Source organism: Netta rufina (assembly GCF_964035555.1).
Source record: "Netta rufina genome assembly, chromosome: Z".
Lineage (NCBI taxonomy): Eukaryota > Metazoa > Chordata > Aves > Anseriformes > Anatidae > Netta > Netta rufina.
In genome coordinates, this window is record NC_140126.1 from 62761936 (window position 1) to 63050293 (window position 288358).

Sequence of the window (288358 nt, forward strand, 5' to 3'; positions counted from 1 at the left end):
ATCACATTAGGTCCTACACTTCTTATTTTCCAGTTCAGGACTGTTTCATCTTTTCCACTGCTCATCACCTCTCACCTGCTGACTTCCAGTTTCTATTTCCCATTCACCTTTTTCCACCTCTGCTCAGTTTCCACCTCTGTCCTCTCCTTCCTGGGCTCATTATCAACATTGTTTTGTACCTTCATTTCAACATCTATGTCAAGCAGTCTCTGCCATACTGTTGGAGTGCATCAAGGAAGCACAGGAGGTAGTCTCCCATATCATATCTAGTGTTCAACCAAGTGAAACTGTAACAGAAGTTCTGCCAAATTCTGGTCTCTGACATGTGCAGCATGGACAAAAATTTTATGTCTTCAGTAATAATTTCTTTAAAATACTTCTAATTAACAAAGATTTTCAAAAGCACATGCATCATAAAAGGAGCTTTTGCTTCTAGCACTCAAGTTCCTGGAGCTTCTCAGGGAAAAGCTGCCAGAATTCCTCCAGCAAGAACAAAATAATATGGTTTAGTTCATTCTTGTTTTCAAAGGAAAAAAAGAAAAAAAGAAAAAAAAAAAGTATTTTTCCTCATAATTATAGTTAGCCTGAAGGCACACATCTTACCTGGAAAGCTGAAGTTCAAATGATTAATGTTCAGCAGTGTTTAAAGCAACAGGAAATAGAAAACAGCGAAAATACAGACACCCTTAGTAGGTGGTGCAACTAGTCTCACCTTCAGTGTTAACCATTTATTTTACTTTTTATTTTTAGAGCAAGATTCACTGTGTTAGAGATAAAACACAGCTCACAGATCTGAGCACACCATCTGAACCTGCTGTAGAAGCCATGTAGAGATGCCATATGTGCTATTCCTAAATGTGCTGTAGATCAGTTTTTAGAAAAACATTTTGCATGTCTGGAAATAGTATTTTTTTGAGCAGTATATAAGGCTAGCATCCTCTGTATCTTTTATGCTACATCCTCTGTTTTTCAACTAAATGGAAGCAGTCAGTGAACTCTCAAGGACAAATGTTGCCTTATTTATTTTAATTGAGGCTCTAGCACTTTCTTGCAAAAATGTAACAAAGGGAATGGCATCATCTTTTAAAAACAGTACAAGGGGGAAAATAGCCCCACCTCCCCAGTCTCATTCCTTCTTATCTCTTACAACATGTGCAAGAGGATGCAACACAGTAGCAGGGAAATGGAATGGGATTATTGTATTAAGACTCTATTTATACCATGGAGAGCAGGAAAAGCTATCGTAATAGCTGCTAATGGAAGAGATGTTATCGTGTGTCCTTTGTATTACCAAGGTCTGTAAGCCCAACTCAAAATCCCTGCCATCAGGTCTGCCTCTTGGCAAGTTTAATAAATCACAGCTATTTGCTATGAAATAGGCTTGTCAACCAAAAGACCTTTGCTATTACATTCCTGTGATCTGTGGTAAATATACACTCTTGCCAAAGTGTCCCTGAAATAGACTTCTAGCAAACATAACCATAAGAAGCGAAAAAATATTAGCCATTTTCATTTTTCTTGCATTATGCAGCACTCTGGTAGCATCCAACTACCTAACTTTGTATGAATTTGATCTAAGAAGATACTATGTGCTTTGATCCCTGTCAAGAAAATCACTTTCCCATTAACTCCAAATGTAAATACACATTCAAGCTCTGTGTAAAATCACGGCTCTCAGTTTTAGGCAAAAATTGAATCCAAATGACAGTTTTCACCTGATATTATAAGTAATGTTCTCTTGCCCTGTGAATAACATAACAGCTTGATTTTCAGAAAGGGTCAGACAGTGTTTCATGTATAAGTTCAGACTCCTTTGGTAGTGTTGAAATGAGAGGAAGAAAAGAGGAAGAAAAGGAAGCCAAGGCTATAGAATGTAAAGATAAGTGTAAAAAAAAAAAAAAAAAAAAAAAAAAAAGAGTAAATATAAAAGCTGAACATAATCAATAAGAGACAAGACATTGCATTTGAAAGTTACTTTTTGATCAATAGAATTATAATGATGTCCAGACTATTCCACGGATTTCAAGAAGTTTTCCAGAATCACAGAAAAATAATTATTTCAGTTACTGCTTTAGGTAGATTCTGTCCTTCCATATTGTCTCAATAAGAACTCGTCAGAATTGTTTCATGAATATAAACCAAATTTTGAAGCATGTAAAATACACACTAGTTATTTGTTGTATCTGAATTTATTTTCATTGAAAGCAATAAAGCAATAGTTACCGCATATTAATCCAAATAAAAAACTGTTGTGGATTTAAATATCTTGGATTTCTGAATACAGTAAAACTTCAGGGAGTAAATTACTGTGTCCTCCATATGATGTGGCAACTGTGGACAATTTAGAAGTCAGGATCTGCCACTTTTTTCACCCACTCAGTCAAAGTATAAGTACTTTCATATCAACTGGAAATTTGAAATGCAGTGCTACTAGAAATATTATGCTCACGGATCCTATGGATATAGACCAGAATTCCCCACACTTGTGGGGACAAAACCAATTAATTCCATGTAGTACTCTTGAAATTAAGCAGATTGTGTGAACATTTAGACAAAACGTAGCAAAAAGTTAAGCCCAGAAATTACAGATAGAGAGCATATCTGTATGGCTATAAAACAAATGTGGCAAGAATCCTTCTGGCAGTACTGTGTTTGTGTAAGTTTCCTTTCTTTATCACCTCCAATGATTTTCATCCCATACAGCTATGATGGTCTATAATATCCAAGTCATATATGGAATGGCTGCTCAAACTTAAGACAGAATTCATTGTATTTTCAACATATTCAACCTATTCTGTTTGCACAAGCTTTAAAATACTGAACTAATGAAAATTGTTTGTTTGTTTGTTTGTTTGTTTGGTAATTATTGCTTTTTATATTATTTTATTTGTTCTTTCATATTTTTTTTCATGTCGTTGTTTTGTAGACAGAATTAAAGATAAAAAAATCCAGGTACATTTTATAGAAAGGGATTCCTGGTAGTAAAGACAGGTGCATAAATGTCTCACAAAAAGTTTACATCTCTGTGATAAGATATTATATTAACAATCCCAACAGAGTAATCAGAAACCGTTGTAGAATGTCTGTATAATATATATCTGTACAGATACATATGTACAAATAATGTATCTGACTTAGAAATGGACCAAAGTATATATTTGGTCTTATTTTCTAATCCTCAAGGATACCAGGAGACAAAGAAGAGTGAAGTGTATTATTTTATGTGTATCATCAATAGACTGCTGTGCTCAATGCTTTTAGCAGACTATGATTCATACCCTGGTCTTTATTCATTACTAGCACACAAATCCACTGAAATTAGAAGCATTCTTTTAAATTTACATTTAAATAAGGGCTTGATTTGCTTATAGAACTTCTCCTACTCTTTAAGGACAACAAATTAAACTGAACGAAACAGCTTGATTTTCTCAAATCAGGCTGAGCTTCCAAGTGGCACAAATAGGACTTTTGCCACCTTTTTTCATCTGTTTACTTGCATATTCAGGAATATCATTTCTAAACAACGCTGAAAGGAGATAGAAACCACAACTTCTTTTTCACTTCCAACTTCACAAAATAGAGTTTCAAAGACTTACTAAACTGGCAATCTACACAGATTTCACCACCTTTTTTCTATATTCTGAAATAAAACTACCAGTGCGGACATTTGTCTTTGAAAGTTTTTTCTGTGTTGAGTCACTTCATGAGAAAGGTAGTGGTATTTAACATAAGATGCTTAGTAATTTCTAGCTAAAACCACAGATTTATCTAAGTGAACATAGTCCTGAAGATGGATCAAAATATATGCAGTAAAGTAACAAAAGCATTTAAGACTCACTAGTTCAATTAGAGCAGTTGCTTCAGCATTGTATGGCAAAGAAGCATCTTCCACCAGCAGAGAAGTCATTCATTGTTTTTTCTTCGATAACAAGAATATTAAAAACTGATTTCAAACATGTTCTAAGAAATGAAGTACAATCACATTTTAATAAAATATCATGTGTATCTTGATTTCAACATTAATTTCCTTGTGTTAGTGTGAACAACGATATCCTTGTTTCCTTCCAACTTTATAAAAACGTACTGTCACTTAAAGCAAAACCTCCCCGTGTAAATATTTTTTGTGAAGAATTCTGGTAATTTCTTTAGGTAAAAATTTCATTCTGATTAAATTTAACATATTTTCCCTGAATACAAACTACCACACTTCTTATACTGAACTGATCACTTCAAATGAAGCTTTTTTGTGTGGAGTGAACAGTAAGAAAAAAACACACAAAGAAGTTTTAAAAGCCTAATTGTAAAAATATTTTCTTTTATTTTTTTATTTTTTTAGTGACTCATAACAGTAAATTCCATGATTCAGTATGTAATCTGTGACTCCCATTGAGGTAATGAGAATGTGTACCCAAGAAAATTTAACCAAAAATGTTGGTGAAAGTGTTTTCGGAACTTGCAATACTAGTACATTTCATGCTTCACCATAACCCAAAATAGTCTCCAGAATCCTTGTCATTTCCACTAAATCACTTCTACAGTACCATATGCACACATCAGATTAAACAAAACAAAACAAAAAAAACAACAAACCAAACCAAACCAAACAAAAAAAAAAACAGACAAACAAACAAAAAAAACAGTCACAGTTGAGAAACGCAGTATGTCTTCCTGTGCATTTTAACATGCTTATAAAGTCAAACCCTACTTTGGCATGTCCTATCTGTAAATAAAGCATGCAAGCACAAAATGGCAATCCATTCCTTCTTGGCTGTTGCCTAACCACATTACCTGATCTCTTGCTGTTTTCTTGTCTAGACAACAGAGTTTTTCTTCTCTGCATGCAGCTGTTGGAGCAACCTGTATCTGGTTCACACCTGTACAGACTATGAAGAAGAAGACACAAAATCTGAAGACTTTGAAGGGACCTGAGACTTAACAAAGGATTAGGACTTTCATAAAACATATGACAATTAATTTATTTAAAAAAAAAAAACAAAACAGAAACCACCATCTAAACTTTATATGAGGGGGATTAGCTAGGAAATAGACTAGGATTCAAAACCTTTTGGACTGGTACAATTTAGTCCTTCATTCATTTTTCAGTTTTTGAAATAGACCTCTAACCGTAATCATAAAGACTACATGGATGGAGGTAGGAACATGGATCAGAAACAAGAAGATTCCTCCAGCAGGGTGCCAGCCATTGTGCTGCAAAGCTACATGCCTAGAGTGTCAAGGGAAACAATAGTCTTGCATTTTCTGTTGCAGACTGGAAAAGTACTAGCATAGCTAATGTGGAAAAGTGGGAACCTCTCTGGCTGAGCAAACAGCTGAGCTGATAGCTCCATTTCCTGAAGAAATTTTCACATTTAAACATCCCGATATAAAGTTGAGAGCTCTCTGGGAAAAAATAAACAAACAAATAAGCCAACAGCCCACCTCACCCCGAAACACAAGCACACATAAAAACAACGGATGGGTTAGTTGCCAGATAAAATGTTAGGGCCCTGCTAGCAGAGAAACCTTATGTCAGATCTGACAGTGGGGTACTTTGCTTGGGGGAAGTCTCACTGATTTTGAACCTAAATTTATTCAGAACCAAATCAAAGGTATCCCCTCCTCCTCCCTGAGCTATTATTTTTGCTTCCCCAAATCATTCACATAAGAGGAAATATCTGAAATATAAAGTAAAGACTCGGGATCTTCCAATCACATTAGTTTCATGATAAACTGAGTAGTCTCTTAAATGTTTTAATCTCAAGTCTTCAGACTTGGGCTGACAAGCCATCAGTATGTGGTCTGAGGCAACAAGGAGAGTGAAAAGTGGTATAAAGGAACCTTTCAGGCTTCATCCTTTCTGATGAAATATGGACTAGATCACTGCAGTGACTTACCTGAACAATGTTATGGCATCAGGGCATTCCAAATTGCCTGTGGATCCTGACTACCCTGGGAAGACCTATAGATTTAGCTCACATCCCAGGGAGCAGTCTGGGAAAGCAGTGACCTCTGTCTGGAAGAGGAGTTGGCTGGACAAGGCCAGGAGTGGATCTATACCCTCTGTGTTACAAAAAGGCCAGAGGTCAATTTCCGTATCAGATGACTCACAGTCAAAGAAAACGAATAGTAGTGCTGAACTTCCTTACAACAAGCTGTAGTTAATGCTTTCAAATTCCTTCCCTCTGCTCACAGTTAGCATTACAAATCTGTGAGATGAAGCACATACAAGTATGGAGAAGCAGTGAGAGCCTCTAACTGTTTTACAGATAGCAGGAGGGCTGTAAAGGATAGCGGCCATAAACAATGTAGTTCCCACACAATCTTCTTGTGCTAGAAATTTGCTGTTATGTGATAAGCTAATCCTCATGAATCTCGTTTGTTTTCAGCTACCTCATTAAATATATATGTGTATGTGTATGTGTATGTGTATGTGTATGTGTATGTGTATGTGTATGTGTATGTGTATGTGTATGTGTATGTGTATGTGTATGTGTATGTGTATGTGTATGTGTATGTGTACGTGTATGTATAAGTATGTATTTCCAGGAAATATAAAACAAATCTGAATGCCGTTGTTAGATAAAAAGACCAAAGGCCTCATATAGACCCTATTTACACCTCTACTGACCCAGAGTTGCATTAGTGGATTCTGGGGTGACATATTGTACAGCTCAAAGAAAATAAAAAAGAATCCATATATTTTTTATATTTCTACTTTTTATAAGATCACTACCAAATAAATAATGTCTTAAAACAGTTATGCCTGGGGACATTGCTATCACAGACCAACATCTTAAAGGAAAACTAAGGTCTGCTGTGTACATATAAGGGAGTACAAAATATGATGAATCTGTTTAACTAGTCATGTCCCAGTGATTACTATAACTTAATAGAACTGCAAACTACAGATCTAAGGAATTACCATAGAAAAACAAACTACTAATAATGAATAATGAAGAGTCAATTTTGAAATGTGTATCAAATCCAAAAATATTTCTTAACAAACTATCCATGTAAAGTTCATCAGATGATTTGAGGTTGTAAAGCACACAGTGATCTGTATATTTATAATTTATTTATTTTTTTACTACCTGATATTTCATATTAAAATCACCAGCCTGTGCCTCTATCTGCTGTCCAAAGAGAATGTGATGATGGGTCAAAACAAATTTTCAGTTACACCCCTGCAGTCCCACTGACCTAATGTGCTTGGCATTACAGGGGTGTAACTGAGAGTATGACCCATTATATGCTGCGCCCAGTGATGAAATTGAGCTATCACACCAAAAAGGTCAGAATCCAGCTAGGGATTATGGAAATTAAACCAAGAAAAGGTGAATAAACAGCAAGGGTTTTTATTTATTAAATTAATAAATAAATAAAGATAGTCTAGCACAAATGAATGTCCACCTCTCTTTTACCAAGTCTGGGATAAAAGGACTTAACTGCTCCTATCTCTCTTGAAGGGGACTCATGTTCAAAATCAGCATTATTTTAGTGTTAGAACTGAGAAATGTTTCTACCCAAAGGTCAGAAGAAGATAAAGAAAGATGAAGAAATTGGAAAAATAATTATATATTTATTGATAATCTTCAACTAACATTTTGTGTGAGCTAACACATTACCTACAAGCTAGAATTTTTCATTCAGCAAGGTTATATCAGACATGACTGAAAGAATTTCTGGGTGAGCTGGATGCAGAGTAAACATTAACACACAAAATTTATATCTGCATTGGTTTTCAAGGGGTAACCTTTATACTTTAACATGGCATGATATCATGTCAATAAAAACCTCTATAATAAACATTTGGTGGTACAAATTACCATTGGTGAACATACAGGGCAGTACCTTAAAAAAATAAAAAAATAAAAAAAAAATGAAAAGGAGAAAACAAACTGTGGAAAAGGACTGGTTGATGAAGGGGAACAGGGATACCAGCATTTGAATTAGTCCTCATATCCATGTTCCAGTTGCAAATGAATCAAAACCAAAATGAAAGAAAGCAAAAACAAAACAAAACAACAACAAAAAAGCCACCAAAACTGAGAAGTTCAGTTTTTCTTGAAGAATACTCTGTATTTGAAGGAAGGAGCTTTGTATATTAGCTTAAAACATACCCAGGCCACATCTACAGATTACCATGTAATTGCCATATACATTTGAGGCACAATGTGACAGACCTCAAACTAACCTGAGATACCTTGGCACACCTGTTGAAAAAGCATTAGCTTGGAAATACTTTTTGCCAAACAGAGTTCAAGAAAGGTATTGAAAATATTGTTCCACCCATGCAAATGAATTCTTGACATGACACATCACACATGTAGAGCTATACTGTTAAAGACTGCTTGGAGGTCTGTGTACTGCTTTCACTTAGTGGTTGAAGAATTGTTGTCCAGATTGGGAGTGGAAGACACAAGATAGGCAAAAAGAAGTCAAATCCTTCAAACCAAAAGGTACATTGGTGCTAGGAAAAATAAAAATAAAAATAAAAATAAAAATAAAAATAAAAATAAAAATAAAAATAAAAATAAAAATAAAAATAAAAATAAAAATAAAAATAAAAATAAAAATAAAGTTCAGTTGCATGGGATCCAGAAAGGCCACCAAGTCCAACTGCCTGACCACTTCAGAGCCAACCAGAAGTAAAAGCACAGTACTGAGGGCATTGTCCAAATGCCTCTTGGACACTGTCAGGTTTGGCGCATCCAGAACCTTGCTAGGAAGCCTGTTGCAGTGTTTGGCCACCCTCAGGGTAAATAAATGCTCCCTGATGCCCAGCCTGGTCCTCCCCTGGCACAGCTCTGTGCCATTCATGTGTCCTTGTCACTGATAATTCTCCAGCGCTCCAGTGTATCTAGATCTCTCTGCAAGACCTCTCATCCCTCTAGAAGTTAACAGCACCTCACAGTTTGGTATCATCAGCAAACATCCCAAGGATGCATTCAACTCTTGCATCCAGATCACTGATAAAAACGTTGAAGAAGATTGGACTTAGAACTGAGCCCTGGGAACACCACTAGTGACCAGCTGCCAGCCCGATATTGCCCCATTTTCTATAATTCTTTGAGCTCTGCTATTCAGCCAGTGTTAGGCAACGGTAGAAAACTTCACTTCCAGAAACATATTTAAAGTTTTGGGCAGCTTTAACTAACATAGGAGACCAGATACATCTTGGAGTGCTGGATTTATTTATTTTTTTCTTAAGAGTCCTTAAATTTGACTGTGGTCAAAGAACAATGGGCTAAGTCATTTCCTGTTTCTAATCTCCCCTGGAAGAATGACAATTCAAGAAGACTAGACACCATGTCCCTAGTGTTCAAAGCTAGGTAGTATAAATATCATCCTCAATGCATGATTCATGATGACAAACAGGCTATCATGCTGAAGGCATCTGGACTCTTATATATGAATACGATGGAAAAGGGCGACAGAGCTTGCAAATGCTGGGTGTTATTGAGGAGCAGACTCCTGGAAACATGAGAACAAGCACAAGTGCATCCCCTACAAAGGGAAAGAAGGCAGAACAAGAGACTACACTCTTAAGAGATTAACAATAAGCTTCAGGGTGTGATTAAAAACAAAACCCAAAACAACAAAAACTGATATGCATCAGCTATGGAAAGGCAGCCAAATACACACCAAGGACTACAACCTACAATCTTCTGTCAACATCAAATCGCAGAATGTTTTGGGTTGGAAGGGACCTTAGAGAACATCTAGTTCCAACCCCCTTGTTTTGGGTGTGGACAGCTCCCACCAGACCAGGTTGCTCAAAGTCCCATCCAGCCTGGCCTTGGGCACTGCCAGGGATGGTGCATCTGCAGTTTCTCTGGGCAATCTCTTCCAGTGTCTCACAACCCTCAGAGTAAAGAATTTCTTTTGAATATCTAAATAAATCTATCCTCTGCTCGTTTAAAGCCATTATTCTGTTTCCTATCACTCCCCGATAAAGAGTCCCTTTCCACCTTTCCTTAGGCCCTCTTGAGGTAGTGGGAGGTTGATATAAGGCCTCCTTGGAGCCTTCTTTTCTCCAGGCTCACATGTGTAGAACAGTGGATATTGTTTACCTGGAATTCAGCAAAGTATTCCACACTGTTTCCCACAGTCCCCTTCAAGGCAAACTGGCAAACTACAGACTAGATGTGCGGTTTGCAATGTATTTAAGAAATTGGCTAACATTCTGCACTCAGAGGGTGGGGATCAATGGCTTTTGCTCAGGTCAACAGTCCAATAAAATTGGGGTTCCCTAGGGATCAAGACCAGGCCCTAGGGTGTTCAACATATTAATAAATGATCTGGGTGCTTGTATTGAAAACACCCTCACCAAGTTGGCTAGTGTTACTAAAATCAGTGGTGAGGTGGACATGTCATAAAGAGCCATCTTAAAAAAAGATTGGGCAAGCAAGAAATGTATGAAGTTTATTATAGTGCAAGTTCCTGCACTTCGGACAATGTAATGAAAGAGCCCAATATAGGCGAGGATCATAGGAACAGCCCTGTTGAAGGAGTCCTAGAGATATCAAGATGAACATGAGGCAACAGTGTGCTGCTGCAACAGTGAAGGCAAATCAGATCCTGGGCTGCATCTGAATGGGCAATGTTAGCGTATATAGAGGTGTGATCATCCCACTCCACACTGCGCTTGTTGGGCCACATGTGGAATACTGTGCCCAGTTCTGGTCCCCACAATTCAAAAAAAGACATGAACAGAACAAAGAGGGTCCAAAGAAAGGTCATGAAGATGATCAAAAGGATGGAGAACCTGTTCTGTGACGAACAACTGAAGAAGTCAAGTCTTTTCAGCCTGGAAAAGAGAAGGCTCAGGGGTTCCTTGTCATGACATTCCATGTACTTAAAGGGAGGCAACTAGGAGAATGGAGGCTCTCTCTTCACAAGGAACCACATGCTGTGGTGGTTGGGCAATGGATACAAGCTGCACTGGGAGAGATTTCATTCTGATAGAAGAATTAATTTTTTATAGTGAGGAAGGAAAATCACTGGAATAACCTCTCTAGACACATGGTGGAGTCCCCATCATTGTAGGATTTCAAGATGTGACTTGACAGGGTGTTAGATAATCTCATCCTGGCTCACTTTTCCATGAAAGACTGAACCACAAGAATGTTTGAGGTCCCAATTAACCTGGACTGTCCTATTAGTCTATGAGTACTAGTGGTACAGCACTGAACTTGCTTCTGCTGGCAGCTTGGTATCTTACCACAGACATTTCTTCTTCCTCAAGTCTCCTGCTCTAACCTTTTAGCATAGTAATAATAGTCACAGTTCTCCTTTACTGCAGTGTGTCCTTTCTGTCCTTTTCTCATTGTGTAGTACTAACTACTGTGGAAAATAAATTTGAATGTGTTACAAATAACAGTATTTGTGTACAAATATCTCTATGGAATAGCTATATAATGGTGGAATCTAACATAAGGAATACAGAGATACAACTTACTTAAAAGTCTAACATTAATCTTTCATAGTGCCCAGATCCTTGGAAACAAAACAAAAAAATCTACCTGTAGAATTTTAACCATCATAAGGTTGATTCTGTTAATGTTTTACTAGTTACTCAAATGCTACCTTGAATCCAACTACACAGTTCTCATTAATGGAAGTTTACATCCAAAACAGGGACTGAAATACCTATGTTCAAAATCTGTGACCAACAGAAATTCCTGTGCCCAGTTTTTAGAGCACAATATTCAGCTTTTTTTTTGCTCTTCACACAGGAAGAGTACTCAACCATCAGATATTTTCATTTTCTATGCATATTTCTCAGCTCTTACACTTGCATAGAGACTATCAAAGGGCATCATTTTGAAAAGTATTTAAATAAGCTATTAGTAGAAACAGTAAGCTATACAGATTTTATTCTGACAACCAAAAGCAGAATCTAGGTAGATGTTTTAAAACTTGTTCAACATTTAAATATCCACAGTTTTCTTGACCAGTCCAAAATTGAAGATATGAAAGTTAATCTCAACTGTGAGACTGTGGAAGTAGACCAGTTCAGAAACTACCTGTTTAATTTCTGTTTAAGTGACTAAATACATAAATACATTTTTACTATAGTAAAACAGTACTGTTTTACTGGACTCTAAATTTCAACCTAGGATGAAGTGTCATGGCTCAGCTGCAAAACTAAGACAGGGTTGCTAAAGGGTTCTGTGATGAAAGTGTTGTCACTGCCTTAATTGTAGCAGCATGAACTCAGCCCAGTGATAATCAAATGTTACGGCTGATTTTATTTTCTTGTCTAGACAATTGTCAGCAAAACCTTAAGAAAATTAGATTAGCTTGCTCAATATTTGCTTCTATGAGATTCTTTGTAATCTAGATAACTTAATGCAATGACTCAGTGTCAGAGACTTGAAAGAAAGAAAATGGAATGAAATACGTTAGATCTTTGAGCTGACCCATTGACGGCACTCTTTATTAGCTGAATTGTAACTTCTAAAAATTAACTATGTTGTACATCCTGATTCAAAGACACATTTTCCATGACCAGACAAACTGATCACAACCCTTATGAAAAGCAAATCTTACTGTTAACTATACCTGATCTTCTGTAAAATTACTGCAAAAAATACACCTGCACATTGGCACTGGCCACCATCACTTGGCCAATACTTGTTGTTGTTTTTTGTTTGCTTGTTTTCTGTCTTACACAGTCATTTGAGTATACTCCAGTTCACTTCTATATTTAATTCAAGAAGCTTGATAAAGCTGAATGTGGACAGCACGCATTTGCTCACATGTCAAAGTCAGATTTGTGAACCTCTAACAATACAAACTTCACAGTCGCCAGATAAGGAATGTTCAGATGTACATAGCTAAGAACCAAAATACCACATGGCTTCTGACAATCACATCCAACTATTTAGATTTAGAACCCAGTCTGCAGATCTACTGACAGTTCTGCTGAGGATAGTAATGTCCAATAGTGATGACTTACAGGAAGACCTCAATAGTGAAATACAAAGTGATAAAAAGCAGATGAACGTCAACACAGATAAATTTGATGCACATGGGGAAATCAGCCTTAATTTCACCTGTACAGTGATAAGCTGAGTTGATTACTATTGTCCCAGAATAGGACTTTTGTGTTACAAATCTCTGAAAACATCAGTTCAACATCCAGCAGAGATGAAATAGAAAAACAGAGCATTCCAAATTAGACGGAAGGAAGGCTGGACAAAAACAAAAACAAAACAAAACAAAACAAAACAAAACAAAAATATATGTCAATATATAAATCCATGCTACTTCCAAACTTAAAGCTCCAAGTACTTCTGGTTCTCTGTCCTTGATAATAGCAGAATAAAAATAATTAAAAAAATAACAAACAAACAAACAAACAAAAAAAGCAACAATGAGGTCAGTCAAATGTTTAAGTGATTGACATGAGAAATAATTAAATTTCTTGAAACTGGAAGACATAAAGTGACAGAAAGGTGACTGACATCAATATAAACATGCCTGATGTGGAACAGTTATTAAGTGTTTGAGCACTAGCCTGAGAGGGCATCAGATGAAATGAGTCAGGTGTAGCAAACCAAAAGGAGATGAATTTTTACACAACATGCAGACAAACTACAGAACTCCTTACCACAAGATATGGCATAGGCTAAAGATTTACACGGATGAAAATAGCAGTACATTTCCGTAAGAAACAAACAAACAACAACAACAACAGAAACTCCAAAAGCTGTACAAAACAATTACCACACCTGATTCAAGAAGTCTGTGACCTACAGATTACAGGGACAGTGTTCTGGAGTAGAAATTACACTATTTGTTATCCACTTACCTACTGTTCCTTCTTTAAGAGCCTGTGATGTGAAACTTCTGAATGCTACTCAACAGTGCCAAATGTTAATCATAGTAAAATGTATCTCCATTGTTGAAATGTTAGCGGACTTCAATGGATTTGTGCTCCTTTGTTGTCTATTATTAAAAACAAACAAATAAACAAAACCATGTCAAATCTTCCTTTATATCAGACTTATCCCATGTTCATTAATTCCATGTTTTTATGAACAAATAAAGACATGAGCCTTACTGGTTTAGGTATGCTCTGAAATCTTTCTAAAAATTAGGGTTAATTTAGCTACTCTTCAGCTCTCTAAACCCTCAAACTGTACCCTGAAATTACCACCAGGTAAAACCTGAAAAAATTAGTCTCTGAGATATAGACCTAGTTTTAGCGAGGATAGAGCTAATTTTCCTCATACTAGCTGGTAGGGTGCAGTGCTTTGAATTTAGGATGAGAATAATGTTGACACGCTGACGTTTGACTGGCTGCTGAGACATGCTTACATTAAGCCAAGGACTTGTCAGCTTCCCACTCTGTCCTGCCAGTGAGGAGGCTGGGCGTGCAGGAGGAGCTGGGAGGGGACAGAAGCAGGACAGCTGAGCCCAACTAGCCAAAGGGGTATTCCATACCATCTGGCGTCATGCTGGACAAGTACTGTGGGGTGGCTGGCTGGGGGATGGCAAGGGTACTGGCTGCTCGGGGGCAGGCTGGGCATCTCTCAGCGGGTGGTGAGCAACTGCAGTGGGCCAAGCCCCAGCGCGTTGCAGTGATTTGAGTCTCTCTGAAATTGCCAGGGTGATGACACAGCTCTTCCAAGCCTTCCATTCTGCCGTTTTGTTAGGATTTTGCACCTGTTCAGGGGTGAACTTCCAAAGCACTGGAGGTGTCCGCTGCTCTAGATGCCTGTCCATATCCTCCAACACTGCCTGCCACTCATACCTCTCCTGCCTTAGAACAGACCTCTGGATGGCATTCCTAAGCAGTCGCTTAACCTTGGACAAGAGCTGAAGCTCACTTGGGAGACATTACAATAAGAACATGCTGGCCTGAACACCCCCAGGATATTCAAAGAGCTGAAGAGCTGCCTTAACTAGTCTGAAGGAGAAGAGGTGGGTAAAGGAGAAAGCAGGGAGCGAACAAGTGGGAAAAACCATCTCCGCCTGCCACCTGCATAGATTGGCTCCCTGAAGAAAAAAGGCCCTTGAAATATCCTCTCCTGAGGTAGCCTATGCCAAGGATGCACAGAGCATCCAGGCCAGTCCCAATAGGGTGCTTTTACCACTCATTCCCAGTTAGGCTTATGCTGGTATAGGCCTCGGGTAGTTCTTGATGCCCTTACAATATCTTCCCCTTTGTCTTCCTGTTCCTCTGATGGCCCAGCCACTTTGGAGTAGCCTATCTCGTCTTCTTCTTCTCCCTCCCCAGACTGAGTAGGAGTTCCTCTGCTTTCTAAACGACCTGACTTTCTCAGCCCTTTTGAAAAAGGGACGTGATGTTTCCCTTTTTCCACTCACCAGGGACATGGCTGGAGTGCCAGGACTTTAGAACTTGGATGGAGAGAGGCTTTCAGCCAGTTCCCTCCGTACCCTGGGATTCATGTCATCAGGTCCCATAGACCTGTCTCTGTTGTTTAGACTCATCGGCTTGTCTCAAACCCACTCTTCCCTTCCAGGGGGCGGGACTTTGCTCCCCCAGCCTCCATCTAGGGGTTCAGGGAAATGAAAGACTGAGGAAGCCTGCCTACCAGTGCAGACGGAGGCAAAGAAGTTGTTGAGTACTCTCAGGAGGAGCTGGGAGGGGACAGAAGCAGGACAGCTGAGCCCAACTAGCCAAAGGGGTATTCCATACCATCTGGCGTCATGCTGGACAAGTACTGTGGGGTGGCTGGCTGGGGGATGGCAGGGGTACCGGCTGCTCGGGGGCAGGCTGGACATCACTCAGCGGGTGATGAGGAATTGTATTGTGCATCACTTGTTTAGTACGTATTTTTGGTAGTATTACTATTATCATTATTAGTATTATTTTCCTTTATTTCCTTCCCTAATATCTCTTTCCGTCTGAACCCACAGGCTTCATTTTTCTGATTCTTTCCCCCTTCCCAGAGAGGGAGGGGTAGAGAGTAAGTTAACAGCTTTGGGGTGGTGAGCTGCTGGCCAGGTTACACCACCACCAGAAGAGTAATGACAACCAGAACACAACCAGAATAACCACAACAAGAAGAGTAATGAATGAACACCATTTTACTTATTCATGCTACAGCCTTTCTACCAGCATTTTATGTTTGAGATAGATCCTTGTCCCCGTTCTGGCTGAGACAGAGTTAATTTTCTTCATAGTGGATGGTATGTTGCTGTGTTCTGCTCTCAGGAGAAAAATAAAGCTGGTAGCACACCAATGTTCAGTTGTCACAGAGTAGCACTCACACAGGCCTTTCCAGCTTCTCACACTACCCCATCAGCGGGCAGGCTGGGGGTGCACAAGGAGCTGGGAGGAGACATAGCCAGGACAGATGACCCCAACTGGTCAAAGGGGATGTGCTGTACCTAGTGGTGTCATGCTCAGCAATAAAACTGCTCAGGGACTGGCTGGACAGCTGTCAGTGGGTGAGAATTCCTTATGGAATTGCATTGTGCATCACTTTATTTTTATATTATTTTATCACTATTATTGTTATTATTTTCCCTTCCTTTCCTGTTTTATTAAATTGTCTTAAACCATGACTATCCTTTAATTAATCCTCCTTAAAAAAGGGATTCTGATGTGGTATCTGTTTTGATTCTGAATACATATCTTGTACTTCTGTTGGTCTCATAATGTATTGGTGGAACCAATAAAAACTACAAGCTCCCTAGCACTCCTGGTTGTACTGACTGATGTATTCAGAGAAAGAATCATTCTTGCGTTTCTCATTTAAGTTGTTCAAACTCTTGCTGAGGTTCAGCTCTGTCAACAATCTTTTCAAACCTTGCTGTGTTCTCCTACTTCTGATCCCCAGACCCATGTCTAGATTCATGCTTTTCTGAAAAATTTAGTGAAGTTTAATAGGAATCTATAATTTTTCAGAATCAGTGCCTGTTTACACAGATCTATTAAAAGGCACAGAAGTAAAAGTAATTTCAGATACTTACTATTCCTGAAAGACAAGCACCAAAAATGCATCATTTTTTCACTATCTTACTACTATTTACTAGAGAGGACATCTACTTCTTGTTCCCTGCATACATTTCAGAAGGGGTGGTAGAACAGAGTCAGAAACAGAGATCAGCATACCTGCACAACAGTGAACCAAGCAGACAGGCCCAATAATTTAATTTAATTCACACTCTTATCTTCCCTTTAAATGCCTGATTTGATGTGTCAGAAAAGCATTTTCCCCACTCCATTTGCTGTTAATTTCACTTTCAGAATGATAGGATTGCACTTCATTGTTTACCCCAAACTGCATTAGAGAAAAACACATATACACAGATTTTTATGGAAAGAGAGGGTCTTTTCTTATTATAAGTACTAGGATACACACAAGAAAGAACACAATTTAATTCTTTAGAGAGAATATCTGTTTTTATAGGCTATAATCAAAAAACTAATAGCCAACATCTTAGCCTTCCACCACAAATTAATCTTAAAGTAGCAGGCAAAAAGAGACCATTTGCTGCTACATATTACCACCAGAATGCATCAAAATATTTGCAGACATAGAGTGAGGACCTTAGTTGTCTTCACAGTCCACACTTTTTCATGCAGAGGTGCAAGCAATAATGCAAACCTGTTTCTCTGTCATCCCTGTTTGGCTGATGAAAGGAAGGCAACAAAGAGGCAAATAGGAAGAAGGAGTGCACAAAGAGGCTTTCTCTGGGTGCTCCTTCCTCAGAAGTGGAAAAGGGCCCTAACTCATCCCTGCACAACTTATTCTTATGCACAGCTGATATCAATATTCCAACAGTATTAATATATTAATATTAATATTCCAACACTAAAAACAAGCTGCAATGAGGAAGAACTGACAGTCAAGTTATTGCCAAACTGCAAACTACAAGGAACTGTAGTAGGAAGCAGACAAAAGGTTCACTGTTCTTCTCAAGGAGCCAAGATATAAGCAGTAACCTGTGAGGGAGAGGAGGGGTAAGCAGGGAACAGCTGAGCTGCACTGAGCCTGCTTCTCTCTCCCTCTCCTCACCACTAATTAGCTCATTGCCAGGAGCTCTCAGAAAAGACACCTTGTGATATTCCCAACAAACTGAGTTTCTCACATGCTTAAAAAGCCTCAGAAGATAATCCCTGTAGCCCCTTTCTGGCTTTATAATCTCCAAAGAATAACTGCAAGCTATAAAGTGAACATTACAACACAGAGTTCAATAAGAAACCCACTTCTGATTTCAGTTACTGTCCCATGACTGCGGGCTATTGCTGCCATCTTCTAAAGATTTAGCTTAAAATGTTTCCAGTTATTTTATTTAGGCTCTGTTGCAGACACACAATTATTGACGTTACTGTCAGTTTCAAATGTGAATGCCTTACCAGTACCTACAAAAGTGCTCACAGACCCTTGAGCACCACATGATGACTCTAAGTGCTTCTGTATGCGTTACCATTCATGTTAGTTTAAATGGGTACCTTCACATCCAGTTTTAGACACTAGATGATTTTCTTGATATATTGAATATCAGCAGTATCCTATGAAGTTGAAGTAAAAACAGTAAGACATGTAGTAATGTCTCTACACATACATACCATTTTGTCTTACTTATGACCACTCATTCATTATTCCCTCCATCACAGCAACTTCTTAGCTAACTTCTTGGACTTGTAACAGATATTGTGTCATCTGGCCACAGGAGACACTGGGTCATAACCAAGATTTAAAGGAGGGCAATTCAAGACTTCTGGGATTACTTTTGTGTACAAAAGACAATAGCGGACAAAACAAACAAACAAACTAAAAGACAAAAAATAATAATAATAACGCCAACAAACTACTACCACCACCACCAACCAACCTGAAATATTAAATTAACAATAATTTAAAATATAGTTCCTTCCTTCCTTCCTTCCTTCCTTCCTTCCTTCCTTCCTTCCTTCCTTCCTTCCTTCCTTCCTTCCTTCCTTCCTTCCTTCCTTCCTTCTTTCCTTCCTTCCTTCTTTCCTTCTTTCTCTCTTTCTTTCTTTCTCTCCCTTCCCTTCCCTTCCCTTCCCTTCCCTTCCCTTCCCTTCCCTTCCCTTCCCTTCCCTTCCCTTCCCTTCCCTTCCCTTCCCTTCCCTTCCCTTCCCTTCCCTTCCCTTCCCTTCCCTTCCCTTCCCTTCCCTTCCCTTCCCTTCCCTTCCCTTCCCTTCCCTTCCCTTCCCTTCCCTTCCCTTCCCTTCCCTTCCCTTCCCTTCCCTTCCCTTCCCTTCCCTTCCCTTCCCTTTTCCCTTCCCTTCCCTTCCCTTCCCTTTTCCCTTCCCTTCCCTTCCCTTCCCTTTTCCCTTCCCTTCCCTTCCCTTCCCTTCCCTTCCCTTCCCTTCCCTTCCCTTCCCTTCCCTTCCCTTCCCTTCCCTTCCCTTCCCTTCCCTTCCCTTCCCTTCCCTTCCCTTCCCTTCCCTTCCCTTCCCTTCCCTTCCCTTCCCTTCCCTTCCCTTCCCTTCCCTTCCCTTCCCTTCCCTTCCCTTCCCTTCCCTTCCCTTCCCTTCCCTTCCCTTCCCTTCCCTTCCCTTCCCTTCCCTTCCCTTCCCTTCCCTTCCCTTCCCCTTCCCCTTCCCCTTTCCCTTCCCCTTTCCCTTCCCCTTTCCCTTCCCCTTCCCCTTCCCCTTCCCCTTCCCCTTTCCCTTCCCCTTCCCCTTCCCCTTCCCCTTTCCCTTTCCCTTTCCCTTTCCCTTTCCCTTTCCCTTTCCCTTTCCCTTTCCCTTTCCCTTTCCCTTTCCCTTTCCCTTTCCCTTTCCCTTTCCCTTTCCCTTTCCCTTTCCCTTTCCCTTTCCCTTTCCCTTTCCCTTTCCCTTTCCCTTTCCCCTTCCCTTTCCCCTTCCCTTTCCCTTTCCCTTTCTCTTTTCTTCCTTTTTTTTTTTTTTTTTCTTTTTTTTTTTTTCTGGTTTGGTATTACAGTATGTCCCAAGTCCAAGCTACACAAGAGAAAGGACTCATACCAGTTGATATGGAGGCTCGGGGCAACACTACTGAGCAAAGAATTCCTTCCTACCTTCCTATTACTGCTTCGTGTTTTTTAAACACTGCAATCCACTGTCAACATGTAGACAAAACAATCATAAAATTTATGTGTAAACTATGACATGTCAGAGCAAATTCACACTCTATCTTTTTCTCACTATGCCTTCAATTACTTTACCTTTAGGTAAGCATCATCTCCAGCAGTATGATAACACCTTATGAAAATTAGTCTGACTAATTAAAATTTGTGTCCAATAATCATAACATTCTTTTAGGGATTGCAGTATTCTCAAGCTATACTTGGTTTAATAAATTTGGAAGATGCCAGAATAAAATTACACTTCAGCATGTTTTACCGCATTATTACTTTGGGGCCTAGAATTTGAATCTAGTGTTCTTGCAATCATGACAGATTTATTATAGTTTTCACGTAATAAACTAGATGTGTATGATAACATCTGTATAGCTGCTAGAGTTATACTGCATTAACTGTACTTAAACTATAGCTTTATGATTTAAAAAATATGGGTTTGGGCCAGCATTTTATTGGGCTGCCTTGCTCAAACGTGCTCTCCATGGCAAAGCAGTCTTTTTTTTTTTTTTTTTTTTTTTTCTTTTTTCTTTTTTCCTCCCAGCTCCTGGAACTGTAACACGAACAGGAAATACAACCTTCATTTACAACCACATAGGGCAAGGTGCCAGATGTTTGTCTGTTCTCTTTCTCTAGGGTCCAGTCCACTGTAAGGTGAATCTGCTTATCTTACATATGGTCCAGACAGCCACAGTTTCTGGAAAAATCCAGTGATGCTTAATGGGTGAGCTGTGCTTCCAAGAAGCAGACAAAGGCTGAGAGCCTGGAACTGGACAGTTTTCAGGTCTCTCACAGTGTTGCATCATTCTAAAGAAACCCTGCAGCAGAGCAGGGATTAGAGACTGTGCATGAGAGCTCCCATCTGCCAAAACAACAATGAAAATATACAGACTTGGAGAAATCATTTTAACTTATTAAAACCAGATGTTCCTATTCACCCTTTCTTCCCTTGCATTTTCCCACCTGCATCTCAAGGTGAAGGAGAAAATTTTGATCTTTTTCTCTCATTTATATGGATAGCTGTTTCCAGCCTGAAGAGCCTATATAGGCTTCCTCCTTAATGCTCTATATTATATCCTATATTAGGATATGCAGTTACATGACTATCTGATTGGTGGTCTGGTCACTTATGTTTTCACTACCAATTTTGCTGGCAAGCATGAGGTGAGCTACCATTTGATGAGCAAGAGAAATTTGGAAATGAATGCGTGTAACTAAAATTAGTCTCTATTTTTTGCATCCCAAGGCATGAATATTACAGCAATGTCACAGCACGCTCAAAGAGTTTTGTTTGTGTGTTTGTTTGTTTTCTAGGCCAAGTGGGATTCCTTTGGTCATAAAAAGAAATTGAATTTTTTTAACATCCTTTAGCAATGATGGTCCGATGGACCAAGATACCACCACATCCAGCCAGAGCAAAGTGCTGCATTTAATATCAGGACAGAACTGAGACTCTCAAACAAGGGGTGTGGTAATTTAAACTTTCTCCTAAACTTTTGAAAACCAAGGCTCAATTTTGTTCTCCATCATGGAATTTCTGCATTATCCTTAACACATCATTTGGTCCAAGTCAACATCCACTACGCCTTGCCACATTAACCTCAGCATCCATTTCTATGAATCAATGTCTTTACTGACTGGTGAACACAAGTGGAAGAACCCAGGGCCTCTCCCTTCCTTTCTAGCTAATGTCAGCACTGACAGATAGGAGTTTAAACCTTCGATGTTCTCCTTCCAGCTCCCACCAACACTTGTCAGGTGAAGACCTGGTTGTGTTGTGCTGGGGGCCCTGCCAAAGTTAAGTACATGGCAGGGAACTGACCCACGGCCTCTCCAGATGTCCCATGGATTTCATATGCAGTCAGGCTGTCTCATTCTTTCATCAAGGGCCTCAAAAGTCTCCATGAACAGGGCAAGCTTTGTCCTTGGTCAGGGCACACAAGACATGACAACCACAAGGTTTCTTTTCCCATGACCTTATTCATACCTTCCCTTTTGAAAAACTTTCCTCCATATTGTCTGCAGCTGCAATGGGAGGTGCCTTTTGCCTTCCTTCAACTGTCTGCCTGTGGTAGGAAAGCACCTGTCAGGGCTACTTAATTTCACCCTTCACATACACAACTTGTGAATTACAATCTCTCTTCTCTACAATACATTGTGTTATTTCTCATTTACTGGGTATTTATTGACATAACATAATTACTGGGAAGCTGCTCAAATATGGTGGCCATTCCTATGGTTACCTGGCCTGTCTAGATCTGCCACCACCACAAAAATGAACATAAATGCAGTTGAGGTGGGTAAGGAGAAGAGGTGGAGTGTGCTGGTTGCAGTGACAAAGCTGCTGAGCAGTAACAAAATGTCACCATCCAATTAAAGAAAATACCTGAGTAGTGTCATGATTGCCAGGAGAACCATGCCTCTCTTACTGGAGATGCACATTCTGCTTGTTCCTGTTCAGCTCCAAACAGCCATTTGCACATTTTGGTGGGTTTATGGCCAGAAACAGATTCTAATCTATACTTCACATGCACAAACAGTAAATATACTGACTCATGCAAAATGACTCAACTGGCGGGAAAGCTGCTTCTACGGGTAATCTGAACCAACCCTGGAAATTTTAGGAAATAGTAGACAGCTAAGATACTGATGCTTTGAGAATGTGTTGTATTTAGTAATATATTCCTCTTCTGAAAAAATAAATACATAAAAAACAAATCAAATGCAAATAACTTCTGAATATCTGCCTGCAAATCAGAAATCCTGACTTGAAATATAACCACAACAGGAGATAAAATTATATGCAATTTCTTATATTTTTCAAAAAGTTATTTGTTTGTTTGTTTGTTTTTGTTTTGTTTTTCAGGAAGTATTTCCAGTCTGTATTGTGTTTTTTCTGTACCAGTTTCTGACTATCTACACAAGATTTCTTCATTCTTTCTCAATTTCAACAAAGGTTTGAGGAGAAAAATTAATTATATATAAAGAAGAAAAGATTAATTGTCTAATTTGGAATGCCTTTTAGGAAGAGTTATTTTTTTCAGAACATGATATTTTATTTAATATGTTTATAACTGACATCAGTGGTGCTGGATAACATTAAGGAACTGTGAGTTATGTGAGTGATTGATGGATGTTGCCTTTTAATTTTGTGTGTCTGCCATTCTGAGATTTCTCTCCCCAGAAGCTTTGCTAGAGATTTGGAACAACCAACCCAACACTGCTGCTTCAGTGCTGCCTGAAAATCCTTCATCTTCCAATCCTTTATTGACTAGACTGTGATATATCCTCTTTATCTTTGTCAAAGTTGTCTTGGAGTCAGATATCTATACCTGTGATCTGCAATTTAATACATCACTGACCAGACAAAACCAGAACTCACAGCTGAAATTGGCCAGAATACATTCTGGAGATGTGTGTCTATGTATGTACTTTGTGTGTGTTCCTCCAGTGGGATTGTTTTTGTACATAGCTGGACAGATTGTAGAGATACTTGAAGGGATATTTTGTGTACACCTCAGAGAGGGTGACACAAAGACAACAAATCCTCTCCAGCTAAGCTGCTCCTGAGGATCCTACAAAGGAGGAGCTGTTGGCCCATCAGGGTGGTTGATCTGCTTTGAATCGGTGGATGTCAGGAACTCAACTCCAAAAATACGTTCTGAAAAAGCATGTTGAACAGGAAGTTCATATGAAATATAAAGCAGTGGTTAGATCAGCAGATTAACAGCAGTCAATCTGGGATTTACTCGTGGATTCAGCCACTGGTTCAGTGTGGCCCTGGGTCTTGTGATCTCCCAGTGCTCTAGTAAATGTACTAATCAAGTTTTGCTAGGAGGCCTTACCTAGCTTAAAGCTTATTTCATCTTTTGATGAAATACTGATTGTCAGTTAAGTACTGGCTATTATTTTGCTCCATTTGGGGTCTATAGTAATGAAATTCTGAAACTAGATTCAGTCCCCACCTTCCCACCCTCCTGCCTTCCCCCACTTTTTATGCAGAGTGCTGATACACAACAATTTGCACTTCAGCAAACAGATATTTTATCATTTGCATTGCTTGATATGTTAATCCTGCTGAGACAAATTCACTCCTGAGAGCAGAATCTGGCTAGTACTTCCCAGTCAGCTTAGACATCACCTTGTGGACTTTGTTTGAGCACTCAAAACAGAACATAAAAATGTACGAAAAGAAAAAAATAAAAGGGAGGGGAATCTGTTTCAGAGCTTGAAAACAGAGCTATTGAAAAAACAGGGTGAAATACTGGCCTCTGTGAAATCAGCGACAAAACTCTCCCTGTTATACAAACCATTTGTGTTCTGATGTTTCAAAGGAAAATTGATTTTCCTAGCTTCTCTATTGACATTATGCTGATATGGCAATAAGGAACTATTCACATCTACCATACATACTCGTACTGTGTTCACCACACTCAGTGTCAGAACTGCCTTTCACAAACAGGGAGAGAGAAAGTGGCAATTGTTAATAAATTTCCTGGGCAGATTTATTTTACCTGTTGACATTTTGAGAAGCAACTCAATCCTCATACTTTAAAATCCAACTGTGCCTGTGGGATAAGACCAATTTGCATTAAATCATGAAGTTGTACCCTGACTAGAAGAGGATAATCACAGTTTGTGTTTATGAAAATTGGTAAAGTCATTTGCTTTATTAGTAACAAATGTTTAACAATTCAAGCTTCTCAAAGACCCTTCTGTATTCTCTCTAGGAGGGTTTCAGTTTGTGCTGCCACTGTGCCTTAAGGAAAAACTGTGTGTATCATATACAATAATGCATTATTCCTGACCCCTATCCCACTTGAAAACCTGAGTGCTTTCTCATACTTTGTGTTCTGCACTCCAGCTTTCTCCTTTTCATGTGGAGCTTCTCACATTTGTAATTTTAAATCACCTCAGTACAGAGGCAAAGTGTTTCTGTTAAACAAGCGATCAGGCTACCTAATGAACTATACTCTCCATAATAAATCCAACATTACCACACAGTAATGCTGGGTGTACAGCAGTTATTTCCTACATCATATACAGGGGAAAACGTTCTCTCTGAAGTCATGCTATGAAATAGCAATTATTCCCAGTTATTATAACCTTAGTATAGGTCATAGTATGTACCTAAGGATCATGCCATCACAGTACGTTGTGCAACACTTTAAAAACTTCACAAAAGCTTAATTATCAACAGAAATAAATCAAAATAGATAAATGAAAAAACTGCCTCTCCCCAACCCCATACACAGGAGAATTATCATACCTGTACAAGACCCTGATGATCTGACCTGCAGAACAACAACTCAAGGTGACATTTGGTTCAAGAGAAAAAACACTCCTGTTAGTAAAATCAAACAAAATAATGAGAGAATTCTACTTGCATGTGAAGAATGGCAGGTCCATCACAACAATTTCAACAAGAAAGTAGCAGACACCAGAAAGGGGACATTGCCCCTCAGATACATACATCTCTCAAAACATCTCAAAACTCAGGAAACACCATGGACCTTTTTGATAGGCTTCACATCCTGGAGTGTCTTCTTCAGTGTGAAATGAAGCTTTGTTTTCATATACTACTTTGTTTAACCCATCTAGCTAACCCCAAATTAATATATTGCTTTAATGAATAAGGCTATAAATACTCTATTTCCTTAATGTAATGGGTCTTTCTGCTCTCTGTAGCTTACTATCAAAAGTGTGATAACAAAGGTGTGACAGGAGATGCAGACAGCTGTTCCCTTTGAGTTGAAGTGCACAAGGAGATCAGAGAGATTCATAAACATTTGCTTTCAAGCTATTTTCAGTGTTATTCCAACAAGTGTTGAGAAATAAAACAAAACAAAACAAAAACAAACAAACAAGCAAAAACTTTCTTTATAAATTTGTGGGACAAAATGGATTGACATTGTCTTTTCTGCACTGCTAGTACTCTGGCCTGATGCAGGGGAGGACAAAACATTCTGGCACCTTGTTCTAATAAATCTTCTTCTGATTTCTCATGGACACAGCACACTGTAATTTAGAATCTTGGCAGGGAGGAAGTCCAAGTGCAGCATCTTCAAAGACTGTGGCTTTAGTGAAAATATAAGTGAATGAACTTGGCTTGAGTACAATTAAGAAATGCATTCCTAGACCAAAGAGCTACAGCATTAGCTTAACCTTAACACCAGTTCTGCTTGTCCAGAAATCTGAAGAGTTTTGTTTTGTTTTAAAGCATAAGATCAAAAACACAAATAAATTGCCTTCCCTTCCAGTGGGTGGATGTAATATCTCAAACAGCTTTGCTCCCAGTGTAGAAGAATTACTGCAGTGTTATAAGTTTCTAGGTTTAGTGAGTTAAAATTCAGGTCCTGTGGTGGGTCTGCCAGACCATATGAAGCCTCCTTTATGAGGCTTTTATCTATACATCTGCAGCACAACACTGTGGTTTTATTGCCTTGTTTATCCTACTTTTTTATTTATATTTTTTTTTTCCTGTTTCTGCCACTGTTGTTTTTCACAGGAAGAACCTTGCCAGTGGATGGCCACTTGGGGTCAAAACCATAATAAGGATGTTTTGGTTATTAATGGTGCTGCCTTTATGAAGAAGACGTGAGAGAAACACACTCCATAAACTGTTTTTACCAGAATTTTTCCTTCTCTCCTCTGTCCGTTTGCATCAGAGCAGGCCAGTGAGGTGTCTGACTGAGGGGTGCCCAGCTTTACAATGAGGAGGCTGGAGTCAGATTTTTTTCTTCTGTCTGTGGTACGTTCTGTGTCTAAAATTCAAACTGTGCATGAATTGAATGCTGCTGTAAAAGAGCAGTAACTTAACTGTCAAGTTTGTCACATGGTCCTACACCACCCAATTTATTATGCTACTGAACAGAGAATGCTTTCTTTCCAATTCTACAACATAAATGTTCTTGGTAAAAACTAGGATCAATGCACATAGGCACAGTGAATTAGCTCATTCCCCTCCCACTCCCTGCCACTGCTTCAGCCATCTCTCTCCCAGCCCTTTTTCACTGTCTGATGATTTTAATGTATTTTGTTGCAGCTTCTAAGGACTTGCTACAGACAATCACACTTATGTCAGTTTTGACCTTGATCTGATTAAAAAAAAAAAAAAAAAAAGCTAAAAAAGAGCTTTTGGAATGCCTGTTCCCTTCAGAATGTGTCAAATCTTGGAATGGAAAACCTTGTAGTGAAGCTGCAGACACATACAGTATTTGAATTTGATGCAAAGTGTAGCTACATGTACCAAATATTGGTTCAGTTACAGTTTTTAATCTCTGCATCCTACCTCATGTTTGGTAGGTAATCATTGAAGAGGCAATGAAAGTACTCACATGAAATAGCTATAACTATTCTTTGAATGGTGTTTCATACTGACAGGCAAGCAATAGCTTACTAACTGCTAAACCTGTAAGTCACTCTCAATTTTCATTTTTAAACGCATAAAAGGTTCCTGCAAATGCTTTAGGGGGTCTCTTCCATAAGTCATTAAATGGGGAATAACTGTTCAGCTGGTTAAAGCCATCACCCAGACAGAAACTCCCAGAGATTTTGTCTTCAATATGGCCAAGACCATCACAGATGTTTTAGCTTAAAAACATAAAAAAAAAAAATGAATTTACCCATCTTGCTCCTGGGACAGAAAGGCAGTATTTTATTTTTTCTTTTTCTTTTTTTTTTTTATTATATTTATGTTATTCTTTGTTCCATTCCTCTACGAGAACACTGTAACATCCTGGTCTCTAGGCTACACCAAATTTCTAGACAGTGTCCTGTGGGGAAACGCTTACTTTAACAGAGTCAAGATTTCACATTTGGGTGTTAGTTATTGCTCCTGGCACCATCACTTTTTTTTTTTTTTTCCCTTGCAGTCTGAGACCTGAGTATCAACAAATATTAAAAGACTGATTTCCACCTAATTGAACAAAATCAGTTACAGTATTGGAGTTACCTCAGCGAGTCAAATACTGTTCTTAGCAGCACACTTTACAATTGTGCAGAATTCCTGGTGGTCAGAGATGGTGCATTTGTCAATAGGAATAGACCTCTGACCAGATGGTTGTTCTACAGAAAACAACCTGGGCTCTACAATACTCTGTGATATTGGTTCTATACTGCAGGAAAAACTATCCTCATAATATTTCTGCCTTAATTATTCCTTCAGACTAATTTATTTTATCGAAATATTAATTGTACCTGTTGTTGGCCACTGGCCTGCAAGCTGCTGCTCTAGTTGCAATCACTGAGTTACTATGCAAACCTAGACTTTCTGAGGTATGTGGAGTCCAGTGTTCCAGCAGGTTAATGGGTGCAGACTCCTCAGCATATCACAGTGGTTTTGTGACACCAAATATTCTCACAGTATTCACCAGTTGTTCAATTACGTTAGAGACTTTTCACTCCAGGCCTAATAGTGCCAGAAAGTTGCAGACAGTTGATTATACATATTTTGCTTTCCACTGGTTTTGTTTTATTTTGTTTTCTTCTTTTTCCTTTTAGAATCTTATCTCAGGAAGACCTGAAGAGAAATAAAACACAAGGCACTGCAGGAGCAGACTGAGTAACTATTAGCTTGATGAGTTAGATTGCTTAGAGGAGGTTGTTATTACTGGAGCTCAAATTGACATCTGCCAGGTCTCGCCTCCTCCCCCTCCTTGGATCAGCTTCAAACAGCAGTTCTTCCTGTGTCTAAGAAATCAAGCATTTTAAGATTAAAAAGCCTTAAAATTGCCTCCAGCACAGGCTTACCCTGCTAAATCAGCACAGGTTTAAATGGACAGACTAAATCTTGAACTTTATACAGGACTTTCCATTTTGCAGGGGACTGCAGAGGCTCTTTGGGTGTTGATCAGCACCTTGCAGAATGGGGTCAAAGGAGATCACAGTGAGCGACGAAAGACACATCTGATCGGCTTAAGGTAAAGAAGCTGTTAGGTAGAGGTAGTCTAAGTAAATACCATTACCACCATACACTGAAAATCAGACATTCCTCTTTTTGTTTTTCCCAATATCGACTAGTTTTATGGTTTTTGAGTCTTTCACAGCTGCCCTCAGCTCACTACAGCCATAAAAGTAGCAACTGAATATATATTGCCCAGGGTAGGGATTTCCAGTTTGGATGTCAGTTACAGGTGCTGCCTTTGATTGTCTTTAGCCTTTCACTGGGTATCATTTCCCTTTCCAGGAACAGCAAGTAGATTTCTTCCCTCCTCTCTCTGTAGACAAGAATGCTCAGTTCTCTCATTCCCTTTTTGCAATCCGTCAGAGACCCAAAGGGGCTTGAGTAATGTTCTCCTCATCAGTTCCCTAACCAGAAGGCTACTGGAACCAGGAACATGCAACTGAGGGAAAGGACAGAAGCAAAAGAAGACTCTGGATGCTGATTCAGCAGTCACAGTCTCCAGAGGCTGTTCAAAGGAAATCTGGGTTCCTCTAAGTCCTTGGATATGAGGGAGGTAATGTTTGGACATTCAGTCATCCTCTCCTCATGCACTCTGAAAGAGGTGGAGAGCACACACTGTTTATGGCTGTATGGTATATAAAATTAATTCTCCATTTTATTCCTTATGATTTGTGTTGGAGAGAATACACTTACTCAAATACAATTGCTTTAAGTATATGCACAAAAGACCTGATGCTAACTTTTATTAGTAATTTACTAATTGCAAAATATATCTGGATATATATCAGACTTTCAAATATATTGTTTCTGCACATATAAGGATAGTTATTGGTAAATCTGCCAACTGCTTATCTGTCTGCTCCTCTGTTGTGCACCCTAATGTGGACCATAGGCTTGCCTTGGTGTTCTAGACTGAGGGTGCATGTAGCCATCTGATTCCTTTGTTTAAAAAATGATCTGTGCCAGACTTGTTTCCCTGTGCTGCTGGTAAAAAGAGAAAAGATAGTGCAAATGTGAAAGTAAGACTACATGATATAACTCACAAGACAATCTGACTTGTGAATTAAAAAAGAAATTCAAAAGTTATTATTCTCACACTACCATTAATTTGTCCCTGTTTTGGATGCGTTTCTTATCTGATCTTTGCACATTAGAAATAGATAATCTCTTAACACTTTTTAATTATCATTACTAGCCACTGAAAACTAAAAAAACAGTAATGAAGGTTCATAATATAGGTGTAGTGAGTAAGGATATTGTTCTGTCATCCACTAAGTACATATTAACCTTTAATTTTGACAAATAAAGCTTTTGTTATACTACATCATATAATGGTTTTTAAATGTGGGCAAGTTAGCATTGTTTTTGAAATCTTCATGTTGTGCTTAAATATTTCTTACATTAGATTTCCTAGTAATTGTTAAGTACAGAGTCCACAAAATCTGTTTCTTATTAGACTAGCAGAGTTTATATATTCTCCTTAACCAGATTCAAGTTTCAAACTTCAACCACTTTGAACTGTAACTTACTTTTTTTAAGTGTGCTTTGAGTTTAATTTTTTTTCCTGTGTCCTTTTATTCATTTTAATTAAGAGATGAGAGAGAGAAAGGGAGGAAAGGAGGAGAGGGGAGGAAGAACAAGAAAGAAATGAAGAAAGGGAGGTAAAGGAAGTAAGGGTGTTAAAGGAAAAGAAGGAGAGAAAGGAAGGAAAGGAAATGAAGGAGGAAAGGGAAAGGAAGGGAGGGAAAGAAAAGGGAGGAGGGAAATGGAGGATAGGGAAGGAGGGAAGGAAGAAGAGAAGGGAGGGAGGGAGGGAGGGAGGGAGGGAGGGAGGGAGGGAGGGAGGGAGGGAGGGAGGGAGGAAGGAAGGAAGGAAGGAAGGAAGGAAGGAAGGAAGGAAGGAAGGAAGGAAGGAAGGAAGGAAGGAAGGAAGGAAGGAAGGAAGGAAGGAAGGAAGGAAGGAAGGAAGGAAGGAAGGAAGGAAGGAAGGAAGGAAGAGAAAAACAGAGAGCTTCATTCACCTCCTTTTAGGTGAGACCTATGTTTATATTAATAATAAACATGCCATCAACAAAGCAGGAAAAATAAAATAATCTTTCAGATATTCAGTGCTGTTCATAAGGGGAGAAAGTAAGTGCACAAACATGTCCCTTCACCCACATAATATTAGCATGTGCTTCCTTAGCAAACCCATCTGCAGTTCCAAAACAGCAAAAAGACACTTAAAAGTAATCCATGTTTGACATGCATGGAATTCAAGGTCAGCATTACCAAAAATACTGAAATTGCACAAGAAGCATTCAGTTTCCCAAAATTCATAAACTGTGAAATTTTCTTGAACTAATTTTTCAATTTAAATCAAACTGAACTTAGTTCTGCTTCAGATTTGCTTGTTACATTACTAGATCTTGGGCATCTGCTTCAGTGTCACCAGGACAGCTGCATCTCGTGTGAACACAAATAAAATGCTACATCCAACCCATGGCAAGAAATGCACAACAAAAATATAAAATATTAAACTCATTCAAAGTAGCCCTTCTTTAATTCATAGATAGGAAGGAAATTATGGTATATTCTGAAAAACATGTAAGAGCTTTTGAGACATCTCTCCGTATCTTCTTTAGGACATCCAGGCCAAGGACATACATCTTCCAAATGGCAATAAAAAGTAAGATGAACAGTTCAACATCTTTCACTCCAGATCTGAGGTTAACTCTCTAAATAGCTTGTAACGTTGTCAAACTTATCACAGAGCCAATTTTCTCTCTATAACCTCAAGTCTTCTCTATCACACGGTATATTTAACTTAGGCCTCAGCTGTAAGTGCTTCACTCTACTTCCCTGGATATTTAAATCAGCAAGAGAATATAGCTGGAAAAAAAAAAAAAAAAATACTATGGGAAATCCACTGAAACAGATTGTCCATCATATTGCTTTTGTTCTATTTATTCTCTTTGTAGTTCAAAACTCATTTTTCTACAGCTTGCCTAAACAAGTTTTGGTTTGTAACTAAAATTTCCTTAACAGAAGAAAACAAATTCAACTAGCAAATTACTCTTAGGAAAAACAAACAAACAAACAAACAAATAAAAACGCTGTGTATTGTTTCTGCAGAGTATTGCAGCCACCTGCAAGGACAGAAAGTGTTACTGAACATTAAAGAACTCAAGGATCTGGCCCTAAACTTTTACAGAGGCATTTGATTGCTTTAGTGAGTTATTGTATTCTGGCATTGGTGGATGTAATGCATGATATCCCAGTCACATACATGTAGAACTCTGTGAATATAGTAACTTAAGGAATCTTACTTAAAAAATTGATGGAAGCAGTGTGTGGTAGGACCACTGTCATATCTGTTAGACTCTTGAAACAGACTTATTCCTCTTGTTTTCAGTGAAGAGATGATACCTGTATGGCTTTGCTTGCTTCCCTGGCTCAGTGAGTACAGCGTAAAGAGAAAATAAAAAGGAAACACACACACACGAAAGAACCACAAAATAAAACAAAACAAAACAAAAATGGAAACTCCCCTTTAGCATGGATATATGAGAAAAGGTGATGTACATAACAGTCAATTATTTCTGTGAATGAAAAGACAAAACTTCAAGCTCAAGTTTCACAAAACACACAGCCTTGCAGAGCTCCCTTGTAGGAGTTCAGCTGAAGTTCTGGGGAGCCAGCATCAAAGAAAGGCCCTGTCTTGCTTAAATATGGACACACAGGAACGTTGAATTGTTCCAAATTCAAATTCACTTTATTTAGTGTGTGCCTGTGTTTGTCTGGTGGTGCTTCAAGAGAACTTCACCCAAACTAGAAATTACAGACCCAAGGGCTTGTAGCAGGTCTTTGGCTGCAGAGTGGCTGGGATGTTGTGATACTGCATGCCACATACAACAGAACCAAAATTGTGACAATGTCATCAAATAAGGCAGGGAGGAATTGCATGTAGAGATCCACAAGAGCTGTTCCTGAGGCTTCTTGCCCTATGATTTTCAAGGTCATATGCTTGGAGTAGAAGATGTGTAATTTTCCTGATGGTTTAAAATGGAAAGTTATTTGATACCTCCCTCTTCTAAAAAAAGAGAAAGAAACTGGAAGTGGTGAAGTTGTTGAGCACAGCCTCTTCCAGTCCACAATTGGGAACAGATTCCCGGGCTCATTTGATAGTATGAAAACTCATTGAAGAAACAGCTGTCATTTTTCCTAGGTTCACCAAAGATCGCAAGAGAGATAGCTGAAGCGACAGAAGCAAGCTGTAACCACAACTTCCAGAAGAGATTAACGGCAAGGGAGAGAGGAGGAAAATATCTCCTTCTCCAATAGTGGCTGCCATCTGGTGGCAACACGAGGGCCAAGAGGTGCCTTCTCCAGGCTTCTGTCTTCATGGGGCAACGGGCGTAAGGACTCTGGATAAGACTTGCAAAGATAAGATAGTGTGACTGCCTTGCTACCTGACAGATTGACCGTGTTTTGGAACATGCAAAACTGTGCTGGGAATGGCATGGAGCAGTGATTACATACTTGGTCCCTTTTGTGAGCAGGCTGAGGACTAGCATGGTCCTTGCTGTCTGGTTCCTGTCCGGTCCCTAAACTCCTGGGGATATCTTACATTGGCAGACACAAGACAGACAAGGTATGAGTTGTGGTGGGAATAGTGGAGGGAAAAGAAGAGAAGTCAGAAAAAATGGTATTGGGAAGCTTGGAGTTTTCTGAGTTTGATCAGAGTTAGAAAGGAAAAGGAGAAAGAGGGAAGGAAATGATGTTTTATAATGCAAGAAGAATAGATGAAGCAAGGGTAATAGACATTTTAAGATATATATATATATATTTTTTTTTAATAGGTTTTTCTCAGAAAGAGCTTTCTGTAGAAATTGAACAAGACACTCACTGAAATGGTGATGGAGGTCAGGCAGTTGTGAAGCAAGATTGTGGCAGGGCCAGTTGCTTAAAGAACATTTAGTGGTCAGAGAGATGGAAAAGTTGTATTTCAGCTTTTTCCCTATACCAGAGATCTGAAATCAATCTCTTTCTGCCTCTATCTCCTTCACCCTTTCCACAGAACCTAAGGTTGAATTGCTCTGGTCCCAAGGGCTCCAACTACAATGTTACATTATGCTGTTGGAAAACACATAAGTTATCATGTATTTTTAAAATGTGTGGTCACAATTTTGTGGTCACAATTCTTATTTACAATCTAAATATTTGCCCCAGAGCACCTATAAGATTTAAATAGAGTCAGAATTCATAAGGGACTGACTTTATTCTCCACTGTGAATGACCCCAGACAATGATGTCTGAGGAGATCTTAAGTTCCTGATTGTTCCTCTTCTGAGTAGCTTTAGCAAGTCACAAAGGGAGATTCAGCAGCAATGACTTACTTCTTTATTCTCCTGTCATACTTATGAAGCCTTGATGCTCACACAAATTTGAGTGCCTGTCTTAACAGCCTTCAAATTACTACACAGCTCTTTTCAGACCCGGAGACTTGCAAACCTGGCCAGCAAAATGCTAAAGTTGTGATCTGTAATAGCCTTCCCTGTGGCGAGGTAAATCAGACATTCTACAGTGTGATTATAACACCACCTTCCAAAAATCAGCTAGTGAATTGTTTCTCATCAGCTAATGAGTTGCCTTGCAAAGCTTTTACTTAAACTTGAAATTGTTGTTTTGAAAGGTAGGGACACTGAGGGACAAGAACTGAGTCTTGCACTGAAGTTCCCAGAAATTCAGAGCCATGAAGATGCATGAGCTCATGGCTCCTGCATTTGCAGTTATTCCCTCTGTGCCTTTCTCAGCAATTCCTTGTTGCTTCTTGTTTTTTTTTTTTTTTTTTTTTTTTTTTTTAAATAATTATAATAATAATAATACAACAACAAGAAAATTCTTAAAATGACCACTTTATTTCCTTGAGAGAGAGAACTAAATTTAAATAAGTTATTTTCCTTGTGTGACTGAAATAACTGCTCCAGAAACATGAAGACCACAACAAGGCTTTGAAAGACCAGAAAGAGGAGCTCAGCATCTGTGGGAGATGTTCTGAGCTCACAGAACTGCTTTTCTATGCCTTACATTGAGCACCAGGAGATTTTGTTTTACAGAGGTTATTTAAATAAGAAGAGTGATAAGAAAATAAAAGACGAGACGATGGCATTAAGATGCAAGGAGTGGGGGGATATCAGTTCTTTCTCTCCATTTTCCAGGTGGACCTCTGTGCTTTAAGCTTCTAAAGTATCAGTGAAGCTTGGGGAAGAGAGCTTCCACTTACTCAGTGTAGTGATAAGCCATGTGTCCTCCAGCGCTGGCGTAAGCTTTAGAGTGAAGACCACAAAGCAGAGCTTGGCTCAGCATGGCAGTTTTATGAGATTTCTGCAGTGCATCAGCATTACCAGGATAATGTTTTGACTATCTACTGTAGAACTGTAGGTTCTTCAAAAGGCAACTCTTTAAGCAATCAAGAGAGCAAGAAGTTGTTTTGTCTGCCGATATACATCACACTGTGTAGCAACAGGGACCCATCAGACAGCAAGGTTTCAAGTGACAGAGAGCTACCTTGACAGGAAGCATTTGAAAGCATTTAAGGAAATTAATAGAAAATCTACATTTGCTTAAAATGAGTCCTGAGTTCTTTGTGCTCTTCACGCACAGTCTATGCTTCTTTTTCCACATGCTGTTAACATATTGCAAAAGGAAATGAGGCCTCTTATTGTAATATCTGTGTGTATGCAGGGTCCTTCATTTTGTTCCCACAGCCCTGGTGAATATATGCACAAAAGTAGCATAGTAATTTGTGCCAACTTCAATGACAACCTAGCTCTATACAAAGAAACGGTTAAATAATGAAGTCTGGGAGTAAACTCTGGCAGCTGACCAGACCTAATAATTCCACTTGGCAAGATTATCCATGCCAGCAAGGAAGGTTGACTTTCTAGTATATACAGTTAACTGGGGTGATAAAAGATCTACCACATGCTACATTACTGACCAAGCCAAAAGAAGAAGGAATGAAAAAAAAAAAAAAAAAAAAAAAAAGAAGCATAAGCGGTCAATGTCTTTTAATTAATTTGTTCTCTGCAAACTAATTAGATTTGTTTTGTATTTGATGGTCTTGTTTGCTTGTTTGCTTTATTAACAAGTAATATCCTTCTTGAATATGTCTAAGGGGAAAAATAATGCATTCAGTATCTCAACAACCATTTTTTTCTTACCTCTTCTGAGTTTCAAAGCAATATTTAATTTTCAACAAGTGCACTTTATCTTCAAACAGAGAAAAATCCTCGTAATATGCAATAACTGATGTAGAGTAATTATTGCAGACACTTTTCCACTAATGTCTTGGCAAGGTAAATGGCATAAGCATAAAAGACAGAGATTTCATATTGAATTATCCATTGACATCTTACAGAAAAACCCATCATGATGTTACAGTATTACTTTTCATAATAATTTAATGAAGTGAGGAAGGCTGATTCTTTTAAGAAGATTTTACAAACATTTTCTCCAAAGAAACATTTTATGCATGTCTTGTTGTTATGGCCTTTCCAATGACTTCTGACAAAGATTTAGTATTTGAGCCTCAGGATAGCTTCTTGGGTTATAAATGCTCCTTAACTTTGTTGGTCATTTAGTTGTCTGTTTTCTGGTATTTGTCTAAGTGCTTCATGCTTAAGAAATTCTTAACCTATAGAATGGATTTCAATTGGTTTATAGCTAATTCAAATAAAGTTGGTGTGTGTTTCTTTGTGCAAGTCTGTCTAAAAGATATAGTGAGTTGGGAACACTTTCCTTCAGAGGAGTGAATTTCAAGGATGTGAATAGTGAAGGCAAAAGCTCCAAATCATCCTGAGTTTATTCAAGGCATGATACGGCTCAGCACCTGTGATAGCAGAGCATTGGACTCAGTAAACAAGAGATTTCATTACCGTTCTTTAGTTTAGTGGGTTTGCTGTGAGATATTTGTGTTTGTGATACAGCAACACCTCATTTGAAAATCAGACTGGGAAATTCATTAGGCACTTCCCAAGTCATTAAATGAAACAGGGACAAAACTTGCTTAATCTACAGCTTTGCTCACAAACTGGATTGACTTTTGCTGTAAACCTTTAAAAAAGGTATGCAAATGTTACACTGCTTTTAAGCAGCATACCAATAGAGATTATTCCAAATGAGACATCCCTGGCACCCAGGGTGCTTTTAAAAAACACAGCATATCTGCCCATCTTGCCTATTGTTGCATGTCTCCTTTCCCTCTGCGGATTTGCTGAGCGTCCCAGGAGCTCGCAAAGTGTGTGAGTTAATAAACCAGCACTTTACACATCAGGTCATCATCGGAGCTCTACTGAGAGTCAAAGATACTGAAACAGTATGTGCCTTAAAGCAGTCCAAATGTGTAATCAAATGGAAGTCTGCTGCAGATTGCCAAGCAATTAGCAGGCTTAAAATATTTCCTGTAAATGGCTTTTTCTTTACTTTTCTTATCCAAAAGGGTCCATGATCATCTCATCTCTGTCTGTTTTTCCCAGCAGTGGTCTTAGGCCTCCCAAACCATATGATTCCTATTATAAGACTGGCACCCAGTTTATGATCCGTCAACGCCTCACCTTCACAAGGCGGTGACGGAGCAGTCCAACATGCTAACACCTTTCGGACATTCCAGTGAGAAAACCAGTGGTATAAAAATAGACAATGCGCCATCAATGGTGCTAACAAATTCTAATTATAACGGGGCCAGCTGCTACAATCTACAGTCCAAAACTCTTTTACATGAACTGAGCTAAGTCAGATGACAGCAATGTTGAACCCAGTTCTGCCTGATGATTGTTCTCGTGTGCTTATATATTGTCACCTCCCACAGCAGCCAGCACATGTGGTGTCAATAAGAGGAAACATTACTTCTATTCAGATTCAAGCGTGATGTGCTTGTTCAAAACCCTCAAAATTCCCACCATTCCTTTTCATTGGGAAGATGAATTATTCCACCTAACTCTGATGCATGGAACACACTGTAAAGAGTATGACGTGGTGCCTTCAGATGTGTAAGAGAGGATGGAGATATCTGTTTTGCTTTGAAGTAAACCCTGTAGGAACCACCATTATCTTGTGGAATGTTTTGAATACGCCAGTTAAAAGCACTTGTGTCCAGACTACCCATGTGCCAGAGCAAAACAGTGAAAACCCTTGAACCATTCCTGTCATTAGACTATCTTAAAACACATTTGCCAGACCGTTGAAAGAAGGTAGCGTTTCCTCTAGACACCATATGTTGTGAAGTTTTGTAAATATATTGCAGTGCCTAGAATCAGAATCAGATTAGTTAGCTTGTGAAACAGTAGTGTTTTACTTTCTTGTCTCATTTATTTGAGAGGTACCAAAGCCAGTGTTGAAACTGCTTTTTTCATATATAAACATTCTAAAATAGCACATGGAGTTCATCTTCAAAGGTATGTGTTTCTCCAGCACATATGTATAGACAAGGTGCCAGAATGTGGCTGTGTCTCTTTCTGCCAGTCCTGTTACAATTTCCTGTTTCTAGTCTCTGCTTCTGAACTCAGGAGTGCTTGCAATTAAAGTGATCCCAGAAAAACAAGATGATGAGAGCCTGCCCTCCATCTCATGCTTTTCCCACAGAAATCAGCCAGCAAAGCTGAGCGAGAGCACCCTGAAACAGTGAGCAGCTGCCTCCCCAGAAGGTTTATATAAACCTGTGACTAATAAGTGCAATCCAGCCTATGCTTAAGCCTAATTAGTTGCTTCTCCCCAGTGCATCATCAAAATAGGATGTGACAGCTCGAGAGATTGCAGTGGTGAGGAATACATCACTGGGAGTGATCTTAGGTGTTCTCTGTTTCTCTTCCTGCATTTTTAAGGCTATTTGAGTCGATCTTTCTTCAGATTTAATCTCCTCTAGTTGCTCAGCCCCCACAAGGGACTCATCAAGATGGTGCATTTGTAGCAGTTCTGCCAGCTGCTGTAATGATGAGCAGGGACCGAGAGAGCCCAGACCTGCAGCGTGCAGGTCTGGGAGCCCTGTCCTGTGTTGGAGAGTCACCTGGTGTATGGGATCGGGAAGGCTTGGGGTGGGTCTGCAGCCCTCTCCCCTGATGGTAGGCCACCTTGCAGTCTGACCCCTTGCCTTTTTCTTTTGCACCTTCATGGTGATGAAGTATCAGAGTGCTGAGGTACAGAATGTCACGTCTACCATTTAATCTTACGTGCGAGTTAGATGATTTGAGGCCTGATGTCAGGGTACATGGAGCTTATTGGTGTTGTACCTTTTGATGCACACTTATAACTCTTGCAGCTGGGGTTGGCAGGGTTGGGCTTGCCACTGCATGCACTGCAAGAATTTACAAGATCACTATCCCGGCTGAGCAAAAAGTGGGCAGGGTGAGTGTGCTCCTAATGGCAGAAGGCTTGCTTGCAAACAAATCCAATGCTACGAACAGGTAGAACTATCACTAAATATGTGTATTGATTGTTCCCAAAAGGCAGAAATAGGTTATGAACAAAAAGTGTATTTCTCAGCACAGCCTGATTCTGAGGTTAAATGCAAACCTGAAATTGCATTCTAGTGGTTTGCAAAGCTATTACACACTGCTGGAACAGAGAATTTACACTTTGTTTTCTTCTTAGCTGGTGATTTGAAAGTTTATGTCCCCAAGGAGAATGCTGAATAAATCACTGTACCCACTCTGTGCCTTATTAAGCCCCAGTAAATGTCAGAATTTTTGCATCAAGACATGTGGGGAAAAGTCTTTACTACAAACAGTCTTTTTTTTTTTTCTTTTTTTTTTCTTTTTTTTTTTTTTTCCCTGAAAATATCAATGATTTTGGATCTAATCAGATAAAATAAATTATAAAATAAATGTTTTGGTTAATGTTTCATTTTCCAGAGATATTTTAAATGGTAAGGTTGGTTTGAATGTTTCATTGGTTTGTTGGTTGGTATTGGGGTTGTATTGTTTTGTTTTTAAACAGATGAAGATTTACCAGATCTTAGGCTGGAATAGGTATCTTGAATGTAAACAACTTTCTATTACTGAAAGATTTATCACACAAGTGAAGGTGAGAGAGAAAGTAGAGTAGTAGGTAATTTTGGTGAGATATTTACCACTTTATTTGGTTTAGAATCTTAGATTCTACACTGTACCACTAAGAAAAATAAATAAATAAAAGGAGGAAAATGTTAGCAATGAATTTGAATTCTGTAAAGTAGAAAAGACGGTAGAAGGTTGTTAGTTATTCACTTCGTCATCTAAACTCAATGACATACTGCTTCCAATTTCATTGATACTGCTTTATTCTGAAAGTGTTTCCCTTGGTTGTCTCATATGTATGCATATGTGCATGCATTGCTATTTCCAGTTCCAACATTCCAATGATAAAAATACAGTCAGGATTCAGAGTGGTAATTATTAATATTTACAGTATGTTATGACTTCCAACTGAAGAAATAATGTGATTTAAATTTCTGACATCCATAATAAATTTTCTCCTAAAATCAGTGGGGCAGTTCTCTGAAATCTGTTGAATACCACAGACCAGCAGAGATTTTGCACATTCATAAAATGCAAAGCTCCTTAAAATTGAGGAGGATGTGAGGAGGTGCAAGTGAGGAGGATGCCTGCACCTAAAGTTCTTCTACCTCAGGAAGACTCTGAAATCAAGTCATTAGGATAGCCTTTAGGACACCGTATAGACGGTGAAAAGAACATCTTTCTGTTCTATCTCTAAGTCACATAAAGTTGATTAAAAATAGAAGCAACTCCACGGATACTCCACACAACTCCACGGATAGAGGGCTCTAACTTATTAAAAGTTCTAAGCATGCATAAGAGAGGTTAAACATAGTCAGATAAAAAAAAAAAAAAAAAAAAAAAAAAAAAAAAAAAAAAAAAAAAAAAGCTTTAGGATTCATTTCCAATACATTCAAAGAAAAATAAATGTGTAATATTTTTACTTCCCTATTTGCTACATATAACACTTTACCACTGAACTGAAAGCAAGACCTTTTAAAAGCTGCTTTGTTTGATTATGTTATTGTTGTTTATTTTTGTTTTCATTTTTGTTTGTTTTTATGTTTTGCATGTGCAGAGTCTTTTACAGTACAGCGTTTTCTTGGTACGCTGAGGCCATCGTGTCAATTCTTCTCATGCTATTCCAGGTAACTTTACGTAAGCAAAGCCACATTGTCGTCATTGTTTTGTAGTTATCCTTTCCACTGTCTTGTACAAGAGTCTTAACTCAGAGTAATGGTCTTGTAAATGCTTAAAGGCTGAGATTCATGAATCTGAAACAATGCTGCCTTACACCAGAGCCCAACAATTGAAACCCAAATCTATCTGCCATAGAAAACAAGTGAAAACAAGCCGAGGCCAGTGAGTCAAAGAGCGTAAAAACAAACAGACTTTGACAGCTCCTTTCTAGAAGCTTACAACAAAGTGCGGTGTTAAAGAGATGGTCAAAGGAGCCTCCTGGAGTTTAGAAAGTCTAGATTTATCAGTGCTGTCCAAGCCGTTCCAGACTTTTAGAGGTTTTGACTGTTGTCCATCACTAATAATAATGTGAACGACCCCATTTATTGCACTTCTTCTATAGCAGTGATAAGAAGGACTGTCCAAGAAGCTGGGATGTAGCCCACAGAAAACAAACAAAACTTCTTACAAGAGAACATCTGAGAATTCTTTCCTGGAAAGCAAACTAGAAGAACAGTGGTATCTTGTTATGTTAAAGTGAAGTTTAAATACTATTCATTCATTTCACAAACCATAAAAACACAGCTAGATACTGTAAACTAATAAAACTCATCAGCACTACTGAGCAGCAGTGTGCTGGGTCTTGGCAATGCTCAGGCTGCTGTGTTAGCCTTTCCCTGGTGGATGGAAAGCTCTTTCTCCTTAGCATTCTTCAGCTAATTAGTGTCGTTTTACAGAGCTTCAGTTCTCTGCACACTAGTGTGTGGACAAAAGACTGAAACGACCTCAATTTTTCCAACCTGTGTAAATAAACATATTGAAAAAATTATGATTGATTTGTTAAACAGTAATGATTTTGTTTGATTTAATTTAATCTCTTTTTGTGCCTTACCCATTTCTCTGTCTTTTCCTATATTTCCCTGCATTGGAGCCTAGTATCTTACACTAGGGACAACTATGTTATAATAAACTAGATATGCATTAAATGTTTCAGTATTAAACAATACTTGTTAATAATAACAAGTACATCTGAGAAAAATGTACAAGATTTTCTTGATCACAAAAAAAAAAAAAAAAAAAAAAAGTGTTAGATTGTCTCACCTGCTAAGTCTATTATGCTATGCAGTGGTGTCAGACAAAGTGAAGGCCAGACTGTGAAGTCCTTGCACACTGCAAGAATATAACCTTACAAGAGTACTACTGAAATCAAGGCAGTGAATGAGAATAAGGTTATTTCAAACCAAAGGATAAGAAGCATCACTTGAGGGAAGAGCTGTTGTTCTTATGATCATGAGTGCTTCTTTGTTGTGTCCTTGTTTAGTGGAGCAGGTGTGCTGTCACTGCTCACTGTAGGTAAGAATAGCACTAACAACAACAAATGGGAACGTTCACATTCCTTCTTTCAAATATAGCAAGAATTCTGGAAGATGAGAGGACGAATTATTCACATTTCCCTCATCCCTTTTTCTCAGCAGCTACAGGCCTAGATATCAACAACTGATTTTAAAAGCTGCAGGGAGCAAGCCCTTTGCAGCAGACATCAGGTTTTATTAATCCTTCACAATAAAACTGTATGCTTTCAAGGGTCACCTGCAGCCAACCTCTCAGGTAACAATTCACAAATGTAAGGAATTAAGGAAGTCCTTTAAGTTTTATTGATAAAACAGTCAAGTGATTTAGTGGTGTTGCTGTAGAAATGGAAAGTGACATCATGAAGGAGGAATTAATGTCCCTTTATTTTCCTGTTTTGTCACAATATCGAAATATATATCAAAAAAAAAATATATATATATTTCTTCTGTAAGCTACACAGCCTCTGTATTCTTGCAAAGAGGATCTGGAGAAGAACCATTTTAATGGTGAATGAGTATCACAGCTATCATAACAAACATAAATTATATAAAAATATAATTTTCTAACCACACCCCTGCTGCACCTTAAAATAGTACATAACACTTAAAGCAAAGAAGAAAGGTCTCGCCCTTGTTATGAATAATGCTTAGGAAAAGAATGCTATGTTTTATAAATCTTATACGATATGATCTTAAGAGAATGCTGGTCATTGTTACACAGAATGCATCTTCTCAATTTATAAATCTCATTTTTCATAAATATTAATTATTTATAAAGTGCAGCACAAAATGTTTAATGTCCATTAATACATATTACATAAAAGAGATGGAAAGTTTTAATGAGTTTATTACAAATATTCATAACTAATTTGGAAAAAGGGAAAACACTGAGTAAAATGTTTCTCAGCTGATCCCAAATTAGCCAAGCTGATTTAAACTAAACCTTAATTGAAAGGAGTTACAAGGGATTCTTTAATACTGAGAAAATACTTGATGAAAAGTAGAGAAGTTTAGTGTGCATGATTACAAAAACTACTACCAGGAGTAAAAGAAATTATGTCAGGGTTTATAAGGACCAAAGTTTTCTCTCCTTGATGGGCTTAACTTGCTGCAATATGCTGAAAAATTCTGACCTTTTCTAACAGATTGCCCTCTGCGTCTAGTTAAATAATCTATAACAGCAAGGTTAGGTATAGGTGTAGCTTTGTGTGGATTCCTGTCCAGTCCTTCACATACACTGTGAAGAAATCGCAGAAATTAGATATGGATTCTAGGATCTGTAAATTGACCAGGTTTGATAAATAGGCCATGGATCCATAAGCAACTGTCAACACTGACTACTATGCAACTGTCCGTGGCTTGTATTTTTTTTAAATTTGTTTGTCCCAGTCCTAATTTTTTATAAACTGATCGTCATTTATGATTTATTCAAATAATAATAAATAAATGCATAAAGAAAGACTGCAATAACCATAGCAGGAGGATTTTGTCTGGATTTATTTCTTATGATGCATGGTAAGTTACTGAGGGGTTTCTTGCCTTCCCCCGAAGTCATTTGTTTTTCATGAATCCATTTAAAACAGTCTTTCATTCATTGCTTCTGCATGTGCACTGCATTTAAAATAGATGTAATATGGAGGGCTAAGAGAAGTGTCATGCCCATCTGAAATTCAATGCCAGATTAAAAGACCTTTTGTAGAAAAAGGTCTTCAACCTGGGACTTTTGTTTTCATCTTTATTATTTATATATGTTTCTTAAAAAGGTCAGGGAAAATGTACAAAAGTGTGATGACAATAGAATATGATAATCCAGAATTCAACCCCCAAAGGAAACAAAATTTATAAATACCTAAAATAGAAAAACCTAGAATAGGGAAAAAAAAAAAAAAAAAAAAAAAAAAAAAAAAAAAAAAAGAGAGAGAGAGAGAACTCAGAAGAAAATAAAATATGGAATAATAACAGATATTATAACAATCTATATTAAACATCTATTTAGGCAAGTTGAGAAACCTTTCATGATAAAGGCTAGTTTAATATAGGTTTCAGCAAGATGATTGATGAGGCAATATCATCTGCATTTAATAATGTTTAAATAAGACATTTCTTCTTCTAATGCTAGGTGGTTTGAACAGGTATATTTGTGGTTCTTGTTCTGGTCTACTCTAAGCATGTTGCCTTACTGCTCTCATTACTGGAGCACCTGGGGCAAGACTGGCTGTGCATTAAAAAACAGGAGCAACATCCCTCCTGTTCTTATTTTTCTCATTTTGTCCCCAGGAAATAGTGAAGTATTTTTGCTAGAGAAGGGAAAGTCAAAGTTACAGCTCCAGCACTTTGAACAGCAAGTGTGGGGTCTTGTTAAGGCCCTTGGTTCATTCTGCATTCGTGGACTAGTCCCTGAGAAAGCGCTGTGCCTTGCATTTTGCCCTTGCCAGCTGTCAGTCTGGACACATAGCCTGAATAAATGAGAATGCAAATAGAAGAGTGCAGTCCTACAAGCAATTTTTTATGCAGGAGCCATAGTCCTTTTTTCCTTAAAAAAAAAAAAAAAAAAGATAAAGGGCCTTTACAAACCATTTCAGAACATTCAAAGCTAGGGAAACCTTAATGTTCCCTCTAGATCATAACCAGGATGGAAAAATACATTGTTATATGCCCTGTTAACAGGGTAAACAATATTACTAAGACTGTTTTTTAAGTAAGACTTTAAAAATAGGTTTGCAGTAATGTAGGGACTGATATTTTCTTTTCCAAATGAGAGAGCCCAGAAAGTATTATTTTTTCTACCAGCATAACAGTGAATGCATACAGTAAGGAAACAGTGGAGATGCCTACAACCCTGTTAGCCAAGCAGCTGGATTTCACGACGTGCAACATCAGTGCTCCATATCGAGCTACCTGGCGTGCAGTGAGCACAATCCCTGTCCCACAGCACTCGAAGCACTGATCTTGCTGTGGCAGGGAGAAGGGCAGCAGGGGAGCAGCACTTCTTCCTGAGGTTGCAGATAATTGCCACGCTGATGTTAGCACTGTGATAAACACGGGGTTTAGCTGTAAGGATTTTGTGGTGTTTCTTGTCTTGTGTTTTTACATACAAGCCAGACTGTGGGTTTATAGCATTTAATACTGAAAGGTAGACTATCAGAAGATAAAGCAAGAGCTAAAAAGAATGAAGCAGCTGCTATTTGGGCCCATTTCAATGCAGCCTTTATCAGGATGTAGTGGTGTGGATCAACAGACAGCGCACAGAGTCGGGCGGTATTCAACAGAAACCTGAGAGGGATTATGAACTTCCTCCATACCATGACATATTTCAATTTAAGACACATGGAATAAATCAGAGCAGACAATGTGGAGCTGGAACACAGAAAAATCAGTAATAAACTGGGAGAGTTGTTGGAGGTGCTTGAAAACAGAGATTTAGACCCTGCTTGTCAGTGGAGTTAGGATCAAGCGGTTACCGAACAGCCCTAAGAACTGGCACAAATACAAGCATTAGTAGTTTGCAGGCCACATAGGCTTAGAGGTTACGGTCTTCCTTCTTTTACATTGATCTGCCTCCTCTGTGGAGTAATACATTCTCTATCAAGGTTATCTAGCATCAAGCTTAGAAAGGAGACAGTCTTTGCATTTGATCTCCATTCGGGATGTTTGTGCCACCCTTGCAGTCTAATCCCGATGTCACCTGTCTGCTGCTGTGTGGTAGTCAGCATTGAAAATTGCATTAATGTTCTCCAGTAGAAATGGACTTTTTTTTAGGTATAAAAGCTTTCTGTGTGGTAAGAAATGGGGCTGGAAAAATCCATATCAAAAGAAAATGTGCCTCTGCAATTCCTCTCTTCTGACAGGTTCAGGATGTTATCAAGTCTGCATCTGAACACGAACATGTAGCACAGTTATTTGGGTTTGTCACTGTAGCCAGACTGACACCAGCACAGGGTGGACAGAACTGTTCTGTTCTGTGGAACTATCACCGGTCTCCAGGCTATACCTGTGCTAGCTGAAGTTCAGTTTTGTGATAATATTTGAAGACCAGGAGCTGAGGAAATATTTTTAGTTCTTTCACAGGATTGATAATTCCAGATATTCATCTGCTTTACTTGTTGGGGGCGGGGGCAGAAGATTGCTCAAGGTAGGGTAGTTATTTTGATGTATGCTTTTTTTTTTTCTTTTTTTTTTTTTTTTCTGATTAAAATTACAAAATCATAAAACTAATGTTTTCCTTTTTGACAAATTTATGAGCAATATTTACTATAGAACAATGAATATATCTCTGGTTTTAATGAATTATTCAGGAAAACATATTCAGACATTCAGAATTTCCCATGGACCAGGAAATGTCAGGAAATGAGGGCTGATTCCACAAGCAGAAAGTGTAGCACATCCTAGAGTAATCTGTAGCCATGTAGTCTACCTTGTTCTGTACATCAGTTCTGTGCTTCTTAGGAAAACTCCCATATTCAGATGAAGATTCCCATTCAGAAAGACTCTCGTATTCAGATTCATGCTCTCATGGGCCAAAGAAATTCTTACTTGTTGGTCATTTCAGATTTTGCACTATTGCTTTTGTAATTTTTTTTCCACTTACTGGAAAAGGAATAAGGACATCTTCTATTCAGCGTCTCTCCCCATCTCTCCCATTGCTAAGCAAGAACAGCCTCCAGCCCAAGACCACACAAATCAGCTTCCTGCTTCCAGGAGAAAGTTTACTCAGGCCAAAGGCATTGAGCTGTCTATAACAGTCATCTTCCTGGAGCTATCACATATATCTGGGTAAATGGTATATATCTGGTATATTTGGTATATATCTGTGAAGGAAAGGAAGGGAGTGGGGAGTGCAAAATTAAACCCTGGAAAGAACTATCCTCTACAAGCATAAAAAGGTTTGTTTTTTTTCTGAGTATTCAGCAGTTTGGATCTCAGCATCAGTGTCCTTTGAACTGTATACAAGGCAGTTTTTATTGACAACCAAAATCCATTTGTGTTATGAATCCATCTTGTTCTTCACACTGCCATTTGTTTATTCAGCCTTTGTCAAAAGGCTGCAAAACAGGTGGGAAACATGAAGCTATTTACCACCCAAAGCAAAGGTTTCAAAAATTTCTGATAAACTTTGGAATCAATTCCATTTTCCTGTTTTCAGTGCATGGATTGAACCAGAAGTGAACAGACAAAACCTCTCCTTCAGCCTTCCTTGGGGGAGATTCACATCTTACCCATCCTGGGAGGAATTCCTTCTGATTTCTGCCTGACAGACATATATTTTGAGCAAAAAATAAATACTGAGTAAATACTCAATAAACATGTATTGCATCAGCCCCTGAAAAACCCATCTGATTTTTTTCTAATGGACAGGATAGTATTTTCTAACTAGTCATTGAAAAAACAAGTTATTACAGAGATCACCAAAAAATTCACTGGATTCAGCACTAGCACGGCCTCAGCCTCCACACTGAGGCCAGGATGGGGTGGTAGCTGAGTCACAGCTCTCTTGGTCTTTATGCTCTTGATCAGGAGTATGAAGAAATAGGGGATCTTCTGGGAGACACTGAGATAAACCCAGCAGCCATACACGAAGGATACTCTGCCCTCAACTTATCAAAGATTCACAGTCATCACTGGCAATGTTTTTAAGAGGAAAGGGCAGATTAAGGACTTTGTTTAGGGGTATTGTTTAGGGGTATTTATTTAGGGGTATTCCCCCCTACCGTTTCTTTTTTTTTTTCATCATAGCTCATTCCCAAAGGATGAGCATGAGTGACCATCAGTGTACACATCAACTAAATATCTTTCTGCACAAACATCTCACAAGTACCAAATGTATACTGAAATTTTTCTCAACATACTATTAAAACCTTACACTTCCCCAGTGATAAGGATAGTTACAGTAACAGAATGAACACTAGACAAACACTATTATTAACAGTGATATTATGAATTATAGCTTTCACAAATCATTCTCTCCTCTAAATGTTCACACATTTTCCTTGGCTACTCTCCTGTTTAAGACTTTTTCTTTCTCAACAGTATTTTGCAGTTTCGAGCCTTCCCAAACCAAATTCAGTCAGATGTGGCTGCACATAAAAACAGTTGATATTTTATTTTCCACATAAGCAGGTAATTTCATTTTCCTTTGAAATACTGCCATATTTCAATATGATTAAAATAGCGATTGATATGTTTTTAATAAGAATTTATTCTGGCCTGTTATGCACATTTGACTATCTGGGAATAAGTCAATATTTCAAAGAGAGGATTCCAATTAGCTGGTTTAGTTCCAGTTGGAGATTGGGATTGCCTTGAGGGAAAGCAACACTAGGAGTCCACTTCTGCCCTCATTTTCTTTATTTTCAAACTTTTGATGCAGAAACTAGTGTCACTCAGTCTGATCCATGCTGTGCCCTGGCTGAAATCCTAATTTCTGTAACTAGGATACAATAAATAAGTAAATAAATAAATCTTATTTTTCTATTTTAAAAGACTTGGGAAAGCAATATGCCAAACTGCCATACAGATGAAACAGAAAATAAGAATTACTTATTGTTTTTCATCAATATACTTATATACTTATATGAAAATTTAATATACTTATATGAAAATAATACTTATTTTCATCAAGCCAAAACTCTAGCTCAAAGCACAGTATACCTCATATGAAAGTTGTTATGAGATATCAACATGAGATGCCTCACTTAATTCAGGGAGTCTTCTTCTATGAACCCGGTTGATCCATGGTTACACATACCAGAAGAAACTGTCTCACTTTCAGTTCTCCAAACTGTATCAATATGCAAATTTCAGAGCAGTTTTCAAAATCTCTGCACTGTATGGAGCCTACAATGAGCTAAGCCATCCAAATGGCAAACAGTGGTTTGCCAATTAACAAATGAATTATACTATGCCTTTTCGCCTAATGACTTTGAGTAATTAGTGGTGGCGTAATTTGAATAAATATGAATATAAATTACTTTTTCTCTTGTTCTTGGAAATACACATCAGCTAAATTTGCTGCGATGTTACTGAAGATGTCACAGAATAAGTATTAAGAATAAGAGTATTAAGATCTGTTGAAATCATGATCTACCACTTTCTAAATTATTTCTGTGGTGAAATTCAAAATAATTACTAAGGTTATAGAAACAGGTTTTATGCATGCCTTGCATGCATCTCTTTACCCTGTGTGTGTATATCAGTGAATGAAAAGGTGCATTTTCGCTAGCTTCAGACCTGTTCATTTTAAGTCCCTGATGTGCAGATCATTGTCCCTCATCCCAGAGGGGTCTGCTTAAAGCAAGACATAGGTATTAGGGAAGTAGCCTTTTAGCAGCAGCCACACTTCTACTTAAATAAATAAATAAATAAATCACCATAATAAACAAGCTTGGCTGTGGTCCTTCTAGTAAGTTCTTAAGGTAATTTTAATAAATCCTGAGATTCACCTTCTTTTAAAATACCATCCTGATAAGGTGCTGTAAAAGTTATTTCAATCTTTTCCCTATTTTGCTTGAATTTTATCAAGCAAAAAATGTATATAAAGATGTATATCCCATCACAGAGGGAAAAAAATGCTTATATTTTAAACTGCAGCTATCTCTGTGAACATCTGTCCAGTGTATTGGCATGCATAGTTATGGTATATTACTTCATAAGCCTCCTTCCCTCATCCCACATGTTAACACTTAGTAGCCCAGAAAAGCAGAATGCAAATAAGAGAGGGAACAAAGACCATTGTTTCTAAGAGTCTGGGTCTCAAACAACAGAGTTGTACGGAAACAGACGCAGCAAAAGCACGTGGGAGTTATGTTTGGTTTAGTTTGGGAGTACACACAACTGGCCCTACCACTGAGGTCATACTGCATGTAAATTAGAAATGTCATTAAAACTAGAGGAGTTTTTCAAATGTACTGCCTGTGAGATTTCCAATGTGCAGGATGCAGCAGATTGATCGAGCTGAGCATTCAGGTTTATTCACCATCAGGATTACAAATGAGCCATAAGAAAAAGACTAGAGTTAATTGAAATATTTTATTAAAACACCACTATTCATATTAATAATGTCAGACCTGCAGGCACAGGTACTGGATAATTGTTGCATCATAAAAGAGGAATAAATTACAGACCAAATTAGAGCCCAAATGGAATCTATTTTCCTTTATACATTTCTCATTCTTATTGTGATAAATGTGGAAGATTTTTCCAAACAGAGCATTTGGGAAATAGTTATTAATATTCTGAATGCCTCAGACCTGATGCTTGTTGAGGCATAGCATCCTAATTGAAATTCAAGGTCTTGTGATGAAAATCTGCTGAACCGAATATCTTCACAGTGCAACAACTATTAATAGATTATTCCACCTGGATTAGAATATGAGTGAGAAATATGGGCTTGCACTTGTACATTTGCCATTACACTACTTTGATTTATTTTGGATTTTTTTTCCTCATTATTTTAGCAGGTTTACTGACCTTGTGAAATATAATGTTTAATGTATTAGACCTGCAGTATTGACAACAAAATAAAGGGGCTACAGACACAGGATCTCTTCATGGTGGTGCACCATGCCATCTCAATGGATCAGATAGCTCCCAGTTCCACAACAACTGAGCCACTGAGATAAATACAGACACATTAGGGTCCTGCAGTTCCCTGCATGCTTGAACTTCTCACCCAAGAAACTGAACTGATGAACAAAATAAATTCCTGATCAGAAAGGCCAAGATCCCTAAGTCCATAATCGAGAGCCATTCAGTCAAAACAAATGTCTAAAAACTTACTATTAAGAGCAAAGTTTCTAGAACTGATATGCTACCACAAGAAGATGAAGAATCAATGCATATCTCATTCAGAGGCACAGAAACATTTGCTTCATTGTGGCTTTAGCTTAAAAACTCACTTTTTCATATGACAGCCTGTGTAATTTTAGGATTTATCATCCTTTCTTCAAAGAAAACTTGAAATTTGAAACTGGAAAAAAGGACTTGGCCAATAAAAAGGGGACATACCCAGAAAACTCTCAGACATGTAAGTCTGTAAGGAACTATGACTTCACTTGTGAACAAAATATGAAAGTTCTGTCAGTGTTATTTAAAGCAGCAGATGGAAGAGCAGCAAATTAAAAAAAAAAAAAAAGAATTGGTTCAATTGAAGAGATCATACTATGCTTTCAGACAGAATTCCAGACAGTGATGCATAGTGCTTGACTATTTACAAAGAATTAGTTTATTTTTTAACAGAAAGCATGGTAGTGTGGATGTTGGATATGCCACAAAAGATTTAGATTAGTTTATTTGTCACTTTCAAGGAACCAGAAAAACCTTTTTTTCTTACAGGTGAATTACTGGACTGTTCTGCAACCCCAGCTTCAAGGAGCTCAAATAGATCTACATGGCCTGGTAGTACTGCTTTTCCACTACCTGAAACACTACCTGTATGAAATCCAGACCTCCTGTGAAAAGGTTCTCCCAGACATAGGTATGAGAAGCTCCAATCTTAGTGTTCCTCTTGGTCAGAGCACCCTGTAAGAAGCAGACATAGCCCATCTCATGGCTGCCAGAGGAAGTAACGTTACGGACAAAAATCGTCCATAGACTGTGGCGGAAGTAAAAAGCAAGGTGAAAGATGATGCACCCTCTACACACCTGCACATATATCTACACGTGTGTATGGATACCTATGGATGTATACATGTAGAAAACAGTGAGTGCCAATATCCTAGTTATTTGGCTGGGTACCCTTTAGTGCAATGCCAACCGTTTTATCCATGAGCTGTCCTTAGCCCTTTCCCCAGGGACAAGGATGCACCAGACCAGGCTCTCTGCACTTCTTGAACACCTTGAGGCTCAAGCAGCCTCAGATTACTTGCAGATCCATGTCACCCTTGGGTGGCAGGATCTAGCACATGGTTTCACATGAGCTGACTTTGGTACTGACTTTGGCTCTGGTACTCCTTGCATTGCCACTGATAAAAAATAGATCGTCAATGAAGGGAGTGAGCTGCCTAGGAGGTAAAGCAGGTTATTTTGTCCAAGAAAAATATTTTTAATTGTGCCAGAAAACAGGAGCAAAACAGTTGAAGGGGCATTTTCTTTTTGTTGTGGCAGTCCTTCAAAAGCCCTGCATCCGAGCACAGGTGCCACATGAGCTAACAGTGCAGAGGGAAGGGGCACGGTCATGCAATGTCACGTGCATCAGCTGGTGTGCAGGCATTTGTTGGGCTTCACCACCCAACAGTGAAGCCACCCTGGGTGTGTGTGGCATGGAAAACTACCAGGGTAACAGTGAAAAGGGCCTATCCCACCCAGGTATGCACCTCCAGGCATGAATGATGCTTTTGGTCAGCCTGTTTGCAGAGGACAGTGAGTCATGTTGGGAGCACGCCGCCTGCTTCCACTAGCAACGCCAGCAACACTGCTCGCTGTTGCCATGGCTTTCACTATTTCACTACAACATTTGCTCATGAAAGACGTACGTAATCTGAACCAGGGTGAAAAAGGCCTTGCATTGTTTCCTTTTAGCCCTTCTTGAGACTTACCTTTCTCTTGGACAAAATTCATGACTATTTTTTTTGGATTACAGAAGGAAACTTCTGTCTAACGCAAAGCACCGTCACATGCTGGTGTATGTCTCCCCTCATCTCTCCTCCTGCCAAAATGTCAGTTTTGCTTAGGATACACATCTCTGTGACTACAATGAAAGCTGTGTCCTCCTTGGTACAATTTATCACACAGGGTTCGGCAAAGTGATGTGCCAAGCAAGGAAGAAGAACATGAAACCTTATCACCATGGTGTTTATTGACCAGTCCTCCTGCTTTGTACTCATTTCCTCCCTTTAATTCCCTGTTAAGTATACATTGGCTCTAAATCAAATGAAATGCAATAGTTAAAAAAAATAAAAAATCATATCAGGGATGAATGTCTCATTCCATACATGCTGATGGTGCAATTATTTCTCTCCTGTGATAACTGAAAATGTTTGCTAATAAAATTTGTTCCAGAAAAGCAAAACGTTATTCCATTATCCTGTTTGAATCTGAACAAACTAGCCTCTTTTTCCCTTGCAAAAATCAAGTTTTGGATCTGAGACACCATCCTGAGAAACATTATTTACACACATTTAAGGAGGAGGGGTGGAGACAAACAAAATAATGAAAATATTTGTTTTTGCCAGTCCTACTTAGTCAAGAAAGAAGCAGAAAAGGATCAGAGCCAGAACACGCTGTACCCAGTGCTTGCTGGCTGATGATTGCCTTCTGCAAAATTAACCCATCTGACCTAATGCTGCACCTCAGACATACAACATCAGCCAGGAAGCAGAGAAGCTCCCAGTACAAAATCCATTAACTCCATCACTTGGCAGCACAGTGAGGCAGGAGGCAGAAGGAATGACGGCTGCCTTGTGTGTTACAGCATGCCATCTCTATGTGAGTGGTAAAGGCAGACAGGACAATGGGCCCTTCTCAGATCAGCTTGTACCTTTTCCCCTTATTTTTAGGTCCTATTTATGCACCCTCTGCACTGGGTCAGAGCCCAACCTCAGGGTGTGATGGAGAGCAGAAAGACACAAGTTCCTGTTGTCCTTCAGGGTCTCTGGGGGTGACACTGCTGCTGGCACAGTCACTAGGCAGAGGTGAACTCATTTCACTGCTGCCCTCCACACACAATTGGAAACAGAATTTCTGTCTCCATAAAAACAGACAGAAGAAAATAAATAATAATAATAATAATAATAATAATAATAATAATAATAATAATAATAATAATAAATGCAAGTAAAAGTAAACCAAGGCCTTTCCTCAAAGCTTTTACAGAACCCACTTCTCTAAGGCACAGTCTGTCCCTCAAGTTGCTGTCGACCTTTTCACCAGAAAGCCTGACACAAGCTTAGTATTATTGTAGATTTATGTCTTTTTGGCTTCACTGCAGTGTGCCTGAAGTAAAACTGTAGACTACTCCTTTTATTATGTACCTTTTCCCAAGACAGAGCACAGGACCTCTGATAAGTGCAATAACATCAGGAAATACACATTTTGCTGATTTGCCTTTGCTTAAAAATATTCTCACAGATTTGCTACACAGAGGAAGAAGGAGGTGGTGATGATTCAGTGAGAGGCCAAAGAGTAAGAGAAGAAAATCTCTCGGGGAAGAAAGGAACTAATGAACAAAAGTTGGGAACAGAAAGAAGACTGTTATGCCACAAATATAAAATGTGTAGTCACATAAGCTCATAGGAAAGAAAATGAGAGCTGACATCCTACAATGCTAGATTGATTAGGGAGGGCTTGGAACATGACCAAGGTCCGGGAATGGCATGGGAAATCATTTCAAAGGAGAAAGAACCTCACACTCTGCTACGGGGGACTGCAGCAGTACAATAACACATGGAGAGGATGTTGGAGAGCTGCCATGGAGTCTGTGCGGAGAGGAAGCAAAAACAGATGACAATGTGTGTGGTTATAATGGATACCTGCATGGTTTGCGCAGGGCTGTTCTGACTTGTACCTTCAGTGACCTGAGAAGTGCTGGCTTTGACAGCCCAAGGGCTGTCTTCCCTTTTGCCATTCTGCCCCCTATTTATTCAGATACGTCCAAGTGACTTTCTGCAGGGCCAGAAAATAACAGCATAACAGTGAGATAGGTATTAACAGAGTCCTGAATATGTTCTTATCTGATTTTTTTCCTTTGCTCTTTTTCTGTCTAGCCAAAGGCTGAGATTATCTTTATCACTTCCTTGATGTTACAGTTGCAACAACTATAAATATCCTTTAATGGTAATTATAGTGGAGCTTTGTGTGGTTCTCTGCATACACATATCGTCCAAGCAATCCGTGTACTTTCATATCACATTTTCACAGCACTTCTCTGTTGATGGGGCAGGCTACCTGCGAAAGGAATTTCATATCATGAAAAGCAAGGACAGTTTTGACATCAGAGGAAGAAGGTTTCAACCCAAATCTTTAGTAAATTCCAGGTTACATGGTGCCCTGTTTAAAAGTGAGTGTAATATTTCCCATTTAAAGCAAGGGAGAAGGAAGATTGGACTGTGAGTAGAAATATCCCCACTACTGGTGTTCCTAACAGTAGTTCAGAGAATGCTGTGCCTCTACCAACTGGAAAATACACTCAGTGAGGAACTTGTGCCAGCCCTCCTGCATAACTCTGCCACATGTTGGGAGGTTTCAGTGGAGGACAAGTCAACTCTACATGGGCTCAAACCTTCCACACAGGTATCTCAACAGCATGCACATAGGGCAGATGTTCTGGCTGCCACTTAGAGGGCAAATGTGGCCCTCTGAACATGCCGTCCAAATATTATTCAGGCTTCTGGTCATTCAAAAGTTAAGAATAATTACCAAACAATGACAAAGAGCATGAAATGTCCTTTGTTACCATAGGAAAAGCCATCTAGACTTAGCCATCTAGATTTTTTGCCTAACAAATACAATGAAGTGCTCAGAAGCTAACCTGTGAGCAGCCTCAAAGTTTAATTCAGAAGGAATGACAATTTGAACATAAAGGAGATGCAAATACCAGTTGACCTCTAGTCCTGATGAAAACTGAAAAAAAGATTCACTGTTGTATCTTTTCTCTTAATAAATAAATAAATAAATAAATAAAATAAAAAATACCACAAGCCCCTGCAAGCACTAAACTTGAATTTTGTTTATGATGTCTAAATAGTGTTAAAGTAGGCAAGTAATCTGGAAGAGAGATGGATAGGTAATGAGACAGACTAGAAAGTCAACACCCAACAAATTTGTAGTTATTTGGAACCAGAAAACTTTTGGAAAATAACAGTCACATGAAAGAAAAAACAAACACAAAACCTGTAAACCCATGTTAATTAAATATGTAGATTTTCCAATGATTCAGAAGATGATCATTTATTCAGGTTTATTTTCTTGCATTTGTATATCTAGGGCAATGATGATAAAACTCTTCTCTAACTATTAATTACAAATTCAAAATGAATCTCACTTGGCCTTGCAGAAATCTTTCTGTATTTGCTGTCCACTCCACGTCTGTTTTTTATTTATCTTAATTTGATTAAAATGTAGCCATTCAGAACTCAGGGTTTCTGTAAAGACTGTCAACATTAATCAGTTTGGGGGTATATTCTGAGAAGAAATAATATTTGTCATGTACATTTTCTCTTTCCATCAAACTCTGTTTGGTGCTGGCAGAAGAAATACAGTATATTTGAAAGAGTGGACAGAAGTCTTCCTTCCAGTATGCTGTGAGGTGGCAGACACTGGGCTGGCCCAGGGGACAAGGGGCAGCCCTGCACAGATTTTGGAAGGAAGAGGGAATGTGGGGCTTGTAAATGTGCCGAAACCTTTCATGGAGGAATTAATTGATGGGCTGCTGCCTCTGGTTAGCCACACATTTTGCCACAGCCTGCCCACAGGGTGCTGCTCTTGGTGGTCTGAGTGCAGTACCTGCAGGCCCGGGGGGGCAGCAGTGAATGGGGCAGGGGCTGGATCATGGTTCTTTGTTCCTCTCATCACACCTTTTGCAGAAACACCCTCCTGGGAGCAACGCAGCATCCTGGCTCTTCACAGTACATCTGCAGTCGGGAACAGGCTGTCCGTGAAGGGCCGGGGAAACAAAAGCGGTTCCTGTGTTGTTCACCAGGGGAAGGGGAACAGCCCAAACCATGGTGTGTATGAGCTCTGGGTGAGCACAGCAAGCCACACAGGACCGTGAGCAAATCGTACCGTCTTGACGGCTTCCAAGAACAAGCTGGGCCATCTCCTGCCAGCGTCCCATGGGCTCCCTTAACCTGGAGACACCCACAACGAGTGGAGCAGAGGCAGGCTGTCAGGAGCAGATTGCAGACCTTGCCGGTCTTTGGCCTCCTTTTCCATTCAGACAAATTTTAAATGTTAAATAAATACTGAAGGAATCACTTGTCACCACAAATTATTCCTTTGAATATTTACTGTTCGTGCCAGCTTCCCCGGGGTCCTTCCCATTTAGAAACAACTTTAACAAGCAATCCCATAAAACATTGACCATTATTCCCCAAGAAGTTGTGCCTAGTGACTTGTTACACAGAAATATGTTTCCAATTTTGTTTTAAAATGTATTAGAAAGGAGTCCTCAGTATTTTTTACATTAACATTTAGTGCCATGTGGAAATGGCAATTATAAATTGCCACAAGCTGTACTTATAGCCTTTATTTTTGTTTAACCGTTTAGACGGTGCATTTCAGTACCCTTCCCCATGCAGTCTTGCGAAAGCAATGGGCTTGCTGCCTGCCTTGGCAGGCCTGGTCAGGGACAGGGACAGTAATTACGTGTGTGGACAGTCACACTGTTGTTCTGTCCCTCCTCCTCCCTAATGGATGCATACCAACTGCAGATTGGCAGGGCCACGTACCAGAGCCGACCCTGCTGCACAGGGGCATTGCATTTCCTTGGAGTTCAAGGGTGAGCTGAAGGACACGTGGCTCTCCAGCACTTCTGCCTCCCGATGAGCAGAAGACTTAATTACCAGTTCATGAGGTCTATTTCCAACTTTGCATTTACAGATGAAACCTGCCAGCTTAAATTGTATTCTACCATCTTTCTTATGCACATAGAGCTTCAGGCTGGGAGAGGAATGGTTGGAGAGCTGCCAGGCAGAGAAGGACCTGGGAGTGATGGTGGATAGTCGGCTGAGTATGAGCCAGCAGTGTGCTCAGGTGGCCAAGAAGGCCAACGGCATCCTGGCTTGTATCAGGAACAGTGTGACCAGCAGGGCTAGGGAGGTGATCGTCCCCCTGTACTCAGCTCTGGTGAGGCCGCACCTCGAGTACTGTGTTCAGTTTTGGGCCCCTCGCTACAAGAAGGACATCGAGGTGCTTGAGCGGGTGCAGAGAAGGGCGACGAAGCTGGTGAGGGGCCTGGAGAACAAGTCCTACGAGGAGCGGCTGAGGGAGCTGGGCTTGTTCAGCCTGGAGAAGAGGAGGCTCAGGGGTGACCTTATCGCTCTCTATAGGTACCTCAAGGGAGGCTGTAGCGAGGTGGGGGTTGGTTTGTTCTCCCACGTGCCTGGTGACAGGATGAGGGGGAATGGGCTTAAGTTGCGCCAGGGGAGTTTTAGGTTAGATGTTAGGAAGAACTTCTTTACTGAAAGGGTTGTGAGGCATTGGAACAGGCTGCCCAGGGAAGTGGTGGAGTCACCATCCCTGGAAGTCTTCAAAAGACGTTTAGATGTAGAGCTTAGGGATACGGTTTAGTGGGGACTGCTAGCGTTAGGTCAGAGGTTGGACTCGATGATCTTGAGGTCTCTTCCAACCTAGAAATTCTGTGATTCTGTGATTCCGTGATTCCGTGAAAAGAGCCTTCTAGTTAGATTGTCTTATACTTCCGTTGAGTAAAAAATAACTCTATTTTAACTGTTTCTTATGAAGAAGGTAATGTAGTTCATAACAAGATTGTCAAAACCTTGTAATACAGGCTTGCATATATATATGAGAATAAAAAAGGTCTTTTCACAGAGAGAATAACATCTCTGTGGAATATCAGGAGTTGGACTCCTAAGTCAGGAGTTGGCCTTGATGATCATTGTGGGTCCCTTCCAACCTGGGATATTCTATGATTCTATGATTCTATAACTGGTGTTCATTTGAAGTGGGGAGTTCTGTGTACTTAAAGAAGAAATGATATTTCACTGCCTGTACTTGAAAGTAAATCCTTTCCTTTCCTTGCCTTGCCTTGCCTTGCCTTGCCTTGCCTTTAATCACTTCCTGTTTGTTTCTACTAAAGCACTTTTAACTTGACGGTTGGAGATCTAAATAGTTATACTCAGTGTATCTGAACATCACTAGTTGCAGCCAGATGTATCTCTGTTCTCCTTCCAGTAGCATGCATCATAGTATCTCATATGGAATGTGAAATGTGCTTCCTCATGTTTAACCTCAGATACAAACATAATTGTCACCCTTTCCAAAGGTGGCCAAGACATAGAGGCACATATACAATTTATAGCATGGATGAGTATTATTTATTTGAAAGACAGATGCATGCCAGGAAGTTGTGGTTACCTTTGAAGATTTCAATATGTTTTGAGGGTGAAATATGAATAGAGACTGGATGAAGCTGAAAAGCAATGGTAAACACGGAGATATTTGAGAATGCACAATGTAGCATCAGAGGTTTTGCATGTTCCAATATGTGCTATATAAATAGCTATTATATATCTTCTGTGGTAGGTCAGTGGAAAATAAACTGCAGAGCACTAGTTTGCAATAAGTCTGAGAGATTTGTGGCATAATTTCTCAAGTTCACATTGAAGGCTGACATGAATCGTGAGCCATGAATACGCTTCTAGTGGGATCTTCCAGCAGCTTACAAATCACTTTTTTATGTCCTTTGAAGTCAGAAAGAATATTAAATAAGGGCAACAGTAGATTGTTGCTGCTTATTTCTTTCAAGAGGGTTCTGTGGGCTTAACCCACACAGACATTTGCTCAATCCCCAACACTCACAATGTGATGGGAAAGAGAATGAAAAAGAAAAAAAAGAAAAAAAAGAAAAAAAAAAAAGAAGCAAACAACAACAACTCATGGGCTGAGATAAAGATAGTTTATTAGGAAAGAAAATGACAGGAAAATAAATAAATGAATGAATGAATAAATAAATAAATAATAATAATAATAATAATAATGTACAAAGCAAGTGATGCATAATGCAATCATGCATAATGCAGTCACTGCCTGCTGACAGATGCCTAGCCACTCCCTGAGCAGCATGTCCTTACCCACACCACCCCATCCCCTTTCTATTCAGCTTGAGGTCATATGGCATGGGGCATCCTTTTGACCAATTTGGGCCAGGTATTCTGGCTGTGTACCTTCCCAGTTTCTTGTGCACCCCCAGCTTCCTCACTGGCAGGCTGTACACAAAGCCTGTACTGAACTAAAGCCTGTAAACTGTAAATTAAAATATCAAGGACATGTTTAGATGTGACGGGTTTGGTGACTTAACATTCAGTAAAAGAACGCCCAGGCAAGGCTTTTAATAGGACAGCTCAGGTAGAAGTTATAGGTGGAAAAATCAAAGAGAAACCTATATTGCTCTTTGAAAACAAAGTCACCTCTAGATAATTAGTTTAAAAATAAATTTTGTAAATGAAATAAATTTATATTTCTAACATAAATAGTTAAACCAAAATAATAATCCCCAAATAATTGGATTTCTATTGAAAATTTTTCTTTAAAAATATATCAGAAAAACAAACTATGTTTTTCTTTTTCATATTTTTAATGTTGTTTCATTAACAAACATCAGTTTCCACTGAAAATAGTTTTAAAGTGTTTAGTTTCAGTTGATAATGCATTTGTTGGAATATTTTTGATACATTTGTAGAAGAAATCTCCCAATTAAATTGTAAGCAGAGTTTTTAAGTGCCTGAGCAGCATGGGTGTATCCAGACGGATAAATATTCAGCATCTTTTCTTTTACTTTAGGCTTACATTTTCCATGATCTTCTTGTACGAAACACAGAAGGCAGAATTGGGTATATTCTGGTTCAGTCTTTTCAAATAGATTAAATGTCTTAAGATCCCCTAAAAATCTTCATAAGTCAGAGCTATTCAGCATTAGGACAGGATCATGTTATTCACTGTGATTCATATTTTCACTGGCAGAAAACATTGCATAGCAGGAAGGCCTCCCAGACTTAGTATGTTTAAATATTACCTAAATGTACTTGTCTGGAATATTTCTAATTTTATTATTGAAAACTGATAAAAGGTAGGTTGCTTTAGATCCCTATTGGAAGGCAGTCCATGGTCCAACTAATTCAAATCTCATTGGAGGTAATACATGTAAAAACTGATTACAGAACAACACTGCAACTCATTAGTTATGTCTCTTCCCAGCTCTTTTACGGGCTCCTGTGGCAAAGTGGAGCATTAATTTCTTCTCTTTTCTATGTTAAAAAACAAAGTTGGAGAGTATTGACATTTTGATACTTTCAACATATATAAAGAATGATAAGGCAACCTAACTTTAGTTTAGAAACTTTTTCTTTATTAAATGATTTCTTGCATCGTTTTGAAAGATGAACGAGAGTATCAGGAAACCAGCTCAGATGTTTCTCAATAGATTGCACTGTGGCTGGGGTGCAATTTTAGGTTTAGTTCTCTAAAAAGAGTCTGACTTACACACTCTCAAACCACTCTGTGATAGGAAACCAAGCATTGTAAGGAGGGAGGACTTGTGTATTTGCTTCAGTAGCTGTCTTCTGATTCAAAAATAAATAAATAAATAAATAAATAAATAAATAAATAAATAAATAAATAAATGGAAGCATATTCATTTTCCCATTACTGTGCTCTTTACTTTGGTACCTGAGCTTATCACCCCAAAAATCAAGCATAAATTTTTAATTGTTCATACTGGTAAGTAGAACTCATTCTTTCCATTAAAGAAGGTTGGACACTCTTCCTACTTGAAGAGTGTCCAGCCTTCCTGAACTCCTTTGCCCTTTAGGACTGCCTCCTAAGGCAGTCAACCAATCTCCTAAATAGGACAATGTCTTCCCTGCAGAAGTCCAAGGTAGTAGTTCTGCTAACCCCCACTACTTACTTTTCCAAGAATCAAAAACTATTAATTCATGACTGCTATGCCCAAAGATGGCCTCCAACCTTCACATCACTCACAAGTCCTTCTCTGTTCAAAAGCAAAAAGTCCGGCAAAAAGCCTTCTGTAATTGGCTCACTCAACACCTGTGTCAGGAATTGTATCTTCCACATGCTCCAGAAACCTCCTAGACTGATTCTTTCTGCTGTGTTATGTTTCCATCAGACATATGCTAAATTGTAGCATCTTTAAAGAACGAGTGCTAGCAATTTTAAGACTTCTCACAGCTGCTTTTAGAATATTTCATCTGTCTTTACATCCTGGTTGGGTGGTCTATAACAGACTCCCACAATGACATCTGCTCCATTGGCCTTCCCCCCAAATCTTACACATAAACACTAAACATTATTGTCAGCATTATTAAGTTTTGAACAATCAAAACACTCACACTCCCTAACATATAAGGCTACCCCTCCACCTCTCCTTCCTAGCCTATCCCTTCTGATGGATTTGTACTTATCCATTGCAGCACTCCAGCCATGTAAGTCATCTCACTATGTTTCTGTGATTTCATAGTTTTCCTGCTGCATGATGGCTTGCAGCGCCTTCTATTTGTTGTCTGTGATTCATGCAATGGTGTAGATGTGTCAGGTGGGCTAGTGATACCATCACATTTGGGAGGGAGAAGCCCTAACTCCTATGTGACCATTCTCAGATACTTCTGTGATTTCTAACCCATCAATATCCCTATTGCCTTTGCTGTTGCATGGCTTTCCAACCCCTACCTCTACTGGGATAGCAGACCAAGGGACCTTGCTTGTACACAATCTCATAATCACCAGCATATCACCCCCAGATTTGTCTCTACCAAGCCTGGCTTTATCCCTTTCCTCCTTCAAATCTATTTTAAAACCCTTTCAATGAGCCCTACTATCTCCTGAGCAAAGATCCTTTCCCCTGTTGACAGATGAACTTTGTCTGTTGCGAGCTGGGTATTCTTTCTTGCCCTTCTTGAAAATCAGAACAATGTTCACCAGCTTACAGTCACCTGGGATCTAGGCAGATTCCAAAGACAATTTAAAAATAATTTGGGAGAAGTTTCACAATTACATCAGTCAGTTCTCTGATCACCCTGAGATGAATCTCACTGGCTTCCATACACATACATATATGTAAACAACTCTAGCAGCAAAACTCACACAAGTTTGAGATTGGCTGGGAGTTTATTGTTACCACAGTCACCATTCTCCAGCTCAGGACTTCAGGAGTCCCAGGGCCCTTAATTGATGTTGAAGACAGAGGAGAAGGTGGCATAAATATCTGCTTTGTCTATTTGTGAGGTGACAATTCTAATCAAGTAACGGAGCAATGTTTTCTCTGGTCCTCCTTTTTGAAGTTAACATGTTAAAAACAAAAACAAACAAACAAACAAACAAAAAACACTTTTTATTCTGTCACAGTACTGGCCACCTTTAACTCTAGGCGAGCTTTTGCTGTACAAATTTTCTGCCTACATATGTGAATAACATCTCAACAGTTTTTCCACATTGCCCAACCTCATTTACAGTGGCCATAAACTTTATTTTTCCAACTAAGCTCTAGAAGAAGATCTCTGCTCAGTCAAACCAACCTTTAGTCCTTCCTGCCTGACTTCCAACATTTTAGAATTGCTTGTTCCTGTACTCTTAGGAGGTAGTACTTGCTTTGACTTAAATTGACCAACACTGATGGATCCCAATGCCTTCAAGAGCAGTTTCCCAGGGGCCTTTACCCTTATCCAGTACCCTGAGAATTCTGAAGTCTCATCTCCCCATATCCAGGGTTGAAGTTTTGGTGGCAGTTTTCCTTCTGTCACCAAAAATTTTAAACTCATCTGCTTCATGGTCACTATGACCAAGAAAGACACCAATTGCCACTTCACCCACAAGACCTCTGTTCACAAACAACAGAATTAAGAGGGCATCTTTCCTGGTTGGGTCCCTTAGTACCTGTACCAAGAAGTTGTCATGAAGGTATTTTAGGAATCTCCTGGACCTGTTTGTGCCAGCTGTGTAGTATTCCCAGTTAAGGTCTGGTAAATTGATGTCTTCCATAAGCACAAGAGGTATCTTTTAATTCCTTAAAGAATGATTCATCTGTGTCATCATCCTGGCTGTGTGGTCTATAGCAGACTCCTAAAATAACACCCCCTTTATTTACTTGTCCCTTAATCCTTACCCAGAGGCTCTCTACCATGTCATTGGAAACTGCAAGCTCCACAGCCCAACACTTCTATTTTACACAACATGAGCCCCCTGCCTTGCCTGTCCGGCCTGTCCCTTTTGAAGAGCTTACAGCTGTCTATTTTAACACACAATGCAAGATTTCACTTATGCAAATGGTGTCTTGGCTCCGGCACTGAAACAAGTCTTCTGGTTGCTCTTGCTTGTTATTCATGCTGCAGGCATTATTGCAGAGATATACCAAATGTGTTTCATTGTACCCAGTACCTCATGGAGCAGGCTGAAGGATCTCGCTAGCATGCAGTTCCTCCCATTTTGTCATTCCATCCCCATAGCTTATGAGTTGGGTCCAGATAGCATATTGGACCCTCTGTCCCCTATAAAAGTGAGTCTTCTATTGCAATAACCCTTAACTTTTTCCTGATGGAAGTTGTGTTTTTTCAAGCTTTCCTTTCCGTTTTGAAACTGGAATAGGGTGGCATGGATTCGAAATAGATCCTCATTTGTAAATCTCCTTGATTTTGCATGTTTAAATTAGATAATTCATTTTAGCATAAATGCATGAGTGGTTTTGAACAGTGTGCATGAAATACCCTTCATGTGGAAAACATTTTAGCTTCTGCAGCCATTTGGTATGATGAAGGTTAGAACATACTGCATGTAAAATTTGAATCCCTCTCAGGGAAATCCTTATTTGAATTGTAGATGAGAATTTTCTAAAAGTATAATTAGCTTTTCTTGATACCTTTTTCTCCTTATTCTGTGAACACATATCAACCACAAACAAGGAAAGAAAAGAGGATGCCTCTTTTTCTTGCTTGTTATGCAGGTGAGAAACATTGCACTGTCATGTTCTCTAATTCATACTTCACCTCTTACTCAAAAAATCCCAAATGAGAACTGAGTTTATAGTGTTTTAACAAACTGAGCAATAAAAAGAAGAAATAATATAATAATATCCTCTCTAAAGGTGTCTTATAGTAGCAATCTAGAAAAGTGTTCTATCAAACTAGAAATTTCTAAAGGTGTATTACTACTTTTCTCTGGTTTGAAATGCAAAGAGAATGCATCTTTTCATTGTTAGACAGATTGCAGTGTGTTCTAATTATAGTAATTCATGATTCTTATTTGCCTTGAAATGGTACAACTGTTGGTAAACACCCTTCTGTCATTTCTAATGCATGCCTGTCCATGTGTTAACAGAGCCATGCAACTTTGTGTTTTTAAATTTTTAAAAAGCATTTCATCATCTGAAGAATAAAGACCTCTTCTGAACCTTTGCTACTTCCGGACTTCCTCTTCTCACTTATAAATATGACAAGTACTGTCTCACTTACCTTTGTACTTGCCATGTGTGTGAGGATGCACAAGAGTCTTCCTCATATTCTTAAGAGGTATACTGATCAAAATCATTGTTCATTAAGGAAACTAGAGAAGAATACATGTCCAAAAATTAAGATTCATATCTAAATTTCAATATTCCCTGGAATTTGAAGAGAGTTTGAGATTGGAGAATTTTGAATCATGTTTCCCTCTTAATATATATATTTATATATATATATATATATATATGTATATATATATATATAAATAAGTTAATTATATATATATATATTAAAAAAAAAAAAAAAAAAAAAAAAAAAAAAAAAAGAAGACCTTAAGCTTACATGTCTTCTCAAAGGAAAAAGGAGGAAACAGAGTGTCTTGGCTAGGAAGGTGAGGAAGGTGAATGATATGTCTGAGAGATGGTTATTTTACCCAACAGTAACATGAGCAGACTCAGGAGACTACAGTGATTTGAACTATATGGAAGAATAACATGCAACAGGCATTATTGCTGACACTTTAAAGAAAACTGTTGAGCATTAAACAACAAAGCTAAAGCTATAGCTATAACAATAATTAATTCTACTTTTTTTTTTTTTTTTTTTTTTTCCTTTTGATCTATGAAGCCACATTCAAATCACATAGAATCATAGAATTGTAGAATATCTGTGTTGGAAGAGTTATCAAGTCCAACTGGATTGGGTCCACAAGGATTATCAAGTCCAAATTCTGGATCCCCAAAAGACTGAAATAAATAAATAAATAAATAAATAGATAAATCAGTTATGTGTCTGACAGCCTTGTCCAAATGCTTCTTGAATTTTGGTAGCCTCAGTGCTGTGACCACTTTCCTGAGGAAATCATATGCTAAAGGATTCTTAAAAAAAAAAAAAATTAGTGGTTTGTTTACTTCTGATACTTTTTACCTTTTTGTGTGTTTGCTTGTTTGTTTTTTAAACACTGAGAGTTTTTTAGCATGTACTTTTCAGCATGATATCTAAGACTTGGGACTTGAAATACAATCTGCAGTCCTCTGAAGATGGTTGAAAGTGCATAAATGCGAAAAGAAATTGAGGTATTGTTGCAGAATCCTAAAATTAGGAAGAAATTCCTGAATTTTGAAGGATTTAGGAGAGATAAAATTTTGCAATAATTTTTAGCTCTGGGATTTTTAGTAAGAAAATAAAAAAGTAATTACATGCAAGACCCAAGAAAACTTCAAAACTGTTCTCTGAAGCAGAATGAAATAAAATGCAGAACACATATCTGATTGAAAGGTGAATTCTAATGGCAAGGATATGTTTATGTTAATTGAAAGTTTTTATGTTTAAAACATACGTTTAGAACAACATTATTTTAATGTTAAAAAATAAAGGAACATTAACATTGTTTTGTTAATATTAAATCATAAAAGTTTGATTTGATTTCCACATAACCTCCTTTTCAAGTATGGGTGTCAAAAGCAATATATGTTCATCTTAAAAACGCTTAGCATTCACTTTATGTCAGCTGTGAAAAGCTGAGATCAATAAATACAATCTCACTTATCAGATGAAAACAAAAGAAATAGAAACCTCATATTCCTTTTGCAGACAGTTTTGTTTTTGTTTTTGTTTTTGTTTTTGTTTTTTTTAATTCAATAGATATTCTACTGTTATTCCATAATACATATTATTCCTCTCTTGCTAAAAGAAAATACAGTGGGGGAGAGGAGAGAGAGAGGGGAAGAAGGAGAGAGAGAAGGAGAGAGAGAGAGAGATCCTTAGAATTGATTCTATTTCTCCACTTATATTGAAGTAAATATTCTGGAGCATTCAGGCTTTTGCTAATGACCTGTAATTTTGTCTTCATCCACTTAACTTCACAGGTTGGACTAACTTTGAAGTGATCCTTGAAACTATGTTTAAACTATTGACTTTAAGTGCTGTAAATCTGCATTCAAATTTAAAGCAGTCTTAAATACAGCTTAGATAAATTTTGCAGAGTTCAGTTCACTTGTCATACTGAGCAATTGGGGCAGCAGCAGTGTATTCAAAGAGGTGGAATGTCCACTGCAGTAATAGCAAACACAAGTTGACTCTTGCTTATCAGTGTAGTGGGCTGACCTCTTTTCTTCTCTGTCTTCTGTTATTTATCTTTTACAGCCTGTTTTCTGACAAAGACAAATAAAAATGCATTACACAGGTTTGAGCAAGTAGTCCGTTCTCTACTAACATGTAAAAACTGTATTTGATTAGTGTTGTTACGTTATTCTTAAAAGTCATAATGAAGATGAAAAATCTGACTCATATTATGCAAGAGCTTGTGCTTTGTTTTTTCACTTTGTCTTCCCTTGTCCACCAGTTTTCTCTCCCCTCTCCTCAGTTTATATTTTTTTCTCAGAATACAAATATAGTATTTGCATCAAAAGATTTTCAGAAAACAAGTTAAACTCAAGCCTTTAAGTTGACTTAGCATCTTGAAAATTTCTCTGTAGATGAAAAGTGTGATTTATAAGGGCTTTTCTCCTAAAACTGTTTTTTTTTTTTTGAATTTTGTCCCTTTTTTAATATGTATATTTTTTCCTCTTTCATTCTCTTCCTTTTTCTCTTTCCATATGATTGGGAAAACAAACAAACAAATAAACAAAAACTTTAGTCCAATTTTTTACTTGTTCTACTTCTTATATAAAATAGTAAAAATGTGCTTGGGATTTTTTTTTTTATTTGTGTTCTGGTATTGAATTCCTGGACCATACCATAATAAAACCAAATTTCTTGTCAAAATTTACCAGGGTATGAAAAAAACTGGGGTTTGTACTCAGGTAAAAAAACACATGGTGGTTCTAAGGCAAAAGCAAGGAGTCAGAAGGCTTTTGCAGGAGGACTGGTGGCTGGCTGTTGAAAGCCAGAGTGTGTATGTGGAGAGAGGTCAGTTTTCTTCACACTAACACAGAGACAAGGGAAAGACTTGCACAACCCAGCACTAGTTTTTCTTGCCACTGAGCACTTCCATCTTATTATCTATTTCAACCAGCCTTATTGACATCCCTTAAATTCACCAGAGGTAGTAAAGAACTGATATCCATTCAAGAATACCAAGTTATAAGCTATGCTATGGAAATTTTGTTCAGCATTCAGTATCATCTATTTTAAATACATTGAGCAATCAATTTACAATTGTTATTGTCACTAGGGTCTGAAAATTTAATAACCATTTTCCAGAGTCCACTCCTTTGTTTTTAATTTTTACAAAGATGTTGATCAATTTTAGGCCTTAAAGCGATCACACTCTCCAGAACATTTGATTGAATGAGTCTACAAGTCAGATCAGCTGTATTTTTCTTCACTGATTTATTGGGCTAAGTGATACTGATTCCATAAGGATATCCTTATGGAATGAGCAAAAAGGAAATGTGAATCAGAAGTCAGACCATAAATGTAAGTTACTACAAAGTTTATCAAATTAAATAGGCACAAACCTCATGACGGTACACCCTATTTTTTTTTATTAGATTGCGCTGCTTTTCAACAGCGCTTATGAGGAAAAAAAAGGCCTCTCACAATTCGTGAATTCATAAAATGCAATTTTCTTTACAGTTCCACATCTCTCATTGATCTTACAAAAGAATATACAGAGAATCTATGACTCTGTAAGTGAATTATTTTGTTTTCTTTTCCATTTCCTCTTCCCATTTTTTTTTAACAAATCACTTCCTCTCTCTAGTATTTTTCTCATTTATTTCTGAATAAATAAAAAAAAAAAAAAAAAGAGAGAGAGAGAGAAAAAAAAAACCTTGACATTTCTCTTTCTATTATTTGTCAAGAAGCCCAGCAGAATGTTTCAAATGTGGACAAACTCTGTTTTAAATGATTACAGTATTACACATGCGTATTTAAGCTTGTGGTTTGTTTTTGTTTTTGTTTTTCAATGTCTTTCTTGTAGTGAAGGGCCCAAAACTGAACACAGTACTCGAGATGCGGCCTCACCAGAGCTGAGTACAGGGGGATAATCACTTCCCTAGACCTGCTGGCCACACTGCTTCTTATACAAGCAAGGATGCTGTTGGCCTTCTTGGCCACCTGAGCACACTGCTGGCTCATATTCAGCCGACTATCCACCAATATCCACCAGGTCCTTCTCCGCCTGGCAGCTTTCCAACCACTCCTCTCCCAGCCTGTAGCTCTGCTTGGGGTTATTGCGCCCAAAGTGCAGGACCCGGCACTTGGCCTTGTTGAACTTCATGCGGCTGACCTCAGCCCATCGGTGCAGCCTATCTAGATCACAGAATCACAGAATCACAGAATTTCTAGGTTGGAAGAGACCTCAAGGTCATCGAGTCCAACCTCCAACCTAACGCTAACAGCCCTCCACTAAACCATATCCCTAAGCTCTACATCTAAACGTCTTTTGAAGACTTCCAGGGATGGTGACTCCACCACTTCCCTGGGCAGCCTGTTCCAATGTCTAACAACCCTTTCAGTGAAGAAATTCTTCCTAACATCTAACCTAAAACTCCCCTGGCTCAACTTAAGCCCATTCCCCCTCGTCCTGTCACCAGGCACGTGGGAGAATAGGCCAACCCCCACCTCGCTACAGCCTCCCTTGAGGTACCTATAGAGAGCGATAAGGTCACCCCTGAGCCTCCTCTTCTCCAGGCTGAACAAGCCCAGCTCCCTCAGCCGCTCCTCGTAGGACTTGTTCTCCAGGCCCCTCACCAGCTTCGTCGCCCTTCTCTGCACCCGCTCAAGCACCTCGATGTCCTTCTTGTAGCGAGGGGCCCAAAACTGAACACAGTACTCGAGGTGCGGCCTCACCAGAGCTGAGTACAGGGGGACGATCACCTCCCTAGCCCTGCTGGTCACGCTGTTCCTGATACAAGCCAGGATGCCGTTGGCCTTCTTGGCCACCTGAGCACACCGCTGGCTCATATTCAGCTGACTATCCACCATCACTCCCAGGTCCTTCTCTGCCTGGCAGCTCTCCAACCATTCCTCTCCCAGTCTGTAGCTCTGCTTGGGGTTATTGCGCCCCAGGTGCAGGACCCGGCACTTGGCCTTGTTGAACTTCATGCAGTTGACCTCAGCCCATCGGTGCAGCCTATCCAGATCCTCCTGCAGAGCTTTCCTACCCTCAAGCAGATCGACACACGCACCTAACTTGGTGTCATCTGCAAACTTACTGAGGGTGCACTCGATCCCCTCATCCAGATCATCGATGAAGATATTAAAGAGGACCGGCCCCAGCACTGAGCCCTGGGGGACGCCACTAGTGACTGGCCTCCAACTGGACTTGGCTCCATTCACCACAACTCTTTGGGCCCGGCTATCAAGCCATTTTCTAACCCAACGAAACGTGTGCCAGTCCAAGCCAAGAGCAGCCAGTTTCTTGAGGAGAATGCTGTGGGAGACGGTGTCAAAAGCCTTGCTGAAGTCAAGGTAGACCACATCCACAGCCTTTCCCTCACCCACCCAGCGTTCTGCACTGAACACAAAATCATTTTCTCCTTTTTGAAAACTTGTTTTTCCTCCTCTGACTAATTCTTCAGCAGTCTTCACTCACAGAATGAACATCCAGCTTAGCTTCTCTCATTCTTCTTTCTCATTTTAACACTTGTGTCAATAGCATGCCTCTTCCCCTTTATATCTCTTGTTGTTTTGTACATGCCTTCAAGTTCTTTAAATATGTTGAAATAGGTATTTTCTGATGGTTTGGTTAAGTTTAGCATAATATATATATATATGTAAAACATATACATATGTTATATATATGTATATATGTACATATATATATTAAAAAACAGTAAAAAAAAAAAAAGTAATTTTTCTTTTTCCTTAACACTTCCATATTATGTAGGTTTATTATCTTATTTTTATAATCTGACTGTCTTTCAGAGTATAAACAAGAACCTTCACTGGTTTTAAGAAATTATGTTTTTATTTTAGTTTCTTTCACTACAAAGAAGAAAGACATTCAGTCCCATGCCTAGTGCACCTCGCTGAAACTCAAGAAAAAAAATAAATTGCTTTTTAATAGTTGAATGACACAGTGATTTTTGCCAACAACAACCAGATTTCTCCTTAGTCATGAAGTTACATAATAAAGGTTTAACCTCACTAAAGCCAGTACATGAAAACTTAATAGAAGTTTATCCTATTTTACTTTGGATATGCATACATAAAAGGATATTGGTCAATGACAAGTCCCATGAACTCTACGTATTGTACAATATGAAAACTATCTGTAACAGAGCATTGTAAATATGCTTCAGTAAATATGATATATAATGCTGTCATAGGTGCTAACTTTTCACTTTTCTTGACGTGGGACAAATATAAGTTATAAAGACACAAACTTCTCATGTGATTTAACTTCCAATAACCATTGACAGGGCAAGAGGAAAAGCATTTGTTGGCTCTGATCTTAACTAATTTCTATCTTTTGCTCAGTTATTTTACCATTGAAAGATTTTTGCATTGTATGATTGATTGGCAGATTCTTCTTTGTACAAGAACAAAATGTAAGAGGCTTACTCTATGCTTAGTAGTCTGTGGTAGAGATGCTTCCTAATAAAATGAGGTTTAAATAAATGAATATGAAGGAAGCTTATAGTGTGTATTTGTAGTGTATTGTGCTCCCTATTTAATCAAAAATACATTAATCTTGTGAAAACTTCCTGAAGTGAGTAAGTATTCAGTTTGAATTGAATTGAATAGGCTTAGATATGTTTCTTTTGTCAGTAGCTGCTTTTTAATTAATATATTCCTAAGCTGTCTTAGATAATTGACATTAGGGGGAAAAGAATCTACTGTTTTACTCTTCAGAAAATAAGATTTTATTCTGATTTAAATTCTTATTAAATATGTAGTCATCACCTCTGACTTGTGGTTGGGTATGCCTTACGGTGGTTATATTTTCATTCCAGGCTTTTGACCAGTCAAAGAGTGCAAGTAAAAAAACATAGGTGAAAGTCAAAGAGATAGCTGATATTACATTAATTAATTATAGAAAAGAAAATTGTGTCTCAACATTCAGGCAAATACTTAGTAGTTAAATATAGTAAAAACCAAGACACCACTTTCTCTTTCTAAACATCCACTTACAGAGATAATGAACCTTAGAAACTTGGGAATTTTGTTCATATGACACAAGGTATTAAAAAAAAAAAAAAATCAAAAAATCTGTATGTTGTTTAATTGCAGAAAATAAGCTAAAATACTTTATATATATGCAGTGACTGTATCACTGCAATGGAAATTAATAATTCTGTCTCTATGAGTTTGTCTGCATCATTGAACAATTAAGTGAAATGCTTTTCAAATGTCCTGTCTGGGCTATAAGTTACTTTCATGAGAGCAGCAGACCCTTGACTAATGTGTGCTTTTATCATTAAAATATTGGTCTGGCTGAAGTTCAACATATTAAGCAAAACCAACTGTGGCTTAAGTCTTATCTAAAGGAGACAGAGAAATTTGACTTTTATTAAGTGTGGTTAAGCATTTAGATTCTTCTGGTCTTTTCAACAGCCTTATAAAGTTAACAAAATGTCAGAGTTTTCAGAGTTTTAAGTCTGCAAACTGTCTTCAAAGTCCAATACAGCTTACACAAAGTCATTTCAGTAGCTCAGTATTCCATTTATTCGCTTCTGTAATGACTATTGATACATTAAATTATATTAATATAAACGATGTGATTTCTATTTGTGTTTGTCCATCAGTTTCTGTCAATCCATACGGAGGAAGAGATCTCAAAGATAACACACATCAGGTTTCACATCAGATATTAGAGTAAAGGTTGTAACACAAAAATCCTCAAGCACTCAGTCCTACCTGACACTGAGGAATTCACACCACTTTGCTAGGTGGTTTTTGTCCATGTGGATCCTGGTGCATAATAATAGGTGTGTTAGTAAAATCAGTTACAGGGAACAAATGCAACAGGCACAGCTGCCAAGTGTTTCCCTGATTCACCATCAAAAAAGGAAATGTGGTGTCCAATGAGAAATGAGCTCCTTCAATGGAACTAGGATTCCAGATCAACCTGAGCAGCATTTACATAGTGCAGCACAGACATACAGCTTATGCCAGACTGACCCAAATGAAATGTTTATGTATTGATCTAAACAATGAAATTGCATTGTGTGTTTTCAAAGCTAAAGTCAGTGGGGTTTTTTGTTGTTGTGGTGGTGTTTTGTTTTTGTTGTTTGTTGTTTGTTGTTGTTTGTCTGTTTAAATATCTGACAAATATTTAGAGCACGGATAATATGGAATCCTGTGGCCAGCCATGTTTGTCAAATAATTTGCAGAATGATCAGGTAACACCTGCCTGTGCTTCCCAATTGCTGTGTGCTCAACAAATGACTTCTCTGGTAAACAGGCAGCCCTGATGCCACATGTTAAAGACACTTTTTATTTTAACAGAGTGTAATAAATGGCTAAGTCCCAAATAGGATTAGAATCCACGTTTACAATTTACTAAATGAACAGAGGTAAGCAAACAGTGCTGGGTGCACCGGGAGTCTCTGATCTACCAAGATGTACACAAGTTACGTCAGGCAGCTGGTTATTATGCTCCTAGGCTCCTACATATACATTATTATTCTAATAAATATTTATTACTACTTCTAGAAAAGGCAGGGTTATTATAATTAGTTCCAGGAATCCGAACCCTCCTACTGGCGCATGGATATCAGTCTCCCGTGGTCCCTCTGGGGATCTCTCGTGCTAAAGGCTTGTAGTCTTCCTCCCAGGCTTTTTTTCTTGTCCTTCTTCTTTGTCCATCTTGGCCAGATGTCAGAGACTTGTGCAGCATCCCCAGCAAGTTTTGTTTTTTAGTTGTCCTTCAGTTTTCCCCTTCTCCTTGATCTCTTAATCTCTTGGCCAGATATCAGAGACTTGCAGTGTCCCATGCAATAGTCATAATAGTTAGCAGTTATTCTGAAACCCATTTGTTCTCCTATCCCCTATTGACACGAATTGCTGGACCATTCCTTTGCAAGATACAAAAACTATATACATTAACCACTCTGTTTTTCTTAGACTTGTGGTTACACAAGGGTATGTAAGACAGAAAGTCACATTTCATCATATCATGTGGCCCTAGCATTGTTCCATAGTGACAGGAATCAAACAAACACATTTCACAAGAGGAATGTGGTAAATGGTAAGACATGGGTGTTGTGAGCAACCACATCGTGATGACCTCTGGAGACCCATAGAAGAGAATGTAGCAGAAAGCATGAACAAATCTGAAGTTTATATCCACTATATATCTATAGAATTATAATATAACATTATAACAGCTGGATAATGTCCTAATCACAATAGAAAGTATAAGCACAATATAGGATAAGACTCTCCATGTTTGTTTGTTGTTGTTTTGTTTTGTTTTGTTTTGTTTTGCTTTTGTTATTGTTATTCCTTTGTGTGATTTTTTGTTGTTGTTCTTTGTTTTGTTTTTATGGAAGGAATTAAAATAGAATAATAATAATTAAATATATATATATAGTTTGAAGGGGACATCTAAACAACACCTATTCCAACTTCCCATGTAAATAGGGGCTGGCCTGAGAGGTTTGAATATTTTTGGATGAGGTAAAAGCTTAAGCTACTGTAGTTTGATGAAAGAGGTGACAACACAGGAAAGCAAATCTCTCTGATGTAAGAATGTTAGAAGAAAATATCATTAGAGACAACAGATAAAAACCAATCACCTGGAACAGTGATGTTGAAAGAGCATCTGTCAGACTGATGTCTACTTTGATACTTTCTCAAAAATTCTCAATGATAGAGATGCTTATGGCTTTTGTTGCTCGTCCTTTCTTTCTCAGGTGATGGTTTTGTTATTGCTTGAATACAACTTTATGGTATACTAACAGTAAGATACATTGTCAAAAATGTTGTCTTACTAATGTAAGTCATGTTCCATAAATCTGTGATATTTTTATTACCAAAAATTGGTGAAGTAACAATAAACAATATTCAGAATAAATTCAGAATAACATTCAGAATATAGACTGGTTAATGTAATTCAGTTGGTCTATCTTTTGAGACTGGATTTTTATCAGAGTTAGGTCAAACTGATGACAAGCCTCCCCTTTAAATTACATTGCTTTATTGAGCCCTAAGTCTATGTGTGCCTTTCAAATGGCTAAGACGTTAGTACTGACATAGAGTCTTTTATTTATGGTGATTTTGCATGTACAATTTAAATGCAAGAATAAAGTAATTGCAAAATATTTTTTGTAGGAAGGACTGAAATTGTGCATCACTGAATTAACTTAGCTAAGGATAAATTTTAAGAAAAATGTATCATAAATAGGTATAATTCCCATTGCAATTGGAAGCTTTTGATTGAAGTAAGTTGTGGATGTGCATTTTTTACTAACATTTCTACCTTTAAATAACTTATAAATCCTTGTAAAGACTCATAGGAGATCTTATGACTAGTGAACTACTTATGTGTTTTTTGCCCACTTAATTCTTTTGTGATATTTAGATAGCTTGCAATGAGTTACTTGGCCAGTTGGTTTCTCGTTGTCTGTATAGTGGCCGTGTTTTTTCTTTCTGAGTGCCTTCTGGGACACTAAACTATCTCTTCTACATTTCTGTTGAACTTTTTTAAAACTTGTAGGAAACTATCACTCAGAATTCTTTCAACTGTGGCTGAAATTGGCTAATAAGTTTAAGAGTATTGAGAAAACAAGTGTGACAGACAGTGTGATCCCATCTGAGTTGGTCGTATAGGAAACCAAACAGACATTTTATTAATTCACTTAATGTATTAAGCACAAGTGATCTTATTGTTGGATTGTTTCAATTACCTAAAGTACATGTCAGGAATATTATAGAACCATACTCTTAAGCCTATTTGTCACCTCTATGGGTATAGATAAATTCTTCGTGTTCCTTTAATTTATACATTCATATTTCTAGCTGTAATGTCCATCTTTTTGTTTGGAGGTTTCTTAAACCACATTCTGAAATGAAAGTAGTCACATTTGATTCACAGTTAACTTAAATGCTATTGGAAAGTTCATGTGTGTAGTTGGATTCTCTAACAGAAATATGACATTTCATCTGTTCCTTTACTAGCTGTTTCCTCTCTTTCAATTAATTTAAAGTATATTTTATTTTAAAAACCCTTTTCAGTCCTCTATGCCCTGCCGATTGTCTCATTTACTCCAAATTCCTTATCTGACACATCATGATGTCAACATCTTTGTACATTTTAAGAGGTGTTTATGTATTTTGTCTTCCATTCTCTTTGGGAGGAGCTCCCCACAAACCTCCACAAAGCTGCACTATTATCATCCTCTGAAATAATTTCTTAAAAATTTCATCTCAACAGAGTTTCTGCAAAATTTGGTAGCGGGGTGTTATTTCAAGGGTAGTCAAGGCAGGAAAATTTTATTTTCCCTGTCTTCCTGTGCTCTTACATCTATTCTATGTCCATATGTTACCTTTATCTTTTACTTAATCTATAAGATACTAGTGTCAGAGAGCATCTTTTCTTTTTTCTTGTAACATCTGTCCTGGTGATTTCTCAGTCTCTGCCAAGGGAACTTGGGTATTGCAGGACAGTTAATATTCTTATAAATAATTGACCAATGGGAAGCTTAAAAGACATAAACTTTATTGAAAAAAATATTTTATATCAAGGTTAATCAAAATTATTTTAGAAAATTCCAGTTCACGTGTTATCTGATATCCATTCATTTCAACTTCTTTGCTTCTGGCTTCACTAGGACGAATCTTCAAATGAAGGTACTGCAGTGGGATCAGAGATATTGCTTACATTCTAAAAGTGTCAAAACTGGCCTCTATCTCTGTGTTTAGCTCAGAATCACACCTATAATAACATATATATAAAAGTTTTGTTGTTGTTTTTGTTTTGTTTTATTATTGTTGTTTTTTGTATGTGTTGGGTCTTTGTTTGTAATTGGTACTAGCAATTCCATGGTCCCTTAACTGTAGCTGGGTATTTTGTAGGATGATTCCCTAAAGCTTCTCCCATTTGCAGCTACCAACCATCATGCTGGGAATGCAAGACCCAGCATGAAGAAATCCCAGGCCAGGTTTCCTTTATGTTGACCTCATGTTGACCTTATTTTGGCCTCATGTTGACCTGCTCTGCCACCCCCCAATAAGAGTTATCAGCACAATGCAAATGACCTACATTAAACTCAGGGATCAGGGCTACTGATCACTTTTAGTCAGAAAATAATTAAGATTGCAAGTAAGCGAACTCATTTTATGAAACAGGTGATTCCCATTATTTCTTCATTCTTTCTCATATTCTGAGTGCCTAAGTAATGTTTTGGCAGTGAGGTTACATTTCACTAAATCACAGTCACAGAATGCTTGAGGTTGGAAGGGACCTTTGAGATCATCTAGTCCAACCTCTCTGCCAAACAGGGTCACCTAGCACTTGTTTGCACAGTATCACATCCAGGTAGGTTTTGAGTATCTCCAAAGAAGGTGATTCCACAATTGCTCTGGGCAACCTGTTCCAATGCTCTGTCACTCTTACAGTAAGGAAAAATTTTCTCATATTCAGTCTGTGGTTCAGTTTGTGCCTGATGCCTCTTGTCCTGTCACTGAGCATCACAGAAAAGAATGTGGTCTCATTTGTACACATTGATAAGATCCCCTCTGTGTCTTCTCTTCTCCAGGTTAAACAGGCCCATCTCTCTCAGCCTGTCCTTGTATGAGAGATGCTCTAGTCCTTTAATCATCTGCCAGTTCTCATCGTCCAGCCCTCTGCTGGACTTGTTCCAGTAGCTCCATGTCTCTCTTGTACTGGGGAGCCCAGAGCTAAACAATGTACTGCAGGTGAGTCCTCAACAGGGTTGATTAGATGGGGAAGATCACCTCCCTCAACCTGCTGGCAACACTTCTGAATGCGCCCAAGGATACCGTTGTTCTTCTTGGCCACAAGGGCACATTTTTGGCTCATGGTTAGTTTGCTGTCTGCCTGGACTTCTAGGTCCTTCCCCAGGGCTGCTCTCCAGCAGGCCAGCCCCCAGCCTGTACTGGTGCCTGGGGTTATTCTGCCCTAGCTGCAGAACCTGCCTTTTCTGTAATTCATGAGGCTTCTCTCCAGCCAAACTCTAATCTGTCAAGGTCCCTCTGAATGGCAGCACAGCCCTCTGGTGTTGCAGGGGTGATAGGTTTTTTTGTTTGTTTGTTTCTTTTTTAAATACGTTTTTTCTTTATAAAACAAATCTGCAAGACGTGGTATTTAATTTTTTGATTGTGTCAGTTTCTCTTATTCTCAAAGCAAAAACTAAATATTATTATATTTTATAGTCACAAAATTAATCTAAAGACTGCTAACATACCTCCCTACTGCACAAGTTCATCATGAAGATCCAGTACCAGAAGAGGTTTGACAGTGTATTGGGTTTACATAGGTAAGTGTTTGGTAACAGAGAAGCTGCAGGGGTGGCTTCTGTGAGCAGAGCCCAGAAGCTGCCCCATGTTGGAGCAGAGACAGTTCCAGATGCTCCAAAAGGGACCCACCACTGGCCAGAGCTGAGCCATGAGCCATGAGTGATGCTGGTTGTACCTCTGGGGAAGGTTTGTACCTCTGGGGAAGGTTTTTTAAATCTCTGATTTAAGAAAGGACAATAAATGCTGTGCAACATCTAAGAGGAGTGAGAAAATATATATAGAGAACCAACTCTGCAGATCCCAATTCAGAAGTCAACGCAGAAGGAGGGCAGGAGGTGCTCCAGGCACAGAGCACAAGTTCTACTGTAGCCCTTGGAGAGGCCCCTAGTGGAGCAGGCTGTCTCCCTGAAAACCATGGGTCCCATGGTAGAGCAGATCTCCACACTGAAGCCTGTGGAGGAGCCCCCAGTGGAGCAGGTGGATGTGGCCTGGAGGAGGCTGCGGCCCATGGAGAGCCCCGCAGGAGCAGGCCCTGGGCTGGCGCTGCAGCCCATGGAGAGGAGCCCACGCAGAAGCAGAGGGTCGGGGGAAGCTGCCACCCACCCATGGGGGGATCCGTGCTGGAGCAGTTTGCTCTTGATGAATGGACCCTGTGGTACAGACCCATATTGGAGCAGTTCTTGAAGAGCTGCTGCCTGTGACAAGCCCCACAGGCTCCGTTTGGGAAGGACAGCATCCCACAGGGGGGACCAAGGAGCAGTAGAAGGCAGAAGAGGCTGTTTGGGAGGGAGTAGGGGGTTTGTAGGTGTTCTTAGTTCTTAGTTTCTCACTGTTCTAGTCTCCTAGAGATAAGTAATAAATTATATTAATCTCACTACCTTGAGTCTGTTTTGCCTGTGATAGTAACTGATGGGTGATCTCCCTGTCCTTATCTTAATCTTAAGGCCTTTACATTCTATTTTCTCCCTGTTCTCCTTTGAGGAGGGAGAGAGTGAGAGCGATTGTAATAGAACTCAGCTTCCCAGCAGGGTAAGACCACCACAGACTGCCACCATAAATTGTGAAAGAAAACCTAGAAAAGGATTGCTTGTATCCCCAGAAAACAAAATATCTTAATCTTACATATGTACTTTCGAGAACTGTATTTCATATTACACTCTGAAAACTATTGTTAGCTAAGAGATTGTATAAAGAGATTATTTTTAAGTTTTCTGAACTTGCTGAAAGACTGTGATTGTACCTAAAATATCAATAGCTTTGACCTGAAAAATTAAGGTCTTGCAAGTATTTGTTTAATATGAGTAGCAATCTGAGACATAGTTGTATGACAGTATTGTTATTGGCATAGATTACTAGACCTAACTCTATGGAGTTCTAGATGTTCTGTGAACTTTATTTAATTTTTCATATTAATGGATTCTAACTTCATCACAGAGATCCAAACCCCTAGTTTCCAGTGCTTTTAGTTCTATGGACTTTCAGTTCAGTAGATGTAAATAAAATATCAGAAGAAATTGCCAAGCCCTTTAAGAAACTAAAATTCATGCATGTGCACAGTAAGAGTTTTCAAGAGTCCTTGCTCAATTTGGTTTCCTTTCTTGGGTGGGTGAAATACCTGGAAATATTTACAGACCCTGATTAAAGCAGAAGGTCTCCTAGAACTCCTATTGACAAGATTGATGAAAATAAACCATCACTGAAACTATTTTGATCCAATCTGTGTAATAGTAAGAAAAAAAAAATAATAATAATGAAAACTTTTCTCACACCAGCTCACTTTGAGGTATCATCTTTTGGTTTTATTTTGTAGGAAATGTTATTTTATTAAAATAACAGTATTTTATTATAATTATCATCTGCTTATTTCTTCTTATATTAAGTATTTGGATTCCCACTGAGTTTTCCAGCACTTGATCAAAACGGATAAAAACAATTATTTCTTTCAGAATTCTTATCCATTTCAAGAAGGGAGATGAACAGCATGTGTCTATTTATTTTACCTTTTTTTTTTTTTTTTTTTTTTTTTCATTCATTATTGAAAAAGATCATTTTTTTCCATTAAGGTTTAACAGAGTTGAAGCTTCATGATCACATTTGCAGAAACTCTAGAAGCTTAAAATGTCAGAGTTTCAGCATAAGAACTTGCAAATTATCCTTATTATAATCCCCAAAATTTAACTGAATATTCCCAAAAGCAAATCTATTAGTTTTCAAGTTTTAATTGTAACTGATAGTGGGAGGGGAAAAAAATCTCAGATTCTTCTTAATATTGTCCTTCCAGTAACAGTAATAGCCGACTCCCACAAGGTACTTTCAAGACTCACATGAACTTCCTGTAGCAAAACAAGAACCTAGCATATGATCCATGGCTTTTTGCAAGTAGAAAAGTTCAAACTATGTTCTCTTTACTATTTGTTGATGTTTGCAGACCTATTTTGCAGACTAGATCTACTCTTCAGCAAATACAGCTCTGAATTTCTTCCTCTGCAACATCATTTTGCAACATCATTTGTTGTAGCTGTAGATGCCCCATCTCTGGAATTGTTTAAGGCCAGGTTGGATGGGGCTTTGAGCAACTTGGTCTAGTGGAAGGTGTCCTTGCTTATGGCAAGGGGTTCAAATTAGAGGCCATTTCCAACCACAACCATTTGATTCTATGATTCTGTGATTCTGTGATATAGTAAGAATTCAGTCTTCACCCAAGCTGAACAGTAGGCACAGATGCTGCTATTATAATATAGTGTTATGGAAGCATCAGATCCGGAACAGTGAAAAAAGCACACAGGGCTAGGAACTATTCAGAAAGGAATATGGAAGGAAAAGCATTACTAGCATTATTATGCTACTGTGTAAATTCATTGGTCATCTACATTTTGAATGCTTCCATTTCTTCTATATTATTTTTGAGATGTGAGAACAAGAATTGAGAAAAGTGCTGAGAAAGGTATCAGGGATGATCAAAGTTAAAAAAGAACATCTGTATAAAGAATAGCTATGTAGACTAGGACTCTTCGGCTTCAGAAAGAGGTGAGTGAGGAGAGATAGAATGAAAGTCTACAAAATCATTCCCTCTTTTGCAGTACAATGACTTGGGAACATTGAAAGAGATAGATAAAGAGAAAAATAAAATAAGATGATCCTCAGGATGTTGCATGTGTTCAAACTTTGCATGGGATTAAAAAGAATCCAGACAAATTAAGAAAAATCTTAAGAACTAGTCAAAAACAATAGTTGTGGCTCAGAAATTATTTTGTCATAACTGCTGGCTGTAAAGATATACACAAAGCATTTAAAGAATTGCGTGTACTCAGAGTACACGCAATTCTGTGCAAAGATAAAATTTTGTCTCACTCCTTTAGGTCATTGATGTGTACAGGTACAGTCTGTGTCTATGTATGCGTGAGAGAGATGGAATTAAGTGCACAAACATATTTTGGCTGAATACAATTTTGCCACTTTTTTAATATTTCTTGAAATGTTCCCTAGCTTAAAATTATGAAATTATCATTATGAAAAGAAAAAAAAAAAAAAAGACATCCATCTCACTTCACATTTCACTTTAACACATTCCTTACAAATTTAAAATTAATAAATTATTTATTTTAAATAGCATATTTCTAGGAGCAGCAGTTTTATGTGGTTGAAATATTTCAGACTTTGTAATAGATGAACACTCTCTTGTTTTCTGAAAAGAAAATAGACAATATGGAATGATAAAAGAAAAACATTTTACAGATTTAAACATCTTATCTGTCAAATTATCTGTTGCTAAAGTTGTTAAAGATCTTTATAAGAGCATGGACTTGTATCTGCTGTCTTTGTCTAAAAATATGTTGCCACCCATGTGTGCTCCCCCAAGATTATACAACATTTCCCAACATAACCAGATCTAAGTCTGAACAATTGTAGTTTTATTTAAAATGCACTCATTCTATACATATTCTTTGGATTTTCCCTTTAACTTTGGGCCAGATGGTGCCAGCAAGAGCTTGTAATGTGAAGCTGATCTCACAAATAAGGAACTTTTGAAGACATTGCCCTTCAGTGAACTGCTGTAATATCAAAGGCTATTGAAGTGTTTTTGTTTTGTTTTTGTTTTTGTTTTTTTGTTATGTTTTGTTTTTAGAGGCAAGGTTTGGTTTGTTGGTATTGAATAGGGTGAGAACACAGATTTCTTCCATTTTCCAGGTCTGAACATAAAGATGGTACTGATTATCATCAGCCTCTCCACAGAACACCACAGCAGAACAAGGAGTATTGTATATGACACAGACTCCCATGAGTAGATGAGTATTAACACCATTTCATTTTTAACTTCTCTGTTTAGGCTGTTCAGTATCTATTGGAAGACTTGGTATATGAAATAGGTGGTACAAAATAAAGTAAATTCCGCAGACAAATCGAATTTAACTTTTTTACTGTTTTCTTCCATTCTAGCCATCCTGGCTTACATAGTTACAGTGGTGACGGAAGTTGGTATTTGAAACTGAAGGAATGAGTAATTGTTTTCAATAGGTGCAATAGTTTCTGCTGCAGGCAAATATCATAATTAAAGCAAGGTTCCAGCACATATACACAATGAATAAAAAGAGCTTCACACACCCTGTTACATACTGGAGAAACAACAACTATTGCAGTTAAGAAAACTTCTCAGTTATTAAATACAACAAACTTAATATTTTTTATTTTATTTTAAACCAATGATACCATATCTGAAAAAGCTGAAAATAAGATTTTAGCTTAGTGAGACATCTGATATTTTGATGTTTGTTTTCTTTCCCAAGGAAATCCTAAGCTGAAAACCTCTCCAGAGAATAAACATTTCCAGGAAAGGTTGATTCAGCAGTGAAGATATTTTTCACTTTGAATGGATTCCATCTTATTGTACATCTACCTAAGCCAGTATTGTGACTTACAGGAAAAGCAACACAGCTGTCTCACACTTTAAAAATTGGGTTTCTCAGCTGCCAGAGAAAGGTACTTTAGCTGGGAGTATTCCTCTGTGGATAAACTTGCTCTGATATATCATGAGAAAAATGGCCCAGCCAAAATGAAGCAGTGTGAATTACCATACTGTGCTACCTCAATGAGGTTCTAAAACTGTTTAGGAAAAAAAGCATAAAAGCATCCAGACTGAAATCTGTTGAGGTGGATATACCTAATTGGAGAAGAAGTTTTGCAACTGAAAACAGTTTGACAATACACTTTCCCATAGATGTCATGATTTGAAAAACCTGGGTTTTATTTTAAAGAAAGTCTTTGTTAAATATGGAGAGCTTAATCAATGTCATATATTAAATAACACTGAGTATGAGCCAGAACCACTTAAGATCCAATTTTCCAACTTATGTTCAATAACATCTAAATTGCATGAATTTCTGTTGATCTTATATGCTTTATGGTATAAAGCTCCACTTTCCACATGAATGAACATTGAAGAATTGTGCCTTAATTTATTCTGCAATGCAGTTAACATTGAACTATGATACATAAGACACCCTGTGAGATGATACAAACATTAGCTAAATATTTCACTTAATTTTGAATGTTTTCAGCTGTATCTACAGGCAGGAAACATTTTGCTTGGAGCACAGCCATTTATCTTCTGTTGTTATTGCCTCTTTCTGTATTCTTAAGGTCTCTAGCTATAGGGAAGTAATCTACAATTCTTGTTAAAACTTCCTCTTTCCTAAATTTCATGTTGCTTGGAGGCTTCACACTTCTTTTATCTTCAGCATTTCGAATATGCAGTTTTGAGAAAGCTGTGTAGCAAGTGAAATTAAAGGAAAGCAGTATTAACTATTTCTTCTTCTGTCTATATCTATGTTATCAGTATATTTTATTAACACTTTTATTGACTTCTGTGTTTAAAAAAACTTTTATTTTCCAAGAGTCGATGGAATCATTTCTACACTACCTTCAAATTTATTTATTTTTTAGTGGTTTTAGCTGATTTAAAGAATGAGCAATGCTTAGAAAGTCCAAGGAGAAAAAAAATGTTTAAAAAATACAACACACTCATATCAACACAATGGTCCAAATCTTTTTGAAATTTCAGTGTTGGAAATTATATTTGTGGCAGGTTTCTATGCGTATATAACTCATTACTATTTTCATATTATCAAAATCTGGTGTAGATTTTGATTCAAGCTTCTAGAGAGGTAGGAAAATATTTTCCTTGCCATGTAGTGGACAACTTTTGGAAAAATAATTGAATGAAGATGGTCATTGCAGAGATCTGGCTAGTAAATCCTCCTTTCACCATGTGGTTTTCTTACTTACTTAAAGGTTTGATTCATTGAATTTTAAGTGCCATTTCTAGGTAAAAACAGAAAATCAGTCAAAAACCTAGCTGTATGAGGCCTTGTTTCTTTGTTCACTAAAGTCTGTTGTTTCTACAGTTTAGAGGAATGAAAGCTCTATTTATTTATTTAACTGTGCTTAGAAGCCAGACATCACACAACAAAATATCTCAATTTTAATATGTGAGATGTATAGAATTTCATATTTCCTCTCTTAATTTTCCACTCAAATTTACAGACTTTCTCATTTAGTCCTCCTATAACTCTTTCTTTGGTTCACCATTCTTCTTGAGAAAGAGTATTAACATAAACATCAATATAGGCTTTACAGCCAATGTCTGTGAATTTAATTCTGACCCTGGCTAATAACAAACAGTACCTGAATCTTAATGAGATATACTTGATTCAGTAAAATGTTTCTCTTTAAAAACTTGAAAATGTCTTTGGTGTTTAGGTTACTGAATTTCTTTTCCATGTCTATGTCTCTTAACAACCCCAAAAGAAAAGAAGGAAGGAGGAATTGCTCTGTGATGTTTATAAGATATTTCTGTTTCATGACATGTCTTCTCTTTGTCTCAGACTTCCATTATATTTTCCCTTTTAATTCTCAATTTGTTCCTGAGGAGCTATATAACAAACTCCTTTATTTCTGAAGATTCACACTGTGACAGACACTTCATTCAATCATCGGCAGGTCATTTTGGCCAGACGGGAACAGTTGTTGAATTAGAGCTTTCCAGTGGTGAGTAATTACATCGAAGAAAGGTTTGTGATGTCTGTACCTAACTAAAATAATTAATATACTCCATATATTTTTCAATATCATAAGAATTTAGAAAATGATTCATTAGTACAGAATTCCTTATTGATGAATTCATTAAGTTTCCTCAAACAGAGAAAGAATGAAACAAGTATAGTTCAGTAAAACATTTGAAAGTAGATTTGTTTTCTCTTTTATCCACAGAATCACAGAATCACAGAATCACAGAATTTCTAGGTTGGAAGAGACCTCAAGGTCATCGAGTCCAACCTCCAACCTAACGCTAACAGCCCTCCACTAAACCATATCCCTAAGCTCTACATCTAAACATCTTTCGAAGACTTCCAGGGATGGTGACTCCACCACTTCCCTGGGCAGCCTGTTCCAATGTCTAACAACCCTTTCAGTGAAGAAGTTCTTCCTAACATCTAACCTAAAACTCCCCTGGCTCAACTTAAGCCCATTCCCCCTCGTCCTGTCACCAGGCACGTGGGAGAACAGGCCAACCCCCACCTCGCTACAGCCTCCCTTGAGGTACCTATAGAGAGCGATAAGGTCACCCCTGAGCCTCCTCTTCTCCAGGCTGAACAAGCCCAGCTCCCTCAGCCGCTCCTCGTAGGACTTGTTCTCCAGGCCCCTCACCAGCTTCGTCGCCCTTCTCTGCACCCGCTCAAGCACCTCGATGTCCTTCTTGTAGCGAGGGGCCCAAAACTGAACACAGTACTCGAGGTGCGGCCTCACCAGAGCTGAGTACAGGGGGACGATCACCTCCCTCGCCCTGCTGGTCACGCTGTTCCTGATACAAGCCAGGATGCCATTGGCCTTCTTGGCCACCTGAGCACACTGCTGGCTCATATTCAGCTGACTATCCACCATCACTCCCAGGTCCTTCTCTGCCTGGCAGCTCTCCAACCATTCCTCTCCCAGCCTGTAGCTCTGCTTGGGGTTATTGCGCCCCAGGTGCAGGACCCGGCACTTGGCCTTGTTGAACTTCATGCAGTTGACCTCAGCCCATCGGTGCAGCCTATCCAGATCCTCCTGCAGAGCTTTCCTACCCTCAAGCAGATCGACACACGCACCTAACTTGTTGTCATCTGCGAACTTACTGAGGGTGCACTCGATGCCCTCGTCCAGATCATCGATGAAGATATTAAAGAGGACCGGCCCCAGCACCGAGCCCTGGGGGACGCCACTAGTGACTGGCCTCCAACTGGACTTGGCTCCATTCACCACGACTCTTTGGGCTATTTTGTGCATAATCATTTTAAGTGACTAGTAAATGCCTCCAAGGATAACATGTTTTCTCTGACTTGCATTTCACTGATTAACATAACAGGTCATAGGTATTTACCATACATCCTCAAATGACAAATACAAATTCCTCACAGTAGCACATCAATTATTCTAAAAGAATGATTACATTCTTCTGTGTTGCTTTTAAGTTCTGTGATATGCAGGAGTATTAATCAATCTTATATTCCTAGTTACTATTCCTCTTATCGTAGCCTCAAGCTGCTCACTACCTTTTTATCTTTTTGCATTAATGCCTTATTCACTAAATAGTTTGGGGAAGATCCAGATGAAGTATTCCCATTACCGAATATGGAAGAAGAAATTATTTACCATTTTAAGGGTGGTTCAGAAAGACATAAAAACCAAGTTTTTATTAAATCAGTATTAAATCAGTACACCCTTAATAATTTGTATGCTTTTTTTAAGGAGCTGGCCAACTATCTCCCTGGATTAATAATTTTGATTTTTAAAAAGTCTTGCAGGAAACTGAGAGTTTAAAGGACTACTTAGCTAATATATCAATAACTTTAAAAGGTAAATGGGATGACCTGGATAATTACTGGCCTGTCAGTGTGACATTGATCCTAGGTAAAAATAATGGAACGACTTAGAGGTGATTCAATTAATAAAGAATTACATACATAAGTAATTCCCATGGGCAAAGACTATGGACATTGTGCCTTTGAAACAATCTTGGCACTTCTTTTATTGGTTTTTCTTTAGTTTGTGATTAAAGACAGCAGTACTGTAAATTTTCTTCTTGGCCTTACATTATCTTAAATTTTCATCAGCAATGTGGAATAAAATACTATCACTGTTCCAGTTTGCAGAAGAGACATAGAAGGTGTAGGAGAGAGTAGATAAAGATTAACTTGTAAAGAATGATATGGATTGTCTAATTAAACTCCAAGTAATATGTTTGTAACTGTGTGGGTGAGTGTGAAGTCTAAGAGGACAATCTCTGAGAAAAATCTCCAAGGAAAATCTGTAGGTCCTACTTAAAGGTTTGTGGTATGGGATTCCTAAAAACTTGGGGCCATGGTAAAGAAAATTCCACTCTTGAGCTGCTAAGTGGTATAAGCAATTAAAAATTTGAGAATGCAGAAACAGTGGGATTTTGAATGCAAGACATATTATCTGTGTTGTTTTTTTTCAGTGTTTCTATATAAACTATGTATTTCTAGAGTAATAGAGAATTCCTTGATTTCCCAATTAAAAAAAAAAAAAAAAAAAAAAAAAGTGGGTTCTGAGAAAAGAAAATAATTAAAGGATTGGACAGTATCCCTTGTAATGGAAGACTTCTGGAGCTCAAACTGATAGTTAGAAGGAAATGGATTATCCATAATCCAGGAGGATCAATATGGGAAACAGGAACTTCAGAATAGAGGCTTTTCAATAAAACAGACAAGGAGAAAATAGCACATACTAGCTAAAAACTAAGGAACATCAGCCCCAGATGGAAAGCACACTTTCAATAGTGACTCTAAATGGATCTTTCTCATAGCAGTAGTGAATTTTCTATCAGGGGGAAATAGAAATGGAGATTGACAGTTTTTCTAAAAGGCATATTCTGGCTCATGGAAGTATTAATTCAGCAGAGTTCTGATATATAGCAGGGGAGGCCAGAAAAGACAGTCACTATGATCCCATCTAGCTTTATTATTTGCAAATCTGTTAAGAGCATGCAATTTTAATGTTGTACAACATAAAAACACAATCTCTACACGTGCATGTTTCTTCTGCATTGACAATAGGAAAAAAAATCTACACCAATACTGTTCTAAGGTATTAGAAGTTTGGAAGATACATCCTCCAACTGAATGGTAGTCTCACTTTGATCTTTCCCTTCTCTGGCCAGTTCTGCTCCATTTGCCTTAAATTAGACTAATGTTCTTTGGAATACAATGAAAATAACATAATTTTTAGGAATGTAGGTTTTAGCCTGTGTTGCCAGCTCTATTGGCTTCCTTGATGCTCTTATTCTGGTTATCCTCTCTCCCACTGACTCAGGGCCTAAAACTGCCTAAAAGATGTAAACATTCTGGTAACCTTTTGCCTGGATTTTTACGTGCATGGGAAGTTGTTGAGGAATCACACACTATGAGGCTTTAAGTCACAACTAGCTGGTTAGATTATTTCTTATGCCTCCATGTAATGCAGAGTGACTTTGCCTTGTGTGATCCTCAGAGTGCAAATAAGCAACTTTATCTCCATTCAGCAATACATGGAGGACGTATCCAACTTGAAGAAAGAGTTCAAAGTAGATTTAGTAGCAGTGGAGAAGGGTGCTTGAGGGAGCTCCTTGTCAGCTTGCATCTGTCATTCAGCAAAAGGGTGCAGGGGAAAAGACCTGATACTGAACAAAGTCATCAGAGTATTTCTGCAGACACCTGTACTGGGGACTTGATTATGGCCGTGTGATAGGTATTGCCCTGATGGTAGGGCTGTGCCATGGTAATTTGTGTTGGAACAACCCTAGAAGAGGCAGATGTAAGTAAGGGCAGCTGGAGATTGTCATTTCTTAGAGGATGCTGTGTTAGAAAATCTGTGGTGGTTCCTTTTCTAACCAAATTCCATGATCATCCTCCCCTCCCCACCCTGAATGTTGCCTTGAGCACCATCAAGAGCTCTGTGGGAGTGTCTGGCCTTTACAGTTGTATGCCAACACGTATCATCCTCTTACAAGCAGGCTGGAATAGCTCTGCTGCAGAAAATGCCCAACATGCTTTGAACCTGCAAGCATTTTTTTGTTTTCCTTTGAGTTAGCAACATCACCACTCCTTCCCACTTCTCTTTTGCCTGTCTGTCTGCAGCACAGCCAAGGCACAGTGTTTTTTACTTGCTGTATGGTGTTGCCAGTATTCATTCCAGCAGCCTGTAGACTCTTGCTGTGGAGAAATTGTGGTTTTTTGTTGTAATGTGTTCACCTGTATGTTTACAGGTAGTTCTAGACAGTTATGGTCTGGTTTTAGAAAATTGACTAAGTGAACTTTGTGAGCTCTCATCCAGTTCTCATCCAGTTGGCCAAGGTTAACTAAGCCAGGCACAGCCCTTTTTTACAGGGGAGACTGAGGTACTACCTCTGTTCAAAGTGGCCTGGGAGGCCCCTGAGCTTATTTCATAAGGGGGCTACTATGCAGAGTGTGGCCACATTGATAGGAATGAAAGAAAAGGAAATGAAGATATTTCTTATTTCCCATGGAGTGGAGGAAACAGAAGACACCTGTACTTTTTAACCCTGCTTCCTAGGGATCACCATGGCCCGACTGATCACCAGTACCATCTGAGAGAGCCCTTACCTGGCCTGTCTAGAGCCAGAAATACTCAGTCCCTGACAGCACATTGCCATTACTTGCTCTGTATGTGTTCATGTTGTTGTATTTTTTGTTCCTGTTTTCAGGTTGTTGCCCACTTGACACCCATGTGTGCAACTCTAGCATAAGTCTGACACATACGTAAGACCTATGAGTCCCTAAAGCATGAGAAATGGCATTCCTTCTGAGTGTACTTACTCCCCCTCTTTCAAAGGACACCATATGGCAATGTTTTCTGTGCCAGCCTGGTACTGCTCTCCAGAAAGGACAGTGCTATAGTCTGTGGCATACAAGTTAGCTAGAGGTGATCAAAGTAATTCAGCATGCTGATAACTCTTGCAAATTATATGCAGGTGTTTTGCTGCAATGTGATGAAGGTTTTGAAGAGTGTCACCATGTGTTATACCTTGATGTGTATCCTAAGGATATAACTGAAAAATATTAACTGTGGGGCTGTCTTCAGCTTTACATTGTCAAAAAACAAAGATAGACTTTGCTGTAGAAATGCTGTGGATATGGCTTTTTAAAGAAAACTGCTCTTTTAGGGAAGCTCAGCTAAGAAAATGGTTTAGTGGGTGACATTGGTAGCAGGGTGATGGTTGGACTAGATGATCTTGAAGGTCTTTTCCAACCTTAATGATTCTATGAAAAATTGGAGAGCCTTGTCAAAACTGCACCTTGCATTTGAAATGGTTAAGTTGCTTGCCATCCTAGTGCTCAAGAGATTTGTTAGGTTAAGGCCAGACTTCCTTGTGCCTGTTATGTACTGTGAACCATAGTTAACTGAGGTTTTGAAGGACTCTTTTAATGTCCCTCTTATCCAAATGGCTGCAATTCATGTTCAACTTTATGACTTATTTTAATTGAGGCAGAAGAACCAGAGAAATTGAAAGCAAGTGTTGAAAGAGACCATCAATGTTCAGAAATCAAACAAATGCACTCATTCAGCAAGTATGGATTTTCACAGGTGTTGGAATATGGGTTTTCACAGGTGTTCAATGTCCTGTCATGAAATGCCTCTCAGCTTAGAAAGGGTTTATTTTATTTTAAAGGTGTAAATTCCTGAACTTCTAAACCTTAAGAGCATAGGGCAGGAACTTGTCCAGAACTTTTGTATTGTATCATGTATCATATATTTAGATGCAGTTATCCATTACATTCAAATTTTGTGACCACCCGGAATGTTCTCAGTTGAAATCTGTAATTCATTACATTGCTAAATGTCTTACAAATCCCAGAACAATTAAGCAGTTGTCACCTGCTCTCCCTCTAGAACTGTCACTTTTCATGATTGATATTATGGCACTGTCCTCTACACAAGGCAGGATGTATAACTTTTCTTTAAGAATTACCAAGGTGATGGAGCCGTTATTAGAAAAGTTGAGATCATGACCTAACTCAGAGATCCATATTTCTTTTTACTTGTCCAGGAAACCTAAGATGGTCCTCCTACAGCTCATGCAGGTTTCCACAAGACATAACACAGTAAACATAAGACCCTATGTCATGTTCAGATACTAGTATTTTTATACATTTTTAATATATAACTGTGCAAAAGGAATTGTAGATTTATAGACACCCCCCTCCCCCCAAAAAAAAAAAAATCAAATTTATTTATTCATTCATTATCAAAATGATTATTGATAAAGTTCATTGTAACAGATATTCCTTCTGACTTGGTAATTGTCTAGAGCAGCGGTGAGTGTAGTAACAGTAATATCTGAATGTCCTGGACCAGTGTTGACACTGTGAGAGAGGAGAGGAGGATGTCATCAACAGATCAACTGCAGTAATTATCCATATTATATTTAAGTTAATTTTCATTAATTTAAAACTCATTTTGAACCCAAAGCCTGTTGAATTCAGTAAAAAAGGCTCTCTGACTCCATCAAATAAATTTAGGAGGGAATAATTTATTTAATTGACCTAGAATTTAATAATAGAAATTTTATTACCCCTAGTTCATACTATCTCCAAATACCAATATTTACAACTATAGTATGTCAATGAACTAGTGTTGTGTGTTCTTAAGTAAAATGACTATGAGCCACCTGATCTTCCTTTAATTTTTCAAGTATTTCTATTTGCAAGCTAACAGTTAGTACTCTAAATTTTAAACAAATATAGGTACCATTAAGTATCTTTTTCTGTAACAAAGGTAATTTGGAAATTAAGTTATAGCACATTATTTGCATCTTTACAAATACGTGTAGGGTAAAACAATTGATACTTCATGCTTTGTGGGCTCAGAACATAACTTTACAATACTTCATATCATGTTGGTTAAATGCTTTTTACTTTAAAATATTCGTATATTGTTTTCTTGAACTTGCAAAAGCTATGTTTTCATGGTAGTATGTTTCTTGAATAATGCAATTTCAATGTTTTCTATTTTTTATCTTTTAAAGATACATAATTAAAAAGAAGTTTAATTGTGAATATAAATCTTGTTCAAAATAAACCTTATATATATATACACATATGTAAATGAAAAAAAAAAAAAAAAAGAAAATGTGATTAGTCTAAAAATAGGTGGACGGTCTTTTTTTTTTCTTTTTTTTTTTTTTTCCTTTTTCTTTCTCTTACAACAGCCACTCTAAAGAAAATAATGTTTTGTTTTGTTTTGTTTTTTAAATGAAATATCTATAGGACATCTGCAAATATTAGTATGTAATAATCCTGAAGAAATCTGTTTTCACTTCATTTTTATTACAGTAAACTAACAAGAAGGAGAAAATAATAACAAAATAGCAGTCACTTGTGCTTTGATTGAGTGGCTCAGGAGCTGATCATGTAGAAGATGATCATTAGAAGCTGATAGTAACCAAGCAGTTGCATCACTTGCTTTCCACCTTGCTGCATACCATGGTCGCAGGTTTGAGCTACACCCCAGGCCACCATGCGGGCTTCTTTAGAGGTTGGTGGAAGCCTAGTGGTTACTCCCTGGGACTGGCTGTGGTTGCAGGTTCAAGCTACACTCCAGGCCACTTCACAAACTTTCCCTTCTACTCTGTCCTTGTGAGGCTCTACCTGGAGTCCCCAGGACAAAAAGGATGTGGACCTGTTGGAGTGGGACCACAGGAGGGTCATGAAGATAGTCAAGGGGATGAAAACCTCTCCTACGAAGAAAGGCTAAGAGAGCTGGGGCTGTTCACCCTACAGAAAAGAAGGCTCCGGAGTGACCTCACTGCAATCTTTCAGTACTTGAAGGGTACTTATAGAAAAGATGGAGAGCAACCCTTTGCTCAGAGAGTGACAGGATGGGGTGGAATCTCAAACTAAAAGAGGGGAGATTTAGGTTAGGGGTTAGGAGGAAATTCTTCACTCAGAAGATGGTGAGGTACTGGAACAGGTTGCCAGAGAGGTTATGTATGCCTCATTCCTGAAGGTGTTCAAGATCAGATTAGATGATGCCCTGAGCAACCTGATTTACTGGATGGCATCCCTGCCTATGGCAGGGTTTTTGGAGCTAGACCATCTTTGAAGTCCCTTCCAACCCAAGCCACTCTATAATTCTATGATTCTATGTAATCTCACCAGAAACATCCAGAATTACTTCATATAAATACTTACCAAAATTCATGAACTATGAACAGTATTAATGCAGCTTTTAAGTATTACAGGATCAAACAGGAAGATTCTTAGTTTATGACATATCCATTAACATATCCAAGATTGTAACTAGTTATAGTTAAAACAAGAAGTGAAGAGGTTCCACATCTTGTTTCTGTACTAGTCCTAGTTTTTTTTTAAAAAAAGAGCTTGAAACAAAAATACATATAATGCTATCGAGAGTACTGAATCACATCTCTTAAGATTTTTGTAACACATAACTGATTTGGATTGCTAAAATGGATGATAAAGCAAGTCTGTCTTCTCTCCCATTGTAGCACAGTAGTGGCAGAGAGAAAAGTACTAGTCATCTTAAAGAAAAAGTATTGTCTCTTTTGTGGGGCTTTTACATGAACCTGAATATTTGTAAATATCACTGATTTATTATTTATATTCATATGTGCTTTGGATAATCTTCATGGTGGAATATCTTATGTAGAGTCCAGGAAAATTCATATGCACACCAAAAGAACTGGGAGGGGGGGAGGGGGAGGGGGGGGGAGGTTGTTAAAGATGGGGGAGTAGGGTTTTGTAAATTGTGGAAGAAGCCTTAGTGAAGAGGTATTATGGTACAAGCTAAATGACAGTTCTTTCACTAATTCTTATGGAAATACTCATTTCTGTTTTGATATTAATGAATGGGCCTTTGAAAAGATAAGAGGTGTGTAGGGTGTGTTATTATGAAACCTACAATGGATTTCATTTAGAGCAGTTAAATCCTCATGTAACCTGAAACTCCCACAGTTCTGAAAGTCTTCAAACAGATTAGATCTCTAATTAGGTAAACCCAAACTTAATCTGATATTGAGAGAAAACATATAATTTTTTTAAAAGCACTAAATATTTCATCTGTTTCAAGTTTATGGTTTAATGGCTTACTAGTGTGTCACTACATATTGTACTTTATAACGCAAGATCAGAGATTAAATGTATGTTCCATTTATAGTAGGTGGTAGTTTTGAATGACAGATATTCACTGGTTAGCCAAAATGAGGAAAAATTGAAGACTGTGAATCAAATACTTGATGGAGAACCTGTAGTTATAGTTTCTCCAAGGCAGAAGGGAGGAGGTGATTCTCTGAATATAATTACATAATTCAAAATAAATTCCTAGAAAAACACTTAATTAAATCAAAATCTCTAAGTGAAATTTAGTCATTTTATACCAATGCACCAATATTGTCAAACGGTACCAAATTCAGTTTATCACAAAAATATTTACCTGGAAAACAAAACTTGCCCAAGCTTGCTGAAACCAGATTGACCATGTAGTATATGTGGATGTTGTATGGAGAAGAAGAACTAGTTTGGGAACAGCTTTTGTTCTATCAGGATTTGTATTTCCATCTGTTGGGAACAGAGTCAAGTCCTCTTGGCTCTGTAAATATGTAGTTGATAAAAGTTCATGTTGGAATCTGAATTTACAGGAAGCACTAAAATTGCTAATTGAAGGGTGGAGAAATTAAAGCTGCAGCAGAAGCAGAAAGTTGATACTGCTTTCTGGTCTGACCAAGAAACACAGAAACAGCCATTTAGTTTTAGCGTTTTGGCTGCAGAACTTGTACAGAGCATACTTTCTGTTTCTGTCATGCAGGCCTGTGCTCTTCCTTTGGCTGGTTACAGCTTTGGTGAATAAGGGCTGTGAATGAAATATAAAGTCTTGGCAACCAGGAAATACTACCAGCCAGCTTCCTAACTGTCTACTAGGAATGATCTTGGGGAATCTAGGAGTAGACAGGAACTCTGCTGAGATTTATTTAGTAAAGTTTCTGTACCATTAACTGCTTATTTTGAACAATGACCACTAATTGAAGGAGCTGATCAACAAGTTAGTTGCTGAGAATCCCTTGAGAATGTTTGATTATTGGGTTTCTACCTCATTATATGGCTTATATAAGTCCTAGAGGAGCTGCCTATATTTTCCAATATGAAGATCTATTTTTCACAAAAGTAACTAGCAATTCAGGGGTTTTCAAGCCTAAGACGTGTGGCTGCTGCATGAGTAAATACTCTAAAAAGGTATTTTGAAGGAAGTTGCTGGAGTAATCCTCTTTTTCTCAGTGCAGAAAATAGAACCAGTCTTTCAAATTCATTCTGTTCCTTCAATATTTCTCTTCAAAGAATTTGAAATGATTATACAATTCACGTCCAACAAAATTCTGACTGTTATTTAATCCTTAAGAATATGCTTAACACATCCCGAGGACTCTCTGAGGCCTAAATTCTTGTTTCTCTGTTTAAAATATTTATATGTTTATGTACTTGGACAAGGAAGATAATCAGTCTTTTTTGCTTTTTCTTCTTTATGAATTACAGCATATAATGAATGACGAAGCTGCAGTGTAGCTGTGAAGAGATGAATCAGCTGCAGGACTGCAGACAAAGACAAATCATGTACCATACTGTGAGAGCAAATTGTGGTAAAAACACATGTGCTTATGCTAACTGGCACAGCAAACTCAAATTATACTTAGCAGCCCTAAATAGTGTCATGGTCAGTGTTGTATTAGTCATCTTGGTTCTTGACAGCTGTGGCCTAATGCTAATCAGTTCTGTGGAAAGCAGAACCAGTATGAAAAGTGAAGCTTGTCTTCTCTGAGAGCAATTCCTCTGAGCTTTTAAGAAAGATCCAACCTGGGGAATATAATGCAAAATATCAGAAAATAGATGTATAAAACCTGTGCAGAATGTGCAAATAGTCCACAACAATCATGAAAATGGATGCAGAATAGGGGTCTTATAATTTTCCATGGAGGAAGTTTCATTTCTGGTTTATCAGTCTTCATTTGCATTTAATTTTCATTGTTTCAAAGTTATAAGGGTTTGAAAATGCAATAATAGAAAAGGATGATATTATTCATATTTTAATATACACATAGGAACTAAAATACTGAAAAGAAAAAAAAATGTTAATTAATTTGGTTCAGCAGAAGTGAATCCGGTTACTTAAGTGAATTCCAATTACTTATCCAAATGTAAAACCATAGGAGGGTTGACCAAATATTATTGATAAGGTATGTAATTAATATTAATCTTAAGTTATTTTTTTAATGTGTCTTTTCTGAGAGGGTAAAATGACCTATTTGAAAGCATTACTGTTACCGGGGGGTGGGGGAGTGGAAAACAGGGGGATGATGAATTGAACTTATTATTTGCACGTGCAACACAGCTTTGTTGTAAATGGAATATGATAATAGAATCACAAAATCACTGAGGCTGGAAAACACCTCTAAGATCATCAAGTCCAACTGTTATCCTGACACTGCCAAGTCTGCCACTAAAAGTCCCTTAGCACCACATCTACATGGTTTTTAAATGCCTTCAGGGGTGGAAACTCAACTACTTCCCTTGGCAGACAGTTTCAATACTTCATTATACTTCAACCCTTATGGTGAAGAAATGTTTCCTAATCTCTTTGATGTAGACAAACTATGAAGAAACCTTTACCTAAATATGTCTCCCTAGGTGCTAGAGAGAGACAGTATTGATTTGTCTTACATATGAATGAAAGCCATCACTGCAGCTATGACATGAGACTACATGGTGCATGTAATTAACATCTGATCTGGATGTTAGGTGAGAAAGCATTATGGCAACACAAAATGCTACATTTCTAAAAAATCAATCTCTGCACAATGAGGTTGGAGGAACCAAGTGTGACCTGTTTCTTCTAGTACATAGATTTCTGTGGCTTTTAAAAATATTAAGGTCCACTGCTTTGTGGGAGAGCCTTGGACCCTATCTCTCTTTCTGTTTAAGTCTTAGGCAGATAAGTCTAAGTTATAAGTCTAAATCTTATAACTTAGAGAGCAATTAAGAAGAAGAAAAATAAGTAAAGACTCCAAGATTTGGCCCCATTTGGTGAGGAAAGCAAGACATTCATGATAGCATTTTTGTGACAGCATCTAGTAACAATACTGGTTACACTCAAATAAGATCTGATGCTACCAAAGCAATTTGCAAAATACTTCCTGATGTTCTACATTAGTGTTTTTGTTGACATAGCCAATGATTTGTTTTGTGGAAAGTGTATTCAAATATATGAAAAAAAATCAAATGCTTTGTTCTCATGAGGACTTTCTGAACTTTTAATTCTGGTTTGAACTGTGATTTCATTGGACGGCTTAGCTTTTCAGATTAAAATGTTGAATGCCGAAAGAAATAACTTTGGAAACTTAAGGGGTTCCATGGATTTCACTAAAAAAAAAAATGTTTTAAGTTTCAGATCAAATGAAATATTGTGTATGAATCTTAGAATCATAGAATCATAGAATCATAGAATATCCTGAGTTGGAAGGGACCCTTAAGGATCATCAAGTCCAACTCTTGACACCGCACAGGTCTACCCAAAAGTTTAGACCATGTGCCTAAGTGCACAGTCCAATCTCTTCTTAAATTCAGCCAGGCTCGGTGCAGTGACCACTTCCCTGGGGAGCCTGTTCCAGTGTGCAACCACCCTCTCTGTGAAGAACCCCCTCCTGACATCCAGCCTAAATTTCCCCTGCCTCAGCTTAACCCCGTTCCCACGGGTCCTGTCACTGGTGTTAATGGAGAAAAGGTCTCCTGCCTCTCGACACCCCCTTACGAGGAAGTTGTAGACTGTGATGAGGTCTCCCCTCAGCCTCCTCTTCTCCAGGCTGAACAGGCCCAGTGACCTCAGCCGTTCTTCGTACGTCTTCCCCTCAAGGCCTTTCACCATCTTCGTAGCCCTCCTCTGGACACTTTCCAACAGTTTCACGTCCTTTTTATACTGTGGTGCCCAGGACTGCACACAGTACTCGAGGTGAGGCCGCACCAGCGCAGAGTAGAGCGGGACAATCACCTCCCTTGACCTACTAGCGATGCCGTGCTTGATGCACCCCAGGACACGATTGGCCCTCCTGGCTGCCAGGGCACACTGCTGGCTCATATTCAACTTGCTGTCTACCACGACCCCCAGATCCCTCTCTTCTAGGCTGCTCTCCAGCGTCTCATCGCCCAGTCTGTACATGCAGCCAGACCTCCAGAATATTGTTTTGCTTTCCAAATAAACTTGCCTCCCGTCCCCCCTCCCCTTTTTAATCATTTTTATGAAACTTTACTTCTCTGTTAATCAAAAACTTATAATTTATTCATCTCTCAATTTCTTTCTCCATTCATTTCTTTGATAGTAACTTTCACTATCTTACTGGATGTGATCCAACATTTTGGTTATATTATCTCATTTTGGAGCTGCTTTTTACTTAAATATGATTCCTATCAAACTGGAAACTTTTTCCAGTGAACTTCGTACAGTTTGTGTATTAACAGATCAAGACACAATAGTTCTTGTTTAAATTCCTTGAGAAATAACCAAGAATCATGATATTCAGATTTGTAAAAAAGCACTATAATCACTTCTAAATACCCTTAAATATAATAGTAACTTGAAAGATGTATCACTCTAAACACTAGCAAAATCTGTCTATACACATTAGTCACTAACCTTGTCCTATTTGTAGTGGTAGCAGATTTTTTTTTTTTTTTTCCCATAAGCTTTGGACAATCCTAGTAATATATACCATATAATTATGAAATTAGAAATAATACCATATATCTCAAATGATATTTTTAATTCTGCTAACTTGCATATTTTATATACACCCTTCTCAAACTTCTCATCTGTTTTATCTTTTTGAGTGTAAGTGGTCTTTCAAAGCAGAGATTCTGCCTCCCACTTACATATTTATTTTCATTATTAAGACAGCAATAACCATTGGGACTTCATTCAAAGAGTCCCTTACTTAGGTTTGAAATTTTATTTTCCTTGATTGGGTGCACCCTGTTCAAGTTTGTGAATGACAGCAAACTGAGTGGCACGGTTGACACAATAGAAGGAAGAGATACCATGCAGACAGCCCTTGAGAGGCTGAAGAGTTGAGCCCATGAAAACCTCAAGAAGTTCAACAAGGTTGAACTTCAAGTTCCAAGTTCCTGAACCTGGTCTGTAGTGATCCCAAACAAGAATACAGTCTGGGCAATGAGTGGATTGAGAGGAGTCCTGAGGAGAAGGACTTGAGGGTACTGGTGCATGAAAAACTGAATATGATCTAGCCATGTGCACTTGCAGTCCAGAATACTATTGTCGTTTAGCCCTCATAGGCAGCTGGAAAAAAAACATCCATGTATGTTTTATATATATGTGCATATATAAATGTTATATATATGTGTGTGTGTTTATATTGTTTATATCATTTATATTTATATATAAATATAAAATACATTTGGGTAACATGTGGCCATTTGCTGTTTTCATTCAAACATATACACATATCTAAGTATACCTGAGTGATGCAAAAATCTTTTCCAAGGTAAAAATATGCTAAAGAAAAGGTGTGATACCTGTTACCAATGATTCAGATGAATAAGCTGATGTTAGTTATCTATAATATAAGGTTAATGCCATCTGATTACTCTTCATGGGGACAAAGTGGTCCAAGGCAGGTTTAATTCTTCTTTGCCAGCTTTCCTCATGAAAAATGGCCAGATATCTTGGAGATGCAATATGGTGTAATAAATAGAGAATTCAGTTTCTCAGTGTATACATATGCAGAATTTCAACAGAAAAAAGGGACCTTTTCGCAGTATGATCTTAAGTTTAAAACTATTTTGCTGAAATTTAAGGCTTTCTCTATAAATGTTTTCCTGTGCATTACGTATTCCTTCTGATTGTTCTACCCTGTTTCAGTGGTCTCTGGAGGTAGTAACAAGCATCCCACAGGTGAGATTGCCTTTGCAGAAATCTAGCCTTGTGATTTGCCACAATAGTTTAGAGGAGTGGGGGGGGTGTGGGGGGGGGGGGAGAGAGAGAGGGAAGGAGGGGGAAGTTGGAACAAAACAGTGAGTACAATTCCTTTTAAAACTGGAAAATGTCCACCTGTGTTTGGATATCAGAGTTGTGTCTATTGTATTCACAGTTACTGGTATCTGTTATAAAGTCTCACTGTAAAGCAAAAAATGTAGAGTCTCTGTAGAGTGGGTCAGCAAACTCAACTCATTTTAAAGACCTTCACTGTAGCAAAAATTACCTGAATTAGAACAGTGAAGCCTCCTCTGTTTTTGTTGTTGTTGTTTGTTTGTTTGTTGTTCTTTAATAAACTTGTAATAGTAATAGAAAATACTTATAGTAGAATACCAGTATTATAATACACTCTGTGTGCTATATCCCCATTGCTTTGTCTGTATTTCTACTTATGTATATCTGCAGACTATTTTCCAGAGATGGGAAAAAAATATCTTACTGATTTTTCCCTGGCTTCCGGAACTCTTTAAGTCTCCTTGATACTTGTATAGATTCTAGAAAAGTGAATGAAGCCTTTTCCAACTTTCTGTTCAGAGTTGGAAGTCTTCCTGGATTTTTCCTTCAACACATAATGTCACTTGGCAAGTAGTAAAAAACAATGACCAATAAAGACATTTTGCTCCAATTATAATACCAGTATCTTCAGTGGTCATTTTCATACACTCGCAGTATATGTGTATACACATGCCTGTGTGTGCATAAATATGCTTACCCAGATTTTTATTTCTGTGTGTACCTTTAAGGAGAGAAATAGCAAACTGAAGTGCAAGGAAGAGAAAGGACGGGGGAACACAACATGATTATAACTTAAAATTTTTCTTCAAATAACTTTACAAATAAAGGAACAAATAAAGGAACAAAAAAAATTAGGCCCAAAAAGAGGAAGAAACACCAACAGCTTAGAATTTAAAGAGAGGTTTGGAGTTGAAATGTTCAAGCAAGGCAACTGAGCAACAAAGAATGCTGACAGAAGTGAGGCTCGGAAACACAAAATTTAAAGGTAAGACTTGTGACTTAGAATCATAGAGTCATAGAATATCCTGAGTTGGAAGGGACCCATAAGGTTCATTAAATCCAACTCCTGGCACCACACAGGTCTACCCAAAAGTTTAGACCATGTGACTAAGTGCACAGTCCAATCACTTTTTAAATTCAGACAGGCTTGCTGCAGTGACCGCTTCACTGGGGAGCCTGTTCCAGTGTGCAACGCCCCTCTTGGTGAAGAACCTCTTCCTGATGTCCAGCCTAAACTTCCCCTGCCTCAGCTTAATACTGTTCCCATGGGTCCTATCACTGGTGTTTACAGAGAATAGGTCACCTGCCTCTCCACTCCTCCTTGTGAGGAAGTTGTACACTGTGATGAGGTCCCCCTTCAGCTTCCTCTTTTCCAGGTTGAACAGGCCCAGTGCCCTCAGCTGCTCCTCATACGTCTTCCACTCTAGGCCCTTCACCATCTTTGTCACCCTCCTCTGGACACCCTCCAACAGTTTAATGTCCTTCTTTTATTGTGGTGCCCAGAACTGCACACAGTACTCAAGGTGAGGCCAGACCAGTGCAGAGTAAAGTGGGACAATCACCTCCCTTGACCAACTAGTGATTACAGAATCACAGAATCACAGAATTTCTAGGTTGGAAGAGACCTCAAGATCATCGAGTCCAACCTCTGACCTAATGCTAACAGTCCCCACTAAACCATATCCCTAAGCTCTATGTCTAAATGTCTTTTAATGACTTCCAGGGATGGTGACGCCACCACTTCCATGGGCAGCCTGTTCCAGTGTCTAACAACCCTTTTGGTAAAGAAGTTCTTCCTAACATCTAACCTAAAACTCCCCTGGTGCAATTTAAGCCCATTCCCCCTCATCCTGTCACCAGGCACTTGGGAGAACAGACCAACCCCCACCTCGCTACAGCCTCCTTTAAGGTATCTGTAGAGAGCAATAAGGTCGCCCCTGAGCCTCCTTTTCTCCAGGCTGAACAATCCCAGCTCCCTCAGCCGCTCCTCGTAGGACTTGTTCTCCAGAATGTGATGCTGTGCTTGATGTATCCCAGGATACAGTTGGCCTTCTTGGCTGCCAGGGCACACCGCTGGCTCATATTCAACTTGCTGTCAACCACAACCCCTAGATCCCTCTCTGTGGGGCTGCTCTCCAGCGTCTCATTGCCCAGTCTGTACATATAGTCAGGGTTACCCCATCCCAGGTGCAGGACCTGGAACTTGCTTTTGTTAAACTTCATGTGATTGGTGATTGCCTAGCTCTCCAATCTGTCCAAACCATCCAGATCTCTCTGAAAGGCCTTTCCACCCTCATCAGAGTCCACAACTCCTCCTACTTTGGTGTCATCGGCAAATTTGCTCAAAACACCTTCTTGGTGGTGGCATTATTGTAGAAAATCTAGTGTGACCAAATGGGTGTTTTCCGACTCTAATTCCTGTGAAGCATATCCTACTTCCTCCACAGTTCCAGAAAAAAATTGTCTGTTATGGGACTGCTGTGATCCTATCTCTGTGGGAAGAACGTAGGAGTCATTTTATCTATTTATACTCATTTTACGCATGCAACATTAGTAAAGATGGTTGGATAAAACTGAGTACTTCTTTCTGTCTTTAAGTAAGTGAAACACTTAGGTACATCTTTGTACACCACAAAAAGTGAGGGGTGTGAAAAAGAGGTATTTTTGGAGAAGCTTAAATCTCTGGTCTTCCAAAATTAATCTGAGAAATGGAGAATGCACATTTAATAATGTATTAGCTCAGTATGAGAATTGCTGACATAAGAATAGAAGAAAAAATATTAATCAAGTAGCACAAATATTACCTCTTGTATGTGCACATTTTCACTAAGAACCACAGTACTTTTGCAACCCATATCTGTTATTAACTAGAGTCACCCTGTTATTTCCATGGAATCTTGATGATTTCCAGGTATAATACTGCATCCAAAATCATCATATCAATATCAATGTCTTGGCAGAGGACAATTTATGGTACACTGAAAGATTCTTCACTAAAAGATTCTTCACTGACTGTCTTACCCCAGATGCCTAGCAAAGCTTGTCCATTGTAGAAAATTGGCAGATGTTCCTGGGATGTGAGAAAGTGGGATGGAGAAATAGGCTGAGCCTCCAAAAGTGTTTTACTTAAAACAAATATGTAGCCACTGTGTACTCCCACGGCAATGGCAGTTTCCAATTGTGGAAACTGTAATGGGGAAAATCTGTCTCCTGTTTCAAAATAATAAAGCCACACCTCCTCCAGACTTCTTCCAATAACCCTTCCAGGAGCAACCCATACACTAACATTAGTATAGTGGGTGGTTATGTTCAAGTGAACCATTAACTGTGTTATATTTTCTTTTTTTTTTTTTTTCAACACAATTTTTATAATGCTTGACTAACTTACTATCAAAATATTAGCTTGATATGACTCTGTACGGTATAAGCAGCTTACTTCTGTATCTGTCTAGTGCAATAGTATAATGAAAGTATTGACGGGAAGAGTTCTGTCTCACATGGCATTGTGCAAAGCTAATACAGTGGTACAGAAACTTGCTAAGACACAGTAAGGTATTAAAATCTGAATATTTAATATTAATGCACAGAATATATGAATGCTAATCTTAACCATTGTAGTTCCTAGATACTGCCTTGGGGCATTAGGAAATAGTATGTTTCTGGTTAATCCAAGACTCATACTACACAAGCACATGTGCATTGTTCTGATAAGGTGAAACATGTTTTGCCATGTAAACATATTAGGAGTCTAAATTATTTTGAATTGCTCCTAGCTTTGAGGCTTTGATACTAAGCCTCTGAGTTTTCTAATTGTGTGAAGAATAAATCTCTTCTTATTGACTCCACTGGAATTTAATAGCAATTTCTATAACATTTTCAAAATCTGTAAATCCAAGTTGTTAATTGTGGATTTTTTCTATTTACAGGCATGCCAGTCTGTAATTTGTCCTTTACATTAATACAACCAAATGAAACTTTTGGGTTGTCAGCCTTCAAAGATCACAGGACTGCTCTGACCTGTGACTCTAATGTGGGAATGGTAGTGTTTCTGGTGGGGAGAATTTGCTCACATATTCTGTGTGGAAAGTCAACTAGTAGAACTTGTTAGTTGAACTGGCCTTCTTGCTGCCATGCTTTCTGGCTAATGGCAGATCAAAGATCAGGCCAAGTGCAATTAGTCATGTAAGAACAATCAAGAATCTAAAGACCTGGGGGAAGAAAACAGTCCTGGATAGGTATTTTCGGCTGTGACATAACATTTTTTATGGAGTATTCTAACTTCTTATGAAAGGCTTGAAAGAAGTAATGAAACATTCAGAGCATTTCTGAATGTGGTTTGAGAGTGGCACACATGAAAAGATAAAAAGGGTTTCTGTAAAACTATCTGTAAATTTGGGTCTGAAATTAACACTGACACCCACTAGTTATGTATTAGCCATAGGATTAAAATTTCATCTCTTCTACATATTAACAAGGCAGCATTTCATATAGTAACTCATCATTTAATGTCTTTGTCTGCAGACTAGACAGCTGCTCAGAATTTGTAGTTATGTTGGTGAAGAAGTATTCTATGTCAGCTAAGAAATGTTTAAGATGAAGTTAGCCAAATAGTTTGGGCTGGGAAATTGCAGATACCATATGGAAATTATATTTATATTATCATAGAATACATAGTATTAATAATGAAATGCAGATATATCATGAAATTGGCACATGAACAGATAAACAAAACAGGCATATAAATGAAGATCTGTGTAATACAAAGTGACTTGTGGGTGCACATAATTAATATGAACGCAAAAGAACTTGTGTTGCAATTACTATAGATACTAACTACAAAAGATGTTGTGTATATGAAGCTCTTGCTTGTTTAATACTGTGCCAGGCATAAGTGGTACAATGTCTGATTGACTTTTGGGTACCATTATGGGAAAAACTGTTAAATAGTAGTAATGTTTTATAGGCTTCTTTAGAACATAATTTTCTTGACATACTGCGTTTTTGTTGAAGTAAAATCAGCAAAGGGAATAGCACCAGCTGGAGTATGCTGTGGCCAAAAAGGCAACCTGAACTTAACCAAGTCCGACTGAAGACCAGAGGTGACCAAAAATGCAAAAGGAGATCCTGAAACTGGCAGCAGTGGCAATGTGTTTATCAGTAAAGTAGAACATGCCATGGCTTTAAAAGTTAAAAGGGTTAACTAACAAAGAATATTTGGTTAAAATAAATAAATAAATAAAGAGAATTAATAATGTATCTTTAAAGAGTAGGAGAAAAAATACCATTCTGATATGGTAAGGGGAATTGAACACTGATAGAGAAACTTGGTTGTCTTGGGCAACTAGCTCTAGGTGGTCCTGTTTGAGCAGAGGTTGAACCAGATTAATTCCAGAGGTCCCTTATAACCCCAACCATTCTGTGACATGGAAGATTATTAAAATATATGTAAACAAATCTGGCAAGTTTTACTGAAAATAGAATACCAGTGTAAAAAATGGTGAGAGGAGCTATCCCTTGGAAAGTGTTACCTCTGATGCCATTTTATTTAGATAATAAAGACATTAAAAATATATATGTATATGTTTTAATGTGTTTTGTTGTTGTTGTTGTTGTTTTGTTTTTAATATTTATAATTTAAGAACATTTTATTTTTCTATAACAACATTTGTGGAGATATAACCTCCATGTGAAACGTGTCATGACAAATGATTTTAAGGAAATCTAGAAAGGAAATCAAGCAGCTGTTTCTTCAGGAATGTGTCTCGTTTGCTCCTGTCACGGTTTAACCCCAACAGGCAGTTAAGAACCAGACTGTCACTCACTTAGTCTCCCCAGGTGAGATCAGGAACAGAAGAAAAAGGTAAAAGAGTGAGAATTCATGGACAGGGATAAAGATAGTTTACTAAGTAAATCAAAAACCTGCATGTGCAAGCAAAGCAAGACAAGGAATTCATTTATTACTTTTCATAGCATAGTAGAATTATATCATAGAATGCTTCGGGTTGGAAGGGACCTTAAAGATGATCTTGTTCCAATCCCCCTGCCATGAGTAGAGATGTCACTCACTAGACCACATTGCCCAGGGCCTTGTCCAACTTGGTCTTGAACACCTCTATGTGTAGGACATCAACATCTCTAGGAAACCTGTGTCAGGACTTCACCACTCTCTGAGTGAAGAATTTCATCCTAACCTCTAATTTAAATCTCCCCCTTTTAGTTTAAAAATATTCCCCCTTGTCCTATCACTATCTGCCTAAGTAAAAAGTTGCTCTTCATCCTTTTTATAAGCCTGCTTTCAGTATTGAAAGGCTGCAATGAGGTCTCCCTGGAGCCTTGTCTTCTCCAGGCTGAACATCCCCAGGTATCTCAGTTGTTATTCATAGAAAAGGTGCTCCCACCCTCCGGTCATCCCTGTGGCCCAGATCTGGACTCTCCATTCCAAGTGGGGCCTCACAAGGGCAGAGCGGCGTGGGACAATCACCTTCTTTGACCTGCTGTCCATCCCTCTGTTGATGCAGCCCAGGATGCAGTTGGCCTTCTTGTCTGCAGGCACATGCTGCTGGCTCATGTAGAGCTTTGCACCAATTAAAATCCCCAAGTCCTTCTCTTCAGGGCTGCTCTCAATGAGTTTTTCTCCCATTTGTTACTCATCTGTGGGGTTGTGACATCCCAGGTGCAGCATCTCACACCCAGACTTGTTGAACTGCAGGAGGTTCACCTGGGCCTACTTATCTAGCTTGTTCAGGCCCCTTAGGATCTCCTTCTCTTCCTTCTGTTGTATTGACTGTACTCCGCTTAGTGTCATCTGCAAATTTGCTGAGGGTGCACTCAATCCTACTATGTCATTGATAAAGATATTGAAAAGAACCAGTCCCAAAACAGATCCCTAAGGGACACTACTTGTCACCAGCCTCCACCTGGATATAGAGCCATTGACTCCAGCTCTCTGGGTGAGGCCATCCAATCAATTCCATAGCCACCAAATAGTCCGCCCTTCAAATCTGTATCTCTCCAGTTTAGAGATAAGGATATCATACAGGACTGTGTCAAAGGCCTGACAGAAGGCTAGGTAGATTACATTAGTCAGCCTTCACTTGTCAAATAATGTAGTCACTCCAGCATAGAAGGCCACCAGACTGGTCATGCATGGTTTACTCTTGGTGAAGCCATGGTGGTCATCTCAGATCACCTCTTTGTCTTGCTTGTGCCTTGATATTGCTTCCAGAAGGATCTACTCAATGATCTTCTAAGGTACAGAGGATCATGGGACTGGTTCTGCTCCCCAGAGTCCTTCTTTTATATATATATATATAATATATATAAAATATATATATAATATATAATATATATAAAATATATATATAATATATATAAATAATATATAAAATAATATATATATATATTATTTTTTTATTTTTTAATGAGAGCTTTGTTCCATTATACCAGTCACCAGGGACTTTGCCTGAATGCCAGGACTTTTCAAATCCTTTTCAAATCTTGTGAAGAGAGGCTTGGCAACTACATTTACCAATTCCTTCAGGACCCTGGGATACGTATCAGCAGACCTATAGACTCATACTTGTTAAATTTAATGAGGTGGTCTCAAACCTGCTCTTTGTTTAGAATGGGAGGGACTTTGCTCCCTCAGCCTTCACCTAGAAATTCAGGGACTCAAGAGACATGGGAAGTCTGACTGCCAGTGAAGACTGAGGCAAAGAAATTGTTCAGTACTTCAACCTTCTCCCTGACTGTTGTTACCAGTCCTCCCTTTTCATCTGTCAGAGGGGGTACATTATCCTTGGTCTTTCTCTCCTGACTAATGTATGTATAGAATACCTTCTTGTTATTCTTTGCATCCCTCGCCAAGATCAGCTCTGTCTGTACAATGGCTTTCCTGATCCGATTCACTCCCATTTTTTGAAGGCTCAACTGGGAGGAAAAACTATTTCCTGATGTTTTAGGCTCTCAAATGGAGCTAAGCTAATTCATCTGCAACCTAAAATCTAGTTGTAGTGCATTTGCATGGCAACGTTTTGGTGGTGAGGGGCTGCAGGGGTGAATTTTCACAGGCTTCTGTGAAAAGAATCCAAAAGCTGCCCCATGTTATATAAGGGCCATCTCCAAGGGACACACCATTGGCCAGAGCCAAGGCAATAAACAATGTTGTTTGCACCTCTGTAAGAACTTTTTTAAGGGAAAAAAACAAAAACAACAACAAAAAAAAACTGCCGTGCAACATTATCTTGGAGTGGGGAGTGAGAAACAGCCTTGCAGACACTTTGTCTTGCTGGGTGCAGACACTAAGATCAGTGCAGGAGAAGGGCAGGAGGTGCTCCAGGCATGCAGAACAAGTTCACCTGTGGACTGTGGAGAAGCCCCCAGTGGAGCAGGTGGATGTGGCCTGGAGGAGGCTGCGGCCCATGAAGAGCTCCCGCAGGAGCAGGCCCCAGGCCGGAGCTGCAGCCCAGGGAGAGGAGCCCGCGCAGGCAGCAAGGGGTCTAGGGAGAGCTGCCGGCCACCTGTGGGGGACCCATGCTGGAGCAGTTTGCTCCTGGGGGATGGATGGACCCCATGGGATGGTGCCATGTGAGAGCAGTTCTTGAAGAGCTGCTGCCTGTGGGCAGCCCCCCAGGCTTCCTGGGGAAGGACAGCATCCCGTGGGAGGGACCCCACGGGGAGCAGGGCAAGAGAGTGACTAAGAAGATGCCATAGAGGAGAAGCAATAGAGACTGACCAAAACCCTTATTCCCCCATTCCCCTGTGCCACTCAGGGGGAGGAGGTGGAAGAGGGTGGATGGGGGAAGGTGGTTTTAGTTTGTTTTCTCTGTTCTTTACTGTTCTCTCTTGTTAGTGATAGACAATATGTTATATTAATTTCCTTACCTTTAGTCTGTTTTACATGTGATATTAATTGGTGGGTGATCTCCGCATCCTTATCTCAACCCTTGAGCCCTTTATCATTGCACTTTCTTGCCCATTCTCTTTGAGATGGGGGAGTGAGAGAGCAGTGTGGTGCAACTTGTCTGTCCACCTGAGTAAAATATTCACACTAGTTCAAAATATTTACAGATATTGACTGTCCACTTTAGGTCACAAGTAATTCAGAACTTGTTAGGTAATGGTACTTAGCTTTTTTTATTTTTTTTATATTTTTTTTTTGATGAAGAGTAGAGAAAACTTTGTAATTCTAGCCAGCACAGTGGATGGCAATTGATTTCACCATCTTAAGGCAATGGTTCACACCTCAGTGGTTTTTTTTGTTTGTTTGTTTGTTTTTTTCTTTGTTGTTTTTGTTGTTGTTATTTGAAATATATTTGTTTATAAACATATTCAATACACCTTTTCACTCAATAAAAAAAAAAAGTGAAGGGAAGTCAGTCTAGTCAGTCTCTGAAATTAATATTTAAGTAGGCTCTGATATTATTAGTTAAATAGAGTCATGCAACTGTGTGGAAATACACTGAAGTGTCAGTTTCAGATGAACTCACCTGAGACAGAGCTCATGCAAGTGGCTTCCTGGTGCTTGCCATTTGTCTGAATCCTGGACTGGTTCTGCTCTCATCATCTGCTGTGGTATTCCTACCAATTCTGATTACCATGCCATATCCATTCTTATACTAAAAGGGAGAGCTGTTAGCACACATATAAATGTTTTTGTTATTCTCCTGCTATCTGTTTTAAAATGTGTGTATCTTAAATATAGGAAAAAAGTCTTTTCTGTAATTTGACTGGTGAATATTATGCAGAGTGCAATATAAGCTATGTCTCCAGGATGACCATTGTCTTTTACTACTTAACTCACATTAACTGCTGAGTGATGTTATATCTGCCATTAGGAAGTATCCGGAGTGTCCTCAGGCCTCTGACAGGAAAGTGCACGGGTGACACAGGTGCATCTGTGTTCATGTGAACCTATGAAATTGTCTGACTTGGATGGCTTTTGCAGACTTTGACCTATCTTTAATGGAAAACTGAAATTCAGTAGATGTGATGTAGCATTTATGCTATTGTTCACTCTTCATGCATTACTAGTCTCATTTTCACCTTTGTCTTTCATCAAGCTTATTTAGAATGGTCTGTTATTTATTAATATTTTTTATTGGATGACTTTATTCTCATGTCTGTGGCAACTTCTGCCTCACTTGTTACTTCTACCTTTTCCAATTGATTGCAACTTTCTACATACAAATGCATTGCATTGTTGTTGTAGTGATGATCTAAGGGACAAAAATGCACATTACCAGTGTAAATCTCCATCTGGGGATGTATGGTGATGAGCTGTGTTTCTTTGTTCCCTGCTTCATTCCCTTCAGTCTACTACAGATGTTGCCTCTAGGTCTCACTTCTGGGGTAATTGCCTCCATACTTGAAATTTATCCTTTTACATCTACTGCTACAAAGCTTATTTTGGTCTCAGTGACTTCATAGTTATGTTTGTTAGTGCTATTCATAAGGCAAATATTCAACTGGTATCAATTAGTATTGTGTCTCTGACTTCAATAGCTCTATATCGAGTTGCTGCAACCACAGATTTAGCCTGACATTTCTTTGGCTTTGGGACATGTTCCTCTGAGAATTCATTAATTAACACCAAATTTTCATCAATCCTCTCTCCCCTCCTCCTGCTAATTGCTACTACTGTGGTGTATGCAGACAAAGAACATATCTGCAAATTGAGTCTGGATGACCTCTACTGTGTGTCTGACTTTTTATTGGTACTAAGTATTACAGGTGAAGAAAGATACTCAGTCTCTTCAAATGTGTTTAATTTCTCATTGAAATGCATGTTGTCATGTAGTGTTTTTTTTATTTTTGTTCTCACTTTCCAGTATTCATATTCTCCACCCCAAGTCAACCACCATAGTATTGTTAAAAGAAGACAATAGAAATGATGGGCAATATGAAAACAATTAAAAGTATTAAGTAATCTATTTATTCTACTTCATTACATCTTCAGGCTCTAATGCTTTTAAAATATTAAACTTTTCTGAAAAAGACAATTTAGCTATTCTTTTCTTGACTATTGCACATAGAAAATAAAACAAATAATAATGATAACAGCAGTCACCAAGTTTGTCTTTAGAAATTCAGTCTGGTACTTTGCAGTGTGAGTTTTCCAAATTTACCTTTTAATCTTTTCTGCAACTAAATCTTAATTATGTTTCTACTAATAATATGTACATCTCTGAAGAGTTAACATCTTGCACGTACAGTAGGTCTGACATGAACAAGTAATATCCTGGTAAATTGCACTAATTCTGTTAACATTAAACTTTCTCTCTCTCTCTTTTTTTTTTTTTTCTTTTCCATAATGTATTTAGTCAACAATGGTTTGTTCTCCATTTGTCATGTATAAGTTCTTTTCTTGCTTCTATTAACAAGATTCATATACTGCATTGAGATGTGTGCCTGTTATTTAAATATGGCTCGTCATCAGATGTAATATTTACTGTATTCTTAATACTTCCTTAGTACTACCTAGTACTTACTTATTTAGTATTGCTTAGTACTTCTTTAGTATTACTTCTGTAACACTGTAAAGAAGTAAACTGTTTTAAGAGTTTTTTAGAGATTGAAGCCTTTTTAACTTTTAAAACTTGGAAAACCTTGAAAAAACGGAAGTGACCTGACCTATGTTTAGGAATAATTTGACATTTACGTGGGAAAAACAGTTCATTAGGTGCAGTTCACTGTAGTTTTGAACGTTTATTATCAATTAGGAATGATATCATCTTATGGTATGGCTTTACTGTGGGAAACACAACATATGGTGCATTTTAGGAAATACTGCTTCCTGTAGATATCCCCTTATAATTAGATTCCTAGATCACATGTATTTCCAGTACTTTTGTCTTCAGTTAGGAAGCAAATGACAGGAATTAGAGATAGAAAAGGCCCCTTAGGTTGTTCCCTTCTTTCTATTTTGGCAGAATGGGATCATTTTTTTGCTGTACATACAAGTTTCTACTTTGCCTTATAGTGAAACAATTCCCCAGGTACTCCTTTGTGATAATTAAGGGCAGCAAGTATAAAAAGCCTGTGGAGCCTGTGGAACTGCAAGCCAAAATCTAAGACCAGCACTGTAAAAATGGACAGAAAACTGCCATGTAGCGATAGGGAGAAAGTTCAATGTAAAATGTCAGTGAGAAATTCATGTTCTCCAATGGATAAGTGATTTTTTTAATAAGACTTTTGGTGGTTTACCTTGCTAGACAGCTAAACTACACCACAATTGCTCTTTCACTCCTCCTCCTCAGAAGAGGAGGATAAGAAGAAAAGAAAAAAACAATTCATGGGTTGAAATATGGATAATTTAATTAAAGTAAAAACAATTATTAAGGTTAAATAATTATTAAGGGAAAATTAAATAATTTAACTAAAGGGAAAAGGAATGGGGGGAAATGGGGAATAAGCAAAAGCTGTGTGGAAGTGTAGAGAAAGAGGAAAGAAATTACTCTCTGCTTCCCAACAATGAACGATGCTTGGCCACATCCCTGAAGCAGGGCCTCAATATGCTTAGCCGCTGTCTGGGAGGACAGATGTTTTCATAATGAGAGCACACCCCTCCCCTCTCCTTCCTTTTTTCCAACTTATATTACTGAGTCTGACATCATACGGTATGGAATATCCCTTTAGTTGGTTTAGGTCAGCTGCTCTGGTTGTTTCCCTCCTCCTTAGATCTTTACACACCCCCTTCCTGCTGGCTCTTTAGGGGGGGGCTGGAGGGAGTCCAGATGCTGTGCCAGTATTGCTCAGCAGAACACAAAACACTGGTGTGATACCAATGCTGTTTTATCCACAAGTGCAGAGCACTGTATGGACTGCTGAAGGGAAAGTTAACTCTATCCCAGCCAGACTCAGTGCAAGACCTCATATTTTCTGTCTGAAACTACCTTCATTAAAAAATGCAGATTCAGAGTCATGGAGACATTAAACTCAGTGTTGTCAAGCTATGTCAGAAGGATAACAGAATTTCAGAAAGACCTCCACCTTCATTTTTTTTTTTTTTGAAAAAAAGTATTAACTCATTTAAAGACAAAATTTATTTTTACAATTCATTTGTTTTAAGTGAATTTGAAATACAAATAATATTTAAAAAAAAAAAAGAAAAAAAGAAAAAAAAAAAAGTGAAGTTTTCAGTTTAACCCAAAATGCATTTTCATATGTTGTTCATGGAACTATAATAAAACAGGATAGATAATCAGCTGTTCACACAGCTCTAGCAAAAACCTACCTCAGTAGGGGGTCATGCTGCAGAGACCGCGATGCAAGGTCTTTCTTCTCCGCCTTCCCAAACACAGCTGATTTATTCCACAAAGTTGCAATCCACTTATACTGTGAACCAGAGGGCTGCTTCTCGCTCACACAAGAAAGATTGCATGTGCTTCACCCTAGAGATTTGTAGCCACCTTTAAGTGTCCTCTAGTAAATCAGTGCATGGTACTGATAAAACCACATTAAAAACAAACAAACAAACAAAAACAAAAAAAACATGTAAAGCTTTAATGAAAATAGTAATACCCTGCACAAATACATTATTCATTTTTATCTGACACATTCTATTTCCTTTCTTTTCCCAAATCCTAACTATTCTTCTGCACGTAATACTTCCTAAATATTTGTACAAGAGTGTTACTTTTTCTCTATCTAATTGTTAGACAAGGTAGCCATTTTAGTCTTCTTAACATTTCCTTCTAGTGTAGATCTTCTGTCTTGATGAAGTGTTGTTGTTTCACTTTCTTCTTTGCTTGAATCACAGACACCCCAATTACTTTTATACGCATCTGTACCTAGTAAATGTATGGAATTAACATCATGGCAGTGGATACCTCTGATGGACTTTAGACTGGGTCATAAAAATTACCAGTTGTTATCTTTTCCTCCCTCTGCTGAGAGCAAAATGGTGCATTTATTTATTTATTTATTATTTTCTTATTTTTTGACTGGTAAGTCAAGCTTCTTGTCAGCTTATACTGATCTAGGGAGCTGTTACATTGAGCTTTGAAATGCTTTCTCTTCATTTCTCAAATTTATGATCTGCTTTCCTCTGAAGAGAGTCTGGAAAATCTTTCCATCCTTTTCTGACACTATATGCTGCCCTTGAGTGCTTGCTTTGGTGCACAGTAGACTTTCCTGCAGTATGTACCTATAGACCTCTTTAAGGATGTATATCTAAGGATGTATATAAGGATGTATAGAAGGAAAGGGAGAGTCTTAAACAAAATTCTGCTAAGTCACTAATTTTGAATGAAGTAAAACATAAATGGAATTCAGAATTTTGGGGTTTTACACAACTCACTGGAATGCTCGTTTTTCTTCCTCTCTAACATATATCCCAAATTCTTGGGGAAAAAAAAAAAAAAAAAAAAAAAAAAGAGAAAAAAAAAAAGCTTACAAAACATTTTAAATAATTTTTAATAATTGCTAAAAACTGAGGATTGTATCTAAATAGTTTTGAAGATGTGTCATATACTTTTTTTTTTTTTTTTAAAGAAAAGAAAAGACAGAAGCAGCAAGAGAGAAAAACAAAGGGAGATGTTGAAACTTCTGTAGGATTTATCATACCTCTAATGAATGTATTAAAATAGTAATTGTGACTTATTTCTTACTGCACTTAGCATAGAAATAGAAACTATTTTGTTCCAGACTACAGCTGGTGGCCCAGACACAAGCACATTAAGGTAATTTCTCCACTGTGCAAATCCTTTCCTAAGCAGGTGCAGAGGCCTGTCCTTTATATGCTGTCAAAGAGCGGACCTTATGTTACAAAAAAATTATCTGTTTTGAGAAGTAAAAATTGCAAAAGCAAAACAAAGCTGGAAAGTCTAGCAGAGTTGAGACATTTACTGAAGAAATCAATTCCTGTTTATATGAGGAGCATTAAAATCTCATTCTCAACAGAGCTAAGCACTGCTTTAGCGTGTGTACTGGTTCTAGTTGGGGAACTCTTGGTTACATGGACCACACTTACATTGATCATAGCATAAGCCAGATTGTCTGGCTGTCACCTACTTCATTTGAAACTGTAAATTGTACTATGCCAGTCCTGTGGCGAAAAAATAAAATTAAATTAAAATATCAAAATAAAATAAAATAAAATAAAATAAAATAAAATAAAATAAAATAAAATAAAATAAAATAAAATAAAATAAAATAAAATAAAATAAAATAAATGTGTTCGGTTATTATCTAGAAACTCTGTCCAAGTCTAATTGATCTGCATTCATCTATTCAATCTAAAAGAGGTTATTGATTTAGGTTGGAAATAAGTTAGAAAAGATAGAAATAAGTTAGTAAAGCACTGGAACAGGTTTCCCAGAGAAGTTCTGGATGCCCAATCCCTGGATGTGTTGAAAGCCAGGTGGGATTAGGCTTTGAGCAAATTGGTTTAGTGGACAGTACCTCTGTCTTCCGCTAGCAGGGACCTTGAAATTAGATTATCTTTAAGGTCCCTTCCAACCCAAACCATTCTATTGTTCTCTGAATCTGTGATTCTATACATATACATTGTCTCCTATATATCGGACTCATAATAACCTACTTGCTGAGGGTTGTTGTCTCCCCTTCAGTTTCCCAGTCTCATGGCACACTGCATCTGATCCAGAACTGAGAAGTGTTCCTCTCCCATGCAACATAATAAAGGGAAAACAGAAAGTGCAGGTAATGAAATGAAAAGACTGTGGCTTTTATGCAAGTAATGTCTTCTTGGTGGTATTTACTAGTGACATGACAGATTTATGGCTGGGAACAGATGTTCCTTGTTCTTTAATAGCTGTAGAAGAGTTATGTTTACTGGTGAAATTACAAAATTATCTACACATAGGGGGGAATTAGAACCATTATTATTAGACATATACATTCCTTGTGTGATGTCTATGCTTTTTAAATGCTGGAGCACTTGAAAGTCAGTATCAGTTTGGAAATTTTTACTTGAAAAATACTATTAGAAAAAAAATATATTAAAAATAGAATAAAATGAATAGAATAGAATAAAAAATAAAATAAAATAAAATAAAATAAAATAAAATAAAATAAAATAAAATAAAATAAAATAAAATAAAATAAAATAAAATACCTGAACTTAATTTCTCTCCATTTATTTTTCTTGTTATTTGTGAGCTATTAGTCTTAATCCATCCTGACAAACAAAGATTCTTGTACCAAAATTCTTATTATTTCTTTCCCTGGTTCACTATGAAAATTCGATGGTACATAAAATATAAAATACTTTTACTGGACTGAAGGCAATGATGAGTCTCTCAAAGTAAATTTTTCACAAAGCAAACTGAAATAAACAAGGAATATGCCATGAGCCCTACATGTATGAGCAAGGAGCTCCTGGCCAAACTCAAACAGATAAAGGAAGCCTGAAGAGGGTGAAAGCCAAGATGAATTGCCTGGGATGAATACAGAGACACTGTCCAAACAGTCAAGGTTCAGCTTAGGAAAGCCAAAACCCTGTTAGAATTAAATTTCTACATCAAAGACATCAAGGGCAACAAGGAAGGTATGTCAGTTGTAAAAGAAAGACTGTGGAAAACAGGGACCCTTTCTGGAAGTCAGTGGGAGACCTGTTTACCTGGGATATGGAGGAGGTTGAGGTACTCAGTGACTTTGCCGCAGTCTTCACCAACAAGAGCTCCAGCCATTTATCCAAAGCCCCTAACGGTAAAGTCAGGGACTGGAAGAATGATGAATTGCCCACTGCAGGAAAATATCAGGTTCAAGGCCATCTAAGGAACCTGAAGGTGCAAAAGTCCATGGTACCCCATAAGATGGCTGTATAGAAGGGTGCTGAGGAACTGGCAGATGAAGTCACTAAGCCACTATTCATCATATTTGAGAAGTCATGGTAGTCTGATAAAGTTCCCACTGACTGCAAGAGGGGAAACATAACCCCCATTTTTAAAAAGGGGAAAAAGGAAGATCTGGCTCTCCTCTCACCTCTGTCCAGTAAGACCATGCAGAACAACTTCTGGAACCTATGCTAAGGAACATGGATAATAAGAAGGTGACAGCCAACATGAGTTTAGTAAGGGCAGATCATGCCTTTTATGACAGGGTTACAGCATTGGTGAATGGGGAAAGAGCAACTGACTTCATTTACCTGGACTTGTACAAAACACTGTCCCCCATGATATCCTTATCTCTAAATTGAGGAAACATGGATTTGATAGTTGGACCACTCAGCGGGTAAGGAATTGGATGGATGATCACACTCAAAATGTTTCAGTCAATAGCTCAAGGTGCAGGTAGAGATCAGTAAGAAGTGGTGTACCTCAGGGGAGTGTATTAGGACTGGCATTGTTTAATACTTTTGTTGATGACACAGACCATGAGATTTAAGTTCACCCTCGACAAGTTTGTGAATGACATCAAGTGAAGTGAAGTGTGGTCAACATGCCGGAGGGAATGGATGCCATCCAGAGGGACCTGGACAGGCTTAAGAGGTGGACCTGTGCAAACCTCATGAAGTTCAACAAGGACAACTACAAGGTCCTGTATGTGGGCCAAGGCAAATCTAAGCACAAATAAAGGCAGGGGGGAGGATAGATTGAGAGCAACTCTGAAGAACCTGGGGGTGTTGGTTGATGAAAATCTTAACTTGAGCCAGCAGTGTATGCTTGCAGCCCAGAAAGCCAGCCACATCCTGGGCTGCTGTATTGGGTTTACAGGGCAAGGGCTTGGTAGTGGAGGAGGTAATTTGAGACAACTCTTTTTGGAGGAGGTGGCTCTTCCGCTTTGTTTTGTTTACTCTAAGTACTCTCTGTATTAGAAAGTGAAAAACAAAATCAAAAACAACAACAACAACAACAACAACAACAACAACAACAACAACAACAACTCTCCCTTCCAACCCCAATTTCTGCAAAAGTGCGTAATTTCTTCCTCTGGTCTGTCTTGTGGTGATAAATTCTGCACTCCAAGATAAAATAATTGTCTAAGAAAAAAAGTACACAAACAGGCCTTAGAAATATCATTTGTGTTCTTGCCAAAAATGAAACAAATTTAGTGCTGTATATAATGGAGTGTTGTTTTTTTGTTTGTTTGTTTTTGTTTTGTTTTGCTTTGTTTCTAGCTGGTATGTTTACTCAGTGTTTCAGGAAAAAAATAGCTAATGAGATCAAAACCTCATACGTCAAAGATGGTTCACCCAAACTTTTCCAAAATCAGAGCAGACTTACATTTATGTAACAATTTACATTACAAGGCTGAAGCAATAGCTGTTTGATGACCTTGGTGAAATATAGTTTTTTCTTGTTTGTTTGTTGTTTTTTTTTTTTTTAAAGCAGCAGATTTCTCCACACTAAAAGTGTCTATCAGAGGTGTAATCTTGGCATGTGGAATGAAGACCCACACCCTGTAGGTTCTGGAAACTGGAGCTGGATTTGACTGGGGCATCCAAATATATTGCACAGTGCTGTGCAGAAGCTGGGGTAGATGCTACTCACCTATTTTTGTATATTTTGTTTGTCAGATCATGTGACTGTACTTGCCTGTAAAATCAGTGAGACATCTGCTATAAATGTTACCTTCAGTTACATAATCAGGCTACCTAGGAAAAGGTTTAATGGCTGGACAGTATGTGAGGTTAGGTTGGGGAAGGCAAAACTAGCTTAGTGACACTACTGGTCAGACAGTTTTAGCACAGACAGCAAAACATTTAGATGGGAGCAGTAGGGAACCACAGGAGATGGATAAAGAAGCTCTTTGTCACAGAGGAGTAATACCTTCAAAATACGTAGTGTGGCATTACCTGCACACAAAAATAGGAAACTGGTTTATGACTGTGACACCAGTCATAGCTCCAGCTAGGCTATCCCTGCCCTTTCAGGGTATATGCACCACAAGCTATATTCATTTTATTTTATATTTTAGTACATAAGACAAAGTTCAACACAGAAAGTTATCTGGGCAGTACCATAGGCTTTATTTCCAGCTCTGCACAGAAATGAATTTTAACTTAGCAGCACTTAGTTTGCACCTATCTTCAGGGTAAATGTCCCAAAGAGGTAGTAAGCGTAATCCCTTTACACCTCCTTTATCACTTTATTGCAGAAAGCTTCTTATAATTTAAATCTTGTCTAAGATATTTAAAAATAATAATGATAAAAAAAAACAACCTATGTGGCTAGACTATTTCAAGATGTTTCAGAAAAACAGTCTGATCTTTGCTAGGAGATGAACATTTTAGTCTTATTGGTAGTCTCATATATTCTTACACTTAATGTACACATTTTAAAAGAGACTATGCGCATGAAAGAGACACTGGTTTTTATTATTGCTATTACTATTACTATTACTATTACTATTACTATTACTATTACTATTACTATTACTATTACTTACGATTACTATTATTTTATGTTCCAGAGTGGAATATTGGGCTTTGTGATTTTTTTTCCTAGTTTTTAAAACTTGCTATCTCATCTATTTATTTACTGGCATATTTATCTGCTCTGCATGAAGTTTCTCAGAGCTCAGTTTTTTGAGAGTCAATTTTTATCTTTTTAGGACTGTTAATGAATGCAGATGACATAAACTGTTCTGAAAACCCTCTCCTTCTTCCTTCCAGACTGCAGAATAGAAAAAAAAAATGTTCTCCATTTTAATAAATGTGCATACTAGACTTGGTGCAAGGCAACCTGAAGCCTGTTTTTTCATATGACTGCCATACTGAGTGACGGTCTGGTTCTGAGATAACTGTCAAATTTGTCTAAGCTCATACCCAGATTTTTCAGGGGTGTCAACACAAACTACTTTCTACACTATACCAGCTACACCAAACAAATACACACACACTCACACTCATATATATACTTCCCATTACCAAAGAAAAAAATCTGATTTAAAGCTCTTTAACAAACACCTCTTTCACTCCGCTCTCTCATTGTCTCTGGCATCATTTATACTGGACTTTATTATACTTTCTGGAAAACTCTCAGATATTCAGTGATATATGGAGTAATAATTCGTGTCAAGAAGATGGCTGATATTAACAAAGAAGGGGGAGATGTGGGAGTGTGGCCATGGGGATCGGCAAGCCCCATGGTTGATGATAACATCAGACTCTTAAAGATGAGGCCATCAGGAATGTAAAAGAGTTTAGAGGGAACAAAGAAAGGTGATTCAGGAGACACCATGCCGGCTTGAGTTGGGGTTGCTTGTTTTCCATTAAGGGATGGAAGTTGCTGGGTGTTTGGTGTTGCTGGGCAAAGTTGTTTGACCAATGAAAAGTTATTTTGAAAAGAACTGCTATGGGACAAGGGGAAAAGAGGGTAACCTGCCCTCAAGATGAAAAAAAGGCAACACAATATAATGATAAGTATAGGCGTACTCGTGTTTAGTATGTAAATGCAATGTTCTGTATGTTTAGAGATTTCGATGTTCATGTGTGCGTGTTGGTAGAGCATAGACTTCCCGCACACTCAGCGCTGTTTACTTGCCTTTTATAAATATTACTAAATTCAAGTTGAGTATAACATTCCATCAGGATTGTGGAGTTAATAAATACAATTGTGATTAGATTATATTGTTTACAAACCTATCCATGAGAATGTCTTCATGAGTTATTCATCTACATTCCATTAGTTTAAGTACATGACTAGGTACTGTAAGTGTGATTTTATCCAGTCTTCTCTGAAATTTGGGAGTGATTCTGGTTTTTGTTACTGTTACTGTTACTGTTACTGTTACTGTTACTGTTACTGTTACTGTTACTGTTATCGTCACTGTCACTGTCACTGTCACTATTTGTTTAGGGTTTGCTTTTTTAATTTGTTTAGGGGTGGTTAGTTGTTTCATGTAGTCCTTCCTTATAAATAGCATTAATTAATTAATTAATTAATTAATAGCTCAGTACTACAGTTTTTTCCAAAGGAAAAAACATCTGTTTCCCTTATTTGGAAAGAACTTTCATTTCTTCCAAAGAGTAGAAGAGTAGTTCAACAAGATTACATTGGAAATACAAAAGCTTACCTTTGGAAATGCAAAGCACACCTGAGAAAGGGACTGCAAATCAGGCCATCAATACGAAATGGGAAGAACTTCACAAGTTCTGTAAAGAGAAGACTATTGTAATTTGTGATACTTAAACTCCATTGATAGTGTGATTAGTATCATGTCTTTCTTATGAAAAGCAGTAGACCATTTCACAGAATTACAGAATTTCTAGGTTGGAAGAGACATCAAGATCATCGAGTCCAACCTCTGACCTAATGCTAACAGTCCCCACTAAACCATATCCCTAAGCTCTACATCTAAACGTCTTTCGAAGACTTCCAGGGATGGTGACTCCACCACTTCCCTGGGCAGCCTGTTCCAATGCCTAACAACCCTTTCGGTAAAGAAGTTCTTCCTAACATCTAACCTAAAACTCCCCTGGTGCAACTTTAGCCCATTCCCTCTCGTCCTGTCACCAGGCACTTGGGAGAACAGACCAACCCCCACCTCACTACAGCCTCCTTTAAGGTGTCTGTAAAGAGCAATAAGGTCACCCCTGAGCCTCCTCTTCTCCAGGCTGAACAAGCCCAGCTCCCTCAGCTGCTCCTCGTAGGACTTGTTCTCCAGGCCCCTCACCAGCTTCGTCACCCTTCTCTGGACCCGCTCAAGCACCTTGATGTCCTTCTTGTAGCGAGGGGCCCAAAACTGAACACAGTACTCGAGGTGCGGCCTCACCAGAGCTGAGTACAGGGGGACGATCACCTCCCTAGCCCTGCTGGTCACGCTGTTCCTGATACAAGCCAGGATGCCATTGGTCTTCTTGGCCACCTGAGCACAATGCTGGCTCATATTCAGCTGACTATCCACCATCACTCCCAGGTCCTTCTCTGCCTGGCAGCTCTCCAACCATTCCTCTCCCAGCCTGTAGCTCTGCTTGGGGTTATTGCGCCCCAGGTGCAGGACCCGGCACTTGGCCTTGTTGAACTTCATGCAGTTGACCTCAGCCCATCGGTGCAGCCTATCCAGATCCTCCTGCAGAGCTTTCCTACCCTCAAGCAGATCGACACACGCACCTAACTTGGTGTCATCTGCGAACTTATTTGAGGGTGCACTCGATGCCCTCGTCCAGATCATCGATGAAGATATTAAAGAGGACCGGCCCCAGCACCGAGCCCTGGGGGACGCCACTAGTGACTGGCCTCCAACTGGACTTGGCTCCATTCACCACGACTCTTTGGGCCCGGCTATCCAGCCAGTTTCTAACCCAACGAAGTGTGCACCATTAAAAAAATAAAAAATAAAATAACCTGTGTAAATAAAAGGGAATAGGAGGGGCAGAGTCATCTGAGCCATTTCAGCCTGTGTTTTGCAGAGCAAAAGCAGTTTGTGTTCATGTCCTTGAAAGACTTGGGTATGAGCTTAGGCAAATTTGACAGAGTTAGTCCAGAACAGAATGCTGTTGTTTTTAAACCCATTACTTTCAGCTAATCATCAAACCTATCTCCACTGCACCCTTTTACACTGAAATGTCCATAAACTACGGAAAATATAGTTACATTGGCCAACTTCCCATTTACCTCTGCCATCTGTCTGAAATTCAGCCCAGTGGAAACAGGAGGCTAGGTAGGAATAACATTAGTTCTTTATATTTTAAGTTGTTTGTCATATTATTAACCAAAAGTTTTGTAAAACACGGAAGTAGTCCAAAGAAGATAAATCCACAGACAGATGATGATTTATATCTAAACTTTTCAAATGTAACAATGTTCTAATCTATGATTTTGATTTGGAGCCAACTGAAATTAACATATACTTAATAATGATGATGAAGACTAACTAAATATCTGTTTGTGCTAATAACTACAGTTTTTCTACTAGACCTGTTCAAAACATCAAAATTCATAAATTGCTAGATACAATAGTGTTATTTGTTATATTTTGTGGAGTTACATCATTCATTATTTATGAAGCTTCTACCAGCAATCAGATATCTACATTATGCATTTTCCATCTCCCATGTCCATGTGGGAATTAAGTAGTTCTGATTGATCAAAATTCAAAACAGAAATGCTATGCTGTTTTTTAGAATACATGAAGTTTGAGAGAAGTGGTAGCATGTGACTTACTGATGTTCAGAAATAGATCATGATGACAGGTTATTTTCTCAAAAAAAAAAAAAAAAAAAAAAAGTTGAATATTTTCAGTTAAATGCAACTGTAAGATCATCATGTTTGACAAAGATGTGAGTCACCACCTGAAAAGTGGACATTTTATTTAACAAATATAAATTATTCTACAGGTGTTAATGCTTTGCTTTTTTACAGGATTATGCTGCAACCATTCAGACTGAGTTGTTTTACAGTTTTGATTGTTTTTCTTTTCAAACGTGATTCAGTGATTGGTAGGAGAAATGGTGGAAAATAAAGTTATCCTGTTCATAAAACAAGTTTTTAAATTAAAGAAAAAGAGGAAGTTAGCAATCAGTACAATTACTAGAGACATGGCCTCTTGGAAGCTCTCCATCAGAACAAAAGGAAGCTGTTTTGCAAAACACGGAGCAAAGAAGATTCTTTTGTTCTTACTGGACAACAGTTGAATAAGCATTATGTTGAGAGATACATCTTTATTTCTTGTGCATTTGTATCTATCACTTGAACACCTCTCTAATATTTGTTCTCATGGTCCCTAATTACCATATTTTTTCTACTGAACAACTTTCTCAGACATGTGGTTTTATTGTTTTAATGTGTAGTTCATGTGTAATCCTTTAGGCTGGTGGTTTTGTCTTTTTTGAAGTGTTGTCCCTGAAAATGGTGTTCCAGTGTCTGGCAATAATTTTGGCATTATGGATTCCTTTACAAAATGTTTAATTTGCCTGGCCTCGTAACTGTTGAAATTGCTTCCTTTTTTTTAACTGATCAATGAATCATCTTGCACCAAAGAAATACACTATTTTTTCACTATGAACTTTTATAGCCACAGAGGTATGAACATAATGCTGTCACCTTTTTCTACAGTACTTTTCAAAACCTTGATAAGTTTATATTTGTGGATAAGATTTTATAAGAATTAATATTTTTATGCATGTTAGTCCCCATTTTTCATGAATCCAGCATCTGCAAAATACATCCTGATGTTGTGTAGGTTGGTGCCGCACACCAGAAATATTTCCTAGCTCATTAACTAGCTGACCTTATGAAAAGCTCATTGACAAATACAGGTGTTTTAAGAAAAGTCATTGAATAAATGGCTATCTTCTTTAGCCATATAGCAGAGCTAGTGACTTTTCTAAACCAAATAATAGAAAATATTTCCTTCACAGTACTGTATGAAAGTAAAATTTTGATAAGTTTTATCTCATTTCAGGTGCTGTCTCTCATCTCAGCTACCCTCATCTTACTGGAGTTAATGGGAGTCCCATTCCTGGGGGCCTACTGTTATATATGGAGTGGTAATTCCTGTCGAGAAAATGGTTGATATTAATAAAGAAGGGGGAGATTTAGGAGTGTGGCCATGGGGTTTGGAAAGCCCTGTGGTTGAGATAACATTAGACTCTTAAAGATGAGGCCATCAGGAATGTAAAAGAGTTTAGAGGGAACAAAAAAGGGTGATTCAGGAGACTCCATGCTGTCTCAGGTTGCTTGTTCTCCAGCCATTAAGGCATGGAAGTTTCTGGGTGTTTGCTGTTGTTGTTATATTCAAAGTTGTTTGACCAATGAAAAGTTGTTTTGAAAAGAACTGCTGTGAGGAGAAGGGTATAAGAGGGGAGCCTGCCTTCAAGATAAAAAAAAAAGGCAATGTGATGTGATGAAGTTATGTCATCAATAAAGAAGCAGAAAAAAGGAATGAAAAGGAACAGGCTAGCGGAACAGAGACCAGGACGGGAACAGGCACATTGATTGCCTCATGAAGACGGTTTTGGCCAAACTCAGCAAACTGGTCAGAGAAGCTCGTACTGAAAGTTGCTGGAAATAGGCACACCAGAGCTGGAAAGAAGCTCACGCTGAGAGAAGAGAACCCGTGCACACAACTGCCCCTCGCTGGTAAGCAGCTGTGCATTATGGGGAATCAGACGTCCTTAGAAACAAAGACTGTCCTGGTAACCTTACAGCTCATTCTCCTTCTTAACAATCGGACAGTTTATGATCCTGAAACATGGGACCAAACTGAGGTCAAGGTGTGGGACTCTGCAACTAAAAATGACAAGGTTGCAGTGGGATTGCTCGGCACCTGTCGAGCAATCTCCGAGGCCTTAAAGAGCCATGTGGAGCCACAATCACAAACGTGTGGCTTGCCAGATATTGAGGGAGCTGCAGGCTCCTTTACTGATCCGACTGCTATGCCATGGGCCCCTCTGCTACTACAGCCATCGAAGGCTTTTGGTGTTACGGCCCCTGCTGACCTGGACGTGCCTTTTGACCCAGGCCTATTGCCTTGAAAAGGAGATGGATATGCTTTTCTTCGATCCGGGAAGAACGGGATACATTAAGCCTGAAGACCAAGTTGCTTGACAACTTAAAGCCAGACATGTTGTTCAAAAGGAATGGAAAATGGAGACTTGTTTGTAATCAAGAAAAGGAATGGAAAATGGAGGCTGTTAAGTCATGGAACTTAAAGGATTGTTTGTTATCTTTTCTGATTTTACATATGTATAGGCATACTCGAGCTTAGTAAGTCGTGGAACTTAAAGGATTGTTTGTTCTTTCCTGATTGTACGTATGTATAGGCATACTTGGGTTTAGTATGGAAAAGCCATGTTCTATATGTTTAGAATGTTTGACGTTCGTGTCTGCATGTTGGTGGAGCGTAGACTCCCCGCACACCCAGCGCTGCTTACTTGCCTTTTATACCTTTTATAAATATTTGTTTTATAAGTATTACAAAATTCAGATTGAGTTGAGACTTCATTTATAACACTACCATCTCTCTGATTTACTGCCAACATTACATATATTGAGGAACATGGCTGTAGAGGAAGAGAGAAATGTAATTCCATTTTAATATCTGTGGGAATACATTTGTCTGTGCTTCTTTTTCCCACTTGTTATGCCCCACATCTGGGCTTCTGCAAGTTAATCAGTATGTTAAGGAAATTTAAATCCAAAGAGGATGATAAACAGGACAAAGCACTGAAAAGCAAGTCCCACAATAACAAAAGATAAAATCAAGTAAAGGCATTTAGATAGCATGGATCTTTCAAGCAAAGAGGAAGGCAATTACTACAGGTTCCAACCTCTGTGGAGATGTTGGTCATAATAAATATTCTGGTTTATCAGGATCCTTCAGAGATTCATCGGAAAAAATATGCTGAAATGTTGGGGACAAATTGCCTTCAAGCTCACATCATGTGTCTCAGGAGTTTATTTCTGTGAAAGGACTACTGAGGATCTTTTAGCCAGGATGGAAGTATGTGATACATGTCACCTGTCTGGAGAAATCAGCTGTTGCAGAACACCAACAATATTCCAGCTATGGATGTTGTTCCAGGAGAGCGGTACAGGTTGGATCTAATTTAGTTACGGAGTTCCCAATAAACAGCTGAAGTACGTTGCTTCCTATTTCTTTAACATATGTTGTTCAATATGAATAGTTAAGTCTGTTCTTATATTGAATCTCATCAATTCAATTATCAACTTCATTAAGGCACATAAAATAATGCAGTAATTACATGGTAAATTCTCACAGAGACTACAAAAGCTGATTAGCTCTAAAAGGCAGAAGAACAAAAAATGTGAAATATAAAGAACTGAGTGTAAAGGTGCTTTATGTATGTAATATCTCAATTTTAAATGTCAGAATGTTGTACCTGTGATGGTCTAAAGACAGAAGTAAAAATATTTATATGACAAGGTAATAGTTTTTATTAACATACACTAAAACAATCCATCAGAAATCTAGGTGACTGAAAAAGCGCTATGTTCCATGTGTGGTTTTCCTATAGCTTCAGATAAAGGATAATAATGCGTTCCTTTATTCTTCACTTGAGTTATACTCAAATATTTTTTGTTGATTCTAACCATATAGACCCTTTTGAGTTTAAATGTAGACATACATTTTTATTTCTAGCAAAGAAGGAAAATAAGATAAAAATGGAAAGGTTGTAGGCTATGTGGAAGCATCCTAGACAGAAGTGATGTAGAGTGTTTGGTTATATGAAGGTTAAAGAATGCATGAATTTCAGGAAGATGAAAGTCACACAGCTTCAAGGAGATGTAACATGACTGAAAAGATCATACACATTTTATTGGAGTAAAATGTTTTCATGTGCATAGAGTTCCTGGCTACCTAGGCATTGCTTGAATTCTTAAGTTTATACGTTGATCCTCAGGGCCTAAAGCAGCTGATGGAGGAATAAAACATCTTTTTGTTATACCGAGACATTGGGAAGTAAAAATTGTGAATGATCCAAAAGCAAATACACTTTCTTTTTTCAGCTAGTTAAAATAGTTGATGGTTCACCTACAATACAACTCCTACTCTTTGGTAAATTATGGTTTCCTAAGTAACCAGCTAATAGTTGGAACTTAGATTGAGGGAAAAAGATGTTCGTACAGATTTTTGTTCTGTCTCTGTCTGCATGTCTGTCCAGCTGAAATAGATAAATCATTCTCATATAATCTGTGTGTTGTTATTATTTGGTTGATCACAGGTTTAATATACATGAATTGTACCTTGGAAACCCATCTAAAAATTACAATTGTCTGTGGATTAAATGTGAAGAAGAAAATAATATTTTTGAACTATTTTCTAAGATCAGTTTGGAATGGAGTACCTGAACATAACTTGCTAGAGAGAGCATTGGAATATGGATAAAATGTCAGAGTGAGACCTGAAGTCTCAAAAAATCTGATTCTAATCAAAAGAGAGTATTTTTAATTTTAAAAGTGTTGTTTTTTGTTGTTGTTGTTGTTGTTGTTTTGTTTGTTTTAATAGAAAGATTTGAGAATTGATTTTCATCAAAAGCATTCGAATATCATATATCCTGGTAAGAATACAGGAATGCTGCCCAGATATGTAAGGATGAGATCACAAAAACTAAGGCACAGTTGGAGATGAATTTGTCAAGGAATTAGCAGAATAATAAAAAGGGTTTCAGCAGGTACATCGGTGAGAAAATGAAGATTAAAGAAATGTACCTCCCCTGATAAATAAGACAGGAAAACTATTGACAACCAAGGCTGAGGTACTCAACATTTTTTTTGCCTCATTTTTCAATGGTGATCACTCTTACCTCATCCCTCAGATCCCTGAAACTAAAGGCAAGAAATGAAGAAATTAAGTAATTCCATCCTATCAGACAAGAATGTCAACTCTAAATCACCTGAGGAATGTGAACATACTCTAGTCCATGGAACCTGACAAGATGCATCCCACACTCATAGAAACATAGAATGTTGTGAGTTGTAAAGAACTTTAAAGATCTTCAAGTTCCAATCACCCTATCATAGGCAGGGATGCCACCCACTATACCAGTTTGCCCAGAGCCTCGTCCAGCCTGGTCATGAGCACCTACAGGGATGGAGCATCCGCAACTCCTCTTGAAAACCTGTTCCAGGGCCTCATCACCCTCTGAGTGAACAATTTCCTCCTAGCATCTAATCTAACTCTCTCTCCTCTTTTACTTTAAAACTATTACTTCTTGTCCTATCACTATCTGGCTGAATAAAAAGTTGTTCTCCATCTTTTTTTAAAGCCCATTGGGGGTTATGGTCAGTCTACAGCGCTTCTTCTCTGCCGCTCCTTCTCGGTCACTCTTGTCCCCTGTGCTGTGGGGTCCCTCCCGCAGGATGCAGTCCTTGATGAACTGATCTGGCGTGGGCTTCCTCACTCCTCTCACTCTCCCAGATGCTGTGTGGCGCAGTGTTTGTTTTTTTTCCCTGTCTTAAATATGCTCTCACAGAGGCACAAAACAACATCGCTTATTGGCTTGGCTCTGGTCAGCAGTGGGGCCCTTTCCAAGCATGGGGCAGCTTCTAGATTCTTCTCACAGAAATCACCCCTATGGCCCCCTGCTACCAAAACCTTTCCATGTAAACCCACTACAGCCGGGCACCTCAGTCTTTCTTCATAGGAGAGGTGCTCCATAAGATGTCCTCTCATAATCCTTGTGGACATCCTTTGGACCCACTCTAACAGGTCCTCATCCTTCCTGTGCTGGTGGCCCCAGAGCTGGTTGCAGCACTTGAAGTGGGGCCCTACGAAGGCAGAGCAGAGGGGGACTATCCACTCCCTTGAACTGTTGGCCACTGCTCTGTTGATGCAGCCCAGGATATAGTTGACCTTCTGCAAGCACACGGAAGTCCTGAGGGAATTGGTTGATGTAGTTGCTAAGCCACTATCAATAATGTTTTGAAAATCATGGCTGTCACGCAAAGTCCTCAGGGACTGCAGAAAGGAACACATCACACCCACTTTTTAAAAAAGTTAATAAGGACCCTTGGAACTATCCACTCGTCAGCCTCACCTCAGTACCCAGTAAGATCATGGAACAGATTCTCCTAAAAGTTATCTCAAAATATACAGAAGATAGGGAGGTGATTAAGGACAACCAGCATGGCTTCACCAATGGTAAATCATGACTGATGAATCTGGTGCCCTTTTATGATAAAGTGAATGCATTATTCAGCAAGGTAAGACCAAACAATGGCGTCTACCTGGACTTCTTTAAGGCCTTTGATATGGACAACCACAACACTCTTATCTCTAAACTGGAGAGACAGATTTGCTAGATGGATAAGCTATTGGCTGTCTTGGCACACCCAAAGATTTACAGTTACCATCTCAATCTCCAAATGGAAATCAGTAATGAGTGGTGTCCCTCAAGGGTCTGTACAGGGATCAAAACTGTTTAGTACTTCCATTACTGAAAGAAATGCTGGGATCATGTACAATCATCTCAGTATGTTTGCAGATGGTACCAAGTGCTGTTGATGCACTAGTGAGAAGGGATGCCATCCAGACGGACCTTCTTGACAGTCTTAAGAGCCTATGTCAGTTTCATGAAGTTCAACAAGACCTAGCAAAAGGTTCTACATCTTGGGAAATCCACAATATTAGTACACATTGGGTGATGAGTTGATTGAGAGCAGCTCTGCAGAGAAAGATTTGGGGATACTGTGGATGAAAAATTATATATGAGCAAGCAATATGTGCTTGCTGCCTGGAAATCCAACTGTGTCCTGGTCTTCATCAAAATAAGAACGACCACTGCACAGAGGGAGGTGATTCTTCCCCTCTGCTCCACTCTCCTGAGACCTCACCTGGAATACTGCATCAGGCTCTGGTGACCCCAGCACAAAAGAGACATGGACCTATTAGAGCAATTTCGGAGGACAGCTGTAGAAATGATGAGAAGATTGAAACAATTCTCCTATGAAGAGAGACTGAAAAAGTTGGAATTGCTTCACCTGAAGAAAAGAAGGCTCTAGAGCAATCTCATTGCATCATTTGAAAATATAAAAGGGGTTGAGAAGAAAGATGAAGACATTATAATAGAAATTGTAGCTACAGAACAAGTGGTAACAGCTTTAGATTTGGTGCAAGGAAGATTTATTATTATTATTTTTTTTATGATGAAGGTGGTAAGACACTGAACCAGTGGACAAGAGAAGTTGTGGATGCTCCATCATTGGAATTATTCAAAGTCAGGTTGAACATGGCTTTGTACAATCTAATCTAGTGAAACCACCAGGGTTTGAACATACCCAGGTGCTTAGACTGGATGATCTTTGAAGGTCCCTTACAACACAAATAGTTCTATGATTCTATGATTTGATGATTCAATATTTTTATTATTATTATTTTTATTTTTTTTTTTTTAATTTGAGAACAACAAAGAGTGCTGGGATATCACATTTCAGCTGCAATGAGAAGACTGGGGGAAATATAACAGAATCTTTAGAATAAGCAGTATACCTTGCTGGGCTGCTTTGTTCAAATGTCAGTTATGTTAGCTAAATATGTCTCTTAGTCTTTTCAATGTCAACTGCAGTGTCTCAAATAGACAATACCTTAAATTAACTGACATATTGGAGATTGGTGACTCTGAACTTGTCTGTGATTTTCTGTTCCAGCTTAATGCATGTAAGTCTATGCAGTCCAATGGGATTCATACCAGAGTACTCAGAGAGCTAGCTGATGTCATCATGAGACCTCCCTTAATTATTTTTCAATGGTCTTGGGAATCTAGAGGTATCCTGTCAAACAAAAACTGGCAAATGTCCCAGTTTTCAAGACAGGTAAGAAGGAAGACCCTAGCAATTACAGGCCTGTCACTGTCACTCAATTCAGTTCCCAGTAAAATTATGAATTGGATTGTGTTAAGAGCTACTGAAAAATACTTGAAAGACAATGCCGTCATTGTTCATAGCCAACATGAATTCATGAGTGGTATGTTCTGTTTAACAAATTTAATTTCCTTTTATAGCAAGTTACCCATCTAGTGACCAAGGGGAATAAGTAGACCAGTAGATGTGAATTTTTTGTAGATGTTGTTCATTTGTTTGTTTTGTTTTACAAAGTTTAAAAAACTTTAGTAAAGTTTTTGATACTGTTTCTCACAGTATCCTTCTGGACAAAACATCCAGTGTATAGCTGAACAAACACCTAATACTATTAATGATCAGTTAGCAGATGGATCAGTTTCAAAGGGTTATAGTAAAGGAGGTTATACCTGGTTGGTAACCAGTTATTTATGGGATTTCCCAAGGTTCTTTTTAAGGGACAATTCTCTTTAATGCTTTTATAAATGATCTGGTTACAAGACTCAAAGTTTGCAGATGATACTACAACAGATGAGCTGTTGACTACCTCAAGGGTAGGGAGGCAGTGATTGGGTAATCAACAATCATATGAAATTTAACAAAAGCAAGTGATATTTTTTTGCATCTGGGGTAAAGCGATCCTGGATACAGACTGGGGAAAAAGAAGCTGAAGAACAAACCTGAATAAAGGAATGTGTGAGTTTTGGTCAAAAGCAAGTTGAATAAGAGTTAACATCATGTCCCGGCAGCAAAGAAGGCCAAATGCACCGTAGGGTTCATCAGGCACATCTTTGCTCACTGGTTGAGAAGTGATTGCCCTACTCTAGGCTGCAGTGATAGTGTGGCCTCACCTCCAGCACTGTGTGCAGTTTTGGATGCTACAGTATAAGAAAGACATAAAACTATTACAGAGTAACCAAAAGAAGACAGCAAAGATGGTTAAGGGTCTAGAGAGGAAGACATATGAGGAGTGTCTGGAGTCACTTGGTTTGTTCAGCCTAGACAAGAGAAGGCTGAGGGGCAATCTCATGCCAGCCCACAGCTTCTTAAGGGGGAGAAGAGCTGCAGGTGCTGATTTCTCTCTGGCAACCAGTGATAGGACTCACAGCATGAAGCTGCATCAGGAAGGTTCAGGTTGGATACGAAGAAAACATTCTCCACTGAGAGAGTGGTTGTGCAATGGAACAGAATGCAGGGAATGCCATCAAGCCTGATGAAGTTCAAGAAGCATTTGGAGAATGCTCCCAAACATATTGTTTAATTTTAAGGTAGTGATTTGTGAGTCATGAGTTGGACTTGAGGATCTTTGTGGGTCCCTTCCAACTCAGGATATTCCACTTTTCTATACCAGAAAGTATTTCTGTCTGCTTTTATTTGAAATGTATCTTAGTTAAATCTACTTTCAATGAAGTTGTGTTACTCTTTATCAAAATCAAATCTGATTAATTCAACATTTCCAGAAAAAGATATTTTTTTTTTCTTGAAATTGAACTCATATTGCTCTATGGATTATAAAATATACAATAAAATGTCAGAATTTGGCAAAACATCGTCCCCAGTTAACTTTCAAATTGCACTTTGATCTTTGTCGAGTGAGGTCAAAACATTTACTGCCAATTTCAGTGAACAGGAGGAGATGGCCACAAATGATTTTCTCCTGCTCAGTGTAAAATTGAATGAAGTGATGTTGGCTAGCAAGTGGATAAAATTACATGGATTCTGACTCTCCTTTTGCCTGAGGGGTTATTTGTTTCTATGTGAAATAGGAGAGTAATTCCAAAGAGTTCTGGATTTCTTTTGACACATTTAGTCTTTATCTTCAGGTGATTCTAAGACTTGATTCCTTCTCCAGATCTAACTGGGGAGAATGGTGTTTTAATCTCTTCCAGAGTAGACAGTTACAAAACCTTCCACCTATTACTGCTGTAGAGTTGCCTAGAAACTCTTAAGGCTTCAAACCCAGAGTAGATCAAAGATTTTTTTTTTTTTTTTTTTTTTCTTGTGCCCAATTCTTCATTTGTTGCTAAATCAGTTTGGGAATTAGTTCAAGTTTCTGATCCATATTCCTACAGCCCTTTCTGATAATTCTTCTCTCTTTCCAGTTAAAATAGGATTTGGCTTACATTTTGGTGTGCAGAATTAGAAGGGACAAGATGCATTCTGTTGAGAGAGCCTTTGAATGTGAGATTCACTGCAACTGGAGACCCATCCAAGCCAGTTCAGCTCCTGTAGGGTAGGATAAAAGGCTCATCTCCTTGTTCCACCTTTTCCCAGCTTGAATTGCAGATTGCTCCTAGCAACACTGTTCTGGACACTGTCTTGTTTTGATCCATTTTTAAAGCAACCTGCCACACTATAAAGGCAACTACTGAACTTTACTTTTGTATATAATATGAAATTCTGGTGACAGTCACAATAGAAAAGAAATGGAAGATAAAAAGTACTTTGTACAACTTATCTTTATTTATGCTTAGTTTGTAGGCTTATTAATAACATTGATAAATATCTGAATCATTTACATGTATATAACAGGAATCACTTAGCTTTTGTCACATGGTTTATGAACAGGGGATTTAAGAACAGACTAAATTTTTCAAGTGTAAATAAAAATTGGTGCCGTATTTTTTACATGTGTCTTACTGATTGCAGTTGTTAAATGTGTGTTTGTTACACCATCTAGTACAAAGATTTAAGTAAGATTCAGATAATCTTTGAAAGATTATTATGGTAACATTTTTCTAGTCTATCTGCATATTAGATGATGATGAATGTCAGAGTAGAAGAGTGGTGGAAAAAGAATGATACGGGAAGGGGAGAATGGAAGAATCAGTCAAGGAGACAATATAATCAAGAGGAAAAATTAGAAGAAAGGCTAGGAACTTTTAGAGAAATCCATAGATGGAAAGTTGGGAAAATAAAATGTTATTAGATGAAGAAAGGAGATGACATAGATTATGCAAAGAGTCCTGGCTTTGTCATGTGTTCATGGGCCCAAAATTCTCTTCCCAGCTTTGATTGTCATCAGTAAAACTGCTTCCTTACAATTACCATATGTATTTGGAAGCTAGCCACACTGCTTGTTTAACCACAGTACATGCTTTGGAAATTTCATTTAAATGTCAGAACTGTCTATTTGAATTGAATTGGATTCTATTTAACTGTTTGCTTTTATCTAAGTCAACTTGCAGCACCAAAATAGCTGCTGATTTTTCTAACTTTTAACCTCTTCTTCTCCATTTCTTACTTTCTGTAGTGTCAACATAAACTTTTTTTTTATTTGTAACTGTTTCTCACACACATACACACAGACACTAATAAAAGAGGGGGGAAAGGGAGTTTGAAATTTTGCAGAATGCTTCAGATATGCCTGAACTCTCTATTTAATGTCTATTAATGTTATAGCATTGAACTGCATATAGCATATGTAGCAGGATCCATAAAATAGTCTCACCAGTCGCCCTCTCTCTCTCCCCTTTCCCCTCTCCCCTCCCCTCCTTCAATCTGTTAATTCAGTTATTTGTGATTACCAAGATGCTACAATAAAACATTACAGATACTTCTCTCAGGCCTCTGCCTTGTACCTTTTTAAGGTATTTTTAAAGGCTCGTGGTATGTAGACACAAGTAGGTTGTTTACATTTTTACAGATATAACAATATTTGTCAAATCTACTAAAAAAAAAAAAAAAAAAAAAAAGTAAGATTCATTTAAATGATCATATCATAAAATCATAGAATGGCTTGGATGTCTTGGGTTGGAAGGGACCTTAAAGATCATCCAACTCCAACCCCGCTGCCATAGGCATGGATGCCACTCACTAGATCAGGCTGGCCAAAGCCCCATCCAGCCTGTCCTTGAACACTTCCAGGGATGGGGTATCCACAGCGTCTCTGGCAACCTATTCCACTGCCTCACCACCTTCAAAATAAAGAATCTAACCTAAATCTCCTGTCTTTTAATTTAAAACCACTCCCTCTTGTCCTATCATTATCTGCCTGTGTAATATGTTATTTGCCTTTTTTTTTTTCTATGTACCCTTAAATTACTGAAAGGTCAGAAAGAGGTCTCGCTGGAGCCATCTCTTTTTTCTCCAGGCTGAACATAGCCAGGTACCTCAGTCTTTCTTCATAGGAGAGGTGTTCCAGCCCTCTCATCGTCCTTGTGAACATCCTTTGGATCCACTCTAACAGGTTCTCATCCTTCCTGTGCTGGTGGCCCCAGAGCTGGTTGCAGCACTCAGAGTGGGGCCCTACGAAGGCAGAACAGAGGGGGACAATTCCCTCCCTTGAACTGTTGGCCACTCCTCTGTTGATGCAGCCCAGGATACAGTTGGCCTTCTGGCTTGCAAGTGCGCAATGTAGACTCATGTCAAGCTTTTTATCCATTAGAACCCCCAAGTCCTTCTTTGCAGGGCTACTCTCCATGAGTTCTTCTCCCAGTCCCTACTTATGTTTAGGGAGGTTGTATCACCTCTGTTTGGGCTTCATTCTCCACCTGGCAGTTGCAGATGGTGGACAACAATTTTATTTCAGTAGAAGACTGCTTCTTGTTACTCACAGAAGAAAGCAGATCTTTTCATACTCATCCAAATATTTAAGAACTACGTCAAATTTTGAATGAGTTTTCAGCCATTCTTCAGCAGCCATTAAATCATCTGCATGCATCTTACTGCAAAACTTTGCAGATCCTTATCTATTAATAACTGAATAAACAGCTGGTTCCAAAGCTACTCCATATGGCAGTTCTTCATAGTTACACAAGTACTTATGGTGATATAATAATGAATGAAAAATGAAAAGATTTATTGATGATATATAGCATAGCATAGGGAATGTAAGGGATTGACATTTATACAGATAACACAAAGATTAGTATATTCTACCCTAGCAATGAATCTGGCTATTCAGTACTAGGGCACGGTTCATTCATGTTTATCATTTTGGTTGACCATAGTTTGGAGTTGCACCAGTAGAGCAAACAGCTCTGAGTACCTTCTCATCTCCAGAATAACCTGCATTTCACTGCTCCTGTTTGTTTTTGTGTACTGCATGATTTTGAATAATTTAGGACTGCAGAGTAATGTAGGGCTCTGTATTTTGCATCCTGTATTTTGCTTCTTCCATTTTGTCCTGGTTTCAGTTAGGGCAGATTTAATTTTCTTCCTAGTAGCTGGTAGGGTGCTATGTTTTGGCTTAGGCTGAGAAGAGTGCTGATAACATGCTGGTGTTTTAATTGTTGCAGAGGAGTGCTTACACCAAGCCAAGAACATTTCAGGTTCTTGCTTTGTCCTGCCAGTGGACAGGCTGGGGGTGCAGCAAGAGCTGGGAGCTGGGACCGAGAGCAGCTGACCCAAACTAGACAAAGAGGTATTCCATACCATCTGACGTCATGCTAAACAATATATAGGGGTGGCTTGCTGGGGGGAGGAGGGCTGGAGTGCTCAAGGTTAGGCTGGGCATCTGTCAGCGGGTAGTGAGCAATTGCACTGTGCATCACTTGTTTTGTACACATTATTATTAGTAGTACAATTATCATAATTATTGTTATTATTATTATTGTTATTATTATTTTTCCATCTTAATAAACTGTCTATATCTCAACTCACTGGCTTCACTTTCCCGTTTCTCTCCCCCATCCCAGAGAGGGAGTGGGGAGGGTGAGCGAACAGCTGTGTGGTGTTTAGCTGCTGGCCAGGTTAAACCACAACATACATGTATTCTTACTATTTTCTTGCTGAAGATTTCTTTTTTCAAGCTACCTCTTGCTTGTTCTAGTGTCTAATTCTCTTTTCTGCTGATACCATTATCCTTCATCAGCTATGCTTTTATTGTTTCCTCATTTCTTCCTCGATATCCTCCTCAGTGTCTTGTTCTCTCCATTCAACTCACTGTATAAACTAAACTGTAAATGCTTTAAATTTGAGCACCTTTATATCATCCAGAAAACAGAATCACAGAATCATAGAATATCCTGAGTTGGAAGGGATCCACAAGGATCATCAAGTCCAACTTCTGGCTCCACACAGATCTACCTAAAAATTCAGACCATATGACTAAGAGTCCAAATGCTTCATAAACTCTGACAGGCTTGGTGCCTTGACTATGTCCCTGGGGAGCCAGAGCCTGCTCCAGTGTGTGACTACCTTCTTGGTGAAGAATTTTTCCTGATATCTAGCCTGAACCTCTTCCATCGCAGCTTGTTCCATGGAAGAAAACACCTGATTATTTTTTTCCAGTAACAGTTTTCTTAATTATCATCTATAACAGTATCATTTGATGTACTGCCTGCATATTACTTGTTAACTTGTTATCTGTGCCAGTCATCTCTTCATCCTGAAACCATGGTATCATGTCAGTCCACATTATCTGTCTCATATTATTTAGATGAAATGTAACTGTGTGGTCTCTCTTTTCCTTATAAACATCATCATCATCCTTTTCTTATAAACATCATCATCCTTTTTCTTCCATGTAAAATTTTGAACTTTCTGAGTTCAGGATTTTCCCCCATAATGTATGAGTATCAGTATTTGCCATTCTCCTTGCCAAGGCGATCGGCTCCAGGGCAGATGCGTTCTGCAGGGGAGTGGGGGAGCGGGCAGGCAGGGCTAATTTTTCCAGCACTGAGCCCAGTCGAGGGAGCCGCCAGGACCTGGCAGCCCTCGCAAGGGAGGTGAACGAGTTGAGAACGAGGCATAGGCGGAGCCAGCAGCGCTCCCTCCCCGGCTGTTCAAATGCTGCCCCTAGGGAGCATGAGTGACCAGGAGCACAGCAAACAGGACAGGTAAAGAGGGCGTGGCCCATCAGAAGGGAGTGGCGAGGCAGTTAGCGTGGCAGTTCGCACAGGAAGGGCAGAGCGTTCCCCCCTGCCCATATGAACAACTCCTCTAATGGTGGTCTACCGCTAGCTCAGCTGCAATGGTGTACACCAGGCACAGCAAGCTCTCCAGGAAGTCTGTACACACCCACTCAAAAATTGTGGCAGTTCAAGTCTCCGGATGCAGGGAGTGCCTGAGCCTGTTGCTACCACCTGCGGGGGGCAGAAAGACTGTGTGCGTGAGGTGCGAGCAGGTGGATGACCTGGTCTGCCTCGTGGCAGAACTCAAGGAGGAGGTTGAGAGGTTGAGGGATATCAGGGAGTGTGAACGGGAGATAGACTGGTGGAGCAACTCCCTGCATGGCCTGAAGGACAGGTACCGGGATGAGACACCCCAAATGGGGGTGGACCCCCTGCACTGTTGCTGTCAGGCAGAGGCAGGGGACCTAAGAGTTGAGGAGGAATGGAAACAAGTCCCTGTTCAACATCGCAGGCGATGCCCCCCCTCCTACCAGCCCCACCTTCCCAGGTGCCCTTATGCAACAGGTTTGAGGCCCTGGAGCTTGAGAGACTGGTAGCTGAGGAAGAGGTAGTAAGTCTACCCAGTCTAGAGGTAGTAAGTCTACCCAGGAGGATGCCTAGGGCGAGGAAGTCAACTTCACGCCTCAGGACTACCTCCACCAAGACAGAAAGAAGGGTGATTGTTGTGGGCTACTCCCTTCTCAGGGGAACAGAGGGACCTATTTGTCAGCCTGACCCTACCCGTAGGGAAGTCTGCTGCCTCCCTTGGGCCAGGGTCAGGGACATTGCCAGAAAGCTTCCCAACCTGGTTCGCCCCTCTGACTATTATCCTCTTTTAATAGTCCAGGCTGGCAGTGATGACATTGAAGCGAGAAGCCTGAAGACCATCAAACAGGACTTCAGGGGACTGGGACGGTTAGTGGATGGAGCAGGAGTACAGGTGGTGTTTTCGTCCATCCCTGCGGTGGCAGGGAGGGGCACAGAGAGGACACGGAAAGCCCACCTGTTAAACACGTGGCTCCGGGGCTGGTGCCAACACAGAAATCTTGGGTTTTCGACCATGGGGCACTTTACTCAGCACCCGGCCTGATGGCCGCAGACGGGTCCCTATCCCTAAGGGGAAAAGGGATCCTAGACCAGGAGCTGGCAGGGCTAATTGAGAGGGCTTTTAACTAGGTGAGAAGGGGGACAGGGCTGAAACAAGGCTTGTTAGAGCTGTGCCATGGGTAACAATGGCAAGGCTGGGAGAGCAGGCAATGGCCCAACTGAAGTGCATCTACACTAATGCACACAGCATGGGTAACAAAGAAGAGGAGCTGGAAGCCATTGTGCGGCAGGCAGGCTACGACTTGGTTGCCATCACGGAAACATGGTGGCACCACTCTCATGACTGGAGTGCTTCAATGTCTGGCTATAGGCTCTTCAGAAGGGACAGGCAACACGGAAGGGGTGGTGGTGTGGCTCTCTATATCAGAGAGAATTTTGATGTCGTGGAACTTGAGGCTGGGAATTATAAGGTTGAGTACATATGGGTTAGGATCAGTGGGAAGGCCAACAAGGGAAGCATCCTGGTAGGGGTCTGTTATAGACCGCCGAACCAGGATGAGGAGACTGATGAGGAGTTCTACAGGCAGCTGACAAAAGTTATGAAATCGTTGGCACTTGTTCTTGTGGGGGACATCAACTTCCCAGATATATCCTGGAAGCACAACACAGCCCAGAGAAAGCAGTTTAGGAGGTTTCTGGAGAGCGTGGAAGATAGCTTCCTGACGCAGCTGGTTAGTGAGCCTACCAGGGGTAGCACCCCGCTAGACCTTCTCTTCACAAACAGAGAAGGACTGGTGCGAGATGTGGTGGTTGGAAACTGTCTTGGGCAGAGTGACCACGAAATGGTAGGGTTCTCCATTCTCGGAGAAGCCAGGAAGGGGACCAGTAAAAAACCACTGTATTGGACTTCTGGAGGGCCGACTTTGAACTGTTCAAAACACTGGTTGGTAGAGTCCCTTGGGAGGCGGTTCTGAAGGGCAGAGGAATCCAGGAAGTCTGGGCACTCTTCAAGAAGGAAATCTTAATGGTGCAGGAGCGGTCTGTCCCCACGTGCCCAAAGACGAGTTGGTGGGGAAGAAGACCGGCCTGGCTGAACAGAGAATTATGGCTTGAGCTTAGGAGGAAAAAGAGGGTTTACAATCTTTGGAAAAGGGGGCGGGCCACTCAGGAGGACTTTAAGGATGTTGCGAGGCAGTGCAGGGACAAAATTAGGAAGGCCAAAGCTCTATCTGGCTACTGCCATCAAAGACAACAAAAAATGTTTTTACAAATACATTAATGCAAAACAGAGGACTAAGGAGAATCTCCATCTTTTACTGGATTCGGGGGGGGCGGAACTTAGTTACAAAAGATGAGGAAAAGGTGGAGGTGCTTAATGTTTTCTTTGCCTCAGTCTTTAGCGACAAAGCCAGTTGCTTTCTGGATACTCAGTATCCTGAACTGGTGGAAGGGGTTGGGGAGCAGAATGTGCCCCTCACTATACATGAGGAAATGGTTGGAGACCTGCTATGGCACTTGGATGTACACAAGTCGATGGGGCCAGATGGGATCCACCCGAGGATACTGAGAGAACTGGCGGACGAGCTGGCCAAGCCTCTTTCCATCATTTATCAACAGTCCTGGCTATCGGAGGAGGTCCCAGTTGACTGGCAGCTAGTAAATGTGACGCCCATCTACAAGAAGGACCAGAGGGCACACCCGGGGCTTGTCAGTTTGACCTCAGTGCCAGGGAAACTCATGTAGCAGATTATCTTGAGTGTCATCACATGGCACTTACAGGGCAACCAGGTGATCAGGCCCAGTCAACATGAGTTTATGAAAGGCAGGTCCTGCTTGACGAACCTGATCTCCTTCTATGACAAAGTGACGCACTTGGTGGATGAGGGAAAGGCTGTGGATGTGGTCTACCTTGACTTCAGTAAGGCTTTTGACACCGTTTCCCACAGCATTCTCCTCAAGAAACTGGCTGCTCTTGGCTTGGACTGGCGCACGCTTTGTTGGGTTAAAAACTGGCTGGATAGCCAGGCCCAAAGAGTCATGGTGAATGGAGCCAAGTCCAGTTGGAGGCCAGTCACTAATGGTGTTCCCCAGGGCTCGGTGCTGGGGCCGGTCCTCTTTAATATCTTTATCGATGATCTGGATGAGGGGATCGAGTGCACCCTCAATAAGTTCGCAGATGACACCAAGTTAGGTACGTGTGTTGATCTGCTTGAGGGTAGGAAGGTTCTGCAGGAGGATCTGGATAGGCTGGACCGATGGGCTGAGGTCAACTGTATGAAGTTCAAAAGGCCAAGTGCCGGGTCCTGCACCTGGGGCGCAATAACCCCAAGCAGAGCTACAGGCTGGGAGAGGAGTGGTTGGAAAGCTGCCCTGCAGAGAAGGACCTGGGAGTGATGGTGGATAGTCGGCTGAATATGAGCCAGCATTGTGCTCAGGTGGCCAAGAAGACCAATGGCATCCTGGCTTGTATCAGGAACAGCGTGACCAGCAGGGCTAGGGAGGTGATCGTCCCCCTGTACTCAGCTCTGGTGAGGCCGCACCTCGAGTACTGTGTTCAGTTTTGGGCCCCTCGCTACAAGAAGGACATCGAGGTGCTCAAGTGAGTCCAGAGAAGGACGATGAAGCTGGTGAGGTTCTGGAGAACAAGTCCTGTGAGGAGCAGCTGAGGGAGCTGGGGTTGTTCAGCCTGGAGAAAAGCAGGCTCAGGGGAGACCTTATTGCTCTTTATAAGTACCTCAAAGGAGGCTGTAGATAAGTGGGTGTTGGTCTATTCTCCCGTGTGCCTGGTGACAGGATGAGGGGGAACAGGATAAAGTTGCACCAGGGGTGTTTTAGGTTGGATATTAGGAAGAACTTCTTTACTGAGAGGGTTGTGAGGCATTGGAATGGGCTGCCCAGGGAAGTGGTGGAGTCACCATCCCTGGAGGTCTTTAAAAGATGTTTAGATGTTGAACTTAGTGATATGGCTTAGTGGAAGACTTGTTAGCATTAGGTCAGAGGTTGGACTCGATGATCTTGAGGTCTCTTCCAACCTAGACAATTCTGTGATTCTGTGATTCTGTGTATTCCATTTATACAAATTTAACTTTCAACTAATAGAGCTTCATGAGACAGAAACAATCTTATGTGGTTGGTGGAGAAGTCAACCTAACACCTGATTGCAATCCTGACGCAAATCAAAATCATTTAGTATCAATTTCAGACACTGTTGTCCATACCAGCATCGTAACTTTTAACCCACATCTATCTCTCTTTTTTTTTTTTTTTTTCTTTTTGTTTTGTTTTGCCTTTTAAACATCCTCTATAGAGATTTTTGGGCTTGTTTTCAGCCAAAATGATTCTCATGTGTCTTAGTTCCATAACTATGAGCTGGTTCTTTTCTGCATCTTTAATAAAAAGTACTAGTGTTACCTGACAGTACTGCTTTTAAATAGGAGCAGACAATCCATTGTTTTCTTCTGAATTACTCTTCTCGGCATTTTTTTTCTTTTTTTTTTTTTTTTTTACCCATTTCAACCTTTTTGTTCAGCTGTCTATTATCACATAGTCTTCTATTCATAGACTTTCTCTTACTTACAGACAGAAACTTCAGTAAAAAATCAGTACCACAAACTTATTATTTCTTTCTAAAATAAACTGTCCCTAAAATTGTCAATGTATGTGGTTTCTCTATTTTTAAGTGTCAGAGATCTATTATATGCCTTAGTTTTCTAAAACATACATTAAAAATACATCTACTGAAATCTATACCTTCATAATGTGGCAGAGTATTTAAATAATTTATATTAAATGTTCTTTGGACTAAAACCCAGATCTTTTTTTTCCTCCAATCCCCAGCCAGTCTTTCAGTGACTGTGCTTAAAGAGGCAGAGATAACTCCATCTGACTATTTTTTTTTCCGCTGAAATTATTTCTCCACCTTTTAGGTTTTCAACCCTTCTGAAGTAAACAGCACCTATATACCACACCTGAGAGAGATAAAAAGGCGGTGAGTTCTCTCAGCCACATGCAACAACTCCTGAAGCTGGAGCAGGGTATTCTCATACCTTTCCATGTTCATCCAACATGCCTGCACTTTTGACAGTTCCCTGTGATGAAAAATGCTCAACAGTAGCTTTCTGCTGTTAAAAGTTATGAGGAAGACTTTAACCCACCAACATCAATATGGGAGTCCAAATTTTCTTCATACACCAACAGATGGTCTGAGACTAGCATGCTTATTATTTGTATAATCTGCCTTTTTTGCTGTATGTTTTCATGAGAGCACCTAGAACTTTATTTTGTTGCTTTTCAACTGTGTACTGAAACACAACTGAACTTCGTATATATATATTATTACAAGATACCGTCTGAATTCTGTTTGCGTAATTGAAGATGGTTTCTGTACAGTTAGTCTAAAATCTTGATGCAGAGCTTTAATAAGACCTTACTAAGAACACATAAAGTAGCAGCGTTCATGTTTCCTCAGCCTGTATTTGTGTATGGTTTTATATCTTTATTTTGTCCCTGTTTTAGTTAGTTTTTCCTTTCATAAAATTTTTACAATATGCAAGGATTGAATGGGATGATGTTATACCAAAAATGGTTGAATGCTTTTCTTTGCCAGGAGCAATGCATTTCAAAAATGGAAAAAACTTTTTGGAAACATTCTACATGTATTTACCAGTTGGTTACAGAGTCACTTGAATTCCTAAACAAAACAAGTGCTAATTTAGATGCCTTATAGTGTCTAAGATGTCACAGAACTACTGGGAGAACCCTTTTAGAGCAGAAGTACAAGTTCAAATGCAGTACGCTAGCAGTTTTCAAACGGTACTGGAAACTACATGTACACAGCTGAATTATTCTTTTAGGACATACACTATGTTAAGCAGAAGAAGCATCTGGCCTAAATGCAGTGTTTTATATGCCTGATTTAAAGAACTGCACAGTTTAGCAACGATAGATTTTTCATGGCAAAAGTGAATAGAGGTTGACTGGAAGCATTGTGTTTCCTGTAGATCAGGTTGAAGTTGTATACAGAGCATTAGGGAAGAAGATTTTCCTTTCTTGTGACTTAGTAAGCCTTTTGTAGGCCTGTTGCCTCAACTGTAAAATGTAAAAAATACCGATTCAAACTCATTTTTCTATTAAAGTACTTTGCCACTGTTTTGTCAACAAAGCTGTAAATATATTTTCCAGAGTTTATATTCTACCATCGTGAAAATGTACAATCCACCAAATTTGGGAAGCTGATAAAACAAAATTTTACATTAATTTATAGTTTGATACTGTGACACAAACCAAGTGTGACTAGTCTGTATATACATGTGGAATGCAGAATTACAACAGTGTAAGTCACCATGCATGTGTCTTTGTAAATTGGTATGAGATCATTGATGATCATTTAAAATAGATTCATCAAAATCACCATTCTATTTACATCTAGAATTTAACTGGAGAATGTTAATGGACTGTGTGATTTACCTCTGATGAAAGGAATACTTTGTTGGCTGCTCCCTTTTTATGAGACAAGTCTACTGTTGCTGAAAAGCATGCAAAAATGTTACCATTTCTAGAATATATTTACAATATAAATTGCATTCTTATTTTGAGTTATGAAGTATCTCATGTAGTCAAAAATAGTTGTTCACACTTCCTACATTTTTTTTAGGACTTTTTAGCACATGGCTGCATGACCAGTTGTTACTGAACTTTTATTTTTTATGTCCTTTCATTTCAGATGAAGCTTCTCCATTTGCACTAAATCTAGTTAATAAATAAATAAATAAATAAATAAAATGTTGACTTTTCTGTCAGCCATTTAGCTTCTTTACTGCAATTTCTTTTTTTACAAAGTACTAACACTGTAGTAAGGACAATAATCTTAATATGTTTCTGTGTCAACATCTAACACAGTAGGAAGCTCTTATTCCAATATGTTGTCAAAGTACAACTTAGTGCTTTTCAGCACTTCATGCAGGTGTAAGTGGAGGATTAGGCTGCTAATGCTAGAAGTAAACATAAACAGAATTAATGCAGAGACTAAGCAAGGTCAAACAAATAAATCTTCAAACAAGATTAGATGGCTTCAAAGTTCTTCTGTGGTAATTATGTATTAGATCTCTCCAACCTTATACATCAAGCTCTCTCCTTTCCCTCCTCCACTCTCTTCCCAATTGCAAGTGATGTAATGCTTTTTCTTCTGATAAGGAACTAGAACAGTCTTGCAAGTAAGATAAATATAGGAAGATATTTGATCTCCTGCGTTGGAAAACACCATTCCATGTTTCCTTAAGACTTTTAAGTCAGTCCTAGCTCTTAGAAGAAATACTTTATCGGAAGACAGTATCAATTACTTTATCGCCTTAGCATAGACTTCAATTTTCTTCTAGTTACATAGATTTGAGAAATGTAATTGTAACATAGTCTGCAGTGTTCTTGTGGTATGAGAGAAATGGAAGCAGAAAAAATAGAAAAAGTGCTGGGCAGTCTTCTTGTTGTAGTATAACCCGGAAGGCAGATAAACACCAAACAGCCATTTGCTCACACACACACACACACACACACACACACACATAAGTGATGCACAATACCATCTCATGCTCACCATCCAGTGAGTAACACCCATCCCCAAGCAATGCCCCCCACCCCCAACCCTGGCCAGCCACCTCATATTAATCATTCAACATGACATCGTATAGTATGAAGTATCCTTTTGGTCATTCTGGGTCAGCAGTCCTGGCTGTGTCCCCTCACAGCTCCTTGTACATCCCCAGACTCCTTGCTGCTGAAGAGCTGAAAAGTCTTTGGGTCTCTGCAAACACTGCTCTTCAACAAGTAAAACATTAGTGTGCTATCAACATTGTTCTCATCCTAAATCCAAAACACAGCACTATACCAGCTACTAAGTGGAAAACTAACTCTAACCTAGCCAAAACCAGGACACTTGTATACATTAGTGTCATGTATCAATAATTGAAATTTCATGTGCAAGAATGTTTGATCTTTGTTTAGGGAGTGGGTAATTCAAGTTAGCAGAATGATTATTAGGAGAGTTAATCATTGATTTTAGTGAGGTATGTCACATCAAAATCTAGGGTTCTTGAAAGTTACTTTGATTTATTGAAAAATAATTGTGGTATCCTTGTGAAATGATAATGTAAGAACCCAGGAAGTGTGAAATCCAGTTTTGTAAATACACGTTGTATAAATTGAAAGTCCTACTGTACACAGATTAAAGAGAATTAAAGTCTTTACAGCCATATAGCCTATATAAGTGGCTTAGTATCATAGAAAAATATATGGTATGAGGATAATACAGCTCTGGTCAAGCCCTCCCCCTCAGTTATTGGGTGTCTAACAAGCTCCCGTATTGAACTTCTAAATCTTCCTGCTTCCTGCAGTCCAAACACCCTATGCATCGCCCATGCCTCTGACTTTCCAGGATTCCTCATTACTTGGATTGCTCCTTTCAGTACTTAAAGAACTGAGAATAGTTCTGAGTTCTTGTAGTTAGCATCAGGTTTTTTTTGTTTGTTTGTTTTTTGTATACTGTTCTGTTGCTGAAGCACACCCTTTTCCAGAACTCCAGATTTGAAAGCATTTAGTTCACATTTCCCCTCTTTAAAGAATATAGCAGTTAATGCACATGAACCCAAGTTCAATGGAGCTCATGTGGATCATGTGGAATTTATGATTCAGATTTTTAATTCACTTTCAGTTTTCAGCTGAGCTTAATTTGTGCTATTGTTCTACATTTTATCATGACAGTTGCTTTTTGATTATTCCAAATGCAGCAATAATGTAGAGCCATTCAGGTTAACATGTAATGTGTTGAGAACTAAGCCTGAAAAATCACTTCTACTACAATGTGGAAATACATCAAAACATATCCAGTGGTCTTTTACTCCATCAATATTACTAACCATTTCAAGCAGTTCATCTGCAAAATTTGAAGAAGATTAAACGTTTCCTTTTAGTTCTATTAGTTTTTATGTTGTATTTTCAGAGTGTGCTGGGGACATGCATGTATTGAAGAACATCTGTTTGCTTCCATCTGTGGGTGCAGTGAACCTGCCTTTTTCACAGTCCCATTCATTAGACTTGTGTTTTGGAGCAGCCAGCTGCTCTTCATTGCCTGAATTATGGCTGCTCTTTTTTTGGTAAAGTTTGAAAGGAGATGAAGTCTGCATTTTTTGCTCCTCCCATCTGGATATGTGACAGAAGAAGTCTTAAGCAAGGGTGAAAATGAAAGACAGATAAAAGGAAAATCTTGAAAAAGGAGATGGAGAACATCTGAAAGTGAAATTGGAAGCAAGATGTTCTTGAGAAACAAAAAACAAGGAAAAGAGAAAAACTGAATAATTTTGAAGACAAGTTGCTTTCCAGAGAACACAATGATCAGAATGAGGGAGGGAATCATAGAATCATAGAACATCCTGAGTTGGAAGGAATCCAAAGGATCATCAAGTCCAACTCCTGACACCACACAGGTCTACCCAAAAATTAGAATTCAGACCATACTACTGAGAGCATAGTCCAAGCCCTTTGTAAGCTCTGACAGGCTTGGTGCCATGACTATACTTACTCCTGAGAAGCCTGTTCTACTGCGCGACAACCCTCTCAGTGAAGAACATCTTCCTGATATCCAGACTGAACATACCCTGTCACAACTTGACTCCATTCCCTTGGGTCTTATCACTGGTCACTAAAGAGAATAGATCTGCCTCTCCACTCCCTCTGATGATGAATCTGTAGGCCACAATGAGGTCTCCCCTCAGCCTCCTCTTCTCCAGGCTGAACAAACCAAGTGATCCCAACTGTTCCTCATACGTTGTCGTGGTTCCACTCGAGTGGGCAGCCAAGCTCCACCACAGCCGCTCTCTCACTCCCCCTCCTCAAAGAGGAATGGGGAGAAAATATGTGAAAAGGGCTCAAGGATTGAGATAAGGACGAGAAAATCACGCAATAATTATTGTAACGGGCAAAACAGACTCGGCATAAGGAGATAGTAAGATTTATTGCCTATTACTAACAAGCGAGAGAAGTGAGAAAACAAAGGAAAAAGCAAACCAAAAGCACTTTCCCCCCCCCCATCCACCCTCTTCCACCTCCTCCCCCCGAGCGGCGCAGGGGAACGGGGGAATGGGGGTTATGGTCAGTCTACAGCGCTTCTTCTCTGCCGCTCCTTCTCGGTCACTCTCGTCCCCTGTGCTGTGGGGTCCCACCCACGGGATGCAGTCCTTGATGAACTGATCTGGCGTGGGCTTCCCACAGGCAGCAGCTCTTCCAGAACTGCTCCAGATATGGGTCCGTACCACGGGGTCCATCCCTCAGGAGAAAACTGCTCCAACCTGGCTCCCCTACGGGCAGCAGCTCCTGCCAGGTCACCTGCTCCTGCGTGGGCTCCTCTCCACGGGCTACAGGTCCGGCCCGGAATCTGCTCCGGCAGGGGTCTTCCACAGGCGGCAGCCTCCGTCGGTGCAGGGCCACCTGCTCCACCGTGGTCTCCTCCACGGGCTGCAGCGTGGAACCCTGCTCCACCGTGGTACTCCATGGGCTGCAGGGGGACATCCTGCTTCACCATGGTCCTCACCACAGGCCACAGGGGACTTCTGCTCCGGCGCCTGGAGCACCTCTCCCCCTCCCTCATACACTGACCTTGGCACGTGCAAGGCTGTTCTCTCACTCCTGGCTGCTGTCTGCGGCAGCGTTTTTTTCGCTGTCTTAAATATGCTCTCACAGAGGCGCAAACAACATCGCTTATTGGCTCAGATCTGGAAAACAATGGGGCCCTTCCCAAACATGGGGCAGCTTCTAGATCTTTCTCACAGAAACCACCCCTATAGCCCCCTGCTACCAAAACCTTGCCACGTAAACCCACTACATACGTCTTTCCCTCTAGGCACTTCACCATCTTCGTTGCCCTCCTCTGGACACTCTCCAACAGTTTTACATTCTGTTTGTACTGTGGTGCCCAGAACTGCACACTGTACTCGAGGTGAAGCCGCACCAGTGCAGAGTAGAGAGGGACAATCACTTCCCTTGACCAACTAGCAATGCTGTGCTTGGTTCACCCCAGGATACGGTTGGCCCTCCTGTTTGCCGGGGCACACTGCTGGCTCATATTCAGCTTGCTATCAACAACAACCTCCAGATCCCTCTCTGCGGGGCTGCTCCTCTGTCTCATCACCCAGTCTGTACGTATAGCCATGGTTGCCCCTTCCTAGGTTCAGGACCCAGGACTTGCTCTTATTAAACATCAGACGGTTGGTGACTGCCCGGCTCTCCAATCTGTCCAGATCTCTCTGAAAGGCCTTTCCACCCTCAACTGAGTCAACAGCTCCTCCCAGTTTTGTATTGTCAGCAATTTTACTCAAAACAACTTCTAGTCTAACATCCAAATTATTTATCAAATCTTTGAAAAGAACTGGCCTTAAAATGGAGCCCTGGGAGACCCCACTGGTGTCTGCCCACCAGCCTGATGTAATCCCATTTACTATAACCCTTTGAGCCCTACCTGTCAGCCAATCATTCACCCATTGTATGATGTTTTTATCTAGATGAATGCTAGACATTTTATCCAGTAGGATCCTATGAGGAACTCTATCAAAAGCTTTACTGAAATCCAAAAAATTACATCAGCTGGCCTCTGTTGATTGACTAGATGGATGATCTTATCATAAAAGGAAATTACATTTATTCAGCAGGACCTACCCCTTGTGAATCTATGTTGGCTAGGACCAATGATGACATCGTCCCTCAGGTACACTTCAATAATTCCCAGGATAATCTTCCCAATAATTTTACCAGGCACTGATGTGAGACTGACAGGCCTGTAGTTACCAGGTTCTTCTTTCTTGCTCTTCTTGAAAACTGGCACGACATTTGCCAGCTTCCAGTCAGCTGGGACCTCTCTAAATTCCCAAGACCATTGAAAAATTATAGAGAGAGTTCCCACGATAACACCAGCTAGCTCTCTGAGCACCCTAGGATTTATCTTATCCAGACCCATGGACTTGTATGGATCTACGTGGAGCAGCAAATTCCACACGTGTTTAGAGTTGGCTGTGAGTTAATCATTCCCACCATTACAGTCCTCCAGCTCAGGGTACCCAGGGTCCTGAAGCCCACCATCAGCATTGAAGACAGAGGCAAAGAAGACATTAAACCTCTCTGCTTTGCCTATATCCTTGTTTGAGAGGTGACCATCCCCATCAAGTAGTGGACCTATGTTTCTTCTGGTCCTCCTTTTTCTGATCACATATTTAAAAAAAAAAAAAAAAAAAAAAAAAAAAAACATTTTATTGTTTCCCAGAGACCTGGCCAGCTTCAATTCTAATTGGGCTTTGGTCGCACCAATTTTCTCCCTACAAAGGTGAACAGAGTCCCTGTTGTCTTTCCATGTTGCCTGACCCTGCTTCCAGCAGCCATACACATTCTTTTTATGCTTAAGCTTCAGAAGAAGATCCCTGATCAGCCAAGCTGGCTTTCTGCCCCACCTGCTTGACTTCCGATATTTTGGAATTGTCTGATCCTGTGCTTTTAGGAGACACTGCTAAAAAACTGACCAGCACTGATGGATGCAATGCCTTCTAAAACAGTTTCTCAGAGGACCTTATTAACTAGTCCCCTGAGTATCCTGAATTCTTCTCTCCCCATATCCAGTGTTGCAGTTTTCCTCCTGTCACCAAAAATTTTAAACTCAAACATTTCATGGTCACTATGACAGACAGACGCCAATGGGCACGTCCCCCACAAGACCCTCTCTGTTCTCAAGTAATAGATTTAGGACCTTTCCCAGTTGGCTCCCTTATTACCTGCAGCAAGAAGTTATCATTGAGGGTAAGAACCTCCTGGACCTGCTTGTGTCAGCCATGTAGTAATCCCAGTTTATGTCTAGCAAGTTGAAGTCCCCCATAAGGACAAGACCAGTTGATCTCGAGGTATCTCTTAGTTCCTCAAAGAATAATTCATTGGTGTCATCATCCTGGTGGGATGATGGGATTCCCAGGGATCCCCAGGATGATGGGATTCCCTGGGATTCCCAGGACAACATCCCTTTTATTTGTTTGTCCCTTAATTCTTATCCAGAGGCTCTCAACTTTGTCATAGCCAAATGTGTGTTCCACACAGTCCAGCCCCTGCTTTATATATAGCACCACCACTACCACCTCACCTGCCCTGCCTGAAGAGCCTGAACCATTTATTGTAACACAATAGTCACAGGACTCATCCCACCAGGGTTTGCTTATGCCAATGATAATGTAGCTCTGGGACAGGACCAAGACTTCTAGCTCCTCTAGTGTGTTCCTCAAGCTGTGTTCATTGGTGTAGAATCACTTCAAATGTACCTCACTGTACACAGTACTTCACAGAGCAGACCAAAGGACCTCACTAACACACAGTCCCTCTGATTTTGGCAGGGAGAGAAAAACTTTATTTGATGATGTTTTTTCAAAAGACAGAAGCTACACAGAATTGACATCTAGATTTCTGTGAGAGAGCAAAAGTACTTTGGACAGCTTTGTGGGAGTTTTGGTAAATTAAAGAGATGGGTGAAAATGTCAGTTAGACACGTTAAATGAATACACTTTGAGAATAATTTCATCTGTTGTCTAGACATTTCTGCATAGGCCATATAACTTGAAAACAATTGATTTGAAGATGTTTTTTTGTTTTGCTTTGTTTTGTCCTGCTTTTGAAAACATTACTACCTGATCAGGGCTTAGTCTCAGCTGGAGTAATTGGTGAGTAGCAGCAAGACATTTCTTAGCATAAACAAACATTTAATAAAAGGTGATATAAGAATTGTCTTTATTACAATGTATCATCTATATGTCATTTAATTTTGTTAGATTATTCCCACAGTTCAATCAATAATTCATGTGAAATCATTGCAAGCACTTTCATATATATGTCTGCAAAATAAACATGCTGTAACTTTCTTGGGACAGAGATATCCTACAGTTCAAATTCCTGAGAACCAAATGCATAGCAAAGATCCTAAATAAGGGACACAGAAGAATCTATGTCACTAAATAAAGGACACAGAAAAATACATATGCAAAAACATAAAATGCTTTGTAATTCTTTGCATTGGTATGCCCCATACAGTACCCCATATACAGGCTACATATAACAGGACTTCCTTCCTTGTGAGTGTCAGTAGAGGAGGGAGAAGAAAAACTAGTATGAGCTAGAGTTTCTGTGCCAACACTCAAGTCAGAACACAGTTGAAATACAGGGCTGGAAGCAATACCTGGAAAGCACTTTCAATTTATTGAATCTCATAACTTGGTAGATGCAAAGATTAAGAATTGTATGATACCAATGAATTTGCAATGATATTTTAAAAATAATAATGTTTTAACCATTTTTCTTTAAATTCTTTTTCAAAAACAAGTCTTGCATCCAAATAACAAACGTACATTAGCTGTCTCAGTTTAAGGTCCCCAAAGAGACAAGGCATGAGTAATTTTTTACTTTTTTTTCCTGTCACCATTGTGTAAGTAGGTGAGGTTAATATTAAAACCTGACCTCCCCTGACTATGTTGTGGACAGAAACACAGAATTGTATTTCCTTTAGGATTTAACAGAAAGCCAGTTAATGCATTCAGATATCTCAATGGGAAAAAAAAAAAAAAAAAAAAAAATCTGAGTGAAGGCATAGCCTAAGTCTACACAGTAAGACAGATGGGACTAGTTGTGCAGGCAAACAGGATTAGGTTCCGTATGGCTCTCAGTCAGAGAAGCCATAAGCAGAATGGAGCAAAATAGCAGGAGGTAGCAGAAAAATATTAGAGGGACATTTGGAATAGAAAGAATAAATATCAGTAAAAGAACAGGTTTATAAGCTAATGTTAATTTTGGAAAAATTTCTGCCAGCAGATGCATCCTACTAAAGGACTGTTTTCCTTATTGCAATAACAGATGTATGTAATTGTACCCTGAGAAAATGGCATTGGCTAACATCAATCCCATATGCTTTTTGTTATAAGGTTAAAAAAAAAAAAAAAAAAGTTATGCTCCAACCACTCTGCCAATGTTAGTTCATTTACAATGCCGAGCTGTTTCTTTTTAATCTAAAAGTTATAACCTAAAATGTTACCTGATTTAAATTTCAAATTCACAGGTCACTATAAACTTTTATAGTGGTGAACAGATGTTCATGTGAGCTGTACTTAACTGTAAAGCACGTTAAAAAATAAATAAATAACATTGTGGAATGTCAAAATTAAATCTCTATAGGAAATGCCAGGGGGATTTCAAAATATTTCAAAAATATTGAAGTTTGCTATTAGTTTTGCCGTAACCCCTTTATTCTTTGTCACCCTTGCTTTTTATGAACCACAGACTACTGCTGATTGCTTCAGAAATTTGTATTCACTCAGGATAGTTTCAAGTCCCAGAGGTAAAGCAGAATTGCAACACGTGTGACTATACTTATGCTATGTGTTTCTGCACATCTGTATAGGCAATATCTTGCTTAAATGTACATACTGGTATCTGCTAAGATGTCACTGCGACCATATTTTTACCTGATTCAATGTCTTCTGAGGAGACATTTAATTGTCAAGAGATTAATGTCTCCAGACATTGCTGTCTCCTGACAGCAATGATCACAAATAAATCAATGAACAAAAATAAATAAATAAATACAAAGTAAATTGTCAGTATCTCACTTTTTAGGGGCAAATGCAGATGTTTCTTAGTTTTTCATATAAAAAGTGAAAATAGAAAACTATGTGAAAATGTATCCTGAAAGTTAGTTACAGCTCTTCAATTTAAAAGCAAAACAATTAGCTACAAGTCCTTGTGTCCAAATTCTTCCTTCAAGATTAGTGTAACCCTAAGTAACTTCATAAATGTCTGTCATGAGACTTAGGGTTTATTCCAGTATTCAGTAGATCAGAGTCAAGTCCTCAGGGTTTGGTTCATTCATTTGGCTACAGGTATTTTTGGTCTCAAAACTATGCATAATTTCACAACTTGAGCTGGAGTATCACAGATTACTCTTATCTCTCACTGAAACATGCAGGTTCAAAATTATGCTTTGTTTCAAAGTCTTTGTATACATAGTGGTTTATAAAACCAGTCTGATCAACACTTCCATATGTTGAGAATGACTTAGGGCCTCAACATTCCTCATTAGAGGAGAAAAGTTTGGCTTTGACAGTCTTGAGTGCAGATTCAGAACTCCCTCCCTCACACCACAGCCTACTTAGAGGAGAGCAGACTAGCACTCAAGTCAGCAGCATTATCACACCTTCTCTGTCTTTGTCTTTTCAGATTGAGCAGGAAAATATCACAAGGAATGTGCAAGGATTTGTGAAGGAATAACAGAAGGAATAGAGAGCATTTTTCTTGGGCCCAGTGATGTGCATGCGCAGTGCAGGGCTGCCTGACTGTAGCATGCTCATTCCATCTGGAAGGTTTCCGAGAACAAGCTTGGATTTTGTTTGGAACGAGAATATTCCAGCATATGAAACATCTTCACAATGTGCTCCTCCTAATGGATAAAATTCCTAATGGACAAAATTCAAGTATTTCTGAACTAGCATTCCTTTTAAATTCTGTTCAGTCCAAATCAACGTGTATTTGGGTGGCCAGAGCCAGATGGAAGTCACTGGTTATAGAAGGCGAGCTCATGTTCCTACTTCAGTGAAAGCAGTGTGCAGGCTCTAAAGTAGCAGAACCTACACTGCCAACTCACAGTGTCTTCTCTGGCTCAAGGTTGTTCCCTGCACACACTAGGTAAAATAAAATGTTATTTCTTATCTCAGCATATTTTTGTGTGTTAGTTTTAGGGCTGTAAACCTTCTTATTTTCAATTCCTGAAGTCGCCGTTTTTTAATGTTAGCGTTGGAATACAGGTAGCATTCTCCCATTCCTAATTCTGAGATGCTGCATCATCATCTTTCTAAACCATTTTGTACCATTGCAGCTTGCCTCCTTGCGTATTGATTTTATCCTATAGAGTTTACATGGGAATCACAGTCCAAATATCATTTGATTCTAGGTGTATTAAGCACAGGCACACTGCTGTTTAGATTCTGTAATGATGGGGGCAACACTTCAATTATTCTACTGACATTTTTCCTGTGATCAGCATCATCTCTTAGACTCCATTTACTGCCTGATCACCAAACATTTGTGCCATTGGGAGGAGAGGGTAGTATAGAGAAAATAATGACTAGTGGTTGACAGTGTTACACCATGACACTGAAACACTTTTCATACTGTGATAATTGTTAAATAGAATTATATTGCTTAGTAACATCATAGGCAAATGAATTAGCAAAGGCCTGTTGACATGATCCAAAGAGGTATAGCAACACATGTAGCACTGATGTCCTCTGAAGATTTTATTCTAGATTTTATTTTAGGCCTTTTTCCCATTTTGCGTTTGCTTTTAGGTCTTTTTTGAAGTAGCTTTTTCTCTACAAGAAGTAAAGGAGAAAAACAGAACTGTCCCATTCAGGTATGTATATGCTGCTGTCTGGCTTCTCACTGTTATTAATCATCACGTCATCATTCTGTGCATATAGCTCCTTTAACTCTTTCAGTTTCTGACCATTTTATTTATTTTCTCCTCTTTCCTCAAGTCTCCCCTGTCCATCACATCTTTTTATTTATTTATTTATTTTTTTTATGAGTAATGCTCAAAAGCACTGTATGGTATGCACACTAGAGCTTAACATTAAGGATTGTTTGGTATTTGAGTACACAATTTTGCTTTTAAGCTGACATTTGCAACTTTTCATCTGAACAAGTCCTGACTCTCCTTTTTAACACGTGCTGACAAGGGGAGCAAAACCACAAATGAGGCCAATAAAACAGGCGTTTCTTTAGAAATGATTGGCCTTGAACTCTGTCACCTTGTCCCCTCTTTATTTCTGCCTACAGCAAATATTGTAGAGAAGATCACACTTCCAATCAGTTGCTCAGAGTGGTTCTTGACTTTAGGTTGCAGGTCAGAAATAACCTCTCATTTACAAGAAATGTCTTTCATTATTCTAGTAGACATCAGTTTTGGTGTCACCGAATAATGGGACACTGAAACTCCAGTGTGCCTATATGTAGTATGTTATGGTTGGCATTTTTCATTAGGGTTGTAAATTGCTCTGATGGGAAAGGCTGCCACAGGCCTGCATATACAACCAGCATCAGCACTATATTAACTAGTGAACTCTGCATGAGCATCTTAAAAGTTACTGCTCCATTTCTTGTGCTCTAGACACTAGTATCAGATGCTTGGTGGCATCAGCACCCTTGAGCACTACAACATACCTCTTTTAACCAGACTTCTTGAGGGAGAAGAATTTTATTATATAACATCTGTTTTCTCTTCTCTGTGCGTCTTCCTGAAAAGGTAATGCTACCATTTTTCACTAAGACGAACCACTCTGGAGACAGTGCTCAGATATATTTTCTAGATGTAGGATTAGTTTATTTTCTAGTTTATTTAATGATATCTTCCAGACCAGGGTGTGTGTGTTTTTCAGGGTATGTACTCAGGGGGTTAAACTATGCTGGAACCATCTCCTGCATAACAAACAGCAGGTAGCCTGAGGAGAAAAGATGAGTAAAGATATGTACCTGCCACTTTCCTTTCTCTGCTGCCACAGGGCTCATGGCATTAACAAAAACACCTTAGGGACCAGTCTCAGTTACAGTAGTCTGCTAAGTGTGTTGGAGATTGTTCAGACAGATCAAGTCAAACCAAATGTTGAAATCACAGCTGACTCCTAGTCTGCTAGCTACAGCTTGCCTCCAGAAAGTCCTGTTCTGGTTATGTTTGTGTTTCTTGGGCCAGTTTCCACTCTTGGATTAACAGGACACTCCTCCCAGACAAAACATTAAGCCCCCTTCAGCCAGGACACAGACATTCCTACCTTGCTTTCATGATGCACCTCACATGTTCTGCTGTACCTGGCACAGCTCTGCCTGGTCTCTCCACACCATGACTATGTGACGAGGTCACTCTGGTGCTGCTCCAAACAAAGGGATCTTCAGGTAACAGTTTTGCAGCAACTTTGCATGATCTCTTTATTAGAGGGTCATTTTCTTAATTAGCAAAGCTTGCAGATTTTTACGTATTATTAAAACATTCTTCCTACTAAAAGACACTGAGCAGAGCAAATATGCCATTCTTTTTCTCAACACATTTCTTTTAGAACTGCAGAAGAACTAATAAGGTCTAATGTGTTAGTAGGAGGCTGGAACCAAATTCTCTACTCATAAAAGGCTTTAATCAACATGTCAGACATGTCAGGAGTTGAGTCTGCATAGTCTTCTTTCTACAATCCTTCCCCATGTAAGGAGCAGTGTTTTCTCATGCAAATAACCTCCAAAGTCTATTTGTTTTCCTGAATGAAGTAATACCATTCAAGACTGGCCGTGATTCCTCTCACAGAAATCATGACTCATATACCAAGACAAACTTTTACCACTTTAATGAATAAAAGGCACAAGTTTCAAAATAACTTATGCCAGACTCATATGCTGAGATAAACTTTTACCTCTTTAATGAATAAAAGGCACATTTTTCAAAATACCCTATTCCAGTTCTACAAACATTTGAGTCATAAAGAAGGATGTAATTATGTACTTATACACACTTGCTAACAGCTATTAATCACTAACTTAAAAAAAAAAAAAAAAAAAAAAAAAAAAAAGCAAACTGAACAAGTGCAAAATTGTTATATTCAACCATAGATTTCTGAAAATTGGTTAAGGCTAGAAAAATAATCTAATTTAATTAAAGCACATGGAAGCGATTATAAATCAGACATAAATTGTGAAAAAGAACTTGTCAATAGATGGAAAGGTAAATTCTGACCAATTGCAGTGCAATAAAATGGACTGATAGCCAGGTAATGGAATCATAAAACACTAGCTCTATTTTTCTAGACATTTCCAGGAAAGGAAGTATATCTTTTTTTTTTTTTTTTTTTTTTTAACCAGATTTCCAATTTTTATATTTTTAATAGTTTCTGTCAGTTGGCAAAAGAGCTTTAGAAGAAAAAAATATCTGAATTCTGCCTTTCTTCCTCATGCAAGTTCATTCAGTGATTAAGACAGAATCTAGTAAGGTAAGATGTAAAATAATTAACACAAGCTGCATGGGTCAGGTCACTCGGTTCAAGAGAACAGGACTATGACTTATTTTTTAATCAAAGGATAGCATTCATTCCTGATCATATTGGAGATGAGGAACAATTGTATGCTACTTAAACAGTATCTGGACTTTACTCAGAATTTACTGTCTTTCGAAGTAAACTTCTGAATGGAATTTGAATTTAGATTAGCACATTTTGTTAATTTAAATAAATAAATAAATGAAACAGCTTATTTAAACTACCTACCAAATAATGGAAAATAATAATAACTGCATGGTTCACTGAAGCACTAATTCTCAGAGAAATTATCTCATAACTCATTTCAGTCAACTCATCATACTGTTACAGAAGTGTCACTGTCACAACCTTGCACTATGACATACACACACCTAGCACACTGAAACAACAATATTAAGGCTGTGAGCTTAAAGGGTACTGGGCTTACTTCAGTCATTCACACCTGAAGTGCTGGAAGTCTTAAGATAATTTCCTTACATTGCGCTTTTGTTGTTGTTGTTTGTTTGTTTGTTTTTGTTTTGTTTTGTTTTGTTCTTTTGTGGATATTTTTAGACTGCTTATGTATTGGTTATATGCAGACACATGCATCAACTCACCTACTCAGCAAGTGTCAGCTTAGAATGAGGATCATTTGTTTTAGTTCAATCTAAATTAATCTGCACTGGTATTAACTGAGAGAGGAAATATAAGCAAGGAATCTCTTGTAATCTGTTAGTCTCACCAAACAATAACAAAGAATTCTAAATATCTATTTAAAAATAAAAATATATAAAAAAAATTTGGAAAGGGAAGATAAAGTATTTTGCCAAAGGGATATGACTTGACACCATCTTTAGATAATATGAAAGAAAAGTACAAATATCCAGTCTATAACAATGAAATTTTTGATCTGATTAATTTTGACTGTATGGTAGCTAGTTTTTAACTTTTCTTCTATTCCCAAATACCTAAGATTTCTCAGAGATCAATTTTTCTCTAGGGTTTTGTTTGTTTGCTTGCTTCTTTTAGGCTAATATATTATAAAGATATTTTTTTCAGGCAGGATAATTTTTTCTAGCTCTTTATTTAATATTTTCTAGAATGGAAAAAATTCAAACTGTAAATCATAGTACTAAATTGGGAATGAGAATTCATCTCTTTTGTAGGATCACAGCTTCACTTTTCAAACTTTAAGATCTGGAATTCCACCTATCAAACATAATGCTTTAGTGCTAAGAAAGCAATTCATAATTCAGCTTATCTTGTTTTAATAATTACTGAAGTTTATAGAGGAAAATTATGGTTTTGTCAAACAAAATATTCATCAACAACAACAGTGAAGAACTAGAGGAATTTTTCTCCCCTACAGACTTTTTTTTTTTTTTTTTTCCCTAATATCAAGTCTTACTTTTTCACATGCATTAAAGCTTATATTTTATGTTTACCATATATAAAAACCTTAAATACCAAATATAAAAACCATATATACCTTAGTGGAGTAGCTTATTTTACAATATGACAATAGTTTTCTGGAGAAGACTGTAAGATTTTAGTCACTGAGTCTGCAGAATCTTTTAGCACCCAACTTGAAATCTGCTGTAGTGAGTGGGAAAAAAAATTTGAGTTAGTCAAAGCATGGAACTGCAAGTAATGTTGTATGGGATCTAGACGTATTCTGATGGTACCAGAGTCATCTTTCTCTGTAAGTAATTGTGAGAAGCACCTTTGGTTCCATTGTTCATGAATGTCAGAGAGACAACAATGCATGGAGAACATGGATTGTGTTAGTCGTGCTCTGATTTTTGTGTCAGTCACCACCACAGACCAGCCAGCTCCTGCCAGACACCTCCTCTGTGTTCCTAGCCATATTTTCTTTAGGCATTGCTCAGCCCATGCACACAGAAACAGCAGCAGGAGGATAACAACACTAGGTGTAGTATTTCCTGCTCTATCGTTTGCACTACAATAATAAGAAAATTTATCCAAGTAGAGAGGTACCACATTTTTTCACAGCTTTTGGTGAAGAAAGTCACCAAGACAACATGTGAACTGCCAACTAGAAAACATTCTGTTCAGAGCAAATAAAAGGTAACAAAAATTGTGGAAGACACAAGCTGAAATAGCATTGGTACTGTCATTTGTTATGAAGCATAAGGGGCTTTGATTTTGACAGAAAAAAAAAATAATAATGAGGATCACATCTTGTTCACATTTATTTTAGGAAAATTCCACAGACTTTTAGAGGAATAAAAACCAGTAATTTTCCAAGGAAATGTTCCATGATTCTATAACAACTGAAGATTTCAGTAAGTATGGCTTCATTTCAGTAGGTTTTGAATCTTTTAGAATTTACAGAGCATAAATATGATGCTTTAAAGAATTTTATTTTTCTAATTTACTATAAAGTGATTAAGAAGCAGTGGGAAACCATTATATATAAACACAGACAAGATTTGACCCTATGTTTTGATTTAAATGAGTATTTTAAAAACCACATACATAGTTTTTAAAATAGAATGAAAAGAAAAAAATACATATATACTTTTAAAACATTAAAACATTTTAAAACATTAAAATATACCCTTGAGATAAACGTTTGCCAGCTCAGTCCTGTAAAGAACCCACATCTCCCACTAAAATCAAATGGGCACGTGCTTAAACACTTTCCAGGAGAGAGACTTTTTCCTGAATTAGTCATAATGAGAATGAATTAATTTTGGTCTTCTTCCCAGTACCCTCCTGGAGTCATGGGTTTTATATTTTCTTCACAACTGCATTTGGAGTGAGATGTTGTGCCTGGAGTTCTTGAGCTGTAATGTTTAGTAGTCATTAAAGCCAATTTCTGCTCGGTGCCACCTCCAGCTTTGCCAGACCAGTCTTAAAGAAGGGAAAAAAAATAACTGTACCACAATACTAGAGGAAATGTTTTCACGTGGATATGCACATGAAAATCAGTCTGAAACAGTTAATGTCTCAAAGTATATTTTCTAATTTCTGTGTACCACTTATAAGGTTGTTATATTAATAAAGATGCAGCATTCCTAGAATGAATGATATAGGAACAGCACTGCCACCTTGCTGAAGGAACAAAATAATGTGATTTGTGTTACTCTACATTGTTTGGATAGCCTAGAATTACCAGAATTAAGTATGGTAATAATGTGGTAATTAACAGTAATTTTTTCTATCAATGTGGAAATGACATTACAGAAGCCGCACTGACCTATATTTTTTATGAGTTCTGCAGTTATTGTCACTATATTTCTAATTGCACTTGCAGTCACTGAAATTATTTTAGAGTAGTTACTGAGATGATGCAAGAGAAATCCCTGATCATGTTATTTTCTTGATCCATTGATTAAAAGGTCATGAACAGGGTAAAAAATAAATAAATAACCACGATGTGACAAACATGGTGCATTGAAGAGGTAATTAGAACTAACATCTGCCATTAAATAACTTTTGGGAATATAAATGTATGTGAATAGGCAGAATTTTAAAAAGAAAAAAAGTCAGAAGATGAGAGAGTGAGAGAAAGAAGGAAAAGGGGAGAAAAGAGAGGAGAGGAAAGAGGGATGGAAGAGAAAGCAGAAAGAGAGAGAAAAAAGAGAGAAGAAATAAAAAGTCAAAGAAACCAGAGAGAAATAAACTATAGGGGTGGAAAGAAAAGAGAAGGACAGAAAGAAAAGAAAACAGAAAGAAAGAGGTGAAAAGAGAAAGAGTGTATAATCACCTTAGACTGCTCATCTGTCATTAAAACCATAATTAAATAAAAAAAAAAAAAATAGTGAAGAGTGAAAATATAGAACAGAATGCAAAACAACTGCATAAGTGATTTGACCTATGCATTAATACCTATTACCATCAGTACTTTAAGTGTCTTCCCCACAATAGAGGAGAGAACGAAATCTTAGAAGTTCGGGCAATAGCTGGTAGCAATTCCATTTTGATCAATAATTTTCCATTCCTTCTCAGCACATAAATGCTGGGAGTATCCTTGCAACTGCAGATATTGGAGACTGAATACTTCCCACCAGAGGCACAGAGGACAGGCACACCAGGAACTGAACAAACACACACCTCCACATGGTCCTTTGGGAACTATGGGAAGCTAATAGAAATTTGTCCCTAAACACAGAAAAGAGAAAACTGTGAGAGTAGCTAAAATGGTCTTTCTTTCCTCCCTGCCCATGTTTTGTGCCAATGACAGATAAGCAGGAACATATGTCCTGACTACGGTAGAAACTAAGGGAGAATAAACAGTTTCAGCTCAGGGTATTTCAACACAAGACTGTCAGTGCCACAATGGGGTAGTCACTTTGGTAACCTATCCTATTAAAATGTGTTTTGGTGTTGAGTTGAAGGTCACTTTGCATAGAACTTTTTAATACTTCAGAAAAATTTGACCATAAAGTGTTTGTATTCTCCTAGAAATGGACTGTCCTTCACGTCATTTGGAGAGTAAGTCCTACCTAGAAAGGATCTGATGGGTGCATCAGGAAAGGTTATAAAGGGTCCGGTCAGCTAGTATGCTTGAGTGGGATTAGATACTTGGGGCATAAATTAGTGTGTGAACATGTAACAGGGAAAAAAAAAAAAAAAAAAAAAAAAAAAAAAAAAAGTAATAGGGAAAACAGAAGTGGCAGAGAAATAAAATGGCTGAGTATTTTTTTTATTTTTTTTTAAAGGCTCTTGTTTCATCACTTTGTCAGACCCTTGCCTCTGTGGTTTTCTACCCCATTCTTTGCCTCCTCCCACTCTCTTCTTCTTTCCACCCCTACACTTCTCTTTTTCATCTGGAAAGACAGATGATTCTCAGCACTGGCCTGTGAATCCCAGGATAAAATCCCAAGCTGTCTCTGGCCCTTCAGTATGAGTGGGTTCTGGTTTAAAGATGCTCAATGGGTAGTTTTGGAGATCTCATGGCTCTAAGGGACCTTTCTGTTCCTGGTGTCAACAAAAATTAACTTTTAATATGGGTTGAATGCAATAGAAATTGTTATGCCTATGAAATCTGTAATAGTAGGCTTGCAGTTTCAACTGCAGCAAGATGAAGAGATTCAGTATTCATAAATTAAGATGATTGTGTACTAGCTGTACTTGGAAAGCAGTGTTAAACCTGTGATTTAGTTATATCTGCATGGGTTGATTTCATTAAGCTTCTTCCAAAGACTCGTCTTGCAACCTGTTCTTCTTTCAAATTCTTTAAAGGTTACTATGGCCAACTTAAATACTAGACGTTGTTAGAATGCCTGTAACATATGGCTGGCTTCATAGCTGTCACTTCCCAGCACAGTCCCATTTTATGAAATGCAGTCCTGTACTGTTTTTATTTGGAGTTTTCAGACTCTTTAAGGACATAGGTCATCTTTAAATACAGGTTTTCTTGCCAACACTTCTCCTCCCCTACATGATCACACAGACCAGACCTTCCATGTGGAAATGATAAAACATTTTTTTAAAAACACTTTCTTCCTTTTAAAAAGAAAGATAAAATTATTTTTATACAAAAAAAAAAAAAAAAGCAGCTGGAAAAAAGGCAGCTGGATTTCAGTGCAACCAGGAAGAGACATAAGAATGTACCCCCACACGCATCTCAGTAAGTCGTAGACACTGCTTGGTGGAGAGAGCCTATGCAGGGAATCTCTGCTTTAATTTTATCAAAAATAGTTGGGTTTCTAGGAGAAATTCATAACAAGAAAGGCATGAACATTTAGGTTAAACATTTTTTTCTCAGTTCTTGCTTACATAATGGTGCTTTACATTGCTCTCTATCTTCAAAGCCAGTGCAGGTAGCCAGGAGAGGAATTATCTATAAGTGGGAGGTCATCATCAGAGAGCACTATATCACCCAAATAGTAGCTTCTGCCTCCTGTGCCCTGAGACATTTCAGAAAAAAAAAAAAAAAAAAAAATCTGTTTCTGGCAACCCTACCATGTTGCATGGGCCCAGCAAGGCTGAATGTTGATGTCTTAAATTAGAACAGCCATTACACTTTCCTAATTTATGCTAGTTTCCTAGCAGCCCCTGGATCAAGAGGTCACAGCACTAACTGGGCTGTGAATTCTTCTTTCTGCTTTGAGTGTCTCTTCGCATTTGCTGAACAAACTACCCAGAATATGAATTTTTTCTCATCTTGGTTAAGCACACCTTCAGAGAAGACAGTGAAATTACATTTGTGAGACGTGAAGCAGAGTATCTGCATCTTGTGTGTGAACTTTTTTATTTACAGCACATCTATAAGTGGTTAAGATTGTAACATCAACATGCCTGAAGATGATTCTTTTATTTACTTTTGCTTATAGCTGTTCATGTATTTAAAACATTTTTTGTAACAACTAGGGGAAAAATATTACATAGTTAGTGTCTCACCACATGGAAGACTTAAGTAGCCTATGATTTCTTGAGGTTTTGTTTTTTCCATATTTTTGGGGTGGGGAGGGGGAGAAGGAGAGGGGGGATATTTTGCATGTTAATCATTCACAGATAATATGAGAACACATGACAATCATTCTCAAAGAATGCAAATACACATTGCTGCTTAACAAATGAGTGTACAGATCTTAAGTAGAGTTCTAATTGAATTCTGCAGGCAAAATTAGCAGGGTTTTTTTCATCTGTGACACCTTATACATTTCCTCACGTAGAATTTTTATACCTCCCCTCCCACCAAGACACAGGTTTTGCCCTTTATTTTCCCTTGTGGAATTAAAAACACGAATTTGGAAAAAAAAAAAAATACTACTGTTGGAAAAATATGATAATGAATATCAACGTTGCAGTAGCCTATTGAGTATATTGATTAATATTTATACCCATTCATTGTAGAATGTCACACAATGGTTATTATAGTTTTCACAAGTCTCAGTCTAATTATATGGTCTCTAATTTTTCAAATACAAATACAACAATTCTAGCGCCTGTTGCTTTGTTATGATAAACTTCATATTTAGTTCAAGATTTATTACTTTTTTACTTCTTGATCTAACGACACTTTCTGTTATATTTGAGAGAACAGTAGGACATGTAGGAACTAGTTCTCATTCCTGAAAATAATATTTATTTGCACACATATAAATTTCTTACGAAGTCTCTAATGTTACAGACACATGAACTTTATTTGGTTTAGACAATTAACTTCAGAGAAGAGGTTAAAAGTAATTAAGCATGATAGAGGCTCCTCAGTCTGGAGAAAGAGAGGCTGAGGGAGATCCCATCACTCTCTACAAGTTACTGAAAAGAGATTGCAATGAGAAGAGGGATGATTTCTTTTCTCAGGTGACAAGTGATTGGATGTGAGAAAACAGTCTTATGTTGCTCAAAGGGAGGTTTAGACAGGGAATTAGGAAAAATTTCTTCACAAACAAGGTGGTCAAGCATTGGAACAGGCTGCAAGGGGAAGTGTTGGAGTCCCCATCCCTGGAGACAAGTGACAAGGCAAGAGACAAGTGCCACTAAGGGACATGTTTTAGTGATGGGATTTGGCAGATCATATTAATTGCTAGACTTGGTGACCTTGAAGATCTTTTCCAAGCTAAATGATTTTATGATTCTATGAACAAATATTTTAAATGTTAAGCATAGCTTAGAGTTCTTGATTTTATGATCAGGATCTTGTATTTGTGACCTGTAAATGAGGCATAGCCTGCATGTGCCTCAGCTTCTTTGTCTGTAATGAAAAATTCAGAGGTAAGATTTTTTTATATGTCTCATAAAACTGTTGAGGGTCCTACATTTGCACAGGTCCAAATCAGTAATCCAAAAATCAGCCTAAATTTATATTTTGTCTAGTTGTTGCATTAAAGGTTAAAGCAACCTGTTGGTGATGCCCAATTTGTCGCTATTAGTCCAGTCGTGGTCAGTGTACAGAACCATCATGATTACAGATGCACAAATGACATAATACACCCTCAGTCTACTCACGTTCCATGAACTAACACAGCCACACTTACAGAGTTTGGTTTTATTCAATGAGAAATACCATGGCTAGATTAATGAGTAGGGCATGACCTGTGCAATTTATTAAAGCATATACAAAGATTCTTTGGATTACTGGTGCTAAATTCAGTCTGTAAAGCACATACAAATAACAAGAGTATGGGTAAGAGAGCCTGGGTATAAATGCATTAAAAGATATAAAGTATCTGTATAGAAATTTCTAACATTCCTGGGGAGGCACTTGGCATAACCAAATGTTCAAAAATTACCCAAAGACATTCCAGTTAGGGGGAAGAGAGGCTCAGCATGTCGACTGATCCCAGAAGTCAGAAGGTGTCTTCCCTAACACAGTAACATCTTCGCTAATATTCTCTCTCCGTTAAGCTAATTTATATAATTTTCTACCTTTTAGGTGGACCTGGAGTACTCCATATCATTCCTCTTAGAGTCAGCACACCAAGTTCCCCTGGTGTGGTCACCATCTAAGGTTGGAGGCCTAGGGAACTTTGTAATGCAGCTACACCCCACCCTGAAAGTTTCTTCAATGCTGTACCTTTTCTTATAAAATGTGAATATAAGTTTAGTTTCTATGCCACCACAGCAATTATTCTACTGTTCTGAGGAGATAAAATAATAATAGTAATAATAGTAATAATAGTAATAATAGTAATAATAGTAATAATAGTAATAATAGTAATAATAATAAATCTGGTTCTGCATCTACTGCTCAAGGAAACAAGTTTAAAGGCTGACTAGAAACTGATTCAAGATTTCCCCGAAATTACACGGATTTGTTTAAATCGTGTTGAATCTTTCAGGTTAAAAGAGTAAGTGTGAGAAAAACAAAATGAACAAACAAAAAAAGACTTCAGAATTTTATTTGCTTTATGTTCATTACAAAAAATGCAATGAGATTTGTAAGCAAAGTGGAAAGCTTTCCTCTAAATGCTGGATCACCTTGTACGCTGCTTCAGCATATAATGTATGTCTTTGAGTCTCCAGAAGTTTAAAAAAAAAAAAAAAAAAAGAAAATGGAACTGACTAATCTTGGATATCATCAGTTTAAAGTTATTATTTTGATAGGACTTATCCCAGCTATGAGTTCATGTATGCTTTTCAATAACAGTGTCTAGTATATAGTGGTTAGTTTTGTATAGTAATAAAAATGTTTGGAGATAAATCTTTGGCTAATTCAAATCCCTGTTGACTCAAGAAGAACTACACTTCCTCTTAAGTCTCTCATATCTCTTTTCTCTATTGTATGTCAAAATGCATTATTAAAAAAAAAAAAAAAAATGCTCTCAACACTTCTGCATGAAATGACTTGTTATACATCATAGAAAGTCATCCATTTACTTAAATTTTTTGTCCATATAAGTTAAGCCTATACACTTACATTAACCTCATAAAGGGATGACTTTCTCCAGGTTGGTAAACAGAAGGCAAAGAGTTAAAATCCTTTTATCTCTATCCAGAACATCTGCAGCTGCTACCTGAAATCCCACATTTGTGTTTAATAGTTATTGGGAGAGCCTTTCAGAATATGGGCTCATCTAATTGGTTCCAGGTGCTTGATTCCCTGGAGGGCAAGTAAAGTAAGGAGAGTAGCAGGCAGAAGGAAAACAGAGGAAAATGAGTTTCTTCTACATGTATATGGACTTTAAGCTGTGAAAAATTGGTTGTCTGTGGGTAAGCATGCTGCCAGAAGCTTACTGACTTCTGGAGCCACCTGGTTAAAGGGTGTCCTCATTCTCTGTTATAAAGTTGATTTCTGATCTCATATGCTGTTCCTATGTGTTGTAATGAAGGGCCTAGGCAGCATCTAGGTGGGACCACAACAGTTTGAGCATCAAAGGAACTCTTGTGAAAAAGTAGGGTCTGGTGAAACTGGAAGCTGGTCAGAATTTTCCCCATGAAATTCTAACTTAAGAATAAGAATTACTGTTCTTAAGGAGGTATTTTTTTGTGCATTACAGAACTAAAGTAGTAGATTGTTTTTAGATTGTTTTTAGAAACAGATAGAATCTTGGTTTTCTCCTGCTAGTGTTCCAGAAACATATGTTCCAAGATTGTGTCTTTGTATAATTTAGGCATTTGAAATTATAACAGGGGAGGATGTTTCATTCCCCTCCTTGCATTGCTTGGTATATGTTGATCTTCATGATGTTTAGCCTGTCTTAGAGGTGTGCAACAAGAAACTGAAACAAGAATTTCAACTGCTGGTGTTGGTGAGGAGTCTGAGGGTGTGGTTGGGGGGGAAAAAAAAAAAAGCAGCTGGAACAGGGATGACACCAACAGAAACAGCCAGGTGTAAGTCTACTACAATCTTAAATGAAGATATACTGTGGTGTTTTTTTGTTGTTGTTGTTTTTTGTTGTTGTTGTTTTGTTGTTGTTTGTTTGTTTTCTTTTGTTTTTGTTTTTACCTGATTTTAACCTTTATTAAGAGGCTACCATAAGTGTATGTGAAGCTAAGATTTTTTTTTTTTTTTAATTAAGTTAAAGAGAAATAAAAAATAAATGCATAAGAAATTCTTACTGTCCCTTATAAATGACCGTAATGATATCTCACATTTTGCTGCATGTTCTAGAGTTGTTTCATTCTTGAGAAAATTTAGGGTCGCTTCTGAGAAGTCCTGAGATAGTTCTTAAACTCCCTGTGGACAACCTAGGCAAGTTCTTGGGGGTACGAGTGATTTGTCAGAGTTTGTGTATTCTCACATTTTCAGAGAGTGACCCAAAGTCATTGAAATTGTAGAGAATTCCACTTCTGCTATAGAAGGGTTTAGGTAGCTAATTTTCTATAGGAATTTGACCCCTATGTGAAGATATTCCATATATAAACGTTACTTCAATATTATAAAGTTCTGCCTAAAATTGTGTGCTTTGTGCTAGATTGTTGGGGTATGATGCCTACCAATTCTTAGAGAAAACATACATCATACATCAGAAATATATCTGTAGTGTACAGTAAAAGGCATCCTCAAGAACTTATATTTGCAATGCCAGAGATTTATTTGGCTGAACATAGATAGACTCAAGCATAAATTTCAAATACGAAAAAAAAAATCTCTCCAGCTGCTGTGTCGCATCTGTTATCAGAACATCTTCCCATGCTAGTGAATGTATTTAGGCATTTGCTACAAGAAACAACTTCTTACTCTTCATGGGTAGAGGAGAAAGAGATCCATAGGAGGCGATCCATAGGAGTGAGATGTTAGCCTTTTGATGAAGAATACCAGAAGTGGAATTAAATCTTAATGGGAGATAAGGTACTGGGAAATCAATATAAGACTGAGGAAAAAATTACTGAAGTCCTAAAATAGGTACAAAATAATATGTTTGAAAATGTAAATACAGTATTAGGAAAATTTATGTGAAGTCATTTTGATAAGCAGAACGACAGACCTTCGGCTGAGAACAAAGAGTCATATATGTAAATTGGCATGTGTCACTGATTTGAATTCACACCTGTTACCTCTACCTGGCCAAGAATTCTGAAAATTTTAACACTACATTTTTATGTTTGTTGATGTATGTATTATTCTCACAAGTTCTGTCTTGCTGCACTATGGAAGTGAGAAGTAAGGAAGTTCTCTAAAAACATAATTAACTTAAATAAGTGTACATGGAGACATGAGCATCACCTTAACAACTGTGCATAATTTTGCCCAAGAACCATCTTGTATAAGAAATATATATTTATTTAAAAAAAAAAAAGGGGGGGGGGGGGGGGGGAAGGGAGAGTTAAAGACAAAACAAAAAAAAAGTTACTGTTTTGTAAAAGAAATTGCAGTGACAAGCAAAGATACCCACTGTATTACAAACTTGTTTTTATGTTTGTAGCAGACTGGATAGTTTTTGTGCCTGTTATTGTTTTGACTGCTCAATCAGTAAAGATTGCCTCTACAAACAACTCTCTTTGATTTTGTTTTCAAGTCAGTTCTCTCATCATGAATTTGCTTTTTGGCATCTTTCTTACTGTATGTTCATCCTACTAGTCAAACAAATGTAGTGCCATAGTGTCTGAGCTGGAGTCACCTTTTCCCTGCAGCAGCCCACACAGTGCTCTGCTCTGCACTTGCGGCTGGAACAGCACTGATATCACTCCAGTGTTGTGTCTATCGCTGCATAGTGCTAGCACAGCATCAGGACTCCTTCCAAGCCCCCAAGAGCCAGCAGGCTGGGGGTGGGCAAGTGATGGGGAGGGGACATTGCCAGGGCAGCTGACCTAAACCAACCAAAGGGATATTCCATAACACCTGATGTCACACTCAGCAATAAAAAGGGGGGCTTTCGTGGGGGAGGGGGCTGTACCTCCTGAACAACCGCTACGCGTTTTGAGGCCCTGCTTCCCAGGACGTGGCCAAACATCGCTCGTTGATGGAAAGTAGAGAATAATATTTTTTTTTCCCTCTCTCTGTGCTTCCGCGCGGACTTGTTTCTTTTTTCTCCCCGTTCCCTTTCCCTTTAATTAAACCTTTCTCATCTCAAACCTCGAGTTCTCTGTGTTGTATTTTCTCCCCCTTCCTCTTCAAGGATAGGGGGAGTGAGAGAGCGGTTGTGGTGGAGCTTGGCTGCCCACCTGAGTAAAACCACCACACATAGCCATCATAAAAGTCATCAAACATCCCAAGCTGAACAAATTATTCTGCACGTGCCAAATAGTGGCCAATCATTATTTTGGTACATTGTACATTAAATCAAAATCCATCAACAGAATAGTTGGATAGAAAGTAAAAAGTCTTACCTTCTGGAGAGACCTAAAAGATGAGCTGTAGTGGGGGTGACATTTCTGTACCATGATTTAATTTAAAAAGAACTTTGTTTTACTTTCTCACTACTAGATTTTAAGTCATAAAGTCTTCTGGAGAGATAGAGATAGTAGTCTAAATACTAAAATAACAAATGTAGCTGTTTTTCCTATGCAACTATTTCTGCACTTTAGTTCTTCTTCTGGGGACTGAGGCCCTCCTTGTGTTATGCACTGTCCATATGTACAATAAACTGATAGTCCTAACTCCAAAAAGATGGTTGTTATCTCTGTAGAGCAGGAAGCACAGGAGTTCAAAGTAACCGTATCAAAAGGTTAACATTTAACAGACCTTTCCCCTTCCTCTTTCCTGGACTCTCTTTTTCAGTAAGGCATTGCTTTGTACCTTATTTTTACTTAGCATCCCAAATTCTAATCAGCATCTTTCCTGCTGAAAAGGAAAGTGGAATGCAATTTCCACTGGAGATTGTAAATCCACCTGTGCTACAGAATTGATATGACACACTTCTATCTTGCATAAACACTTGCTGCTCTATTTTAGACACCTGAATTTGACATTTCAAAAGCCACATGTCCTTGTTTGTGGGTTTTCTTAAACATATACATGTATGTGCAATGTATGTGTATGTTTAGCTGTCGATTTCTTTGACTTGCACAGTGTGGACTTAAACTATCTAATCTGATATTTTATAGCTGTCTGTCTTTGTGAGTTTAGAGCAACTTTTTGTATCATTACAATAGAATCAGCAACTTTACTAGTAAGAATTTTGCATTCATTCTCATTAAAATAAGAATCCTTATGTTTCAGAAAGTGAAGGATTTTTATTTCATTTCTTCTTTACTCTTATGCTGTTGTTCCAAATGGAGTGGATGCAAAATCTTAGGATACAGAAAGCAGTAAGGTACATAACACTAGGAATGGCCTGTTCTCTGCCTGCAAATGTGAAACATGTAGTTCATAAAAAATTGAATGGCATAGTGAGTTCTTTGGAGCCTGAACTACAGCGCATATAATTCTGTAGAACTTACCTTTCCTCAACAGAACTCCAAACTGGAATTGGGCTTTTGGGTTTGCTTATAAGGCTTAAGATGTGAGTTTTACCTTCCACTCAAGGGGATGCTCATTCCAACAGCAAATGGAGGATGCCTGTTTTACAATAGATTAGTTTGCCCCTAGTTGTCAGTGGAGTTAAAAATATGAAAAATGAAGTGTGATCAATATTAAACTTACTTTAGAAATTTGTTGTCTGGGGCTGTTTTGAATTGATGCAATGAAACTGCAAACCACACAGTGTGGCTGTTACAATTTACAGTTATATTTCAAAAACATAAACTGTAGCCTGTCTTGCATTTTTCCTTTGGACCTAGAGATTGAAGTAATAACAATGAGATGTTTCTTTTCCCTTTCTACACGGCTGGGCTCACTTTCTCTTGAAGCTTATTGTTGATGGATAAGTTAAGCACAGTTGAAATCTAGCCCTTCCTACCCAAAAGCTTATTTGACTGAAGATATTTCTCTTTTTTTTTTTTTTTTTTTTTTTTTTAACATTAGATTTCCTTTAGCATTTCAGCAATCACAGGTACTTACAAATAATTAGTAAAAGCAAAATTTTGCTATTTTGCTTTGCTCGTTAGTTTTTCTCTCTTGTATCTTGGCAAATGTGCCAGTCCGGATTTCTCTAATGGCAGCCTCAAAAGTGTTCCCATATATTGTGCCAATTTTATTTATTTATTTATTTATTTATTTTTATGGTTGGTATATCTTCATAAGACAGCAACACAGCATAATAATTCTATTTTTAAGTAGAACAGATTTTTGCAGTGTTACAAACAACACAATAGCACAAGCTCTGTGCTTGATTGTGTTAATTATATGAACATTCTAAAACAAATTCCACTTCTCACAAAAAATATGCATGTGTCTGTGTCTAACTCCTATCTATTCACTCTTTCCTATCTGGCAGTTGACTGCAACTAAAGATATTTTTCTAGGATTTATATCCAGAACTTTAGTTGGCCAGAGACAGAATCTGACTCTGGCTATGAACAGAAACCCAAATGTTTTGCATTTATAGTACATTTACCTTTCAATTACTGATCCTAAAAGTACACCTAGATGTCTCAAATAAGCGCTCCTTTAAACTCTTAGTTTTTATGGGTAGAGAGAAATAATTGTACTAGGAGTCCGGTGCAAATAATGCCATCCACAGGTAGATCCTGCCTTCCTCACTATGATGCCAGGTGAAGTTATGCATTTTGTTCATGCTCAGAGGTGCACATGGGAAAAGGAAGAATGAGTCCCAGTCTTGTAGTCTTATTCAAGATCAGAATTTCTTCTGAAACAGCATTTCCATTTGTACATTATTACTAGACACAGACGTGGGAGTTGTATGAAAGGTGTCATGGTTAATCCAGTAGTATTTTCTGCCAAGGAACAAGAGGAAGACCCAGAAAATGAAGGCGCTGGTGTGGAGAAACAAGGCTTCTTGTTTCTACTTCTTGTTTGTGCCCTGAGCCTCAAGTACATCCTGCAATAACCCTGTTTCATGGTCTTAGGAGAAGCAAACCCTCTATTCCTAATACATATGGGAATGGAGACCATGTCTGTGCCATTCATGGAGTAATCAAAGGGGTCAATTTCTCTGAGGTTATTATTTTCAGAAGAAATTGTCTTCATTTTTAATAAGCAGAAAGCATTTCTCTATTTGCGACATGAATACCCTATAAAGAGAGATACATTTTGATTGCAAGCAGCTGTTGCCATCTGATCAGAGATGTACGGCAAATATTTTAGCAACTGTTTCTCCTCCTCTGGTTTTTCTCCTAAGACCCTGACAAAGTTGATGCATGACAGGGAAATCTATTCTTATGAGAAGAAATTCCCCAGACAGCTGGCAGTACTATGCCACAAATATGTGCATCAAATGTCACCTGTTAGAGTTTAAACTTTATTCTCTAAAGCCTTGGTTAGATAGAGTAGTGAGATGGGTGTGTACTTTAGCCTGTGAACCGTGGAGGTGCCCAGAAAGTCTGACTTCTGTTGACCGAATCTGAACCCATAAGCTCACAGATCTATGTTACGTCTTTTTCTAGTACCTGTGAAATTCCCTATGAGCTTCTCTGAGAACAGCAGTATTAAAATCAGGGAGACTTAATAATACAATGAGGCTACCCCAGAAACAGGATCTTCAAAAGTATTATTATGAATGCCAGAAAATATTTCCTACTGCAGGGCAAGGAGAGTGAAAGACCTTTAATCTCTTCTGGGTAAGAGGGAGAAAAAGGGATTGTTTAAAAAAAAGGGGCAACACTGAAGTCCCTGACTTAGATTGCTCTTTTCCCAATAAATCTACAGGGACAGAGCTACTAACCCCCAGTTACTACAACCCATCACATCCATAACAATCACTGTGTAACCAAGTTCAACATGAACAAGATGAGAAGAATGTGAATTGTGCCATTACATCATTGAACAGTTGTTTGCTTATATTCAGTTTAAATCCGAAAAAATTTCTACTTTAACATATGCTCACATTCCCATTCAGAGCTGGAATATACTACACAATAGCTTATTTATTATATATGTTAAATGGGAAGTAAATCTAATAAGCTTCCTGGAGAAAAACAAATAAATAAATAAATAAAAGGGTAGATTTTGATTTGATACATACAGTAGTACCCAGCAAGGTGCTGAGTATTCCCAAATTGTGTCTGCAGTCTGTCAGCTGACCATAAATCCAGCAGAGATGGCAGATGTTGATCTCTTTCTAGGAAGTATTCTCTGTCATCCAGACTGAATGAAAAAAGCAAATGCCCACTGGCTCATTTGATGTCCCTAGGCGGTTTGCTGTAAGACTTATTTTAAGTTTTACTGAAAATAAATAATACTGATCTAATGGAGCTTTTAATTAGAAAATATGCAGTCATTCTGTACATTATACTGAAGTCCTAGGTGGCTTCAAAAAGTAAATCAGGACAATCGCCAAGGATATCCATCTTGATTATTCTAGAAAATTGTAAAACTTCATGCTGCGTACATTAAAAATTATACCACAATTTTTCTAGTATTTATGGCCAGATAGTGTGCTTGCACACAAGGCATGCATAGCCATGTTAGAATCATCTATGTCTATCTGGTGTCACCTGTCATTAATATCAGAAAATAGCCCATTGAAAAGCGTCTGTGTGCAGTATTTATGCACCTTTCAGTCAGTCTGAATCTTGATCTCCATATGTAACTTCTGTTTACTTCTTTACTCAGGAGCTGATTTGTATGGTGTAATTTCTATAACTCTGAGCATGAGGCTCAGAGTTATATAAGTTGTTATATATCAAGTTGTTCCGGAAGAAAAAGTTATCCTTGCTACAACATCTTTTTTTCTTAAACCACTCTGTCACTGTCTCAGCTTTTATGATTCACATTGGAAAAGTCATCCTTATAGTTTCTTCTTGGTTTTCATTTCTTTTGCTGCTAAACTGTTCAGATGATGTAAAGAAGCTAAGAACATTTGTGCCAATTACATTTGACCATACAGAACAATTCTGATCACTAATAAATATCACAGGCTACTCTTTAAAGTATAAGATTATTTCTGGGATTTGCTATTAGAAAAGCCAAATCCCTTTCTCCTTGGTAGTTCTGTGCAAACTTAAAGCTCCACAATGAACGTTTTCAAGTTTAAAAAAGTTTACAACCTGGTAAAGTCTTTAATATATTCTTTATCACCATGGATAAACTAGAAAATTTACTCTTGTGAGATTAGGAGGTACTGAGCATGTTTAATGCATATGTCATCAGGAGTTTCACAACAATAAAAATAAATAAAATAAATTAAGTAATTAAATAAAAAACAAAGGAGAGAAGCAGCACTATGAAATGCAAACTGGCTTCTACAACACCATTTTAACACTTCTAGAAAAACAGACAAAGTATTTCTAACCTCTTTTTCCTAAATGCAATATTTTTATTAAAAACACTCATTTCAGATTATGAAATAGACTTACAAACTGAAAAATAAACATAAATCTAAAAAACATACCTCACACAAGTAATTTTCATGGCTGGGTAAAAAGCAGAGATTAATGTATAGAGTATAGGCAATTCTGATGTCTGAATAATCTCCACTAAAAAGAGTTCAAAGCAGTATGAAAGAAATACGCATAAATATCACTCTCAAGAGTGGTGAGGAGAAAGTGTCTTATGATTGATGACTTGAAATATGTCTAATTGTAAATGGAATGAAAAGTAAGCTTTCATGAAAGAAAACATTAGAGTTACAGTCTGTATATAATGATTTCTAACTTTGTTTCCTTTTTATACCAGGAAATACGTTTTATTTGTTACTTTATAGAGAGAGCACAGTGGCTGATTAATATTTAATGCAGCATGTAACCTTTAAAGATGGTAGGCTTTACCTTGAACACCAGAATTCTCATGCCGCAGAGGATTCCCTCTGATTTTCTCTGCATGGCAGAGTTCTAGGAAAAATAAGTAAGAATCCCTGCTTCTATTGAAAGAGTAGTTCTAGCTGACTGCCCTATCAAAATAGGGCTTGGAAATGTAAACCAATGCACAGTACGTTATTTTTGTTACCGCATTTTTCTTACAAATGGCTGGAGACCGGGGGATCAGGCCAATAAATGGCTCATACACAAAAATGTACAAATGAATGGACACAAGTTATTCAGACAGAAACTGTTTACATTTCTAGTTAACCTAAAGTAATCTTCCCGGTTAGTTCTCCAAATCTGTAGGCTGGATCTTTGCTTTGTGGACAATAATAGGTTACATTTTTGTGGGGGAGGATGGACATGTTTTGCAGGCTCAGACAAGCTCTGAATACTAACTTATGGGTGCAGCCTATATATATATATATTGCAATACTATCTTTTTCTATCTATTTGTGGGTAAAATAGTGTTATTTCCTATGCATTGTGGCAGTGTTTCCTAAGATTTAGTTTTAATACTTTGTTTGTGTGAAGATAGCATTTTTATGGAATACCAGTGAATCTTTGGGAAAAGGGTTAGAGTCACATCAGAGTGCTTTTATTGAGGCTGGTGACGAGGGACATATCTTGCTCCTGGTAGAATGTTGTGTCATTAATGCCACTTTAGCGCTACTTTTTAAAATTTCTAAAAAAGAAAAATGATCTTAAATACTGCAGAGTGAAGCTACTTATGATGTCTTGATTTGTTTTTGTGTTAATTTATGGGTTTTGTAAGGCCTGTGGAGGTTATATTTTATTTCTTTTAACTAAGTACCAATAATATTCTCATGCCATCAGCATCATTGTAAAGCCAGCAAACGCAGTCATGATCTACTGACAAGCACTTCATCTCTTTCCATTCAGGAATGCTACAAGGCCACTTTTTTCATGACTTTCTTCACAATGCTTCTAAAGACCTGATGCTTCTTACATCCCTGTGTCCCAAGGGCTACTCACTGAGCCCATCAGATGCTGCAACATTTCCTTTGTTACTGCTGGCAACACCAGAACATGCCTGTGCATTGAAGTTATTTTTGATGTTTAATAAGGTACTGTGATTATGCTGGAATTTCTAGTGTTTGCTGTGGTGTTAGAGTCACCTTGTCTGACATTGTTAATGAAATGTATTTACAAAGGAAATGTTTTCTCAAAGGTTTCAGTCCCTTAAGAGTAACTTTGAAAGCATCTAGTGTTCAGATGTTCCTGAATGTCATTTATGATTGCTATCCAAAGCACTCTGCAACATTGCTCTAACACAGACAAAATTTTAGTTCCTGCCATGTGTCCCCTAGATGACACCTGATAACTGCAACATTTATCTCATTCCCTAGTAATGGATACTATAAATGTTGTATTCTGTGCATATATCATTCAGTCCACATTCAACAGGTCTTTAGAGTCTAAAGTTTACCACTTGGTAAAAAGAGTATGATGAAGATTAAAAGGTTGGGCTGGGTTATATGAGAGCTGCATCCTAATCCCAAGAGCTGAACTAGCCTTGAGGCAGGAAGGTGCAGCTGACACCTATTCAGGGAGCCCACACAAAGGGTGCAAGTAGAGGGTGGTGGACCATGCAAAGAAGTGAGCTTTATCCAAGTTATCTTATTTTCCCACCTGTCAGATTAGGAAAATAAACAGCTTTGTTCAGTGTTATTGTGAAATAAAAGTATTATTTGGCTCTAAGGTACTTGTAAATCCTCTGATTTAAGATACTGTTGAAGTGTAAAATATTTATTATGACTACAAATTGTATGTATCTGTGGCCTTGGCTTGCACAAAATAAATGATATGTTACTAGCACAGGCCAGTTAAAAGATTTTAAAGGTATAAAATAGATAAAGTACACTGCCTTTAATTTATGCTAAAATAATTTCATTTCTGCCTGATTTTTCTCTGTGCTTTAAAATGACTGGGTGATATGATGCTGTAATGTTTTATCCCTCTATGATACATGTCTTTCTAATCATTCTTCTTTAAGTATTTAGTGCCTTCTTTGTGAAGAAAAACTTACTCAACACCTTTCTGGAAGCACAGTCAACTCTTTATGCTGCTTTGGGCAAACATCAACAGGTGCATGTTACATCTTTCAAATTTGCTGCACATGGTACAGATTACGTTGGTGTTATGGTAAACTAATCACAACTTGGAGAGAGTCTTTTCATTAAGCCAGTTCCACCTGATTAAAAAGAGTTTTTTCATATAAATCCTTTTAAAGAAATCTTCTTCCATGTGAGAGTATAAACCTTGTAATCTGGGCAAGCTGAGTTGTGGAAGAGATGATAGCAGTTCCTGTTTTCCAAATTAGTTTCTTTTATTCACAAAGCACAGAAATTTCCCTAGAAACATGCTATCATCAATTAATACGAATTGTGGCTGTTACTTTTCACATAAGACCCAATAACATATCCTCAGTTGCATTAAGGCTGTAGAGATGCCTGGAGTATGGAAGCTCCTCCTTGACTTCTTCCAGTATTTCATAGCTAAGCAGAGAATAGGCAAGTTCTCAAACACCAGCAAATAAATAGCAAAAACAAAGTATACTAAAGGTAAGGGTAAGCAGAAGACTTTTTGTGGTATGAACTGGCAGATTCTGAACTCAGCAAGTGTTCTTAAGTTAGCCAACCTTGGTGTGTATATTTCATATCATGACCCCACGTATTAAACACTGTTTCACTGTTAAGATTCTGTTTAAAGATAACATTCCTTGTGTAGGCTTTAAATTTTAAAGAGCAAACTCGGCACATATTTTACTGAATTATACTGTTCATATGTTTCAACATAGAGTAGTCCTTGAAAAACATAAACTGTTTATTTTTATGGTATCTTAGACATTTACATACTTTACAGAAAGAGTAAAGTTGACAGGATACATCCTTTCATATATTTTAATTTTAATAACATTAAATTTAAAGGGAACAGAAAAGAATGAGGAATAATGGATTTTGAAGCCTCTGATACTCTTCAGTAAGTGTCACTGGTGCTGCCTTTTTAATACTTAAATCTAGATAACTACAGAAATTAAACATAAAGGGTTATTAAACATAGTGGATTGGGGGATGTCTGCAGTTCTGAAACCTTACTTGTTTCTCTTTCAAGAGAACCTTTCTTCCTTTATCCAGCAGAGCCGTTCAGTTTTTAGCATTCAGCAGAAGTCATACCCTAACGCTGGGGGAGTGTCAGAGTATCTAAGCACAACATTGCCATGGTTGCAGATCTTGTCTGCCTTCCTGCTTCTGGCAGATGTGCAACTCCATATCTCTGTCCAAGTTTTGAAGTCAGCATGAGGATTCATCTGTTCTTGCGGATTTCAGCAGTAAGAAGGGTATGAGAGAGGTGACTATAATAGACCAGTCTCAACCTCTTGATCCCTAAACATAGAGGATAAGGGCTACCAAAATTTGTATATCCATTCAGTATGGAACAGTGTCCAGTGACTCTACTAGATACTGTTACAGAGCTCCCAAGTCTTTTTGTTGTTGTTTCCCAGTAGACTACAGCCTTTTGTCCCATTCATCTGAGAAATCTGTCTTAGTGTTTTTTCTGGCTCCAGGATCAGGGCATATGGGATTTCTTCTTACAAAGTGATTTGTGCAAGTTAAGAGCTAGCCCTGGCACCAACATGTCTAAACACTCTTTAGTCTCCCTGACTTTTCTCATCATTTAGATTATGCAAATTTGTGTTCCACAGACTTTCTTTAGAGCCACAAATTTATGCAAATATTTTTCTCTTTTCTGGGAGTTAGTTGTTTGGTTTTAGTGTCCATCTTTCTCAGATTTTCTATTCATTTTTTGCAACTCATCGTGAGAACTTCTTGGGGCTGCCTTGAAACCATTAAATGTATTGCTACAGCCACTAGACAAATACCAATAAAAGCAAAAATAAATCCAATTACCAACCCAGTGTGAAACCTTAAGGAGTCAGTACTGGTTTTGAAGAGTTTCTAAGCACATCAGAGATGTTATGATTTTTGTTTTGTTTTGTTTTGTTTTGGGGCGGGGGGGGGGGGGGGTGGGCAGGGAGAAGGATACAATGATGGACTGCTGTGGGAAGGGTTCCCACATATTATTCTTATGGGACAAAAGTAAAATATTTGATTATATGATAGTTTAAATAAAGATTCTGCCTAAGAGTTGAGAAGGCAGGCAGCAGCACTTGGCAAGCACAAACGCTAGTAACACTTTCTGCATAGCTCTTATTTTGCTGTAGAAAAATTGATTCCGTGATTTCACTGTTTAAGATATCAGCATGGGAAACTCTAAGAAATAGGTCTAAATATTTTTCCCCATTTGTGTATTGTACTTCATCAAGGATTCTATTAGCTTCAGGAAACTTCAGAGACAATATAACAATATCAGTTATACTACGGAAGGAGCAAACCTCAGCAGAGGACTTAAGAAGCCCCATTCTTATTTTACTAGAGGTAAGAAAGTCCTTGCAGGATTTTATGGAATTAGGTGCTTTCTTATTCATGCATGTTAGTAATGAATAAAAAAAATGTCTTTGAATTATGGAATTTTGCTGTTGTATTTTGTTTCTTTCTGGGGTAATAGATTAGGAGATTTGCAAGGACACTTGTTAAAATTGTACACTGAAAATTCCATTAAATTTTTATAAGTGAATATGATCAGCAGTGACAGACCCCTCATTATCTCGTAGCAGACACACTGTTCCAGTGGAGAGAAAAAAGAGAGGAAGAACTGGATCATCTTCTCTTACCATGAAATGGTTAAATCTCACCTTCTAAGCAGATTATCTGGAGGAATTCTGCCAGGGATGCCCTAGTGACCACCTGCCATCAAATACAGAAAAACTTGCAGTGAGGGTGAATATTCATGCCACCAGAAACTAAGGAAATGTTGACTACTCCGAGTTGCTAGGAAAATCAATGAGATCTGTGTTGTGTACCTTGTAATATGATCTAGCAAAACTAATCATTTTGAGAAAGTCAGCTCCACCCTCAATTAAAATAGACACCTACAATTACTGCACTCTTATGAACACTTTGATTTTATCATGACTTATCTCTCCCCGACTGTTAGATGAGGGAAATAACACTTCATCTGATGGAGATTATAAGGATAAAGCCAATGCTTACAAAGCTCTTGGACAATGTAGTGAGGAGAACTAAAAAAAAATAAAAAATAAAAAATAAAATGTCTGTGAACACAAGAATTGAGTATCATATATTAAAAGCAAGGCTGGTGGCTAGGTGTGAATTCAGTGATTTCCATCCACTCTGTGAAATGAAGATATATTGTTGTAACCAGGAAGACTGTACAGTTATGTCATCAAAACTATGCAAAGGCAGAGTGATTGCTCTTCTACCCTGTTAAAATCTTACCATGTTTGTCAAAATAAAAATAAATAAGTAAATAAGAGTTGCTTCCGACTTCAGAAAACCAATTTCAAGAACAGGGGATCAAGCCCAGGATTCTAAATGAGCTTTTCCAAGTAAGATGGCAAAGTGCAGTGTTGCCAGAGGGTCCACTTAGTGGGGTTTCATGGTGAGCAGAAAACAGTGCTGAAGCTTTGACCTCACAAAGAAATTTCTATCCCTTCTCTTTGCCTTTTGGTGGATATGTCCAGACGGAATAAGTGTGTGAATATGGCTACTGTAAAAGTACCATGAATTCAAAAGAAATATAGTCTTTGGAACTTATTGGACCACTTTGTGGTCCAATACTCACTCAACAAAAAAAATGTTGAAAAGATTATGTCCAAAGACTGTGGGGAGGGAAGGAAGGGAGGGAGGGAGGAAAAAGTAACCCTTCTAGGTTACAAGATTCATCCTTAACTGTCAGTAATGGTTTACAAATGAAAGCTCATATAAATAGTTTGTATATATCTTACTTAACCCAAAAAGCTTTTGAAACAATAGTAGGGAGAGGCAGACAAAACAGAGACACATGCTCATATCAACTTTTGCTCCTGGCATCAGCAAAGGTCAACAGACTTGCCCTTCTGAGTATCAGCAACAAGAAAAGTCAAGCTGCAGTTTTGTTAAGGCATATTAAAAAAGGAATTTACAGCCTGCAGTGATGCATATTTTATCTCATGCTGGAGAAAAGCTGCCACAGCCCCATACCACTATGATGTGCAAAAAGATTCATTTAATAAGTACCAAAAATAAAATAGAGCTAATTAAAACTCTGGTAGAAACATCACGCTGTGAATTTTAGTTAGAATGAAGGATAAAGTAAAAGTTTTAAATAGAAATGAAACATTCTAAAAATATATTAGATGATACTGAGAAGTCAGGTGTGTTTAATGTATAGTGAAAATAGCATGATATTTGGAGAGAGGGCATAATCTCATTGAGCTCAGATCAGAGGAGCAGACAGTGCCTTACACTCACAGTACTTAGAACATGGTTTGCCAGTCATCTTGTTCACATCAGTTTTTGTTTTCCCTTCTCCAGTTCACCTTGTCCTTTATGGAAACATATGTAGGGAACAGCTCCCTGGCTCCAGTTGCACTCAAGACTGGAAATTCTCATGCAAAAGGAGAAGTAAAATTACTAGTTTCCCCAGGAAGGAGGGGAAGAAGAACAGTTCTGATTGTGGGGGATAGACTGCAATTCTTTTTAAAGGGTCATGCCACTAATACTGCTGTTACTGTTACTAATGTACTTATTGTAACTTACATGTTACTAATACATGCTACTAATACTGTCACAGGGCCATGATGCCACAAGCCTTCCAGCTTTCTGAATCTATTATTTTAAATACTGTAACCACTGATATTTTCCTGAGGCTGAAATTTGTCCTTTGGAGGTGTGCTTTAGAGTAGAATCCTTTTGATATACACATCTAATGCCTACATGAAGTAAAAACAGAAGAAAAACAGGAAGGACCAAAATATGACAATGTCCACCTTCCACTTTTATATGTGCAAAATTGACTGTGTGGAACAGTCTAATATTATCAAAATAAAATAATTAATTAAATTAAATGACTAATATTTTGGTCCATACATCCAGAAAAAAAAAAAAAAAAAAAAAAAGGTTTCTTACATCAAACAGGAACCAATTAAATTCTGTACATTTTAGCAAGCACTGTTATCAATAAGGCATAAGTTGTAAAAGGCATATGTTTCATCTTTTATACCCAAGTAATGCTGATGAGAGCTTCACAGATATACAGAGACAAAAGACCACAAAGTTTCAGTATATGGATGAAATATTTCATGAATAGAATTTCATTGTCTGACCTATTTTGAAACATTTTAAAGAAAACTTTAGGCTTCCAATTTATTTAATTTTTGTTGTTGTTTGTTTCATTTCATTTCAGCTTAGAAAATTCAAAAATAGTTATATATTTTTTAAAAATATATAATTTGGAGTTAATTGTTCCCAAATGTTCCTCGTTTGGAAAAATATAAAACAGATTGTGTTCCTTCACTTATAAAAATATATATTGTTCGTGTTTTTAATTTTATTTCATATGTTTATATTGGGTATGGAATAATTGAAATCTCCTTGAAAGTCTTTCAATAGGCCTTTTCGACAGTGTCAATCCTAATGAAGCCATAAAAATCAGTGCAGTTTACTATTATTAATGATTTTAATCAGTGGTCATCAGACATGATGCCTGAGTCTTGAGACATAAAGAATGCTCAGTGAAAGAATTCAGAGCTGAATGAAAAATTAACTAAATATATTTAAGGTCTTAATTTGTGAAAGTCACCATTTCTCATTTACTACCCCTTGTTTTTTTGAAGCACGGCCTATTGTTCGCACTCTTCTGCTGTCATTTAACATAAGTTTAGAATATATTTATTGTCTTTTCTGTAATCAAAATGTTTATATCTGTTTGGAACCTACTTTTAGAAATAATCTTCATATGGAGGAACAAAGCATGACTGACATTCCAGAAAATACCATTTGCTTCTTCTGGATTCCTTCTTCAGAGGTCAAAATCTTCATGGTAACAAAGAAAGTGAGAATTGTTGTGGATTTTTCTTTTGTTTTGATTTATTTTGTTTTGTTTTTCATAATATTCTTACAAAACGTACAGAATCCCTTTGTTCAAAGGGTGAACCTGACTTCAAAGTGTGCCTTTACCAACCTTGTCTCAAAGGGCTTTTGAGACATAACAGGATGAAAACCTTCCTTTTGGGAAAATATGGCTGTGCAAGAAAGGAGGGAGTTTCAGTAGTCTCTTCCATATATGACTAGGACTCTGAGAGAACAGGTTCTGTGTTTTCCCTACTGTACCACACAGACACAGCCATTCAGATCAGCTTTACTGTTCAGAGATGGGGCAGGGCAAGAATATGTTGGAAAGATAAACTCCTCCAAGTCTATTCATTGCAGTCTGACCAACATTTTATTTTTTTCTGACCCTAGTGTGCAGTGTTTACTCAGTATGAAGAAGGCATTGCCCACCTGAGTCCAAGTGTTGTATTAGGATTCCCTTAGAACTCAATATAAAGGAGTTGAGGTGTTAGAAGGTTCATTGATATTGTGTTAGTTTATAATATAAGAAATTAAAATGTTGAATTCTCAAGTTTATAAATGTTTTAGGAAATCATCTATCATGTGCAAGCTGGAAAATTTTTTGACTCAGCATGTGAGGGCAATGAGTTTATCTCAGCATCACGGATTGAATTGGTGGTTTGGGACTGATTACTCTGAGCAATCCATTTGCAGATTTGAATGAAATAAGTGATTTGTGACTTGTGACAACATCAATAATGCAATTCCCTATAGCAAAAGTAAGTTAACACAGAGACCACAAACTTATTCTACAATTTCTTTATCAGAAAATATACAATACAAAATATACAACTATACAATGGTAGAAAAATGCTAATAAATTGAAGTAACTGCTGTATTTCAAAATAAACTCCAAAATAATTAAGTGTTATGATATCATATTAAAGTGAGGTTTCTTGCTCAAGAGAAGATAACATACAAGTCCTTTTATATTCCAGTCAACAAATGCTGTGTTTTGGAGTGTGGCAAAACTCACTTGCTTGAGTTATTAATGAATTAGAACATCCTTGACAATGGGATTCAAATGTGAAAAAGGTAGTGATAAGAAAGAAGACATGTTAATTAATGGTGTCTTCCTCAGAATATATTGCTTTTCTCCATCAGCATTATAAATAATTGAGTAACTTCTTGAGGCAATCATCCAGAGACTGTTTGTAACAGCAGTAACTTTAAAAAAAATCTGAATAAATGGCTATTGTAAGTGGAGTGGGAGTGTTCAAGTGTAAACCAAAGGTCAATAAAGCTAAATATAATACACGGCTTATGTTCTGCTTTATCAAAACTTGTATCATTGTTATGTAGTAATTGGTTTTGCTAGGAGATTAAAGTACATTCAATCTCCTCTTCTTTCCAACATTCAATTTTAGATTTAATATGCCAAAATGTAGTTAGTTGTTAAATAAAATTACTTCGGAAAAAGTATTAGTTGAGTCAAAGCTCACTGTCATGGGTTATACATCTGTCATTTCCTTCTCATTATCATATTGCATGTAACTACATTCTTCCAGATGTCAAAGGGTTAAATTATCTTTTTACATAAAATGTCACCACTGACGTCCAGACAGCATGGACTGTGATTTTGAGTTACAGAAGATGGTGCTATGCAACAAAGACAAAAAGCCATGGAGGTCAAATGATGTCAGAAAACTTTAGGTAAGGAGTGTGTGTGTGTGTTTGTTTCATTTGAGGAAACAAGGTCAATGCAATTACTTTGCCTCTCATCATCCCCCACTGTTCATTGTTAGATTCCTTTCTGGTCAATTTCACTGAATTTGACAGAGGAAAGAGGTAATGAAGCTCCCATATGTTTAAAACATTTAACAGCTTAGATTTTATTATTATTATTATTATTATTTATTCTAATAATGTCCCCACTAGTTTTAGAGAGAAAAGTAGAGAAAACAACCATATCCATCTTGTCTGACAGCTGCCTGCTGGCTGGGATGACTGCATGCATCTAGCCCCAGCCAGTGCTACCCTTCTCTCTGTTGCTGTGCCAAGGAAGAGGAAGAAAGAGCCTGAAAGGGGAGACATGGGTGCCTTGATAGCTGTCAGGGATGGCCAAATTACTGCATTGTACATTACATATAAGCCATGGAAAAGCTGGGATGGGAGTGAGGATAAGGGACATAAAGGTCTCTCTCCTGCAAGCACATCTTTGTCATATTTTTTTAAGACCAGTTTTGCTTTGTTATACTTTATATACTCTGACTATGGAGAAAGAGGATTGTTTCCATGTGTGGAAGAATCCATTGAATTCATAGGTCAAGAAGATGGGGAGACAAAAATGAAGAGAGAGGATAAGAAATGGCTTTCTAGATGTTGCAGATAGAAAACTGTAAGTGTATGGCCACACTCTCATGAAGGCAGGGTGGGGCAGCTTGGCACAGCAGTCCAGGAGATAAAGCAGCTCCCTTGGCAGTGCCAGAATAACGGAAAGGAGGCACATAAGGGCAGGGCAGGTGAGAAAGCGTAGGAAGCAGATTATACAAGACAGTAGGAAAAAACTGAGGATGCTGTTGAAGAAAAGCTTCTGTGGAGACTTTCCTCTCTTGATGAGGCATCAAATCTCCTCCAGTGGAGCAGAATGGAGTGATCCGCCTCCAAGAACTGTCATAGGAAATCTGGTAATCCTATTGCAGATAAACCACAACTGCTGTTACTTCTATTTCCACTCTCATTTGGGCACAGTCCAGCAAAATGACACATGCAGAAGAAAAGCTTAGTAGTAGTTGTTTGCCAGCCCAAGCAAGGAACGAGACTCTTGGGCATTACAAAAGGGTTATTTTGCCTTTCTTTGTCATATTCTACAGAATACAAAAAGGTATTATTTGAAAAGACCAAAACTTTCTTGAGCACAATGAAGAACTGTTGCTTACTGCAATACAGCTGCATGTTTTACCAGCACAAGATAGGTGTGCAAATAAAGCAAATGATTTAAACAGAGGCTTGACATGAGAGCACAAGGGAAACAATAGCTAGGTGGCATCTTGGTCCATCCAAGTACAAAATCATGAACTTGGCTGTAGGCATTCCATTTCATCATTGCTTAATTTACTGGAATGATTCACCTTCTTAAAGATAAACATATGCCTGTGTGCTTTGCTGAAGGAGGTGTGTTTAAGCGGTGTGCTGCATTCTCTGTTACCCTATTTATGCTGATTAAAAAGATATATCACTTAAGTGAAACACATCTTTACCAAGTGAAAAAAATAAACTGAAGCACGGTGAGAGTAAAACATTGTGAAGTTTATTTTTGTGTGGCAGCCAGTCAGTTTGCTCAGTATGTCCTGGAACTCCCCGTGGCAAACCATGACAAAACTAAAATCATTGAAGGATATCTGGTTGCTGAAGTATTTTAGTGGTGAAATTTTTCTGCGATATGGCTCCCCGTGTCTCAGGCATTTGTTTGCTTTGGGGACATGTTAAAGAAAAGCTTATGAAGAGTTAAATGTTTTTCCTCTATTCATTCTGTTTTTCTTTTATTTCTGACCAGTATTTCTAGGCAATTTTGGGGTGTTTTTTGCTGTTGGTGGTGGTGGTTATTTTTTGTTGTTGTTGATGTTGATGAAGTTATTAGTGTCTACTGTGCTAGTAGTCCTAAATACTAGTTATTTTCAGCCATTTGTTTCAACTCTAGGAACTCATCCCTAGTGAATTACTGTAAAATATGAAATTAGTGTAACAAGTATATTTTACACTCTCCTTGAATCAGATGGGTGAGTGAAAATTAAATTTTGCACTAACCTGCTCAAAACAGTACACAACTAGTATCTGAATGTTTAGGCTGATATGGAAAGACATTAATTTTACCTGTTTGAACAATTCACTCTGCTAAAATGATATTAATTTGAGCCCTATATTATTTTATACAGGTTTCAAAACTGCTCAGGACCTGTTACCAGGGGAGTAAGCAGAGATCTCCAAGAAATGTATTGCCTAAGAGGATAGAAGGCACTGTGACCTAGCACTCTGAGCATAAGGAATGAGGAATTTATTTCTACTCTGTCACTGATTAGCTATACAAACTCATATAAATTCTATTGCCTTTTTGTTTCCCTTAGTCTCCCATATTATGTTGAGCAATCATGATCTCTTGTTAATCTGTCAGTCGCTAAAAACTGTGGGTTGCTGTTGTTTTTTTCTGCTTTGTTTTTTCCCTTCCTGTGTTAATACTGCTTATTAGTGGTCTATCCCATCCCTGAATCTTGCAATGTGTTTCTTTGGCACTCTGAAAACTATTGTTTCTGAAGGTAACCACCCAAAAAATGTTGTTAGTCTACACATAGCTTTTCATGCAGGTGTGGCTTATCCCATAGAAGAGAGCCATCTTTTCTGCTGATAGACCTCACCACTTCATAGCAGAAACAACCACAGAAATGCTAGCATGGAAAAACTGACAACAGCGTCATCACCTGCCTCCCACTGGGTCTGCTTAAGTGACCTGTGAGTACACCCAGATCCCCAGATTCTGCAAATTCACATGTGCAGAAACATTTCATTCGTCTGTGTGGCTCTTCTTTAATTGCGGTTGTACCTGAATTCAATCTTCTGCTTCACGGTACCCCTTTGCAGAGAAGGCTGGCATAAATGTAGAACATCTCAGGTCTGTTTTGCGCACCTCTGGCTAGTCACACCAACACTTGGTGACTTTGGGATTTCAGTAGAGCACACACTGCATGCTGTGGGAATCTGCTGTATCAGACAGTTTCTCTTCAGGAAAAACCTGCTAGACAGCATTTGTTCTTTATCAGCATGCAACAGGGAACAGTTTCAGGGCTGAGACATGCCCTGGGATGCTGTGGAAGAGTGCTCTATCTAGCACTGTGTCATCATATTTGGGAGAAGAGGGACATCTGTAAAAATATTTAGTAAAATTCCCCTTGGCAAAAATGCATGATGCATGCTATGTGGAGCAAACATGAAATTTCTCTCTCACTTGCAAAAAAAAATAATGGTGAAAAAGCAGACATGAAAAATTATTTGTTGAAGCAGCATCTTCTAAATCTACCTTTGTACCTTTATATTGCAGGAGACAACCACAGCACACAACAGGGTTCACAGATGCCAGCGCAACCTCTATTTCAAATGTCATGTTTGAATGCCTCAGGCCTAATTGTTGGTTCAGCTGTCATAAACCATGGGGAAAGTTGACTGAAGGTCTCATGGCAAAGGAGGATAGGGGCATTGTATTTTAAGTTGCCTGGGGCATAAGGGACAATGGCTTCCTTGTTTCAAGCAGAGTAAACTCATCAAGTCCACATTTTTTTCAAGTTGGGTTTTGCCCTGGGACCAGAAATGGTTAGAATGAGTGAAAGGACAAAAAGGCAAGTGATTTACAACCCAGTGGGGAAAAATTGCATTAAATGCAATAATAAACTGAGAAACAAAACATCTTTCTTTGATTATTTTTCTTCAAGACTCATCTATATGTGGTGAATTTTGTCATCACAGCTCTATGAAGACAAACTGAATTTTTATCACCGCCTAGTTAGGGTATATTTCTTGTTTTCTGGGGTGGACAATGATTTTTTTTTCTTTGTTTTTCTGTTGTGCTTGTGTTTTTCTTCCTTTTTTTTTTTTTTGGGGGGGGGGGGGGTGGGTTGTTTTTACTTTGGAAGGAAACACAAACAAAACTGAACGAATAATATACTATGACAGCTTGATTTTTTTTATTTATTTACTTTTCTTTAATCTAGAAATAAAAAGGCTCAGACAAAATCTGAATCCTGAAATAGAAAATAGAAAGTGTTTTGCATTGTTCATTCATGACTCTTTCTGCTGTAATTAAGCAGCTAATGCTCCAGATGGTTTAGTTTTCAAAATTAATAAATTTCAGCTCTGCTGAACACTTTATTTCAAAATGTGCAAAATTCTAACCAGAAGATTTAGCAACTTCCATTGTAATTGTCCCATAACACTGGAAGCTTTGTGGCATTTGCAACATGGGGCAGATATAGTGTCCCCTACTGACACTTTGGGCTCCGTGTATCAAGCACTGTGCCACATGGCTCACACAGTTCCCAGGATCCAGCCCACACTCTGAAGCCCCTTTGCTGCAGATTCAGCATTTCTCCCATTAGACATTTCCTGCCCTCATTGCAGTAGTTTTCAGGGTTGGACTGTGTCTATGGCAATGGATATTTAAAAGGAGACATCTGTCCCTAACCCTTCAGTCAAAATGAAAGTCCTGCTTGTTGCTCAGGACAAATATGTGCAATATTACCAGCAACAGCATTAAAGAAATTTGCTACAATTGCTTGTGGAGGTCAACCAAACCAAGTTTCTATTTCTTCTCCAACTGTGGCAGCCATCTGCTTGCTTCAGAAGGGAGTCTGAAGATACATGGCATGTCCTTCTGTGCACTCCAGCCCATTGTATAGCTGACCTGTGCTGGGATTTACAAAAGGTTAATACTGCATTGTATGTTTCTACAGACCAAATCCAATGCAGCCTTTAAGTTCAAACTTCTTTATCTAAAATTTAATGTGTCTCTAGAAAATAAACTAATACTTTGACTGTTCTGTGCAGCCTTTTCTTATAATGGTATGTATGTGTGAATGCATTTCTTAATGGATGATACATTATATCCTGTTCTCTTTCTGTTTGTTCCTAAGGTTGAAATCAGTTTACAATAATACTGCATTAAATTTGTAGAAGTCTTCAGGCATTATAAACCCTTCTTTCATTTTCTGCACTGCTCCTTTTTGTTGGGTCACTTTTCAGCAACCTCTGTCATGCAGCTCCAGACTTAAAACATCTCAGAAGTCTGAGGACACAAAATGGTACATTGCTTATTCATTTCAACATCATTGTTATAGACAGGGCACGTAGTACTACAGCCAGTGCAAAAGTAAGCACAGCTTCTTCCACAGAGCTTACAGGGTGAATGGAAAGGCATTTCAGGGGAGTGCAGGAGACTAGTACTTAGGAGACTAGGTGGAGAGCAAGAAATAGCCCATAATATGATTCTGGAAGGTTTCATGAATGGGAGAATTTTTAAGCCTACTAAAGATTTGTAACCTGATTGACCTGGCATCTCATATAGATATTCCTTTTTCTAGGCCATAGAAGACAGTGAGAATTCTCATTGTGGCTAGTTTCTTTGCAGAAACTCTCACATACTTTTGGGTCACAGCCAGTTATTTGCATTCTTGCATTCCTGAATTGATGGTACTGAATGATTGCAAATATCTCACACGAAAAAGAGAAATTCACTTTGTAGAAGTGATTCTGGGCAAAGTGCAGCCCATGTTCACCTTCCCTCTGTATAGTCACAGCCTGACTGCCCACTCAGAGCTCTGAATGGAGCAGAGATGATGCACGGTTGCTTTCCTGTGTGTCAGCATCCAGAGGCCTCCAAACACCACCACAGCAGCACAGGTTTGTCTTTTCCTCAGCTCTCACAGCAGCTAGAAGAAAGATATCCTATGAGAAGGCATGGGAAACCAGCATCACCTTAGGATTTGATTTTGCAGGAAAAGCTCTCAGGGTTTGGATTTGTGGCTCCTACATGCTGGTCTCCAGATTGAAGTTGCTACAACACAGCCAATATCATGTTTCTATTTGTGGCTTTTTGTACCTTTTCATATGAAGACTGTTCTCACTATTCTCACTATTAGACCAAGCTGACTAACAGCCAGCTTGGGTTATGCCTTCTGTTTTTATCTCATGTTTTCTTATGCAGGTCAGTCATAGCCATTTTACCATATTTCATCTGAAGAAGCATTCATAAAAGAGTTTTGAGTTTTATTCACACCCCCAACCACCTGTTTCTGCCTCTGAAAACAGGCTTATTGTAAACTATTCAAACCACAAATGAGAGCACAGGGAAAGAGATCATTTGATTTACTGTAGGGCTAACATGAGATTTCTTTCAAGCTCTGATAAACAGGCTTCTCAAAGATCTGAAAAAGTATATCCAGGGCCAGAACCTCTGTTTACCCATTAGACTCTTAACCCACTTATGAAAGCCTACATGTAAAAGAAAACAATTCCATTCTGAGGTCATGGCCCCTCGTGGTGGGTTTAACATCCAGCACAAGGAATGGTCTGTGTGGCCAGAGCTGCAAGCTGGGGGTTACCGAGTAGTCACAGAAACTGGAAGACTGTGGGAGTAGTGTAGGAGTAACTTCATGTTGTATGGAAGAAATAATAGTTGATACTTGATGTTGGCAGCACTGTGAGCTGAGAGTGGGAGCAGGGAATGAAAAAGGCAATTCTCTAAAGGATTCCCCTCCAAAAACATCATCAGCAAAGGCTGCCAGAAGAAAAGTGTCAGGGATGTAGAGACTACGTCAGTAACAGCAGCAAGTAGTGCCTAACATTAGGCACTGATAGTAGGCTGAGAGTTCCGGTCAGGTCGTTCCTCCCAGATGCTGCAAAAGATGTAAGAACTGAGACTCAAGAGGGTCTCTGCATCCACACGTCAGGAAGCCTGCACCACAGCACCAGGGCAGCTCAGGAGACTCCAGCTCCCAGACCTGCATCTTGCTTGCTGTTCTTGGTTGGGTCTCATCACATTTACCACCAGCACTTGCAAGGCCAGGAGCAGAACCCGCCAGCTGGAGCAGCTGGTGGAAAGGGAGGCCCAGGAGCTCTTCTGCACCCAGCTCACCCCTCTGGGCACATATCAACAGCTTGTGTTGTGGTGAACACCATGATAACCTTCATATACTGCACTCTTTCTGTTTCACTGCCTTTTTGTTCCTCACTTGATTTTGTTTTCTTGGTAGAAGGACTGCTCCTAAAATCCCACACTTCTGGGGCAGCTTCAAACAGTTCTCTTTTTGCTGATAGAAAAAGAGAAAGAAAGGAAAAAAAAAATCCTCCTTCAAGATAAATTAGGAACAGAACAGTCAGAGTCAATACAAGAAACAGAGCAGCATTAAACTTTTGTGATATAATGTAAAACACCTTAGCTAGAAACATCTGTTTAATTATTGCATTGGGGAGCCAAGACTCAAGTTTAGGAAGATTTGTTTCTAGATTGGGTCAAGCATAAAATAGTTGATTTTAAAGTATATTGCTCTTATTGCTAGTTTTTTTTTTTTTTTTTTTTTTTAATGTATTTATTATTGTTATTATTTTTATTTGAGAATATTCTTAGGATCATCTTCTATGTCTTTTTCTCTTTTTATAGTTCTCTTACACAGAGAATTTGCAGTGAATTTCTCACATATTTACTGAAACTAAATTCAAAATTACCAAAGTTTGATAACATATAATGGATTTAAGTAGTAACACATAGGAATTGCTTTTATGGTTCTTTTACAGTGTCACCTTTTGTAAGCAGCAACACCAAATTGACTTTAAATATGAAGTGGTCAACAAAGTTGCTTGGCAAATACCTTAACCATTTCACATCTCTTGTGAGTCACTCAGACATCTAAATCTGTTACACTTCAGCCATCACCAGTTAAGATAAGCTAATGAACCCAAAAGTATCTGGACAAACTTTGATATTGTAAATGTTAACAATAGTATCTTTCAAGATTTCAGTACAGACAAGAACCTAAAAGAAACTGAAGATCTGCTGCCTCAGATAGAAAATGCATTTGTTCCATGCTGAACCACTGAGACATTCAGTGGGTTGTATACTGTTCTGTAGTTTGGGTAGTTCTCAACGCAACAAGCACACTTAAAATAAATAAATAAATAAGTAATCGTACTGAAATCGTGTGCGTTATTTGTTAACACTTATCTCTTTCCAAGCTTCAATCTAATTTTGTTCCAAGGATTATCATAAAAAGTATTCTTGTTACAAAGACATAAAATGAAACCCACAGGTGCTGTGTTGTATGATTTGATTCCTTTTATAAAATCCATTTAACATATCCAGATTTCAACATACTTAAGGCTCTGATTTATCATCAGTCCATTTCAACAGTATATGTAGATTATTATAGCTTTGGGCTAAGAAGAAACAGTTAATATTCACAACAATGAAAGCATTGGGGCAAGTTACTCAGGCAAGCCTGATATTTACTTTTTTAGTCTTCCACCTTCATGTGCAATGCGCAGCTCTCTGACAGGTCTGGTGATCATTTGGCTCTTTTCAGGTGAGCCTGACAGAAGATCGTGCCTGAAAGAGAGGCTGAGTTTTCCTTCAATCTTCTGAACAGCAAGGAAGCTGTCCATTCCCAACTCTAGTCAGAAAATGAAGTACTGCCTTCACTGTGTGCTCAGATACTTTCAGATGAGTGCTTTGATGAATCAGCCCTGCTTCAAGGTCACCTAAGACCTGAAGGAACATGACTAAACCTTGCTGCTGATCTGGGTACTTTATTTTTGTGCCCTGTATTTATCTAGATAGTGGTATGGATGCAATCTGGATGTATTAAAAAAAAAAAAAAAAAAATAGCTGCAGAACACGTGTTTAAAAGCAGCAATTAAATGCTGAGAAATCACATAGAAGAACTTGTTAGAGGATGATTTTCCACCCATCTTTTCTTTTTATTTCTTAATACAGAGTGGAAGTTGACATTCAGAAATGATGCATGAGGTTCATTTGGGAGGGAAAACTGTTTTGGTAAAAAAGCTGTGGTCACATTCCAATCCTCAAAATATTTGTATAAACATTGCAATATTTTAACATTACTGAAAGGCTTTTTCAAAGTAAAAATAAATAAAATGGTGCAATATGACATTTTGATATTTTAAAAACAATTCTGTTTCTAAAACAAATGCTGATCTATGAAATGCTATTTGAAAGATGTCAACTTTACTGAAATGCTGGTTTCCGGGGCAACCCTGTTTGATTTACACATTCTGACCAGATTTGCTCTGTAGTACTTTCTTGCTATTAGCCTCTATTGCACTCTGCAGTCAGAGCCTCTTCAGTACCTATTAGTCTCTTACCTTTCCTAAAGTGTTCTGTAGTAAGTCAAAGTAAATGGGTAGGGAGAAATAGCCTTTAATATTCTACTGAGCAAACCTGGTTATAACCAGCCTCCTGTCACGCAGCCTTGGTTCTTGAAGTGTGTTTCATTAATTCTTCGGTATGTCCTGTGATATCCTTTCTGATCATTGTAAGATAAAATTCATTTCCTTCAAAGTTATTTGGAGCTCTTTGAGGTGGTCTTCATTTTAGTTTCCAGATGCACCAACAGTTTTGTGCTTCTAAGCCAAATGTGGTTTAAATTTCCCTTCCACTCAGGAAATGAGCAAAGTAATCCATGACTATGTTCATGTAAAGCACATCATTTGTCTCCCAAGTGCTTGCAATTGAGTCAGGAAAAGCAACTGCACACTGGCTGTCCTTAACAATGAAACTTTCTCATTTCCAGCCTAAGACCCATTATGGGACAGGAGGCCATTCTCCAAAGTGCCTTCAAAACATTTTATGTGAAATTGTGCCAGCTATATCAGTTGATTAAGTTAAAAGAGAACAGAGATATCTGAGGGAGGTGGAAATTGCTTTAGTGCTTCCTGACACTTGCAAACATTTGGTCTTGTAGCACAAAGGCAAATGTGATTTCATCTTGAAGTTTAGAGATGGGTCTGGTCCCAAACTGTGTCGGCATAGTTCTGCCCTCCCAATAACTCTATCTGGCAGTGTAGGGCAAATTCCTGCTAAGGCCTGAGAAAGCAAGGTCTAGCAGAAATATCCTTTAGCTGGCTTGGGAGGGATGAGGCTGGAGAGGTGGTGGTTGTGGAAACACAGCCACCCCATGCATGAATGATCCTGTAGATGCTGCAGCCGTGTTAACAGCTGACATCTGATGAATTACTTTCTAACCCAGTAAAATTTGCAAACACTGTGTAACCTGTGTGAAACCCAGTCTGGATCTGACCTGAGCATCAGAAGAATCTATTAATCTTTTCTTCTTTAACATATATGTATGGACACCTCATTCATAAGAAGCTCTAACTTACCTTGAGGAGAAAAGAAACACTAATTTCCCTTAAACAAGAAGAAGCTGGTCTCAGAAGAATAGGTTTAAAGTCAGGTTTAGAGGAATTCACTGTGTGTATCAATAAGTGCCATTGAAAATGTGGATATTGATATTTGCTGTCCAGTAAATTTAATTACTCTTTCTGACATCCCATACATGCACACATATGCTCACTATCCAGCATGGTCATCTGTCACTGTCTGGGGTTTGTATGCTGGAAAAAAGAGGAAGGAGTCTTTTGTTTAAACAAAGAAACAAACAATAAATCTTTGGCTTCTGGTCCAGTGGCCTGAAGCCAAAACCAATAGAAATATATTAGTCCACATGTTTCAGATTAGCATGGGAGCTCACATATAGGGAAAAGAAATGTCCCTTCAAAGCCACCTGCATATGGTAGAATTAAAATCTAAACTGCTGTGGTTAGCAGGGCCAGTCTGGCAGTTTTTACTCTCATGTTTAGTACCATGACCTAATCTAGCCTGGTATCTTTGGACTACTGGTGTCATGAAAGCCTGAATAAGTGATCAGAGTATCTCAAACTGCCTCCAGACCCGGAAGGTATCTTTTCCAGCAAGTCTGAGTTACCTCTGACATGTTTGGCACAATATGAGTATGAAAGTCTGACTTGAGAAAGTGGTGAACATCCAACTCCTTATTGAGAAAAAGCATCAACACTTTCAACATAGTAAACAAACAAGGCAGTAACAAAAATAAAACACTACAGAATCCAGCATCTGTGACAGAATGTGCTGCTGAATTTTGAAATGCCCTTTTGCTCACCACTGCCTTGGACTCTGCTTATGGGAGTGCCCAGAGGAGTTCTCTGAAGCAGTGGAGGTCTCCAGTACTCAAAACAGTTTAAAACAGGTGTATTCCTAATTTAATTCTGGAAAACCTAAAGTATGAGTAGGATTTCAGGATGCAATCTCTAACAGACAAAATGCCTCTAAAAACAAGCGAATATTCAGACAGGTATAATGTTCTTGTCCTAACTTCAATAGTCATCAACCAGCCAAAATGAAACTTCTGGTGAGAATTTTATGGTACAATTTTATGGTCCAATGGTACAATTTTATGGTCCAAGAAACAGAGAGAGCTACCTAATAAAAATCTCAAGATTCATATGAGATACAAATTATTATGTTGCGTATGGTTAGAAAAGGAGAATCTTTCCTGTAAACAACCCTATACTCTGTGGGCAATACTCACTTCCTGTAATATGTCACCTTTTCCTGGATCTCACCTCAAATGATAAAAAAGTAGAGTGGGCTCATACAGTGATCACCCAGTACCTCCACCATGTGCAAGAGTTTCTGAGAATACGCCTGCCCTTCCCACTTCACTTCTTCAGGATGCCATCCAATTTTTCACCCCATCCCCTGCTTCTGGAGCAAGATGTGTAGCAAGTGTGTCTGAAAATGAATAGGTGCAGTTGATTTAAATCATTATAGATCTCAAAAAAAGCAGTGGAGAGATGCTCATACTGTATAGTTCCACCTTGCTACGGCTTATTGCAATGCACGTAACTCTGGACCATGAAAGATAAGTTCAGATAATTCCATACTACTAAGATGACTCATGTCCTGATGAGTATTTTAGGCAGCAAGGTCAGAGTTAACAAATCTCAGTTTCCCTCTGAAAATTTTCATCCCAATATCAGTACAAAAATATAAAGAGGATACTCCCTTCTAAAGTATCACAAAATATTTAGTCATTATTATGTGTGAAAGGGAAATTGTCATTAAGCATTTAAGAAAACAAAACCAAAATAAATAAATAAATAAATAAATAAACAAACAAACAAACATGGCTGCTAGATACATATATCACTAAAATAAGATATTATATTAAAGCTGATAAAGCAAATATAAACTGTAAGGCTTCGCTGCTTCTTAAATGAGACACATTTTAAAAGACTATTTCTTTCAAAACTTGAAAAGCTTTCAATTGATTTTGGCAGATGGGCAGACATAGAATATTGATTACAGTAGAAGTAGTCATAATCAAACATACTCACAAGTACTGATTTAATTAACTTTGAGTCCCACACAACTTCCTTGAAAAATCAACAGTATGGCTTTAACCATTAAAATGTGTGGAACTGGCCAGGAAAACCCCATCTAAACCTCCCCAAAACTTCAGTTGCTCTCTGCAGTCTCTAGGTCAATCAATGGCTTAAGTTTCTTATTTTTAACTTTGGATATTTGATTTTAGCATTTAACCAGTCATGTTTTTAAAGAGAACTCATTAGATGACCAAATTGATTGACTGATCATTTGAATCTATTTTGCACATTATAAGTTCTGGGTCAGATTGTTTTCTTTTAATTAGGGAAGTGGTAGGTGTACCAGGCAGTCTGACTGAATGTTAACTTAGTTTAATTGTACTCTGTATCAGCCCTCATTCTCTCAATAAACTGGGAAATATTTATCTGTTTCACCTCCACTTTGCACAAATACACATGATGTTCCTGTGCAGTAGCAAATACATTGCATCTTTATAATTTTTGACAGGCTACTTTCTCCACTGAGAGCATGTCTCAGACCACAGAAAACATCTGTCTGTTGGAGCCTACTCTGTAAGGAAGTATTTGTATACATTGTAATTCCTGGTCTTTGCTGATACAGAGTACTCTGTTCTGTGAGAAAATTTCTTTCCCTATGACTTGCAAAATTAAATCTCTCGGCCCATGGAAATGAATCTGTGAAAGCCAGTATCTTTTGTATATTTTCTCAAGTAGTTACTGCCCCTGTCCATCCATATTCTGAAAACAACACAAAGGTGGGAAATATGTTAAGCTGCACTAGTTTTTGTCCTATATTCCGTTCCTTCAGGTAAGGACAAGGAAATTACTTGAAAATTTTACCTGAATTTTGGGTATCCTTGACAAGATACATTGACATTATGAATATTTAAAAATCTGATTGTGTTTGGCACCCCTCCTAGTCAGGAAAAATATTGTCCCCACTGGAACAAGTTAAACACAGGACCAAATAACGCTGTCGGTCTGCTCGTATCTACTACAGACCTAGCTCTACTCCAAAGGCTGTAGGATGCACAGCACTTCATATATCCATCTATGACCAAATGTAGTGATTTTTCCAGAGCCTGGGAGAGGCTTTTCCAGTAAAGACACAGCTGAAGAATTAGAAAGTTGCTCCATTTTGTTAAACAATTAGGTGATTTTGCACTGAGATAAAGAAACATCTGTGCTTACTGTACCTGATCATTTTCTGGTCTGTGTTATGCACAAAGAAATGGACTCCTAACTGTAAATGTAAATCACCATTTTTTAACCACGATCAACTTTTATATATAAAAGCTTGTAGATAAGCAAATAGAAAGTTTAATTAAAACAGAGCTTAGACAAGTTGAACCTGCAACCTTTGAAATAAGAAGTAGGGCTGTTATCCACTTGCTACCTGTTCTCTATGGAGTATATATATATATGTGCAGGAGTTTACTAGCTGCACTTTTGTTCCTTCAGTATAATAGAAATCTGGAGAGAATACAACATTAAAAAGCATTTTAAAAATCAAATATAAATAGTATTCAGTTCAAACAAACCGTATTCCCCAAATCATACAAAGATCTAAGTGCACAGAAAATTTAATGAAGGTTAGATTTGAAGTAATAGTCTGTTATTTTGCTTGAACCAGAAATATTAGAATAGTTTTAAGGGCCAAATACTACCATCATTCAGTACATTAGCTACTGATTTCAATGGGATCAAGGTTTGGCCTCTGATGCCCCATTTTGGCATTCTAATGAATTTATTGTTTGACTGCTTTGAAAAGTCTCTTCACAAAGAGCTGCTGCAAATATAATGGTTCAGTAATATAGAGTCTTTTTTTTTTTTTTTTTTCTTTATGCTGAACTGGCTGTACTTTCAGCAATTGTGGAATAGGAATATTATTCAGCAGAACTATATTAAAAATAATAGAGAACAGTTAATTAAAAGTCAGCAGTGAGTGCTGATTTCAAAAAACCTGATTCTTTACTTCATAGCTTTATGTGTAAACAAACTATAATAAAAAAGTTAGGTTAATCTGCTATTTTTTTTAATAAAAAAAAATCTGAAAAAGAATTACATACTTCTTTAATACTTAATCCATAAATATATGCAGAAGGACGGTATTCATAAAATGACTTTGTGATATGGGAGTGATTGGGCCTGTGTGAAGCCATCAAGGGACTAATAATTAAGAGTTTGGTATTAAAGTTCACATCTGAATATGAATTATCCCTGAGATGTCATTCAATACTTATGGAATATATGCATCCATATATATCTTGACTTGTTCATGCAAGTTCTGTGAGACCAAAGCATTTTTCCTCTCTGAGTAGTGTTGTTGGAGGTTTTCTTTGGTGATGGTTGTGGGTTTTTTTCACATGTGGATGACATTCAATTTCACTTTACTAAGTTTTCTCTTGAAGATAGAACGATTATGCTTTTTGCCAACTGTGTACTAACACGTGTCTGGTCCCACGCCTTGTCATTGAGCTATATCCTACTGGTATCTACGTTCAGTATATGTATCTGGAATCTGCGTTACTTACCTCAACTATTCTGTTCTGTAGATGTGAGTTTCCTGGTAGAGGTAATTGAAGTCACCTAGTGGTTCAGGATAAATTTATGAATAAATTTTAAAAATAAATAAATAAATAGTTATGGGCATTCTTAATATGCAGAAATAGGTAATGGAGTATGACTTTTTAACAGGAGTCTGTGATGTTCCTCTCAATCACAATAAATAAGTAAATAAATAAATAAGATTAGAAAATCTTACTAAGTGTAATCAATCTGGGAACAAACTAAAGATTTTGTAGATGGCCACAGCAATGCTGATTAGAGCTACAAAGTCATGCCCCTTAGTTAGCATACCAACCGGGTACTCCATCAAGTATCATCTTGCATATATGACATTCATGAAACTATTCAGCTGAGATCAATCATACCTGTGATTAGGCAGATATGTGTTAAAGTTCAGTGTATGCTGGAGACTGTTATCCTCAAGTAACTGCTGCATTTTATTGTCATGTGTTTAACCAGTGAATTTGATTTTCACAGCAAGATCATCTAGAGCCACAGTATACGTATAGTTAAACATTTCACTTTGTGCAAAATGGGGACCAATCCATGAATAAATGTTCCGTGTCTCACTCTGCTAACAGAGGATATTACTCTTGCTATGCAAGTTTCTTCCAGCTCTTATAGGAAAACTTCTAGTCATCTATGTTTACTGACTGTTTTAATAAGCAAGCTTAATTTTATTTATTAATTTATCTATTTATTTTTTTGGGGTGTGTGTGTACATATGATAGTGCTCTGCAACGAGTAAAAAAAGAAACAGAAACTCAGTGGAAAAACCAGAACAGAGCCAAACTGGTGTTGCTACGCTTTGCACTACTGTAGAGATAGCTAAGAGTATTGATGCTTCTCAGTTACATATACCATGAAGAAAGTATGTCATTGTGGTCAGGTCTTGAAACACTAATAAGGGAGTCAAAGAACAGATATTTGTGTGGGTTCATGATTTCAATAGCCCATATCACTGCAACATTTCCATTGTAGCATACAGGCTATTCTCACTGTCCCTCTCTAAGAGATGGATTTTATCTGCCCCTATCTTCACCCTTCACTTATTTGAAATCTAGATATTTTTGACAGTACGCTGATTAAATAAGTTTCAGGCAGGCTGAAAAAGCCACTGCTTGTAGCTAGAATAGTGATCTTATTTTGACACACACTTTGGTATATCATTATGGCTGCTGGCAATGCTAGGACAAGTCAGCAACAGAATTTCTCCGCTCTTTGCATCTCTCCTAAAGTGCACTCAGTGATGGTGGGTGGAGGAGCATAGACATAGACATGTCATGGATTTTAAGCGTATAAACAAGTAAGTATATTCTTGACACACAGCAGTGTCACCATTATAGTTCAGAGAGGGGACATAAACCCCAGCAGAAGAGCTCCATTTCTATATTTCTTTAATGGTAACACTCAGAGAATAAAGATGTAGTTATATATACAACCTTTGCTTCCTATAAGTAGGAGTGTAGTGTAAAAAAAAAAAAAAAAAAAGTAGCAGGTTGTTCTTGTGAGTAAATTTTGACAGTCCCAGGACTGCAAAAAATAGCCTGTCATCAGGTAGGCCAGTTATAGTTACTGTCTCCATTTTCTGCTATTGGTTTTCTGCACCTCCATCTCTCAACAAAATGGTCTTGGAGTATTTGTGGGAGTTTACAGCTTTTAAAGAAAAACATACAAGGGGAGAAAAATGCTGTGACTTTCAGTTTCTTAAAGAGTGTGCTTCTAAGCTTATGAGCTACCTTATGATCATATGCATTTTAAAGAGGAAAAAAATAAAAATAAAAATAAAGACACATGATCATGGGCAGAAGGAGTAGTTAGAATTGTCCAAGAGTCACATGCTGTAAAATGCTGCCTTGAGCTTTTCAAGAAATGTCTGTGCAATAAAGCAGCAATGTACAGATTCCTTTTACTATTGGGAGAAAATGAGAGGTAAAGCACCTTGGTAATCACACATCTTAATGGTGCTTATTGAGATGCCCTAAATATGTGTGCAAGTTTTCCTCATGTATTTTAATACAGCCAAAATAAATAAGAAAACATCAGGGGAAAATAAGAATCAGTGTGCAGAAACCTCCCAGTTAGCTGTAATCTTGAAGTAAATTACACATTTTTATGCAGAAGGTCAGTCACTTCTGTAACAGAGAGAAGCTAAATATCTGGCTAGTCAAGCATAACAATTGTACCCTGAACACTTGGCAATATATGGAATTCACCATTAGATAAAACTGTTTACTCTAATGCACTCAGTAGGAAGAGTAGCCAATAGTTAAGTGAGGCTATATCTCACAAGAGTATAATCTATGGAAATGCATGTAGCATCCCATGAATACTAAACAAATTCATTATGATCAGCAGTATTTCCAATGAATCTGTAATGATGAAACCTTTAAATTAATTTGTCTCCCTTGATTTTTCAGTGTAATCATGTTCATCAGCCCATTCCTATTTTTCCCCTTTTTTTTTCATCAAACCTATGAGCTCGTCCACATGTGAAAGCATATTTGAGCTGCTCAGTGTAAGAACAAAACAGAGGGGAAAAAATAAAGGATTCATTCTTCACATCATGGAATTCCAAATTCTTTGTTGTAAAAAGTATCATAATATATATATATATATATATACACACACACACACATATATATATATATATAATAGAGAGGGATTAAGAAATACAGAACAAAATACCCTGGCTAAAGAAACTGCAAGGGCTCAATTTCCTAATCTCTACTCCATAAAGATGTTGTAAGGCCTAAGAGGCATAAGATACTCACTGACATTTGGATCAGTAAGGAGGATTTCTAAAAGACAGTTGTAACAAAGCTTAAACCTACTAATGTGACAAACTCCTAAAACACATTTGTTTTTACCTGCATTTCAGATTCTTACCAGGAGTATCTTAGTGGTGCCATCCAAGACTGTCTGTGCCAGCAGCATATAACAAAGTGTTGGTTTTGGTTGGTTGGTTGGTTGGTTTTGTTTTTTTGTTTTACTCTGGGTGAACTACCTGTTAGGATAACAGGTTTCCAAATGGGAACCAACTGTTTTCATTTCTTCAGCATCAGCATTTGAGAAACAACAGCTGATCATTTTATTGACTCTCTTATTGTAAGAAATCTTGGGTTCTTCCATTTACTAGTGACAGTCTATTAGTGAAACCATCTTCTGAACCGTGCAGATCTCCAGCTGCATTATTTGCTCCTCTAGTGCTCAACATATGTGTACAGTCACTAAAAAGAAAATGTCTAACAGCTCTGGGTTTATATCCTCATATTTCTGTGTTGATCCCAGCAAAATACTAGAACAAATCACTATCAAGACTATTACTTTTAACCGATACAGGGAATATATATAGGAAAACCTCAAACTTTAGTGTCTTATATATTCTTTAAACAATATAGCCAGCTGGACTGTACATTTTCAAGCCAAATGCTCTTCTATACCTAGTAGAATTGTAGAAAAAGAGCCTTTACTAGAAGTAAATGACAGTGTATACAAATTTAATTTCCCCAGTAAATCCATATAATTTCAATATTTATTTCAATTAATATCATCTCAGCTTCTTTATTTCTTTGTCAGGAATTAGTTTGAGTCCTTTCAAACATGGGAAAGAGGGAGGACCCAGGTAACTACAGGTCCATCAGCCTCACCTCCAGCCCTAGAAAGGTGATGGAATATCTCATCCTGGAGGTCATCTCCAAGCATGTGGAGGATAAGAAGGAACAAGGAACAGTCAGCATGGATTCACCAAGGGGAAATCATGCTTAATCAGTCTTCTTTGATGAGATGAGTAGCTGAGTAGATGAGTGGAGAGTGGTGGATGTGGTCTACCTTGACTTCATAAAGGTTTTTGACACTGTCTCTTGTAACACCCCCATAGGAAACATCAGGAAGTGCGGACTAGATGAGTGGACAGTGAGGTGGATTGATAATTGGCTGGATGGCAGAGCTTAGATTGTTGTGCTTAGTGCTGAGGAGTCTAGTTGGAGGCCTGTAGCTAGCGGTGTTTCCCAGGGGTCAGTACTGGGTCCAATCTGGTTCAATTTACTCATCAAAGACCTGGACAATGGAACAAAGTGCACCCTCAGCAAGTTTGCTGGTAACTCAAAGCTGCAAGGAGTGGCTGATACCCCAGAGGGCCATTCTGCCATTCAGAGGAACCTCAACAGGCTGGAGGGTTGGGCCAGGAAGAACCTTATGAAGTTGAAAAAAGGCAAGCTCGGGGTCATGCACCTAGGGAGAAATAACCCCAAGCACCAGTATAGGCTGGGGGCTGACCTGCTGGAAAGCAGCTCTGCAGAGAGAACTGGGAGTCCTGGTGGACAGCAGGCTTATCATGAGCCGGCAATGTGCCCTTGTAGGCACACTGGCCTTGTAGGCCAATGGTATCTGGGGTACATTCAGAAGAGCGTTGCCTTCTGTTCTGGTTGAGGGAGGTGATCCTCCACTTCTGTTCAGCCTTGGTGAGGCCACACTTGAAGAACTGTGTCCAGTTCTGGACTTCCCATTACAAGAAGGACATGGAACTACTGGTGTGAGCCCAGAGGAGGGCTACTAAGATGATTACAGGACTGGAGCACTTGTCGTACAAAGGACAGGCTGAGAGAACTGGGCCTGTTTAGCCTGGAAAAGAGAAGACTGAAAGAAGACATCATTAATATGTATAAATATCTGAGGGGAGAGTGTCAAGAGGATGGAGCTGGTCTGTTTTCAGCTGTGCCCAGAGACAGGATGAGAGGCAATGAGTACAAACAGAAGCACAGGAAGTTCTGGTTGAATTTGAGGGGGCATTTCTTTACTGTGAGGGTGACAGAGCACTGAAACAGGTTGCCCAGATAGGTTGTGGAGTCTTCTTCTCTGGAGATACTCAAACCCTGCCTGGATGCCATTCTGTGCAATGTGCTCCAGGTGATCCTGCCTGGTGGAGGGGTTGGACTAGATGACCTTCAGAGGTCCCTTCCAACCTTGGCCATTCTATGATTCTGTGATAAAAAGTATCTCTCTATCCAGTGCATATATATAGTTTAAAGTACATCATCTTGCTATAACATGCATGAATTAGAATTAACTAATTAGTTAATATAATCAGAGAAACTCACTGCTGCTGTTGACAAATGGTCTTGATCATTTTTAACTGGTCACAAATAAATTGCATTATTCTTATTTGTTGACTAGGTCAAAGCTCATTCACTTTTCTGTGTAAGCATTTGAAAAAAAAACTGTAAGCTGTTTCTCACCACTGGATTTTTCATCTGTGAAAATACAGAGGTGATTATTATTTTTTTTCATTGAAGGTACTTAAATTTCTCATCAACTGTCTCTGTTATGTATGTAAAACACACAAAACTATCAGCATGGTTGAATCAAATTCCTTTGAAAATGAAAATGAATCTTTCAATAATCCTTTTATTTTGCAACATTTATTTATGCTTCTCAGAGACTTGAAGTACCTTCCTATTTTTTCATGTATCTAGTTTCCTGTTCAGTACAGATTCACAGGACAACGTTTGTGATGTCCAGTCAGGTCCGTCAAGCAGCGCATGTCTCCTTTCGCTGATCATCAAAGTTGCATGCTGCAAAGAAAGTTTCAGGCCAAAGCAGAACACAATTTCCTTTCATTTCTGCTAGTAGAGACTGACTAAAACTTAAGGACCAAAGATAATATCCCTTCAAAATTTTGTAGCCACTTTAAAGTTCAATGACTGACTCTACTATTCAAATAACTCTTCCCTTCAAAGTAATCCAGTACAAATTCCTGAAAAGCACTTCATATTTCACAACAATTTCACAATTGCACAAACAAAAGGTTTCTAATGTGCTTGCCATATCACTGGAACCAACACCTGCTCTCTCCTAAGTTCATTGAACACCCTTCAAACAATCATGCATGTACATCTCTGATTTGTTTTAGTCTGTTGCATCTCCATAGCAGAACTAATAGGATAAAAAGCGTTGTGTGCAATGTGTGACCTTTCTCTTTAACTGTATAGTAACTGCAGTAAACACATATTTACAGAAAGAAGGTAATACAACAACAGAGCAGAAATATGTTACTGGAAATAAAACAGCTTCATAAAATTACTTCTCACTTTCCAATGCCCTGTAAAACACTGTTTCAACACAGTTAGATTGCTCATCAGCATTGCACTGATGTAGGTGTATCTTTATTTTTACAAGCTTTCTCAGTTTGGGCAGATGTATGTTTCTGCCAACACTATATTCATCTATTGAAGTCCTTAAACATGTGGCAGCATTGCAGTATCTAGGCTGCATGTCCCTAATTCTACACATAATCCTGGATTTATATTGCTGGCACAGAAAACCTCCTTTTGATTATGTAAGGAAAGCAAAGCAAATCTTAACAGACTTAGCAGTTTCTATTAGCATTTATTAAAGGTCTCTTTCAAAATCCATACAAGTCAACAACAATTTTTCTTTTCTTGCATGTCAATAAGCATTTGGGTTAGTCCTCAATGCAGCTGTTCATCTCTTCTCAAAATCATTAATTAATATACCAAAGAATTGAAAGTACTTAGTAATTTTGTTTATGGTGCTACTCTATTAATATCTGCAGCAGTGCCATGGTGTACTTGATGTGGCCCAAACATAATGGACAATACAGATTGTGTTCAGCAAAACTCAGATACACAATAAATTTTCATAGTAATTATAAATAAATAAATAAATAATAATGATTGCATTAACCTTGCTCAAGGCTCCCTCGCATTTACTATACAGATACATTCAGACAGTCTTGTCATGATTATTTGTTGCAGATGCAAAGGAGCTGAATCTTTTAAAAAGGTTTATATAGTTATCACTAAGAGTAAGGTAAGTATTCAGGAAGTTCTACTTGATGGAAGATGAAAAAACTACTTTGACTAGTGGCAACTAATCAACACTTTAAAACAGTGAGCACCAAATGTCTGTTCAGATAATGATGGAGCAACAAAATGTGATATGAACTAAAATATAAAAACTAACTGAAAGACCTTTATACAATCTCGTTAGAAAATTTTGTGTGTTACATTTTGCTTGGTTCAGACTCCACCAGAGTATCTGCTATCAGAATATAGGAACCTTTCACAGGCACTTCTTTCAAGTTAGAAGCATTGTGTGGTTTTTGTTTTGTTTTGTGTTGTTTTGGTTTTTGCTTGTTCAAAACAAACAAACAAACAAACAAAACCAAGTTATACCTAAGGAAGATGTGTCTAATAAAAAAAAAAAAAAAAAAAAAAAAAAAGAGAGAGAGAGAGAGATTAGCTTTAAGGTCAATGGCTTTAAGGTTAAAGTTAAAGAAATGTTTCCATGATGAACCCATGACAATCTGTGATTCCTTTGAAGGGATCCATAAAAGCTAGATAGGAAGGCAAGTATCCACAAGTGAGGTATCTTCTAATCACAGAAATAGTCCCCTGAGTCTTGACTTTTTTCTACCCTTCTGAATGCCAGATCTCCTGCATTTTTAAGGAAATCCTAGCAACACCAAATATTTATGTACACACAACTGTCTTGGAAAAGCTCTAACTGAACATTTCTGGAGGCTAAATGTTTGTCTACTGTTGTAGTTGTACTGTTTTGTTGTTGTTTGTCTGTTTCCCTGTCCAGTTATCTTGAAAATTAACCATGTTTTCCACATAGCTAACCTTGTTATTTTCATCTCATTCAATAACCACAGTTTCAGAAGGCAAGGTGAGAACATGCCTATCACAAAAATGAAGGTTTCACCAAAAGGCTTTTGGGTTTGTTAAGTAAGAGAAAATATCTTTGACATACTTAGAACCTGTGACAATTTCTTAGCTGAAAGCAAGTTGACACTTGATTATATAAAAAGCAAAATAGAAGAACATTGTTAGTGCTTCAATGTCAGTTTCTCTAGTGCTTCCCTGAAATAAGTAAGAACAATGACTGGATGTAAAATCTATTTACAGAACATGTCAGCTCTCTTGCCAGTGTAACAGCGAAGGTAGCACCACAGTAGATTAGCCAGTGATAACAGTCGGATGTTTGAACAGAACTTATAACTTCTTTCCCAATTCTGATTAAATAAATAAATAAATAAATAAAAGAGTTTGGTGACAAACCTACCACCAGGATCATCCTGATGCTTCTTCTCCTGATCACACCCTTACACAAATATTTCAGCCTTAGCAGCAATAAAGGTGTAAATTCAACATAAACTATATGGATAACCAGTACTGCTATTGAAACAGTGAAATAACCATAGATTGCTCATGCTAACCATTAATCCAACTCATCTGAGTAAAGCTCACTGAAAAAAATAAAAATAAATATGTATTTATGCATAATGCCTTGAGTTACATTGTGCACAGTGCTTTTTAACTTTTTTTTTTTTTTTTTTTTTTTTTTTTTATTGTCTGCACACCTAAAAGTGCTACACTGCCATCCAGAAATGCAAAATTTCAAACAGGGTTTGAATGTCTCTTTTAAAAACATAAGCCGTTCTTCAAAGTCTACCCAATGCATCCAGTTACACTGAAATCACAAATACCCAGATATTTTTTACAGGATGACCAAAAGACTGAAAGTAGCTGAACTGGTTTTCCTTTGAGTGAACACAACTGTATGAACAGTGTAAGACAAAAACAGGATTCTGTAATACTGCTTTCTAAATAATTTTTAGTCACAGAATCACAGAATTGTCACAGAATCACAGGATTGTCTAGGTTGAAAGAGACCTCAAGATCATCAAGTCCAACCTCTGACCTAACACTAACAAGTCTTCCACTAAGCCATATCGCTAAGTTCAACATCTAAATGTCTTTTAAAGACCTCCAGGGATGGTGACTCCACCACTTCCCTGGGCAGCCCATTCCAATGCCTCACAACCCTCTCAGTAAAGAAGTTCTTCCTAATATTCAACCTAAAACACCCCTGGTGCAACTTTATCCTGTTCCCCCTCGTCCTGTCACCAGGCACATGGGAGAATAGACCAACCCCCACCTCACTACAGCCTCCTTTAATATACTCATAAAGAGCGATAAGGTCGCCCCTAAGCCTCCTCTTCTCCAGGCTGAACAAGCTCAGCTCCCTCAGCCGCTCCTCGTAGGACTTGTTCTCCAGACCCCTCACCAGCTTCATTGCCCTTCTCTGGACTCGCTCAAGCACCTCGATGTCCTTCTTGTAGCGAGGGGTCCAAAACTGAACACAGTACTCAAGGTGCAGCCTCTCCAGTGCCAAGTACAGGGGGACAATCACCTCCCTAGACCTGCTGGCCACACTGCTTCTTATGCAAGCCAGCAAGTTAACAGCATCATGCTGTTGGCCTTCTTGGCCACCTGAGCGAGCACACTGCTGGCTCATATTCAGCCAACTATCCACCAATACTCCCAGGTCCTTCTCCGCCTGGCAGCTTTCCAACCACTCCTCTCCCAGCCTGTAGCTCCACTTGGGGTTATTGCGCCCCAGGTGCAGGACCCGGCACTTGGCCTTTTGAGCTTCATACAGTTGACCTCAGCCCATCAGTCCAACCTATCCAGTCAAGCTATCTAGTCAAGCAAACATTTAAGCAAAGTCTTAGTTTTTAGGACCCCGGCACCTGACAACTGCATGAGGTTTCAAACATCTCATGGAAAGAAGAGATCAATCTACTGTATCTTTTCAGCTGGTCATACTTTGAGGAGGAATTGGTCCTCCAGAGGTACTTTTCAACCCAAGTTAGTTATATACTTCATCTCTGTTGCTGCAAACAATGGATCTTGGCTATGAAACCAGCCCTCCCATTTCTAAACTCTTGAATAGTTACTGTTGTTTGGTAGAGAGGTATGTTAGCTGTGCAGATTACAACTGGAAGAGCCAATGACTATATATCAAAGCTCTATCAAAGGTACTAGGAGTTTGATAAACTTTAATATGACTGCCTTGGTTCTACCTCTTTTAGAATGCCACAGAATTTTAAGGAGACATCAAATGTTAAAGAATCTTTCGAATGACAGTCTACTGGGATTTAACTTGACAAGCAGGCCACTCAAGTGAAACAGCTTCCCCAGATTAAGTCATTTATGAGCACAGACATTTAACTTGAATCTCCACAAATTTACCTAAATGTTTAACTTCCAAGTATAGTGTCATTTACTGCAATAAGAGAATAATGGCTGTAGGAGATTAAGCAAATGAATAAATATTTACAGAATTAAAACACTGCCAAAATGATAGATACAAATACAAATAATAAACACAACACTTTTTAATTGTTAACTTCCAATATCTAGAAAAGAAAATCTATTGAAATGAAGATTCTTCTCAGTGTTTTTGTTTTTTTTTTCTTTAATAAAAGTTGTTATTTTAATAAAAGAAAAAAATAAAGAAGAAGAAGAATGGATGAGAAGACAGAGGAGGAACTTAACTCTAATTTCATGATTTAAGATGCAAAATTGAAATACTTTTTATAACTTGTCACATACAGGGGACTGTTTTTGCAACACACACATTTAATGTGGATTGTAACAACTATAATGTAATAAAAACAGATAATAATAATAAACAGTAATACAGCATGTAATTAAATAATGGTTGCAGACTGAATTAATCTGGCCTCCACAGGCACCTAGTGCTGTAAAACCTTCTTCCCCATTTCTCTCTGGCTGCTGTAGCTTCTTTTCTTTTCTTTTCTTTTCTTTTCTTTTCTTTTCTTTTCTTTTCTTTTCTTTTCTTTTCTTTTCTTTTCTTTTCTTTTCTTTTCTTTCTTCTCTTCTCTTCTCTTCTCTTCTCTTCTCTTCTCTTCTCTTCTCTTCTCTTCTCTTCTCTTCTCTTCTCTTCTCTTCTCTTCTCTTCTCTTCTCTTCTCTTCTCTTCTCTTCTCTTCTCTTCTCTTCTCTTCTCTTCTCTTCTCTTCTCTTCTCTTCTCTTCTCTTCCCTTCCCTTCCCTTCCCTTCCCTTCCCTTCCCTTCCCTTCCCTTCCCTTCCCTTCCCTTCCCTTCCCTTCCCTTCCCTTCCCTTCCCTTCCCTTCCCTTCCCTTCCCTTCCCTTCCCTTCCCTTCCCTTCCCTTCCCTTCCCTTCCCTTCCCTTCCCTTCCCTTCCCTTCCCTTCCCTTCCCTTCCCTTCCCTTCCCTTCCCTTCCCTTCCCTTCCCTTCCCTTCCCTTCCCTTCCCTTCCCTTCCCTTCCCTTCCCTTCCCTTCCCTTCCCTTCCCTTCCCTTCCCTTCCCTTCCCTTCCCTTCCCTTCCCTTTCTTTTCATTATGCTATGCTAGCCAGTCCTTCTGTATAATTTGATATATCTTATGTCAACCTTCAAAATACTGTTTTTTGCAACATTTGTTTTGAACAATAAAACTCTAAAAAAACACAGCTGATGTCTACCTCCAGATATACTTTCACTGCAATATTATAGTTTGTTTTAGCTGCGGTTAATGTAAATATCCATGAACTGGAGCTTTTAGCTAATTTCTCATTAAATTAAAGTGGTCTTAGTCAATTTCCATTGCATACATCAAATGCTACAACATTTCTAAGCATCTTTTATTTATTGTTCCGTGCTACTGTCCCCTGGGTAAAATTCATCTTTGTCCCAAAGTCTCATGGCTGCTAAGGGAAATGGCAAGAGGAAAATAGCCACATCTAGCATTAGCCTGGGGATATCGCTTAGGGCAGAATATTGATTTGGTAAGACACTTACTCCCTACACAGGAACAACTCTGCTCTATACCTCTGTCTGTCTTTTCCCTTCTACTTTGAGGAGAAGATGTAGGAGAGTAGCTTGTCAGGAGCAAGGCCCCCTAATTTGTGGAAGAAGGCTTCTTCAGGTCCTGCAGTCTGCAGATCTCCAGGGCTAACTGCTCCCAGAGGAGGAAAGCTGGTCACTGGAGAAGGGGCTTTCCTTTGTCCTGGCAAGGCACAGTTGATAGTGGGCGATCCAGGGTGAAACAGATAGGAGGAGAACACAGTGAGACTTGGGCCAGGAAATATAATTTGTTCTTCCTCCAGAGCAGTAAAATGTACCTTTTGCCTATACTGATGAGAAGGTTTTAGCCAGCAATTTCTGTACTTCATGCTGGAACAGGTATTCCCTGTACTGGTTTGAGCAGTGTCAGGTAACAGTAGCCAAAATGAGAATTACTCTCCAGAAAAGTTTTTGAGGAGAGATTTGCATTCACCATTCTTAATATACACCCGGAATGCAAAATAAATAAATAAATAAATAAATAAATAAATAAATAATAATAAATCTTTCATTTAAATCTCTCTTAATAGAATGGATCTGGGTAGCTGAAGTTAACATTTGGTTATACTCTGTGTTTCTGGACTGGGAACGTGTGTGGTACAACTACCCAAATGCTGCTTGTCTCTGCAGTCATGATTACTGCTCATACTCTCAGAACTGAGGGTGGTCTAATATTTCACGTTGCAGGAAACAGTAGTAAGAGATTTCTCAGACTCTCAGGGAGTGCTGCTCCTGTTTTGGACTCTTTTATGTTCAAAGATCTGATTTAAGTTAAAAGTTTAAAGTTTAAGTTTAAATTCTGCAGAGCTTGCTATTTTAGGTAGCATCAAGTTGACTTACAATGAGCAGCTTATATTTCTTGTTTTTCAATTGCTCTGTTCATAAGGCATGGAGATTTTTGGTGGTGTTACAAATCTCTATATTTATTTATATTATTTATATTTATATTTATATTTATATTTATATTTATATTTATATTTATATTTATATTTATATTTATATTTATATTTATATTTATATTTATATTTATAAAATAAGTACAATAAAAGAGTGACAGAGAAGCCAGTGTGTATTGTGGAAGACCAAAGTAATTTTAACATAGGAGACTTGATTTCATGAGGCAATATTCTCTCAGATCTCTATTCATCCATTTCTCTTTGCAGGATTAAAGGCAAAATTTCTTATCTTTGCTGTTTATCAGTAAAGCATTATGATGTTAAGTCTTGAAACACTTTATAATATGTCAGATTATTCCATCCAACAGAACAATAGAACAAGATTTATTTCAGTCAGGAAAAAAAATAAATAAATAAATAAAAAGTGCACAGTATCTTACACAGGAAAATGCCGGTAACTTTTAAATTCTACCTCTGTAAGGACAATTTTAATTATGATTTCCTTTTCCATTTTTTATTAGTATTATTATTATTATTCCTTCTCACATGGTTATTCTTCCAAAAACTCCAATTGTCTTCAGCTGTTTGTTATCATTTGTTTTTCTGTACCAACTTTAATATTTCTTTAGGACTTCCATTCTCCTCTCTGTCTTCAAGACAGATTTGATTTTCCTCATTACATTTTCATTTTCATTAAGTTCATTATATGTTGCTGTCATCATATATTTGCTTTTACTAACACAGAAGAAACGGAAAAGGGTCAAACACAGTGGCCACGTCTTCCAGAGCTGGTCTGAGAGATGTCTGTGATAGATTCAGGAGTTATCTCTGCCACACAAGCTGACCCCCAGCTATTTCCCACATGCTACCTACATAAAGCACCTTTTCTCCATAACCTGGTGTCACCACAGTGAATCTCCTCAGAAAGTCCTTCCACAGAGGCATTTTAGCCATGCATGTCTTGGAACTGCAACTACTTGATTCAAGGATAATTAGAGTAACATGTGATATAAGCATCTTCTTTTCATAATATAAAAAACTTGTGCAATCCACAAACTTAAATAGATAGTAAAAAAATCAGCTACAGCCCAAATGCCGAAATTCCTGTTTTCAATCAGACCTTTCCTGTTACTCATTTAAAGTATCCTGCAGAGGGGATTTAGGGTGGGGAAGGAACAAGGGAGGGTGCTGTGTGACTGCTGTTCCAGCCAACAGGGGCTCAGCAGTTAACAAATATGGGTTTTAGCAAAACAACTAGTTCTGCTACTTTAACTCATTTTCTTTTTCCTATCGGCAAATAACATGTATACCAAACATTCGGCCCCAGTGTTGTATTTCTCCCATCATTTTTATGCATTTCATTCAGCCCTTTTTGCAGATTGTTGCTAGAATGAAGTCAGAGCTTTTAGAGATCAAACTTCCTATTGTTCTTTGAATAAGAGATTGTATTTGAGTACAGAGATTTGCATAAGAATTAGTCCCCTTCCTTGTGTCGTCAGCTATTTTCAGCTCAGTGTAGCAATCTTCGATTTCTTGGTTGTAACTATGGCAATAAGATTAGATGATATTCAGTAAAATTCGTTTTACAAATTAGCATGGGGGGGTGCCCATGACTGTGATAGAAGGAATAACGTAAAAACAGTGAGGAATAAAATTGAAATTAATTCAGAATATTCTTCAGAATAATGATTATAAAATTAATCCAGCACCATCTGGTACTTTGTGAATGATTTACAGTTAGCCACAATAAACATGATGGTATCAATGGGCATGATGGGGGCTATAGTTCTTACTCTATGTTATTTAAAAATAAAAATAAAAATAAAAAAGTTAACCCCATTTTGGATGGACGTTGATTTCTCTGATCTATAACTTTTGTAACAGAAGCAGTCAAATCAATTTCAAACACTCTCATTACAATACAAATCTACAAAACTTGTTATGGTCTGAAAATAAATAAATAAATAAATAAATAAATAAAGTCTTGCTCCAGGCCTCAGGCCATGTTATAATGAGGGTAAGAATGAACAGTGGTAGGCACTATCTGGAGTTCTTCCTCAGCCTTTCTGCTGCATGGTACAATCCTGTCAGTTCATCAGAACAGCAAACCTTAATTTGCACACACTAAATATGGCTTCCTGAAGTTTTGCATCTTTTCCAATAAATCTCGAGTTTGATCATATTTCATTACTAATGAGTCTCCTGTCCATACCTAACCTTTGCTGTTCTGAATGATACACACAAACAGAGTTAGAAGGCAGACAGTTTTAGATGCCTATTTTTCAGATGTTTACCAAACATATTTTTATAGATTTATATATACAATATATATACAAATACATATATACAATATATATACAAATATATATTTATATATTTGTACTTTCCCAAGGAAATGATTATCTTAATAAAAAATGTACTGTGAAGAATAATTATCAAAAAGTATTTGAGTAGGTGATTCTAATGTTAGTCTGTGATATATGTGCTGTGATATATACATGTATATATGACATTTAATGGATGTTATGGTTCTTTCACTGTATATTAAGAAAATATGAAATTTCAAAAACAACAAATGACTTATGAACAAGAACTTATTTTTCTTCTTCCCCAAAACACAGTCTTTCACAACTTTTCTTGGTTGCAGGTCAGCATATTAGAAGGCTGTGAGAGATCAGCCCTGCAGCCTTGCACAAGAAGACAGCACAAATGTGTGAAATTTCATCTCCCACCACAGTTTAAGTTCAAATTATGTCCTTCAGTATTACACAAGGCCTTTGTTGCTGCACAAACTGAATTGTCCTCATGGAACAAATGCATGTTTGAACTGCATAAAGGAGTTTTACTTTTATAAATAATGTCCATCAGCCCCTATTCACAGTTTGACTAGATCATCTTATGAAACTGCATGCACAGATTCCAAAATCACAAGTAGCCAAACTTGACCCTTCAGGAGGAAGGTGGAGTAAGAGATTATGTAGACCCATTCAGGACTACTATTTCTCTTTGGAAGGGTCATCTTAAGGTACCTTTTCAGAGCTCAGTCCTGAAGCAGCAAAGATGTTAGCACAAACACTCAGAGACCTTCAGAATTAAGCCTTTATTTCCCACTTGACCATTGTGGGCATTCACAAAGTAAATGAACATGCAACTCTATTGACTACTTTTTCTCTCTAATACCTTACTGTGAAGTTATTTAATTGCAAATCCTCACTGAAAACCAGGAAAATGGACATCACTTCCCAAGACACATCATGTATTATCAAAATTGCTTTGTGTCTCTTCTCAGGTAGAAAGAAAGGCTAGTGGGGTGGAATTTACTTGCTCTCACTATTGGTTATCTATAAAATTGTTTTTTGTTCTAAATGAAAAGAAATGGATGCTTGCATATAAATAATCATAACCTATTTTCTTGCCAGCAAAACATATTTCAGTTGGTAGTATATAAAGCTCCAGATACACAAAGGCTCAGAAATTAGTGTGTTTTTTGTTGTTGTTTTCGTTGTTGTTTGTTTGTTTGTTTGTTTTTGTTTGTTTAATGGCTTATTCTGTAGGACAAAACAGCACATACAAGACCATGCAGTTTTAAACCCTCCATACATTTGCAAGGCTGGATTCAGCAGTATGCTTAGTTTTGCTGTGAATCTCTGAAACAGATCATACCACAGCACAAATTCACCTTATACAGGGTATGCATTACAACCAGGTTGTATAATGCAATGTGACAGTAGAATGGCAATGGTGCAGATACCAGATTACTAAAATCTGTGTAATATGTAGTTCTCAGTGTTGAGAGTTCAAATTAAAAAAAAATAAATAAAATAAAATAATAAAAAAAAAAAAACACACACACACTAGGAAAGCTAAAATCAAATACTGTAATTTAGGAGGCAACAGGGCATCCATCCCTGTTAAAAAAAAAAATAAAAAATAAAAAATAAAAAAAATAAAAATAAAAAATAAAAAATAAAAAGATCAAGTAGGTCTGTGTTGGCTGTTTCCTTCCCAGGTAGGAAGACCATCAGCCAAGAACACAGCTTGCCAGGTGGTGAGCTAGGTGAATGGAATCACACCATCTAAACCATGTGAAAGTGTAATTTAAACTCTTGACATTTACTAGAATATAAAATACAGTTCTCATAGTTTTAAATCATGTCATTTAGAAAAAAAAAAAACACACAGGATAGGTAGGAATCTTATAAGGATGACACATTTTCAAGAATCCCTACAAGGGATATCTGCTCCTTCATTCTTATGCAATGGAGAGATTTTCCTTGGTCTAACACCCTTGGATTTCCACCCTAAATCTCATCTCCTGTTCAGGTGCCAGAAGTTCTGCCTTTAAGCATTTCTGAGTTTCTTTTTTATGGGCAGCACAGCTCAATAAGTAACTTGTCTGATAGCAGCTGCCCAATAAAACTCTTTTCCAAGCATCAAGGTAAATAGCAGTAACAGACCCTCCAAACACACACACACCCTACCTCAGGTGTCCCTATTCCCAGACAGAAAAGACATGGCCTGTGTTATTTCATTTTTTGAGTTGAAGGTGTGTGTGTGATCGGATGTGTGTGTGCACTAATAGTGGGATACAGCTGACAGTTCAGTTGAGAGCAGGTGAGGCATGGGTTAACAAAAGGTAGGTGAAAACACCTATCCTGCCTGTCTTGGGAAATGTTGCAGATTATGTTTATAAATAAAGGGAAAAGACGCCACCTTAAAAGAAAAAAATAGTTTTTGGGTACTAAACTGACCTGCAAACCTGGCTATTTCATCTGTATTTTCTTGGCCAATCAAGGCCATAAAGCCTTGAAATGCTACATAAAATCAGTTAGGTGTATCAACAGCTTTTGTAATAGATGACAGTGTTTCTGCTTTTAATTTGTGTTATAATGTTTAATAATGCCTACCTCTGATTGAAGGAAATGTCTGAGTGTAATGGGAGCCTGTGGATAAGGTTTGCTCTCCTGTTGTCCTTCACGTACTGAGAACAATGTAGAAAATGAGTCATTACTTAGCTGACAATGTAGCAGATCAGAAGTAGCTGATATTTATCTCTGATTAGGAAGACATCACTATAGTTCTTTTTACCTGAGCAACTTAAAACCTTTTCTTTAATCTGAGAGAAAGGAAGCTCCACTGTTGTACTGAGTGAAGGATATTTTTAGAGTTACTGAATACTGTAGGATCAGAATTTCCACTTGTCTTTGAAATGTGTTGGAGCTTTCCTGCTTGTGGACTAGATTTCTTTGTCTCATTATAGCCTGTCCATCCTACCCTTTCTACAGTTCTCATGAGATGTAAGAAATACATGGGGGGCATACTTGTATATGTACCACAAACAAGGCTTAATTCTTTGGGTGGATAGCTAACCAGACAACTGTCAGCTCCTTTAGGCTGAAATTTGGAGGGCTATAAGGCCCTGTATGCTTTTTCTGTTAGTGCTGTTATAAGTGAAATGAAATAACAAAAACATCACCCATTGAAAAATTCTATATAACTTTACTTTTTGGATTTTTGCGGAATTGAGCTATCAGAGGTGGAAAGCACAGTAAAAAAAAAAAAAAATCTACATGAAAAAGGAAAAAACAAAGTAATTTTGCAAAGTGCTTTGGGCTATATGAGGTAAAGAAATATTTTTAGCAATTTTAATCAAGCTACAAGGAAAATTACACAGCGTATTCATTCTTGTAGTGTTTATATAAAGTCAGTATGCATCATCAGTATGGGTTTTGCAGTGCTAAATGGAACATTCAGCTGAAACAGTGAGACCCGCTGTGTTTCTTGATACAGCTGATATGAAGGACATTGGTTACCTTTACCACAAAAATACATGGTAATTTTTATTATATTTTTTCTACAAAGTCATGTGTAAGTTCACCATGCTTATGAAGAAATCAGAATTTGGCTTAGTTTTAGTTGGTTTTTCTCTATTTCTACTTTCAAACATTAAGGCAATAGTGTTCAATTCATGAGCAGGAAGACTGTATCTTTATGGTCTACATCAAAGCAAGAGCAGGAGGCTCTACTTCTCTACATGGCTTCTTCCTTAAATATCAGAACAAACCCTCCACTGTAGATGGAAAAAAAAAAAGAAAGGGTTTGGGAAGGGAGGCAGGGAGAGAAAGGGGTATTGGGGGGGAATTTTCTGACAAAAGACTATGATCTGTGAGAACCCATAAGGAAGCATTATGAGTATCATCACCAGCATATATTTCATCTCTTTACGGATGACAGTACTGCTGGTTTTGTGACTCATTCAGAGCTTCTCGCTCTCTTGTGGTTGTTGCACATATGTGGACAGCAGCTGGCAGCAGCCTAGTGCAGGAAATCTTTGCCCTAGCTGGCATGTGGGAGCAGCCTGTAGGTCAGCATACTCAGAAAGGGACAGAAAGTAGGATCATCTGATCAATGTTTTGAAAAAGCTGTAGTGCAGGAGGCAAATTGACAGGGACAGGCTCTTTTCAGTGGTATGCAGAGATAGGGCAAGGGGCAATGGCCAAAAATTGGAACACAGGAAATTCCACAGAAACATGCATAAGAACTTTACAGTGAAGGTCACAGAGCACTGGAACAGGCTTCCCAGAGAGGTTGTAGAGTCTTCTGCTCTGAAGATATTCAAGACCCACCTGGAAGTTTTCCTGCTGAACATACTACAGGGAACCTGCTTTCAGCAGGGGGTTTGGACTAGATGATCTCCAGTGGTCCTTTCCAACCCCTACAATTCTGTGATTCTGTGTGATCCATCCTGAGTCCAATACCCTAAGACACTGCTGTCACAGATCACTACTGTTATTGCAGCAGATTCTGCAGTAGTGCCCCAAATCCGTTAGGTTGGAGGTTGGACTCGATGACCTTGAGGTCTCTTCCAACCTAGAAAATTCTGTGTGTGTATGTGTGAAATCCCCATACAATAACAAGAACCTGATGTCTGAATACATATTACAGTGCAGCCAATTCCTGTAAGAAATGCAGTAGCTTAATGTGAAAATTTCCTGATTCAATCTTTGCTTGTTCTTTCTGAACCACTGGAGCTGCTCTTTGCTAGAGGGTAGTCCTACTGTGCCATTTCCTGGTGTAAATCACTTTACACCCAGCTACAACTCTCTTGCCTGTTTGCTTGCCAAATCAACAGGAAGGCTCATACTTAATTTTCAGGTATCTGCATTTGCTTGCTTCACCTATTAAACATGTTGACGGGCTGCTTTATTAATTGAAAGTACAAGAGAAAGAGGAGGCAGAAAGCAATGAGCAAGGAGTTTCTCACAAACTGATAAAATTTACTCACTGATTTTCTTGAAACTTGTAGTAGCTAGGTGTCTCTGAAATTGCTTACTATTTGATATGAAATACAGTCCATTGCTGGTCACTACATCTGTGTGCTACCTGTAGCCCACATGTTTGAGGAGTATGTGGAACTCAAGAGGGATAGATTTTTATTATTTATGCCCCCTGCTCAAGAGAACATTTCATTCTAACTGGGCAACACTTAGTAACACATTGAATGTATAGAACACGCCTCACTTGTCACTAGAAACAAAAACAAATTGCAGAAATGGAAACCAGTTTTCATAGAGCTTGATGTGTTGGGATGCCTGCTACTGCTCTGGTCCATTTCTAATTGCCACAGAGAAGATGGAGTTGTCCAAGCAATGTGTCTTACCAGACTGTGCTGCATCTACCTGGCAACTGTCATTAACCAGCTGGAGAAAGAGATCATTTTCTCAAAGAGGCAGTCAGCTCAAAATTGACAACAATCTAGAAAACTAAATCTTGCAACTTCTTTATGTTAGCTGATACATGTTGGTGAAAGAGATCAATAATGTATTTTATTAGAGGAGTTCTGACAAAGCAGCATTGTGTGGTTTTTAAACACTACAGCTTAGACATTATTGAAATAAAATGTGTTTTTGTTTTGATGAATAAAATATAACATTAACTGTAGTGAAAAAGAAAAGCCCAAGCTTTCTAACCTCATTAAAAGCAAATATATTTCTGATCCAAATGTTCCCATTTGGATACTTTTGTTATTCTGATTTATTGAATGACTTCTTTTATCCAAAATATTTAGTGACTTTAAAAATTCAGTGACGTATTCATAAATCAGATGAATTTTGCATAAGATACTTATCTTTCATTGGTGTGTGGTTGGGGCACATTGTGACTGCATTTCTCTAGGCAGCTTCCCAGAGAAACAATACCAAAATTGTTCAGTAAACATCCCATTTTTACCAGTGAAAATCTTGACTAGAACTGGTGACCCACTGTCCCTTACAACAATGAGCTATTTGAAGGAGATGTTCCAGATGGGCATTGTATTACTTTTCCCTCATGAAAATGCTGGCTAAACACCAGCCTCAAACACAACTAAGATGATAAAAGTGAATTATTTAAAGAGGATGTGGACATACTGAGGTAAATAACAGCACAGTTTAGACGATCAGCACATATCAGTAGCTGACTGCATATTAAACTGTTTCAATTTACAGCAAAAATAAAAATAAAAAAGCTACAGATCTGGTCAAAGTGTTTATTAACACAGATGCACATCTGATTATGAACGAAGAAAAATATTTATTTTTTTGCTGATGTCATTTTTACTGCTTGCAAATATTCATTAATTTATTCTGTTTTACTCAAGACACCATATGCAAATATGATTAATTTGATATATAGACAACAGTTTGTTTGTTTTATTCACAAACAACAGAATAAGTGCCCCAGCAGTGTATAATATCCATTGTCAAAGACACTCAAAACTCACCTGGACAATGCTCTGAGCAAACTTATCAAGGCTGACACTTCTTTGAGTGAGCAGTTGGATTTCCAAAGGTCTATATTATCATACAGTGGAAGGGTTATTTATTTGTGCCTTTCTCTCAGTCATACCAAAACTTTCCTCACCTTGAGTTTCCCTCTAACTGGCCTAGTGTGAAAGGTTCAGCCTGAAAAATAAATAAATAAATACATAAACAATTTAAGCTCTTTCATTTCGAAGTCAGCTGGGGAGCTTTGTATGGGGGAGAGGGGTAATGGCCAAAAAAAAAAAAAAAAAAAAAAAGGTATATATCTCTTTCTGGACATAGTTATGGTGGGGCCATCCTGGTTAGTAAGTTGCAAAATCATGCAACCTTCTGCCAGGGACTTGTGCTACAGCCAGAGCAACCTGACCAGGAAGACAAGGCCTCAGGCACAAGCCCTTAAATCAAGCAGGGGACTGAAGATAAGTGTCAGGAGTGGGAAGCATCAGGGGGAATCATCAGTGCAGTCCTACCAGTGCCACAGCCGGAGCACAGGCTGACCAAGTTGCAGGAGCCTGGACAATTCCCTCCTCCATGGGCCTGGGCCTTTCTTCCTTCCCTCCCTGGATCAGCAGTATGGGGATCAGCAATATGCACCCCCTCTTAAAATGACTCAAACTTTTGCACGTTTGTAGCTTTTACTCTGCATGGTAGAAATTGCATATGTTCACATGACATTTGGCTACCTGAAATAAAGCTTTCATAGCAACAACTGGGTTAGCTCTTGCCTCTTGTTTGTTTGTTTGTTTGTTTGGGTCTTTTTAAGGCACATGTAAAGTGCTTCCACTAGCATGAGCAGAGGTCTTGTGTTTTTTGTCTTCTGCTCAGACTTGGACACACTTGCATAGGCATAAAAGACTATGCAAGGTAAAGAAGAAGCTAATTCCCTGTATAGTTACTCACAGAAAAGACTGTTTCCTACTAGTTTCTCTTGAGAAAATGATTGATGCATGAAGTAGTAAGAAATAGCCTCCAAGCTAAGCCTTTTTTACCCCTCTTCACTTAGATCTCTGAAGGATTTGTCCAGCACAGACTAAGACACTTTTTATCATAGGAAAAGTTGGTGTTTTTTTGTGTTGTTGTTTTAGTTTTGTGTGTGTGTGTTTGTTGGTTTTGTTTTGTTTTTTTTGGGGGGGAGGGCTATTAGTTTTTTTTTTGGTTGGTTGGTTGGCTGTTTGTTTTGTGGTTTGTTTTTTAACTTCTTATACCTTGCAGTGCCATCATCACTTTTGTGAAATATATTTTTCTTCTAAAGGTATTGTAACAGAAATCACATTTGCAATGAATTTCCATGTAATATGCATGCAGTGTTTGGCAACTGCATTCATTTTTCTCTTTTTGATTTCACACAGTCATTGCAGGTAGCATACTGTGACATCATTGTCAGTAGTAACAATCCTTCCTTTTTCTGTTTTGTTTTAATATTTTGAGACAAACTCCTGTGCATCTATTTCCTGTCAGATCCAGCTGATTTAACTGAGTACAGATGAAAAACAACTAATGAACTTCCTGTACCACTGGTTGTAAAGAGCATCCAGCAACAACCCTTAACATACACTTGCAAATTTGCTTCCTCTTCCATGACATGAAAGATTTCTTTGGAAGTGCCTTTGTCTTATCTTAGACTTGAAGCTATTTATCACTGAGAACTACGGCTTCTTTAATCAGCCAACCCTAATAGACATTGGCTCTGTTACAAGCATTAGGTATATACCTTCCATCTTAAAGTACTTGTCTTAGAATTCTCTAATTAGGCAGAAACACAATTTCTATAGAGAAAGAGGGATTATATGAAAGATTTTGAACTCACGTTGACTATATATATATATATATATATTATTTATCCAGCAGAAGGAGAGAATATTCTTGACATTGAATATTTTTAGGACTTGCTTTCATACTGTTATCTGAATAGATCTGAAAAAATATCTTTACAAAACCTAGTATTTTTATTTATGTTAAGATGTTTGTGGCCAAGATCAGGGGCTCTTTTTACTGCATACTCTAGAAATATATGTAAGAGAATGCCTAGCAGAGATTATTATTTGAATAGGCAACACAGGGAAAATGTGGGAAGACTGGCATTTACTATTGTTTCTGTTTGTTTGTTTGTTTGTTTGTTTGTGATTATTGCTTATGTTTTACAGACAAGGAACAGAAACACAAGGAGAGCTCTTCTGACATTTTGCAGTGTAATAATCACACTGGAAACCAAGTAATCTGTCAGAAAAGTGGTCTGCTGCCCATCTTCTATAGCTAGTGCCCATTCCCCTGTAGGACAACACCAGAAAGATGAAAATTCACTGTTGAAACAAGGATGCTCATGCATCAGAAAACACACACCACAGGCAGAGCTGTAGCTTCTTGCTTTTCTGGGAGATAATGGCAATCTTGCAATCTGAAAGCTAATGTAAAATCTTTGAATACATGCTGGTAATCTCACTCCCAAAATACTTCACTGAAGAGCTTGTCGGCTTCCAGGCATAGCTGCAGATACAGTAGGTGTTATCATCCCAAGTGTGCATGGCTGTACCTACCTGTGCCAGTCCCTGGCATTAGTCTGGTGTGACTGGATGCTCTTAATTCAACAAGGATCTTAGCTGTAAAGAGGTATTGATAGAAAATAAAGGAAGACTAGCAAAGAAATGCTCTCACCCTTTGTGAGATGCTGTGTGCCTATTCACACTAGCTTGACCACTTCCTACCTCCAGCTCTTTCCTGAATGTTTACACCTCAAGAGAGTGATAACTTCCATCTGTAAGTGGAAGTACTGCTGGACAGTTTGTATTCAACATACAGTTTGTACTGTGAGGTTTTCTTTAGTTACTTTATGTCCAGTTAATCATAAATAAATTATCATTCTTGAATGAAGAGAGATTTGGGCCTGAGGAAACACAACTTAGTCATTGTTATTGCAAACTTAAGACAATATATTTCTGGACTAAAATATAACAAGCTATTAAGTTCTCTTTCACTGTGAAATATTCCTATTTTTGTTGAGCAGGAATTTCCTTACCCACTGATTTTTTTTCCATATTAGCCACTGCAACAGTTTTCTTGTTTTCTGTTTTTTTGTTTGTTTTTGTTTGTTTGTTTGTTTGTTTGTTTTTTAATCTTCCATGTAATTTTTCCCAATATCTTCTATCTTAATGAGATTTTTTCACATTCAGAGAGGTTGTGTCCCCAATTCTGAATAACCTAGTATTACAAGAATCAAAGTATCACGAAATTTGGCTGTAAAATGGGGTCAGTTACATGTAGTTTGTAATTACATATGTGTGTGTTTGTGTGCTTATCCAACAAAGATATTAAGAAAATATACTCAGTTACCAGCTCAGTCAACAAAGAACACTTTCATATTTAATCACGTATTGTCATTACAGCATATTATTATTTCTGAGACATACACAGATTTGACCTTTATTATTCAAATTTTTAGTTAATGTATTTTAACAATGCTGTGCTTTTGGTTCATGTAAAATAGTGTGTTTTGTTTTGTTTTGTTTTGTTTTGTTTTTTTCTAAAATTAGATCATTTAATAACAATAATGAATATGAGCTTTAATCTGCATACAGCCCTGTCCTTTTACTCCCTTAAGGTTCTAAATTGGGATCTTTTCATGCATTGTAATTTGGGAAGTTGTTCCTGAGCAATTGCACACACAGTTAAGCTAATCTTTCTTCCTCAGGATGGGAGATTCCTTCCTGATGCAAAACTAGGGACTACGATTTCCTTTTCCAGGATACTTGACTTTGACTGATAGCAGCTAACTTAGTTCTTAAAATGTCCCCTGAAGCTGATGCTGCCAAGCTCAGAGCTGTGTGACCTGCCCTCCTGAGGCAGAGCATCCTGTGCGTAAAGCCATTGTGTCCCAGGGCGTGTGTGTGTAGCAGTCTCTGTGGGTGCATGTATGGGTGTATATGGAGAGGGCAAACCTCTTTCATCAAGATTTCTTCAGCTGAAACAGCAAGTCAGATCCAAACACAGAACTAAAGTCAAGGCAAGAAACCAAGAAAAAAAAAATAATGTTTGGGCAAAATATAGGCTAAGGAAAAAAAAAATACTGATACTAGCAAGAAAAACAGAATGACATAATCCACTTGAATGGAAAATTACATGTTCTTCCAATCTGTCTTTCTGGGTCAGTTTCTCAGTTCCTTGGTTATAAGCTGATAAGTTATAAGCTGTCATATTGTCATTCACACCTGTGCAGAGTACAAGTGTAGCAGACAGTTTTCTTCCTTTTGCACCCATGTTAATGCTTTCTATTTGGTTCTGCTCTTTCTGCAGCAGGAAAGGTGGAGAGTCAACTTTCCCAGATGTACACACCAGATCTCTTCAGAGAAGGACCTGTCCTCCATTCTTACTTCAATAAAGGGGAACAAGCTTGTATTAACACCATCCCAATGGATTTAAGAAGGAATTAACATAAGCCTGTCTCCCACCCCATATCACTGTCAGTCCTTCTGCCAGACTCCTAGTCCCTGGCCAGCTGGTCCCTGTTTTCATTCAGTACCCTTTTTGTCTTAGGTCTGCCCAGAAATCCTTGCCCAGTATTAGCCACCCTGATTTCAGTGCTCTGCTATCTCACAGTCCCCTGATTTGTGGCTCCATCTTCTTTCCACCTGATTCAAATCTCTAAGTCAAGAAAGTCAAGACCACAGCAGATACATTCCTCTACCTCCAAAGCAAAGCCCCTGAAACATCCTTAGAGGCAGACACAAGTAGTGTGCATAAAATTCAACAACTTCAGGCTGTAGCCATGGGCTGTGCTATACTCAGCATGAAGAAGCACCTCAGAGAAAAAACTATCCTGCCCTAGCAAGTCGCTGCAGAGCATGCATGAGCTGTCGTCTCCTGAGGGTTTGTAACTTACACTCACCATGTGATTTAAATGACCAGCTACTGCAGTCTGCTTCTGAATAGAAAATGCTTTCCATGGAGCATGCCAGGACCAGCCTTGGAGTAACTCACAGGATGAATATCTTTGAGTGCGGAATAAATCTCAGCAAGTAGAAAACAGACATCTGACGTGTCACAAACATGACAGGAAGGGAGGATGGAGCTGAAATTAATAAATTATCTTGTGGCAAATTATTTACCTAGTTCTAGAAAAGACAGGGGGCCAGATCCTGAGGTGATGTAAATCACCCTAATCCTATTAAATTCAAGGAAAATATTTTAAGTCTAAATGAGACTTCTGCACCATGTAATTTGACTTCTGTCATGACATAAGATAGGAAATTTCAGCCATTCACCTCTTTATTAAGTTTAATGCTAATTATTTTTTTGGGTTAACATTAATGGTCATTGGGCTTGAAGTGTTTTTTCACTGTTTCAAACTATCTTGTAACACTGATACTTCAGAACAAATATGTATACTTACATATATGCATATATGATTGTGTGTAAATACATTCACTGCAGGGGAAGGAGGGAAGGCTGTCTTTAATGTTATTTGTGTTTAATTAAGCTCCTAGCAGAGAGCCTTTCAACTTACTTTCAGTTGAGGGAAAATATCCATATAATGAATGTCAACAGAATGACTTTTGCATTTCCCACATTTTTTTATTTTTATTTTTTTTTTAATCACAGCCCTAATCATAGAACCATGGAATCAGAGAATCAACCACAGAATCATAGAATCACATAATTCCTTGGGTTGGAAGGGACCTTATAGATCATCTAGTTCCAACCCCCCGCCCATGCCACCCACTAGACCAAGTTGCTCAAAGTCCCATCTGACCTGGCCTTGAACACTTCCAGGGATAGGACATTCTATTTAAAAATCTGAAAGGTCACTCTGCAGAAATTCAGGGTCCTGAGTTTGCTCTTTGTCAGGTCTATATTCCTCAGGATCACAAACTCAACCAGGATTTGGTCACTCCAGCCCAGACTGCCTCCAATCTTAAACTCTTTAATGAGTTCATCTACACCAGAAAGCACCAGGCCCAGCTGGTTTGTCTGATACCTGGACAAGGAAATTATCCTCAGTGCCCTCCAGGATTGCTTACAGCCTGCAGTGTGGCTTTCCCAGCAGACATTGGGATGGATGTCATTTCCATAGAATCTGAAGGTGATATTATGTGCCGCTAAGTTGTCAAATGCTTGTTCTTCTCTGGATCAGTCATGGTAGCTGCAAATATTGTAGATACAGGCATGGACATAACATCTTACCTTCCTCAACCCTGAGAAACAACATCTGAGGGAAAGAACCTGGCTAAGGCAAAAGGGGCAGAGAGCTGTCTGTCTTGTAAACAGCAGGTTTGATAACTGAGAGAAAACAAGGCAGTAAGTGACTCCTGCTGAAAACATTTATGCCAAGGACAGAAACCAAGTATTTTCATATGCATGAATGACATACTGTGAATTCTCCTGTGTTTGCTATGCTGTGTACGTGTGTGTGTGTCTGTGTGGTTGTTAATTAGTTTATATGACAGAACACAATATAATTAAAGTGTTTTATATTAAATCTCACAATTTAAAATTGCTGCAGCTAATAACCTGTTTTCTGAGTTTAGATTAATGGTGACATCTAATTGCGCTGTAACTGTGCTACAGCTGGCTATCCATGCATCATTGTAGGAGTGCCCAGTATCACAGAGGAGACTGATAGAGATCAGCCTGCCCTGACTGTCCTCAGTGCCTTGGGTAACCTAGGACTATAAAATTAATCATATGCAATTAGGCATAAATGTAATTATTGAAAAGTTGCTGTAAAGCAAAAGATGTCCCTTTTAGCTCCTGGTAAACATTTGCATAGTAAGCACAAATACGGCAGATCACTTTCACTAAGCAAATGTTTTCTTGGTGTGAACATCCTGTTAAACATATTGAAAAATTTTGAAGGATAATTGCTCAAAATAAATAAATAAGTAAATCTCAGTAAATATACTGTGATTATTCATTCATGCACCCTAACAATTGTCCATTACAAGTACACAATTGTTACCTACCACTTTGACTAAAAGTTCTCTCTGTTGCTTTTTCATCATTCAAATTCATCTTCAAAATTAATGTTTGTCTCAACCCTGTAAAGGTGTCATTTTGCCAACACTGTTTTGTGCTCTATGACACTAGCTTCTTTAGTGACTTTACACTTAGTGACTGTGTAATCTTGGTTTTGTTTTCATTTGTGTTCTGCTACTGGTCCTAGTTCTTCCTGTTGTGTATCGATAGAGGAGATGGAAGGAAAAAAGGATTTTTGTTCTTTTGTTTTATACTCTATGGTTCCTGCCTTAGTTCAGATTGGTCCCAATTCTCCAACTTCAGTGCAAATTCCTGACACCTGCCCCACTGTACCCAGTGACATTCTTTTGCAGCCATACTAACTGATACTGGGCAGATTTTAGATTGCAGTCACTTGGGAGAAATGCCTTGTCTTCACTGCATTGCAAAGAACCTACTACATGAATGAGTAGATTCAGCAATCATAACAGTAACCTCCACTGAGAAATGTTGCAGATCTGATAACTGTTGAACTTCTCAGTGTATTTTTTTTTTTTCAAGATAATTTTACTTTTTCTTTTTTTTCTTCATATAATTTAAGTCAGCTTATCGTCTTGGTTACTAGTCTAACCCCCAAGCCTGTATAAAGCCTAAAATAGTTTTGGACAAGATCTGTGAGAACAGCCATCTCTCCTAATGCAAAAGTCAGGGTTTTTAATCCACAGCATTCAAGTGGTTTCACGAGGGTATCACTCATTTAGTTCTTTGGATTCCTCAAACAAACCATGCCTGACAGCATAAGATAAATTTGGATTTTGATCAAGGGCATTTAGTGACAATACAAGCCACAAGAACAAAACTGGTATAGTTTCAATGTGCCACTAAAATCCGCAGCTAAATAGAAAAGACATACATGTTTTCTAATGATGTGCTGAAGCTGTAGTCATTAAATGGCATGAGCCTTTAATATGGGTCAAGAAAAATAAGAAGGAAAAACAAAATCAACAGATACAAACATTTATGTTTGGAAAATATTGTGCAAGTTGTATCAGAAGAATACTTCCTTTGTGGTATCATGCAGATGAAACCCTGCAGCAATGCTTTGAACATGTAAGTATAATTGCAAATTTGAGTAGCTTTTCTTGAGATTTTGGTTAAAACTTGATAGTTCCTATCAGAATCATGCAGACTGGGTATTTATAGAATTTTAGCTCCTGCTGCACATTTCTTTTCATACTTGAAAGCTTCACATCATCATGTTTAGCAGTCACGGAATAAATAGCTTAGAAGATCATAACATTTAATTTTTCTGGAAGAGCTTTTTGCATTTCATTACTTTTTGCCAGCCTTTATATGTGCTATTAATAGAATTGCTACATTTCAATTAACAATTACTAGTTAACAGTAGCAAGATCACTTTTGCAATCCATTTCTTTTTAGTCGTTTAGTTTGCTTATTTGATTGTGTGTTAGAAAATCATGTATTTCTTTGCAGTTAACATTGCCAGTAACACAGTTGCAATGTTCTTCAAATAACTGAACAAACTGGGTCTGTGTTTGCTCATGAGATATGTGTTAGCTAAGACATAGAAGTAGAAATACTACCTTAAAATTAGGTTTTCATTCTCAGTAATGCCTGCCACAGATCTCAGAATTTCTGTTGCAGACCACCTTCTGACCATTATTTCAGGTGAAAAGAAAAGACTATAGAAGGGCATATACATTGTTTAGCTTCACACATTGCTCTGGGCTTCATTTCCCTTGGTAAATGTGACTATTGTATATCCCTGATAAGTCTATTTTTATTTCCTGTATTAGTAATTCACTGCTACCTAACAAAGATGTCATGAGAGTGAATGGAAGACAGATAGCAAGAAGAGAGTGTCTCAAAACACAGGTGTTTTGTCTTGAATTCAGGACAGATTACCATTCTGGCTTTCCTCCCCATTCTGTCTCTGTCCCTTTCTTCAGGATGTGCAGCCATAGTTAAGATCTTAAGTAAGGGTCTAGTCTTATAATGCTGTGCTCACTTGAATCTCAGCAGACACATAGCAGCAGCAAGTATTGGTTTAATGGCTTAATTTTATGGTGAAATAATCAGCCAGTTTCAGAGAAGTATCTAAGGGACACTGAAGCCAGGACTAACTGGCCATAGAAAAGAGATCAGGAAGTCATTGGTTCTTTATCCTTATTTCATCAGGTCACAAAGAGAAAAAGTAGTTGGTGTCTCGTGTTGAAAATGAGACAGTAGCAGCATGAGTCTTTGCTCTCACCAGGAACTGCAAACATAGTCCATCATGATCTGGGATAAGAATGAGACAATATGGTGGAGGTATAAAGGCCAGCGAAGCTCAGTGTAAGATACAAGAGAAAATGGCTCAGTGGGGTATGCAAAATTTTGGGGTTGTTTGAATGGTCATGCAGGTGAGGCACAGGGGAGATCCTAAAGAGGAACTACAACCTCCCTCCCCCACCTGGAAAACCAGACAAAACCATATGCAGTCTCACTTCAAAATTTCCTTAGGATTATTGTCATACTAAGTTAATGTTTTCCAAGTCAAAGCAACCTGTGTGTGTTTTCTCCTATTCCCATGTGTTTGATTTTTTTTTTTCTTTCTGTTCCTCATGTTAGAGGACCCAATCCAAGCATTCCTAAGAATATTTTGCTGCAGTTCAGCAGTCAAAGCTGCTGTACATCCACTTGCGATCTGGATAGACGCGGTACACTCTTTGTTTTACAGCAGTCTCTCTTATGCTATGTGGTAATGTTTTTCCTCTTTTAAATGACATGAGATGCTGCACACTTCTCTTTAAACATCTGTCTACTCAGTAACAATATTTTTATGGGATCTTAGACGGTATAAAGCAAAGATAAATGCCTGAGAGCTTATTTTGAGGAGTAAGCTTTGTCAGATGCCTGTGAAATGAACTGCATTCCCTGCCCCCTCTCCAGCTGATGTACAGCATGCCGGATGGTGGTCTGACAGCGTAAACAGGGACAGAAATTTCTCATTCACTGTCTCATAGTTAGAGAGTAATTTCTCCTCTGCCTGCACCATGGTGTGCTATGGAAATGCAGAGCTACTACAAGGGATGATGGACAGTCCTGCTGTGCGTAACTAACAGGTGCCACACAGATAGATTTCACTGGCTGGCCTGGACATGCCTCTGCAGAGGGTCTCCTTGTGACCTGTCATGCATCCTCTCCTCCTTCCATTAGGGCTTTATAAATCCACAGGCACACTAGTAGGTTGCAGATAGAAAAAGAAAAGTGATTTCAAACATTCTTCTATTCAAGCAACTTCTGTCTCAAGTAGGTTCTCACAACTCATTTTCTGATGTCATTTATGGCAGTGAAAAGCTGGAGTTCTGCTCTTTACCTCTCTGGAGTTATAACTGGATTCACACAGGTGTGACTAAAAGCCATGTTTGCTTTCTATAGAATTCTGCATATTTATCTTTCTTGATAAAGTGCTGAAAATCAGGGTCACAAAGCTGGCAATGTGCCTTAGCTACAAATATTGAAAGAGAGAAAAGAGTGGTGACAAGTTTGGAAATTATTCTTTTCCCTACACTTGAGAGTCAAATGGATTTCTACTTCTTGAACTATAAAGCCATTAAAAAAAAAAAAAAAAAGATTAAGACTCAGCATTTTCTTAGGTTTATAGCACACAGAGATGAGGGAAGAAAAAAGGAAACGTTTTTATTTCTTTTCTGTTTTACAGTCAGCCTGAATCCTGTCTGTGAAAAATGCTCCACTTTTTCTGACCTTTCCCACCATGAATTTAAAAAATGTCACCTCTTTGCTCAGTCTCAGATTTATAGCAGAATGTCTAATGCCTGGGTTGTGCATACACAATTAAATAAATAAATAAATAAATAAGAATTGCTGTTAGTAATCCGTGTAATACCATGTGGGTGAATTTGGGTGAGCATGAAAGCTCCAGTGAACTGTTCACCTCCACAGTAAATGTAGCAAACAATCCCCTCTAAGTTAGCAAACTGAATGCTGTTTCCCATGAAGAAAAACTCTTTATCATGCAGCTTGAATGTGCCCATTAGGATGGCAAAGGAGTGTGGGTCTCAAGAGAAAACGTTTCGCTGACAGCTGTGGGAGAGACATTCCACAGTCCTGTGGCAGCACAGGGTCCTCCCAGCCCTGAGCTCTGAATCCCCATCTCTCCTGAGGACAGTGCCCTTTTAGCCAGCTAGTTCTCAGTTACCTGGCTCCAAAACAAAATAATTGTGAATTTTAAAGCCTGTTGATTTTCTTCAATTTGCATCAATATGCTCAAGATCAGAACTTAGCCTATTGTGGACAGTCTATCTGAAAGACTCATTACTTTTCCCTCTCAGCTTCTAAGCAGCATCTGGACTATTGATAACAATCTTGGAGCCAGAAGCTGTGAAACACATCATGAAAACCAGGCTGAGAGTGCCAGAGTGAAACGCAGCAGCATAGTCATTAAGGACCAGTTTTCAAACCAGGGCCTCAGCTCTCAGCCACCCCACCTGTTTGCCTGCATAAACACACACCATCAGGTGGATGGAGGCTAGAAGCCATCTTTAACATGCCTGAAAGCACAAAGAGTTACCCCTACTTACAATTTTAACATATTTAATATAGCTGTGGAAGATCTAATTAGCTACATAAATGTCTAATCACTTTTTGAAACCTGCTAAGCCACTGACCTCAGTAAGACTGGTGGCAATGAATCACAAAGTTTACAAACCACAATTATATAGCAAGAGGGGACAGTCTGGACAAGAGTGCCTCCCAGCAGCAAGCACGTCTGCTAGTAAGCCAGTAGGGAATTTATTTTTTTACTATCAAAGATGATAAAGGTCTTGCTTCATAATCCTTCTAAGTGTTTTACTCATGCAGCTTTACCTACCACAAATATATGTGTATAATGAGCATTGTCAGGTTGCTCTGTTTTTGGAAGGCTTTCCATTGTTAGGATTTATTGAGTGAGAAGTGGCATGGTTTTGGTTTTCCATTTGAAAGGAGTAGGAGTGAGAATGGAGAAATGTCCCTGGATTTCTTGGTCAAAGACATCTCAGCTGTCTCCTGATGGGAGAAGTGTGGAGTATAGGTGTAAAGAACAGATGAGTGTGATGCTTGCAAAATTAAGAAGAAACCTAATCTAAAGCACTGAGGATGGAAGAAATCTCTGCTTTACTTATGCCACCTTGCATAGCTCTTACTTCTAAAGGGGTGTAGAAGCTACCCCGATGGACAACAGGGCTCCCACAGGCACAGCACTGGAGGACTGCTAAAAGCCAGCATTTCTGCTGTTACCTGACTCACACAAGGTGGTACAGTTTTGCCTGGTGCAGGCTGCACAGGGCTGGGTCAGAGCATTTTGTGCCATTCAACCAGGTGGAGTAGTGCACACAGGGGGGCATTGCAAATGCTGTCTGTCACACCAACCCATCCAGCTCAGCAGGGAGGGAGAAAAACAGATGTGTTTTTAGAGGCACTGTTACCATATAGTTGGTGACTGTCCACTAAAGAAAGGCCAGACACGGAGAAGTGGATATAATGGAATAGTCTCAGGTCATCTGTGGTTTAGGCTTGTTACAGCTGTCTGCCTTTTAGTTTTGAGATGCTGGAACTCACCAGGTGGGCATTTCACCAAGCAGGCAGCAATGCAGCTGCCTTCTTAGGACTGATTCTCATTATACTTCTCTCTACCAGCAGTCTGCTGATGAAAACCACACTCATAGTACGGCACGGCATGGCACAAAGCAGCACGGCACTGAAAGCTTCACATAGGAAAAAACAAATCATGCTTGAATGCCTGTGTCTGGAGATGCCTTCTTGCTTCCTTGCTGTGCTATCCCATGAGCCAGAATTTCAAGAAAATGTTATATAAAATGCAGTATTTCCCTTGCTTTGCAACCAAACAAATAACAATGGTAGGTAAAGAAACACTCCAGAGACAAGCATTAGCACTGTGCACAGATATTTCAGTGGAATATGTTTATCATCTAACTGACTATCCTTTCTGAGCACTTGAACAGCCATTTCTCTGAATTCTGTTACAGAAGAGCTTGGCTCTGGGGGCAGCTTCCTTTAGCTGCTGTTTGCCATTGTTTCTAAGCCTCCTGCTGTTTTTCTAAGCCTTAGTGCAGGCCAACAGTACATTTGTTTCGCTTCAAATTCTTGCACAACAAACACAAAAAAAAAAAGAAGCCCAGTTCTTGCACTCAAGGGAATGAAGAGCTGGGTATAAAAGGTCACTGGCTGAAGGCTGCTACTCTGTAGATTAATGCTCAGATTCACTTTGCCTCTGCATTTGACATGTCTACAAAAACAGCTCACACTTGGAGCCTGCTACCTGAACCAGTAAATACTTCCTCTTGCACAGAAGATGGCTTCACAGCCAGGTATGCACAGACGTATTGCATGCGTGTTGCAGGGCTGTGGCATACACTGCCCTGCTGGAGGCTGCATGCAGCTGGATGCCATCTTCAGCTGGGCATTATACCAGCAAAGGGACTGTGTGAAAGCAAGAGAAACACGTAACTCAAATATGCAGAGGACTCCTGGGGGCTGAGAGAGGAGAGTGAGGTGTGGCTGCATACTCCTTCTGCTTCGTCTCCTGGAAGCTTGCTGCTGAACTGAAATCAGCCTCCTCCACGCCTGCATGCACTGGCCTGCAGCCCTGGACTTCATGTAGACTTTCCTTGGGGTTGGAAACTCCTTTTCCTTCCTCTCCATACTGACAAATGGCAGGTGGATTCACTCCATCCTCACACAGACACAGCTTTGCCTTCCAAACACAAAAAGTTTTAGAGAATGTGAGAATCTGACTGGGATGCTGGTGCTTTTCACAGCAAGAAGAGCTTGGGAGGTCAACACAAAAGCAGCAGGAGACCACAGTCTCCAGCTTACCTCTTTAATTCATCTTTCATCATTTTAGTTTAGCAACTGTCACAGTAGGCACTGTGACTTTGTTCCTGTGACATTTCATCATGAGAATGAGTGCAGCCTTGGACAAGATGAGTGGAAAATCACTTTAGGAGTCAGTGATGAGCAAACTTATTCAAAATCTTCTCCTGTTCAGAACTCTGAAACATTCTCCCTGCAAATCTGTTTCAGGATCTAGATAAAGAGCAAAGACTTAGATAATAATTAGGCCTCTGACAATTGTGGTGAGTTGAAGAACAGACCTGTTGTATTAGTCTTGAATGCTGTTCTACCAACCTGTTATTTTGCTCTGTTTTTTAATCATCTTTCCTGAATGTTTGTGTCAGTTTTACCTTGTTACTTATCCCTCTGTCTCTTGACCTGCTAAAATGAAACACAGACCACTAGTAATGCATTGAAAAATGAAATGGTGAAATGCTACACACATTGCTGAAAATTTAATGGAAAAACTTTCATAAAATGTCATTCAACACATTCAAAATGATATTAAACACTTTCAGTCATACAGAGTCAAACGACTACAAACCTCAGTATTCTTTATGAAAAATCAGCCTTGTGCTTCTTTCTTCCAAAACTGGGTAGGATAATATAGATTTTGGCTGAGAGAGTGGATTACTTTAGAGGTTTGGTTTTTCCTACTGGGAAAATGAAAAATTTATGAATGTATAATAATGAAAGAATAACCAGAGCTACACCAAATTAAAGTTATTTTCAGCTCATCTTTGTGCTATTCCTAATTGATTAGTCCATTTTTAGATCTTCAGAACTTTTTAATGGTGCATTTTCTCTAGGCACCACTCTGGTCCCACAGCTACTCAACTGGGACTCACAAACTTAGCAATGAGATTTTCAAAGTTGCAGGAGTGCAAATGCCAAATGCTTGTTTGAATTAGTAAACCTGTCTGAATTTAAGAAGAGATTGGACTGTGAACTTAGGCACATGGTCTGAACTTTTGGGTAGACCTGTGCGGTGTCAAGAGTTGGACTTGATGATCCTTAAGGGTCCCTTCCAACTCAGGATATTCTATGATTCTATGATTCTATGAAATCTCTGCTGGTATGAAAAGACCTGTCCTAGGTGTTAAAGCCAGACATTCTTGCTACAGTAAATTCCATCTTGATGATGGCTGCAGTACTAAATCTATTGATTTATATTTTTCTTTTCATGCTGAAGGTACTTATTTAAGATGTTAAATATGGATTTGAGTCTGTCACTGAGGTTTCTAATATGAATGCTTTGTTCTTGTTACCAGTAAGTCATACATATGTACAAGTATAAGTTTTGGTGTAATGACAGCAGCTAAATATGTGTCCAAGCCACAAAGACAGCTCTCACTTCTTCAGCTTGCCTGACCTAGGAGTATGTTAAACCTACAAGCATCCTGAGGAGTGGGGTAATAACATGGAGCTTATTGTCAAAGAGCTCTGAAATCAGCAGCACCCAGCAAAATGAGAGCTATATGATAGACTATAAAAAGATACTTCTGATACATATCTTTTGAGACTTCATGGGTTTAATGGCTTTAAAACAAGATTTGGTGGCAAAATGCTGAAAACTATGTCAGCATTGAACTGTTGCAAACTCAGTTTTGTAAAGCTTCTATTTAGTTCTTAGGAGTAGCCCAGATTAAAGTACTTAATTTTACCTTAGCTTTGATATTTAACAATTAAGTAAACCTTGTTTGACTGAGAAACATCTTCTGAGCAAATTACAGATGAAGAACAAATTATATGTTTATACTTGTCATATGTCTGAGTGAGCAAACTGCAATGAAACCATTACTGAGAGACAGTCTTTGACAAAACGTAACCCTTAGCCTAGTTTGCTCTTGGGTGTTTCTTGTCAGTTTCGTTTCTTTTCACCTAGAATGAGCTTCCTTTTACACCTTTTATCCCCACCCCAGCCTTCTTGTAGTATCTGGGAAAACAAAATCATAATATCACTTAAACATATAGAAGATCCTCCAATCCAAACCAGAACAAACTGAGCATTATGACATGTATTGTCTGATATCTTCAACTATGTGTAAGGACATGGACACATTTATTATAAGAGAACTATGTAAAATCCATGTTTTCTGGCTAAGAAGTTCTGAGGAAGAACCACTTCACCACCATCCTGCATATTTTTATTGAAGAACCTTAAGAAACAAGATGTTGTTTCCTCATTAGCCTGACGTCATTGTTTCATACTGCTCACCCAACAAGAAGTTGTGCAGGTTCCTTTAATTCCCATATTGGTATTATCTTTAAAGAAGAACATCCTGTGGAGAAATGTTGTACTTTGTTCTGCCTGATATAAATAACTGTATTAGGTTAATATGATTAAGGCTAATGAGACTCTGAACCTCATCCAAAAATTTGTCATTAATGCACATTTACAACTGATGAATTAATTAGTAAAATACAGATCACTTTTTCTGTGGTATATGTGCCAGGCCTAGTCCAAAAAATGTCAACAACAAAACATTTTCATGGTGGCAGTTTCAGCTTATAAATCTGAAAAGGGGATAGATGGACAAGTATCCTGCTAATGTACACTCTGGCATTGATCCTCAAAACCCAGAGAACAAAATTTAGCACAAAGGGAAGAGGGATAAGGGCAGGGTGGGTATTTACCAGCACCTTTTGCTCGGTGACTCTCTCTTGCAGCTGTTCCTACCTATTTCCACCTTTTTCCACCCCCTTATCAGTAATATTTAAGAGCAAAGAGAAACAGAATCTTTATAAAGATTTTTTGAATAGCAGAATTTACTTCTGGATTTATTTAAGGATCTATAGATCTCATGGCTGGTTTTGTTTTGAGATACTTGTGCACAGTTCCCAAGCATCTTACAAGAAAAATTTAAGATTTGCAATTAGAGCTCTGCAAAGAGGGCTCTTTTCACTTCTCTGATATTTTTAAAAGTTCTAGTTCATTTCTAATTTACCTAACAACGTCAAGTGAAACTGAGAGACAGATCAAATTCAAAGTGACAATATGCAAAATGATTACCTGGACAAACTTTTCCTGGCACCACTTACTCTCTGTGATATGAACAGTTTTACAACTTCCAGTCATTTGCTACCATCTATAGCTTCTTTTTGAGCTAAGTCGTCCTTCTTTGACTCCAATACACCTCTAGGCAAATTGTTGCAATATCTGACAGCAGTATTTATTGCTGCTTATCCCTGTTATTTGTCTTCTATTAATTCAGCCCAAATCACTGTGAGTTTGTGTCTCACCGCAGTAATACTGGCCTCATTTCAGCAGGGAGAGAGGTGTCTATGCATGGTATGCACTAAGTCCCATCAGAGCTGCAAAATTTGAGCTGTTACTCTATCACCACTTTTGTAATAAACTAACTTGATAACTACTGTTGTCTTTTTAAAGTATTATATGATGTCTTTTAAAACACCCCTCTATCTGATTGGCCTGAGAAACAAGCTTGTCATGGGGAGAGGTTTTGCTAAGGACGACCATCCTGATTTTTCAGGAAACATGTGAAGGTGCATGGGACTTGCTCAGAGACTGAGTTAATAATCTTTTGATTGTCCCCAAAGAAATCTGGTTTCTTGAGAAAGATGGGATGCAGACAAGTTTCAACTTTAACAACATGTTCATGTTTACATAAAAGAAATGATCTAGTGTAGCTGGTAGTGGTCCAACTCAAGAAAATTTCCACATATAGCTTTAGAAGCTCACTGGCAAAAAAAGTATCAGTTCCCATTTAATTATTTAGTCAGGCTGCTATGCTGACATGTAAAGCCATTGATCCATTAGTACCAACACAGGTAGTAGTCTTTTCATGGCTATGTGTATGTTCCTAATATATTAAATATATACAGTGGTATTGTAAAGGGGCGAAAAGAGAAAAATTTGATATTACATACTGCAGTGCTTTCCACACTTCTGCATTAAGGAGCAGAGAGCTGTTTCTGTTCTTGCTTTGCTCAGCACAAAGCAGCAGATATGCCCATGACACATTCACACATGGCAAAAGACATAACAAAACTGAGGAAAAATGGTTTTTCTGAGACTAAATAAAATGATCATGAAAATTTTATTCTCAGTCTTAAAAAAAAAAAAAAAAAAAAAAAAATTTGAACCAAACTGGTCCTATTAAGTGAGATTAAAAGGAAAGATTTTATTGTCCTTAAAATAGAAAGAATTATTCACTGGCTGATTTATTTCCTTCTTCTCTGTCTCTCTCTTTTATTTACATTTTCTGGGATTAAATGACACAGTGCTGAGTAGTGAAACCATACGTTTTGGTCATGACGTTTTTGCTGCCTCAGTTGACTCCATCAACCTTTGCAAAGTTATGCAGGTGGCCACAAGGGTATTCCCTCCAGCCACCCAACTCATTAGGCTTTCGGTGCAAGTGCAGGAGAAGCAGCATGGAGCATGCACAGTGCCCTGGCTACTTATGCTCTTGAAGTCAGCTCTTTTGCAAATGAATTTTGGTGTCATAACTCAAATACTGGGACAGCTAAAGAAGTTCACAGGGGTGCAAGCATATGAAAAAGGCTAAATTGTGCATTGGGATTTGCGTTTTTTGGTCTCATTCTCTCTCCCCTAGCCACATTTCTTAAGGCTCCTATCACAAAGATTCCTCATTTCCGCAGGAAGGATATGTCTCGGTTATAGCAACCAAGACTTTTGGGTACTGTCTGTTCACTCTAGTGAGAGTATTCACTCATGGTACCATATTCAGTGTTATATATTCAGTGTTTTATGACACCTTCCAGTGCTGTAACTTCAGTCATGTAAGGTAGTGAAAGTCATCTAAATAAATTAAGGAGACAGTCAGCAAGCCTTTGTATGATCTCCTCCCAGCATCGTTCATGTCTGTTCTAGGGAGACTTCCTGTGAGTGAGAAAACAGTTCGCTCTAGATTTTAGTTTTTGTATTGAGACTGTTGGGTGTTAAAGGCACATGAGTTTTTGCATTGTAGGCCAGTTGGTTCTCTGGTCTGCCTTCATATGTCCAAAAAGTTTTAGTAGGAACTATGAGAATGAAGATTTAGACTCATAATAAATACTTGTGCAATGACCTACCAGTAAAGGATATGGATATTTATTTTTTTATTTCTAGGTGTAAGGAAAATAAACCTGTGTTTAGTCCTTAAGTCCTTGAGGCACTTAAATACCTTGGATCAGACATTCCATAAGTGATGTTAATAGGCAAGATTGTATGATAATCTTAGGTGAAGAAAATGTGCTACAGCATAATGGGAAATACATTTTTATGTGTATATAAATCTCAGCTTTATTTTCTTACAGCCTGTCAAAACTTTTGAAAATTTTGCACAAATACCCCAATAAATATTCAGAAATTACTTTTCAAGTAAAATCTCTTCATCCTCCTCATCTTTTATAAAATCTTATGAAGCTGAAACTAAACAAATGCAATTTCATAATCACATACATGTATATATGATATATGTCTTTGATGTGATGTGGTGATAAGTCATGGGAACTGGAAATCAATCATTCAGCTTCTTCACTTGGCATGATTAATGCCTTGTTTTAGGGCAAGGAGAAGATATTTAATATCAGCTTTGACTGTTAGGAAGAGGCCACAAGTCCAGAGACTGGGGCAGTGTTTCAGTTTAGAGAGTGGTCTAGAAAACTTTTAATATAGTATTATGGAATTGTGGGGGCTGTCCACAGAAAACAAAATAGATGCACATTTACTTGGCTTAATGAGAAGAAAAATGCAAACAAAAGCTCTTTCTGCTAGTTGGACAATAAAGTTTGCATCTTTTTCTTTCCCCCGGATAAGGAAGTAATGCAACTATTCTAAAAATTTTGTTTCATTAAAATCTAATATCTTTACGGTGGAAAAATGGCCAAAGGTTTACAATTTCTTTAAGTTCTGTGTTTATCCTGTCCTAGGAGCTCCTGAAGATAACCTTTCCCTTCAAATTCCTGATGAGCTCATCAGATCTTTATCTTGTTAATAGCTTAGACCATCAAATTAGGGAACGCATCATGAATGTATTTAGACTAATCAGGTCCTGAAGTGATCATGCATATCCCTTACACATAGTAAGCAGAAACCATCATTAGTCCTTGGGATAATGCATGCAGCCTGACAGACTCCCTTTTCATAAAGGCTAGGAAACAGCAATGCTTGCTGATAACTTATCTATGCTGAAGGCTCACTGAGGCAGCTTTTTCCTTGCTGCTCCAACACCCCCAGCCATGGCTGAGCACCTGTGTTGGCTGGCTGGAGGCTGGGGGATATCCTGGCCCAGGCTGGTGTGCCAAGAGGTAGAGGGAACTGCCTTACCCCACAAGCAACAGCTCGTATTATAAGTTGCAACACAGCAAGGAAGAAAGTTACCTCTGTCTCTTTCTTCTTGCAGAGGGTAGCAAGTACAGCAGGTTACTTCATGTACAGAGACATAAGCCCAGACATATACATGGCAAATTATCCCATTTTCAAAAATACTTATGTGTCTGCCTCTGGGATTTACAGCTGAGATGAGTAAAAGGGATCAACCATGCATACCAGGTGACTTCAGTGTAAAATGTTGGTTTTGCAGAACTTGCCAACTACATTCCTGTGCCTTTGTTTTAGAAAATGTTTTTGCTTTATTTGAGTTTCTGGTTAACCTTACTAGATTCAGTAGTTTTTTTTCACGATGATGATGATGATTGTTGTTATCCAAATCCAAACACAATATGAATTTCATTTCCCATATGTTTGCCATTATTTTTTGGTCCCATTAAAGAGAAAATTGTGGTAATTAATGCTAAAGTAAAGCTGAAATTTGGAAACCTGAGCACTCTTATCAGCAAGTACCTTCAAGCACTTTTTCAGCCATTGCCAGCTTTACTCACAACAGTTATACATTGTTGTGTGATTACAGCAAACCTCTCTCCTGGAAAAAGAAGAAGAGAGAGTACTTTCCAAAAATCTTCTACATTTTCACACTGAGAACCAAGAAAAGATATCTTCTGAACAAATGGAAGGATAGTTTGCATTAAAGTTGACCATGTTTTTACCTCTCCTCTTTAGTTAGCAATATAAATTAATGATCATTAACACGCAGGTGCTCAGTGTTCCCAGCACTCAAATGAGAAGGGAGTTGTCTTTATTTCATTCCAAGATTTTTACTTTCTGATTTAATATAGTAAATTCAGTCATTTCTTCAGCACAAAGGACTCCTATGGCTGTTTCCTGAGAAACCACTTGGATGGGAATGGGGCAACATTTTCTGCTGTCTTTCTGCCAAGTCTCCAGCTTCAAAGAATTGGCTTTTAGGATTTCCCATTAAAAAGCTGAAGGAGCAGGAAAAATAAAGATTACCACAACAATTACAGCAGAAAATAATCCTCTTGCACCAACAGCTATGGAACTTCCTGATTTTACTTTGCAATCTTGGCCCCAGTAGCTGGAGCTAGGAATTAACCCTTATGCTCCTTGACTGTAGTCACCATTTATTATTCACATTGCAGTTGTGCCTGGAGGCCCCAACCACTGACTGAAACTCTTTTGTCCTAAACATTGAATATGTGTGAGCTATAAAAACAGCCTCTGACCTCAATAACTTAACAGGTGAAAGGAGTTCAACCCCTGTTTCCACTTGTATTGAGATCTGCTTCTTACATCTGTGCTGTATCTAATAGTTAAATAATAATAATTAAATGAGAAACCACTGAGTTTCTATTATGTCTGCTTTAACTCTGCACAAAAACAGTTAATTCATATTTGCCTCTCTTCTGCACTCACATCATTACAGCCATGGTACTGTGTTACATATGAATGAGCAAGAAGGGGGGTTTCATGGGTTTCTCTAACACCTTTGTATTATAGTCAAGGAGAGGATAAGAACCTTGCATCCAGAAGTCCCTTGGTCCTCTTTTGTTTTTGTGTGTGTCTATTTTTTTTGTTATTTTGTGTGTGTGTGTGTGTGGCTTTGTTTTTTTCCAGATATTTATGTTGTAGGAGCAAAGTCTGGTCTTTATTCTTATTTCATTTGTGAGAACAGCAAATGTTTTTAAAAGCATTTTTTATATTATATATGACAGCTAATCATGAATATTGCTGTTATCCTGTCATAGGATACACATGAGGTTATGTTCCAATAGAAGAGTATCAGAGCTGGACAGATTCTGATCTAAATTACATGGTAGAGATACAAAGGAATTCTTCAGCCTACCTGATTTATTGTAGCACAACTGAGCTAAAAGTAGGTCTTAGTATTTAATCTGCAGATTAATATTTTATTCATATTTAGAAATATTGCCAAAATGGGCCAAGATATTAATAGAAAGAGACCAATGCAACACAAAAGTACATGTTTTCCAAATCTCCTTCACAGAAATCTGCTACGGACTGACTGCAGATTATTAAAGCAACATAGTGATAGCTTCAGATGCCTTAGACAAAGTCTACAGTACAAATGTATATTAAAAGATTTGGGTCAAATATGTAACCAGAGCTTACAGGGGTTTCCCAAGACAAAGCCAATGCCTACCTGAATCTGTGTGAACCTGTTGTAGTCTTCAGTGACAGGCCCAGTGATATCTCTGCCTTGAAGTCGGGAGCACATGGAGAAACATTGCCAGTATGGACTTTGTTTTCTCCATTTCATTAAACACTACATTTCTTCCACTTCTTTTCAAGTGGTAAGCAGTGTCCACTTATGCGATTTCTATGTATAGAAAAATATATCAAGACTACAGTGAAGGAAGACTCGCAATGCTGGAGAGTCAAGGATCCAAAGTTTCAGAAGTAGCAGCTCTCAGTCTGTCACCTGTGTGGTCACCATGATGAATTTTTAACTGTATGATTTTATAGTGCTTTCCATTTGGTCCCTGTGTCATTCATGGATAGGTTTGTATTCAGCCAATGAACAAGATATTCCATATTCTGTCATTGCTCTGGGGCTGGCCCCAGGTCTTGTCAGGTGCTCCCAGTGTGAAAACCCTTCTCCGTTCTCAGGGATGTTTGCTTCTTCATGGATGTTGCTTGGGTGCTCATCAGTACCTGAGGCCAGATCCAAATAAAAATGGGTTTTGTGTTTTGCACTCAAAAAATATTGTACATGCCCTGCCATGAAGCTAACTGGCTAGGTCCCCTGGATAATGTAGAGAGAGGTAAATACTGCAAGATCAATCTACAAAGACAAATGCAGAGAGATGCAGCATCAGCCCCACAAGCAACGAGTTACCTAAGTTTAACCAATGGGGGAAAACCTGCTTCTCTCCAGGGCTTAAATGCCTTAATCAATATGACCAGACAGTGCCTCCCTACACTCAGACTCTGCAGCTTCCAGGACATGTGATACCCTGTTCTTGCTCCACGGAAAGAAACTGGCTTCACTCCTTTCTTTCAGATTAAGGCCACTGAAAGAAGAGAAGAAAGGGATTCTCCTCCTAACCCTTTATTAGAAGCACTGGGAATATGAAGGCAACATGTACATTCAGTTTCTTCCCTATTCAGAAGAGGTATAAAACCTGGAAGAAGGCTTCCAGGTTTTCTCAGGATTGGCAGAGGGATATTCTTAACCCAGCTCATTGAAAATGAATTCAACATGTCTGATCACGGTAGCCAAGGGGGGGGGGAATATCATAATGGGGGATGTTGGGAATATTGCTAATAAGCCTTCTGCTTATACCACCTATAACTCTCTTCCTTCTCAGCACCCCACAGGGCCTTAGTCTTTCTAGTTGTATACAAAAACAAGTAGTAATTTATGTCTTCATGCACTACGGGTGCCAAGATGGTGACAGTAGGAAAGACAAAGTAAAGGTCTTTGCAGGAGAAAAAAAAAATTACTGGAAACAACAGATTATTTTGGGGGGTTAATTATTATTTTTACTATTTTGTCAATTTCTTTCATTTGAAAGAGCTTGTAAGCAAGAGGCTAAATCACTGATGAGTCATTTGGGAACAAAGATGCTTTGCAGTGACACTCTGAACATGCAATTATGTGCAAATATACACACTTCCCTGCAGATAATTAATCTGAGGATCAACGGCTGAGATGACAAATTTCCTCCAAGTTCTCACCCAGCCCTTTACAACTAGTGATTCCAATATGCTTTGCCACACAAAACTGTACTACAGATTTCTAAGTCACAAAACAGACCAAGTAACAGCAACTCTATATGTCTTGTAACAAAAGGGAAATGAAGTTGCTCCCAGAGGCACAGTGCCTTATGCTGAGAAACCTTGCAGATGGGTTTATAAGGCTTAGAAAAAGATGAATGAAAAGACAAAAGCCATCACTGGTAGTAACTGATGCTTTTCCAGGCCAGGGACTTCTAGAATTAAATTCCTCTTTAGTCCACACACCCATCCACCACTTTTTTTGTCACTGATGAATCTGATGCCATGTCACATTTTCAAACATGACATCAGATGGCATCATGAAAGGGGAAAATAATTTTTAGATGAAAATCAAACAGAAGCCACAATAAAAGATAGAATGGGTAAGACCTACTGCTGCAAGGTTAAAAGTCCATTTAAAAATCTCATTATCAATTGTCCTTTACTGTCCTGCTCCCCTTCATTGTGTGAGCTGTTTGCAGCATGGCAGGCTTCCAAAGCTATTTTTCAGATGCTTTGCAGCAGATGTGATAATTACAAGATGCACCATCATATGATTTTGGCATTTATCTGTTTTCCTTAATTTCATTTTTACTACCTTTCCTTTAAAGACAGCATGTATTGAGGCCATAAACTCAAATTCTGTATCTTGTGAGGCGACCAGTGTCATGAAATGTGAGATGATTTAAATTTTCAATCAAATGGACACAAATGAAAAATTCAGCACAATTCCAATAGAAGCATTTAAAGGCTCCCAAGTGGGATTTTTTTTTCTCCTCCTTTTAATCTTTGTAATTCGAATACTAACACCAAATTAGAGTTTGCAGAAGATTTTCATGTACAAAATTAGATCAGGCTAAAAAGAATAGGGTTCTAAAATGATCCAAGGTTGTTTCTTTCCACTTTTCCTTGGTGATTTTAGGAGCTTCCTTCCCCCAAAGAATCAGGCTCTGAAGCACGATTAATTCTTGCTGTCAAGAAACAAGCATGCTATGACACTTGCTAATCAGCAGGGAAAAAAGGTGGGAAATAGTCACTCATCTGCTCTGAAGGAAGGATTTCTGTATCTAAGGATCTAAATATTAATAAATCAGAACTGGAATAGGCAATTAGAGCAGGCACTCTGTGGACAAAGCAGCAGATGTGGCCATTCTTTTTAGCTAAAAAGGATGATCTGGAGAGAAGGCAGTGTACTCCCCTTCACCCCCCACCTGCCCCATCAGAACATGACATTGTAAACACACACATGTGCATGCACATGCACACACACACACACTCATCACTAAGGAAGCAAACTGCTTAGCAGAGAAAGAGAATATAACCTGCAAGCAAAGGGAGAAGTGGAGGGAAGGACATATGGTGATGTTTTACTGTGCTTGATATTGTCTTGACATGAAAGACAACTCTGCAGGAGGATTTGCGATGCCCATCAACATGCAAAGGCAGCTTTCAGCTAAGCAGTTCTGATAGCATTCAGTGGCTAACAGGCATGGAGAAGTGTAGGCCACCTGGGATCACAAGATAATTAAATGCAACACTGGTTTTCTTTCCTTCATTCTGAGAAAAGAAAAAAAAATCAAACTGAAAAACAATGAGCTCTGACCTCAGAAAAACAAACAAATTTGCAGCATTTTGTCATGTAATTCTTTACTATTGGTTAAGATTTTATGAACAAACATGGGAGCTTTCACAGCAGTTTCACATCCCCATGTAAGATGTCATAGGATAATAAAATACCCAGTGGTGAAAGTTAAGTACATGGAGAGGGGGATGAGAGGAAACCTAATTCCCACCTGAACTGTTGAAACCACTTGCTCCAGTGGCTCTTCTCCAGTCATTTTGCATCAAAGCTGCTACAGAGCTGTAAATCTTTCATGTGCTAAAAATGCATCTAGTGTTTTTGGGGCCAAAGTTGATGCTCATGCCACTGAGCACACTGGGACAACAAGCAGCAAAACAGGTTTCTTCTCTTTCACGAGCACTGTGAAGATTTCTGGGCACCACACTTTGCAACACTGGATAAGATTTTTAAATGAGCTGCACTCGTGTAAAAGCTGAGATAGTTTTGGGTTTTTTAACTACAATGCTGGTAGTGTGGGAAACAACACCACATGAAGGTAAGAGCACTTGGCTTTTCAGTCATTACCCTTAGTAACAGATGTATCCGATCTTTTATTCTTGCAGAAAATATTTAATTCTAGAAGAAAGGATTTTTATGCAGGTAGAGTTTTGCATACATAGTTATTGTTCATTTAAGCTGCTTCTATTAACTTTTTATTTATTTATTTATTTATTTATTTATGCAGAGATTTCAGATTTATGAAAGCCACGGATTATGGGAAAACTCCCTTTTAGTTTTTTAAAACTAGGTAATAACACTTAATAAAACTATAATAATTCTCAGCACTTACATAATATTACTCCTTTTCATGCCCAAAACATCTTATAAATGCTTTCTGGGAGTTGGGAGTGAGTCTTATGATCACCATTTTACAGATTAAGTAGAGGCAAGACATAAGGTTTCAATGCTCTGCCTGTAGTATAAAACCATATCTACTGAAAATCTTTTTTTTTTTCTTTACTTTTTTTTTTTTTTTTTTTCCTGTTGTTTCTATTGATCCAGCTCCACCATGAGAATCTCTGTTGCTGGGGTTTTCAAACCAGCAAGCCCAAATTCCTATATCCTACCCATGTTTTTGCTACAGCTTTGCTGTTTTCAAACCCTGTGTAAAATGTCCCTCTGACACTTTTGGAATAAATAAATACATAAATAAGTAAAAGACTTCCTACAACCAGCTCTCACAACAAAGCCATTATATTTATTATTATTATTATTATTATTATTATTATTATTATTATTATTATTATTATTATTATTATTATTATTAATTTTCTTTTTAATAACCTGAAATATATCCACTGCTTTCCAGCAGCAAAAGAACCTTCACTTCTGCATCTTCTTTGGCCTAGAAAACATCTCTGACTACTACTGATGTTAGTTTGCTAATTATTGAGCCTGAGGGCCCACTCAAAGTTTATATGCCATCCTCTGCACAAATGCTTACTAAAGAGACAGATCTTATTAGGAGGAACTGCAGTGTACAATTTAGCTAGTGCTTACCCGGAATACCTCTCTTACTTGAGTTTAGGAGAAGTTTAATTTAGCGTAGTTTGAGGTTCATGATGCTTCTCACTGGAACTCACAGCAGGTACACATGAGAAAACATGCCCTTTACATACTTGCATTTTAAAGAGGTCTAAGTTCAAAACTTAGGTTAAAAAAAGTTTTTCATCTTGCTTAGTCTGTGTCTCTACATTTTTCTCTCCCTTTAATATTTAATCATGAAAATGCAGTATTGGATTTTGAAAGTATTCAAGGGATTATGTTAGTGTAACGTCTATTTGACAATGTAAAACTGTTTTCTGCTGTGAATTTTTGTCTTGAATCAAAATCCACAGTACTCGTTGGAAAGATTTCTCTTGATTTTAGTGGCTTTGCTTCAAACACTCTCTCAAACTCCAAAGTGTTTTGCTGTGTAGATGAGGACTGTCTTCATATTCACCAAGTTGTTCTAAAGCTCAGTAATTTTGTATTATTCAGGAATGCCAATATTAATGATACTTATTTCCATTTGAAACAAGGTAATTAATGGTGGATTGATTATGTACCAAGACATGTAACATCATGTTAAAAAAGAGGATGTAGTTTGCAGTATAAGCAACAGAGGCATTTCAGCATCACAGAAGCCCAGGGCATACATTTTTTTCTTTCCCCAGTGTTCTTAGTGCATTGCTGTACGTCATGAAATGACATGAGCATGAGGTAATACTCCATAAATTACTGGCATGCTATAGTAAATTAGACCGTGAAACCCTATGACATACTGTATTGTAAGAGATAATGTGTTTTATAATCATTTGTTTATTTTGTTGTTCATGTGAGTATTTGCCACTGGATCAGGGAGAGACTCTTCAGCCAGCTGCATCCTGTGGCATTCTCAGACAAAGACAGCCTTCTTGGCAAGCAGGCATATTCCACCGCTCACAAATTGCAAACTGCCCAGCTTGCTGTGTGCCTTGTGCAGTCCAGCCTCAAGTCCCTGCCACAGCTGGAGCACACAGCTCCTCCAGCTGTGGAAACCCTTACAGATGCACAGGGAGTCGCAACCATTTTTCAAGCCACAGTGATCAGGGAGGGGATTGAGACATTAATTAGGAAACCTGGTTTTACATCTCTGCAACCGTGCTTCATGTTAAGTGCTACGCTGGCCATGAGGAGGGTGAAGTACTGTGTTAGGATTCGTGTGGAGTGTTTTACTGACCCTTCTACTTTTCTAATTAAAGAAAATCACTACAATTTTTATTTCCTTTGCAGCTCTCTGGAAGTCATTTGGCCACTTTAACAAAGTAAATTAAGAGGATTATTTCATTTTCTATTGCTTTCTTTGCCTGCAGCACAGAACAACGCCTTTCACAATCAGGATGTCAGGGAGTGACAGTGAGTATGTTGTGTCTAACATCATTAATGCTTCTAGATTTGATATAAGCAAATAGCTGAAGGAGACAGACTTTTTTTCTGTATTTTATATCAGGCTTTTTCAAGACAGAAATCTATGGATCATTCACTTTATGTCTTCTGAAACACCAAACAATTAACTAGAGTTCAAAGAGGTAAAAAGAGCAACAAGAAAAAAGAAAAAAAGAAAAAAAAAAAAAGCAGCCATTAGCTAATTTAAGTCATGGCTTAAATATGTTTTTCCTTCTACCTCTCTTCTTCTCTTTACTCTGTGAACCATGGGCAGATTTGTAAGCACAGAAATAGATCAGTTTAGGAGAAAAATATTTTTATTTGGTTTTAAACTAGCTGAAAATTCAAATTGGTGTTTTTATACCTGCATGGGAATCTCCCTCATGACATATGAGCCCTTCTCCTTCCTTAACCTCATATTCTGGAAATCTGCTGGCAGTAAAAATATATTGAAAAGGCTGCACAAAAGGTTCAAAAAAAAAAAAAAAAAGTGTGGAAAATAAGTCCAACAGCAAATCATTGAACTTCAATGTAAATGTGATATGGGAGTATACTGCCATACACATACCCTTTAATTAGACAGGAGCTGTCATATCTGCAAGTCCTATGAAATTAATTGTCAATTTGCTTGGGATTAGTCTAATTCTATGTAAATTCCATGCAATCTGTAGTTTGCAGAAGGTGGGTATCATATCTGATAGAGGCCACAATTAACCATATAATCCCCCTAGGTACGATTCTTCTGACATATTGTGCTACAACAGCTGGGAGTAACTTACTATGTGACTCGTCCTATTTACATCCATGTAAAAAACTATTCATGAGAACTCAGTAACAATAGCCCTTCAGCTTAAACAAAAGATGTTCTTTGGTTCAATTACCCAAATAATTAAACAATAAGAAAGTGATAAAACCAACACGCATCCCTTTTTGACTAGCACATATTGTTAACAGCACCATGAACAATATGACCTCATGGCATTACAAAGGTTATATTTTTGTTAACCAGAAGCAAAATTATCATGCTGTCACCCATAAATTTTGAGACACATGTCTTTACCTCGCTATATTTCCAGGAGCTCAGCTTCTCCAGTAAGACCAGCATTCTTAGAAAAATCAGACATCAAAATGAAAGTTGATTTTTCCAAAAGCATTCCGTGCTTAACACTGACTCTAAAAGGTACATATGGCCCTGTTTTAACTCAAAGAGAAAAGCATTTGTGAATGCTGAGCCATTTTGTAAATCCTGACCATGAAGGAGAGTTTTCAAAAGTGCTTAAAACATTGTTTCAGAGGTGAAAACAAGAGCTCAGATACACAAACAGGTTACTATGAATAAACAAATCAAGTCTTACTAGCAAAATAAATTATCTGCATGTACACAGCTGACTCTTTCCTTCTAGTGTGAGCCATCTTGAGATGCTATTACTCAATATTGACTAAGAGAGCATTCAGGATATCACAAGCACCTCAGTAATCTATTCATTGACTGGCCCCTTAGGCATAAAAACTGCATATAAAAATCACATGACATCTTCAAATAAACATAAGCATCCAGCCTCTAAGGAAAGTAGGAATGTAGATGCTTTTGAAAACAGAGACAGGCCCCTTATCTACAGACCCTTTGGAAGTTTAGCAAATTTGAAAACATAGTTCTAAAGCAATTTTGACCTCCAAGTGACATAGTGCAAACCTTTTAAAATCTTCCACAAGCATGTGTTTGTTAGTCAATTATGAGTAAGTAGAAATTTCTAATTAATTAGCCCATATTGCTTCTTTTCCATACAGGCATTACTTACAAGAACTCATGTTCTCAAAAGCAGGCAAGGTTATTGACTGGTGTGCTTCATGAACCATTTTTTAATCTTCAGTCCATTCCACAACAGTTCACTGCAAATATACAGAAACAAAGATGAGCCATTTAGCTAAATAAATTACATGATATTGTTTCTTTTGCCTGAGTGGTGACTTGGGTAACTAACCAGCAACAGCAAGATCCTCAAATTGCAATCTGAGTATGAAATTTGTCATTCAAAATTACAGACATAATTAGAAACTCACTGCAAGTTATGTGTGTGCACATCTTCCCATGATGAGCCTGTGTATGCACACACACGTGCCTTCAGAACCAGCTTTTTGGCTGCTGTAAATCAGAAGACCTCTACAGAGAGCTGAGCATCTGGTCTGTGTGTTTAAATCCACTTTTCAGACTTGCGCAAATCAAGTCAGATTGTGTTTGCATCTTCCTTAAAGTGCCCTGAGGAGTATTGCAGGTTTTTGTGGCTGGTGGGTAGCATGCAGCACAGCAAGTAGCTCCATGTGTATATCTGTGGCAGTCTTCCCAGTGAAATATTTAACTGAAAAATAAAGTTACACCCAGATACGCCAGCTCTTAGCCCAGCTAGAGACAGCTTCCAGGTCTGAGAAGAGCACAGCTGCAGGGTACCCACAATTATTTTTCCACGGTAAGGAGACTGTGTGGGGCACCCACACCATGACGCAGCTCACTGCCTCTTGATCAACTTCCTAATTAACTTGAGGAGATTGGTGCAGCTGCACTCTCCGCACCTCATTCTGAATTTGCTTATGGAGAATCAGGAATAGCTAAGAATATATCAGACTTGCAGAAGTTTAAAAGGAGTGTAAATGAAGATCACAATCTTCTCTTTGGAAAGTTAATAGAGATCCAGATTGGCATGTGCTTTGCCAGGGTATTAGTCAGTGTGAAAATGATGATAATGCAGCTTTAGTCAGCAGCACTTTTTTGATCTGCTTTAATTTTTATTTATTTTTTGGTCTGTTTTTTTTTTTTTTTTTCTTTCTTTTTTCCTTTTTTCTTTTTTTTTTCCTTTTCCTCTTATAGAGGCAGCACACTATTGTAGGTTACACTAGATGGTGTAAACTGAGTCACTGGTTTTCTTTCCATATTTTTCAGTCAACTGCGCTGCTATCTCAGGGATGTCACTTCACCTTTCAACATATATATTTATCTCCCTTGAAAAGCCCCTGATTACTTAGTCTTCTCAAATTCTCTGAGACCAATAAGAACCTGAAAGAAAGAATCCCGTGCTACTGCTGTTGGTTCCGTATGTTAAAGTTTATATAGAAAAAGTTTGCCAGACTGGTATGCTGATAAAGTGTGGTACAGAACATGTCAGTTCAGCTGCTTGAAAGGATGACAAAATGAAGCATGTATATGTTTACCCGCAAAACAGGTAAAAAACTGTAAATTACAGGTCTGCATTTGGTATCTGACAGTACACATTCTTGGGAACAAGTCTTGATAGGAGAAACTTTGAAACAGTGATGCGTGGTGGTGAATATTTTGACAAAAGCTCCTATGCATTTCCACACTTAGCTGGCTTCATGTCCTATGTGTTGAGCTGTATCACTGGGAAACTTAGTGGAAACAAAAATACTTTCAACCAAAAAGCACATATGACAGCTTGTCAAATCAGTAAAATTTCTAAAGACAGAGACATCTTGCTTTTGAGAGTAAAACAAGCATATCAAGCAATATAGGAAGATCTAATCTGAGAGCTAGTTCATTTCCAAAATTCAACCAAGGGACAAATTTGCAGCTGGAACTTAAACACAAGAATAAATCAGAAGAAGGGCTCTTCTGCATTTTTAATTGCAGAGACAATTAAAATAATTAAAGGTACACAGGGAGCTCCTCATAACTCAGTTTTCATCCCTCAAAGCCTTTTGAAAAATCTAGTCCTAACAAGACTTTCTGAAAATGATGAAGTATTGTTCCTTAAGATAAAATAAACTACACCACCCAGTATTCAACCTGTAAGATAAAGCCAGGTTTGAGTGCAAATCTTTTAAGACAGAGTTACTGTAACTGTGAAATATGTGGTAATGTGTGTGACATTTGGTGAAAGTCAATTTCTTTCATCAGCAAAAACCTAAGCCCCTGGGAAAAGTCCCCTCTTGCAAGAATCATTTAGCTGTAACCACAGGAGACAAAGGCTGAGAGAGGGGAAAGTACCTCAGGGAAAGTCCAAAATTCTTTGATGGCAAAATTCCCACAAGGGTCTCCAAGCCCTGAGCAATTTCTTCCCAGCACATCATTGTGGAGCTGTGGAGTTAGTTACAGGACTGACCAAGACAAGTTGCAAATAATTAAATATGGAAACCTTGATATGGAGGCCTGACCCACTGTCTCCAGGGATGATCACTTTCAGCAGTAATGCACAGGACAGTCTTTTATGGAGGTCTCTCACTAGCCTCATTGACTCTGTTGTGCATATTTACCTCTCTGGTACTTTAGTTTATGGCTCATTCAGTGAAGTTACACTAAAATAAAACTTGAGTTAGGTGTGAATCAGCTCTTATGATTCTGTAATGCTTCCAGCAGAGTTGTGTCTGCTAAATCTTGCTATGGCAGGCTTACTATTGATTTTGCCCAAACATTTATTTTTAAATGGTTTGAACTATATACATGTTCAAAGCAATTAAGCAAATAAGAATTGAGTAACTAGCAGTACCACATGTTCTTTGGACCTCCAATAATCAGGATGACAGCTTATGCAGTGAATTTCCTTTTTTTTTTTTTTTTTTTTAGCAGTGTATGTAAATTAATAGCCTCTGCAGATCTGCTTTTACTCTGATGGATATAAGAAACTGTAATGATCTAATAATTCTCTTGCTGCAGGGCAGTCAGGTATACCTTCTGTGAATTTATTTAACTGAAATTATATAGACAGGACCTAAGAGTTAGTGATGCTGAGCACCCACAACTCCTGCTGAAATCTGTGAAAGCTCAGAGTGCTCATCACTTCTGAAAGTAGGTTAGTAATGTATTCATGACAGGCTTTGTATATACAAGCCATCCTGTGAGCTGCAGCAATAATTAGGCACTGATTTCAGGAGGACTGTGTTCATACTTGCCTGCCCTGCAGTAACTCCCAGTCCTTCCACCATGGCCCTCTCTCACCCTTGTAACCTTAGGTCCCCCTGCAGCATTCCTAGAACCCCTTCAGCCCACGCTCCCTCCTTCTCTTCAACCCTATTCCCTCCTTAATACTCGCTGCTTCTTCCACACCTCCCCTCAGGCACCGTACATCTACCTCTTGTCTCCTTTCCATTTCTCTTCTACACCAAGTGAAAATAAGCCTGATTCATTATTCCCTTATGGGCTTGAAGTTGTTTGGCCATGTTGGCTGGCCAGCTGGCAGGCAAAACAGAGCAGGTAATTGTTTAATTCTCACTGAAACCCTCTCCTCATTGGGAGAACTAATTTAGCTCTCTTTTCTCTGTCTAGCTGCCAGTTTTCATGAAACCTGGAGGAACATAATATATCTGAGGCTGATACCTCTATGTTAAATTCAGTTGAAATAAGCCAACAGTATCAAATGTTATTTGAGGGCAGGACAGAAAAACAAATGGGCAAGCAGTACTGTTATGCAAGTCTTATTTCCTTAGGAAGCCAGGATAATAAAACACACAGGCAGATGTTCATTGTATTTTTCTTCTCATGACCTTTCATGTCTGCTTAGGTCCCAGTTCCACAACCTCATGGATATTAGAAGACCAGTGTGCCCATTCAGTATCCCAGCTGAACACAGCTTTACTCGTAGAAGAGAAGCTTAATTTTCAAACTCTTCAGACTATTTCTTTTTCATGACAGTCACAATGCCTGACCCACCTTGTCACAGTTAACAACTGAGAGACCAGATCCTCGTGTATTAAAAATTTCCATTGTCTTTTTCCATGATACTGTGCATATTATTCAGAATCTAACCCATTAACAATAACATTACATTTTGTTCATGTTCACCTGCTATTATTTCTTTCTGGTGTACTTACAATAGCAAAGGATGTGTGGGGTTTGCTGCTTTTCATCTGAGATCTCAAGCTAAACACTGTTGTTGCTTTCTTCTATTAGAAATAGTTGATCTTCATTTTCTTCTTGTCTCTTCCCAGGAGTTGGTGGAAGTATCCATAGAGATATGGCATACGGATGTAAACTGAGCTGTGGCTTTTCCTCCTCATATGGGAGCTGTGGATGTGAGATGCTGATTCTTAGAATTGCCAGAGCAGTGCAGAAGTCTGTGGGAGAAGGCTGGCTAGTTGTAAACATGGATGTGCTTGTTTGCCTAGGGCAGCTGTACTACTATGGTTGGCATGGCAGCACTAGATTTTTTGATGAGTGGTAAAATAGAGTTCCTTGGTGGTCCTGTAGCTTTTTCCACAAAAGGAAGGACTTTTGTCCTCCTATTGTAGACCAATTCCATATTAAGCAATTTGTGGAAAATTAATGCAATATGGTATTCTTCACTTCTTGCCTACAGATTGGAAGTTACTTTCAGCCTGATCTAAAACCACTGCAGCGAACTGGGTTTAGACCAGATCTTCTATGGATGATGTGTGTTGCCTGTGACACCATCTCTAATTCACTACAAAACTCACAGTGATTCCATCAGTACAGTATAAACACGGCATAAGTGTGTACCAAGTGGTTTTTAATTACCACAAATAGTTGTGATCACAGTTCCATGTGAAACTTGAAAGTGATCCCAGTTGTGCCACCTCTAAGGAGTCATTTTTCAGCACAAATGTGCTGAACCACTGGCTGTACTACAGCCTCTTTTACCGTGCCTAAGAGAACTGGGGTATTACAAAAGCCCATAGCCAAGCAGCTCATACTAATCTTTGGTGACAAAAAGTGTATGGTACAAAAGAAGCATTGGGGCATAATCAAGAGAGATGTTGTGCCATTAAGGCATTGAAACTTTCCAGAAACCTCTACCAGTCATCCCAGCATTGAGCCAGTTGGCCTGAAGGCAGGCAGGGAAAGAGCAGAACGAATTACAGCTACAAGTTCAAGGAGCTGCCACTGTCACCTTTGCTGCTTCTACCTTTCAGATGCATCCCAAATTCATGAGGAATGTCTATGGACTTAACCCACAGTCTAAATTTCTCTTGGTCCATTCACTGAGGCTTGAAACAGTCAATCAAGTCTCCTCAGCAGTGTTGGCTAATCAGATTTTGCTGGCACACAGGTGAGAAGGAAATCACATACCTGACCAGCTTGTCCAGATGTAATGGAGCTTACGTTCCTCTAAGGGAGCTCAGTGAAGTACTCTACAGGACTCGGTGAATGGACTTTGCTTCTACCTAAGCTGTGAACTTGTACGGGCTCTAGCCAGGTTAGCAAAGACATCACCACCTCTTGCATCTACCATGGACCCTCTTTGTTAAGAGTGGATTCAGCAGGCTGCTGCTGACTCCATGAAGCTGCAACAGCTCAGTCCAGTCATGGCTAAATTCCACCCCAGTAGCCCTGAGATGGGAGAAGGCTGCCTGGTGGGGAAGGAAGCAAGATCTGAGGTGAAGAGTAATCTTCACATGGGCATCAAGGCCATTGCTGTCTGTCCAAAGAGATATCTCCCAGGGCCTGTCCCCTTTGTATCACTTGCAATGTCTCCCTAGGGTCAGGAGCTACCTTGTGGTAGCTCCTTTCGGTAGAGCTAGGCTCAGTTGCCTTCAGCTGCAAAGCTGGACCAGCGGATAAAAAGCACTAGTACTAACACAGGTGTGCTTTTCCCTTGTTGCTCTGTTAATGTAGCTACTTCTAGTCTGAGCCTACTTCTAGTCTGAGCAGCACACATCCACGCAGTTTCTGACCATCCTGTTCAGCCACATTCCACCCGGGAGTGCAGAGAAACCTTTGGCAGGCAGGGATGGGTGTCTGCTAAACATGGATGAGTACCTGAACTTCTCTGCTCCTAGCACTTCTGCTTCTGTCATTGGGTGTCAGGTCAAGTGCCCCTTGTTGCCTGACTGTACAGGCTGAGATCTGTCAGCACTGAGGGTGGAAATGACCGAGCAGCACTTAATTTTACACATTCAGCAAAGCAGTCTGAATTTTTCTGCAGAGAGAGTTCTTCCAGAGAGCAATTCAGAGCACCATTAAATCACTCCTTGGCAAGGCCTGCCTCACACTTGACTACTGAGAGAAGTTAAGGCTGTGTCTAATTGTGGGCTCCAGGAGGACTTTAAAGCTGCACGATCCAAATGCTTATCCTAAATTTTGTGTTGTCTCAGTCCCCAAAACCTTTGGCTGTGCTTCTACAGAAAAAGAAAACCAGACACAAAGGCTAAACAGAAGTCACAGCAAACTCAGCCAGTCAGTTAGCTCGAAGATGAGGGGTACTACCAGCCAGTTTAAAGCCAAACCAAGGAGATTGTCTTTATTTAGCTGACTAAACTACTGTGAATCTCATAGTTTGGGACAGATCCTGCAAAAGATTTATGGTAGCTTATGTACATAAAGATCTGGTCTTTCACAGTGTATCTTTTTCATGTTTTTGTCCACATAATCACATAATCTGAATAAAAATGGCTTTATATACTTCACTTCTGTGGAAAATCTGATAGTGACGAGCCAATCTGCACAACCCTCCTGAGAAAGATTGTTGGTGCGGAAAGCAATACAGGGATTCTTTCTATGCTCAGGCGTCATGTCTCTTGAACAGCAGTGGGTATTACAAGCATCAGTTAAAGGAACCATGAAATATGTTGTAGTTAATACAGATTTAGGTTATTAACCTACAGTTGATTCTGCTTCATCCTAGTTATTTGAGAAATTTTACAGATTAAAATGAAATAGTATCATTTTACTCATATGTTTGCACATTGTATTATAACTGAATTATAGAAAAGCTTTTTGTAATTATCTGAATGATGCTGGAGCCCTTTTGTTTTCTCATAGCTGAGTGGGTTAATGGGAAAGAAAGGTGTAGGGGTCTGTTTCCCAGAACTTGTCCTAACCAGCACCAGGTGATATTTCTGACTGAGCACAAGGATAAGCATTAGGGAAGGAGGATGACTGCTGAGGAGGGGCAGCCCCTTGTGTCAGGGGGACTCTTGGAGGCCCTTGGTATGCAAGCAAAAAGCAGGCAATTGTGCATTGCAAGTATTTTAAGATATTTTTGATTATTTTAACAGCACAGTTGCTGTTTGCTTTTGCCCTCCCACTCCCCAAACATATCTGAAATTAACTGGACTGCCGTGCACTGAGGAGATAATTTAGGGACCTTACAAATACCAGGAATGCTTCTCCTCTGCCTGTGAGGGTAAAGGCCTGATGGTGCTTTTTGTGTGGTAGGACAGAGGCTCTCTCTATACAAATGTAGGCATTGCTGAATGATGGACCACATTGCAAATTTTTTTTATCCTAGGTTTTCCCCATTGCAACTGCTTTGATATAGATGATTGTCTTATGACTGCAGACTAAATGCTACAGGGTTAGGCCCCAGGGCTCAGAAGATTTGATTAAAATAATTCTACTTTGACTGAACCAGTGCACCTACTAGTTCCCCAGCATGGAGATCATATACATGTACTTTAGTGTGCACCATAATAATATGAAAGCATCCATCCCATTAGCCCAGACACAGCTGAATTATACCAAATCTATAAAGAAAGACTGAAGAGAATGCTAGGCTTTGCTAAAACAAATCCTTGAGGGAGATTTAATCACCAAATGCACTGAAGCTGCAGCTGAACAAAAATAACAATCCAATGGATACAGACCAGGAGAAGAAAAACACTAGCTGTCCATTTAACTAACAGTAACACGAACAATAAATACTGTGTGGGTCTGGAGAGCTTTCATTGTGTGATACAAAAATGTATCTTATTCTTTCTGCTTGTACTCAGTGCTTGGTGAGACCACTTGTTTGTCCCTTCCCTTCTCTTTCTAGGATTCTTACAGAATGGGCCATTTTTATCTCCCTTCTACTAATTCACTTTGTTTCTGGGACAAAATACAGCTCTGTCAGTTTTAATGTCTCTTCAATACTTAATAATAGGCAGAGGGCCTGGAAAATATACATTATGCAATGAGTATACATTATGCAATGAGCATTTATAATATTTAGAAAGTTACTTCCCTTTCCAGTTCTATAAACAAATATGAAAGGCTGCTAAGCCAGAAAGAAATCAGATCCTACCACTGAAAACAGCAATGAAAAAAAGTCTGTAGCAAACTTTAATTTTAACTCTCAGCTGCTATAACCATCAGTGGGTGAAGACTGAGTCTTTTGTATTGCAAAGAACCTGGTTAATATTTTTTTTTCTTAATCTTTCAGCACAAGAATATAAAGAATGATGTTTCTTGTAGCCTTGTAGGCCTGCAATTTGGTCTTTCAGTGTGACTTTTAAATACAGCTGTGTGAAATGCTATGCTTTTAGCTTGCAAGAGTTCATATTTTTTCTTTATGTTTGTGTGAGATTGAGAGAAATCCCCAAATCTCATGGGTAAGCACTGGTAAAACAACCACTCTCTGGCTAGCTCTGGCATCAGATTTATGTGGCATTGCAAGCCTTGTATGGTATCAGTGTGAAACCAAAACAGGGATCAGATTTACCCAAAACCTTTTTTGCTGCACAGAGAATCTGGAGCAGATTGAAGGCTTCTTGCAGCCCTGGGGAGTCCTTGGCTGGTGGACAGCAGAACCCAACCTCCTTCTCCTCTCTCCCAGCCAAAGTGTCAGGATTGGATGCAGATGCACCGGGGTGTGTTCCAAGCGCCTGCACTAGCTTAAGAGTCAGAGAGAGAAAATTAAAAGTCAGCACAACACAAGCATAAGTAAGGTCACTCTTTACTCCTGGGGCCGATAGGATAGCCACCAGGCAGAAGGAATAGAGGGGTGAAGCTGAACTGTGCTTGCTGAACAAAGAGCTGCTCTACAGGGATGGAAGTCCTAAAGGAAGCTCAGTCACATGCTTTTCAGCAAATTCCAGTTCAGTAATACCAGGAAATTTACATATGATCAAAGTACTCTTCAAACACTGGGCCAAATTCTGATCTCAGCACAGCTCTGGAGTAACTTTTTAAGCCAATAGAGTTACTGCTGTTTAATGTCAGTATCAATTTTCCCTGATATAATTTGGCTAAACTTGCTGATATGATGGCAAAATATGTAAATGAGGTATGATTTTAGTCTCTTAACTCTCCTTTTCAGGGGTTTGCAATTTCCCTTTTGGCTCCTGCTCCCCATTTAATTATGCCAGGCTCTAAAATGCATTCTCAATGGCAAGCCAAGATTTTGAGTAATTGCAACGAATGGAGGATTTCTTGTTCCGACACACACATTAGCTAATTTTCCTTGGGTTCTGATACTAACTATCAAATTTCACCACCCCCGTGTCTCTGGGCTTATTTTTTTTTTCTTTTTCTTGTTTTCCAATTGCAAAGCAGACATCTGGCAGCTCTCTGGTGGCAATAGCTGATACACTCACTCTGCTCATTGCGCTTTAGCCATTTCTCTGTGGGAGGTAGGAAAAGAAGCAAAAGGAGCCATGGTTTCAGATTCAAGCCCTTATTCTTATCCTCTGTAATTCCACAGGGGGATGCTTTCCTCTTCCTCTCACCCTCAGGCTTGTGCTTTCTATTATCACTAAAAGACCCTACTAGCAGGAAAGGCTTCCACTGTCTTTAAAACCGGGAAAATTATTTCTGGCTTCTCCTTTTGCAAGCAGCATTTATGTCTTCTCTTCCCAAGTCTCTGATGAGTTCCTTCTTCCCTTACAGTCCCAGAGGGAAGAGGCATCCAAGCTGGGGAGGGGGAACTTCATTCAGCATTGCCACCTGGCCTGCCTGATGCTTGCAGAGATCACAGCAGTCTGGGACACAATGTGGAAAGCACCTGCCAGACTATTTTTCTGTGGGAAGAGTTCCCAAGGGGAATATTGAGATGCGGGAAAAGGAGGGGAGAAGGGAGGCAGCGTATGACTTTATGTGCCATAATTTGCTCTGCTTGTCCCTTGAGTTCTGGAAGGAGAATATAACAGAGCCCTCCATGACCTCAAGCTTTCACCTTAATATTTAATCATGATTTAGATTACTGTGAAGTTGATTAAGACTGAGTAAATATATACTACACATAAATGATTTCACTCTAAATCAACAACTACATTTTCCCCAGTAATGATTGTCATTAGCATGGAATGTTTCTCATGCTTACAATTTTTTAATAGATTGAAATTATTTTTATTGAAAAATAATCCCCACGTGACCCCATATAATTTTGAATATTAATTCATTCCTATTCCCATACCCAAGACAATTGTGCCTGAAGTCATTTAGGCTCATATGCGAATGATCAGATTTTGTTCTTATGCAAAATATAGAGTCTTCTGTTCTTTTGATACCAATGTGTTACAGCTTTCACACTTATGCTGACACAAATTAATTGTCAAGATATTTCACTTGGTCTGTGGAAGGGCCTCACTTCATATGACACTTTCTTTGTTCTCTATCACAGAATACACACCTGATAGTCTTGAAATGATTTTTGCAGGCTTGTACACATAGTCAACAGATATCTCTATCACTTTTTCATCCTACCATATTAACCCTACGTCCTTACTTCAGCTCACTTACATTGCAAGAAACTGATGTTTAAGAAAAATTAAAGTACTGATTTATGCTATTAAGCAGGCTTATGTCTCTGCAAGAATAACACTGCTGTACCAGCCTCAAATAACATCTTCAAGTCATTTTCTGAATAAAACTGATCATTCAGACTCAAAGCTACATTTCTCAAATTCTAAACATGCTATCATAATGTTTGGAGTTACCACATGAATATGTATTACAAAGCTTTAGTACCTGAGAATGTCAGAACTTATAAGTATAAAAAAAGAACACAGAGGAAAAAGTAAAGCATTTTAAAAATAGGCTCAACTGATTGAAAACTCAGGCTAGAAACTTCTGCACCAAATGATGAGAATGCACAATAGCAGTGAGCCCAGCATGTTAAAGATGTGCCACTGCTTTTTACTCCTGTATCAGTTTGAGACTGTCAGCAACTCTTAATGCACCTTATTAAAGGATCCTGCTAGAAAGGATCCTTTGGCTTCACTGCAAGTGATAGTAATAATCCGCAATGTTTCTTTCAAGCTCAATCACAGGGCAGGAGAATAAAGGCTAGAGAAGGCTTTAAGCAGAAAATTGGATGTGAAGCAGAGGGAGACAAAAAACAATAATTTTGTGCAAGTGTCTTTTTTGCTAAGAACATTTCTGGTTCAGTTTAAGAATTATTAACGTAGTACTTGGGCCAACCAGAGGGACGTTCGTGTTCTGCAGCAGCAGAATTGACATGATACCAGTGTCAGAGCAGGCTGCTACCAGTGAGTGATTTATTTGTCCAGATCACTAACCTGTTAAGACCATTCCAAATTTTAGAGACAATTAATGCTTCAACTTCTGCTAATTTTTCCTGCTCCCTGCTTTGAATCACTGTATGTCCTTAGTGTTTTGCATGTCAACAGATTATCCTTTTTGTCTGTAGACAGTGGACAAGGTTACATTCAGTGTGTCTGATGTGTCACTCCCAGGACACAGGTAGAGTTTAGCCAAAGCTACCATCACAGACCGAAAATGATGATCTGAGCACGTAGTCACAATCTGTAAGATCTGTATTGCTTTACTTTACAGCTTTCTACATTATGTTGCCTAGACTCTAACATGCACAAAGTGCTGCTGTCAGTCTTAACTCAGAGTTAAGGTGACTCAGCATGTCACACTAATCTTGAAGGGATGACTGGCTCATTTTCAGAGTTTGAATTTATTTAAATATTTCTTTGATGACATATGCAGTTGGGGAACCAATTGAGGCAAATGTACTCGTATCTCCATTTCAGCCTAGGCACCACATGAGATCTCTGGGAACAGGTCTACACCCTCACCAAAAGTATAGGTTAGAGTTGTAGCTTCCTCATGCTGTAAGCACTGTGCATCCCACACGTGGAGTTTAAAGTTGATTTCAGTCAGGAAAAAAAAGCTCAGTAAGTTCATTTTAAAGACAACTGCCATTTTAAATATTTATCACCGCTACCTCTTTTTGATCTGCTCTGTCCCATGCCCAAACCATCCCCTTCAGCTTTTTAAAGAGTCATCAGATTTATGTTATGGATTCAGTCTGTCTGGCCTCTTTCTTGCTTTTATGGAAGAAAGTTGGCTTGGTACAAGTCAAGTAAAAGAAAAAGTTATCAAGAGAGGTTTAAGCGTTTATATTTCACCTCACATTTGGGACAGATTAAGCACATGTGTATGATCAGGTAACATGTCTCTGTTGATGTGCAGCAACTTGTTGAGCTGCAGTAACTTTAGCGTCTGTCTGAGCCCTGAGGGTTTGTCTACACACAAAAGTTGTAATGTTTAACCATACCATATTGGTATGGTAAAATATTTGACCATATTAAAGTGCAGCGTTGCCCTCAAGGATAGATGCAGTCAGCTTGATGTAAAAGTATGCAAAACAATGGAACTTAGTTTTGTAAGAGAAGAGGAGTAAGCTATGCCAATGTAAAGTACCTTTATACCTAACTATAATGTTAGCTGTAGGAGAGAATGCCAGCAGATCACTACTCTGTGTTTATACCAGTGCAAATGCTGTGTGGAAATCACTGTTGAAATAATACAGTACTCTTGTTGTTGTCAAAATTATAACACAACACATATTTCAAATCCCTCCAGTTCTAACGTGTGTGCCATTCAGTGGGAAAAAAAAAAAAAAATATATATATATATATATATATTAAAGCCAGATTACATACAGAAGAGGTATGTGGGGTGGGAAGGAAATACGTAAATTTTAAAATGTGACAAGACTCCTGAATGAGAGAGATTAAAGCTTTCTGTTTAAGCAAGAAATGATGTATTAAAAATTCAAGTACTGAAGAGCAGGAGGGAATCTGAACCAAGGGTTATGCAGAATTACTAAGCTTTCTGTATCACATGTTCATTTGGTAATTTATGACGATTAGGTGACTTCAGGAGGGTGGAAAGTAAGACAGTAAGAAGATCGTTAGCAAACAAGTTTTTCTGGAGTTCTTGCAGGAGCTTGATTTGAAACTTGGGAGTCATATATATTACATTCACTGATTTAAAAGAAAAAAGAAAGCATGAGCCTTGCAGATGTATTGAATAGATTGAACTAAAACCTAATGTGGAATACCCATTATATGCTGCATATATGCACAAGATGAGATCTGTGAGGAAATTCTGATGGAGGGACAGCATGTTTCCTGGAATGGATAATACATTACAGACCATTTATTTTTACTTAATTTAGAAGGATTGCAAATAGCTGTCATAACATCATCTGCTATGTAAAATGAGTTGGTGAAGTGAGTAGGGCAACCTCTTTTTGTCCTCTGAGGAAACTGGGAAGTCTGAACTTCAGTCCAGGAGTGGTTCTTGCATCATCACTCTCAGATGTGAAATGACAGCCACTGTCATAGGACAAACAACCATCCTTAACTTCTAGTGCATGACTTTATGCTTCTGTATTTCCTTTAACCTCAATGCTATATTTGTATATTAAAAAAGTGTTAAATGTTGGATTCTTACATGACTGTATATTTCACTGCATTAGATGAGTCAAAACCAACTAAAACACTACCTTTAATAGTAAAGTACCATTAAACATGACAGAAATAGTAGAATATGGCCCTACACAATCAGCTCTGTGAAGAGGAACCTTCCTCTACCAGACTGTTGACATTTTCATATTTTTTTTCAAAGCACCAGCACCAAACTGCTGATCTAATTTTATTGTCAGATTTCATCAATACAAAACACTTTCTAATTCTTCTGTACCAATGTATCCAGCACTACTTGACAAATCATAGAGTCATAGAGTGGTTTGGATTGGAAGGGACCTTTAAAGATAATCTAATTCCACCCCTGCCATGGGCAGGGACACCTTCCACTAGATCAGGTTGCTCAAAGCCCCATCCAACCTGGTCTTGAACACTTCCAGGAACAGGACCTCCATAACTTCTCTGGACAACCTGGTCCAGTTCCTCACCACCCTCATAGGAAAGAATTTCTTTCTTATCTCTAATCTAAAACTACCCTCTTTTAGTATAAAACTGCTACCCCTTATCCTGTCATTATACTCCCCGATAAAAAGTACCTCCCAGTCTTTCCTGCAGGCCCCTTTCAAGTATCGGAAGGCCACTGTAAGGTCTCCGCAGAGTCTTCTCTTTTCTAGGCTAAATAATTCCAACTTTCTCCATTTCTTCATTTTAGAGATGCTCCCTCAGAAGTCCTCTGTTCATCCTTGTGACCCTCCTACAAACCCACTCTAAAAGGTCTATGTCATACTTATGCTGGTGGGGCCCCAAAGCCGAACACTGTACTGCAGGTGGATTCTCATAAAAGCAGAGTAGAGGAGCATAATCATCTCCCTTGACATGCTGGTCATGCTGTTCTGGATGTAGCCAGGATACAGTAGGCTTTTTTGGGCTGCAAACACATATTGCCAGTTCATGTCAAGTTTTTTCATTTACTAATACCACAAAGGACTTCTCTGCAGGGCTGTGGTCTATCCACTCATTGCACAACTTCTATTCACACCTGGGATCACCCCAATCCAGGTGCAGAACCTTGGACTTGGCTTTGTTGAACCTTGTGTTGTTTGTATAAGCCAACCTCTAAGGCCTGTCAAAGTCCCTCTGGATGGCATCCCTTCCCTCCAACATGTCGACCACATCACTCTGCATGGTGTCATCCAAAAACTTGTTGCGGGTGCACTCAATCTCACTTTCCATGTCACCAAAAATATATTCAGCAGTACCAGTCCCGGTGTAGACTCCAAGAAACACCAGCAGTTATTGGTTTTCACTTGGATATCAAGCCATTGAGTACAACTCTTTGAGCGCAAGTATCCAGAAAATTACTTGTCCATTGAGTGGTCCATCTGTCAAATCAACATCTCTGCAATTTGGAGACAAGGATGTCATGCAGAATACTGTCAAATGCTATGCACAAATCTAGGTAGATTATTTCAGTTGCTCTTCGCTTTTGCAGCAGTGCCATAAACCATCATAGAAGGACACCATATTTGTCAGGCATAAGTTGCCCTTAGTGAAGCCATCTTGACTATCACCAATCACCTCATAATTCTCCATGATCCTTAACATAGTTTCCAAGAGGATCCGCTCCATGATTTTGCTATGGACAGAAGTGAGACTGACTGGCCTGTGGTTCCCTGAGTTTTCCTTCCTTCTGTGTTGTCCATCCAACAGATATCAGGGTGGTCAAAAGGCTTGAGAACTTGAGGCTGCTCATGTCTATAGAGGACTTCATCCGCTCATTTTTCTTGGTTGGGTGACTTTTAGCAGACCCCCCCTAAAATGTCACCTGTCCTTGCCCTCCCTTTAATCCTGACCCATCAGCTCTCTGTTGGATCCTCATCCATCCAATAGCAGATCTCCATACACTCCAGCTGCTCATTGACATAGACAGTGACACACCCTACTCATCTCCCCTGCTTCTTTTTCCTGATGAGCCTGTAACTTTTCAGTCCAACACTCCAGCCGTGGGAGCCATCACACCACATCTCTACAATGCCACTAAGATCATAGCCCTGAAAGCATGTGCATGTCTCTAACTCCCCTTGATTGTTCCTCATGCTATGTGCATTTGTGTAGAGGCATTAAAGTCGGGGCGATGACACCGTTTTATTGACTGGTGTGGCATTATGGCACAAAAGACGACCACTAGCTAGTAGTTTAGTTGAGTTTATTTTTCGTTTGTTTGTTTGTTTTTTGTTTGTTTGTTTGTTTTTAGTTTGTATTACAGCTGTACTGTCATGAAGTTTTAATTAAAAAAAAAAATAAAGTAAAGTAATTCATTACTTTTTTGATGCACATCCAACAACAGTGAAACACTCTCCACACAGCAGAGGACACTTCCATTGTACAGTTGTATTTCATTTGAGAGCTTTCAGAAACCATGAATTTATACAACACATAGAATGAATCATCACCAAAGAAGGCCATGTATAGCTAGATGTAATAAATTATATGAAGCACGCAGGCCTCTGGAGTGGAATCCCAAATTCTGAACACTGTGCATTAGCTCTGTGCATGCTGCCTAGGCAGAAGGGGTCACCCCAGGAGGACAATCTGAACATCCTGTGAATTGAGGAAGCAATTAGGAAACCAGCAGTCCTGAATCTTCACCCTTTGTAGATGCAGATGTCAGACTGAGAGCTGCAGGAAGGACCCTCTTCACACTGCAGCTCAGAGGCTACCTTTAGTGAGTGGGTGAGAGTATACTTCTATTTTGATGAGAAGCAAAGCACAGGGAGAGGGATGAGCAAGTTCTGACCTTCCCCATGACTTCTGGTTGCCTACTCCTTATAATAATGTGGTAACTTTCTTACCACAGTGTCACAGTTTCCTCCTAGCATGAAGTCGCTCATCTGTTTGGAGGAACCTAAGAGACAACGCAGTACTATGCAGAGACAGGGACCCAGTGCTTTCTCCAAATGCAGCTTTTCATTGGTGCAAGTTCCTCTCATGAGTAAAAGCCTGCAGCAAAATCAGCATTTTTCTTGCTTTGGATCACAAGGATGAGAAATACCATGCAAGCTTTCTCAGCATGTGAGAAGGACTGAACCAAAGTCTCCCACTAATGAATAAGTGGCTGTCTGTTTCTCTCCTGATTAAAAAAAAAGTAATAATAATAATAAAAAATCATCATTTGGATGAGAACCTGAGAACCTCATCTTGCCAATAAGCAATTACGGATATTTGGAAGATTGCAACTGGATGGAGTCCTGTGCTCTATTTGGCAGAAGCTGGGAACTCAGCTGCACTGAGAGCAACACCAGCATCTCTGAAGTAGAGCTCTGGGTTCACCAGACACTCTGAAATCAAAGATGTACCCAGGGCTAAGCATTGCTGGGAAGAGGGTATATATGGATCTCAGTTTTTACACTTACATGCCATGGTTACACTTGCATTCTAGTGTAGCTATCAAAGGCCTTTATGGGATATAGTTCATGCTTTCATCTTGACACAAATAACTGCATCTTCAAATTAGAATGAGCTATGGCTGAATCACTGATTTTTCCAGATATTTGATGTGCTTCCAGATGCTTGATCTTTTAAAACAAGGACAAAAAAAAAAAAAAAAAAAAAAGCTACGATGTCAATATGGCATGTTTATGTTAGATTTATGTTTTATATGCATAGTGAAACCTACCAAGAACTCTAGGACAAAGTAACCTTTGATATTTTGGTGATGTTGTAGCCATCATTTTTTTTAAATGGTGAGATATTCATGGACAGATATTCAAGGAAGAAAGGGTCTGTGCCAAAATAACAAAATGTGGGGAATTATTTTAAGTTTCATTTAAAAAAGGCTGAGAACGTAACAGAATATTTTTTGCAATAACAGAATTGTCTCCTAAGTCTTGGAGAAAAATGTTATGTACAAAAGAAAAGAGAAGCTACAAAAATAGTTACTAGTAGATTAAAAATAACTTTTCCATGAATACAGTAAAAAAAAAAAAAAAAAAAAAAAAAAAAAAAAAGCGATCATTGGAGCTTTCTTTGTTAGTATGTTAGTACTTCCTGTCCAGGCGTATGTCAACTAACACTTGGCAACAAATTGGCAGAAAACCAAAGCTCCCTGCAATTGCAATTGCAACTATGAGACAATAAAATTAACACAGCCTTGAGTTCCTTTTAACTGTACATGTTTTAAAATATATATATATATATATATATATATATATATATATATGTTCCTTTCAGTATGGTGGTTCATCATCTTGTACTTTTTTTTCCCCACTGAAAGATGAGCATCTGACAATTCCTTGTCAGCTTAATCTTATGGAAAGATTTAATATATTCAAAGACAAACATTTAGATTCCACAGAAGATCCCCAAAGCCAAATTACAACTTCAATATTCAAGCTCCTTTTATCATTTAGAGAAATTTTTATCTAAAAAAACCTGCAGGTATTATCAGTGGTTTATGACTAGTTTGAATTTCAGTCTTTCTGTGTTTTCCTATACATTTTCAGAATTTTATCACAGCCCAGGATATAGGAACCTAACCTTTTCTGTTGATATTTTTCCCTCTCTCTCTAAAGGGAGTTTATTATGAATACTTTATTAAAGGATCATTAGGACATTTTATATTGTATGAATTTAAAAATTATCGTAGTGTGTCAGAGCTTCTAGCCTAACACATTTTTCCTATGAACTTTCAAAAGTGACTTTTTAGGGAAGTGCTTTTGTTCAAAGCAACTGTTTAAATTTTCTCCAGCTTCCCAGAATTTTTAGTTTATGAGGTTCCTGAGTCAGGGGTGTTTCTTCATATGCTTAGAAGACTCCAGTTGTGTTTTTTTTTTTTTTTTCTTGTAGTTTTCTCAGTGTTGCTTTGACTCTGTGTGAAATATTAATTTTAACAGCATCCCATGGAAAAGAATTTCCACCATGTAATTACCTATTATGCATTTAAGATCCAGCTTCTCTGATTCTTCTGATTTTTCTTTCTCTGGACATTTTCTAAATTTACTACAACCACAAAATGCTACAGAACCCACCATGAATTTATACAATGATAAGATTCTAGTCAAACACTGTATCATTGCCTATTCCTTTCCTAATATTTACAAATAGTCAATACACCTTTTTGACCACTAAGTTGACACTGTCATGAAACTGCCTGTTGTAACCTCACGATCTTATTCCTGACTCATTACAGACAGCTCATTAAGCATAATTTTTTACAAGAACTCATGGGGAAAGGAAGAGCAAGACAAGGTCCTGTGTGCATCAATTTATATTTACTTCATTAAATTTTGTCTTCTACTTTAACACCCAAATACAAAGTCTCATGCATTTTTTCTACAGTTCTGCACGGGTAGTTCTATCATTACTACCCAAAGTAACATGGTTTTGTCAGCAAACTTTGTAACCCTCATCAAAACAAAAGAAAACAAAACAAAAGTTTCTTAGACCTGTGACAATCATCATGTACATTTGCACACCTGTGCAGTAAAGCAAGAGAAGCTACAGAGTTATCAGAGCTATGGAGAACAGCAAAACAGCCATAGGTTTGAATTCCTTGCTCATCCCGTCATTTGAATCTAGATTACAGGAGGTAGTTGAGGAAAAAATGAGGCAAAATCAATCTTTTGGAAAGAGTCACTTCTAAAGCATAGTCCTGTTCATAAAGTAAAGTTCCTGCAAGGCACATCAGTTGATTATGTTTTAATGGAGTGTAGACTTTAATCTATTTAACTAAGTCACATTAAATCAATTCATAACCCGTCTAGCAGACTTGGAGTAAGAAATGTAACACAAAGTAGCTTATTTGTTATTGCTTTCACAGCAGAACTACTACAGAATATTACAAGTGTTGCTAAAATGCATACTTGTTCAGGGCACCTGAGAAGTATGATACCTTGATGCCCTGCATTGTTATCAGAAACAGAAAATGGACCTGCAACACTCCTCTGGCATGCGTTGCTGTGACAAGAGGTGGAAATGTTCTCCCAGTTCTTCATTATTTAATGAACTAATGCTACATTATTAAATGACAAGTACTGTTCAGAAATGTTGTATTTATCACAGTTGAGCCCTCCTTCTAGAAAACTTGAGCTAGCTTATGACCTGAGTGTCATTGGTCAGCAAATTCCAACTCCAGCGGACAGACAAAAAAACAGAAGAAACCATATCAGATGTACCTGCTGCTTCCTGTTAATGCACTGCTTCTTGAGCTTTCCAAAGACAGTGCATTTGGACAGAACTAGATAAATGGCAGAGATGCTATATTAGCTAAGAAAATCCCAATCTAAACAGTAGTAGACAATGCATAAATAGCACTGTAGAAATGCCTTTGGAAACAATGAGATGATAGACAACCTGGGGATAACAGAGAATGCAGATCATTGTGGAGGTATGTAAGCAGGAACAGCTGTTGTCCAGATTGATTCGTTTGCACTATAGACCTTTGTTGCACCACTCCAGAGCTGTGAGGGTCCAAGGGGGTATATACATCTGGAGACTCTAGGGCTGCCTAAACTGCTGAACAATGGGTGTGGGATAATGTTGCTTTCTGCACATTGGCCCTGGCAGCCTGTGGGCCATATACATTCTGCACTGCCTCTGCATGCCTGTTATACCAGCTGGTTCTGTTTTCATGTTTTCAGATGGCACCTGATGTGTGGCCTGTCAAGGGCTCTTGAAAGATTAATCTGGCCTTCAGCAAGGGAAATGACCTCATATTAATCATTCTTCCCCTTTTCTCCATCCATGCTGTAGGTTTTACACTGAAATAACAACATAATTGACATGCAAATAGATAAGAAATAAATTAATGAAAATACTTATCTTTTAGTTCTTTGAGTATGCAAATTAATACAGGAGCACTCTGTGACTCAGACAATGGCTGGCAACCTTTGATCAGCGTGTGTAATGATAATGTGTGTCCAGCAAAAAATAAGAAGCCATTTCCTGAGGCCACCTAACTATGTTGCTGTCAGGCTGTTTTTAATTAAACAGCACAGGTTGTGCGCTCTGTACTAAGTGCAGTTTATATCAGCTTAGCTATCCTGTTGGGCAAGTCAGTTTCACTGGGATACGTACATGAGCATATTGTCAAAACCCATTCCTAAACTGCCAGAGCTTTTGTTAAACCATTTTCTGGTGGAAAGTTACAAGTTGTCAGGAGATGTTCACCAAGGAAGCTCAAGGGCAGTAAGGAGTGGCAGGTAACTATATGAGATGCCTGAGAGGAAGGCTGCCCTCTCTGTCCCCTCCTACAGTGTGCCCATTGTTAATGAAGGCTGCCTTCCTTTTGTTAATGTTCATTGTGGAGAGAAATGCACTAGTTATTTACTGGTGAAAATGAGATGGCAGTATCAAGCAGTGGAAGACAGTGTTGTTTTTCATTTTGCACTGATGCCCCTCTACAGAGGCATGCATTTCTCACATTAATCTTCTGAAAGCCTTTATTGTCCTGGCTTCCTGTTACAAATCAAACTGGTGATGGCAGCCCCATGAAATCCCATTAGCATACTGAGAGCACTGTATTACAGTACCAGGCAATAGAATAAATACAGAACAATAAGTATAATAGGGAATGTATTACCCACAAAATGAAGCAGCAGCCCTGTACTGCATGCTAGTTCTATGAAGGTGCCTCCTTCTCTGCTTGGAAACAAACAGCATTTCAGGGGCTCAACTTCACTGTCAAGTGAAATCTGTAGTTTGAGACAAAGAAAGCAGAGACACAAGAGGAGTTGCATGTCCAGGTGTCACTGTGTGTCTCCCTGTTTGTGGACTCAAATCTCTTTGAAAAAAAAATACTTTCAGCTATAAAAAGCTGTCTAGTTTTTGATCTAGAGATATAACTGTGCTCTGCAAACAGCTGAACTATTTTAGAGTATTATTCTTTGCTTTGTTTCACTGGCATCAGTGTCAGCATATGCTGATAGCATTCAGAAGAGAGGCTATCTTTAAAAGCAGGAGGATTGGTTTTGGTGTTGCTTCTTGTGATGCCTAGGCTAGAAGAGAAGTTATCAGTCTGCAGCCAGGCAAGCAAAAGCCTGCTTTGGATGAGCTGGAAGAAAGTCGGGTCATCAACATAGTCTAATAATCCATCCATAATACTAGTAGTTCTCAGGGGCAGGCGTCTGTATGCTCTCTCCTTCGGTGGTCTTAATGATCTTGAAGTAAAGGTGCATACAACAGGCAACTGCAGGCCACCTGCGGTAAAATGTGCAAATCCAACTCAGAAACAATCCTGAAAAGGAATTAACATTTACCTTTGACTTAGTAAGAGGTTGTAAAAGCCTCTTCAAAAATGTAGATTCCCACTGTCTGTCAAATATGGGTGTGTTCAAAGGTGGGAAAGCAGCTGTGTTTTCCCAGAATGAAAGGATGATAAATCAGAAAGGTTTTTAAGAAAAACTGTCAATCATTTCAAAAGACTAAATCAGACTCGGTATTGGCATATTGTTTCTGATGAGAAATCACTTTCTCATTTTAAATAGAGTCTGTAATTCTGAAAATGGAGACAGTAAGTTTAGAATTTTTCTTCAAATGCTAGATGCAGGGTTTCTGTGTTAGCAACTTCAGATCATATAATGACATGGAGCATAATTTTCTCTCTTGCATAGTTTCATTTCTAAGCAGAGCTGTGGCTTGGGAAGCTGGTCCAAGGGGTCTCTTAGCTCCTTTGGTCTCCAGTGAGCTTTGGGACTGTCTTTGTGTATGACCTTGCAAAAGTGGAATAAAATCTGAAATGAGGACATCTCTCCAAAGACTTGTATTAGGACAAGCATTTAAAAGTTTGGTTGTTCAGCAGAATATAGCTGAAACAGACTGATTTGATATTAGTTAATATTCTTTATTATATTCATTTGTCATATTCTCTGGAAAATTCAAATAATAAATGAGAAAAAAAAATACACGAAAACTGGCAACATTGTATGATTTCTGTGTATTCCCTTTTTCCAGACAGGTTAGGTTTCCTTTGAGATAAGAAAAAGTCTTCTTGAATTTGGCTAAAAATGGGGTCCAGAGAGGGGCACAAAACCTGATCATCTTCTGAGGTTAAAAACAGGGTTCCATTCAGGAGTTCAGACTGAATTTGGGTGAAGGTTTGAAAGTAAGAGATGTAAGTGAGAGCTGACACATGGAAAGGTATCTAGTTTGTGCTAGTTTCATATAAGCTTTCAGGAAGTTCTGGCTTTTTCCAAAAGAATGATGGTAATATAATAAACATTTTAAACAGTGGATGCAGACAGTGTTATATGAGTATGAAGGTACTTGCTAGGATTTCCCATCTCAGCGTGTTAAAGAAGATACCCATGTTGATTTTGAATAGCAATGCAGAACCTGGAAAGGCCTGTTTTGGTCATCAAGCACAGAAAAGTATGCAAGAGATGTCCAATTTATATAAATCCACAAGATCTCTACCTCACTTGTCTCTGCGTATCACATGCCAAAGAAAAAATCCAGCACCATAAAACAAATGCAGAGCCTTTAGCATAACAGATGGAAACAGTTTTCCAAAGGAAAGCCCCAGTCAGCCCATTAGTTTCAGAGGTCCTTGAACGTCTACCCATTCTACGAGAGGAAGTATGCTAAACATGTCATTGCTAAAGTGCAATTGATGGCACAGCTATAAGTATCTTTTCAAATTACTACCAACAATTACATAATTGTTTTTCTCCCTGTAATACCACATGTATGCCTCACATCTTATCAAGAGCTAAGAAACAGAACCTTGATACTTCCTGTTCACCTACTTGCTTCAAACTAACCCTCAAAGAATCTAGTTAGACAACCTTTAAGTTGCTCCTGAATCATCCCAGGAAGTGCTTGTTCATTGCTAGATGTAGGGTGAAATTATTCAGCTCTTAATAATTTGGAAGTTCCCATTTATCAGGGTATCACAGTGTGCTCATGCTTTTGAACTTAGGTATGGTCTTTGTGAGATGAGTCCTCCAAACATTGCTGGTGCATATGAAGGGAGAGATGAAATACTCACACTAATCTCATTTTATTCAGCAGTAGTGAGTGGCATAGAGAGATGGTTCTGACAGCTCAGTTTCAGCTTAATCTGGTCTCTGAGGCTGAATGCTGTATTCCCCAATGTCTAAGATCCTCCTTTTAAAGTTTTTAAAAATAGGCATGTAATATAAAAGCAAAATTACCAATATGAGATACTGCATTTAATGCGAGAAAATCATTAACAAATATTTTAATAATGCATATCTATTCCTAAATCCCCACAAGAAGGCCTTATTACAACAGTAATCCACTCTGTAATACCTTCCCCGGTGCTAAAAGCAAACTAGATGAAAATCATCTCAGAGGTGTGTCTGATCATAACTCGCTTTCAGCGTGATCATGTTACATTTTATGACAGAATGAGTTTCATATATAGCTAGTCCACAGATGATCTCCAACAACTAAGGCATTATAGCCCAAAAAACATATGTGATACACCAAAGCATCACTTGTTAGATGTTTACAGTAGTCATCCTTCTCCTTCAGATTTAATAACAATACAAAGTGATCTGTTCTTTTTTTTTTTTAAATAAAATAACATAAAAATAAAAAATGGTCTGCAAGTGACACTGTTGGCTGCTGACACTGAGGAAATTCTGTGTATTTGCCTAAGTGCCTCCTACTATCATGGTTGGATTTGTAAAGCCCTGTTTGTAAGAAATGCTTCCTGTCTCACATACCATAAGCCAAGATCCAGAAAAGACTTTAGGGATCTGAGATAGGCTTTAACTGCAAAATACAAATTACAGTCATCAGAAATGTCACTTGACTGTTATCTAAATCTGAAAAGTGCTCAAGATTTCAACATTACATTGACATAAACCTTAGCTTATGTACTTTTCCTAAATGACTGGAAAGCCCTGAGAGCACTATGCAACACTTTCTGTCCCATGTCCAAGCTCCACTGAGTCCCACAGCCCAGATTTGTGGTTTGCTTAGGCTCAATAAAATATGTATTGTGAGATCCAATCTTCTAGACAGGGTCCTGAAGAAGGCACAACTGTTGATTTCACTGTCCACAGATGTGTCAGATGATGGATGAGACACACCTCTACAGCTGTTGGATTTGGAAGATCCATTTTGGTTTCCTTCCCTGACAGAATATCAGAAACTCTCTGTCTGCCCAGGTTCTTCTCTCTTTTTCTGCTACCTGCCATGATAAAAGAAGGTTGCATTAATTGTCGGTTTTTACTGTCGTTGCTCTGCATACTTTTAAGTATGTCAAAGTGAAGTAGGGAGAGATAGTGAGTGCAAGCATGTCCATCTGTCATACTAAGTCTTTAGTCCCTGCTTTACTGACATCAGGTATTTTACCAAATGACCACTTAATATAAAATACTAAGTTATTATTTATACTATTTATATACTAAAACATAAAATACTAATTAAATTTTGGCCTATCTAGGGGCCTGTTTGACATAGTCCCTTAGAAGGCAGTTCTAAAGGCCAGAGGAGTACAATGAATCCTGAAGGCACAGGAGCAGGCTGTCCCATTGTGCAAAAAGACAAGCTGACAGGGAAGAAGACTGACCAGTCTGAACAGAGAGCTTTTTCAGGAACTTGGGAAGAAAAAGATGTTTGATTTTAGGTAAAAGGGGGAGGCAACTCAGGAGGACCACAAGATGCTGTGAGGTTATGCAAGGAGAAAATCAGAAGGGCCAAAGCCCAGCTACAATTTAACTTGGCTACTGCAATAAAATATAATTAAAATGTTTTTATAAATACATAAACAAGAAAAGGAGGGCTAAAGAGAATCTTCATTCTTTACAGGGTGCAGAGGGAAGCACAGTGATGAGAGATGAGAGAAAGGCTGAGGTACTTAATAATGTCTCTTTTGCCTCAGTCTTTATTAGTAAGGTCAATAGTTCAGTACCCAGACAGCTGAGCTGGAAGACAGAGGCAGGAAGCAGAATGAAGCCCTTATAATCCAAGGGAAAATGTTTAGTGACCTGCTACACCACTTGAACACAAACAAATCCATGGGGCCAGACAGGATCCACCCAGGGGTGCTGAAAAAGCCAGTGGAAGTGCTCACCAAGCCACTTTCAATAATTTTCCAGCAGTCCTGGCTAACCAGGAAGGGCATAGTTGAGCAGAGGTTGTCAAATGATATACCCATCTAAAAGAAAGGCAGAAAAGTGGATCCAGGGAAGTACAGGCCTGTCAATCTGACCTCAGTGCCAGAGAAGGTCATGGAGGAGATTATCCTGAGTGCCACCACATGGCATGTACAGGACAACCAGGTGATCAGACCTAGTTAGCATGGTTTTATGAAAAGCAGGTCCTGCTTGACAAACCTGACCTCCTTCTATAATAAGACACCATGTCATCCAGTGAACAATTGAAAAGCCGTGGATTTTGTTTACTTGGGCTTTAGCAAAATATTTGGTACTGTTTCCCATAACACTCTCCTCAAGAAACTGTTTGCTCATGTTTTAGGTAGATGTACTGTTTTCTGGGTAAAAAAATGGCTATGTGGTAGACCCAAAGGGTCATTGTCAATGGAGTTAAATCCAGTTGGCAACTGGTCACAGCTGGTATTCCCCAGCACTCAGTATCAGGGCCAGTTTTGTTTTAACATTTTATCAGCAGTCTTGGTAAAGGGATTGGGTGCACCCTCTATAAGTTTGCAGATGACACCAAGTTGAACAGGAGGATTTATCTTCTGTAGGGTGAGAAGGATTTGCAGAGGAATCAGGATAGGCTGGATTGATGGGCCACGTCCAATACTATGGCATTCAACAAGGCTAAGTACTGGGTCCTGCACTTGGGTCATAACAACCCCATTGGAGCAGTACAGGGGGAAGAGTGGCTGGAAGGTTGCCCAGCAGAAAAGGGCCTGGGGTTGCTGGTCACAGCCAGCTGAACACAAGCCAACAGTGTGCTCAGGTGGTCAAGAAGGCCAAGAGCATCTTGGCCTGCAACAGAATTAATGTGGGCAGCAGGACTAGGGAAGCAATTGTCCCTCTGTACTTAGCTCTTATGAGTCCCCACCTCAAGTACTGTGTTCAGTTTTGTGTCTTTCACTACAAGAAATTTAGTTTCTGGAATGCATTCAGAGAAGAGCAATTGAAGCTGGTGAAGGAACAAGAAAACAAGACAAATGAGGAGTGGCTGAGGGAACTGGGTTTCTTCAGTCTTGAGAAAAGGAGGCTGAGAGGAAACTTCATTGCTCTCTACAACTGCCTCCTAAAAGGAGATTGTAGCAAGGTGGGTGTTGGTTTCTTTTTCTCAAGTGACAAGTGGTAGGACACGGGGAAACAGCCTCAAATTGTGCCAGGGGAGGTTTCATTTACATGTCAGCCTGTTCAATGCAGGATTCCTGGTTTGATTACATTTTTCTTTTCCTTTCAACAACAGTGCCTTGTTGTTTCTAATTTCAGCCAAAGCAAACAGAAAAATATTGCAGAAGATAAAAATCTTAAGTGGAGTCACAGTTCCAGAAATGTACAGGCCTGTTTCTCATCCAAAGACATTTAGTTAAGTTTGATTAAGCTTTGAACTGAAATGTAAAGTTATACTAAAACTCTGTGCCAAATCATTACTACTTTCAATAGTACCAGTATTGCACTAATACGCCAGAGATGTTCACTGATTTTACTAAAGCTTATTGCTCCTGCAGTTCTGCTGCCCTGCCTTTACAAAGGCTTACATAACACATGGTTTGCTTCCTTGTAGAAAATGGTCACAAAACCCTTCTCTAAGATCTATATAGATCCCTATTACACACAAATTTGCCTAGAGGTCTCCCTTGTCAATTATAGTGCCTGTTCTCTAATTCCTTGGAAGTCTGTCTGCTGTTTTGGAATGACCCTTTTATTCTCAGTAATGTGTCCCCAAGGAACATAACAAAGTAATAAAATCTTGGTTATATGATCATTTTTGAGGAAAAGCCCTATTCCAAGAATACTCTAGAAAAAAAAAAAAAATAATAATAATAATAATAAAAGCACTGTTTTCTATTCTTTGGATTGTCCTGTCTCTTCATTACATTCCTCTTCCCAGCTGAATGAAGATTTGCAGAGATTTCCAGTAGATTTTCTGGCAGAAAATAAAGGAAGGTGAATAAGGTCCCCCTTCTCCAAAGTGAAAAGAAAAAAAAAAAAAAAAAAAAAAGGTCATTTTATTACAGGTTTGTCAGGGTAACAATACGAATTGTGGTTTCTAAGATACCTCAGTGTTTTGGATGGTGATTGCAAGTAATTAGAAGAAATAAACAGCATGTAAGTGAAGTTAATAATTTTATCAGATGTTTTGTTGAGAAATAAGGCTGTGTGATTCTTCTGTCTGGGCTTTACTAAAAGGAAAAAATACAAGAAAAAATATTATTTATTTATTTATTTATTTATTTATTTATTTATTTATTCTTATTATTTCAGTCCCATTAGATTTTATTTTGACACAAGGAAGAGAGCCATAGAGGCCCTAGAAAACCCAATCTCATCCTTTAGGCATTTTGCTTTGGAGTGAAAAGTGAAGATGCTAAAAATGTTTTTAAAGACAGAAAATCTCTAATGTCTATCAGTTTATAACATTTTCAGTTAAGACTACATTTACACTGAAATTTGTTATCTTCATTGTTCAGCTGTCAACAGAGTTTATGTCCTAAGCTCTCCACAAAACTTCTGTTTTGACTTGTAGTAATATATTGGAAATTGAAAGTCAAGACACTGTGAGAAAACAAAATATATTTGTATTTGTTAGTATTTAAATAATACGAAAAGGTAGACACATCACATCAGTTTATTTCCAGAGCTGTTCTTATTTTTCGTACATATTCTCGGTTGAAAAAGGCACTATAAATAAGCCCTAGACACAGCATATTTATGAGGTTTAATTTTTTTATAAATACACATATTCTCCCGAAGTGAAGTCGAATGATCTGTTTTACTTTCAACTCAGCAGATTAAAATAATCTCTTAGGGTCCTACCAAGAAAGAATTTTACAAATATTTCATTAAACATATACATATAAAGCTTCATTACCAAAACCTCTGCACCTATAAAGCAGTATCTTTCCACAGCTCAGTTTGGGGATTTTTCTTTTCCTTTACCCAGCAGTGGTATCCTCAAAAATAATGAATACTTCAATCAGAACTCCCACAGTTCCTTAAGAATACCACAAGGACTTCATTGCTAATTGAAGAAATAGATAATGTGTCTTCAGTTCAGAAGCCTTTATTTATTTTATAGACATTTTTCATCAACTTTCAGACATTTTCTCCTTGAAATTCTACATAACTTAGTGTTCCCCATTATAATAATACTCTACTTGAAGAAAATGAATTCAAAGGAAAAAAAAAAAAAAAAAGGTAACTACGTTTCTTTGACTCCTGTGTCAGTAGTACCAATTAGCTACATGAATTTTCCATCTGCTTTTGCTAAAGAATAGGTGAACAGCTGCATCCTACAGGAAAACAACACAATGCAGCCAACAAAAACTGTCATGCACCTGGTCATTTCCTGCCACGAGGTTCATTATTGCTGCAGAAATCATACCACTCAGGTTGTGTGTGCTAACTTTGAACCAACTCTTAAAAAATTTTTTTTTTAAATGTTGGAATTCTACTTTCTCTTCATAACATCTTTCTGCCTATTGACTTAATTGTGTTGGGTTTATATTTTTCTTTGTGTGCATTGGATTGAACAGCATAATTCCACACGTGGAAATTTATGGACCTCACAGTCTCCTAAACAATAAGTATACCAGAGTAATGCTGCAAATTAGAAAGAAATCAATTATTTTCTTTGGCACAGTCTAACTCTGCTGTTAATTGGTAATATATATTGTCTTGGGTGTCTGCATCTAATCTACATATTTGCTTAAAAAATTACCTACCACTTTGTCTTTATGTTTCAGATTATATCCTGAAAGCCTTCTCATTTTTCAAATTTAAAAGAAGATACTATTTTCTTTAAAAAATAATAATAATGATGCATAGATGTTATAAGGATAGATAAACTTCAGAATGTCTGGTCAGAGGACTTACACAACTGAGAGTACTAACGTTTTCAAATGTTTTGCACAAAGTTTCTTGCAAGATATCTGGCCCTTTTCCTCACGTCTCCTGCTGAAAATGTTAAGAGAATACCTATCCCCTTGCTCATTGTTGAAGCAATTTGCTTACTCACATGGTATTGTTTAGCTGTCTGACTGCATCAGTGGAAGGTTTACATAGAGGTAAGACCATCTGTGGTGTTAGGCAGAGAGTGAGAAAGCTTTCTGGAACTGTCAGAAGAATTAGGAGATTTCTGTTCTTTTTAAACCTAGGATGGTGAACCCTGTAATTTTGACCTTGTTTGTGGAATAAATGATTTTAAAAGCTGTAGATCATTCTGAAAATAAATGTAGGTGTCAGAATTTAAACTTAGGCTCAACATCTTCACAAACAGCAACCTGAATATTTTACATTCATGTATGACTTGGAACATGATGTGTGTGTATTTATGTCATTTCAGCACTGCATCTCTTGACAGGAGTTGTGCCTGAGTGAAAAAAAATGCCTTATGGACTGCCTGACCTATTATATTTGCAGATATGATGGCTGTGGTCTGCAGAACTGTGAATACAAGACTGACTCTTTCATATTATTTTGTGGCTTAATATCTACATTCCTTCTCATTCAAAATGGCCCAAAACATTATTTTTCTCCGCTGTTTCCATGCTAATCATCTTTCAAAACACTTGTTGCAACACACAGCCTGTTTTCTGTGTGCTTTTGGGCACTATGAGAACGTAATCAGAGTTTTCTAACATGACCATGCATAGAAATAGGGAGAATGCTTGAGTAAGTCTTCCTTTGTGCTCTGTGAAGGCCTTTGTTGCAAAGACTTGTTCTGTGCTGTCTTGCCTGGCCCTCATAACACACAAACTTGCAAAGAGGAAAGCTAGGGTCTGTATGGGATCCTGGGCATACCCTGGGGAACAATTTCATATGGGCTATGCTAGCATAGCTGTATCTTTATAACCCATTATTTCTGCTAGGGCAGCTCACACTGGAAGCACAGCACAACAACAGCTCTTTTGTGTTGTTTTACTGGGAAAAACAGTTTTTCTGTCACAAGCACTTTGCCATACCTTAATTCTAAGTAAATGTTTGTGGATCACATGTATTTTTAGCTGAGGTAATTGAAATGCAGGGATCTGACCTAAAATCACCAAGTGTCCTTGCTAATTGCAGATGTTCATTGCATGAAAGCCACAGAGTAACATTATAGTATTTCTTGACACTTTTTAAGTTCTGGGTGAGAAGTTTCATCTCACTCCTGTGTCTATATTTGTCTCTACCATGCCTCTCTCTGATGTTTTAACTTTCACTGTTGACAGTCAAACCATTTTTGTTGTTGTTGTTGTTTTAGATCTAGGGAAAAAAAAAAAAAAAAAAAAAGTCTCTGCAACTCTGATTTATGTGGAAATGCACATATTAGTAGTGGTATTCAGCAAACTAAAATTGTTATGATTATTAAAACCTAGAGCTCAAGAAACCTCTCAAAGACAAAAGAGAGTTCTTTTATGACTTCATTTATGGCAAGTTTTTTCAATCTTCAGAATCCCCAAACATCTACATCTATGAAAAACAAACAACAACAAGAAAACAGTGGCTTTTTAGCATAAAGAACTCCCTTTAAAGATTATATGTGAAGCTAAAGCTGGTTCTCCTAAAATATATTTAGACTCTTTAGATATTGCTTGTTCATAAATAAGATAATATAAATGACTGCTTTTTGGATCCTGAATCATTAGGTTATCCTGTTATAAAGAATTTTTTGAAGCACAATATAGAAATATATGCCTTACAAGTACCCTCCTTCCTCATAATCCATTCTGTTATGAATGTATCTCCATTCTGTATTTCTCTTTTAGGCAATTGCCCCTGACAATAAGTATATCCTGACAAAATTACTCTTTAGATCTGAGAACTGAAGAGCATAATAGGAGATTCTGTAGTTAATATCCAGAGATAAAATATCCATAAATCAAAGACTAAGCTGCCTCAGAAATTCTTCCTCATTATTAGAGCTATTTGTGCAAGGTTTATTCCTGACTCTCATTCAATATCTTCTAAATTTGCCTTAGCTGTATATAGGATCCTATTTCAAAACATTTGTAATAGGTGTGCCATCCTCTATAAAATGGGATCGAGATATTTTGTTTTTGAAAACCTTCATGTATTCAGCAAGTTTCCAGGTCTGGCTTACCTGCCATAAACAATTCCCAAATACCTAGATGTTATTAGTCTCCCAGAACAGTGTAACTCTCTTTACAAGACCCTTTTATAATGACAAAATCTCTGATAAGTCCTCCCAGTATGCCGAGCTTTGTCATTATCACTATTGCTATAACAATACCTCTCTACAACACACAAACAAATTGGCTTTTGAAAACTGTTTTCTATTGCTCAAAGTGTCTGTTAGACTCATACAGTATGTCATATGTCTACACTGGATAACAAGAAGGGATGAGAAAAAAAAAAAAAAACAGCCCATTTTTTTTGGCTGAGGGTCTGTCCCACTTAATCATTTGTGCTTTACTGACTGACTTGCTGGATGAACCAAATGCTGCAAAGTAGTGAATAACATCATATAAAAATGGTGAACATTAATTTAAGTTAAAAAACTGAAATAGAGGCAGGTATATTATCCTGTATTGCTTTTTTCATAAAGCAGAAGTATTGAGAACCTATTGAGGTAAATTTAATTTTATTTCTTTTGATTTACAAACCCACCCATTTTGCAGTATTTAAGCTCTGCACATTTTGTCAGGTAGTAAAGGTTCATAATTTGATGCATCAGTCAGTGTATGTTACTAGGTGCAAGGCAACACTCTTTTAATTCTGTAATAGTTGCTAAATAAATAAATACATATATATATAGCATAAGCCATCAATTATTTTACTGTTTTTCATCAAGTGTAAGGCTCTGCTGAGCTAGATGCTGTACTAATAGGGAAATATTTAATTCCTTTCATATCAGCTATAATTCCTTTCATGTAGTCCCCATGGTTACTGCCAGGCTTAAGGCTAGAGGCAGCAATAATAGTCCATCAGAGAAAGGTGTGTAGGAGGTGCTACAGTGGAAGACATGTGGTCCATGTATATTTGCACATCCAGAGACACACCACACAATTTCTGCTGCTATGGCCATGCAACCTTTTTCTTCTTTAGGTGTTGGGGAGCACTGGACAAAGAGAGAAGATGATTGTGAGAAAGAGATAGCAAAGGAATAAGAATAAAATCATAAGGAGGGAGGAGAGGAGGAGACAATAGTTCAAGAGCAGGAGGAGCAGTGGTGAAGGAGTCAAAAGCAGATATTAGCAGTCAACTACAAGGAGCTGCACTGGGGAGACAGAAAGAGCAGCTCAAAGGCATTGGTTTGGAAACCACTGGCTATGGTATTAGCTTTGATGTGGTTCTGCCTCTTGCTGCCACTGTGGTTGCTCTTGCTGCTCACATCTCTCACTTCCAAAAGCCTGAAAGAGAAGGCAGGCTTTGTATTATCACTAGGTAGGTGCGAAAAAATAGTCAGAAAGCCAGTGGGCTAAGGAGAGGGAAAGAAATTCTTGCTTGTGAGGACATGAGTGTTTCACCAACAGCCCTGTCATTTGAATCACTGGAGCAACAGCCTGAGCTCTTCCAATCATCCCAGCAGTAGAACGCTGCACTGTGCTGTGCTGTGCGGTGCAAGGAGTGAAGGTATCTCGGGCAGTCGGGTTTGTGCCAGATATCAGTCATTATCAGTGAAAGTGTCATGCTGGATGGGGGACTGTGGTAGTTCTGTGAGTAAAGCCTTATGCTGGAGACTTCACAGCTTTGTCACAAAGATTTCTTAAGGAAGAAGATGACAAGATGGTGCTCAGTTTCAGATCTTGTAAACCAAGAAAGGTCAAAAAAAAAAAAAAAAAAAAAAAAAAAACAAAAAAACAGTGGATGTAGGATGTATTTGTGTCAGTCAATCATCAATATCTTCTTGTTTGTTCTACATGAATTATATTCCTCCTTGCTCAGTTCTTCATAGATTTCTTCTCCTGTTTTAGTGATACACATATTGCATAGGAAGAATCACCACTATAAATAAATTCCTTGTTCTATTTGTCAAAGCAGTGGGACCCAAGGTATACCTTACCAGCTATGTGTAAATGACAAAGACTAAAAAGAAGTCAAGTTAATTAAAAAGAGATGAGAATGTGAATCGATTGTTTCCCATGGCTGCAATTTTTTCTTATAACCCTTTACACTCTATCTTGATGCACTCATGTGAAAAATAATGCCACTACTTGAATCAGTCTTCCAAATTCTTTTCAAGTCTACTGTGCACTCCAACCTTTAACGACAAGCACTTAAACAAAATGCACTGTTCCACTGGATTTACTGTGAGCCTCTTAAGAGATTCTTCTGGTCAGCAAACTCACTTGAATGCTTGACATTCTAGCCTTTTTTTTTTTTTTTTTTTTTTTTTTAAGTTGAAGAGGAGATAATTTAAAATCATTGGAGAAATCAGATGTAGGAAATTAAAGCAGCAAATCAACAGAGCAAAGGTGAACAGAATTAAATGTCCACTGATTTAACTTATACATCTCCTCTGGTTGTGGATATGTTATGTGTACTTCACTCCTCTTCCTTCCCATATGTCTTTAAGATCACTGGGGGTGCAATAAATGCTTAGTATGAATACTATATGTAAAAATAATCTTTAAAATATCCATAAAAGCATCCATTTTATGCTATATCCCCATAGTGAAATAAATCAGCATAAGCTGTATATCTATATTGGTTTCCATGTAGCATGATTTCTGACATTTTCATGCAACAGGAATTAGACAATAATAGCACTTTGTCTGGATATACTTTTTTTTTTCTTTTTTTTTTTTTTAACTAGTAACAAGCCTATTTTTTAGGCCATAACCCTGGTTTATGAAACTAGTTACAAACTTGCTAAATCATTTTGGCTTAAAAAAGTAAAACTAAAATAAATAAATATTTTTTTTAAAAAAAGCAATCTTCAAAGATCTTCAAAGTAGGCTTCAGAAAAATGAGGAAGAGATACTGATGCTATCTATGCCCCTATTTCATCTTATAGCCTAGTGATATGTGTGCTCACCCAAGATTAGTTCCTTCTTTCCCCTAATGGGGATCACAGCCTACATTTCTTGCTACACGCTGCCTCTATCAACATGTCACAGTT